This window comes from Scophthalmus maximus, chromosome 10 (genome assembly GCF_022379125.1).
Source record: "Scophthalmus maximus strain ysfricsl-2021 chromosome 10, ASM2237912v1, whole genome shotgun sequence".
Classification (NCBI taxonomy): domain Eukaryota; kingdom Metazoa; phylum Chordata; class Actinopteri; order Pleuronectiformes; family Scophthalmidae; genus Scophthalmus; species Scophthalmus maximus.
In genome coordinates this window covers 22,506,271-22,775,963 of record NC_061524.1, presented here as the reverse complement: position 1 = coordinate 22,775,963, position 269,693 = coordinate 22,506,271, and the positions used below count along the sequence as shown (strand labels likewise).

At 40.9% G+C, this 269,693-nt stretch overlaps 10 protein-coding genes, 2 long non-coding RNA genes and 1 other non-coding gene across 21 annotated transcripts; 7 read left to right on the top strand and 6 right to left on the bottom strand.

The window, feature by feature from the left end:
• Positions 1 to 11,198: 11,198 nt before the first annotated feature.
• rrp15 (ribosomal RNA processing 15 homolog) lies at positions 11,199 to 17,679 on the bottom strand. The gene is made up of 5 exons (XM_035608849.2): positions 17,531 to 17,679; positions 16,163 to 16,458; positions 12,320 to 12,417; positions 12,046 to 12,232; positions 11,199 to 11,643 (listed from the first exon to the last, which is right to left on the bottom strand). Exons 1-5 carry the CDS (start codon positions 17,568 to 17,570, stop codon positions 11,491 to 11,493), a joined length of 774 nt encoding a protein of 257 aa, XP_035464742.1. The 5' UTR covers positions 17,571 to 17,679; the 3' UTR covers positions 11,199 to 11,490.
• A 5,427-nt stretch (positions 17,680 to 23,106) lies between these two features.
• On the bottom strand, positions 23,107 to 36,899 carry preb (prolactin regulatory element binding). 4 transcript variants are annotated; one of them, XM_035608513.2, is made up of 10 exons: positions 36,644 to 36,899; positions 36,024 to 36,093; positions 33,840 to 34,029; positions 30,095 to 30,293; positions 27,789 to 28,042; positions 26,746 to 26,826; positions 25,213 to 25,340; positions 24,941 to 25,114; positions 24,162 to 24,234; positions 23,107 to 24,063 (listed from the first exon to the last, which is right to left on the bottom strand). In XM_035608513.2, the coding sequence occupies exons 3-10, from the start codon at positions 33,972 to 33,974 to the stop codon at positions 23,725 to 23,727; spliced, it is 1,383 nt and encodes a 460-aa protein (XP_035464406.2). In that variant the 5' UTR covers positions 33,975 to 34,029; positions 36,024 to 36,093; positions 36,644 to 36,899; the 3' UTR covers positions 23,107 to 23,724. The 4 variants fall into 4 exon arrangements, with proteins under 4 accessions (XP_035464406.2, XP_035464408.2, XP_035464407.2 ...); XM_035608515.2 differs by lacking the exon at positions 36,024 to 36,093 and having other exon boundaries at positions 23,107 to 23,819; positions 23,904 to 23,990; positions 36,644 to 36,897; XM_035608514.2 differs by lacking the exon at positions 36,024 to 36,093 and having other exon boundaries at positions 23,107 to 23,819; positions 23,904 to 24,063; positions 36,644 to 36,895.
• Positions 36,900 to 43,778: 6,879 nt separating this feature from the next.
• LOC118285401 (G-protein coupled receptor family C group 6 member A) lies at positions 43,779 to 52,865 on the bottom strand. Its single transcript, XM_035609033.2, has 6 exons — positions 52,561 to 52,865; positions 51,386 to 51,680; positions 47,049 to 47,852; positions 46,315 to 46,530; positions 45,908 to 46,031; positions 43,779 to 45,212 (listed from the first exon to the last, which is right to left on the bottom strand). Exons 1-6 carry the CDS (start codon positions 52,758 to 52,760, stop codon positions 44,098 to 44,100), a joined length of 2,754 nt encoding a protein of 917 aa, XP_035464926.1. The 5' UTR covers positions 52,761 to 52,865; the 3' UTR covers positions 43,779 to 44,097.
• A 19,526-nt stretch (positions 52,866 to 72,391) lies between these two features.
• Positions 72,392 to 72,497, bottom strand: LOC118285613. The gene has a single exon (XR_004785181.1). It is a non-coding gene; the product is annotated as a U6 spliceosomal RNA (small nuclear RNA).
• Positions 72,498 to 76,122: 3,625 nt separating this feature from the next.
• On the top strand, positions 76,123 to 127,088 carry adcy3a (adenylate cyclase 3a). Of its 2 annotated transcripts, none has more exons than XM_035607500.2 (21): positions 76,123 to 76,338; positions 77,155 to 78,357; positions 88,887 to 89,036; positions 93,590 to 93,720; positions 95,646 to 95,757; positions 97,008 to 97,135; positions 97,555 to 97,713; positions 98,260 to 98,425; positions 98,666 to 98,785; positions 99,742 to 99,884; positions 101,145 to 101,306; positions 101,809 to 101,896; positions 118,090 to 118,206; positions 118,596 to 118,879; positions 119,091 to 119,172; positions 120,380 to 120,538; positions 120,783 to 120,929; positions 121,709 to 121,822; positions 122,708 to 122,834; positions 123,032 to 123,156; positions 124,934 to 127,088. In XM_035607500.2, the coding sequence occupies exons 2-21, from the start codon at positions 77,683 to 77,685 to the stop codon at positions 125,111 to 125,113; spliced, it is 3,369 nt and encodes a 1,122-aa protein (XP_035463393.1). In that variant the 5' UTR covers positions 76,123 to 76,338; positions 77,155 to 77,682; the 3' UTR covers positions 125,114 to 127,088. The 2 variants fall into 2 exon arrangements, with proteins under 2 accessions (XP_035463393.1, XP_035463394.1); XM_035607501.2 differs by lacking the exon at positions 76,123 to 76,338 and adding an exon at positions 76,368 to 76,482.
• A 3,214-nt stretch (positions 127,089 to 130,302) lies between these two features.
• On the top strand, positions 130,303 to 151,231 carry wdr26a (WD repeat domain 26a). The gene is made up of 14 exons (XM_035607503.2): positions 130,303 to 130,955; positions 132,760 to 132,859; positions 133,044 to 133,100; positions 135,862 to 135,998; positions 137,095 to 137,192; positions 138,552 to 138,708; positions 139,393 to 139,531; positions 139,629 to 139,769; positions 142,500 to 142,619; positions 143,344 to 143,489; positions 144,096 to 144,174; positions 144,310 to 144,439; positions 145,815 to 146,009; positions 148,808 to 151,231. The coding sequence occupies exons 1-14, from the start codon at positions 130,666 to 130,668 to the stop codon at positions 148,828 to 148,830; spliced, it is 1,812 nt and encodes a 603-aa protein (XP_035463396.1). The 5' UTR covers positions 130,303 to 130,665; the 3' UTR covers positions 148,831 to 151,231.
• A 2,890-nt stretch (positions 151,232 to 154,121) lies between these two features.
• Positions 154,122 to 157,329, bottom strand: cnih4 (cornichon family AMPA receptor auxiliary protein 4). Its single transcript, XM_035608809.1, has 5 exons — positions 157,181 to 157,329; positions 156,466 to 156,534; positions 156,118 to 156,230; positions 155,646 to 155,786; positions 154,122 to 155,494 (listed from the first exon to the last, which is right to left on the bottom strand). Exons 1-5 carry the CDS (start codon positions 157,247 to 157,249, stop codon positions 155,467 to 155,469), a joined length of 420 nt encoding a protein of 139 aa, XP_035464702.1. The 5' UTR covers positions 157,250 to 157,329; the 3' UTR covers positions 154,122 to 155,466.
• Positions 157,330 to 159,063: 1,734 nt separating this feature from the next.
• Positions 159,064 to 162,592, top strand: LOC118285520. The gene is made up of 2 exons (XR_004785119.1): positions 159,064 to 159,121; positions 161,296 to 162,592. It is a non-coding gene; the product is annotated as an uncharacterized LOC118285520 (long non-coding RNA).
• A 610-nt stretch (positions 162,593 to 163,202) lies between these two features.
• On the top strand, positions 163,203 to 164,955 carry LOC118284925. The gene is made up of 2 exons (XR_004784999.1): positions 163,203 to 164,372; positions 164,553 to 164,955. It is a non-coding gene; the product is annotated as an uncharacterized LOC118284925 (long non-coding RNA).
• Positions 164,956 to 166,246: 1,291 nt separating this feature from the next.
• LOC118285463 (G-protein coupled receptor family C group 6 member A) lies at positions 166,247 to 182,755 on the top strand. Its single transcript, XM_035609137.2, has 6 exons — positions 166,247 to 166,588; positions 167,358 to 167,652; positions 174,710 to 175,513; positions 175,987 to 176,202; positions 176,521 to 176,644; positions 181,161 to 182,755. Exons 1-6 carry the CDS (start codon positions 166,389 to 166,391, stop codon positions 182,273 to 182,275), a joined length of 2,754 nt encoding a protein of 917 aa, XP_035465030.1. The 5' UTR covers positions 166,247 to 166,388; the 3' UTR covers positions 182,276 to 182,755.
• Positions 182,756 to 210,816: 28,061 nt separating this feature from the next.
• Positions 210,817 to 218,694, bottom strand: mettl25b (methyltransferase like 25B). Of its 2 annotated transcripts, none has more exons than XM_035608767.2 (8): positions 218,317 to 218,694; positions 217,263 to 217,381; positions 216,718 to 216,934; positions 216,557 to 216,619; positions 215,955 to 216,092; positions 213,153 to 213,982; positions 212,150 to 212,334; positions 210,817 to 211,696 (listed from the first exon to the last, which is right to left on the bottom strand). In XM_035608767.2, the coding sequence occupies exons 1-8, from the start codon at positions 218,452 to 218,454 to the stop codon at positions 211,590 to 211,592; spliced, it is 1,797 nt and encodes a 598-aa protein (XP_035464660.1). In that variant the 5' UTR covers positions 218,455 to 218,694; the 3' UTR covers positions 210,817 to 211,589. The 2 variants fall into 2 exon arrangements, with proteins under 2 accessions (XP_035464660.1, XP_035464662.1); XM_035608769.2 differs by having other exon boundaries at positions 213,153 to 213,733.
• Positions 218,695 to 221,218: 2,524 nt separating this feature from the next.
• Positions 221,219 to 233,447, top strand: isg20l2 (interferon stimulated exonuclease gene 20-like 2). Its single transcript, XM_035608289.2, has 4 exons — positions 221,219 to 221,299; positions 223,821 to 224,577; positions 224,901 to 225,101; positions 229,206 to 233,447. The coding sequence occupies exons 2-4, from the start codon at positions 223,927 to 223,929 to the stop codon at positions 229,308 to 229,310; spliced, it is 957 nt and encodes a 318-aa protein (XP_035464182.1). The 5' UTR covers positions 221,219 to 221,299; positions 223,821 to 223,926; the 3' UTR covers positions 229,311 to 233,447.
• A 12,930-nt stretch (positions 233,448 to 246,377) lies between these two features.
• On the top strand, positions 246,378 to 268,255 carry bcan (brevican). Of its 4 annotated transcripts, none has more exons than XM_035609047.2 (16): positions 246,378 to 246,679; positions 251,526 to 251,608; positions 253,538 to 253,930; positions 254,296 to 254,470; positions 254,868 to 254,995; positions 255,613 to 255,906; positions 256,277 to 256,345; positions 257,247 to 258,191; positions 258,858 to 259,595; positions 260,642 to 260,824; positions 261,952 to 262,056; positions 262,183 to 262,413; positions 265,096 to 265,178; positions 265,789 to 265,933; positions 266,036 to 266,218; positions 267,313 to 268,255. In XM_035609047.2, the coding sequence occupies exons 1-16, from the start codon at positions 246,669 to 246,671 to the stop codon at positions 267,435 to 267,437; spliced, it is 3,891 nt and encodes a 1,296-aa protein (XP_035464940.1). In that variant the 5' UTR covers positions 246,378 to 246,668; the 3' UTR covers positions 267,438 to 268,255. The 4 variants fall into 4 exon arrangements, with proteins under 4 accessions (XP_035464940.1, XP_035464941.1, XP_035464942.1 ...); XM_035609049.2 differs by having other exon boundaries at positions 246,382 to 246,679; positions 262,183 to 262,341; XM_035609048.2 differs by lacking the exon at positions 256,277 to 256,345 and having other exon boundaries at positions 246,379 to 246,679.
• Positions 268,256 to 269,693: the final 1,438 nt, after the last annotated feature.

Below are 269,693 nucleotides of genomic sequence, written 5' to 3'. Positions count from 1 at the left end.
TGTTTTTAGACTCACGTGTCGCATGTCGGGGCATGTTGCAGATTTCCCGCATCTGCACCATGTAAATCAGATGATGTTTGGCACACAAGTCATACTTTCTGTTGTCAGTAGGTGGCGCTATGACCATGGCTTAATGTTGACATGCAAATGTGGTGAGAGTGGGACTGTTATCATTCCTGTTGAAGTTATGACCACATATGGTCATGTTATGACCGTGTGATGTTTGACGCAAAAAGGTGAAAATGGCCGACTTCCGGTTGGGTGGGGCTAATGACTCCCAGAGGCTTTTTTGTAGGACTTCAAATAATACAAGTGCGTACCAAATTTCTTTCATCTACATTATATTTAAAGATGGGGGCCTTGATTTTGATATGTTATAAGGGGCGCTAGCGAGCCATTTTGCCACCATTAGAATAAAGAGCCATTTCAGACATGAGGATTCGTCGCTCTTAACCTGTCTGCCAAGTTTCATGAGATTCTAAGCATCCCTAGAATCAAAGACACATTCTTGTTTAATGGCGAACAATGCGTTGCCGTTTGACAGATGGTCAGCGTTTGACAGATGGTCACAACTTCACTGACCAAATTTGAGATGGATCTTGTCAACCTGCAAGGCAGAAGACGTTAAAGAAAACAAAACTTTTATCTTCCTGTTGCCAGTAGGTGGCGCTATAACCGTGGTTTAATATTGACAAGTAAATGTGTTGAGAGTCGGACTGTTACCATGCCTTGGAAATTTGGTAAAGACACAAGCACATATGGCCGTGTTATGACAGTCTGATGTTTCATGGCGACACCTCCTATGACAGTCTGATGTTTCATGGCGACACCTCCATGTTCGCCACCACACCACCGGGAGGGCTAGTGACAAAAATTCACAGATTTGAATACATGACATCATCAAAGTGTTTGAGGTTTTCTGAGCATTTTTTACGTGGATCTGGTCGGAGAGGACGTAAAAGTATAAAACATGTCACTTCCCTTGCGGTGGCGGTGTGTTGAGGGGCGGGACCCTTATAATGCCTGAGAAGTTTGGGTCAGATTGGACGATATACCTGCTATTACGAGCAACTTCCCATTTCATGACGAAGGATCGAAATTTGCCAAGCCCTCTGACGAAAAGTCAGGTTTTGATAACTTTTGATGTCATAGGTCTTTAGATGACAGACACTGAATTTGAAGCTGCTCATGTGAAATGTGTAGGAGAAGTTCGTTGAAATACAATGTGTGAAAATGGCAAAAACAGTGCCAAAATGTCACTTTCAAATCAAAATGGTCCACTTCCTGTTGAGATTACGATATGCCTCCAAGAGACTTTTTAGTAAGTATGGACATGAAACATATGTGTACCAAATTGTGTGCATGTAGGTGAAACCTGAAAGAGGGGCTTGATTTTCTAAATCTAATAGGGGCCGCTATAGACACATTTTGCCACGCCCAGAGTAAAGCTTAATTTCACGCAAATAACATCACATTTCTGGCAAGTGTGCAAATTTTGGGGACTTTTAATTCACGTTTAGGCAGTCCAAAATGAGGGTAACGCGCAAAGGAGAAAAATAAGAAGAAACGGAGCATATACAAGAGGGCCTTCGCCAGCCTCCTGCTGGTCGGCGTTCAGGCCCTAATAATCCTTACGGAAACAATAGGGCCTTGCACTTCCGATGCATGCGACCCTCCGGTGTTTGCACCGGGGGTCTTGCCCCTCCAGTACTCGGGCCCTAATAATCCTAGCAAATACAAGAGGGCCTTCGCCAGCCTCCTGCTGGTCGGCGCTCGGGCCGTAATAAGAAAAAGAAGAAACAAAGCAAATACAAGAGGGCCTTCGCCAGCCTCCTGCCAGTCGGCGCTCGGGCCCTGATAAGAAGTGAAAACTAAAATATCTTTGCTTTGATCAGGGCCCTCGCACACGTGTACATTTGACATGCAAGTCAGAGGAATGTCCCATATCATGGAGCAACATCATGTGCCTTTGATCAGGAGAAACTTGCTGTTTCATGGTGTTGTATACTAAGTAATGATGATGTGAAGATGTATTGAAGAGAAGTCCCCCGACACCGTCTTGATCGTATATAAAGGTTTATTACAAAAAGACCAGCATCAATTCAAGCACTGCAGAACTTGGAGAGTGTCCGGCCAAAAGGACAGCTCTGCAGACACTACTTCGGGCTTACATTTATATAGGTCCGTTGTTTTCTAAAAAAGGAACATCTGGTTCGAATTGAGTTATACTATGTAAGACATAGAACTAAGAGGGGTCTAAAAGGAAAGGTAAGGGGTCATCAGGAGGCCCCTAACATAACATTCCAAAGTAAGAAAATGTAAACCACATGTGCTACTCACATTACATATATTGACAAAAAGACACTACAATGGCAAAGGTTCGTAAATCACCACGTCATCACAGCAAGGGGTTCTGACAAAAACTCAAGCTTTGAGTATCGTTTGATCCCGTGGGTCTTCAGATGACACCAAATTTGAAGTTGCTGGTGTGAAGTCTGTCGGAGGTGTTTGTTACAGTATGTATAGTGGCTTTCCATTTAGTCACTATACATTGCTGCATGTCGTGAAACTTTTAATGATGTGAGCCTTAAGAATAACGTTTTACCAGGTATTGCATTTCATTGATTTATTTATACATTAATATTACAGATCCAGGTCCATACAAACTTGATTATTCTTTAAGCCATAACCTGCAGCATTCAAACATTGTGATACGAAGTGACACGGTCAAAAAACTGTAGGCCTCCCGGCATGCAACAAACACCACTGTGTCACCCTTCCTGGCTTCATGCCTTCCCACTTAGTGATGCTCCATTGTCCCTCCCAAACACACAGACAATTACACAAAGACAACAAATAAAAATAAACAAATGGCTCTTAGTATGACATGCGAAAATGTCCAAATTTGCACACAAAATGATCGACTTCCTGTTGGTCGGCGGTTAAGGCGACCTTTTATTTTTTGTAGGTCTTCCCAAATTATGTTTATCTACGTTAAATGTAAAGGAAGTTGGAATGTGGTTAGGGCTTTATTGAGTTATTTTGACATGCCCATGCATGTGACCCCTAAAATGTAAATTTTATCAAATTTTTCACCGGTTCTAATGTTTTTGCAAAGTTTTGGGCAGGTCAGAGCACATTAAGTGCCTCAAGTTAGCGATTTAATTGGCGGAATAGGCCCTCGCTCTGACTTTATCAGTGGAGCTCAGGCCCTAATAATAATAATAATCCTTAGGGAAACAATAGGGCCCGTGCACCTCTGATGGATGCGACCCTCCGGTGTGTGCACCGGGGCCCGCACACCTCCAGTGTTTGAGCCATAATTATTAGGCTTCTGAGTCTCACCATCCATTACAGTTAGTTCTCTAATGTCCTCTTGCCCAGTTGCAACCATAGGCCCCTACTGACCGCCCTCACTCACTGGCCTCGTCCTTGACCCGAGGCAACGTATGAGCAATGAGGCGTGCCGACGCAAGAAGGGAGGAGAGGCAGAGGGGATGCTTTCCAATGTGATTCTTACTTGCCCCTGTTGATTGTAATAAACGTTCATAGGAAAACACCCTGTGACCCTGAGATTTACAAAAGGGTTTACAATGCCTATAATTTCCAAAATATATATATATTTGAATTAAAACCAAATTAAAATTTAAACTTTTAGTTGGACTAATAATTAAAGAATTAAAATACAAAGGGAAAACCATGTCTTTCCTCAAAATGTTGTTATTTGGTCATTTTTTTTCTTTTTATTGTTAAATTAGTGAATACTTCAGTTTAAAAAATCAAGTTCAATTGGAAAACCTTGTTTTCTTTTAAAATGTTATTAATTTAGTTTTCTAAATTTTGTTCAAATTAGTTTACGCATCTTTTAAAGTTTTGTTGCTTTAGGTTTTATCAGATTATTTCCGAGCAGCACTGCCAGCAAATCATCCATCCTTTAATGGGGTATCGTTTTTCGTCTTGACCTAATCAGTTTGCAAGGCAAGCAGCCCTCCAACAATTCCAACGGCTGCTCACACAGACAGGGTTGGCTCATAGAGAGGTTTGGGGGGTTTCTATCTCACGGGATCCATCCTTATCCACCTCTCTGCCACCTCCTGTCATGCTGCCGACAGTCAGCTCCGTCAGTGGGTCTGGTTTCAGTTTCACCAAGTCAGCAGATGCAATTTTGATACAAACCAATCAGGATTCATTGAAGTCTGTAGGAGAGTCCGCGCGAGCTCTGCTGCGCAGACGATTTTGTACCAGTCTTTGCTAAACCGGGAGTCCTCCAATGGGCTCAAAGCTCCCCCAAAGCTCTGACTCAATACCTCCCAAAAGGGAGCACCGAACCCCCCGTGTCAAGAGTTATTACATGGTTTTCACACATTGAAATGATTGAGAGGCAAATGAAACAATTCAATGTTAAAACTAAAATACTGTAACCTGAAACACAGTATGGAGTCATTTGACACAATTGTCTCAGCTGTCATCACAAACAAAATACTTGGATACATCCAATATTGAAAATAATCAACAATAAATAATATGCTTATTAGGTATAAACCTGCCTCCTGCGTGAGCTGTCCATAGCTAAATAGGGTCGGCCTATACTATTGTATTTTAACGTCAGTCATAACGGTGGTACTTGGGGAAGCCTTATGTTTTTTGAGGTGGTACAGTGTTAAAAGTTTGAGAACCACTGCTCTAGAATCTTAATGAATAGCTAATATAATTGAGATGTAAGGATTTTAAAAATGTGTAGGTGCTGAGCAGTAGGGTTATATCACATAAAAAATGACAGTAAGGCTGAGATGGTTCATAGTGATGGCTGTGTTTTGTAAGTCATTTTGGACAGTGTAGTTCTATAATAGATCTCATCATTAGTACTGAGTGTATTTGTGGTGTGTATTCTACATTTCTAAAAGTCTTTTGACGTGTTCACAGAAAAGAAGCTGAAATCAGCTAAACTGGAGGAGAAAACCTATTGCAACATTTTCACAGGCTGATGAGTTGGCTATAGCAAATGATGAATGAAGACCTACTATGGAGGGGGTTGAGGGCGCAATCAGTTCTGACACTGGTGGCAACTCAATGTCCAACCTTTATGTAGAGAGTTAGTAATATACCAATTGTTTGATCACCTGGTTTAAAATAATTTAATGAAGTTATTGAGTTGCCATTTTAACACAAAAAAAATCAACCACCTAAAATGTCTTTGCCCTAAATATTAGAATAAAAAGAATATAATTATTACGGACAAAACAAACTGATGTCAGTTAAAATAGGATATGACCTTTACGTTGATGCTGTGAAATGATATCCGATTCACACAATTCTCATTATGTTATCCAAGGGGCGCTTTGATGGGAATATGTATGCAATAGCCAAGTGCATAAATCATTTTCGGTAATCTAATAGAAAAAAAGTTCTGTATGTAGGCCTAATAATATGCATATCAAAAATAGGCTAGACAAAGTATTTTATACTACAAATCCTATGATCGCATAAAAAAAGTGTTTGTGAGAACAATTACTGTAAATGTCCAGGAAACATGTCTAATGCAGCCAGCCTGCGAACTGCACAGCAAACAGTATTATTGCTCAGATGTTCAGTATCACAGCCACCATGCCTGAAGAAACCACGTAAACAAAAAATCTGTCCCCCTCTTCAACATCGCACTCTGGTTAACTCACCAAAGGACGCAGACGTGTGTGGGACCAGGTCCCGCAACTCCTCCCCCACCTCATGATGGGGGCCGGGAGATTGCCTCGTGCTAACCCATGGTTAACACACCGTGGACCCAATGAAGGAGATGGCCGACAACAAACTTTTCCCTTGCAGAATACTGTTCAAAGTATTTACTGTGATGCTAATTTTTGATAGCACGTGACTGATCGGTATTGTATTGTATGTGCAAGAACTCCTTCACCAGCTGTTGCACGCCTTGTCTCAGAGTGATGAAATTACAATATCCGAATCTCACACCGGTGCTTTGTACCACATGTAAAGCTGTTCATTTCTGGATCGCTAGTCAGCTTTGCTACTCAGCTTTGCTACTGTGTGTCAGCACACTGGTCTGTTTACAAAACCTGAACAAGACTACATCTCACGCTGTGGTCTTGAGTGTTTAAACACGCCTCTCTCTCTCAGAAGAATCTCTTCTTCTTTCTCTCCCTACTAACAATCAATACACACAATTCCCCATGTGTTGTCGCACTGTAGGTTAGCTGTAATTAATGCTATCGCCACGATGCTACATGCTCCATCAACCACGTGGTCCACCATGCGGCGCCCCCATGCACACACGCACAAGCCCACACACGCACAACATCGTGCATACACATGCATGCGCACACATGTTTGTAGTCTAGCATTTTGTAGTTTAATAAACTCAATTATATTTAAAGAGAAGTTGTCTGTGATATATTGTGCATATTGTGTTGTATAACTGCTGGTTGCATGGGTCAGCGCTCCAATTAACACCTTCACTGTTCAACTTTTTTAAGTGATTACCCATTTCAGACTGATTTCACAGGTTTGGTAAATTAGTTAGTTTCTAGTAATATTTTCATGACTATTAATAATTGTCTTTGATAATTATTAATAACTTGCTAATTTCCAAATCTGCCCCTACCGATGCTCAACATATGGTGCCCCGTGTGTGGGTCTCCGTATACCAGCACTTGGTATTATTGCAATATTTATGTACAACAATCCATAATTATGAACCCTGAATTTTTTTTTTTAGAAATCCAGATTTTAAAAAAAAAACCTACTGTTTTAACTACTACTGGTTAGAAGTTGTTTCTTTAATACCATTTTTAGATTGCTATTCATGTTTCTTAGATCCTAACCCACTTTCACAACTTTTGAAACAAAGTTGTGACAACGTTGGAAACCTGGTGCTTAAAACACCATAGTTGCAGGTTCGATCCCTGCCAGTTCACCTAACTAAATTCCTGAGAAGATAAGATTTAAGAAAGCATTACACTGCTGCCTTGTAAGACATCGTTTTTAACCTCACGTGCTCCTTTCAGCGACCTACCACAAGAGATCAGCATAGCCTTATGTAGCGCATTTACAGACAGGTAAACTAAGTCACCGGAGACGAAGCTCCTCAGGTTATTTGACACAGACCTGCGGGCTGTGATCACGTTCTCTGTAATCTTAAAAAACAATTAAGATATTAGTGCCTGCAATGAGGAATTGTAGAGAGTGGTTGACCAGTCCAACCATACGATCAGCAAGCCAGAGCTCCTTCTCCCTGACCTGCTAGGCAAAATTTTCCCCCTGCACCACTGCAGAACCCAGCTACTGAACGCAGTGCACCAAGGCACAGTTCACACAGCTGCAGAACAGACACAGATCTGTGTGCACTCTTCCCTCAGTGTGCGCCCGGTTCCACCAGCTGACATGCCTCGGATACGGGAAGAATATACCCGCATGCAAGAAGACAAGATCCTGCACACTGAGACCCATGCTGCCCAGCCTAGAGCAGAGAGCTGCCGCGCAGTATCCCAGGCCAGCCAGGTTAATGCAGGTACCGACACAGCCGCCCTGGAGACACAGCGAAGTCTCTAACCTCAAATCAGGCCCCTCCTAAGTAGAACCTGCCCCTAGGAGACCCACGCGAGAGGACGACCCAGAAGCGCCAGCACCTCGTCAGCAGGGTACCTACAGAGCAGGGGTCTCAAACTCAACTTACCTGAGGGCCGCTGGAGGTAAAGTCTGGGTCAGGCTGGGCCGCATCAAGTATACAACAAATTGCCTGTGCTCGTCGCCAACCTTTCTCTTCACGGCAGGTTTTGGGAGAGACATGACTGGAACTGGGTGATGGCATATAATTTTCGTCCACTTGGTGTCACTCCGGAACACGGTTCAACCAAGTGACTAACGTTGATACTTCCCCTGGTACTTCCATAGATTTTAATTAAAACCTAGATACCGGATGTCGCCCGGACAAGATGGCGCCATTCAATTCTACGAAAGTTGCTCACCATAAGGTACTTCGCAGTTGGTTAGCTTGACAACCACTGTTGACAACAGCGGAAGCTATCGCGAGACAACCGAAGTTATCGCTAGACAACGGACTATGTATGGTAGCCCATAAGTGATAAAGTGGCAAGCGCGGCACGCGCACCGACTCAGCAAAAATGTGCGTTTGACAACAACGCGCGGGCCGCACTAATACTAAACTTTGATGTCAAGTAGGGGGCCACAAAATATCATCCTGCGGGCCTCAATTGGCGGGCCGCGAGTTTGAGACCCCTGCTACAGAGCAAAGAGGGGTCAAGACCACACCTACCCCCAGGGGCAGTCTCTCCTCCACCAGGTAGAAGCAGCCTCCAGCCTTGAAAGGGGGAACTCCTACCACAGTAGCTCCTTGAAGGAAAGCATCATGCTTCAACTCACCAACTCAACCAGGTCTCGCAACTCTCCCTCACCTCACAGCGGGAGATCGCCTCGTGTTAACCCACGGTTAACACATCGCGGACCCTACAAAGGAGATAGCCGACAACAAACTTTTCCCCTTCCCTTTTTTCTTCTTCAAGTCAACTCGCTGGCCCTTCGCTGCCCAACGAAGCCTGCTCAGCCGCTGCACACCGAGACAGCCACCAATCGCCACAGAGTGCAAACAGACCGTCACCAGAGCTGTGAAGCCGGACGGATCGCTAACACACCAGTCGTTCCGACGCGACCCACGAGGCAAACGTACCCGGGCAGAGATAGTTCAGCTGATGTGTTTATTATAAATTTGACCATTGAGTAAACTTATTGTTAATGTTGACTGTTTGTGAAGCTTGTGGACCTCAGAGTCCTTACCTGTGTTGCTGCCAATCACCTGCAGGACGTGACTCTGTTTTTTATGCTGCTGAATACTGTTCAGAGTATTTACTGTGATGCTAATTTTTGATAGCACGTGTCTGATCGGTATTGTATTTTATTTGCCAGAAGTCCGACACCAGCTGTACCACGCCCAGTCTCCGAGTGATATAACAATATCCGAATCTCACACCGGTGCTTTGCAACACGTGTAAAGCTGACCTGCGCCATCCATTTCTGGATCACTATTTTCTATTTTATTTGTATAGCACCAAATCACAACATACATTGTCTCACGGCACTTTACATAGTGAGGTCAATGTAACAATATTAAGGGGAAAACCCTACAAATCCCACAATGAGCAAGCACTTGGCGACTGTGGAAAGAAAAAACTCGCCTTTAACCAGACGAAATCTCTGGGAGAACAGGACTCAGTTGTGGACGGTCATGTGTCTCGACTAATTGGGGTCATGAGAAAAATGGGGAAGAGAGGAGAGGTGGGCAGAAAGAGGGGAAGAGGAGAGAGAGGACAGTTGTTCAACCGCCGCTTTAATCTCTACCAGACTGACACTTTTACATGCAATGATGTTATTAATAATAATAATAGTAATAATAATAATAATGACGGGTTTGGATCCTGTAGCTCTGGGGTCAGAGATACACTTGGAGAGAGACAAAACAGAGTTAGTGACATGTAATGTAAATACATGGGGGCAGAGCGAGAGAGAGATGCTCATGATAGAAGTTCCCCCAGCAGTCTAGGCCTATAGCAGCAAAGTAAAAAACCTGAGCAGCTCTAAATATAAGCTTTATCAAAGATAACCTTGCTTCATAGGTTGCTGTACTATGAAGCAGGATTTGCTGTTATCAAGGTAACTTCAGGTTAACCATGGGTTTTCAGTCCTATGAAGCTGTTCCCTATCTTACCAGGGGTAAATCACCATGGTAATTTACCCCTGACAAATATAAAACAGAACAGATATTTATAGATGAGTAAAATCATGTTGCTGTTCCAGACCGTTCATGTGTCCACTCTGGTTTGGAAAAACAGCATGTGGTATGTTTAACTCGCTTTATTGCGCAGGCCTCGGCACATCAACACATGTTGGTAAATGTTTTAGTTACCGTTAGTTGGTCAAGCAGCATTCGTCAAGTGGCTCCTCTTATACCTCTTTCACACCAAAATTACAGTGTAGACCCGCGTTTAATCTGCAATTGGCCACTTTCACACTGTGAGCAGACCAGGGTGGGATGATCGTGTTGTGACAGTTGGCGGCCATAGATGGCGGTAGAGAGCGGTGCACGCCGTAAAACAAAGAAGAACAGTGTAGTAAACAACAGAAAGCATGGTAGCCAGTGAGCCGGTGGTCAATGTTACCTTATATCTTGTGCTTGTCACTCTTTCAAAGTTTACAAGCTCTGCGCAGTGTTACGAGCCAAGCCTGCCCCCTTAAGCAGTTGGTCAATGGGTTTTGAAGTGTGTGTGTATGAGAGAAGTAGTTTGGTTCTTCGCACTGTAGTTGTGTACGTAGCTGCAGCCACAAGGAGGATGGGCTCCGCACATCATCCATGTTACCGACAGTTTTTGGCCACTGTGTAATGAGACCGCCTGAAGAGGCCGTGTATGTCCGCCGAAGGGTTGAAAGAAAGTGACCTGTTCTAAAGCTCATCGATGATCTGGATTGTGTTAGTTGTAACCACCACCGAGCCAAAGCTAGGCTAAGCGAGCTATCTACATGCGAGAGGTCTCTTTACTACAGCTGGTGAGGTAACAGCAGTTACCGACGGAAGAGTCGAGCCTTCATCGCACTTGTCACATACAAACCCAGAGTCACCGCATAATGGGGCAAATTTCAAATTCCAACATGATGCAGTAATTTGCAACATTTCCTCTCATTCAAATAAGTGCCCCACCTAAGACCAATAGAATAACCTACAAGAGCCTTACAGGACTTAATCACTCATTATCTGTAAAGCACAACTTGGTGTAACCAGAGCTCATAGCTTTTTCTTGCTGGTCAGATTTGGCATGTTGATGCCACCACCAGGTTCTCAGCTAAAACCTTCAGACTTGGGTGTTCAGTGAGGATTTTTAAACGCTCCGACTCATCATTTTTACTGATCTGACTATCTGTTGGATGGAAACCTCCAGAAAAGCATTCATATACTATTGTGTTCACTTGTTGTAGTCCATCCACTGTCACATTACAATCAATTCAATTTTAAGGGATAGCCTGGTCACAGTTCATATTTTTCATAACTTCCCAGCTTCAAACCAACACTAATTATTAATTAATTGTCTCTGTGTCTCTGTGTGTCTCTCTCGCTCTGTGTGCGTGTGAAAACACTTTCATAGACACATAGACAGTCCAGTCTACAGAAAGAGCACAGAGTATTGTAGGTGAAACATGACATGGCTGTTTATTCAACCAGCACTGTACAAAACCTTCACATTTACAAAGTTTCCAGTTTGTAGACTAAATCCGAACAAACTGATGCTGACAGATGGAGGGCAGGAGCTTCACACAGAGAAGATTCTCCAACTTCATCCAGTGTCCTCCTTTATGTATGTCCGGTTTCCACATTACTTCTTTTCAGAGCACAGTCCGTCTCTTCTCTGGGTTCCTTTCCCCCAGAATGTTCCTGAAGGCATGTCAACATAGTCCCTGCAGTCTGTATGGATGGTGTCAGTCTGAATCACTTTCCTCTAGCCCCCCTGCTGAGTGTGGATCGGTGTCATCTTTATCACTGTCTTTGTCCCAGTCTTTCATGGACGCTCCCATCATGAAATCATCTCTGAGGACGCTCCAGGCAGGTTTCTCGTCCTGTGCTGCAGCAGCCTGGTCATGACACACGCACACGGTTTCATGAGGCAGCAGTGACACCATGTGTGCACTCAGTGACATTACATTTTTTATAGACTCTGGGAAAACATTACATGTTGACCCCATTTGCCAGTAAAGTTTTGTTTTTGTCTCCCTGGTATGGTGGAGAAGGTAATTTAACACACTAGTCAGTAATAACAGAGTACAAACGGCAGCTGTGCTACATACGCATAAAACTGGTATTATTTGAAAATGAATATAAACCAAAGACTTCAAAACTGTACTATTTATCGCAGACAATTGAATACAGTTCTCCAACAGATGAATGGAAAAATGTTTTTTTACTCATGTTACCTGAAGTATTGTCATGAAGAGTATAACGTAGCGCCGTAAAGCATTATACATGACTGAACTCACGTTTTTTTCAGTCTTGCCAGTGCCTCCACTTCCAACCTCGGTCCCCCTCAGCACATCGATGAAATCTTTCTTCGAAACAGAACAAAGAATCTTGGCTTTCTTCCTCTCTGAGCCACCTACTTCCTTCACCTTGTCATCCACATTCTTCTGGTGTTTCTTTACAGCATTGAACAGCTGCACCACCCCTCTGAGAAGAAAAAAATACACCATCACATCAAGAACAACACTTAGTTCTGATAATGTCAAATATAGTCTCATAGAAAGGAGTAGACACCTGGTAGCAATCCTCTGTAGAGCTCTTTCAGTCTCTCGGTCCATCACTATGTCAGGTTTCTCCCTGCACATCATCTCCCATGCTTGCCTCTTGTCAATCTTTCGGTAAGAAGTACAAATACAGCATACAAATAAAATACATACAAATACAGTTGGATCATGAATGATTCAAATGTGTCTATTATCTGCCCTTAGAGGGAGAGATATCATTAGCATCATGCTACAGTGCACACTTGAATGGGAGGCAGAGCCTTCAGTCACCAGGCTCCTCTCCTTTGGAAGCACATCCCAGTTTGTGTCAGGGAGGCAAGTATGGAGTTATTTTACTATCTTTATTCAAGAGCGTTTTCTTTCGGTTTGAGTGCACTATTTACTGATTTCACGTTCAGATTTGTCATTCTTTCCTTCAAACTCGGCCCTCACACTCAAATAGCTCCTTCTTGTGCTCAAATAGTTTCTTCTTGCATTCACATTTATTCTGCTTCTGCTCAAACTTTATGCTTGTGCGCACATATATTGTTGCTCGAACTGATTTCCTGCTCACAGCTTCAGCTCTTCTCCTTTCACTTATGGAAAAGCCTTTAGCTGTTCTGGCTCCCTTTGACGAGTTAACCCGAAAAGTGAGCTCCTTTGGCATCAGAGGAGTAACTATCTGTCTGTCTGTCAAGCATGTGAGAATAGTAGTTTGAGTCTGATGAAAAGAGAACTTTCATTATGAACAACATAAAACTTTTATTATTTATCTTTGACATGATCATTTTGAGTCAATATATTGACATTCATTCTGACAATTTCAGACTAGTTTGTCTGTTACCAGCTAAAATATTTTCTATGTTTTAGCTTTAATGGTAGTTTTTCCCCAAACATCCACACTGCTACAGAGCCCAACGGGATGGTGATACTGGAGAATTCAGGATAATCCGATGGAACCACCTGCCAAAAAAGCTACCCAAGGCCCATGCCAGCAGCAGTCAGGAGATGTGTTAAACAATTATCATGGTTATCAGTATTATCACGGTATTTTAAAAATATGATGAAAATGTTCAAAAATGATACATAAACCTTACTGCGGCTGCATTGCATACAAAAAAATCATATCTTGTGCAGAGATGTGCCCGTGTTTGTTTCTGCTTTACAACATAACTACAATGAAACAATCAGATTTAAAACAAAACACAACAGTTTTATTTCTCTGATTCAATTATTTGTCCTCACTGACACCGCTCCCTCTCTGTATTCACTCTGTAGCTCTCTCTCTCTCTCTATCTCCCTCTCTCTCCATCTCCCTCTATTTCCCCCTATTTCCCTCTGTCCCTCCCTCTCAACGTGCCAGACTTCGCTGAACCCCGGCTACAACCCCTAGTGGGTGCTGCCATTCAATTAGAGACTTATCTTGGAGAGACCACAACTTCTCGAGAAAGACAAGCTACTGCAGTACTCGGGGCAATAGATTAACAAAGTGTGGTTTCCCACTCTGGCTCAAATGTCAGTCCGATACCTCTCAGCACCATGCAGCATTGTGGAAAGTGAACAGCTGTTTAGCTCAGTGTCATGAAAACAGGCTAATAGCTGATAATGCAGAGAACCTTCTATTCATCAAAAAGGACCTGCCTCTCACTTTCCAAAAAATGGCTCAGACCTGATCACTAAACTGTCAGTTAAGTTGTTCTGCTGCAGTTGCATGTTACTGAAATCCATTGAATATATGACAGGTTACATTCAAGTTACATGTTTGGCAGTGCCCTGCTTGTTCAGGTAAACAAGGTTGAATGTAAAAATGTTGGCAAGAGCTAAATGCTGTGTGTTTATTTGCTACAGTCAGAAAGTGAAAATATACCTTATTAAAAGAAAAGGTGTTTTCAAAGTCATAATTAGAACTGTAATGCTATTATTAAGTATTCATATTGGTCCTCTGTGCATCCTTATAAGAAAGCCACTTGTTTTTCCTGTGCTATGAGAAAATTACACTCAGGTTTTCTCTCTGACCACTCTGTCATAAAATCCAAATAATACGTTTTCCCTGATTGCTCAGGATAAATCCACACCAAAACATTTTAGTTTTGAAATGTATGACTGTTGTTAAATTTTCACCTGTCATCCACATAATTCTGGATTCTGAGACTTTTTGGAAAAGCTACTGGCCCTGTCTTAGTTTGATGTTCTCAAGTTACATTTTAGACTGGATGGGAAGAAACTGAGACTTTTGGAAACCATGACGCGTTTGCCCATACTCTCTATCAGATTGATTCTGATCAGTCATGACTTGACTACCAATGCAAAGCTTTATCAACACTTAGTGTCAGTAACATAGTAACATTTCCATCTTGTCTTGCGTTGAAGAAAATAAAATCCCCTGCTACTTACTTTTCACCATTGCTGTTTCTTCTTATGGTGCAACTTACTGACAAACTTCAATTACAAACTTTTTTGGGGCGCCTTTCTCATTTATGGTGGTTGTGAATATTATCTTTCTGTGTTTAATGCTATATTGTTAAACCAATTTAATAAAATGTTATTTGTATAGTGCCAAATCATAACATACATTATCTCAAGACACTTAACATAGTTAGGACGAGACCTCACAATATTACAGAGAAACCAAACAGTTCCTACAATGAGCAGCACTTGCCGACTGAGGATATAAAAACTCCTTTTTAACAGGAAATCTCTAGCATAACCGGACTCAGTTGTGGGCGACCATTTGCCGCGACCGGTTGGGGTGAGGGAGAAAAATGGGGGGAGACAGGAGAGGTGATTAACCATTTCTTTATTATGCTGCTATAGGCCTAGACTGCTGCGGGAACTAATATCATGAGCACCTCTCTCCCTCTCCCGCTCTCTCCTTTCTCTTTCTCTCTCTCTCTGCCCCCATGTATTTACATTACATGTCATTATTAATAACATAATTGCATTTATTTAGTCAGTTTTCCCTAATTATAAGTATCAGTCTGGTAGAGATTAAAGCAACTGTTAAACAACCCCTCTATCCCCCCATATGTTTACATTACATGTCACTAACCCTGTTTGTGTGTTCTATCTCTCCTAGTGTATCTCTGACCCCAGAGCTGCAGGACTCAAACCCGTCATTATTATTGTTATTATTATCAATATTATTAATACCATCACTAATAATAACAACAACATAATTGCATTTTTTAATTATAAGTATCAGTCTGGTAGATATTAAAGCGGCGGCTGTTCAACTGTCCTCTCTCTCTCTCTCTTCTCTTAGTTTTCTTTTTAAGTGCGTTTGTAAAAACGACCCTGGTTTTTCTGGTGAATTTTTTAATAAAAGTTGTTTTCAAAAATCAAATCTCCTACTGTCTCTCCTCCCACCCTCTTTCTGCCCACCTCTCCTCTCTTCCCCATTTCTCACCTCCCCCCAACCGGTCGAGACAGATGACCGCCTGCAACTGAGTCTGGTTCTGTCAGATATTTCTTCCTGTTAAAAAGGGAGTTTGTTCTCTCCACTGTAGCCAAGTCCTTTGCTCATTGTGGGATTTGTTGCATTTTGCATTGTAATATTGACCTCACTCTGTAAAGTGCCTTGAGACAATGTATGTTGTGATATGGCGCTATACAAATAAAATTGAATTGAATTGAAAGCAGTAACTTAGTACTCAAATCATAAGCACTGGGTATTTGAAAAGCGCTTTATAAATCCAATATATTATTATTTTTATTACTGGAGATAAAGCACACCAGTTTTCTGTTGTGATACATTGTTAAAGGTAGTAATTATCACAGTGGGAGACAATGGTGTATGTGTGTGTGTGTGTGTGTGTGTGTGTATATATGTATATATACATACATATTTATTCATTTCGGTGAGAAACATCATTACCTGTTTCTTCCTCTCCAGCTGCTCTTGCCTCTCCATGTCCTTCCTCTTGTCCAGCTCTTTGTTCTTGGTCAAGATGCTGCTTTTGCTCTCAGCAGTTTTCTTCCCCAGGATCTTTGCCATGGCCTCTGCCCAGCCAGCATTGGCGTTACTGTCATCTTCATCCTCACCCTCTCCTCCTTCTTCATCCTCTGCCTCCTCCCCATCACTCCCTCCATCCTCTGATCCTTTGTCCTTGCTCCCTACTTCAGAGTCACTCTGGTCATCGGCATCCTCAAACTGAGGCTTGGCATCATCCCCTGTGTCACACAAATAGGTAAAATTATATTCACTGGGTTACTAGCTATCACAACACCTAAACCCCACGGTGCTTCTACCACTACCATATACAGTATATAATAATGGACGGAGTCACAAACTTGGGAAAAATTAAACCAATTCAGAATACTGCAATCTCAGGAATAGCCAGCATAGGTGGACTCCACTGGTTGCAAAATATAGTCAGTCTGATTCTATAGAAGTCTATGAGAAAATAGGCATCCGGTAAAAACACGTTGCGTCTGCCTACATGATGAAGTATCGCGTTCGAAGGGGTGTTCCATTTCATAAGGGTAGATTTTCAACCCCTTCCCCTTGAAACAGGCAAGGGGTAGGGGTAAAAATGAGAAATGGGATTAGGCCTTGATGTTAAATTGTCTCACTTAAACCTGAATTAAGACTAATCTAACAACAATGCATGTGGGCACATTGCGTTAACTGCTGCCTCTATTTTTATATTAACTTCATAGATAACTTGATAAATTCCTGTAACTACTTTGGTTATGAAGCTAAAAATAGTATTTTGAGTGGTTCGGTCTATTATAATTATTTGACCCTATTATTAACATTTCGCTTTGTAGATTGTTTCTTTTATATGTCAGCAAATTCACCTGCAGGTATCAGCGTTTGTTCTCGTATCATATTCAGAACTTTATTCTGTTCTGACGATGAAGCTTGTAATTAACTACTCCGCCTCTTCCACATGAACGCGCTCGTAGCTGGATATGAAAACCCAGGGTTAACCGAGACAACTGATATCCACTTTTGTAGTAGAGGTTATCAGGACGCACGATTATAGATGAAGTTATGCCAGATAACGAAAACATATCCCGAGTATGTCGAACTTTATTCGTAGTACAGGCCGCAGGTCTCCGTGTATATGTAGACGACAGTGTGCCCTCTCTCACACGCACACGCCCCCGCAGCTGAAGGGCTAAACTAATTTAGGTTGGCAGCGAAGCAGCAGAGCAAGCAACTCGCGTGCTGACAGATTCAAATCCTAGATCGTGTGTTTCAGAGAGAACCACTGGCAATAGGCACAAACAAACCCACCTGGCATCTGCACGAGTCTCATCGCCACGTCCGCCATCATGGAGTAACATTAAAATTGTTCCGTAGAGTACGACTGCTAAGGTAGCAGAGTTCCCCTCCTTTTTTTTTCTTCTTCTTCTTTTTCCTTTTTTTTTTGGCGGGTGGCAACCAGAGTTATGGTGCATTACCGCCACCTACTATTTTGGAGTGTGAGCCAGAGTTTTATACCCAAAACAAGAACCAAAAACAAACAAAACAAAAACAAAATAAAAATAAAAATAAATAAATAAAAATGTGGCTATTGAATGAATAAATAAATAAATTCAATTCTTTGGATGAGTCCTGTCTCCTTCAAACAATGGAACAGACTTTTTATCCCAATAGAAAATATATTTCAGTCAAAAAGTTCCCTCCTCTTCTTTCACTTCTTCTTCTTCCTTTTTTTTTGGCGGGTGGCAACCAGCGGGTGCATTAGCGCCACCTACAATGTTGGAGAAATAGAAATAAATTGAATGCATAAATAAATAAATACATTTTTTGTCCTGTCTCTTTCAAATAATGGAATAGACTTCCTATCCCAATCAGGCCCGGATTAACACCCTATGGTGCCCCAGCGTGACTAAGGTTGGCAGAGTCTGTGCCTTCTCTAAGTCACTTTAAAAAAAAACATTTCTACAGACTTGCTTTTATGTGATGTCGTCTTTTTATAATGTGTTTTATATTGTGTTTTCATATCTTTTTTTATACAGATATGTGACCTGAAAACCGTGTTGTTGGAATGCTGATTTTAATTGTCTGTGATTTGTATGTTTTTGTGAAAGCACTTTGTGAAGCTACTTCTGAAAGATGCTATATAAATAAAATTATTATAATTAATCTTGAATTCCCCCCTCCTCTGACTTTAAAGGTAAAAAAGTGACATTTACTATGACATGAACACCATAGATTTGCAAGAGCATATAGCTAGAGCACAATAAATATTCAGTTAATGTTAGATAACAAGTTTGTAGCTGCCATTGTATTCATGTAAATATCAATCTACAATTGTATTCTACAAGTTCACAAATCCAGTCTACAAGCACTTGCATTTTGCAACATTTACCTTCATAAAAACCAAGCCTAGAGCTGCTTCTGGGGGCTTAGTGTTACTCAGCAGTGTAGCAGTAGTGTTCTCAGTGCAGCCACTGATGTTGCTTTAATCACACAATGTGCCTTTAGATTGTGTTAATTTGAGTAAAAACTCATTTATATTGAAACGTTCAACACTTTCAAGCACAATATAAACGGAAATAATAAAGAGTAAAGTAGATTTTAATACAGAGCCCCTCTGAAAGACAGGGCCTCAAGAGCCTACCTCATCATATACACATTACATTCTGGTTAAGTGGAGCATATTCTCAAATAATTTGCAACACAGCTCTTAAGCACAACTGTTGGATTCTGTCTCTGTTCTAATACTTACCCTAGTGACCCTCAGTATATTTTTGGGTGTATATGTTGAATGTCTAAATACTGCTTCACATTTTGATTACACATGGGAGTCAGCCTTCTGGTATGGAACATACAGAGGAGCTGACCTTTTGTGACATTATTTTGTCTGGACCTGCATGCCAATTATTCTCACTCACTCACTCACTCACTCACATACGCACACACACACACTATTATATTACAAACAACTTCTATTTTTTACACCTGGCTGGGTGTATTGTAATTTGTCAGTTTTGAAACACCAAGCACTATAACCAGCCTTTATTACAATATACATGCAAATAACACAGCGACTTATCTTTAAAATTTAACAGCATTTATTAACTTTAGCAATGTCAATGTACAATCAATACTACTTTTATCAACAAATGTCTATCATGTGCTAAGCTACCAATCATATATCATATGAACATCATATGAAAAGACAACAACAAGCAAGAGTGTGTGTGTATGTGCGTGCGTGCGTGCCTGCATGCTCGTGTGCTCAGGTGTGTGCACGTGAAAAGGGGAGGAGGAACAAGATGGTAGCCGTGGTACTTCCTAGCGACTGACGGTGTGCGGCAGCTGACTCGGTTGAAAGCATGTGGGTTCAGGTATTTCCTCCTGCAGGGATCAATCGACAGAGTGTTCCGTCTCAACGGCTCTTTCTGGTACCGGTGCTGGGTGCGTTTCGAACCCGCACAGAGAAAAAGAAAAAAAAAGGGCATGATATCAGTTTGTCTGGTGAAGTCGGAAATCCTGAGGCCTGGTTCAGCTGCACGCACGGTCACTTCTTCTGGTTTGTAGAGTGATTGGCATCACGTTCTATTATAGAGTTTCAACACGGGACCCCTCGCGGTGCCGTACGGGTCTCTGTCTATGAGCGAGGTAAGGCTGTGTGCAAATCACGTCCTCAGGTGAGACATGCGGGTCACTGTGGGGGTCCAAGAGTCTTGGCGCTCCTTTCTTTGTGCGACTGCTTTGTCTCAGTACACCATGCTTACTCAGGCTTCAGAGATGACATGCAGGCTGCAGTTCTCATATGCCCACTGTGCTCATGGACAACAAAAGCCAGATGAAACTAATCAGGTAGACAAACTTCACGACTGTCTTAAAGACATAAAGGCCTGGATGACACATAATTGTTTGCTTCTAAATTCTGACAAAACTGAAATCATTGCACTCGGTCCTAAAGAGAGAGAGAAATACTATCTGAGCATATAGTTACCTTGGACGGCATAACTTTAGCCTCCACCTCTGTTGGGAGGAACCTTGGAGTTATCTGTGACCAGGACATGTCCTTTGACTTGCACATAAAACAAGTCTCACTTCTTTCACCTGTGCAATATGAAGAACATTAGAAACATCCTATCTCAAAAGGAGGCTGAAAAACTAGTCCATGCAATTGTCACCTCTAGACTGGACGACTGTAATTCGTTACTGTTGGGTTGCCCTAATAAATCTGTGAAAAGCCTCCAGTTAATCCAAATGCTGCAGCACGAGTTCTGACAGGAACTAAAAAAAAGAGAGATCTCTACATTGGCCTGTAAAATCCAGGATTGAATTCAAAATCCTGCTCCTCACCTACAAAGCCCTTAATAATCAGGCCCCATCATATATTACAGAGGTCATAATTCCATATTATCCTAATAGATTGCTTCGCTCTGTAAACGCAGGACTACTTGTGGTTCCCAGAGTCTGTAACAGTAGAATGGGAGGCAGAGCATCCAGCAACCAGGCTCCTCTCCTCTGGAACCAGCTCCCAGTTTGTGTCAGGGAGGCAGACAACCTCTTTACATTTAAAGTTTGATTTAAAACCTTCCTCTTTGATAAATCTTATAGTTAGAGCTGCTCAGGTGTTTACTGAACCATCTCTTAGTTATGCTGCTATAGGCCAAGACTGCTGGGGGAAATTCCCATCACGAGCATCAACCCCTACCCGAACCAGGGTTTGTACCCCTCCCTAACCAGGTTTGGCATCCGACTCCTATCTTTCTTCTCCCCCCTCTCTCTTCCCTAACCCCAACCCGAACCAGGATCTGTATACCAACCCCTACCCAAACCAGGGTCTGTATCCCAATCCCTAACCGAACCGGCACTCCTATTTTTCTTCTCCCCCCTCTCTCTTCGCTACCCCTCTTTCTGCCCACCTCTCTCCCCCATTTCCTTTCTCACCCTACTTTTAGTACAATTTTTATAATTTTTAGTATTAAAGCAAATGTTATACAACTCCTCTTGCCCCCGATATGTTTAGTTTACATGTCACCAACTCTGTCTGTGTTTTCTCTCTTCTAGTGTATCTCTGACTCCAGAGCTGCAGGATCCAAATCTGTCACTATTATTATTATTACTAACATCAACATAATTGCATCTATAAATGTCAGTATTATTTTTGTAATTTTCAGTATCAGTCTGGTGGAGATTAAAGCGCTGGTTGTACAGCTGTTCTCAATCTCTATCTTCCATGCCCCATTTTTCTCCTCACCTCACCTGGTTGATAGAGATGACTGCCAGAGATTTCTTCCTGTTAAAAGGGAGTTTTTTTTGTCTCCACAGTTGCCAAATCGCCAAGTGCTTGCTCATTGTGGGATTTGTTTGTTTGGGTTTTCGCTGTAATACTGTTATATTGACCTTACTATGTAAAGTGCCTTGAGACAATGAATGTTGTGATTTGGCGCTATACAAATAAAATTTCATTGAAAATTTTAATTAGCTCATAGTAATGCATTAACCCAAAAGATAACTTAGCTCTCTAAATACAGGATTGCTTGTGGTTCCCAGAGTCTCAGAGTAGAATGGGAAACAAAACCTTTAACTACCAAATGGAATGGTAAATGGACTGTCTCTAAAACCGTCTGATTAGAGGACGAACCGCTCGAACTCCTGAGCCACAGCCCTACCCTACCAGGCTCCTCTCCTGTAAAACTAGCTCCCAGTTTGTGTTAGGGAAGCAGACAACCTCTCTACAATTAAGGTTAGACTTGACACTTTCCTCTTTGACAAAGCTTATAGTTAGAGCTGGTCAGGTGAGCCCTGTTAGTTATGCTGCTATATTCTAGCACTCTTCAATTCTCCCCCCTCTCTCTCTTTACCCAGATCACGTTTGAATAAATGAGGAATTACATTATAGTTACATTGTCAATAATTACATGAGACTGTATATTTTGAATACATCCTTGAAATTATGGCAATATAAAAATGAATTGTCAAGGGGGGTGCCAATAGTCATAAGAAACACTTCATCTTGAATTTAGTGTGAACAATTTTCACCACAGTTCTCATCAGCTCGTGTCTGCCGCATTAAGGATTCGCTAATTAGCACACTAATGCTGATATAAACTCATTAGCTAACTTGCATTTGTAAAGCATTTAATTTTTTTGTTTTCCCGAGTCCACATGCCAATGTCTCCTTGGGAAGACACTTACACCCAATATTGCCTCTAACCGCTGTGACTGCTGTGTATGAACGTGACAGAAAAGGTGCAGCGTTTATGAATGTGTGGGGTGAATGTGAAGTACTAAAAAAGTGCTTTGAGTGATCGATAATGGAGTAATCCAAGAGTATTCAGATTATTTTTTGTAAACTACCAACTCCTCAATCAAAGTGAGCTCATTCTTTCAATGTAACAATGGGAAAACTCACATTCTATCTCAAATTAGACTCACAGTACTAACAGCAAGCTGTGTCACCCTATAACAAATTTGTGTCAGGCAGCTCCTTAGTACAAAGCCTCTCGTTGGGTAGAGTACAACAGCAAAAATCAATGATCTTCACATTTGTAGTGTGATTAGGTGCAATTGTGTTAAAAAGACAAAATTATAGTACAAAGTACTTAATAACAGTGTAGGGAGCCTTTTATTAGATTGTGGAAGGATATCTCACACCTGCTGTGAATGGGGCACTCCTTTCACCACAGTGGATTGAGAGAGATCATGAAGCTATCTTTCTTATTAATATTTTTTCTTCCATCATTTCACCAAATTAATGAATAGTTTATTATAGTTAAAAGTATAGGGATCCTTTTAAAATTTCATTTAGATTTTTGAACATCTGCTGATTTGTAGACTAAACATTAATGTTGAACATGGCATTATCTTCACAAAAGAAAGGACATATTCAGCTTTCGTTCTAGTAAAAATGCATTTATTTTTGATTAAGTTCAGACTTTCTGGTTCTTGTTTGCTTTCATTATATTTCCCCACATCTCTTTGTAATAATATCAAATGATTTTACATTTGTGGAGGATTTTGAAACTTTGTGTAGAAATGTTTTCTTAATGGATAAGTTTCACTAAGTGAAACAGTTATTCAAAGAGAATGGCGGTTTAAAAGTGTTTGTGTACAGGAAAAAAATAATAAAATCCGACACATTATGTGCCAATCATTTTTATATTTTTACATTTTTCCTTAAATATGTCAATAAAATTATCAACTCATTAAACATTCATGAGCCTGAGTCCTTCAAATCTCTAACATGAATCCAAAAAAGATTAAGAATAATGAATTCAAAGCAAGTAAAATCCCACAGATGGTAAAGGTGTGTTTCCACTGGGTTTACATGTCTGAGTGGAACAACCTTGAGAAAGAGCTGAGGGCCGACAACACCAGGGCGCCATAGAAGCTGTTTCACCGGCTCAGCAGAGAGTTGTAGTTCAACACTGGGAAGTTTGTATGTTGGACTGAAGACCGCTGATGTTGACAGGCCATGTGAAGCAGTGACCATGCTCCTTCAGCCTTTGCATGATTTAAATAAATCCTGGAAAGAGGTACTGTAGGAGGAAGATGACTCCCACAACCATGAGGCCACAGCAGAACAGCACCAGCCAGATAGGAAAAGACCCTGGAGGACAAAACAAAGGGACAAAGGTGGACTTGGAGGGTTTGGAGTTATGACACGTGGTCTTAGTGTGCTCACTGGACTTACTTCGGTTGGGGACGGCATGTACTTGACAGCGGCTGTCCACAGCTACACTCAACATGGCTTTTTCATTGCTCCCATTGATGTTTTTGCCTTTAAACGAGTCAGGCAGGAAGGCCAGGTCTGTTACGACAATGCCATGGGACTCTTGTACGTAATACAACTTCTACACACACAAAATACGAGCAAGTTATCGTCATACAACAGCGGTGCTTGGTCAATTTAAGCACCTGTTAGTTTAAGATGTGTCTACACCGTCTTTACCTGAAGGGAGAAAGAGATGTAGATGGCTACTGATCCTGTTACAGTTCCAAGGCCAAGAAATGTTCCAGAGTCACTGTCAAAGACAACAAATGTTAAAAAATGTGACACTTTACTTACGGTGCAACCGGAAACCCTTTAGCATGAACTTTTTCTACTTGCCTGGTCAGGTGAAGGCTGTTATTTATTTAAGTAAAATCTAGTTGCCCTTAAAGGCCCAGTGATTTTGCTGTCAGTTAAGCAGAAGAAGGGGGAGGGGTGAGCAGCGGCTCATGAGCATTTAAAGCAACATGCACTGAAACAGACCACTCTGAACAGGGCTCCTAGGACAGAGTATTTTATCCTTTTGCTATGTCAGAAACACTTTATTAGTAGCTCAAGAAAATATTCGAAATAGTGAAAAATGGCTTAATATGTATCCTTCAAGTATAAATAAGTAACTTTCCACCACTGAACGTTTGACTGTTTGAAAAAAAGCTCTGTCAGTCAGTCAGTCTGTCTGTCTGTCACAGGTTGGACTGGATCAACTCAAAGTTTGGTCCAAAAATATGTGATTTGTTACTTGTCAGTTGCTGGAAATAGTAAAATGATCATTAGAATAAGCTGCTCAAATATAATCACCTGACTGTTGGGACTTTGAGATGACAAGTTTATTTCTAGAAAGACAACAAGTGGAAGCAAAAGCATAATACACCACCCAATTGAATAATTCGGAAGAATTTGCTCCACTTGCTCCATCGCTCAGGCGCCTATGATTAAAATTTTATAAAATGATCAGTTACCTGACAGCCAGACTGGAGATGACCTCAGTGCCACAGGGAGCTGTGAGCATGGGCAGGAAGTTCTTGCCGTCCCACTTGGTGAGGTAGCAGGGAGGTGGTCTTCTGTCTCTTTTATGGGGGATCTGCACTGTGTAACACCTTAGGGCCTCTTTCTGGTCCTCTACTTTTCCAAACCTGAAACAGAAAATTCGGCCATGTGTAGTCACTGTCACATCATCCACATGGATATGATGAGGTGAACAGCTGGGGTGCACTTTCACATAAGACGAAACCTGCAAGCCATATATCGATAAGTCTTCTCGGCCATTTGAGGAAGGGTTTCATGCCATTTCAGACTCATAGCCAATTGGTTGCCACTCCATACACTGCAGGCAAAGTCCCGACCAACAGTCACCAGGTGCTGCATGAGAACACAACATGTCAATCATTACTGATTAATCATTATACTGTACCTGTCATTATTTAGAGCCATAGACGGGCTGGCCATCGGGAGCACCAGGAGAAACCCTGGCCTATTTTTTATTTTTGCTTGAGCAGCCCACAAATGCGTAGCCAGTCCACTGTGATTATGCACCTATGAATGGGCTGATGTCAATCTGAACTGAATTGTGCTGCAGTTGCTTTGTTGGTGGTTGAAAGTTTTGAAAAATTCTACTTTTCTAGCGGCAATGCAGACGAACATTTCCCTCAGTGCCCCTCTCTCCACCATAGGCATTGTTAGACCTGGGTTATATGAATAGATCCAGATCTATTCATCCTTCATTTCAGCCATGCACTGAAACCATTGAAAATCAATGAATATTATTGATAAAAAAAATAAAGGGGCTTTTGGGTCCTCTGTATGTAATTTAATCAGCTGATCTACCTCGATCTACTGGGGACATTCACATTTTGCACGAGAGAGCGAGGGAGAGAGCACACCAATTACTTGTTGCTGTTTGCATCTGGAAGTAACTAGCAAGACAAGTCACTATTGACCAGACTTGAAGTAAGTGGATATAAGAAGCTTTTTCTAAAAAGAGAGGATGAAAGCAACAGATGCAGTTGAAGCTAGAGGTGGATGAAGAGTTCCCCCCTGTTAGTGAAGCAGTAGATCAGTCAGATCGTGAGAACAAACACAGGTTGGTGAAGCTTTTTTAGCTCAGTGTTTTTAAGCACAACTTTAAATATGGTTATAGCAGCTGTGTGTAAGTATTAGATAATATTATGGAAGAAAGGGGTTATCGGAGCACAGAATTCATTGATTACAATACAGTGAGTCATAAATAGTAATTGAATGCAAACTGATGTAAAGTTGTGTTGCAGTGTTGTGTGGTATAGTGCATAAATGGTTCACTTTGTATTATCTGATATTGGTTAATGTGTTCTAGCAAACTGATTGAAGGTCTATGTTTAAAATACATTTAGAAATGAGATGTGTGTAATGAATGTATATTCTGTATTCATTACATCAAAAAAATTGAGATTTAGTTAGAATTTGGTTGGATAATGCTGATTTCATCCCTTTTACTTATTCAGTGCATTTAAGCAGGCATACAATTGGGTACAATCACTACCCAATAACTACCCCCTGTAATTATTTGTTGTTCATTGGCCTGCAATAGCCAGGAAGGTAACCCTGATGAGAAAGTAACTAAAGTTTAAAGGTTAAAGTGATCAAACTGGTAATGGCATTATATAACAAGGTGGGCTGGGGGGTGATGGGCTGGTCTGATGGAAAAAGTCCAGGGCCATTTTCTAGTCCCAGTCCGTCCCTATTTAGAGCTTACACTAAATATACATCCCTAAAGGTGTCAAGGTTTCACCTTTTTTCCAGGACTCATATCCAGGTCTTCAATCTCCCCTTCATGTGCTTTGAAGTCAAACTTTTTCTTCAGGGATGGAAACTGTACAAGATTCAAGAACAATCAATCAAGTTCAAAACAACAGTGCACATTACATACATGTACTTATCAATGTAAACAATATTAGAGTGATCACGATAGGTCCTCTTTGTATTTTTGCAGTTTTTGCCATCCTTCCTTATACCTAAACTTGTGTTCACCAGTTACTTGGCTGATATCTGAAATCCCAGAAAAGCAGCTTTACATCAGTCAAAACAACCCTAAACTCCTACATACCACAATAATTAACATATTAAAATGATTCAGTATAGTATAGTCAGTTCCAATGTTGCAGGCTAGTGAGTCAGCAAAAGCTAATGGAGATTTACAAAGGTTTATGAAACAGTGACAATTTATCTTATGTTGTGAGCTTATGTTGTCACCCTATAACCATGTCACCTTATGAAACTGTCAAACAAAGTCATTACATCCCCATAACCCAGCAATTAACTATTTTAGTAAAAGGAAAGTTAATCAAGAGGAAAGAGGCTCAAAACTGGATGATTGATGGTGGTAGAAATCAGAATTTTCAGACCTATCTGCAATAGATTTCAAGATGATCTAATAATGAAAAGTGAGGTTCACCTCCAACCATCTAATCCTTGTAAATTACTTCTGCTATTAATTTTTAATTAGAAAATCTTACTAATGGAATTCTCCCTAATGGTTTCAGCACTAGGAAGGGCTTTTGTAGTGTTGAATCAGTGTAAAGAATGCTGTAGTATGATAAAACTGAAGGACAGAAAGGAGTAAGGCTCACTTCTACCAGCTGGCTCAAGTGCCAACATCCACTTTACATCTATCCTCTCGTTCAAAAGCACAGACCCCACCTCCCAAATGTAACAAGACTTACACAGTACATGCTCCAGAACCTATATGCATAACTCCTATGTCTCTGGTGTGTACAGCTATGATTGAGTGTTGCTTTTCATTTTAAGTGCGAAGTACAACTAGACTGTGTTTACCTCCCAGACTCGAATGTGTCCATCTGTGCCTCCTGTCAGCAGAAGGCTCAGGTCAGGACTGAAGCGGACAACCTTCTGCAGCGGGTCCTGAGGGTTCAGGTCTGACTGCACTTCAGCCAAACCAGTCACAGAGATGCGAGTTGTCTCGTTCTTAATATTGGACAAATCTCCAGAGGCTGCAGCTCCATCCTGTCCACCTTTGTCTCCTTTCCCAGCTCGTCGCCTGGCACTACCCTGCAGCACACTGTTCCCTCCTGCACAGACAACACAAACTTTTACTCAATAAAAATTAATCCGGTTGGGAAATACATGGGGGATGAGTAAATAACATATTCATAGTACTTAATTCAGCAGGAGGAAAAACGGAAAATAACCGGGGAGGCTGTGGCTCAGGAGTAACACAAGGTTGTCCACTAACCAGAATGTTGGCAGTTCGATCCCCACTTTCCCCAGTTTGCATGACACTAAACCCTAAATTAGGGGTGGCCGATCTGGCCAAAAGATCTTTTGACAATTTTATGGTAGAGAATCACGATCCGCGATCTGAATCACGATTTTTTTGCACCAATGAGGCTATCCCAAAAAAACAAACAAGTGAGTGTATGAAGTCAGAAAAAGAGACATAAAAATGTTTAGACAGATTGCTCGTGCTACCACCTTTACCGCAAATGCTCTGTTAAATACCGTAAATAAGCTGGTTCTCTCTCCATTAAAAAATGATCTGTTGGTTGTAATGAATGCACAAGATTATTACAGTCATTACGGCATCTGGGATCTGCTCAGAACCTTCCCCACAATTTGCACGATTCCCCTGAAAAGCAGATCATATGCATAAATTACCCCTGACGGCTGTTCTGGCAGTGTATGAATGTGAAAGACGAAGCGCGGTAAATAGCAGCTCTGTATGAATGTGACAGAAAAAAGCGAGGGGAATAGCAAGCCTCGTACAGACTCCACACTACCAGTCCAACTCAACCTGCCTGCCTACCATCTGAAATGGAATAATTTAGAGTCCTGTTCGCCAGACTCAGCTAAAATGGAATAATTGATGGAGGGGATGTTGAATCAGGAAGACGGAAACCGTGGATGTCTTAAGCAGAAGTACTTATTATAAGAGCTCAATATTGAGGAGACTTCCGGTCACTACACAGATCAACAAGTTCACAGTGTTCATTGTCCCAAGATAGTCTCCCTATCCCTGGTCTCTTTGGTGTATTTAGTTTAGAGTAATGTCATCATCTCCCCGCGACTATGACACCTCGAGTGAGACATCAGCTCAATGATTGTTTTGGCTTGCCATAGATGAGATGATCTTGCTTGGTGCCTGAGAAGACTCGTCTTAACAGTTTCTCAGGGAGGATATACGAAAATTCCTCAACACCATCCATCCATTATCTATAACGCTTTATCCTTTACGGTGTGGAGGGGGTCGGAGCCAATCCCAGCTGACATTGGGCAGGAGGTGGGATTCACCCTGAACAGGTTTCTAGCGTATCACAGGGCCAACATCCAGAGACAAACAACCATTCACACGCACATTCACAGCTCAATTAGAGTCTCCAATTAACTTTACCCCATTCTGCATGTCTTTGCACTGTGGGAGGAAACCGGAGAGAACCCACGCATACACAGGGAGAACATCCACACAGAAAGGCCCTGGTTGGTCTGAACTGAGATGCAAACCAAGAACTTTCTTGTTGTGAGGCAACGCGACAACACTAACCACTACACCACTGTGCAGCCCCTGCCTTCCATCATTTAACTGTCATAATAAAATTCCCTTTTACTTCCACAGTTGTCTCTGAGTCTGCTTATGGGTCCAATACTACATTGTGGGTTTAATACTAAATTGTCTGCACCTTTAATACTATATTGCTGTTTAATATAATCAGATACTCTTTCCATGGGTCAATCAGCAGCTGCATAACACCAGCTATCCAGGATCACTGCTGTTAGGCTCAGTGAAGCCAGGCAACACACAGACAGCCACACTGAGACAAGCTCTGTGATAAAGTCCCCTCTTCAGCTGGAGGATGTCTGAAAACATCCCTGTGAGAAGCCGACTGTCCTACAAGTGAGAACAAATTGTTGTAGAAATTTGAAGACAAAGAACTCCTTTATTCATCATACCTAAATTTAAATTTAACTTGGCTAGTACATGCACATTAAAAAAGCATATTTTTTCAGCTAAGTGCACACATACCTGTATATACTTGAAAATGACCCTGTCATATATCAGTCAGTGTGATATATGCAGCATATTTCATGACAGAAGGTATATTTCAGACTGCAGCAGTAAGCCTCACCCTCTTTCGCTGCAGCTTTGCTTCCGTCTGTCTGTGTGCAGAGTTGAAACCTCATCAGGCTGCAGGTCCCATCCTGTCCTGCTGCAATTACACCATCACCTACAGCCATGTTCATGGTGGCTCGTGTGTCAGTGTCATGACAGTGAAGAAGGCTGGCACTATACTGGTGTTCTCCCACCAGCTGTAGATCAAGGAAGTGCTGAAATACAAATTCACATTTCCATTCATACATGTAGACTGAACATGATCTGTATTGATAATGAGAGAACTTCCAAGTGTTTCTTTTACAATAAACATGGATTATGGAACCATGTTATTTTCTGTTCTGCTGTATCCTACGGTGGCTCGGAAAGGTCAACACACCAACGTTTAAGAAAATAAGTGTATAAAAAGTCTGTTCGTGGACCTTAGTGCTCCTATCGTCAGTGATTTTACAAACTTTTTACAGGGTTAAAACAAGTGCACAGAAAGTGTGGTTAAAAATATGGAGGCATAAACTATAGAATGGATTTCCAGAAAATTTGGTGGAAGGATGGGCCAAGATAGAACCCATTAAATCAGTTAAACAGAGGAGTACTCCATGGTACAATGCACAAAAACGCATGCTTTAAAACAGACATCATGTAAGTTAGAAAGGAAGTGGCTTTCCACCAATGTAGATGAATTTTTTCTTTTTTCAATACAGTTAGCAGCACCCATAACGTTGGAGCTTATCGATACTACGGCAGTACTCCAGACTAACTTTTCTACATTGTTGCACCTAACTTTTTAATTTAGATGCACCAGCACATAATTTCGCTGCGCCTTTTGGCACCGCAATAATACACCTATTATACCTTTTCTTGACAGTTCCCATATACATTGGTAATTTCTTAACACATTATGTAAATCAGTTAACAGAAATAAAAGTGTTTTTTCATGAGGATGATTTGGGATCTAAACTTTGTAGATGGTAGCTTGTCTTTGGCTATATTAAACATATTAACAGTGTTAAATGTTATTATAATTTCTGACTCGAAGCATTGAGGAGTAGAATGGACAAATCGGACTGTACACAGTACATTGTTGAACATTGTTGAACACAGAACAGCAGTATTTTGAACAAATAACTATTATAAAGTACATGATGTTGTGTGTTGAGTGATGGGACTAACATAAAGCCTGTCAGAGAAAAGAAGTAACAAAGCTCACTATGTACAGCATATTGTTTAGGGCCCGTTTAATACTGGATTTCGATGCCCATCCCCAACTATGCCTGATTTATTTTTCCCAGGTCCCACATTCATCGAAGAACAACACCAGGATCAGAGACGAAGGCCTGCCCCTTCTCTGCCTCTGATTGGCTCAGACCGTGGTATTCTTCTGTGGTAATGGGAAAAAAACATAATGCTACACACAGACAGACCAGCTAAATATCAGGTGCATTGGTGCTACCAAGGAAGTATTTTAGTCTTTGGACAGATTAAACCAAGATTAACTTGTACTAAAATAATGGGAAGAGAAAAGTATGGAGAAGGAAAGGAACAACTAATGATCTGAAGCATATCAGCTGTCAAACATGGTGTTACAGCATGGGCATGTATGGCTGCCAGAGGAACTGGGTAACTGGTGTTTATTGATGATGTGGCTGCTGATGGAAGTAGTAGAGTGAATTCGGGGGTGTAGAGGGATACATACTGCTTAGATTCAACTAAACGCTGCAAGACTGACAAAATGATGGACTTCACAGTGGAGTTGGATAATGACCTAAAAAAATACTGCTAAAGCAACCCAAGACTTTCTCTTAGCAAATAAATAGGACATTCTTCAGTGGCCAAGTCAATCACTGGATCTAAACTCAACAGTTACTGAAGACAAAACTAAATGCAGAAAAACATACAAACAGCAACTGAAAGCAGCTGTTTGTTTTGTAGGTCCAATGGTTGAATACTTCCTGGCTCAAACTATCCCAGGATTGTGACACACCTTCGAACCATCCCCTTATTTTCACATATTGAAGCCTACGTATCCTTTCATATTATTCATATTAGCAACTAATCAAGATTGAGTAGATCAGTGGGGAACCCTTAGGGATTTCTCAGACTTCAGAGAAGGCCCAAAATATCAGCATTTTAAAAATCATATTTAAAATATTTCCATTAATAATAATTGTCTTTTAATTCTAATTTTTGGCTATTTTTCAATGAAGTTTGCTTCAGAAATGACAGTGTAAGTGACGTAAACCTTGAAACTGCAGTTATCCAATCAGAATTAGATGTTGTTGTCTCTGTGCAGATAAAGGTTACAGCTCGCTCACTCATTGGTAAGGACTTCATGATAGGGACAGAAGTCCGGAGCTTGTGTTCATTTAGTAAGTGACGGGTAAATCAGCCAATCATATTTTGCTATTGTAGTGGGCGGGACAAAAGAACATCGCCCTAAGCCTTCCAGAAGGCCACTGACATGGAGAAGGGTCAGTAAGCACGAAGTGTGAGGGACACCGTAGTTAGGCCATTTAGAAGCTAAAGCATCTGGTGAATAATTTACAAGTTCTATCAAACGCCTGTGTACTCACACCGTAACACCGTGTCATGTTTTACAATTTTTGGATTTTTGTGGAGTTTGAGGCAATACATTGCTGGCGTAGATTGTGTGTGCGTATGTGCCTGTGTGTGTGTGCCGACGCCGTGTCGGAGCCGTTGTGCGCTGTCAGAGCTTTTTAACTTGTATTGTGACGATGAAAGTGTGTGTGTGTACATTGGATATGTGTCAGATCTTTTTACCGTCTGTGGTGCTGACAATAAAGTGTGTGTGTGTGTGTGTGTGTGTGTGTGTGTGTGTGTGTGTGTGTGTATTGGAGCTGTGTGTCGGAGCTTGTTGTGCAGCGTGTTAATTCAGCTGCACATCTTAAAAAAATAACCCCAAAACATTCTGACATTCATGCGATGTTGAAGGCTCAGTGCCAGACCCCACGGTTGGCTACTGGAGTACATATGACAAACACACTTTTCTCACGAATTTACTCAGTTGGCAATGTGTTGCCAGGAAGCCTTCCTGGCTTTGTTGGCTGCCAGTGTCACATTTCACCATTAAAGTTTCTTTCAACTCTTTGTATCCCCTCAGAATCAATCACTGGCTTGCACTGCCGTACACGCCCTGCTCATGCGCGCCCACATACACCTGTACGGTTATGTTAACACCCACTCAATAGACCAACATCCATTGTCATAGCACCATTTAAAGTCAGACCACCAGGGTTTGTCAACCCCAAGTTCCTTTGTTAACCATAAGTTAAATCGGTTGTAGGTTAAACTCAAACAGAGGACAGTGGTAAAATGTCCTCTGTCCGTGTGTCCTGTAATGTAATAACAGCCAACATCCCTCTCTATGTCTCTCTGCAAGCATGTGCCATTGTAAAAGTATTGATCAGTAGAATGTCTCACGACAGCAGAACGAACACAGGTAGGGGAGGGGTATAGGGAGGGAAGATTGTCCACTGGTTAACTGATCAAAAAGGGCATAGTTCTCTCTGGGATAAAAAAAATGCTACATCAGGTCTTCAAATATACTTTAACTGCTGCTAATGGGCAACTCACCCAACTAAAATGTATGTGTGGGGAAACACTGTAATACACATGGTGAAGCTGTTTCCTTCATGTTCTTGTTTTTTCTTGAGTTGCAATGTGTTGCTGAGCTCTTGGAGCCAATGTAGTATTATATCAAAACAACAGTTGGATCGCTAAAAAAGTTGATCCTGGGTACTTACCACAGCATTCCTTATGCCCGTCTTAGAGGCACCTCCTCCTCCTGCTGTGATCACCAGACCTGTTTTAGGGTCAACTTTAATAGAGTATAAGGGAAAAGGGGCTCTGTACACATCTGGGACCCTCTTCTTCCCCATTGTTGCTGGGCAGGTCAGTCACACTTGTTCATAAAGCTGCTGTATTCAACCCCACCTGTAGAAAACAGAGCATGTTAGTTTGTTTCTGACATTCATCTGCTGGGTGTGCACAGAGGAGGCTTCACGTCTCAAACAGCTATGTTAGGTTGTGTTGCTTAAGCACACATCAGCAAGGTTATCAAGTAAGGTTGACGACGCCACATAATGTGGATTCACAATGCGTAATTTTGCAGACAGCGAATGGTTTACAACAAATCCTGTGACTGCATTCCTGTCACTTTAAAGTACTCCACACACAAATGACACTAGTGTAATGAATGCAGAGCGCTACAACTGTTTTCATAAATGTTTCATATCAAGTGTCCAGACATTATTAATCAACCAAATCCCAGCTAAAGGAAATATTATTTGAGTGTGAGTTTTGAAACTAAACTAACACCATACTCTTTACTCGCCCAATTTGAGCAGCTAACAAGGGAGATAAGCAGCAGTACTAACGCGTCCTCAAACCAGAGAGGCTGAAACAGACCACAGAGTGAAATCAAACTAATAGTATTTTATTTTATTATGTTCAAATATATATATTTTAAGTTATATTGTGCTTTGTTGGTATAATGTCTGCTGGAATGTGAAAAAAAATGTTTTGTGTTATAAAAATATTTGTAAATTGTACTTTTGTGATTGATTTTTTTCCTTGAAAATCAATACAAAAAAGTAAAAAGCACATTTAGGCTATTTCATTTATACAATGATGAAAAAATTGGCAAAATAAATTAAAAACAAATTTTCTGTATTATTCGGCCTTCAGCGAAGCATTTCAATTTTCATTTTGGTGCATCCCTATGTTCAAACAAAACAAAGTGAAACACTTTACATTTATAAAAAATAGTCAGTAAGATCAGGGCCAGGAAAAAGATTGTACAGTAAAAGGTTAAAAAGTTTTAAAAAGGTAAAGGTGAATTCATACCCAAAGTCCAGAGTAAACACACTTAAAAAAGTGTCTTTAAGAGGATAACTAGCTTGCAAGATGGATCTCCTCAGGTAAATTATTCTAAAGAGTGGGGGCGGTTACAGAAAAGGCCTAGTCACCCTAGGCCCGGACTGTGAAATGGTGAGCAAGGCCTTCACCGACAAACTCAGGTAATGACCACTGGGCAGATATGGTATCAAGAGTTTGAAATATACTTCATAGTGGGCCTTAAAGTAAACAATAATATCTAATTAATTCTAAAATATACTGGAAGCCAACCAAGATAAGCTAAAATGAGAGTGATGTGCTCTCTTTTAGTGGCTTTGGTGAGAATTCTGACACATTTATGCAAATTCTGTTGGCACAGGCATCTGAATAGAGTTACAATAATCCAAACAAGAGGACATGAAAGCATGTTTAACAATTTCTATGTTCCTTTTGGATAAAAACGTGCTGATCTTTGACAGATTCCTAAACTGCAAAAAAGAACGCTTTGACAACTGTGTGACATGAACATGATGATGGTATCTGTACGATGGAATCAATGATGTTAAGTTCCTGTAACATCAACTATTAAAATCAAACAATCGACATCTGGAATCACAGTGCTGCATGTCCAAAACACAACTAGTTAGGACAGTTTAAATGAATCAGCTATTCGGAAAAACTACTTTAAAAACATTTGTCATGCAAAAATATCAAACATGTTTCCAGCATGTCAACTAACGGCTCAGTTCAGTTCAGTACTTTATTTATCCCAGATCGTAAACTTGTCTTGCTACTGAACCCCCTAGGTTCAGGTGAGACAAAAAAAAGAATCCATGGTGATCAGTGTTGCCCTGCCTGTGCTCATTCATTACAACAAAAAAACTGGTTCTTCTTATCTACCTACGTCTGTGTCTGCACAACTTGGTCCAAACCAAACACCCAGCTGTAAAAATATTGTCCATTTTCATAGGACTTTGGTTTGATTTTTATTTTGACAGGTGTTTGTGTTCATGACAAGACATACCTGTGCTAAATTTGGTGATCATTGATCGCTGCTTTGGCACATTAAATGACATTAAGCCTTTTTTCACCTTATGCGTTTTAGACTGTCCCGTCGGCTCCGATTGCCATCAAATTGTTCTGTAATGAATTCCTTGTTTGCTGAAGAAAAAAGTGGTGAAATGCACACGCACAATTTACAAAACGGTGGGTACGGATTAAGAAAACTGTGGGTAAGGATTACACAGTTCTCATCTGAACCTAGGGGGTCTCTCTATCTTGCAGTCAGGAGAACAGAATAAAAACAACAACACAAGTACAGGGAAACATGAACAAAAGCACATACAAATTTCCTGTATATACAACACGGAACACAACAAGACTCAAAACGATTGACAACATACTAAATTACATGAGAAAATTATGCAGATTTATTGCACGGAGAACAGAGTTTGCACTTAACCCGGGGTATACTCTGAATGTCTGACCTGAAGGTGTATAGTGTGGTTTATGAAGTCTAAAATAGACCTGAACTGCATAGAACCTGCTGGTCACAACTAGCTGACTTCTGCTCCGCCACAGCCGCAAGCTCGATTCAGGAGAGATGTGAGAAAACATCGGTGGGGGACAGTATAGCCTCAGTTAGCATTGTAGACTTCTAGCCTACTAGCTTGTTGTCGGTCATGTGTTTAGAAGGTTTAGAAGCACCTACCTGTGCAGCTGCTCCAGGAAGTCCTGCCTGGCTGTTTGTCAGATAGCTACGTACTGCCACAGGTGATTTCGTAGTGAGCTGCCACTAACAAATGCTTATGGTGACGAGGACGAGCTAAAGGCTAACAGCTAAACATCCACTTCCCTACCTACACGTCAGCAACGTACGGTAGCGTGCCCTGCGATCTGGCGTCATCCGTGGATGTACTACGTGAACTGGATACCGAATTGAAAATGGCAGCGCCGTTCAGTTCTGCAGGAAGTAGATTTGCGTATTCTTCTTCTTTTCCTTTGTTTTTCTGGAGGGTGGCAACCAGCGTTAGGGTGCTTTACCGCCACCTACTAAGTTGGAGTATGAACCAGCGTTATCGACCCAATAAATAGACCAAAACTTACAAAAACCAAATCAACAAATAAAAATAAATCATTGAATGAATAAATAAACATGAGCCCTGTCTCTTTCAAATAATGGAATAGACTTCCTATCCCAATGGAAAATAAATATTTCAAGTCTCTGTGACTATACCAATGGAAAATAAATATTTCAAGTCTCTTTTACTCCAAGGTTCCTGATTCCCCTCTTCAACAAAAAAAAACCCATTAAGGTTTTCTACCTTCATAATGTACATTTTTTACTTTACAAGTTTTCATAAACGTTGCAACTTAACGTAATCAACTTACACTGTGTTGCAGCTTTCTTCATCACATCTGCTACCATCTGGTCTGTCTGGCAAAAGTCCAAACTTATTTTCCAATCACCCACAGTTGACCTCACAAAATTATATTTTATGTCAACATGTCAACCCCGTAGTTTAGTTTTGAATTCCGCAAAAGACGTCAGCTCCACATTACTCTGTGTTACATGAATAGCAAATGGTTTAAAAGATTCTGGCAGGCCCTTCAAAATCATTGCCACTTACAGTCCATCACTTAATGTCTCACCGGCGTCTCTCAATGCTGTGATGGTGCTCTCTGTACGTATGACATATTCAGTCATACTCTCGCTGCTTGACTTTTGAAGTGAAGCCAGTTCAGTATACAGGCTTATTACCCTGGGTTTTCCTTTTCCCGCATAATAGTCTCTCAAGATCTTTAGTGCTTCTCGGCCACTGTCCGCTGCATATCTCATTACGAGTGACAAACTTTTATCATCCAGCAACTGAATTAGCTCTACATATGCCTCCACATTTTTCTCTTCGGAATCTTCCGCCCCATCATCAGGCTCCTGTAAAATAGTATCCTTTAAACCTTTTAGCCAAAGGTGCCCCAAAGAGTTGGTCTCCCACAGTTCACAATTCTTTTCATCTCCGTCAAAAACTAGCCGTGACCATTAGCCACTTGACTCAGCGGCTCTTCTACTCATGGTACAAGCTAGTATGCTAACTTACCATCATCGACTTTATCTCGCTGGAAAACTCGCTTAAACTCTCTGGGTAACTCTGGGCCCATAACCTGTTAGCAGAGATGGTTTGCTTAAAGATGCTGGCGTGCAAACCCAGTGCTAGACTGAATAACAATTAATGGAGGAATAACACACAGTGAGACATAAATTCTTCCTGGACTGGAATTCCGTCCTTTATTATCACATGCACACTTGAACTCACATGCACATCACATGTTAATCACGGCACATCCCACTGGCTGCCACTGTTCACCATACAACACCTAAAGAAGCTCCTGCATCAAGTAAATGCGTGACAGCGTGAAGAAAAATAAATAGATGAAGCATCAGTTTGGACTTAAAGCTCGTGATTTCCAACCCAAAGGGCAGTTACACATTCTGAAACCATGTTGGGAAAAGGAGAGGAGGGAAACAAAGCTTTGAATGGAAAGCAACAGAACTTAAAGTAACTAAACAACAGTACCAATGCCAACAATACCACCTTGGATACTTCCTGGTGCCAGAGTAGATCTTACATTATTAGAAAAGAACTTGGCAAATAAAACAGGAGTAGCATTTGTTGTGCCAGAATTTCAACTAAACACAGGCAAAAGGATAGATAACAAACAATCAATTTATACAGGAGAAATGCTTGCAATACTGTTAGTGGTGCAGTGGGTAGAGGATACAAGACAATTGGGAGCTATCATCTGTCCAGTCTCAAGCTCATCATTAATCAGTTTAAAGCACAGTCATTCTGTGACTTCTGTGATGTGCTGCTATTAAAAAGTGCTCACTATTGTTGATGTCTTCACAGCAAGGAGGCATCCGGAGCGCGCACTGGCCCAGCAGCCGAACTGCATTACTACCTGAGCTGCTAGCCAGCAACACCGATGTAGCAACACAAGATCGTTTCTGCTTCTGCTTAAACAAGATCTTTGTTTGTGCAGTTTGCTGTACGTGTAGATTTAATAAAGACCATATTTAGCTGTGTTAAACCGGGCATACACTGTGCGATTTAAGCCTGTTTTAATTTCTGACGAATTCTGAGTTGTACTACTCTTGAACTGTTCGATATTAACTGCTATTAAGACACAAATTAAATGTCTGTCTTATCTTGTTTCAGTAAAACCTGATCTCCAACCGTCACATCAGTGTATTTTGCTCTGCTTTTGTTGTCTGTGTAGATCTTTGATTTACCTTTTCGTTCAGCATCTCTGTCTCTGGTTTCCAGGTCTCTTTGTGCTGTCGTTAGGTCAGGGAAATTTCCTTTAATTTTCCTCCTGAAAAGCAGTTTGGCAGGGCCTTACCCTGTGGTGGTGTGATCAATAGACAGGTAAATTGTGACCTACTTATGGAGCTCTTTTTTCCAGTCTAGACCGTCTGATTGTGCAATGCGTATCCTTTATATCAGTGAAGCATTTTGTCTCTCCACCTCACCATTGGCTTGTGCCCACACACATGAACTGTGGGTCACAGTCAGATCTGATGGTGATAGGGAGACCATGTCAACTGAAAATGTTCTCTAGACTGTCATTCACTTTGTCAGCGATAGTGTACTGCAGGCTGCCAAGCTCAGCTAGTTTTTCCTAAAGCATTCGAAATGCCTGCTTATGCTCTGGCCCGAAGTGGAATGGGGTGTCTTCATAGTCAGTCTTCGCAGGGACGCTGATACACTGGCAACCTGGGGTATGAATCGGCTGCTCTAGGCAGCTAAGCTCAGAAAGTTGCGCACTTCTGATGCATTCTCAGTCTCCTGTTCCCTCAGCTAAGGCTCTCACTCTTTCAGTAGTGGGCCCAATGCCCTTCTGTGATAGTAGCATGCCCATGAATACCAGCTTGTCCATATTGACACTTATCTGCATTTAGTGTGCCCACAGCTCTCCAGTCTCTTCAGAACTGCATGGAGTCTTTGATCGTGGGTCTCTTGATCTGGGGCATGAACAATTATGTCGTCAGAGATATTCTCTACCCCCTCGATGCCAGCCAGTGCCATCTCAATCTCATGCTGATATTGTTCACTTGCAGATGAGACACCAAATATAAGTCTTTTGTACTTAAAGGTACCTGTGTACTGATAATGTGGTGATACCTCTCGATTCTGGCGTCAGCTCTAGTTGGTGGTAGCCCCACTTTAAGTCCAGTTTGCTGAAAATGACTGATCCGTTCATCCCTTGTAATAGTTAATCCACTGTGGGGATTGGATATCTACTCTGATGTCAGCTGCATTTGCTCTCCTCATATCAAGGCACAGCTTAATGTCGTCCTCTCCTGGTTTTGGGCAACTACGACACATGTTATCTATTTCTCTTTAAGCATTTCCCATGTGTCCTCATCCATTATGTTATTTGATGCACCTGAGTCAATTAGCATGAGTAGGTCTACACCGCCAACATTAAATGTAACCCTCTCTGTGTTTGAGTCATTTTCAATCACAAACGCATAGTCTCTTTCTTGTACCTCTGATTCAACACATTTAACAGTATGTCTGCCATTACCTTTTGACTTGCACATTTTGGCGAAGTGGTCTTTTCCATTGCATTTCCTAAATGTTTGTCCCACAGTTTGAGTCCTTGGCAAAGTGATCTCCATGTCCACATCTGAAGCACACTTTATCCGACTTCCCTGTTCCATTCCCTTGAGGTTTTGATTTCTGTTTTGGGAATTTTCCTTCCTTCCTGTAAACCCGGTTCACCGTCTCTCTCCCTTCAGCTCTGCCGTTGTTGCTCACCTTCATTGCCGCAATCTGCGTCTCCACTCTCTCATATTGTGCCGCCATCTCCAGAGCGCGCCCCAACATCAGCCTTGGTTCCTCCAGCAACTTTCTCCGTACATAGTCCGACGTGCGTGTGCATAGCACTGCATCCCGTATTTTTGATTATCAATGTCAGCACCGAATGCACAGTCTCTTGCAGCCTGGCGTAATCGGATTACAAACTGCTGCACTGTCTCCCCCGGTTTCTGTTTTGTCTGGTAGAAAACTTGACACGTGAATGCGGTGTTTACTTGCAGTACAAAGTATGCATTTAGTGCCTCAACTGCCTCAATGTAATCCGCTGGTCCTCCAGTGCCGGACAGAGTAGAGAAAACATCCTGTACATCCAATTCATTTTAATTAAATTTTATTTGTATAGTGCTATATCACAACATACATTGTCTCAAGGCACTTTAACATAGTGAGGTCAATATTACAATATTACAGGGGAAACCCAACAAATCCCACAATGAGGAAAGCACTTGGCGACGGTGGAGAGTAAAACTTCATTTTAACAGGAAGAAATCTCTTACAGAGCTGGACTCAGTTGTGGGCGGTCATCTGTCTCGACCAGTTGGGGTGAGGAAAGAAATGGGGAAGAGAGGAGAGGTGGGCAGAAAGAGGGTGAGAGGAGAGACAGTAGGAGAGAAGAGAGAGAGAGAGAGGACAGTTGTACAACCGCCGCTTTAATCTCTACCAGACTGATACTTATAATTACAAAAAAAATATATACAATTATGTTGTTGTTATTAGATCTGTACCCACGTGATGCAGAAGTAAAGCCCTTCGTCTTTGACTCACCGAAGCTTCCACGTCGTCAGGCAGAATCAAGCATTTTACGTCTCTGTACAGCTCAAACGCCGTTAGCCATCTCGTCCACAGTGGTCCCAATGTGGCAGGCTCATTGTACCACTCAAACTTCGGCAGGGAGTTGTCCATTCTTTCCGATGACCTAACTTAACTTCTCAGATTTAACTATTCTGCTGAGATGTTCATCCTCGTCGCCACTGTTCGGTCTTAACTGCTTATAAGATTTTGTGTCAGGGAGGCACACACCCTCTCTACATTTAAGGTTAGACTTAAAAGCTTCCTCTCTGATAAAGCTCATAGTTACAGCTGCTCAGGTGTTTACTTAACCACCTCTTAGTTATGCTGCTATAGGCCTAGACTGCTGGGGGAACTCCTATCATGAGCATCTCTCTCTCTCTGTTGCCCTCTACCCCAATGTATTTACATCACATTTCACTAACTGTGTTTTCTCTCTCTCCTAGTGTGTCTCTGACTCCAGAGCTGCAGGATCCAAATCCGTTACTATAATTATTTTAATTTAGTGTTAGTTTTATTATTGTAATCATAAGAATTAGTCTGATAGAGCTTAAAGCAACAGTTATACAACTGTTCTCACTTCTAGTCTCTCCCCCTCTTTCTGCCCACCTCTCCTCTCTCCCCCATTTTTCTTCTCTCACCCCAAACAGTCATAACAGGAGCTAGAAAAAGAGATCATATTTCTCAAGTGTTAGCATCTCTGCATTGGCTTCCTATAAAATCAGAATACAATTCAAAACCCTGCTCCTCAAATACAAAGCCCTTAATCAGGCTCCATCATATCTTACAGAGCTCATAGTTCCATATTATCCCAATAGATCAATTGGTGTTAGCATCTCTGCATTGGCTTCCTATAAAATCAGAATACAATTCAAAACCCTGCTCCTCAAATACAAAGCCCTTAATCAGGCTCCATCATATCTTACAGAGCTCATAGTTCCATATTATCCCAATAGATCAATTGGCTCTGTAAACCCAGGACTACTTGTGGTTCACAGAGTTTAAATTTAAAGGGATAGTTCAGTGATTTTGAAGTGGGGTTGTATGAGTTAGTTAATATTTTACCTTATGGAGATGGTGATCAGCGAGGTAATTTTACTGAATTTGGAGGGGAAATGGAAGTAGTGTAAGTCCAAGTCCCACTGTAGCAGAGGGGACGACTGAAAAACATAATTTTTGCCACATTTTTAAATGCTTACCTAAAAAAAATATCCGTTCAATTGTACGCTCAAGGATATATTTTTTCATTTCTTCAGTTTTCCGCCAGACAGCCAATTAAGTTTGCACTTTTTCAAAATCACTGAACTATCCCTTTAAGGTTAGAGCTAAAAGCTTCCTCTTTGATAAGGCTTACAGTTAGAGCTGCTCAGGTGTTTACTGAACCATCTCTCAGTTATGCTGCTAGGCTTAGACTGCTGCAGGAACTCCCATCATGAGCATCTCTCTCTCCCTCTCTCTCTCTTGCTCTAGCCTCTGATCCACGGGAGCAGGCTAGATATATGCAACGTGACGCCTGGGCTGCTGGCAGCTCTGCTTCAATCAAAGAATGTGAGCCTGCAGCAGCTGGTGGAGATCGCAGAGTCTGAGCTGAGGGGGGCCAAGGCCCTAGGCTCTCTACTGGGCATTCGATCCGTCCGATGGCTCAGAAGCTCCTAGAGCTTTGGATACAGAATCTCTTGGCGAGGGAGAGGAGCCTCCTCATGGAGTACAGCGGGGGAGAGAGTGGGCCAGACCCCATGGACCCTTTCCTGGAAATCTACCTGAGCCCAGATTTTGGAGAAGCGACCGGCCCACTGCTAGCTGTCAGACGCCCGGGCAAACTTAGTCTTAGGACTGTTTGAAAGGGCTAAGTGGAAGAGCCCCCTGTGTGTGGAGAAGCCCCGCCAACTGTGGAGGGTTTTATATAAGCCTCCTCTCAAAAAGCGGACAGCTGACCTCCAGAGGGTTTTACACGCTGCCATCGCCTCAAATGCATTTGTCTCAGTTCTAAATCCTGCTGCTGTCCTTTCTGTGGCCTACGAGAGATTAAAGTAAAGTAAATTAGCTATCATTTCCCTTCCCTTTAAGGGTGGTGCCCCAAGGTAACTGTGATATGAATTAAAGTTATTATTTAATATTAGTATTTTAAACATTATTATTAATATGCTATTTAGATATAATGATGATCACAACATATTGATAGTGCAACAAAAACAAGTAATATTTATATTACAGCAATATAAATAACTATTCAGTAAATTTAAACAATATACATGCATTTATTTGTTACATTTTGTTTTGCAATGCGTAAGTCACGCCTGGTGTTGCCTTACAAATGAAGAATGATCCAGTTTTGCCCGGCACAGTTAGGCATACAGCTTTTTAATTTAACACTGATATCAGATAGGTACCTGCTATTGCCCGATACTCAAGTCCCAGGTATCAGTATCGGTATCAGGCCAGAAAATATCAATTAGCTGCACTCTTACTGAGAAGCCATTTTAAATAATGACAGTTATATGCTGCTTCTTCTACTGAGGAAGTGTATTGGGGCTGAACCCTTATTCAAACTAGTGCAGTTCGTCCCATCTCTGTAGTTTGTCACCACTGCAGGTTTGAGAGGACTAGCTGCAGGTACAGATAGTGACAAAGCACTGGTGAGGTGCTGACTCCTGGAATGTTTCTCTGACATGGAACTCCCAGACACAGACACAGAATCTGAGGTTTTGGTGGAATAGTCATACAAATTCTTTCTGAAAGCACTCGAGGTGTTTTGTTCCTTCTTTAAAAGGATTATATAGCACTTTGGAAAGAAATGACAGCTAAGGATGCCATAGTTGGAGATGAGAATGACCACCATCTCCACAGCCGACAGGTACACTCCTGAAGTGGTGACATAGATGGGAACAAAGAGCATCCAGGAGATAAGGTAGAGGAGCATACTGAAGGTGATGAACTTTGCCTCATTGTAGAACTGTGGAAGTTTGCGTCCCTTGAAGGCACAGATGAAACATACAAAAGCTAGGAGAGCTATGTAGCCCAGCATCACCCCAAAGGCCAAGTATGAGCCCTCGTGACATTCTTCAAGGAGAGTGGTGGGTTGCATGATGATTTGATTAAATGGACTCTTGATGACCAGCCAGCAGATGCAAATAACTACCTGCAAGGCCACACAGATGCTTACAATGACATAAGGCTTGAAGATTTTCCGCAGCACTTCCTGCAGCTCAGGGTTTAACTGGAAGGCCAACAGGATCTGCAGGGTCTTGACCAGGATGCAGGAGACACACATAGTGAAGCTGATACCAAAGATCACCTGTCGCGTCTTACACTGGAGACTGTTAGGCCGACCTACAAACAGCATGGCACTGATGTAACTGATGACTAGAGAGAAGAGGATGACCTGGCTCAGTGGCCCTCCAGCAGCCTTCACTACAGGAGTTTCCCGCTGATGTAAAAACAGAGCTGACACAATTAGAGCCAGGAGGATGCCTAGTGCAGAGAAGGTAAGGAGTACCACAGCAAAGCTATCCTGCCAGGAGAAGAAGAGCAGGACTTTGGGGGTGCAGCTCGAGCTGCCCTCAGCTGACCACTCGCTTTCAATGTCACAGCTCAGGCACTGGTCCATATCTACAGGGAGGAAGGAGCACAAACACAGGTAAAGATAAAAACAGTCACACACAGGCTTGATCTGACTCCACAGAATTCTTAGCCTGGCTCTTCTGCTAACCTGGCTTTGTGTTAACATAAGCATGAGCATAAATACAGTCAGACATTAAAACCTGGATACACTGTATTTATTGTTTTAATTGAGACATTTCTTCTCTCATCAAGACAGTTGGTCACTTCTACTGCAGAGTGGGGAGTTCTCAGGCATTCAGATCTTTATGGGTCATAATAATGTTGATGTTAGACGACGGCTGTGAGGTCAGAGTTTAATCTCTCATGAGACAGTTATTATAGTCATATGAAGAGTGACTGCTTGGGAAGGAAAATTAGTTTCTAACACACTTTGTTGCTCTTGGTATTTCTGTAAAATTTCTGCGTGCAGCCGGACATGTTTTTATTATTTTTAGATATTCTTTCAGTATATTATTGTGAATTAGTATGTATTTTAAGTATCGGGCAGAGCTCTACTTTCCCCCTGACCAGAGGGACCCGGGTTTAAATTTAGTTCTGAAGTTATTGGTCCTGCCTTCTTAAAGTCTCTGTTCTGAGGGTATCACTCTCTAATTAGTGTAGTATAATATGCCGATACAACACAGGCCTCAAGACTGCTACAAGTTAATTTACATAGTGAAGTGCTGGATGTACATATGTCTTACCTGTCTTATTAGAGTAGTAGTTCTCAGTACAGTTGATGCACTGATAACAACAGGTGTGTTGACCTTCAGCTGTTTTTTTGAACTCTCCAGGGATGCAGCTGTTGGCGCATTTAGAGGTGATGTTCTGAGAAAGGATTAGCCACCATTTAATGCAATTTTTTTACTTGTTTTTCTTGTATTTCTTAAACTATTTTCTTTGTATTTTAACCTCAGTTCAACACAACCTATTAATTTTGAAGGTTAATACTGGGTGTACTCTATATTCTAATTGAAATGCTTTCTTTCTTAGTAGTGCATTAGTCAGCTGAATGGTCTGCATGTTTTCAGTAAACACATCATGCAATATTTGTGTGTGGGGGTAACATGTGTGTATAATATTTCTGAAGGGATGCAGAATTAGGGCCTACCCTCAGGTCCTGAAACTGCTGGGTAGTGCTGTGGTTGATGTGGGTGAAGTTGTTGGTGTGTAGGTGATACTCAGCCACAACATCATGGATCCGGATATTCCCTCTATCTGACCACCACATTGTCACATCGTAGCCGAGGTTGAGGTCACCTCTGCTGTCAAACTTATAGCTCTTTCCTCCAAGTATAAACTCCTGCATACACAGAGCTTTCAGCATCTACAGGATATGAGAAATTTATTTTTCAGTCCAATACCTTGGATGAGTTAAACCACATTAACTTGACTAGGCTAGCCCTTTAAAGAAATTTAATTGCAGATATGTTTCTCAGCCATGGTAGCTGCTGCTCACTTGTTACACTTCAACTCACGTTGTGAGCAGAGAAAACAGAGACTTCTTGCAAACTGCCCAGTCATGCTTTTATACAACATAGACACTCTGAACCTTAGATATTTGGATTCTTCTTTTCACTCAAATACAGTAGACAGTGAAGATGAGGATACAGGAATGGTTGTGTGGGAAAGGGTCCCGATATAAATAAACACCTGTTCCAACATTTCCACAGGTGTGAGAAACAGGTTTCTAATTGACTCAACACGAGTTAGTACACCATGGCATTATATTTAAATGTGACAACAATCTGTCTCAACAGCCCATAGTTGCACGCGCGCACACACACACACACACAAACACACACACACACACACACACACACACACACACACACACACAGTTACCTCCCAGGGTTGCATTTTGCCTGGTGTTTTGCAGTCTCGGCTCCTGCAGGCAGACGACACAGCCTTAGTGATGGCGCTCACAGCCATCTCAACACTGAAGACAGTGGCAGCATTGATGTGTTTTCTGAGCTTTTTCATAGCTTCAGACACCACCTCAGTGTCTCCAAAATAATTACTGACATTTAGCTGCCTATAGAACTCCTGCAGGAAGGAGTTATTCCTTGTGTATTTATATCCAGCTGCCTCTAGCCTGCTCAGGTACTCCCCAAATGATGATGAATCTCCACTTTTGAAGGTGAAGCCCACAACTTGTCCTATGTCCCTCAGAGTTAGGTTTCCATTCACAAAGTTGGTGGAGGACCAGCTGTCACTGGCCACCCAGACTCTTCTCACTGACTCCATGGTCTGTCCTGCTCTCAGCCTCTGGTTCTTAAGTTCCTGGTAAAGGTACTTCATGTGATTTGGCCTAGCAAATGACACTATGACCTGCACCTTGGGATTGTTGTTGATGATTGTGGCGGTGTCCTTGATAGCAGAGTAGACATCCTGACTGGTCACAGACTGAGGTAGAATTGATTTGAATGCCACACAGATCCCCTTTTCCGTGGCCTGAGATACAAAGTGGTCCATAGCTGATCGGCCATAATCTCCATCTGTGGTAATTATTCCAACCCAGTTCCAGTTGTAGGTGCTGAGCAGACTGACCATGGCAGCTGTCTGATGTTTATCATTAGGCACAGTCCTCATAAAGGCAGGGAAGCGGCTCTTATCGCTGAGAATGGGAGCAGTTGATGAATAACTGATCTGGAGAAAATAAAAACAATAAAACAAATTTCAAAGGTGTAATATTTCCAGTTAAACAGCCAAGAGCCTATAAATATAGAACACTTGTGAACCGTGTAGTGTCGACCATGAGCCACAGCAGGTTTGAGTCCAGCCTCTGGCATAACTCATGCTACATTTGCCCATCTCAGATCTTCTTATCACTTTTCTGATATCAGCTGTCCAATAAATGTCCACTGCTGGACACAAAAAGCTGCAATGCTTATATAAGTTTATAAGAATTATCTGCCAGATAAACTGATCCTGATCTGCTGTATATGATTCTTGAGTTGCAACTTAGAACCTCAATAAACTCTTTGCTACTGTTTGTATGTGTAAGTGCACTCACACAAACCCATCCAAAGATGAACTGAGAACATATTCACACGGTACACATCACAAACTTAGTTCTGGGCCTGCCATAATTTGCATTAGCGTGTTGGAGAGTACATTGGAGATGTTCTATCAGTCTGTTTTTGCCAGTGTACTGTTCTTCACTGTGGTCTGCTAGAGGAGCAGCATCGGAGCCAGCGACACAAACAGATTTAACAAACTGATCAAGAAAGCTGACTCCGTAATAGGCTGCAAGATGGACGCGTTTGAAGCTGTGGTGGAGAGGAGGACTATGAACAAACTGTTATCCATCATGGATAACCCGGACCATCCTCTCCACCTTACACTGGACAGACAGCGGAGCTCCTTCTTCAATAGGCTGATTCAGCTTTGCTGTCACAAGGACCGTTACAGGAAATCTTTCCTGCCACAAGCCATAAAACTCTATAACACCTCACCTCTGGCTGACAGATAGACCTTTTTCCACTGTCAATACTTCATGTAAATTCTGTGAATTTATTATTCTTAATTTCTATATATTTTTGGCAATTCGTATATTTTAAATTTATTGTGTGAATATTGTATATATTTTTTAATGTGTGATGTGTGACTGTTGTGTGCTGATGATTTTACTTTTGGGCAGCTGTTCATATGTTTGCTGCTAGCTGGGCGTGGCTTCTGGATTTTCAATGTCCCACCACTTTCCTACAACCTGAGTTTCATTTATCAATGAAAAGCATTGAAGGGGCGATGCATATCCCTGCACACGCTGTATATACAACGATCAGGCTGCTACATTTTTATATTTTAATAATATATTAATAATCTAAATAAACTGAAGATTGTGGACCTAATCCATAGACTGCAAATAAAAATGGATGTAGTCACCTGGTCTGGAAAATGAAGCCAATGCAGAAGTGGCTGAGGCCTGTATTCTCTGGAAGTACCAGCAGAGGGAGACTCACTGGGTCCAAAAATAAGTTAGTGTCTATAGAAGTCTATGAGAAAATGACTCGAAGTCTCACTTAATTTATAATGTCAGCAAACATTTTGGTCTGAGTTGCAAGTTTCAAAGTAAAATTGACTATTAAGGATTTCCTTAAAACCTAACAGAACTGACAATCGTTGTTGGTGATAAATTAAAAAGACATAACAAGATAGTTTGTCTTGTAATGTAATGCCGGCTTCAATGAAGTTGGCAAAAAAAATCCATATCATAGAGAGTGGATGGGGCCCAGAACCATCAAGTAGGCTAACTTTGAACAGAGACCGTTGTTACCTTCTTCCCACCATAAATAGTAAATATAGAACTTTTCTTGTCTAATCCACCACTCAAAGCACTTTACACAAGTCACATTCAACCATTCAACACTCTTTGCCAGGTGCAATCTGGGGGTTCGGTGCCTTGCCCAATGACATTTCTGCAGACTGGAGGAGCTGGGGATTGAACCATTAACCTTCTGGTAGGTAGGTGATCCCACTCTAACTCCTGAGCCATGGCTGCCACATGAACTTTATCAAATGACAAAAGCTGAACACAAACTGTTCAAATGCAACAAGCAGATGCTAAGGTGTTGTCACTGAGCCAACAAGTGTCATAACATGATTATTTACTTCTGCTGAAGGTTACCAATGACCTTCTCATGGCCTCAGACAGTGGACATGTCTTCTTGATCTTATGTTCTGCATTTGACAGAATTGACCACAAGATTATATTACAGAGACTAGAACAAGTCTCTTTCTAAATTCAGATGGTTGTTAGCACCTTTGCCTCACAGCAAGAAGGTTCTGGGTTTGAATCCCGGTTCAACCAGGACTTTTCTGTGTGGCGTTTGCATGTTCTCCCCGTGTGTGCGTGGGTTCTCTCCGGGTTCTCCAGCTTCCTCCCACAGTCAAAAGACATGCAGAATGGGGTTAGGTAAATTGAAGAATCTAAATAGATCATAGATCTGAATGTGAGAATGAATGGTTGTCCGTCTCTGTATGTCTCTGTATGTGGCCCTGCGATAGGCCTCTCGCCCAATGTTAGCTGGAATTGGCTCCAGCCCCCCCGCGACCATTAAATGGATGAAGCGGTAGACGATGGATGGATGGATGGAATTCAGACGAAACTGAGGTCATTGTCCTCAGCCCGAAACACCCCAGAAAAACATTATCTGAGCATAATTTACCTTATGACATAACTTCGGCCTCCGGCTTTACTGTGAGGAACCTTGGAGTACATTTTGACCAGGACATGTCCTTTGACTGATACATAAAACAACCGTCTAGGGCAGCCTTTTTTCACCTGCGCAATATCAAAAACATTAGAAACATCCTATCTAAAAATGATGCTGAAAAACTATTCCAAGCATTTGTCACTTCTAGACTGAACTACTGTAATTCATACTGTTAGGATGTCCCAATAAGTCTATTGAAAGCCCCAGTTAATCCAAAATGCTGCAGCACGAGTTCTGACAGGAACTAGAAAAAATATCAAATTTCTCTACTGTTAGTTTCAAGCTCCATCATATCTTACACAGCTCATAGTTTAATTATTATTATTATTAATATATATAATAATAATATAATAATGTCATTGCATCTATATGTCAGTATTATTATTGTCATTATAAGAATCGATCTGACTTCTCTCTCTTCTCTCTCCCTCTTACTACCCTCCTCTCCTCTCTCCCACATTTCTCTCCTTTCACCATAACCGGTTGGGGCAGATGTTTCGCCCATAACTGAGTCTGGTTCTGCTAGATAAGTCCCCCTGTTAAAAAGGGAGTGTTTTTTTCTCCACAATCGCCAAGTGCTTGCTCATTGTGGGAACGTTTGGGTTTCTTTGGTAAAATTGTAAGGAGCGACCTTACTATGTTAAGTGCCTTGTGTATGTTTGATTTGGGGCTCTACAAATAAAATGGACTTCGAATTGAATTCTCCGTTCACTTTCCCAATTAAATGTCCACTCTAAGAGGATGTTGCTGTTTATGTTCCTGATCATCTGTGGTTCCTCACTTTGAAGGTTTTCTGGCCTGTGTTAATCATGCATCAGGTGATGCAGGGTTTATGATCATAAAAGGTGTTGCTGCTGATGTTTATCATCTTCCCCTGCAAACATGCTCTGCTCCTCCAGTTGCCTGTAAGAGTATGTGTCCATCAGTAGGGTTGGCAGCATTTTCCTCTTTCTTAAAACTTACTTGAGGAATCATCTGGAGCGTCAGTTGCCTGGCAATGGCAATGGATATTTCAGAATAGGAACCACCTATAACAGTCATGACTGGCTGGCCACAAGTGGTAGTATTGCTTTCTGTGTAGCAGTCAGACTGCCGCATGAAGTCTGCTGTGGCTCTGAGAGCTGTGCTGGTATCAGAGCAAGAGTCCAGGATCCGGTAACCCAGAGTGATGTTAACCGCAGTAAGCAGAGGGGATTTATTCATGACCTCGATAGCATTGATCATAGCCAGAGCCTTCGTCAGGCCTCTTTCATCAAACCTGTGTGAACAGTACAGTGTTACCATTCAATATTCAAAATATATACACAGGACATATGTTGTCAACTGAACACTAACAAGAGGCATGCAAGGAGGGACAGGAAGGGAGAGAGCTGATTACTTTTTCAATATCAAGACAAAGATGAGTTGTGAACAAAAAATTAAGTGACTAATGGAAATAATTACAAAAAATCAAAGGTATTTCTATTACTTCAAGCCAGCTTGTCGCTGTGAGCTTTAATCATCTGAAGCAAAATCACATCCTGTAGAGAATAACTATATCTTACTATAGTAAGAGTATATTTACTAATATGTATAAAAATTGTACTTAAGCTGAGTATTTCCATCTCATGCTGCTTAATACTCACTTTCTGCTTTCTATTGCTTCATTTAATTTTATTCCACTTCATGTATCTTATAGTAATAGCTAGTAATTACTATGGAGATTTATATTTTACAAACATATCACAGGTCCACTGTCCAGGAACACAGCCGCATGTGTCTTAACCCAGACCAGGAGGCAAAACCACATCAGTCATGTCTCCATGGGCTTTCCCCTGTTTACGTCAGCACTTTGAGATTCTAATGCTGTTCTTGTACTTAAGTATTTTATCATATTCTTTTCTTGCCCGTCTTTCCCTTGACCATTTTTCCTCCATTCATTTTATGTCTGGAATGTTATTATTCTTATTTCGTTCTTGTCAAGCAATATCTTATGATATTCCACATTTTAGCATTATTGATATTATTATATATAGAATAACATAACTGTTACAGTGACAACTTTAGCACTTTTATACTTAATACTTAAATTTGTGCTATGATTTTAAGCACATTTATTTGTCATGGGGTATATTTTGACATGAAATGAATGATCTTACCTGATACAAGACTGTTGGTGAGATGAAAAAAAATTATTTTTGTCCACATCTTCATGAATCGGAAATATTCCTCCAATAATGATATCTCCTGGGGCTGTAGCTTCCATCACTCTGGTATACTTGTCAGTGGCATGTCCTATTTCCAGAGTAATAAGGAAAAATATGATTTGAATAGAGATAGCAAAAGCAAACCAGGCCATATCTCTGTCCTCTGTTTGCTCTGTGAGCTCTCCTTCCCTCTCTCCGCTCTCTCACTGGCCTCTTTCTGTTTTTTCACCTCCGGCAGAGTGATACTTTCCTTTTTAAGCATCTTCTCAAGGCTAAAAGAAAATAATCTCTTGCTTCCTCATTCCCACTTTACTATTCTCACATTCTCCCCTGCAGCCCTGCCCCCTCAATGACTGACAACAGGTGAGTCATTGGTCTGCATAAGCAGGTTTGGTCATATTAGATGTTATGCTAAAAAAATGTACAGCCCAAAGCAGCATCTTAAAATTTCCTGTTGTACAGAAAACAAAATGGATCAGCGTATGATGACACAGAAAAACAGTCACATTAGAGAAGATTCAACTAGTGAAAGGCTAAAGCTGTTAATCCATCATCAGAATTACTATTGATTGTGATGAAACAGTAAACATTACTAACTATTATCTTTACTTTACTACTTTACTACTTTATCTTTATTATCTCACTGTACCATGTGGTCAAAAATGCCACATGGTACCTTTAACTGATGCTAAAGCCTCAATCGGCAGTTTAGGTGGAGCCTTGTATATTATACTTGTTGTATTTCACCTCAAAGTTAGAATTATCAAATGATTACAAACAATAATGTGTGACACTTTTTGTGACACTCAGATGCTGAATATGGACGATATGTCAAGGCTCGGTTGTGACACCAGTGTTGACTTTTACCTGTGGGTGGTCGTGTGCGATGCACATGTCGTGTGTGTGTGAATGGCCGAATGCATATGCTTGTTGGTGTACGTTTTCAGGAGCAGATCACCGCCGGCACAAGGTTAGGCAGGCACGGTTGTGCTAAATCACAAATCTACGCTGGCCTTATAAAATGTCGGCTCTCCAGGTAGACGTCACCGGATTATTGAACCAGTAGTACCAGCAGTAGACTTAGGGCCAATACGTGCTTCTTGAATACTAAATATCCTGTGACTCCCGTGATATTTGCACATTTTTTCTTCATGCCTTTAGAATCTGGAACACTGACAGACATTTGCCTCTGGTGTTACCGCACATCCGCACCAGCGATAACCAGCCAGATCCTCCAGTCATTCATTGTTGATTTATTCATCAAATAAACTGTTCTTTCCTTCCTGAACAAATCGGTGTCTGCTGTACTTGGTCCGAAAACAGAACTGATATGTAACAAGCTATTCTTTTCAAACTGAATGCTGGTGGCTTTTCTGTTCATGGCAAATGTCAGTTTAACTTATTTTTACATGTGTGTAAATGTAAATGAGAAATGTTGATGCTCACAAACACAGGTATTTTCCCTCCTTTCTAGCCCTAAATCTAAGGAACAGCCCATCTGCTGTTGACTCTCAAGGGTTTATCCTTTGCAAGTCACACATCATCAACTTTTCTCTACTGGACTGGGGGATCAGAGAGTGCAGTGAGAACGCCTGTTAGTTGTTTGGTTGGTTTGGCAGGATAACACAGTGACAACTTAAAACATTTCAAAAAATCTTGGTGGAAGGATGAAACAGGGGTCAAGAAAGAAGATCCAATTTTGGCGTGGATCCAGGGAAAGGGCTGTACAATTTCTTTAAAATTGCAACATTTTGTTTTGTTTTGTGACATTTTCGCTAATTTCCCACGGAATAATTCATGGATCTGATGAAAATATATTTATTTAGGGGAATCATATCTAGTGTGTGTGCAATTGCACTATACAAATGTATGAATGTAATCTAATACACATATATCGCAACAACATACAACAACCAGAGAGCAATCGACAGTGACAGGTGCAGCTTAACTATAAAAGTGTACAATAAACTAATTGTTTCAACCTGTCAACCTGGAATTTGGCAGATTTCGAACATTTTGTTTGGTGAGTGGGTTGAGAAAATACTTTTCAAGTCTTAGTTTTTGCAGTCACTTATTGGAAGTGGGTGATTATTTTCATTTCTATATTTAACTTGTGATGGAAAAACAAGCTGAACCAGTTTGATACCAATGAAAGAAGTTCATTGTATTCAGGATTTGATGCAGTGAAAATGTGTATCTGTCACGTCTTTTGGATCTTTGTGAAAGACTTTGAAAACTCTTTCCAATGCTGATAGCACTGCTGCTATGTGTGCCTCCTTGACATTCAGGTCCGTGGCCAGATGAGCCTCTTCTATCTTTAAAGCTGCTGTCGGTAGGATTGAGAGAAGTGTGGAGATTTGAGAGATTCAAAATCCAACGACTCCTGCTCCTCCCCCTCCCTCTGCGCTGCACTTCGGTTCTGCCTCCACAGCTCATCCTAGCCCACCGTGCCCGCGCACGCTACCATGGTAACTGAAGCCAGGCAAGGTACGTAACGTGACGTTCCCACCGGTAAGAAGCTAACCTGAAGCTAACACGGACTACTGTCGATATTGCTAGACTATAAAACGTTTTTAGTTACCGTTACCTCACATTGTTACCTGTGACTTTTTGTGAAAACAACATCGTCAGTGTTTTGAACGTAGGCTACCGTAAATCAGTTTATATTAGCTTGTTTACCTACCTAGCATTGGCTAGCACGTTGGCTACTACAGTGTTAGATGGTAGGCCTGTAAATTAAAAGCTTTACACTCACATGCATCATTTGTTACTTTGCAAGATGGCTGACGCTTTTTATCTATATTTGACAACATTATTAGAGCTTTGAGACGGGTACACTTGACTCCGATGAGGAAGTGAACACGGCTGCTTCGACGAGTAGACGAGCGAGGAGAAGAGGGAGTCGCCTACAAGGCGCACCGGGCAGGAGCCGTGGGAGACAGGGCAGAGGTCGACGTGTTGGCCCGACACCCGAGGACCTGGGAGCCAAACACACAGCTGATCTTCATGTGATGAGCCAGTTGGTACCTGATGCTCCAACTGGTTTCATCCGAAGAAGCTCTAGCTTCATTCTTTGCTAGATGTCAATAGTGTGCTGTGCATTACTGACTACCTGAACTTCTGCATGGATGTTGTGGTCCCCACTAGAACAGTACGCTGCTTCCCCAATAACAAGCCCTGGATCACAAGTAATGTCAAGGAAATTCTGAACAGGAAAAGAGGGCATTCAGGGATGGTGACAGAGAGGAGCTGAAGCCCATACAGGGGGAACTCAAGGTCCATGTGAGAGAGGCAAAGGAGGAATACAGAAGGAAGTTAGAACAGAAGCTGCAGCACAACAACATGAGGGAGGTCTGGGATGGCATGAAAACCATCACAGGCTGCAAGAAGAAGTGCAACATCACAGGAGAGGGGGATGCTGGGAGACAAAACCAGCTAAACCTGTTTTTTAACAGGTTTGATACTCCAGCTCCCACAAACAACGACGACCCACTTCACACCCCCACCATGTCCATCACCTCCCCCAACGCTACCACCATGTCCATCACCACCTCAGACTAAAGACCACCCCCACCCTTCACACCCACGGACAGTTCACCCCCCTCCTCACCACCAACCCTCCTCACCACCAACCCCCTCCTCACCACCAACCCTGCTCTCTGCTCAAGGATCAGTTGAGCAGAGAGCAGAGGAGGCTTCGTCCAAGGAAAGCAGCGGGCCCCGGACAGAGTGTGTCCAAGGATGCTTAAAGCCTGTTCTGCTGAACTGGGGGAGCCACTCCAGCTCGTCTTCAACCTAAGCCTGCAGCTGAGGAGGGTCCCAGTGCTCTGGAAGACTTCATGTCTGATCCCGGTTCCTTAGAAAAAACACCCCAGGGAGCCGGGTGACTTCAGACCAGTAGCACTGACATCACACATCATGAAGACCTTCGAACGGCTGCTGCTCCATGTCCTCAGACCCCAGGTCCACTACGCACAAGATTCACTGCAGTTTGGACACCAGGAGAAGGTGGGTGTGGAGGATGCCATCCTCTACCTGCTCCATAGGGCCTACTCTCACCTGGACAAGGAGAGCGGCGCTGTGAGAATCGCGTTTTTTGACTCCTCCAGCGCCTTCAACACAATCCGGCCGCTACTGCTGAGAGACAAGCTGACAGAGATGAGGGTGGACCCACTCCTGGTGACATGGATTACGGACTACCTCCCGGAGAGACCACAGTACGTCATACTAAAGGGCTGTACGTCAGACACTGTGGTCAGCAGCACCGGATCACCGCAGGGGACCGTGCTCTCTCCTGTCCCCTTCACCTTGTATACATCTGACTTCCAGTATAACTCAGGGCTCTGCCACATTCAGAAATACTCGGATGACACTGCGCTAGTTGGCTGTATCAAGGGTGGACAGGAGGGGGAATACAGGAGCCTGGTCGAGGACTTCCTGAGGGGCTGCAGGTCCAACCATCTCCAGCTGAACACCTCCAAGACCAAGGAGATGGTGTTGGACTTCAGAAGGAAGAAACCACTTCTCCAACCCGTGTCCATCGAGGGGGTCGATGTGGAGGTGGTCAGGACATATAAATACCTGGGGCTGCAGATGGACGACAAGCTGGACTGGAAAGCAAATATGGACGCTCTACACAGGAAAGGGTAGAGCCGTCTGTACTTCCTGAGAAGGCTGGGGTCCTTCAACATCTGCAAAAAATTGTTGCAGATGTTTTACCAGTCTGTGGTGGCCAGCGTCCTCTTTTATGCCGTTGTCTGCTGGGGAGGAAGCAGCAAGAAGAGAGATGCTGGTCGACTGGACAGACTGGTGAGGAGAGCTGGCTCAATGGTGGGCACAGAGCTGGACTCTCTGGTGACAGTGGCAGAAATGAGGACCCTGGACACACTGCTGTCCATACTGGACAACGCCAACCACCCATTGCACAACACCTTCACCAGGCAGAGGAGTGTGTTCAATTCAATTCAATTCAATTCAATTCAATTCAATTCAATTCAATTCAATTCAATTCAATTCAATTCAATTCAATTCAAATCAATTTTATTTGTATAGCGCCATATCACAACTTACATTGTCTCAAGGCACTTTACATAGTGTGGTCAATATTACAATATTACAGGGAAAACCCAACAAATCCCACAATGAGCAAAGCACTTGGCGACGGTGGAGAGAAAAAAACTCCCTTTTAACAGGAAGAAATCTCTGACAGAACCAGACTCAGTTGTGGGCGGTCATCTGTCTCGACCGGTTGGGGTGAGGAGAGAAATGAGGAAGAGAGGAGAGGTGGGCAGAAAGAGGGTGGGAGGTGAAACAGTAGGAGAGAAGAGAGAGAGAGGACAGTTGTACAACCGATGCTGTAATCTCTACCAGACTGATACTTATAATTTAAAAATACAATTATGTTGTTGTTATTATTAGTGATGATATTAATATTAATAATAACAATAACAATAATAACGACGGGTTTGGGTCCTGCAGCTCTGGGGTCAGAGATACACTAGGAGAGATAGAAAACACAAACAGGGTTAGTGACATGTACTGTAAACATATCGGGGGATGGGGGGGTAGTATAACAGTTGCTTTAATTTCTACCAGACTGATACTTATAATTAGTGAAAACTGATACTTATAAATAAATTATGATGTTATTAATAATAGTAATAGTAATAATAATAATGACGGGTTTGGATCCTGCAGCTCTGGGGTCAGATCTACTAGGGGAGAGAGAAAATAGAGTTAGTGACATGTAATGTAGATACATGGGGGCAGAGAGAGAGATTGAAAAAAGTGGGAGAAGGAGAGAGATATAAAGAGAGAGAAAGAGGGAGAAGGAGAGAATGGGAGAGGGAGAAAGATGCTCATGATATTAGTTCCCCCAGCAGTCTAGGCCTATAACAGCATAATAAAGAAATGGTTTATTAAACACCTGAGCAGTTCTAACTATAAGCTTTATCAAAAAGGAAGGTTTTAAGTTTAACTTTAAATGTAGACAGGGTATCTGCATCCCTGACACAAACTGGGAGCTGGTTCCAGAGGAGAGGAGCCTGGTGGCTGAAGGCTTTGCCTCCCATTCTACTTTTACAGACTCTGGGAACCACAAGTAATCCTGCATTTACAGAGCGAAGTGATCTATTGGGATAATATGAAACTAGGAGCTCTGTAAGATATGATGGAGCTTGATTATTAAGGGCTTTGTAGGTTAGGAGCAGTATTTTGAATTCTATTCTGAATTTTACAGGAAGCCAATGCAGAGATTCTAACACTGGAGAAATATGATCTCCTTTTCTAGTTCCTGTCAGAACTCGTGCTGCGGCATTTTGGATTAGCTGGAGGCTTTTCACAGACTTATTGGGGCATCCTAGCAGTAATGAATTACAGTAGTCCAGTCTAGAAGTAACAAATGCATGGACTAGTTTTTCAGCATCCTTTTGAGATAGGATGTTTCTAATGTTCTTGATATTGCGCAGGTGAAAGAAGGCTGTCCTAGAGACTTGTTTTATGTGTGAGTCAAAGGACATGTCCTGGTCAAAAGTAACTCCAAGGTTTCTCACAGTAGAGCTGGAGGCCAAGGTAATGCCATCCAAAGTAGCTATATGATCAGATAATGTTTCTCTGAAGTGTTTAGGGCAGAGTATAATGACCTCAGTTTTTTCTGAATTTAGAAGTAAAAAATTATAAGTCATCCAGGCCTTTATGTCTTTAAGACAATCCAGAAGTTTGTCTACCTGATTAGTTTCATCTGGCTTTATAGATAAATACAGCTGGGTATCATCTGAAAGTCTGAAAGTCTTCAAGCAGACTATTCCTGTGTAAATAGTCACATAACTGGTTAGCAACAGTTTTTTCAAGGATTTTAGAGATAAAGGGGAGGTTTGATATGGGTCTATAGTTAGCTAAGATATCTGGGTACAGAGTCGGTTTTTTGAGCAGAGGTTTAACTACTGCCACCTTAAAGGCCTTTGGTACATAGCCTGTCAATATAGCTAAATTGATCTGATCTAATATGGAATTATTAATTAAAGGTAATACATCTTTAAATAGCCTTGATGGAATAGGATCTAAAAGACACGTTGATGACTTGGAGGAAGTGACAAGTGAAGTCAGCTCATCCAGATCTATAGGGGAGAAGCATTCTAAATATAAATTAGGCGATACTATTGGTTCAGAAGCTACTGTACTGGACAGTGTGTCTGTGCCATTAGTGGGAAGAAGCTGGTAAATTTTTTCTCTGATGGTAATAATCTTATTAGTAAAGAAACTCATGAAATCATTGCTACTTAGAGTTGGAGGAATAGACTGTTCAGTAGAGCTTTTACTCTCTGTCAGCCTGGCTACAGTGCTGAAGAGGAACCTGGGGTTGTTTTTATTTTCCTCTATTAGTGAAGAAAAATAATTGGTTCTGGCATTTTGGAGGGCTTCCATATATGTAATTAAACTATTTTTCCAGTCTAGGTGAGAATCATCTAGACTATTGGAACGCCACTTCCTTTCTAACCTACGTGACGTCTGTTTTAAAGGACGTGTCTGTGCATTAAACCATGGAGCTATCCTCCTCTGATTGACTGTCTTCTTTTTCAGAGGGGCGACAGTGTCAACTGTGGAACGTAGTGAGGCTGCCGCACTATCAACAACATCATCAATTTGTATGGGAGTAAAGTTTTGATAACGATCCTGCACTGTATCGACACATGGAAGTGGGGTAAATAACGAAGGAACTGTTTCTTTGAATTTACTAACAGAGTTTTCTGATAGACACCTGCTGTAATAGAACTTTTCTCCAAATTCAGTAAAGTTAATAATGGAGAATTCAAATGTAACTAAGTAGTGATCGGACAGAGGGTTTTGAGGAAATACTATTAGATTGTCAATGTCTATGCCATAGGTCAGAACGAGGTCGAGGGTGTGATTAAAACAGTGAGTGGGTTTGTTTACATGTTGAGTAAAACCAATTGAGTCTATGAGCGAATTAAAGGCAGAACTAAGACTGTCGTTGGCAACATCCACATGAATGTTGAAGTCACCCACTATAATAACTTTATCTGTGCTAAGCACCAACTCAGATAAAAAGTCTGAAAACTCAGATAAAAATTCAGAGTAAGGGCCTGGTGGTCGATAAACAACGACTACAAGAACTGGTTTTTGACATTTCCAGCTAGGGTGAAGGAGGCTAAGAGTTAGGCTTTCAAATGAGTTAAAACTATGTTTAAGTCGAGGGTTAAGCAATAAGTCTGCTTGGTAGATTGCTGCTACTCCTCCTCCTCGGCCTGCGGTCCGAGGAATATGAGTATTATTATAAGAGGGAGGTGTTGATTCATTTAAACTAAAATATTCTTCTGGCTGTAGCCAGGTTTCAGTCATACAGAATAAATCAACCTGCTGATCAGTTATCAGATCATTCACTAACAAAGATTTAGATGGGAGTGACCTAATATTAAATAATCCACATTTTATTGTTCTATTGTTAGGTTCAATTATTGGCTTTGTGTTGATCTTCATGAGATTTGTGTGAATTCCACCTCTTTTATTTCCTTTTGGATTAGATAGTTGAAGTGGTCGTGGGGCAGAAACAGTTTCTATGAGGTTTTGTGGGGGCGACTGCTGTAATAGAAGCGCAGAGAAGCGTGTAAGACTGCAACTCTGCTTCCTGGTCCCAAGTCTGAAAAGTCACGGGGTTGACCGTCTAGGTAACCGAGTCAGGTTTCTACAAATGAGAGCTGCACCATCCAAAGTTGGATGAATGCCGTCTCTCCGCATCAGACCAGGAATTCTCCAAAAGGTGCGCCAGTTATCTATGAAGCCCACATTGTTATCTGGACACCACCTCGACAACCAGCTGTTTAGTGATGATGTACGGCTATACATGTCATCACTGTTCAAGTTGGGCAGGGGTCCAGAGAAATCTACAGAGTCCGACATTGTTCTTGCATAAGTACACACCGAATCAATATTCATCTTCATGACCTCCGATTGACGTAATCGGGTGTCGTTACTGCCGACGTGAATAATAATTTTACCATATCTACGTTTATCCTTAGCCAGCAGTTTTAGGTGGGATTCAACGTCGCCTGCTCTGGCCCCCTGGGATACAGACTGTGGTCGCTGGTTTCGCTAACTTCACGTTCCTCAAAACAGAGTCACCAATGATCAGAGTTGTTTCCTCAGCGGGTGTGTCGAGAGGGGAGAATTTATTAGAAACGTGAGCAGTCAGTGGCCGACTGCTGACCCAGTCCAGCTCCACCAACAGACTGAAAAAGTCTTTCGTCCCCCTGGCCATCAGACTGTACAACAGCTCCTAGTAAAGGCAGGGAGGACAATAGAAAAGATTTATTTCAACCTTCATTTGCATATCCATTTTCACGTTTTGCACTGTCATAAGCTTGTTTATGTAGTTATAGTTTGATATTTAACTTAATTTTGTGTTTTTATTTTATGTAGGATTGATGTTTGTTTAATGTATGTATGTATGTAAGTTTGTAAATGCTGCTGGATGCCTGAATTTCCCTCGGGATAAATAAAGTATCTACTAAGCTAAAACTAAACTAAATAAAAAAAAAATCCATTTATTTCATTTATTTATTTCAAAGTTATTTTTTAATATTTATGCAACCTCAGTATTTGGCTTGCAATAAAGTGTATTTTTGAAAGTGATGTAAGGAATTTCAGGTTTCAGGAGGTTTGCAGAAAGACAAGTCGAAACAGCCGATGAGCAGTTTCAGTGGGTGACGTTTATTTCAAGATTTGGTACATAGCACAAAACGAAGACGATTCAGAGTGCATATGGGTGTACAGTTGTTTTGTACTCACTATCTACAAAACAGGCAGCGTGGGATGTCACATATTTGATTGTCCACACACGTATACATCTGCGTCATCATACTAGATATCTTGACATGACATTGGTCATCTATGTCCTTACATTCGATAGCTTCCACAAGATACTGGTCACAACAAGGACACATCGGCGTCAGCATGATTATGTTTAGCACAACCAAGATATTGTTCACAATGCTTACACTCAGGACACATTCTGCTTCTACATATCCCCCCTTTTTGAGGGTCTTCTAATACTCAAAACACTGTGTCCTTAATCATCATTACAAATACAAATACTTAAACAATCATACATTACTCTTTAAAAATGGAAATACATGAAAATCATTCCGATATTACTATAACGATGCTGATCAACAATGAAACATCTTCAATGCCTTCAACATTAGCAAGATCCCTGCAGACTCAAAGCACGAAAAAGGAGCTTGAAAAAACCTATAAACTGCATTCATAGGGAAAAGTTCCTCATGGTCCCCTCCTGTGTAGAGCGACCACCATCTAGGCATGAATTGAATCTGCCTTACATTATGAATGAACAATGGACAAAAATGTAAATAAAATAAATAAAAACTAAAAAACATCAAAAACAAGATGACTGTAAATACAGTCACAAAATAGAATGAAAACATCAAAATTCAAGATAAAATATGACAGTGTAATTCTAACATAAAATGCATATAATACTTATGTGTGATCAATCGGCATACACAAAATATTAAAACAAATTTGCTTAAACTCAAAACATCTCTCATTTAAAAACTAACTATTTTGTAACATGAACAGACAGATTGCTTTACATTGTAAATGCTTCATGGTGATTATTAGAACGAGTCCTCCGGCATGCTCCACCCGTTGAAACATATTCAGGTTTCACTTTGTTGTTCTGTTTAAACAACGTTATCCTCGTACTTTTATTGTTCCATTCAGCCAACGTCCTCCTCGTCCAGACAACCCGGACTAGGAAAAAGGTCCGGTTGTCCAATCACCATTTGAGCAAACTGAGTCTTGTCCATGGTCCTCTGACACTTCCTCCTCAGAATTGGTACGATGCAAAATGCAAATAGACCATGTCAACCTCCATATCTTGGAGGACTGTGCTTTACTGAGTTACAAAACACTGAGCTCTCTCGGAGAGCATGTTATGGCTTCATCAATCAGCTGTTAACATTCTTAGGGCACTCACTCACACACATACAAATTCAATTTCTCTACTTTATTCGTCTATTTGTTCCATTTGTAAAACCATTGCTTCTAATCTTAAGCTTTTTAAACATTAACACTTTAGCACAGGCATTTTATCTTTATCTTTCACATCTCATTTAAAACTGCAATCTCACATTTCTCAGTCTCACACACATTTAATCATTCTTCAGGTTGGGCTTCTTATCTATGAATATGTTTCTTTGTGGTTTACAATTAATCTACTTCTGTAGGTACTTCATCCACCTTCAATGTGGTAAGCGTGGTGGGGTTGGACACCGCTACTTTTGGACCTGGGGTGTTAGTTATTGCACATGCAGGGATGATTTTATCACCCCTTAACTGTTGTTTGATTAGGAGTTTTCTGAGTTGGAACTTGAATGGCTGTCGTAGTTTTAATCACAGTCTGTATTCAATATGGTACAGGACTAATATTAATTTCACTTAACTTGGACCAGGGGATAATTAAGATAACTGGAGCTAAAGTGACATAGCTCACTTCCTGATTGTTTGGTACATTGTTAGGGACACAACGACAGGACTTTATACTCTGCATGGTTCTCTTTTTACGGCAATTATAATGAAATCTGACTTGTAAAAGTGGAGGTATGTTTGAGCTTAACAGACAATGCTGGCATGGTCCCGGGCTAACATGGATTTGACTTTGTGTGTTTGCATCGTACTGATCGGGGTCCTCCTTCGAGGAGGACAACGTCTGGACGCTCACTTTCGGATTCTTTGACTTCTCCAGAGGTCCCACCATTCTCAGTCTCTCTTGCCCCACACTTCCTTGTCGCATCCATAAAAGAGTGATCATTACTGCCAGTGCATTATTTTGCTTGACATTTTCCTGTCTCAGTACTTCCCTGATTCTTGTCATGCGCCTTCGTGCAGCGATACAGATGATGTTATGTGGTGCTTCCTTCGACTTGAACTGCCTTTGTTGTTTTTCTTATCACCGCGTAGGGACCTTCCCATCTCGACTCATGTTATTCCTTTGATACCTTGATGTATGTCTGGTGCCCCACCACCAATAGCCTCTCCGGCATCTTGTCTGAGTCTGGTTCTCTACTCTCTTACTGTACATAGATAGACTTATAGACAACAATTAGTTGCTTCACGTAATTTTCAGCTTCATTTACAGTTATTCAAGCAGTGCGTTGTAGGGATCCGGCATAGATGCGGCATCCTGTGAATTTACATGCGATAGCTCATTAGTGCAAGCGTCAAAGCATCTACCCAGTTAAGTTTCGTACTAGCACAGATCTTATTTAACTTTGCTTTCGATGTTCCGTTGATTCTCTCAACCATGCCTCGACTCTGGGGATGGAACACATTTTAATTTAATTTAATTTTAATTTTCCCTGTACTGATTTTATCATGTCAACACAATCGATGACTAGATAATTGTTTTGTTTTGCAAATTACTTTTCAAATAAATTTCAAATTTCACATTGATTTAACACCTCTTAAACCATTACTTGCAGGTATGGCGACCAATAACCTTGCTTTTCTTACTTTCTCTCCTTCCCCCTTACATAGTTTCTACCCTGTGTAACTGTGGGGTCAAACCTGTAAACATACCTGTTTCTGCCCTATCCACATTGTCACACCATCTAAAGACATTCTAAACACATTCTCTGATCTTCCACACAACTTTCACAGACATTCTTCTTGTTTCATCATTCAAATTTTTTACATACTTTCTCATCTCGGCATCCTTTTTTTCTGAATAGTGTAATTATTGAACAGATTATAGGATTGGTACATTCACAATGAAAAATTTGGACTATAGGAGTTTACAAAATTAAACTCTATAAGGATCATTAAACATAAATTCGCAAGCTGCATGCGTTATTCTGACTTAATTCAATTTATTTATCAGTTCCACTTGGGTGATTGAGGTTTGTCTTTATTTTAGTTTATTTATTTAGTCATCCACCCATATCTATTAGAAATTATTTCTTTATTAGATCCCCTAATCCCCATACATTTGTCCCATCTACGGATTTACTGCGTGTAGCAAATTCTGGATTTACGGGGCCTCCACTACCGGTGACCCCCTTCCACCCATTTCGGGTTTGTTCGTGATCTTGGGCAACTTCCTCGGATGTGGCCAAACTCCCCACATTCCCAGCATGCCCCTGGGGGCCCTTGCCTGCGTGATGGTCTCCACTGCTGGTGTGTGTTCGGTTGTTGTGGATAGATATTAACGACCGATGATGGTTGTCTGGGCGGTGCGGACGGTTGTTCAACTGGTGGTTGCTCTGTTGGTGTTGGAGGTGGGGTTGATGCTTCGTTAGCTGTTTCATTGAATTCAGTCTCATCAGTCATTGTATTTGTCATCCAACCATGTCCACTGTGTTGTTGTTCTCCAGCCCCTTCATGTATGTCAGGGAGTCTCGTTATCAGCCCTGCAAGGTCAAGTGCCTGCCACGGTATGTAATGTCCCTGATTCCCTTTTATCAAAATTAGACATTGACCCTGATCAGTATATCTGTCTTCATTACACACATTCTCATAACAGTTGTCTATGTCCATGAGTTCAAAATCGCCATTTATCTTAACAGTTTCTGTTAGAGGTGGATAAAGATCTGCGGCGTTATAAAGTTCCTGTTTTTGATAGTTTTTTTGTCTTTGAGATCATTCAATCTGTCCCTCACGTTCTTTCTGTATTGTTGACCTTCACTTTTGAACAGTTTCTAGTGCCAAATCACCTTCATCAAACGTGCCTTCCCTGGGCCAGGAGGGATCTAATCCCTTAGTCCACTATGCCCATTTTTTTTTTAATGTCTTTCATGCATTGCGGGTGCTTAGTCTCCACAATGGCTGGATGGTGTTACACTCATTTTCCTGGGTTGCTTAAGGATCTTATTATTCTAATTCGTGTCCGTTCTTTGGCACCTTGAAGAAGCAGGAAGTAATGTCTTTTAATTGGGATTTATTCAATTATGTTTTTAAGACAATTACTCAAACCAAATGGTTGCATTTGCCAATTTCTTAATTCACCATTAACTTTAATAATTAATTCAATCACTTACACCATGCATCGATGTTCAATATTGTGGATCAAATAACCCAAATTTCTACTACCCAATGAACTACTGTGAGTCAGGCTATACCCTATGGATCATAACCCACTGTGGATAAATCAATTAATCAATATGAATCAATAAAACACCGTAAAACAATCACTAATCACTATGCATCAATAAAACAATGGGAAACCAATCAACTGCTCGCTATGTTTTAACACAACACTGTAAACCCCTTAGTTGAATTTGTTACTCAAATACTTCGGCTCTTAAATAATTAGTTAAACAATGCTTATGTTTTCTGTATGAGCACATTCCTAAAATAACTCAGATGGTTGAACACTCAATTTAATAATTCACCGCCCCCACTTAGTTTTTGTTTGCCCCTGTTCAGGCGAAAGCCGCAGCTCTTCAAGGTTTTCTCACAGACAGTGCACTGGCTGACTCTCTCACACACAAACTCGGACAAGACCCAAGCCCCCTTCTTTTTATTTTTTGTTAAGTTTTGTTCTCCTACTTTTAATCTCCACATTTACACACACACAGCCTGCCTCAGATGTATTTCATATTTGTCCACTATTTTATCAACGAAAGGTACGTGAAACACAGTGTCACTTGCAACATTAAATTTTTCAGTGTTACTTAAAAAAAACAGGGCAAAAATATTTGTCCTGTAAATATTACTTTGATAACCTATTTAAATTCTACAAGAAATAACTTTTCATGCGCTTTTACTTAAAATTTTTACCATTTTTTTTGTGTTACTAGGTATTTCTATGTAATTTTATATCGTCATTTTGATATGTAAAATTTGAACCATAGCACCAAGTAATATTTACTTAAGTAACGTATTGACAGCACAACCTGTTAAAAGCAAGTAAAGTGTACTTGCAATGGGCAATGAGAACTGACCATGTGCACTCGTTACTTCGAGAGAGACATTTGAACAAGCTAGGACTTGCACCAGGACGGTTGACTTTGGATTGGATAAGAGTTTGGTCATATAAGAGTCTAATGTGGATAGTCACAGCTGTTACTCATGTGAGTGTGTTCATGTGTCTGGTTAACTTTTTCACATTCCTGTTGCTTGTCAGCTGAAGTCCGTGTTTGGTTATTGAACTTTAGTCCAACTGCTCAGCTAGCTTGTTATCACGCACATTATGTGCACTACTCTGTGTATTTCTCTAGCTTATGTTGAGATTGCAGTTTAAATAGATTGCAGTTATTAGTAGGTTTCACTCATTCAACAGTTTATTAGATCCACATTGTTAATGGTGTCTAGTACAACACATCTTCCATATATCTGATCTTTATTTAGATTTCAATGTTTAGCTTTTGTTTAGAAATGTTTTAGCCAGGTGTTTATTTAACTTCGTGGTCACTTTGGAGGCTACAGGTTGTGGTGCTGCGTTGTGCTGTTGAATTGTATTGCATTATACTAAAATGCAATTCAAAAAAACAAACTATTTAACAAAATAAAATTCAACAGCATCACTAACAGCAGCTTCTTAAATGGCCATACAATTGAATCAAGTGCTCTAAAACAGTTTTGACAAAAACATTGTAACCTTTCTGAAAGTGTGATTTATTCCAGGATTGTTATATTAGACTGGATTGGTTTTCATTAGATGTTCCCAATAAACTAAGTAATCATAATTTTTGTAGCACATGAAACATGTGTTTTCATCACCTTTTGTTTCAGATCAAAGGGGAATTCAAAAAGATAGAATTCATATGGAGCGAACATAACTGGACTTTTATATCCCCAAACTGGGAACATTAAGGACAAAAGACAGTTTAATGGAGGAACAAAAATAAGGCCCATGCTGGAGTCACTACAGACAGGTTAAATGTAAAACACATTAATTAATGGTCAGTTCACGTAGGGTTCACATTGACCAAGAAGAGATAACCGATCTGGCTACAGATACATTTTTAAAAAACTGCATATCAACAGAGTAATTTAATGTCTTTTCACCTCCCTCCTGTGACTTAACTGCTATTCTGAACTTGTCTTGGGCATTTTCACATTATAATTTACTTGCCTGTTTAAACAGGAAGATGTAGATAATAGACTACAGACCATCATCTGCTGCTTAATGGAGTTCCTTGGAGACGTACAAACAACACAAGCGTGTATAACACGTGCACAGAAGGGTATCTGCGAGAGTAAAACCATACTCGCGACCGAGCATTTCTGCCAGACACACTCTCTTGACAAGTTCAGTTTTGAGACTTATGAGGCAAGATCAGTGGCTGATGGTCCCCTTCGTTGATTGGTCACTTCACTGATCTTCAAACCTCCCTCTTGGTGCAGGATCATAAGGGATGTGTCAGGGAAATGTCAGAGTTGGAGAAAAGAGAGGTGCATTGATTCCTACACTTCTATAATGCCCTAACACATATAAATAGAGCATAAACAACATGTATAATATGCTTTTCGTGTGGACAGCAGCCGTATATATGATCTACGAAGTAAATAAGAAAAAATACTTATTTTCTTTTTAAAAGAAAAACAAATGGAAACCAATCCTGCAAGTTTAATTGTGATGAGAGCCATGGAAATGAATGCATTGCAGAGATATATAATTGTCAAGCATATACATTGGATTGATTTTAAAAACTTGAAGTGTGCACTGTGCAACAAAAGTATCGGCAGATACTCAATATTAAATGACTCGGATCGGGATCGGGGGCATCCCTTGATGAAACAGAGTTGTAAGAATCATTCAGTAAGAGAATGTTGACAGCTGTGGGTGAAGTGGCTGTTGTGAATGAAAACCGGTTTACAAATGTTTATAGTGCCCCCTCCTGACAGATATATGAGCCTTCCTCTGTAAATTCATACAGTACCAATGCAAATAACATTGCAGTTAATGGTGGAATCTAAGAATTGTATAATACATACTAATTAAATTCTTTTTCTTATTTTGTGTCCTTGTTGCATTCATGAGTTACTCTGATTAATTTTGAAGCTCAATGTAGAAGTGGACATGGACAAGAAGTCTCTTAAGTGCTAAAAAAAACTGTCAGCTGGGCCACGAACTGGTGGAGATCATCAAAAGATCCACCAGAATCTAAAAGGACCATGAATTGAAATCATTTTGTCAATTGCTTTTTCCCAGAACAGAAATGAAAGGCTCTTTTTTTAAGTGGTCTTGTACATGCAATAGAGAACATTTTAAAGCCAGTTAAACCTATTTTGAACACAGTAGTGGTTGGCTTGGCAAATTAAGTCCACCTGTCTGCAGCTCTTCACTAAACACTCCTGTTCTTGCTGCTCTGCAACATGACTGATTCATAAGACATCTGGTGTCAGGGAAACAGTTGGTCATTTTAATTCTGTGCTTTGGAAGGAAATCAAACCATTTCAAGTACAAGTGAAGCCATGAGTTATTTGTGTAAGGTCAAGTCAAGCCTTTTTTATCTTTTTTAAAGTTTAGTCTGAAGTAACCAGATGTATAACAGGATTCTGACTTGAGTCCTCTGACTCTCTGACCTCTGTTTAGTACAAACATGACACCAAGTATCACAAGGTATCATTCAGTCTAATATGGTGATACGGCAGCATACACAAATAAATGGAATGGACAGGACAATAAATACATGAACAAAAAAAATTCTCTCCTCAAACACAAAACCGTCTAATCTGTCAGACATAAAATTGAGGGAAGGTGTCGGTCTCCACCATTAGTTGTCCTGGCTTCTTTTGCTGAAGCAAGAGGTTTATTCATTATAGTACAGGCTATACTCTGTGTTAATACATCTCCCACTGTATTAGGGGAATCCAGAGGTAAATGAATTACTGACGATGCACCCACAAGCATGGTCTCAGTGGACAACAGCTCGTCTGAAACAAAGTTTTATTCAACATGACTTCCCAGACTGAAGGTAACATTTTGCAGGGTAAGTGTGTGTCTCTGTTTTTGCAATATGACCTTGATAGACAGTTTGTGATGCTGAAGCTGGGATGAAATGTTTCTGGTCAATGGCCAACAATCTGCATAATGATCAGAGATTCACAGCAGGGTTTCAGTGGAACAATCAATAGAGGCCTGCTGGCAATCTGGTGTCACTGAAAGTAGCTGCTGTCGGACAGGTTCGACATGTACATATGAATTTACTTGTTGCAATGTGCAACCACATTAGTTTTTAAGCTCACCAGGATTAAGTCTGCCATAGCCACTGAAGAATAACTCTGCTTATAGAGAAATATAATGAGCAATCGGCCTCACCTCAAACTGAAGGGTCCAGATCTGCCATGATTTTCCTATTTGACCATTACAACAGTTAAGACCAGCATCCAGGAAATGCTGACCTCCATTCAAATTGAGTTTTTTTGTTAAAAAGTGTTACCTCTGCTAAGGAGGTTATGTTTTCATTGGCGTTTGTTTGTTTGTTAGTAGGATTTAACAAAAACTACGACTGATTTCCATGAAATTTTGCTGAGTTGTGTGGCATGACCTAAGAAAAGACCCATTAGAACCCATTAAAACACATTAGTTTATGGTGCATAATCAGATTAAGAAGGACAATTTTTTTTCACTCTTTAACATGGCATTTTTCTCTTAAACAGATGCAAGACTACGGGTAGTAGTAGGTAAATAAGATATGTATTACATTGGTTTATATGTCCACTGTTTAGGACTGTTTTATGACAAATAAATAATTTAAGTTATCAGACTACTTCCTTTTTCTTTTATATTTCTACTTTAAGAACTATACAATCATGTGTAGGATTGTTTGACTTTGGCCGAGGTATGTGCTCAGATTAATTTCTGTTGTTGTCACTGTAAGTTTTATTCTCTACTGATTGAAACAAGCTTGATTTATGCGCTTTCTGTGATTGGTAGTCAGTATCAACCTGTTGACCAGACCAACAGTGTGTCTTTGATACTTATGAAGTGTCAAAAATGTCAAAAACAATGATGATCTTAATTTTGGATCAAGAAGCAAGGGGGAAAGATGTTTGCTTTGACAAACATCACTAGGTCTCAACCCTACAACAGCGCTCTTTACCACCATCAAAACAACATACAGTATGAGGAAGTGTGTCCTTCTAGATAATCTGCAACAAGCATCATGGAAACTGTTCTGGAGGCTTGTGGTGGAACTGCGTGTTAGTGTGTGTGTGTGTGTGTGAGAGAGAGATTTTTTTTTTTTTGATTTTTAAAACACAATGTTTATTTAAGATTTACAAGAGAACATCATGGTCCTCTACAAATGAAATGAGAAAAAAAAGAAAAAAAAAAGAAAGAAAAAAAACATACAACAACAAAATAACAGAAAACCAGAATAAATCAGGTCATAAACACAGAGTGAATGATGAGTTCTCCCTACGTCACTGAACACAGCCGTGGTGAAACACCACTGATTCAAAAACTCTTGCATGTCGTTCATCAGAGAGTGGAACCTGAAGTCCACTCTCACTCTGGCTCTCACCAGAGACACGTACATATGTGTCAGCTCGTGTCTGGATACATTTCCTATCTTGTCTTTCCTGCTTTTATAAATCGACAACTTGGCCTGACCAACCACAAAATTCAGCAACTGCCACTTTGCAGCATCTTGTTTTCTTTAGCCAGCACCAAAAATAAATGCAGTCTCCGTAAACATTTCCCCACAGTCGAAAAACACGGTTTTTAACATGTTAAAAAGAGGTTTGAGTCTGTGACAGTCCAGATAGCAGTGAATGATGAGAGAGAGAGAGAGAGAGAGAGAGAGAGGAACGCTTCACGAATTTGCGTGTCATCCTTGCGCAGGGGCCATGCTAATCTTCTCTGTATCGTTCCAATTTTAGTATATGTGTTACCGAAGTAACACATACTAAAAGAGAGAGAGAGAGAGAGAGAGAGAGAGAGAGAGAGAGAGAAAAGAGCAATATAAGTGTAGTCCAGTGACATTCATTGATTCGTTTATGTATCCGGGGCTGATAATGATAATTACTGTTGAGAGGATAAGACCCAAGTGGCAACCCACCATGACGTCACCCATTGGTCTTGTGAACTGCTGTTTTGAAGCCCTGAGTATAGCAATTTGACCAGCACCATATTGGGTTTATGAAACCGGACACAGAGACTGGGGAGAGTCCTGACACTGCACTTCCTTGAATCAGGAAGACGGAAACCATGGATGTCTTAAGCAGAAGTATTTATTATAAGAGCTCAATATATATATAGGAGATTTCTGGTTAGTTACACAGGTCAACAAGGTGGTCAGTGTATGGCGTCCCGAGACAATCTGCCTATCGCCGGTCTCAGTGTATTTAGCTTTGTCAGAGAAATGTCGTCATCCCACAAACAGAATTGCTATTTCCATAGTAACACTCTGTATTCACCACTATGTGTCTTGCACAAATAACGCGACTATGACACGCTTGAGACAGCCTTCAGTTACCCGCCAACTGCCTTGGCTTGCCATAGTAATGTCCTTGCATAGTGCGTGAGATCGTTCATCATTGCAGTTTCTCAGGAGAGGAGAGAAATTCCTCAACACCCTATGCTGGTGATTCCAGAGAACACAGGCTGCAGGCACGTCTGCAATGGCTTAATTTTCTACTATGTCCACTTTTATGTAGAGCGTAACAGTGACTGCCCACCTTTTTCACGACGCCAATTCCGGAAACGAATTTCCCATTCATTTACTCCATTGACATTTCATAAAATCCTTTAAAAAAAGGTTAAAGCCTGGCACCAAGCCAATAAACTACGAGATGAATCATTACCATAAAACAATTAATTCGATGCAAAAACATTGGAAAATGGGAAAAATGGCAAAGGTACAAGACTGTGTACATAATTATTTTAACAGTGAAGGAACTACTCGTCCCATAAACCATTGCGAATGCCTTTCAAACTACTTCCATGAGAGTTTAGCACGTTTCTTTTTCACGTACCTTCATCATCATCACTATGGTGTTGATATTGTTGATCATAGTCTTCTAATGTGTTGCAGTTTGTGTTATGTGTTTGTAAGATTTGGATTAAGATTGATATTTATTTCAGACACATACAGTAGGTCCATATCAGTAAAGAAAACAAAATAGAAATACAACACAAGGACAACAGAATCAAATCTAGACAGAACAGTTCACAAGCCCCCACTGATTAAAATACATTAAGACATCTGTTCCAATATTTCCAATAACAAGATGAGAACCTTGTGTCACTTTGTGTAGGCTCAGTCAAGGCACTTATAATTAAATTTTTTGAGTCAATTAATCAACACAAATTTGTATCACTTTGTAACACTGCATGAAAGGTGGGAACATTTCTAGTAACCAACATGTGACGAGCACTTGCCCATCTGAAGCTTTTTCATTTTTGTTTTACTATAACTGCACTGCAAGTGGGCAGTATAGAGTGGAGAACAGTAGGCACGAAAGAGGGCTGTTTTTACAAAATTCGTGCATATGTGAAATTTGCATGCAAGCATATTGTTTTAACCTCTTAGAAAGCTCATCCATATACAAATGTCACCTTGTCGTACCCCATTAGTCATTAGGAATGGTGCGGATACACTCTTACCCCATCTAGCTTGCATGGTTTGATGCAAATATCAGAAATGCTAGATCCATGTCCACATGTTTTGTTCTCTGCCAATTTCTCAATAGCATAGCGCACTTCATCTGGTCTAACAACCACACCCTCATTGTTGGGGACATCATCAACATTCAAATCATAAGTCTTGACACAGTTAAAAATATAATGCTGTAAATAATGTTTTCTCCATAGTTCAACTATTTTCTGACCCAGTAACCCCATCGCTACTGGGAGGCAGGGGCATCTTACAATTGTTGACAACCTTTACTTTTTTCCAGAAGTCATAAACATTATTCTGCTGAAGATTTTTGGCCATGCAGTCTGCCCATAACTCTTGCTCATTTATTTGTGCATATTTAAATCTGGCATTAGTTTGTTTCGTATATTCACATTCCTAGCTTTTTCTGACAAAACCAAGTTTTTAAATGCTTCTCTGGCATTCCACATGGAATTCAGGCACATATTAATTCCATCCTGTCCTGAAGTTATGTTGTTTAGCCCTTTTTTGGCAAAAAGATTTAATGCAGTTTTTCAGACAACTCACAATTTTATCATACATTCTTCATAGTTCAGTACCATGGTGTTCATTCTTACAATTAAAGTTGTCACATAGAATAGCATTAAATGGTATATCAATAATACTTAGGCTCTGACCTTTTTCGTCTGTTAGACTTGACCAACTTAATTTTCAAGTTGTCCATGGTTATCATAACTGGTCAGCTCAGGTAGACTCTCAAGATTCAATATAGAGACAGGTATGTGATCAGTTGTGGCCAAACCATACATGATCTCAACTTTCTCTAGACAGTAATGAGCATCGGCTACACATATGCAGTGATCCAGCCAAGATGTCGTATGCCATGCTTCCATGGTGTATGTGTAGCTCTACTGGCAGCAGTACTTTGCTGAAAAGAACCAACTTGCTGTCTTGGCATAATTAGATCAATTGTTGATTAAATAGAGAGTTATTATCTGAAATGTCAGCATTCATATCAGCCACAAAAATAACAAAAGCGAGTCTATTCAAATATTCATCCTCATTTTGGTAACATTCATAAGGGAGGAGACATTTAGGATTATGAAAACAATCTCAACACACATTCAACCCAAGGGAGCCTCTCCATGGAGAGCAGGCCGAATTAAGTTATTCATAAAACAAACTAAATACGGAAGCATTTCGATGCGTTCCTTCAAAATAAAAGCAAATGGGCTTTAATGAATGCCGAATTACTGAAAATTAGCCATTAGTTATTGGTTACTTCTCTCGAAAATAAATGTTTTAGTATGCAGTATTAGTTACACTTCTAATTATTGGTAAAAGCAGTTGAGTTACAGAAACAGCGGTTTGGCTGATTTTTATTGTAGATTAAAAACTTCCATGCTGTTTGCTGAAGAACGATTTGTGTTTGACACCTTGGATTTTACAGCATTATAACAGTTGATTTGTACTTTTTGTACTGCATGAGAGAACGGGAGAGTTGCCAGGGAGGCTGTGATTAAAGCTTAATGAATAGCCTTGTAACTGTGCTGAGATTACTAAAAACCCTGACCTTCTTTTGTTTCATCCTTGGCTTTTAACCACATCTCATCACTAAATTATGCAAATCTGTTTTTATGTGGTGATTTGTTATCACAGCCCGGAGATAAGCTATCTTTTTCATTTCCAACACCAAGAACAAACTCTCATGCTGCACTATGAGATGTAACAGTGGTCAGACCAATGAATTTCAATAAAGGTATTTATATCTTCATAGATATATAGAGTCACAGCGAATGTAATGACATTCAGATTTTGTCTCTGTCACCCCCTTTTACCGGAGGCAGTTTGAAAAGGCTCCCTTGGGAACAAAGGTTTTATTTCGAAAGTAACCGGAAGTGTTGTTATTGACGATGCATGCACATTGACGGTGAGACTGTTCCGTGTCTTCTGCGGAAAATGCCCAAGTGCAGCAGACTGAGCGGAGACAGGAGCTGGGATTTGCGGACCCGTCGAGGCAGCTTTCTGGGATCCATCTTTTGGCTTTCTCCGCGCCGAGGTTGCCGTGGCGCAATGACACCCACCGCCCCCCCATCATCTGTCTGAAGAGGAGATGAAGTGTGGCTCTCACGTCACACACGGTCAGGTAAACGGACACACCAGTGCAGATTATGTTCACGGTTTTCTAAGCATCTGGAAGAAGGTGGACAAAATGTCAGCCTCCAGCGTGGCAACTCACTGGAAATCACACAAGAGGCACCAGTTGGACCAAAAATCAGCTCCACATCAGGTATCAGTCAAATTTGCATAGTTCATCGGCTCAGAGATGAGAGCAGCCATTGACCCTGTGTATCGCACACAGTGCTATATTGTGACAGTGTAAGTGTCTCTTCGAGACAGCAGCGCGGTGTTTCAATTTGTTTTCATAGCCCGTGTGTTGGCGGAGTGCAACATGTAGCTATATAGGCCCACGACAAAAAGCCTGCCCCTGCATGGAGAGACCCTGACAACAAATCTCCCTACTAACGCGTGCCTTGTTTTATTGGCAGAGTGTAAGCCCCACAACAGATTACTCATTCTTTTATAAAATCTTAAGGGGTTCATTTTAAAATTCTATATGCACACACTATTTGCTATTTTTAAATATTAGGCTTGAATATGTTTCATTGTGCCACTCAAATCAGAATGAGGATATTTTGATTATGCTAGGGAAACCGGGTAAAATTTAATTTGTACAAAGCCCACAATATTTGGTAGGTTACTAATTGTCTCCTACAGTGCTTGAAATGAATCTGTTCCTGTTGTGGCAGAAATAGAACAGCTGTAATAAATAGCTGGATTATGACATGGATGTTGGCCTCACGCAGGAGATTGGTACTTGCTGTACCTGCCCTGATCACCAGGTGTTGCTGGATGCTGTCTGACTGTGGTTGTGAATCCCTCTGTGTCCCTCTCTATTCAGGCCGTGTGAGGCGGAACCATGGACAGCAAAAATTCAGAAAGCTGTCGGACCCTGAGGAATGAGGAACACCAAAGAAGTCATACAAATATAAACTCAGCTGATACAGTGTTAAATCATTCCACAGCCCTGACATGGTTCACAGTGGAGTACATCAGTGGACAGGAGCTGATGCAGCAATCGTATTTGTAAAGCTGAATGAAGTTGTCTGGATCACGTTGCTGAGTAGGCGTGCTCGATCTGTGCCTATGACACCGGACTAACTGAGTCAAAGGACAACACTGGATGGAGTGACGACAGACGCAGCTATGTAAGAAGACAACTGTCCAGTGCCCAGTTCCAGACAATCAACACTCTTATGATTCATGTCACATATGTGGGTTCTCAGAGGAACATAGTGGTAACTCAGCAGATGACCAATACCTGAGAGTTTGTTCTTAGCGTTGAGTGTACTCCAGTGGGACAACAAAGAGCTCTTCACTTTTTGATAAAAAAGGAGAAAGCAGGAAACGGACGCTCTCAGTGTTCACCATGCCTCGTAATCGAGCTTTTTCTGAACCTGAGTACTCGGCAGAGTACTCCGCGGACTGCTCAGTGACATTGCCCTCTGACCCCGGGCAGGCAGTGGGGCGAACACACGAGGTCACGGTTCGGAGCTCAGGATGCTGCCTCTGTCTGCCGCGGTTTATGCGCCTCACCTTCACACCCGAGTCTCTGGAGAACCTCTACCAGACTTACTTCAGACGGCAGAGACATGAAACCCTGCTGGTGCTCGTCGTGTTTGCGGCCCTCTTTGATAGTTACATCATCGTCATGTGTGCGGTGGTGTACACCACTGACAAGCTTGCTTCTGTTCTAGTGGCATCAGTGGGACTGACCGCAGATATTATCCTTTACATGCTGTGTCGCTTCGGCCTGCTGCCAGACCGCATCTCAAGACGGGTGGTGCCCTACGCCCTGTGGGTGCTCATAGCAGCTCAAATATTCTGCTATTTGGGTCTGAACTATGCTCGCTTCCACCAGGCCAGTGACACGGTGGGCTGGCAGGCTTTCTTTAGCTTCTCCTTTTTCCTGACTCTGCCTTTGAGGCTGACACCCATCGTGCTCATCACTGCTGTATCCTGTGGGGTCCACACTCTAGTTCTGGGCGTCACCATTGCCCAACAGCAGCAGGAGGACATCCAGGGGGCAGCACTTGGCAGACAGGTATGAGTGGGAATAGAATAAGTAAGGTGGGGTGGGGCGGTACATGGTTGTCCTCATATGTATTTACTTCCCTGTGTGTAGCCAACCTCCATCTCATCAAGCTTCCAGAAATCTTGAGGACTTTGAACATCAATGTTTTGTTCATTGATGAAGTAAGCCAAAAGCCAGCCACTAGGTGTTGACTATGATACCAATATGAAAATCTTGTTGTCAGAATTTAGTATAACACTAATTTCACTCTGAAACTTGGTAAGAAAGACTTGTTTAATTAAAAGAGAGAAATTAAGCAAACAGCTTGATGTGAACTATAAAAAATTCTAACAAAAGAAACCAATGTATACCAATAAAACATTGTATCTAAACACTAGCAGCAGTACAGACCTTAATAAAAGATGGCTTCAGATGATCAGGCAAAAAATGATTCAAATCAGGAAGCCAAAAATGAAGAATCTGTCATTCCAAACGTTTTGTGTTTGAAAGTGTTCCATACAAACTTCTGTGAATACATTTCACTTGGTGTTAAAAAGTTAAAAATATTTAGGTTCAATACTCAAGTCCGGATATATTATCACAACAGTTTTTTTTTAGTTGTAACTAGTTTTTAGACTTATTGCCATTATTTGACATTTTCTCAGCAGAGACAGATGCACGAGGAGGTATTACATTTTTATGTAGACCACAAAAAACAAGGAGGTTTTCTCTCGACTAGCTTGAGCCTGATGAGGCAGAGGTCTTAACTACACAAATCCATGACACATTAACAAGATGGTGGAAACGTGGACAGTGATTGATCTAATGTAGTTTTATAAAACAGATGCATGAGAAAATGGCACCATTCAGTGTTTATTTTTACTCTACATGTAATACACTGCCTACAGCAAGAGCAGAGAGCTTCATAGTTCACCTTTTGCATGCTGCAAAAACACCATGTATACACAAGCAAATGAACAACCACTTCTGCTGCATGGGCGAAACACACATTCTGATGCACAGAGAAAAATGTATTAAACTGACAAAGGCAAAACTGTCACAGAATTATCCATGTTACAGTATTTTGTTATTGCTTTGGCTCAATTTTCCCTACAGACTTTCAGTGTGAAAAAGGTTGGACTTAAAATCACAGATGGGAGCAATTGAATACAACTGTTCCACCGTGTGATTTGTGTTAGCTCAAATTCATTGTTGCATTTTAAAATCAAATGGTCATTAAATCAAATGATAATACAAATAGGAACTAGAGTAAATGTGAAAATCTCTCAAAAGTCGACATTTTAAAAGGACTTTTCATATATCGAATGTAAACTCAATTGCAATTAGGTCCAGTGAGTAGAGACTAAACAGCTCTGCAATAAATCCGCCTTCATGGAGGCTCTCCAGTTTAATTTGTCTTTTAGCGGTGTTGGTTCTGCTTCTGATTTTGGAGGATGTATTAGTTGCCGCTGTTGTTGTATTACACTATCCAGAGAGGTGTTTCTGCTATTAAGCCTACCATCACTGATATGAATGGGGTGGAAAACATATTAGAAGCACCTCTCTAAAGTCGAGGCTAATATTAGATATTTACTGGACAATTTGGTGTCCTGAGAAGTACAGGAAGGAAAGGGCCTTGATTTTATTCCTCCAGCCTCCACAGAGAGTGGGGAAATCTGCTTATAGTCAAATCAGAAAGATCATAGCAAAACTGGTGGCCTTGATGCCGTTAATAAGCTAACATTTTAACAGCATGGAATCTTTGTGATTTGTGTGGCTCTCTGTAGAGACGGCACCTAACTCATTTCATTGGGAAAACATAATGTGTGAGTGTCGAGTCTTCGGATGGCACTTGTCACAAGCATACATAGCAGAATAAGACAATCATATGAATTGGGACCAGCGATAAAATGTATCCTGATAAATGTGAATCCTCTGTGCCATAGAGCTCCGCTGTTTCCAGAAAGTAAAAACATATTATTAAGCCATAGTGTTGCACTGGGTGACGTGTTCCTTCATCACCATGAACACACACACTGTTGTTTATTTTGACTCAGGGACACACGCACGAACGCGAACACACACATACACACACACACACACACGCACACACACAATGGAGGGAAATGTAGTCATTGTTAAATACAAATAAGTGTAGGAATATTGGATCAGTTTAAAACAAACAAACTAGCACTGATCTTATCTGAACATATGTAGTGAAGCACACAAAACACTGTTATGTCCAATAGACTTTTCTTTATTTTCCTCACGGTAAGGTTTTCTTTTCAGTTTCACTTTGGATCTTGAGACTAAAACGTTGTTGATTTTGGGCTTCCCGTGGGATTTGTTGGCATTAACAAATATCTAGAAATATGCCTGAGTTGAAAGGTGCTTTTAAACAAGGCAGTGATGAAAACCGCTTACGCTCTGATTGCTTAATAGAGATCAATACTGAGTCTAATCGTGATCTGTAAACGTGTATACATGTAAATAGAAACCACAACTTTTTATACTGAGCAGAAAGAAAAATGATAGCTTTTAAAAAAAAAAAAAAATCTAAATTACTGATCCCTACCATGCCATTACACAACATGTTTGGAGTGACTTGTGTTCAAGGACATGTGCTCATTGGACATTGACAATTCAGACCTGAACAATGCACCACGCTTGCAACGCTGTACATTTGTCAATCAACGTCGTTGCCAAGGCTGTTTTAACCAATAGAAAAACATCAATATTGCACAGCGAGTCAAAGTTCAACACTGATTTGTCTGTAAATGTGTCAAATCAATCTCAGGCTGTTGCTTAGCTTGACCAGCCTGACAGAACCTGCCGCTGCGCAACGTCATGTATACTTGCTTTCATACTAAAAAGAAAGTCAGTGTTTTCCAAAGAGCTCCAGGAGGTTTACTGCTTTCTTTGAAAAGTACCTGGCAATGAAAATGCTGCTTTTTGCTCACACTGCGTGTTTCCATTTTCAGTCACTCATAGGGGAAATGCAGACATACAAAATCATATTAAAATGAGCAAACAGCCACCAGAGTGTAGATGCCTGTGACTGAATAGATCAACATTGAGTTTTGAGTTATTCTGCATCCCTGAAAAAAGGATTGTTGAAAACAAATCAAAAATTAAATGTTAATTAGAGATTTAAATCCCTGTAGTTTCATGCATTTCTGCTTGTTTACATGTTTTAATTTAATATAAAAGTATAGGCCACCAAAGGTTGGTACCTTATTATTGAAAAAGCCCAAAGTAAATTCATGTTTTTTTAAATTATTTTCATTTCTATATTTTATATATATATATATATATATATATATATATATATATATATATATATATATATATTATATTTCACCTCATTTCTCTTTTTTTTTGTGTGTGTTTTTATATTTTGTCTATTTTTGGCTCATACTGGCACAATTGACAGTAAATTTCTTCTTTCACACTGGCCAGAAAACCCGTTTAAACCATTTTCTGAAGTTTGAAAACGTTAATCGGCATTCAGTCCCGGGTCAAATGACTCTGCAATAGATCTGGGTAATAATCGGCTTCACCACTGATTTGCGTTAATGTGAATGTCACACCCGGGTTAACACACTAATTTGCGTGATGACGGAGGCAATGAAGGCTTGTCTCCTCCTTAGGTAACTGCGCTGAGTTTCTATACTTTGAAAGAGTGACAAAAGTATAGGTATAGATATAAGGTAACTTTGACCACCATCTCACTGGCTTCCAAGCTGGCTGCTTTCTGTTGTTTACTACACTGTTCTTCTTCTTTGTTTTATGGCGCGCACCGCTCTTTACCGCCACCTATGACTGCCACTTATCACTTCACTGTTTTCCGGTCAAAATGTGACGCAGCGCGTCTGCTGGCGATCATCAAACCCTGGTCTGCTTACAGTGTGAAAGTGGCCAATTGCGGATTTTTAGCGGGTTGACGCGCATTAAAAAAACCCGGGTCTACACAGTAATTTTGGTGTGAAAGTCGTATAAGTCTGAGCTGGTTAATATTGATGCTGTAGTTTGTATTTTGTGATTGAAAGAATATATTAATATTAATTTGACCACAAGTGTATGAGGGACTGGAGGAGAAAACCCCCTGCAACATTTTCACGGGCAGATCAGTTTGTGAGAGCAAATAATAAATTAATGCCCACTATGGAGGGGGTTGACGGGGCAATCAGTTCTGACACTGGTGGCAACTCAATGTCCACCATTTATGTAGAGAGTAATATATCAGTTGTTTTGATTACCTGGTTTACAATAATTTCATGTAGTTCAGGTGAATCTATTGTTTCCATTTGAATAAAACGAAATCAACCAATCAACCACCCAATGTGTCTTTGCCCTAAATATTCAAATACATGTTATTTATATGGACAAAACAAAGTAATCCTGCGAGTTAAAATAGGATATGATCAAATACCTGAACATTGATGCAGTGAAATGATTTCCGATTCACACAATTGCCACAATGTTCTCCTAGTTGCACCTAAGTGGGCATATGTATGGAATAGGGACAATTTTAAAAATTGATTTTCTCTCTAGAATCGATATTTCAATTTTTTTTTTATGGTTGAGACGGCAACGATTCGACCTCATATGCGTTTCCGGAAAAAACTGCAGAGAGCAGCCGAAAGCAGCTGAAATAGCGCTCCTAAACCACTGGAGCTTAGTTTGATCAATGTAACTAATGTTGTACCGCTCACTGTTTTTTCGCACGGATGATTATTACCGTCGCACAATGGGCTTCTGAGTGAAAACAGTGAAACAGAAAGTGCCCAAGTTTCTGAATAAGCAATAAACCTGTAGCTTTTTCTGAAAAGGAAACCACTCTCACTAGTGCTGTCAATCGATTCAAAAAAACTAATTAATCGCCCAATTTGCTGTGATTAATCGCGATTAACTGCACTTTTTTTTTTCTTAAGACTGAAGTTTATAATAACGGATATTTAAATGTAAAATGATGGATTTAATGTCGAATAATCACAAAGGAAGTATTTAAATTCAAATACTATTGTTTATTAGCATCTTTTTAACTTTGAGCACAGATTCTGTCCTGTGAACTACAGATTCCCAATAAAACCATCAAGGCCAAAGTGACTCACTGAGGCCTCGCCGACGTTCCAGATATCTAGCAGAAAAAGAGCGGAGCACCTAGAAGTCCGGTTTACATGCTAGCGGCTAATATCACAGCTGATGTCCAATAACAAATGCAACAATGCCTCGGTTCCCTACGAAAGTCTCCGTGTGTATGTTCACAACGCTGTTGGAGGGAAAATAAGGGGTTGGTCCCGGAGCAGACTGCTTCAGCACTGGAGAAACTATGTCCCTGCTCCGGACTACGGTCCGGACGATGGATAGGATAAAAGACCAACACTCCTCTCAATGAAGCAAAAGTATTTCTTTAGTTTTTCTTTAAGCGGGAAAATAATATCGCAATAATCGATTTAATCGAAACGCATTTGTAGAATCTGAATAAATCAGAATTGCAATACAAATCGTATCGGCACCAAGGTATTGTGATACAATCGAATCGACACAAAAGCGTTTCGTCCCAGCCCTAGTATGCAATAGCCAATGACATAATAGTCAATAGCACAAATCATTCTCAGGAATCCTATAGAAAAAAGATATGTGCTGTATGTAGGCCTACCACTATACATATTCAAAATTCCTTCGTCTGTGTTTCAGGGTGAGTTAATATTTTACGTGAATCTTTGAAAGATACAACAGTGTATTCAAACAAAAACAATGTGTAGGAAAAGTTTCTTTAAATTTAAATATGATTTTTTAAATCTAATGAGGAAACAACAATAGCTTCACTAGATGCAGAGAAAGCTTTCAACAGAATAAACTGGACAGATTTATTCACCATCCTGAGCAAATTTGAATTTGGTAATTCATTTATCAAATGGACCACAACACTGTACAACGAAAGAAAATTTTGTACATTTTAAAGTTAAATCCCTCAATCTGGTGAACTTTGATATCAATTTAGGAGGCTAGATCTATGAAGGACTTTATGCTCTTGTAACAATTGTGTGCTGTAGCCTTTCAACCTATATATGTGTTGTATGACCTCCACCCACATACAACTACAAAAAAGGGGGAAAAGTAGCTGCTTTTGAAAATATATATTTTTTTATAAAAAAAAAATAACGGCACAGGACAATTTACTAAAATTAGCAATTAATTAAAATGAAAATAAAATTTGACCTTCATTCCTGCAGACATTTTGAGGGAAAAGTAGCAATTAGTATAAAAATATGAACAGATTATGTCCTGAGGATATTAAAATATATCAGGTGATTTTTCCAAATATTTTAAATAATAATAATATAAATTATTTCTATATTAGGATTTTCATTTCATTTCCTCTATCATACATATGTTTTGTGTACATTTTCAGACATACAGTATATATTTTGAACATAAGGGCAGCAGAGATGCTACTCTCTGTACATCTTCTTACTAATCCAGCCTGACACTTGGCATGTGTCTTGTTTAGGGACCAAGAACGTGCATTGCTGAATTTGGACACTGTTAGGTCAGTATTGATACATTTTGAATAAACACCTGATCAGCGCTGTGGAGCAGCGGCAGCTGGGACTCGTCAACGTCAGATACGTTGTTGATACAACAATGGCGTGTTGACAACAACAGCGCGTTCAGGGTTCTGAATCGGACTTTGTTTAAATAGCTGTTTGTGCAGCAGCGCGGCAACTACTGCAGGTCACTTTTTGCCATTTCAATAAGAAAGCTGCAACCAGCAACACCGCGGACTTAACAGAACAGGCTCTGCACTAGTAATGTTAATAAGAACACAGTGGAGCTCTCTGCCTTCCTCAGTCTGTTATTCGTGCACTGCGCTACTCAGTGACAGACTGAGGGATGCTCTGCTGAAGTAACGCTGCAAAAACACACAAATATGTGTCTAATCACATCTTTGCATTGACTTTGTATATAATCTTTATTCGCGTGAATAATGTGGTTGCGTTTTGTGTGTACGCACCTTTAGAGATCTTTTATTTTGCTATGAGAAGTGTAAAAATATTTATATGCCGCAACAAATTAGAAATTGGCGGGCTGTCGCTGTCTCATCAATGTATGGGAAACACTGCAAACTATTTTGTGTGTGTAAAATATGATAAATGATATTATTATTATCTATAAATAGAACAAATTACACAAAATGAGAATAGAATGGAATGGACAAATGTTTTGTTTCTCGTACGGTACTCAGTACATTGCTGAATACTGAACAGTACTTAAAATAAAGTACATATTGTGATTGATGGGACTAACATAAAGCCTGTCAAAGGAAAAAATGACACAACTCAATATGTACAGACAGACTGTTACCTAAAGCCCTTGGACTCTACTGTTGTCGGCCTTTCACTATGAACCAGGTCACAATTCAATTCAATTCAATTTTATTTGTATAGCGCCATATCACAACATACATTGTCTCAAGGCACTTTACATAGTGAGGTCAATATTACAATATTACAGGGAAAACCCAACAAATCCCACAATGAGCAAAGCACTTGGCGACGGTGGAGAGAAAAAACTCCCTTTTAACAGGAAGAAATCTCTGACAGAACCAGACTCTGTTGTGGGCGGTCATCTGTCTCGACCGGTTGGGGTGAGGAGAGAGAGGAGGAAGAGAGGAGAGGTGGGCAGAAAGAGGGTGGGAGGAGAGACAGTAGGAGAGAAGAGAGAGAGAGAGGACAGTTGTACAACCGCCGCTGTAATCTCTACCAGACTGATACTTATAATTAAAAAATACAATTATGTTGTTGTCATTATTAGTGATGATATTAATATTAATATTAATAATAGCAATAATAATAATCACGGGTTTGGGTCCTGCAGCTCTGGGGTCAGAGATACACTAGGAGAGATAAAAAACACAAACAGGGTTAGTGACATGTACTGTAAACATATCGGGGGATGGGGGGGTAGTATAACAGTTGCTTTAATTTCTACCAGACTGATACTTATAATTAGTGAAAACTGATACTTATAAATACAATGATGTTATTAATAATAATGATAGTAATAATAATAATGACGGGTTTGGATCCTGCAGATCTGGGGTCAGATCTACTAGGGGAGAGAGAAAACAGAGTTAGTGACATGTAATGTAGATACATGGGGGCAGAGAGAGAGAGAGAGAGAGAGAGAGATTGAAAAGGTGGGAGAAGGAGAGAGATATAAAGGGAGAGAAAGAGGGAGAAGGAGAGAACGGGAGAGGGAGAAAGATGCTCATGATATAAGTTCCCCCAGCAGTCTAGGCCTATAACAGCATAATAAAGAAATGGTTTATTAAACACCTGAGCAGTTCTAACTATAAGCTTTATCAAAAAGGAAGGTTTTAAGTTTAACTTTAAATGTAGACAGGGTATCTGCATCCCTGACACAAACTGGGAGCTGGTTCCAGAGGAGAGGAGCCTGGTGGCTGAAGGCTCTGCCTCCCATTCTACTTTTACAGACTCTGGGAACCACAAGTAATCCTGCATTTACAGAGCGAAGTGATCTATTGGGATAATATGAAACTAGGAGCTCTGTAAGATATGATGGAGCTTGATTATTAAGGGCTTTGTATGTTAGGAGCAGTAGTTTGAATTCTATTCTGAATTTTACAGGAAGCCAATGCAGAGATTCTAACACTGGAGAAATATGATCTCTTTTTCTAGTTCCTGTCAGAACTCGAGCTGCAGCATTTTGGATTAGCTGGAGGCTTTTCACAGACTTATTGGGGCATCCTAGCAGTAATGAATTACAGTAGTCCAGTCTAGAAGTAACAAAAGCATGGACTAGTTTTTCAGCATCCTTTTGATAGAGGATGTTTCTAATGTTCTTGATATTGCGCAGGTGAAAGAAGGCTGTCCTAGAGACTTGTTTTAGGTGTGAGTCAAAGGACATGTCCTGGTCAAAGGTAACTCCAAGGTTTCTCACAGTAGAGCTGGAGGCCAAGGTAATGCCATCCAAGGTAACTATATGATCAGATAATGTTTCTCTGAGGTGTTTAGGGCCGAGTATAATGACCTCAGTTTTTTCTGAGTTTAGAAGTAAAAAATTATAAGTCATCCAGGCCTTTATGTCTTTAAGACAATCCAGAAGTTTGTCGACCTGATTAGTTTCATCTGGCTTTATAGATAAATACAGCTGGGTATCATCAGCGTAGCAATGGAAATTGATGCGGCGTTTTCTTATAATATTGCCTAAAGGAAGTATATATAGAGTGAAAAGTATCGGTCCCAGTACAGAACCTTGTGGTACTCCATGTCTCACTTTTGTATGCATGGAAGATTTGTTATTAACGTTAACAAACTGAAATCTATCAGATAAGTAGGACTTAAACCATTCTAGTGCTGTTCCTTTAATCCCAATGTGTTCTAGTCTCTGTAACAGAATTTTGTGATCGATGGTATCAAATGCAGCACTAAGATCTAAAAGGACGAGAATAGAAACATATCCACTGTCTGAGGCCATGAGAAGGTCGTTGGTAACCTTCAGTAGTGCTGTTTCTGTACTATGATGTTTTCTAAAACCTGACTGAAAGTCTTCAAGCAGACTATTCCTGTGTAAATAGTCACATAACTGGTTAGCAACAGTTTTTTCAAGGATTTTAGAGATAAAGGGGAGGTTTGATATGGGTCTATAGTTAGCTAAGATATCTGGGTCCAGAGTTGGTTTTTTGAGCAGAGGTTTAACTACTGCCACCTTAAAGGCCTTTGGTACATAGCCTGTCAATATAGATAAATATCAGTATCACAGCGAGGTGGCACTCATTCCCCCTCTCCTCAGTCATCCTCCCACTAGCTGCAGCTGTGAAGGGGCTTCGGGCTTAGATGTACTTTCACTTACACTTTGTACTTTCACTTACACTTTCACTAAATGTTTTGACAGATCGTTTTTCTTCTCTTTCTATTTAATCTGTCATTTACACCTCAACTATAATAACATACTTCATCATATAATGATAACCCATAATACATATACATCCCCCATGTTCATCCCTTATACTTGTTGTGCATTTACCTTTCTGCAAATCTGCGATAAGGGGTAGAATTAAAAAGAAACAAACAGACAAATAAACAAAATAAACAATCAAAAACCTGTGACACTGCAAAACACCTCTGCCAGAATTCCCCCCTTTTTTTTTCTTATCTTTATTAAACTCTTTCTTCCACTATGTCTTGTTTCCTTATCCTCCCTTATTTGACTATTCATTTTGGAAACACACACACAGACACAGACACACACACTGCTATTTACCGCGCTCTTTATGTCACATTCACACACATTCATTCACTGTCGGAAGAGCCTTCAGAGGCAATTCAGAGTTAAGTGTCTTGCCCAAGGACACATCGGCATGCAGACTGGGGGAAGCTGGGATCAAACCGCCAACCTTCGGGTTAGAGGACGACCGACTCTACCTCCTGAGCCACAGCCGCCCATGTTGTGCCTAATTATCCATTAATAATGTATGTGATCATTTTAGATAATTTAGCCCTAACTTTTGCATTTTTTTTGCTTTCAAGCTGCTGGCCAACATTGTGATCTATGTTTGTGCCATCACTGTGGGCGTCATGTCATACTACATGGCTGACCGGAAGCATCGGAAGGCCTTTCTGGAGGCAAGACAGTCACTAGAGGTCAAACTCAACCTGGAGGAGCAGAGTCAGCAACAGGTCAGAAGACAAACAGTTGAACATTCTGATTTTTAAATGTAAGTTTTCAATATTTTTGAACTTTTACAATTTAAAGGTTGTGTACAGTATTTTTGTGCCCAGAGTTACAACACAAGATCCATATTAATATAACCTCAAAATGTCCAAAGACTTACACACGGCAACATTCATCCAGATACCAAGCAGTGGAATTGCCTGTGGGAGGTGTGTTTCAGCAAATTTGATTTACTCATATAGTAAATGGACTGCATTTATATGGCACTTTTTTTGTCTTTTTGACCACTAAAAGCGCTTTACAGCACAGGTTACATTCACCCATTCACTCGCATGCATGCATGCAGCACGCACGCACACACACACACACACACACACAATATTGTTGTGTTGTTATGGTTATTTACTGTTGGCTTTGAGTGTTAACACAAAATTTGCTTTGTATAAAAAAGTTTATTGTGTGTATTTTTTAATTATTATTATTTATTTATTTATTATTATTATTATTATTATTATTATTATTATTATTATTATTATTATTATTATTATTATTATTATTATTATTATTAATTTTGATAGCTGCCAAAGCCAGTGTCTGCATACTGAGGGACAGGGAGACACCAGTCATGTTGTTAATGAGGAGGATGAGGAGGAGGATGGAGCAGGAACCAGCTAAAGAACAGTGACAGACATAGGTGCTGAGTCAGGCTGACCAAGTCTTGTTTTTATTCAGTTCAACCCACCTCCCAGTTGAAGGAGAAGGAGGTGACCAGTATTTCTTTGATAATATGTTTACAACAGCGCATTCGATGAAGCAAAAGCTAAAGTTCCAGAAAAGTACAGTAATGAGAGATGCCACGCATGTACCTCCGACATTCATAAATCAATGGTCAATGACAGTAGTCTAAGTATTGGGTAATTAAGATTACACTAGAGTTACCAGTCTATTGAACTATGGGTCGTCAAAAGGGTTTTCTAGGCTGGTGGGCGGTTTAGGTTGGAGGGGGGGCCCAATATTATATGCTTTCATAGGGCCCAAAATCTCTAGCAGCGCCTCTGCCAGGTAGACTTTTTTTTTTTTGTTTTGGGGATCATTGCAGACTTTGATATGAGGGAGGAATTGCAGTGGTTGTAAGCCATGAATGAGACTACTAAAGGTCAGGATTTGTTTGAACAAGTTTTTGTTTGGCTAAAACCAGCCACCATCATCATGTTGGATGTGATGTGTGTTCAATATGGCCAGGGAAGGATATTCTAAAAACTGAATTGCCCATTGTTCCCCACGTTCGTGAGAGACACTGACCTTGGAGATCAACACTGTTCAGAGCAATCGCTGATGGTGTATGCCTTTCGAATATCAAGGATATTTGGCACATTTCTTATCAACTGGAGTCTTAAGAGACGCGTTGTGGCAGCCTGATTAAAGAGGAATTAAAATAACCCCAGAAGGAACAAATACATGGACTAGTGTTTTTCTTTTTGAGACAATATGTATCTGATTTTCACTATGTTGCATCAGTGAAGATAAAAAGGCAGTTCTTGAAGTTTGTTTTACGCTGGAGTTAAAGGACATATTCTGATCAAAGATAACTTTGAGATTCCTTACAGTGGTGCCGGAGGCCAGGGCAATGCCAGTTAAAATAGCAATAGCGTTAGAAAATGTGTGTCTGTGGTACAATAACCTCAGTCTTGTCTCAGTTTGATAGCAACTAATTGCAGGTCATCTTGGTCTTTATCTATTTAAGTCATTGGTTTCATTTGGCTTCATTAATAATTGGTTGTCATCTGCATAACAATGGAAGGTTGGGGTGGTTCCTAATATTGGTCCATGCTCAGAACCTTGTGGAACTCCATAATTAACATTGACTCTTGTTAACTGACCAATCAACAGACAAGATTAAAGTATAATTAGAATGGATGCGTGTCTGTGACACATTTAAAAAATACCAAAACATTTTTTTACAACAGGTTAATTGTTACAAGTGCAAATTAGAGCATAGAAAATGAGGATACACACCTCCTCACAAACCTGCAGCGCTGTTATGAACTGATGAAAACAGAATTAAACCTACACAGTGTTTCCTATTAAAGGTGACAAATTGTGCAAAAATCACTTCTTCACAGTTTGTGCAGTCCACAAACTGTGAAATAGAGCCTGGCTCTGAACCACTAAAAAATCAGATTTCCCCCTTATTGTGATTTCACAGAAGGGCTCTTTTGGGGTAACCCCGCCTGCAATCTAAGAATCTCCACATTTCTGATGAAGGGGCGTGACATTTCAAGTTTTGATTCGTTGCTCTCGCTAGATGTAGATCTATCCAATTGTGTCCAGAGGCATTTTGGTCTGCATCCGTTGGTAACGTATCTTGTAAATCGAAAATTAACCGAGAGGTACCAGACTAATACGCATTTGAGAATTAGTGTGGCTACGCCAGGATATGCAGGCAGAGCTAAGCAGAAAGAGCTCCCATTTACTAGAATAAACCTTCTTTCTGAGTCTTTATGAATTGAAATTGGTGTTAAAATTCTATGTAAAATGTACTACAACAGAAACTTTTTCTACCAGATTGGTGTGAAGAGTAAAAATAAAAACCCCATAATGTACAGTATGTATTTACATACTGTATAAGAAAAGTGAATGTGGTCATACTTAAACCTTTGTATGAGGGATAGTTAGAATTTAAAAGTACAGCATTGTCAACACCATGGTCTTTAAGCATTGTGATAGAGAATTGGTGCTGAAATATTTAAGATAAGACTTAGATTACATGTTGCTCTTATTCTTTAAGTGGGATCTCTGGGGAACAGTGGGATCTGCGTTGGTATAACTGAACACATAACAGAGCAAAAAATTAACTGAGCCGGTAATGATAACCGATCAGTCTTTTGGGACAGGGTCCCTGGCTGCAAAACAGAACAGGCAGCATTGCGAACAGCGGTGATATGTTTTGCTTAGACATAAAGCCAAGCAGAACAGAGAGTTTATTAGTTCAGATCTCAGGCTCCTGCGGAACCTCGAAATAAGCAAAGAAAGTTAACAGCTTTGTGGCCTCCAAACTGTTAAAGTGGTCATGTAGTGCTTCCTATATAATGTTTAATGGGTGGAAGGGAGAGAGAGAGTGGAGATGCTCACTGAAATACGTAGTGCCAAAAAAGAAGGATTTTAATGCACACTTCGTCCGACCACATTGACAGTAAACGTCAAAAGTAAACCACGTTTTTGTTTATTTCCTCGACAAGATGTATTTATTACCTCTGTCAAGGACGTAATCTTCCCGGCCCTTTCCGTGTGTTTGTTTTTGTCAGTCGGTTTACACAAAAACAACTTAACGGATTTCCACGAAACTTTGTGGAAGGATGGAACATGGGCCAAGAAAGAATTTGTCTTTAACATTATGGGACTGGGTGCTTTTTTTTTTTTTTTACATTTTAACCAATTTCCCATGGAATAATTCATGGATCTTGATTAAAAAAATCTGGCATATTTTGGGGACTATGAGTGCGTGCAACTTGGTGCTGCTTGTTTGAATAAAAGGGGACTGTTAAGGGTGGGCGATATGGCCACAAGATAATATCACGATCTTTTGGGATAGATTCACAATCCACGATCTGAATCACAATTTGTCTCACCATCTAGGCTACCCCCCCCCCCCCCCCATATTTTATGTATTATGGTTAAACTTTGCAATTAATCCGCAAATCACATGCGATCCGTTACATTTTACATCGACCACTCTAATTCACAGTCACACATTCACACACACATTCATGCTGTGCTGCTATACATATATATTTCAATCACACCATATATTTAGGGTAGTGTGTCTTTCCCAAGGACACTTCAGCACATTGACTGGAGGAGTCGGGGATTGAACCACCAACCTTCTGATATGAGAGAGAGGGAACAAAGAAAAAGACCAAAGGAGACAGAGGACGGATAGGGGTTATTATGTAGGAGAATGAAGAAGAGAGTGAAAGTGCTGCGAGACAGCAAGAGGGCGGATTAATCCATGAGTGGAAGAAACTCCCAGAATACCAATGGTGAAACACAGGCTGCTGGGAGACAAGGGCCGTTAACCAATCAAGGAGCATCCCGGTTTATACTGAATGCCATGGAAACTGGCCTCCTTTAAACATTGTCAGCTGTAATCACAGAGCCAAGTCGCTTGGCTATTTGTTGCTTCTCTGCCTCTCTGTCAGGTTTTTGATAAGAGTATTGAAAACTGCCTCACTGCCGTCTGCCATTCCATGCTGACTGACAATTTTAGGCCTTTCAGTCGTGTCAAGTGTTAATTAACACAAGCACATTTATTTGCCATCCAATGTTTCATAACCTGGAAGCTGTCAGGAGGCAGAAGGTGAACAGCCATACCACGGATACCAACCTGGTGCTCAATACTGTTGAGAAGGTCCAGTAAGATGGTACATTTCCTGAATCAAGACACAGAAGAAGGTCATTTGAAAGTTCAAGCAGAGCATACTTTGTGACTCAAAGGGAAATGTACAGTATGGTCCCAGTGTGTGACTTCTTCCTTGTCTCTTGTGTTTGAACTCACCAGGAACGTCTGCTGCTCTCCATCCTCCCAAAGCACATAGCTGACGAGATGCTTCAGGACATGAAGAAGGAGCCCAGTCAAAAAGAGATGCAGCAGTTCAACACCATGTACATGTACAGACATGAAAATGTCAGGTAACATGGTACCTCTGTTGGCTTGTGACATCCTGGGTGCAGTATGTCTGACTGGCAAGTCACCACCAGAGCTAGTTGCTTTATTGCCTCTTGTGTTCATTGGTAATGTGAATATCATCTGGTTGATGTTTTGATTGTGTATTTAGAGGGATGCTTCTCACAATGGGGTGTTGTTATCTACAGAAACCTATTGAGAGGGTTTCAGAAGCCCTGCAGCAAAGTTGATGAGTTACACTACTAATAACACAATACTGATATAAAATCGAACTATCACTAACCAATCTTATGCAGATCTTTTGTAAATTCTAACCGCAGTGTTTCCCCTACATGCATTCAGCAGCGGTAGATTGAGCTCTGTCTTATCTATGGCTGTGAAAAGAAACCTGGTATTAAAGGGGCTACATTTTGAAAGATCGTAGTATCAATGAGCTCCGACGTTATCGGTGCTGCTAACGGTATTGAAGAAATGAATACATTCATCTCTGTTGAATTTCCATGTGACAATGAGTGAATCGTTCGGTCATCTGGTTGTACTTCACCAAAATCAATGGAGAAAATGATTATTGCCACACAAGTGTAACACATGTTTTGCAAGTAAAGGCAGTAACATTGAAACATTTAGTGAAAGTGAATGTACACTCTACGTCAGTCTAAGTCAAAGTCAAGCCAAAAGCCCCTTCACAGCTGCAGCTTGTGGGAGGATGACTGAGGAGAGGGTAAATCTGTGCCACCTCGCTGTGACCCAGTTCATAGTGAAAGGCGTACAACCCTCTCTGTTGTGTTACTTTTTTTATTTGCCATGTCCCATTACTCAACACACAACATCATGTACTGTACTTTATATTAGTTATTTGTTCAAAATAGTGCAAATAACTGTAAACCTATCCTTTAAAGCCTTGTTTGGACAAAAAGTGTATTAGTTGGTTCCAAACTGTGTGTGCTGTCCAAAATTGGTGCTAACAAAGACAGGAAAAACCACAAGCTAATTTGTACCTGAAGCCTCACCATCCAATAAACTCTCGCCAGCAATTAGGCTTGTCCTGTGGGCGAGTAGCGAGGTACTCTCAGGGAAACACCCACTATTTGCAGTGTTAATAACACATTGCATGTTGTCTGATTGACACAGTTGACAATTAGGGATTTTAACTGATGAATGTAACTTATCTCCCTGGCTACAAACATTCCATACTGGCAGATTTATGTGAATTTATTTAAACAAGACTATTGGTTATTTGTGTGGTGTTTATTTATTTAAATAGTATATATACCCTCTGTTTGCAATTACTACAGAAGGAAGCTTGAACAATTATTTAACCTCAACTCAAATTCTTTCCTAATTTAAATTATGATATAGCAGATATATCAATATTGAGAAAAAATATTGTGATAAAGAGGCAATAATGACTTAATTGTCTCCTCTGACATCTACTAGTGTAGGATGCCTCTGATTTACATTCAATTTCAGTTCGCCACACAAAACGCAAATACTTTATCCCGTCTGAAGTCTATGTCTTAAACAAAATATCACATGCACCAAGAGCATAAATAAACACTTTAAACTGTGAAAATCAACTATGTTCACTGTGTCTACAGCACCTGCTACCGTTTGATTCTCAGCTGATTGAGATTCAGTGTCATACTTGCTACCTCCTGGGCTGCCTGCACAACATGTCAGTGGGGTTCCCCACCCTTATAACCAAGTAACAGGCAGCCTACTAGGTCAACTAAATGGAGTGTAGCCAGTCTTCATTCAAGATTCATGAGTTTTCCAGAAATCAACCACTGCTCTGAGGTTGTAGGTTTGTCACATCTTCAAGCTCAGATTAGTAACAATATGACATGTTGAAACAGTGAACATGTGCATGGAGGCTTCTGGTATGTGGATATGGAGTCGTGTTAGTATTAATTCATAGTCTTGTTCTCAGTATTCTGTTTGCAGACATCGTAGGCTTCACCCAGCTGTCGTCGTCCTGCAGCGCTCAGGAGCTGGTCAAGCTGCTCAATGAGCTCTTTGCACGCTTTGACAAACTGGCTGCAGTGAGTTTCACACTGTTACCTAACAGCAGTAATCTAATTACATTTACATGTTCAAGTTGACATGAATATGCATGGTTACATATAAAGATTGTGTGTGTGGGTGTATTCGTCCTTATCCCCACGTCTGACTCTGCTATCTATGAAATCCTGTATGAAGATTGAGCTAGAGCTGTCGTGATACCCCGGTATTGATGTTAATCTTAATATTTAAAAAAATAATTATTGGTATCCTGTTAATAATACACAAAAGATAATTTGTGTATATATCAATCCAGTGCCACAATCATTTCAGTTTCTTTCCATTGTGATGATCAGTATCTGGTTCACACATCAACATGGTGAGTATTTGTCATGAGGGTAGCTGCTATAGGTTAGTGGGTTACACTACTAACTTTGCTCCAGAAGATTGGGGTTTGATTCCAAGTCTGGCATCAGAACAATTAATGTAATGTAATCTCAGTGTAGAATAAATAATTAGAACTATTGTGCTGAGCAAAACTGCTCTATCTTTTTAAGTATTTTGTTGTTTTTCCAGCATAATTAATTTGCCAAAAATAATTTCAAACATACAATAAACAATATTAAAGATGAAATTGGCTTATAGTATTATTATTTTATTATTTTCCAAACTCTAGATATATTGTGAATATAATGTTATCGTGAATTATTTCTGATATCGTGACAGCCCTAGATCGAACATTATAAATCATTATCAGTTATCATAAATAATATCTACTTTTTTAAAACATATTTGTAAATAAAACTTCCTAACAAATGTACTGATCCCATGTCAGTGCTCTCTTTTTCAATTCACATTTAACATCTGTGAACCTCTCTGTATAGCAGTGGTCAAGACACATTTATCTATGTGTAACGTATCGTGAGGATGGGAGCCGGGAGATAATTAGCGTTTGTTTCAGAACAAGGCCTGCAACCCTAGCCCTGACTGAAAACATCATCCAATTCAATGAACACCTTTTGAATGCTCATTTGACTTCCTGAGAAGCCTGGGTATCCTCAAATCTGTTTCTCCAACTTGACTTCCTGGATCCCAAATCATTTCTCAGCAGCTCGCCCCTACCAACACAGTTCTCTTTATCCGGGGACTGATTTCTGTCTGAACACCTGCTAAAATGCAGTGATTGTGAGGCTTGTGAAGGAAGTGATGAGTAACAGTAGTAGTTTAACAATGTTGCAGATACCCCATCCTATTCTTGTATTTCTCTCATTAAACTTTATCTACCTTTCAGAAATATCACCAGCTAAGGATCAAGATCCTAGGAGACTGCTACTACTGTATTTGTGGGCTACCAGACTACAGGGATGATCACGCTGCGAGCTCCATCATGATGGGCCTGGCCATGGTGGAGGCTATCTCGTGAGTACAGGGATGAAGGGGTCAGGGGCTGGAGAAAGCAGCCTGAGATGTGGTCTGGTTTGGTTTTGAAGATCTGTCAAGGTTGATTTAATTTTGATGCAATGCAGTGGGTCAGTTGCTTGGTCCACAATGTTGAATCGATCACTCTGGTGGACTGTTATTGCCCCACTCTGCATTACATCTGTAAAATAAAGTGAACTGAAGACTGTTTGATACTGAGAGGTCATGGAGAGCAAATTGGTTGTGATGCAGTTTATTCAGACTGCACATGCAGTGCATGATGTGTCCCTTGTTGCTCTAAAGGAGATATATCAGAAAGGGTGAGAATATATTTGTGGTGTCATGGTAGTCAAGACTTTGAAGCGGTGGTATCTCCTGCTGCTATTATTTATTGCAGTTGTTGTTTAAACCAATAACAGGTACGTCAGAGAGAAAACCCAAACAGATGTTGACATGCGGGTCGGAGTGCACAGCGGCACCGTCCTCGGAGGAGTGCTGGGTCAGAAACGCTGGCAGTACGACGTCTGGTCCACTGATGTCACTGTGGCCAACAAAATGGAGGCAGGAGGGATACCAGGGTAAGAACAGACATGAACCAAGAATATTGTTTTTATTGGGGGTGGGAAAGCAGTCTGTTTCTCTTTTATGTATGTTTGTCTATCCATATGTTTAAAAAGCCAATAAACATATATGTACTCCCATCACTTTTTCAAAATAATTTACAAAGATATTTCAATCCACTTCTGGTACAATATTTATGTCATTAGAGCATCTTCTAAATGATGTGTGTTACTTTCTGTCCATTTATTTTGGTCCCTGAGAGGTTCTATTCTGTTAAAAAAAACACACAAAAAAAGTTAAATGGAGATGCTAAAACATGTACGTACAAACATACATATATACATACACATAGATTCATGTTATTGTGCTTGATATATTTTGTTGATTTCATGCTATGTAAGTTTTATGGCATAAAAGAACATTTACACTTTGTGTAGTGACATTTTAAATTTTCTGATGTTCTGTTCTGCAAACATAAACCTCATTTTCAAGTACCGTATCAATACTGGTCTAATCACGGCCTGACCTGTCTAATCTGAAACCCCTCTGTATATGTGGACCAGTCGCGTCCACATCTCACAGAGCACCATGGAGTGTCTAAATGGGGAGTTTGATGTGGAGCCAGGGAACGGAGGTGACCGCTGTGACTACCTTAGGGAGAGGGGCATCGAGACCTACCTGGTGGTTGTTCCTAAAGGACCTGTAGGGAAGAGTGGCATCAGCGGTGTAGTGAGTCAAACCTGCCACACACCCAGATATTTGGATATTCAAATGTTTGGCTCAAATTCAGCTAACTGATGCACAGGGATAGTGGTGAAATCTTGCATGTAAAGTCGCATTTGAATTTGTTCTGTTACTGACAAATGTAAAATCCATATATTATTCATGAATGTAAAAAGGAGGAGAGAAAAGTCTCTCACTTTTTCATAGTAATCACTCAGTACTTTCTGTTTGCTTGTCTCACATTAGAAGCTATCTGTAACCTCTTCCAATGGAAACTCACCGCTGTTAATCAACACCACAGAGTGCAACGGCAGTGCTAACACAGCCTGCACCACACCTGAGGAGCCAGAAGAATTGGATACAAGGGTAACAAATGACTCAGGCCCTGTTCACACCTGGTGTTAACATCTGTCTCGAGAGATCTGATCACGTGGACAGCTCTATGTTCATTTCATCAGAATGTGTATCCACGAGTCGCAGTGATAACTTGTGATCAGATCTCATTTCCCTGCTCTATGTTATGTTGTATTTAGCCCTGATGAATATATGGGTCTGTTGTCAAGAGCCAGGAGGGGCTGAGTTAATCAGTGCTCTGCGTGTAGCTTTACAATTAAGAGTTTACCCATTTGAAGGAAAAAGGAAAATAAATATGTTGTGCTCAGTGTTAATAATGTGTCTTTATATAAATCAACATATGTGAAATAAGTGTAAAATATTTTTGATTCACTATGCCATAGCAGGTAAGAGGACATCAGCTGAGTAGGCGGTGCTTTAGTGTGATCCAGGACACATTAACGTTCAAACTGCCAAAAGATTGAGGACACATGCATCCCAGACCACCTCCCAATGTGGTCCGAGTGATTGGATTGGTCCACACCTGAAATGAACACTTGTGATAGGATCATTCAAGATGGATTTAATACTAGGTCTGAACGGGGTCTTGGAGTAGAATGTAACGTAACAAGAATCCCAATTATACTTTTTACCACTGACAATTCAGAAGCACAAAATCATCAGAATAAATATTTGTAAAGGTTGAGCATGTAATACATGTAGAGCCTGTTCACAACAGCATTTATTTGAGGGAAGTCATGGAGCAGTTATTTTTGGTGGAGTTCATCAGATTAGTGCATCTGCTTGTAAAAGTAAAGTAAATCTTCACAGACCTTTGCACTGGGTTCAACTTTGTTGACATGATGCATTAATTTGTGCTGTTGACTAGTTTCAAATTATCTTGACCAGCACCACTTTCATTAATGTTGGCTCGATAGTTGTTCTAAACAATGTGATCGTTTCTTTTTCTTTTTTTCTTGGGAATTGAGGTGGTGAATCCATCTTTCCCTAACCCTCGGAGAAGGCTCCGGCTGCGAGACCTGGCTGAGAGGGTGATCGATGCTCAGGAGAATGAACAGGAGCTCAACAAACTGCTCAACGAGGCTCTGCTGGAGAGAGAGACTGTCCAGGCGTAAGTGAACGCCCCATTTAGAGGATTCTAAAAAGCCTCAATTATACTGCTGGGATTACTTGAGGTGGTCAGGGGAACTGACCTTGACACACTGATACGGGATCATTCCTTCTGCCTGGTTAGTTATGATACATTGCTTTACAGTAAAAGACAAATTAGAGACCAGGGTGGAAACAGTTGATAACTTTCATCTCAAACTAATACTGCTTCAAATATAACCCCTCCACCATGTTGCTCTCTGAGAAACCTTTCTCTGCTTTTTACGTGTTGGATCAGATTTCAATCTCATTTTTTAAGAAAAGTACAATACTTAGATTTTGAGCTTGTTATGGCTTTGTTGTAATTTTACAACATTGGATGAGGTTGGTAGTCAAAACAGCATGTGCACTTTCCGCATGGGTGCATTGCACCTTCCAGCCAAGAGGTCACCTGTACCCAAGCAGATGTACGTAAAGACATGATTAAACGTTTCTCAGTGAAGACAAACAGAGGACACTGCAGATACTACAATAAAGGATTCACTAACACACTATGAAGCAATTGCAATGTGCGTATCTGGTTTTTCAGAGGAAAATAACTGTCTTTGGGACTATCAAAGCCAATGAACTTGGCTGAACAGTATTTTTATGACGAAGCATTCAGTTTTGTAAGTCATATGTTATTTTGTTTTATTAAAAAATATTGTTCATAAAAATCTAACTGTGATTAAAGATGTTTACTGTTATGGGGCTTTGTAAGCAATCCACATTACAGAAATACAGAAATTCTGCTCCTTAATACTACGTTATATTATTATCACATTTCCCTAAAAACTTACTAAATATGAAAATTTTTAAAACCTTAAATTTCTGCACCAGAGGCCTCCTACAACAACGACTTTCAACAACATCTTTTTGGGGTTTTACAGGGTAAATGGATTCTTTCTTGACCTGTGATCAATCCTTCCATCAAGTTTCGTAGAAATCCATTCAGTAGATTTTGCTTTATCCTGCTGACAAACTAACAGACAGGGGTGAAAACATAACCTTCTCAAGACAAGTAACAAATCAATTTCACATGTCCTGTCAAATCTGCCTTGTGTTCACCACAGTGTCAGGGGCATGTAGTGTTTTCAGTGATGTGGTATTATATTCTAGTCTGAGATTTCCCAATACATAACTGCAACGATACACACCATGTTGCTGTAAAATTTTACCATAGATGACGTAATACCAATATTTCACATATGATGTAAGTGCTGAGGTGTCATTGTGTCATCAGTTTGAAGGGGAAGCACACCAACCGGCTCTCCCTGAGGTTTGTGGATCCAGATCTGGAGACTCGTTACTCTGTGGAGAAGGAGAAACAAAGTGGAGCTGCCTTTTGCTGCTCCTGTGTGGTCCTTCTCTTCACTGCAGCCATGGAGGCACTCATAGACCCTTGGTCAGTGCACAAGTCCAGCACCAATCTCCTCATTCCTATTCCTATATAAATACAAATTGCAGTTTGAGATGTTGTACCCATTTGTATTTGTTGAAAAGCTTACAGAAAATGAACCGACAACTTCAGAAGCCACGTGGACTGACAGGGTAGTGTAATGTAACAGGATTTTAGACAGAGATGAAAACAAATACAACAAAAAGAATGACATTGTTTCAGTTTAGCTGAAATTGTGTAGTGAATGACGTGTGCCAGAAAGGGAGGTAGAACATTACAGTGAGTTATTGCACCTGTGGGACGGTGTGTTTAGTATTGAAAGTGGCTCTGTGTTGCTCTAAAGCAACACTATGTATGTGAATTATACTTCCCACCTGTAGGGGGACCCCAAGTGTAGTCGAGAGCAATTCTTACATTGTGTTGCTTGAACACAGATGTTGTAGTCTGGACTTGTTGACTGCTGCTGTTGCTGTATATTTCTCTCAAGGTCTGTCTGTTTGTTCAACAGGTTAATTGCAAACTACATCACCTTTGCAGTGGGAGAAGTCCTGTTGCTCATCCTGACAATCTGCTCTCTGGCTGCCATCTTCCCTAGAGTGAGTTCTAACACATTTTTATTCCTTTACATCTGAATGTTAAAGGTTCAGTAGGTAGAATTTGTAAAAATATCTTTTGTCATATTTGATGAAACTGTCACTATATCGTGGTAATAATATGTTAGACAGATCATATGTGAAAGAATCTAGTTTCATTTAGCGACCCCTACTGCCTTTAATGCCATTTGCAAGAATCTACCGTGCCCAAAGAAAAATCACCAATCACAGCCATTGGGTGTCTCTCCGCTCTGTCAATCATCTGGGTACGTGCTGCGCAGTGCTGTTGAGTACTGTGCAAAACCTCACTCGCTTGGTCAAGATCAAGCTCACGTCTTAACAATGTGGAGCTAGCGGCAGAAGCGGAATTAGTTTGAAAACACCCCTGTGGCAGAGAAAGCATAACCCAAGCATAGAAAAAACTGCCCAGCATCCTTGCCAGTGACTGCATATACGACAAAGACCACAAGCTAAAACAAGCTAAAAAGAAGGAAGCAGATCGAGCAGAGATAAAACCTGTGTGAACATTGGAGCGGCGGTCCACAGATGAGAGAGCTGTGAGACCTAAAGGATTCACAAACGAGGCTTTCTGCTTGACCGGTAATTATCCCTGTTTCGTTTATCTTTTATTTTATTTTCCATTTTATTGTAGCTCTCTGCATACCGAATGTTGTAATCAGGCTTCTATTTGCTAGGGTCATAGTGCCGTGGTTAGCGCTTTTATTGCATAGTGGCTGAAAATATGTTTATAGTGTCCAAGCAGTCTTATTGATTTTGAGAGTTTTCCAGACATGTGTGCCGTTGTCTGTGCTCTCACGGCTAAATGCCCATCAGTGTCGTACTGTTTAGTTAGCATCACTATTTATCACCAAACGTAGCATCCCATGCTGTGCTAAATGCTATGAAGTTGTTGATATTCCAGGCTGTGGCTACAGTCACATTCAAGTACTGAATTTGCGAATGTATTTATTTATCATTGTCGTGCAGACTGTCAAATTATTTATATTTATGTGTGAGCGTAATGAGTGTGTGAGAGAGAGTGACTGAGCGAATGTGACGTGAAGCAGAGCTAACTGTAGCAGTACATTGACAGTAGTAGATGTACAGGGCCGGTTATAGTCTGTCAATAACGCAGCAGCGTCTAAAGAGAAAGCTGAAGTTCCCATGTGTTGTTTACACACTGTTAGTTTCAGTGTCGAAAAAGTGAAAGCCGTTTGTCTCAAAACAAGACTCTACTTTGGCCATGGAGAAAAGTACAATGCACATTTCCCCTGCTTTGAACAGCATGTAATTATACATTTTGTCCGACTCTGATGATCATGACCACAGATTATGTACGCAAATGCCCGTTTTACAATTTTTGGCAAGTTGGTTACAACCATCATGTCCACAGACCACCCAAAAGAAGACCTGACGGCTCTATACATATTAAAAGGATAAGAAAAGTTTTAAGGGATTATTGGTTTGTGGTTGATTCCATGTCAGTGTTATGTTGTTGTTAAATAAGTGAATATTTACGCATGCTTTGTTTTTCTGAGATTCGTATTTTCTATTTCTTTGATAAATAGGTGTTAGAAGATGAAAAAATATTATTTTATTGTCTTGAATTAGCATCCAGATGAATCAGAAAACAAATCCTGCAACTATGTTAAAACATCAAAGTTGTAGATCCAAATACATAAGTCTACCTGAGTATTATAAATATTCAACACATACTTCTCAGGGACCAAGGTCATCTTATCTATGGCAAGCCAAAACAATCTGAGAGCAGCTGAAGTCTCACTCGAGGTGTCATGGTCGCGGGGAGATGATGACATTACTCAAAGCTAAATACACTACAGAGACTGGGGATGGGCAGACTATCTAGGGACGCCATACGGTCTTGTTGATCTGTGTAACGAACCGGAAGTCTCCTCAATATTTATCTCTTATAATAAATACTTCTGCTTAAGACATCCTTCAGTTTCCGTCTTCCTGAATCAGCATCCACTCTATTATATATTTGTAATGCCTTGAATTGTTTCAAAAAGTATATTGATGAAAAAATTATCTTCAAAAGTAATCTTCACATTGTTGTGTATTTATGCAATGACAAACCAATTACTTTCAAAAATACACTTTATTGCAAGGCAAATACTGAGGTTGCATGAATATTAAAATATAACTTTGAAACAAGTAAATGAATTTAAAAAAATGTATTGCACAGCACACTATTTACATTTAGCAAAGTCAACTGAAGCTACACTGAATAAAACCAGTGCAAGCAGTGGGTACCAACTGGCTCATCACAGGAAGATCAGCAATGTCTTCGGCTCCCAGGTCCCTGGGTGTCTGGCCAACACGCCGACCTCTGCCCTGTCTCCCACGACCCCTGCCCTGTGCCCCTCGTAGGTAACACCCTCTTCAGCTGTGTTTAGTTCCTCATTGGAGCCCAGTGTACCAGTCTCAAAGCTCTAATAATGTTATAAAATATACGTAAAAAGCGTCAATCATCCTGCAAAGCAACAAATTATGTATGTGAAGATGAAGCTGTTAATTTACAGGCCTGCCATGTAAAACGCATAAAACACTGACGATATTGTTTGCACAAAACGTCACAGGTAATAATGTGAGTCTGGTAACTATAAAACGTGTTATAGTCTACCAATGTCGACAGTAGTCCATGTTAGCTTCTTAACCGATGCGAACGCCATGTTACGTTCCTTGGCTTGGAGGGACCAGGAGTCGTTGGATTTTGAATTCCGCACTCCTCTCAATCCTACCAAATCATAGCGTCAAATCACAATATATATTATCTCACCTCACTTTACATAGTGAGATCGAGAGAAAAAAAACAATAATTCCCACAATGAGCATGCACGTGGCGACCTTGGAGAAAAAAAACTTTCAGATTTTTTTGACACTTACATTTTGACACTTGATATTTTCTTTTACAGGGGGTTGCAATTCTTGTGAGTTGGTATGTGAGATGGTATGTAGAAAAGTAAATCAAAACAAAATGTAATAAAAAAGAAGAGAAAGAAAAAAGAAAAACACATAAAACTGAAAACATAAAAATAAAAGCATACACAACTCCACATATTCAGTCCATTAGGGCTGAAGCGTTCCTCGAGTAATTCGAATAATTTGGTTACTAAAAATCATTGATGCAAAACTATTTGCTTGGAAGCTTCATTTCATCAATGTAACTAACGTTGTACTGATCACTGTGTTTCCTCACTGGTGATTATTACCGTCGCACAACAGGCTTCTGCTGTGGACACATGCAGTGATGATTTACGAGCAGGCGCGGATTAAAAATGAATGAAGAGAGCGTAAACAGTGAAACAGGCGGAATAAAACGACAGAAACTGTCCAAAGTTTGGGATAATTTTAAGATGATAAAAAACTAAAACTCGGTACAGAGAGTTCGGTACCATGCCGGTGCCATCCGGTCAGTCGTTGCCCTCGGAGCAGGCGAGCAGGAGTTGTGACGATGGAATAATCGGTAGAATACTGTATTACTACTGTATTATTATTATTATTGTAAATAATTGATAGCTGCAGCCCTAGAGTCCATTATACATAGTTACCAAAGAGGTTACCAGTTCTTTAAGTATAGGTGTATAGGTGTTCTCCCATTACCTCCTTTATTGGTGTCCACCTTTCTATAAAAACATCCTCCTGTAATTTTAGCATGTGTGTGCGTGTGTACGTGCCGTCATGGAAATCCAGATGTATTGATAGCCAGCCGACAGGCCAGTATCGACTGCTGCTGTCACAGGCTCCACTTTTCCCAGGTCCAACAACACGCACACAGTCAGTCGATCCCATGGGCTGAGTGAGAGCAGACACATTGAAAACTCTATAGTGCTCTATAGTGCTTATCAATATTAGGGCTGTGTGATTTGAACAAACTTATATCCCAATATAGGTCATGTCATATCTAGATTACACAATGTTTCCCATTATTTACCTAGAATGTGGTGGGTGGCCTGCCATAGTTTAACACACTCATCATAACTTGAGATCGCTAACGTGTTCTGCACCATTACCTCATTGTAGAACATCTTGCAGTGGTCTTTGTCTTGCTCTGTCTCTCTCACCCTCTCTCCATCAGCAGCACCGGCAGAAATTATGCGTCAGTGTGCTGTCAAAACCTCCAATGACATTTGCTGAAAAGGATTGTGTCCAACCACTTCCAAGCCTGAGCACTCATATGCTGCCACAACCTTTTCCTCTCCAGCCCGATTGAGCCTTTGCTTGAGATCCATCATAAGTGGGTGAGCTGCCAGGATACAAGAAAGCACGTGTTTCTATTATTCTGTCTCACTTTTGATGGACTTGACTTAGACTGGTAGAACTGTGCACTGCAATCCGGATCTTAGTATCACACTTCTCAATGGTGTCAGAAAGTATCTTGTTTCGTCATCAATTATAAATATATGCACTTGTAATTATGGAACTTAAATTATTTAACTTTTGAGTAAGATTAGCCTATAATTGTTGGTTGTATGTACCTGTTGAGGTGAAACAAAAGAGTGCATTTTGCATGATCTTGTGTGAAAGACCAGAGCAAGTATCATATATTAGTATCATATGTTTTGAACATTTAATTAGACATCATGAGTCACGATTAAAATGAACCTAAAGTACAGCTATTTATCAGCGTTATGGAAGTTTTAGGTATTTGAGACGGCTTGTTCTTTAGGTTATCTGACTCTCCAGATGTGAAAGAAAGGTAGAATTATTTTGCTGAGACCTGGTCACGCCTGAGTGGCTTACATTCAGTTACATTGCCATTTGAAGAAATGACAATTGTGTCATTGAAAATAAAATTGTTATAAAACAGTCCATTTGTATGTATGTCCAAAAAAATGCCAGGTGGAACCGTTGGCCCTTGGTCATTTTCACATGATCCAATCTTTGAAAAAAGTTTGGACACCCGTGCTTTTGAAGAGTTTTGAACGTCAGAGGCCTGTTAAACTGCTAATTTAGCTGTGGATGCAGCTAGCATAGCTTCCATCTCAGCTGTTGCTCCTGTTCCCCGAAAGCATGCTTTTCATTTAAAGCTGCTACTTGAGCAAGCAGCACAGCTCTGTCTGGCTCCACTTTGATTAGAACAACGGAGTCCCCTACTGGAGCCCCATGCAAGACTCCATTCAGGGTCTCCAAGACGGCTGAATACTCTGACCTGCTGCTTGGTGCATATGCCCAAACAACAGTCAAAGTTTTCTACCCCACCACCCGTAGGCGTAGGGAGGCAACCCTCTCGTCCACCGGTGTAAACTCCAACACAGCGGTGCTCAGCCGGGGGTTTGTGAGTCCCTGACCTTTACTGCCACCCGTGTGGCTGCGCACCCGACCCCAGCGGTTCTTCCTGCAAGTGGTGGGCCCACAGGATGGAGAGGGGGTAGGTGCCCTGTAGCTTTTTCGGGGTTGTGACCGGCCGGGCACCGTGGCAAACCCGGCCACCACTCGCTCGCCGACAAGCTCGCCACTTGGGCCTAGCTCCAGATGTGGGCCCTGGGGTTCCTCTTGGCAGAGTCTCCTTTTCTCTTCCAATTACATATTTATGAAATATAAATGCCATACATACATACATACAATAATTGCATTTAAAAATGTTCCCCTGAATTACTATATGTGTGTGTCTATACTCATCCTCTTTCTCTTACTCCTCAGCGGGAATCGGACCTTTCGTTTCTAATGACCTGCTTTGATTCCTCCTCTGTGGATCATTATCACAAGAAAATCACTCACAGTTATATCAGTTATAATCAGTCTTGTCAGGCCTCTTACCACATAATTGTCTGCTCGACCTATGACTGTTGAGGTGGTTTTCGTCGTCAGTTAACACATGAGACGGTTCTTTCTACCTGTGAGAAAGGGACACATTCTCCAGAGATTGGAGAGATTTGATTAACACACATTCTTCTGGTTTAAAATGTATAGATGAAACATGAAACCCCCACGATCTTTCCAGGAGTCTGTGGAGGAGCAGTAAATTTATTATTTTTAGCATTACTGTTAAATTCAATTCAATTCAATTAAATTTCATTTGTATAGCGCCATATCACAACATACATTGTCTCAAGGCACTTTACATAGTGAGGTCATTATTACAATATTACAGTGAAAACCCAACAATTCCCACAATGAGGAAACCACATGGCGACGGTGGAGAGAAAAAACTCCCTTTTAACAGGAAGAAATCTCTGACAGAACCAGACTCAGTTGCAGGTGGTCATCTGTCTCGACCGGTTGGGGTGAGGAGAGAAATGGGGAAGAGAGGAGAGGTGGGCAGAAAGAGGGTGGGAGGAGAGACAGTAGGAGAGAAGAGAGAGAGAGAGGACAGTTGTACAACCGTCGCTTTCATCTCTACCAGACTGATACTTATAATTAAAAAATACAATTATGTTGTTATTATTATTAGTGATGACAATAATAATAGAATACCAACAATAATAATGACGGGTTTGGGTCCTGCAGCGCTGGGGTCTAAGATACACTAGGAGAGATAGAAAACACAAACAGGGTTAGTGACATGTAATATAAACATATCGGGGGATAGAGGGGTTGTATAACAGTTGCTTTAATCTCTAACAGACTGATACTTATAATTAGGGAATACTGACACTTATAAATGCAATGATGTTATTAATAATAATGATAATAGCAATAATAATAATAATCATTACAGATACAATAGGGCTCTCGCCAGCAGTGCTGGCTCGGGCCCTAATAATGACGGGTTTGGATCCTGCAGCTCTGGGGTCAGAGATCTGCTAGGAGAGAGAGAAAACAGAGTTAGTGACATGTAATGTAAATACATGGGGGCAGAGAGAGAGAGAGAGAGAGAGAGGGAGAAGGAGAAGGAGAGAGCGGGAGAGAGAGAGAGCGGGAGAGGGAGAGAGATGCTCATGATATAAGTTCCCCCAGCAGTATAGGCCTATAGCAGCATAATAAAGAAATGGTTTATTAAACACCTGAGCAGCTCTAACTATAAGCTTTATCAAAGAGGAAGGTTTTAAGTTTAACTTTAAATGTAGAGAAGGTATCTGCCTCCCTGACACAAACTGGGAGCTGGTTCCAGAGGAGAGGAGCCTGGTGGCTGAAGGTTCTGCCTCCCATTATACTTTTACAGACTCTGGGAACCACAAGTAGTCCTGCGTTTACAGAGCGAAGTGATCTATTGGGATAATATGAAACTATGAGCTCTGTAAGATATGATGGAGCTTCATTATTAAGGGCTTTGTAGGTTAGGAGCAGGATTTTGAATTCTATTCTGAATTTTACAGGAAGCCAATGCAGAGATTCTAACACTGGAGAAATATGATCTCTTTTTGTAGTTCCTGTCAGAACTCGTGCTGCGGCATTTTGGATTAACTGGAGGCTTTTCACAGACTTATTGGGGCATCCTAGCAGTAATGAATTACAGTAGTCCAGTCTAGAAGTGACAAATGCATAGACTAGTTTTTCAGCATCCTTTTGAGATAGGATGTTTCTAATGTTCTTGATATTGCGCAGGTGAAAGAAGGCTGTCCTAGAGACTTGTTTTATGTGTGAGTCAAAGGACATGTCCTGGTCAAAGGTAACTCCAAGGTTTTGTCACAGTAGAGCTGGAGGCCAAGGTTATACCATCCAAGGTAACTATATGATCAGATAATGTTTCTCTGAGGTGTTTAGGGCCGAGTGAAATTACCTCGTTTTTTTTCTGAATTTAGAAGTAAAAAATGATAAGTCATCCAGGTCTTTATGTCTTTAAGACAGTCCTGAAGTTTGTCTACCTGATCAGTTTCATCTAGCTATCTATAGATAAATACAGCTGGGTATCATCAGCGTAGAAATGGAAATTGATGTTGTGTTTTCTTATAATATTGCCTAAAGGAAGGCTATATAAAGTGAAAAGTATCGGTCCCAGTACAGAATCTTGTGGTACTCCATGTCTCACTTTTGTATGAATGGAAGATTTGTTGTTAATGTTAACAAACTGAAATCTATCAGATAAGTACGACTTAAACCATTGTAGTGCTGTTCCTTTAATCCCAATGTGTTCTAGCCTCTGTAACAGAATTTTGTGATCGATGGTATCAAATGCAGCACTAAGATCTAATAGGACGAGAATAGAAACATGTCCACTGTCTGAGGCCATGAGAAGGTCGTTGGTAACGTTCAGTAGTGGTGTTTTTGTACCATGAAGATTTTTAAACCCTGACTGAAAGTCTTCAAGCAGACTATTCCTGTGTAAATAGTCACATAACTGGTTAGCAACAGTTTTTTCAAGGATTTTAGAGATAAAGGGGAGGTTTGATATGGGTCTATAGTTAGCTAAGATATCTGGGTCTAGAGTTGTTTTTTTGAGCAGAGGTTTAACTACTGCCACCTTAAAGGCCTTTGGTACATAGCCTGTTAATATAGATAAATTGATCTGATCTAAAATGGAGCTATTAATTAAAGGTAATACATCCTTAAATAGCCTTGATGGAATAGGATCTAAAAGACAGGTTGATGGCTTGGATGAAGTAACAAGTGAAGTCAGCTCAGCCAGATCTATAGGGGAGAAGCATTCTAAATATAAATTAGGCGATACTGTTGGTTCTGAGACTACTGAACTGGACAGTGTGTCTATGCTTTTAGTGGGAAGAAGCTGGTAAATCTTTTCTCTGATGGTAATAATCTTATTAGTAAAGAAGCTCAAGAAATCATTGCTACTTAGAGTTGGAGGAATAGACTGTTCAGTAGAGCTTTTATTCTCTGTCGGCCTGGCTACAGTGCTGAAGAGGAACCTGGGGTTGTTTTTATTTTCCTCTATTAGTGAAGAAAAATAGTTGGTTCTGGCATTTCGAAGGGCTTTCTTATATGTAATTAAACTTTCCAGTCGACGTGAGAATCATCTAGACTATTGGAACGCCACTTCCTTTCTAACCTACTTGACGTCTGTTTTAAAGCACATATCTGTGCATTAAACCATGGAGCTATCCTCCTCTGTTTGACTGTCTTCTTTTTCAGAGGGGCGATAGTGTCAAGTGTGGAAAGTAGTGAGACTGCTGCACTATCAACAACATCATCAATTTGTGTGGGAGTAAAGTTTTGATAACTATGTTGCACTGTATCGACACATGGCAGTGGAGTAAATAACGAAGGAACTTTTTCTTTGAATTTACTTAGAGTTTTCTGATAGACACCTGCTGTAATAGAACTTTTCTCCAAATTCAGTAAAATTAATAAAAGAGAATTCAAATGTAACTAAGTAGTGATCGGACAGAGGGATTTGAGGGAATATTATTAGATTGTCAATGTCTATGCCATATGTCAGAATGAGGTCAAGGGTGTGATTAAAACAGTGAGTGGGTTTGTTTACATGTTGAGTAAAACCAATTGAGTCTATGAGCGAATTAAAGGCAGAACTAAGACTGTCGTTGGCAACATCCACATGAATGTTGAAATCACCTACTATAATAACTTTAAGATGAAAGCCATGTCAAGTGCCAGGCAACGTCCCATCATAGTCAGACAGATTGTAAAAAAATGAACTACTTAATTTCTACTTTAATCTCTATTTTCAGAAATGGTTAAATATAATCTAATTAACTTCAACAGTAATGTTGGCTCTCCATAATGATCATTTGAGTCAAAACGCGTGCGTGCGTTTCAGCCTCCATATATTGGTCCGATTCGCAAGGTCGAAGAGCATATGCGTCTGCCAGTGTTTGGTTTTCGGGTGTTTAATAGACAAGAAATGCAGAACATCTCCTATCGTTTCACATTTTAAAACTTAACTTTCATCCTTATTTTTTAAGGGTATTGTTTATCATTCTAATCAGGCTTGATAATAATTGACAGTAATGAAACGTATTTACCGTATGAACACTTCTCTTAATGAAATCACATCAAATATTCACAAAACTTAATATAATGTTTATGTTACTTCCTCTGTTCAGAACAATTGGGGCCTCCACTTTGAATGTATAGAGCTATAACTTTTACTGTTTCATCATTATTATCATCACGGAAGTATATAGCCTTTTTCTTACTTCATACCTTCCTAGCAGAACGTTCGTCAGCTTAAACAAATCTATTTCCTTTAAGGCTTCTGTAATTATTATTTGTTTGTTTATCTCCCTAAAATTGTCGCTTTTTGATTTACCACACTCCGATTCAGACTATTTGATCTTCTCAAATCTATTTTGTAGGTTCCACAATGTGTGGTTTTACTTTGAACTTTTATTTTGAACAGCTGTGGTTATTTACTTTAAATCGTTTTCCCTTCATAACGCCTAGCTGGGAAAGAAGTGTGTTTCTTAATTTCTGCCTGCTTTATATTTAAAAATCCATTGCATTTATTTTTACAGCTTTAGTAGCTAGTTCATTTTGAGACAAAGATCTCACTCAATGGATTATATAAACATATATATATGCATTACAGTATATATATATACAGTATATACACAGGGACCAAATTTATTTTATTATCACCCATTTCTTTTCCAACACTTGTATTAACTACTTTCTAAGAAGGATTGTGTTTCTAACGCAGGGCTTCACTTGTATATGAGTGAGGTTTTATTTTTGTTTATTTATTTATCTACTGCATTGGTACTTTTTCTTAAGTTCTTTACTTTACAGTTTCATCAGATGTATCATATTTTCTCTCACTCATCAGAAATCCCAGACTGGACTTCACTGGGTAAAACAAATTGAGCTCTGGCTCAGAGAGCATGTTATGGCTTCGTCAACCAGCTGTTTATATTCTTCAGGACACTTGCTCACACATTAATACACATTCAATTTCTTTGCCTTTTTCGTCTACTTCTTGTTTGTAAAGACATACATCACAGACAGAGACAATAGATTTCTCCATAATAGACTTTTAACATTACCATTACAAATTCTTGTTGTAGCTCTCATAACAAAACCTGGAGGTTTTACTCCCAGGGCCAATGTGTATGAGCGCTGCTGGCAGACCTGAGGTCATAAAACACATCAGTGCCGGGGCCTCTGTAGTGATCTAAATGAAAAAAACAAAACAAACCAAAAACAGAGCCGAACATTTTCCGATGGGTGTAGCCCATCAGTGCTTATTGGTTGCACGAAGGTAAGCTATTTACCCACGGGACGCCTCCTCAGGATGCAGCCTCACAGGGTGGGTCTTGGTCTACGCTGAGCACACCATAAGATTAACCCGCACAACAAAACCACACTCACAGAGTGGATACATATTATTTGCAGTTGTCCTCCATACCACATCGCCAGAGCCTACCACCATCACAGGTTCAATCCAGTGGGAATAAACAACGACCAAATGTCGTATTTCAGCTCAAATTTATTATTTATTTCCAACTCCATTAACTAATTTAGCATCATAATTTAATAGGACAAAACTGAAATGGCAGTCAGATTTGGACACGTTTCACTGACTTTTAGTGTGGTTTTTGTTTTTAGCCGAATTCCTAAGTTGCTGTGGAAGACATCAGCAGCGCAAGATTGGATCAGCTGTAACTAATGCATGTTAATTCAGTAATGGCTAAAATAAAAGTTTGTTGTTCTCTTACTAACAGCAGCAGCTGTGTTCGGAGTGGTGACTTTTTACTAGAGAAAGGATCAGCTGAAGAGTCGCATCAATTTAAGAATCTCAGTTAAACTTTAAATCATATATCAGCTGTCATGATCCGGTGGATCCGAAGGATCATGAACTCCTAAGTTATAGTAGACTATATAGTTTGTTTATTTTATTATTCCCTTGTTGTACTTCTCCTTAGTTTCTGGATCGCTTGTTGTTGATTCCTGTTTTATTTTGAAGTAATGTTCCTTGTGTTCCCCACTTCCTGTTTCCCTGTCTTTTGTCTGATCACTTTACTTTGCCTGTGTCCCCTGCCCCTGTGATAGTCTGTTCCTGTTCCTGATGTCTCCTGTGCCTTGGTTCTCTGGTTTGTTTTGTATTTTGACCTCTAGTGATTGATTTTGTTATTTCTAACTAAAAGACTGTATGTGTCTTATTGTTTTGTAAAATTAAAAAAGTGTTTATTTAGCACTTTGCATTTGGGTCCTGCTCCTTTTCAACCCGCGTAGGTGCTCTCTGTTAACGCGTCCGTGTAACAACATGAACAACAACAGGCGGGCAGGTCTACTGCAACAAAATACAAACAATAGTTCCTATTCTTACGTCCTTTCTCTTTTTCAGATAACAACCTAATGTCTGACCTGTACCTTATCAGGAACCATAAAACTTGAAATCTCTAAATAACGCTACAACAAAAATCTTAGAACGCACACTTTCAGCTACTGGTGACTGATGTGCTACTGTCACCAGTGTCTGTAGCTGTGTGTCTCAGAGACAGTGGGGAGGAATAGCCTCTGAGGGACTGAGGTCGACAGTCTCTATGTCAGGAGGCTCACAGGGGGCCACTGTCCACATCTGAGGTGTCTCTGATTTCTCCTTAGAACACCACCAGAGTCTAACTGGACTTCATATGATCTAGCGTCGATGGGCTTCCACATTCTGCCTGGTCTCCAGACAGTGCAGGCTCCGAGAAGCTGCACTCTCACTTAGTCACCTGGTTTCAGATGGTCTAAGTGTCTGGCTGACCTGTCATAGTAAGCACATTGAAGGTTTTGATTGTTTTTCAGATCCTGCCGTGCACTCACAACTTTTGGCTGCAGAAGACTGGCTTTGGTGAGTAGTAGTGTTCTTGTACGGCGGCTAAGTAGTCTCTGTGCTGGACTGGTTTCCAGATCTTGTGATGGAGTGTTTCAGTGATTTAGAATGGCAAGATAGGGGTCTTGTCCAGCATCTTTGGGTTTGAGCATGAGCCTCTTTGCCGTTTTCACAGCTGATTCCGCTTTGCCATTACTCTGTGGGTAGCCTGGTGATGAGGTCTCATCCTGGAATTCCCAGTCGGCTGAATCTCTGGAAGTCTTGGTATCCATATTGCGGTCCATTATCTGAAATGACAGTATCAGCCTTGGTACCATGATACCTTGGTGTGCAAAGTGGGCTTTCAGTTTCTTTATCACTGTAGTAGACTTAGTATCTGATAGATAGTCCAATTCCCAAAATTTTAATAATAGTCCACAGTGATTAGGTAATTCCTGCTTCAAATGAGAACAGATCTGTGCCCACTTTTGCCCATGGTCTGCTCGGCATTTCATGTGGGACTAGTGTCTCTTTTTTGTTATTTATTGTCCACTGACCTGCAGATATCACACTTGGCTATATAATTCTTGATTTGGTCGTTCATGCCCAGCCAGTAAACACACTCTCTAGCCCTCCGTAGGCATCCTTCCAAACCAAGATGAGAGGAGTGTAAATGGTAGGTGATCTCGCTCCTCAGTGTCTAAGGGGTTCAGGGACCCTGAACACTATTCCTTCTTGACAGCTCAGCTCCCCCTGTAATGAGAAGTATGGCCTGATTTCAGTTGGTATGTCCTTCTTGTCATTTGGCCATCCCTGGCCCATTGTTTGAATGAGGGTCTGCAGTGTTTTATCCTCTTTAGTTTCCGCTCAGATCATGTTGAGTCTTTCCATATTAACAGTCTCTATTTCAGCTTCCACTGAGCCATGAGATGAGCACTCAGACAGATAGACTCTGCTCAATGTGTCCGCTAGCAACATGTTTTTCCCTGGGACATACACTACATCTAGATCGTACTTCTGAATGCGCAACATCATTTTCTGAAGTCTTTTCGGCACACTCAAAAGTGGTCTCACTATGGTCTCTAATGGTTTGTGATCCCTTTGCACAGTAACTTTACGACCAAATGTGTACTGGTGGAACTTTTCCATGCTCAATACCATAGCTAAGAACTCTTTTTCTATTTGGGCATAGCCCCGCTCAGTTTGTGTGAGAGCTCTACTTGTGAACGCAACAGGCTTACCCTTCTGCATGAGTGCTACGCCCAAACCTGTGTCTGGGGCGTCGCACTGTACAGTCAGTTTTCTTCTGTGCAGTAATACTTCAGCACAGGAGCATCTGCAATAGTCTCTTTCAGTTTGAGGAAAGCTTCCTTGTGTTGCATTGTCCAGTTCCACTCACAGTCTTTGTGTGTCCCGAGAGATGTGGGCAGAATTTGGCTAGCTAATTGACCATACCCGATAGCCTCTCAACAGCTTTCACTTCTGTTGGTTTCGGCATCTGTTCAATGGCACACACCTTTTCAGGATCTATCCTCAGTCCATTAGCTCTCAGGAGGTGCCCTAAGACGTTGCCTCTTTGTCTCAGTTTGAGCTTCTCCGCATTTAGTTTGATGTCCTTTTGTCTGCTCAGAAACCGCCTTAGTTTTACATCATACATCATGCTCAGCTGCCTCCTGTGTCTCACCTTGTCCTGTAATCAGCACATCATCAGCAGTGATGTATAGACCAGGAAGATCCTCCAAAGCTTGTGTGAGTTTCCTCTGAAAGATCTCTGGAGCTGGGCTTATCCCCATTGGCATCCTCAGCCATCTATAGCGCCCAAATAGAGTGGAGAATGTCGTCAGGTAGCTGGACTCATCTTCCAGCTTCACATGCCACAAACCGCTTTTGACGTCACACACTGTTAACTACATCTCCCATTAGCGTGTCCAGTGGCTGGACTGGTTTCCAGATCTTGTGATGAAGTGTTTCGGTGGTCTAGAATGGCAAGATAGGTGTCCTGTCCAGCATTTTTGGGCCCACTTTTGCACACTTTGTGTGCATCTCTGAGCTAACAATATTGTCTATTGCCACGATGTTCTCATAATGCACCTTAATAGGTTTCATGGCCTCACTGGCTGTTTTTTACCAAGCAGTGGTACGGTTCAGTCTTTGTCCACCACCTGGAACTCCAACTGGTATTGTTTCTGGTTTCTGGGATTTCGTAATTTCACTTTACATTTCCCCAGTGGCCTCAGTCTGCTTTTGTTGTACATTACTAGTACACAGCATGTACTAGTACGCATGTCTTTGCGTCATCAAGATTTGTTTCAGGATTCAGCAGGTTGATTGCCATGATATTGCAAATAGCGGCACAGTCTATTTGGAATTTCACAATATCCCTGCCCAGGAGCATGCCCACAAAAAGCTGAGTATCATTCACTTTATCACTGTCCACTGCATTCACATTACTGGTCTCTGCTTCGCTAACACAGAATTTCTTCATACTCATCACTCTCAAATTTTGCTACATTGTGCACTGGTTTCTTTTTTTCTCTGTTCTGGGTGTGTTCTACATTTTGCTGCAAAGTGGTTCTCCCTGCCACACCTTTTGCACTTTTTACCAAATGCAGGGCATTCTGTTTGCACTTTTCATCCGTTTTACCGCAAATCTCACATTCCACTGTGTTGGTGCTTTGGCGGTCATGCGCAGCTCCTTGCACTGCATGCATTTCATCCACTATCGGTCTGGAGATGGCTTTACTGTTCTCCAGAGATAGCGCTGCGGCTCTGCAAAGCTGTATGCATGTGTCCAGCAACATATTCTTCTCGCGCAGTATTCTCTCTCCCTCATGCTTGCGTTGTTAATTCCACACACAATCCGATCTCGAATGATTGAGTCTGCCACAATTGCACATTTTTGCCATCAACTTCAGTTCTGTGACATAACTGTCAATTTCACTGGCGCCTTGATTCTTAGAGAAAAACAGTATCGTTCCACGGTCTCCTTAACGCTAGGGTTGCAGTGATGATCAAATTTTTAAATAATGTCATCTCCCTTCCATGCATACTTAGCTACATCTCCCATTAGCGTGTCCAGTGGCTCTCTGCCACTCTCACCAAAAAGGTAGCTGAAAAGTTTCAGTATTTTCTTTTCATCATCGGTCGCCACAGTTGAGTCCACATAATGCATAAACTCATCCCTCCATGTCTTCCTGGTCCTCGAAAGATTGCTGGAGTCCAGACACAAACGTTGCTACTTGCTAGTAAACGTTAGCCATCTCATTCCCTCTGATGTAGTCACTGCTGTAGAATCTCACTTGTTGCACTTGTATCACGGGCTAAGATTACTTCCGCTACCACCATGTTGAATTATGCTCTTTCACACCATGAAGACGACATAATTCTATGTTTTCCACCCAATCAGGTAGTCAGATTTATTTTAAAGCAAGATGTGTTCATTCTTTTCAGTCTGTTCACTCAGGTGCGCTCTGTTAACATGTCTGTGTATCAACATGAACAACAACAGGTGAGCAGGTTTACTGCAACAAAATACAAACAATAGTTCCTCTCGTTACAAATGCAATGGTGTTTGTGTCAGGTCTGTCCGCAGAAGCTGGTGTCTTTCTCCACCTGGATTGACCACACTCGCTGGGCTCGTAACACCTGGGCTATGGCAGCCATCTTAATCCTGACCATGGCTGACATCATGGACATGGTGAGCTGCTCTCTGCTTTTTTTCAGCAAGGCCAAACCAGTATGAGGCCTACTTGAGGGGAAGGAAGCGCTGTATTGCTCTGGCTCATCTGATAGGTTTTTTTAGAAAGGCAGGTCAAAGTACAAAGAATATGGAGTCTTAGATGTTGAATATTACAGACAGCCGTGAAAACGCTTAGGAGGGCAGAGGGGTTGTATCTCATTTGTCCTGGGGAAGCCCAGAGAGACATCCCCCAGGAGGAGCTTGAAAATGGGAAGAGGGAAGTTTAGAATAAGCCTTGATTGCCTCAATGTCCTTAGATCTCAACTAAGCATGAGATGATGGTTGGATGGAAGGAAGGATAAATCAATAATAATAATTGAATGACTTTGTGTCTATTCACTGTCTAGCTGAGTTGTCTGCCTCGAGTCCCAGACTCAGGCAGCACTGTGGCTCCCTCCTCCTCTTCCTTCCCCTCCCCTTGGTCTGGCCCTCATGGTTGCCTGGAAAACCCCAAATATTACAGCTACATCGCTGTGCTGGCACTGATGGCTACCACCATGCTGGTTCAGGTCAGTCACATGGTCAAGCTCACACTGATGCTGCTCATCACTTTGGCCACTGGCATAGTGAATATCTACAGCTGGAGGGACATCTTCGACCGCTACGACAGGGCCCGCTTCCAGGACTACAGGTGAGAAGAACCCGGTATCATCTGTGAAGAACCAATCATCACATCTCTGTATGGTCATTTCAAGAAAGCGGCCTTGGTGTGTGCTCACACAAGTCTTATTTTTCATGTCATGTGTTCAATACATTAATATACACTAATGTGTTGGGGTATTTCAAACACTGTTATTGTATTTCAGCAGAAATGATCAATATCCCTATGTCCTTCTCTGCAGGTCATACCTGGTGCCCTCCAAGTTCACAATGTCAACTATGATCTTTATTATGATGGTCAGCTTCTATTATTTCTCCAGACATGTAAGTTATTGTTTTCTGTGTTCACTGTGCATCGAAGAGATGATAACATGTTTAGCAGTTTGTTTTAATGGTGTAGAGGAGTCTAACTCATGAGATAAATTCATCCTGCTGCCACCAACATCAACAGTTAGGTGCAAATTACATCATTGTCAAGATACAGAGAGAGATCTGCATGAACACCCTGAAACACCTAGGGCCCTATCATAGACCCAAAACAGAGTAGCGTCAAGCACATATTTGCTAGTTTAATACTGAAGCACTTGTACTCATCTGAGAACCCATGTTGGTCTTAAAATGAGGAGTGCTCCAATGCATTATTGGTGCATTGCTATCTTGCGGCAGGGGAAAGTGATTGTGTGATTGACCAACGAAAACCTCGTCTTAAGCCAGTGGTGTGTATTTCTGTTATTTAAAAAAAGCTAAAGCTAAAGCTAATTTTCAAACTTGTAATATGCATCTATATTGGCAGGTGCACAGCATGTATACACTCTGCTTGTTACACATGGATGATCTGCTCGTGCAAAAGGGAAAACTGTTAATAAGAGCTCTCTCTTATTACCTGATAAATCCAACCTTTAAGGATCAATCTACCACTGTGCAAGCTCAGCTGGCTTTTAAAGGGAATGCAAAATGGCATTATGACTTAGAGACTTAGTACAAACCGTTTGAATCATGCACCTTGTGAATCAACCTTTTTTTACAATATTAAATTAAAAAATTGATTTGGAAATGAACTTAATACACCTCCTCCATAAGCTCATATTGTTACAACAGAGCACCTCATTGTAAAATGTAATGTAATGTAGTAATGTAGAAGTTACTAGGATGAAATGTACCAAAACAAATCATTTTTTTTATTTAATCATTAACTTGGAAGCTATGATGATAATGATATTTTAATGTATGTATGGTGTGTAAACTCAAAATGTATGTCACAAAAGAACTCATACACACATCGTCATTTGCATGAGAAATTCTCTTTTTGAGACATATTTTCCTGACATTGACATATGCATATGGTTTGTTTCATTTGTAAATAAAGATTAGTTCACACAAAAATGCAATTTTTAAAGCTTTTTCAGAAATAGACACAGAGACACACTTCAAAATAATCATGTCAGTGAATTATTTACCAGAAAACATTTCAGTTGTGTCTGCTTTCAAATCCATAGACTAAATGCTAACACCAGTCTGTTGCTGCATGAAGGTGGAGAAGCTTGCCCGCACGCTGTTCCTGTGGAAGATTGAGGTCCATGAGCAGAAAGAGAAGGTCTATGAGATGAGGCGCTGGAATGAAGCACTGGTGACCAACATGCTGCCTGAACATGTGGCTCGTCACTTCCTGGGCTCCAAAAAAAGGGATGAGGTAAGATCCTCACAGCCACAGACACCAGATCAGTCCTTACTTGTATGTATGTATGGCGTACCTTGTTAAAAAATTAACTTTTTCACATCTTAAACAATTTTCAGTTGCAAAGTTATAATATTCAGAAAAAGGATTCTTGTGAATTACTGTATGTGTATATGTATTGGTTGTATTCTGTCCATAGGTGTATCTCATTAAATCATATCGCAGGATTTCTTGTAATTTGTAATGTGACCTGTTCTAGGAGTTGTACAGCCAGTCCTATGATGAGATTGGAGTCATGTTTGCCTCCATCCCCAACTTCTCGGACTTCTACACAGAGGAGAGCATCAACAATGGAGGGATTGAATGCTTACGCTTCCTCAATGAGATCATCTCAGACTTTGACAGTGTAAGTTGTTTTCCTCCTTCAGCTTCTCTGTGTAATTAGCTACCCACAGGCTGGGCACACAGCCTGAAACGTAGGACCAAACATGACACATATAACTGTTGGAATTAACAACTATTTATTTATATTATCTCTTATGGCAGAGAGTATAGAAGTGAATCTGTCTTACCAGACTCTGAAATTTAAAAGACTACTGAATTTTTTTGAAATGATGCATCTGATTTTTTTGCATCTCAATTCAACACTTCAAAATTTCAATAAATTTGGAAAGATGATTACAGATTCTGACAGTCCCTGCGCACTCATCTCACTGCTGGCTGCTCATAGAGACCCATGTTATTCCTCCAGCCCGGAATTTGGGTTGTTTGGATGAAACTTATGCTGTAGCTTACTCTGTGTTTTGATAACAATTCTTTTGCTAGTTATTAGTTGAAAAGTCAGAATCTGTGATTATCTTTACAACTTTATTAAAATTTTTAGGTTTTGAATTCAGATGCAAAAAATTCAGATACATCATTTCAATGCAAAAAAAGTAGAAGAAATTCAGTGCCTTTTAAATTTCAAAGTCTGGGACAGATTCACTTCCATACTCTCTGCCATAAGAGATCAAAATCATACCAAATAAATTGTTGTTAATTCTCAGTCCAGACAACAGTTAAATGTGTGTCATCTGTGCTCACCATTAGGGTTCCGTCTTGAGTAAATGCCTGAGTAAAGGTAGTTGCTGTTTTTGAAGCAGTTGGATTTTTACTTCCTGAAATTTTTACCTGTCTCCATGTCAGCTGCTGGATGAACCTCAATTCCGCTGCATCACAAAAATCAAGACCATCGGCAGCACCTACATGGCAGCATCAGGTGTCACCCCAGATGTCAGCAATGGCTACACTTGCATGAAGGTCAGCTTGGTCACAGGACTTGTTTGAGCTTCAGTGTGTGTCTCTGATTGAACCAACATGATAATAACTCTGCATTGTGGTACTGAATTTAAATTTAAACTTAATATATATATAAGGGCAGCAGAGAGGCTACTCTCCACTGCTGGAGACATCTTCTTAGTAATTATTTAAGAAATCTGTCTGTCAAACACTTCTTGTTTAGGGACCAAGAAAGTGCAGTGATGAATTTGGACCTGCATTACATTCAGTATTGATACATTATGATTTAACAACTGATAAGCGCTCTGGAGCAGCGGCATCTGGGACTCTTCATCATAAAAACACGTGAAAATACAACAACGGCGCGTTCTCAACAACAGTGCGTTAACACCAACGATGTATATTAAACAGCATATTATTCATGTGAGTGCACGTACAACGTGAGGGGTTTGAGTGACAGACTGAGAGCTGCTCTGCTGAAGTAATGGGGCAAAACACACATTTGAGTAATGTAAAAAAGCCAAAAAAATCAGCAACACCTGTAGAACATCCACGAGCCACGGGTTTGTAATAATCCATAAATTCTAATCTATGTAAGTAAGTAAGAGGGTACTTTTATTATTATTATTATGTGGCATGTTTGTAATTGGCCAGATCAACTAGGACAAAGTAAAATATTCTTCAGTTATTTTTAAAATTTCAGGAAGAAGCAGGTAAGTTTGATGGGGCAGTCAGAGCATTTGGGGGGGGCATTGCCCCATGCCCATGCCTGGAACCGGGCCCGTCTAAATGATATTGATATTATGATATAGTCCTGGACTGATCATGTCCCTTGTGCTTAAATGCTAATGCTGAGTTATGGTAATGGTGGTGTTGAGTTGTACTTGCTGTTTGTTTGTCTGACAGAAGGAGGAGCAGTCTGACAGAGAGCGCTGGCAGCACCTGGCAGACCTGGCAGACTTTGCTCTGGCCATGAAGGTCACACTCATGAACATCAATTACCAGTCATTCAACAACTTCATGCTACGCATTGGTACAATAGATGCAGACATTTTTTGTGTTGTGGTTTAGACATTATTCAACTGTGGATGTGTTGTGAATTTCCAAAATCATGTTTATTTCTATTAATTTGTTCGTATAGTTTTTATTTTAAGTCCTATTTCATATACATCCATTGGTTGAAAAATCCGGTACTCCTAATAGTCTTAATCTCGCAACATTCTCAATCAGGTCTGAACAAGGGTGGAGTGTTAGCAGGAGTGATTGGTGCCCGGAAACCCCACTATGACATCTGGGGCAATACTGTGAACGTGGCCAGTCGGATGGAGTCCACAGGAGTAATGGGAAACATCCAGGTACATAAAGGTTTTTTTTGTTGATGTTTTTTATCCATGTAAATTTTCATGTAATGCTTAAAACAAGTTTCAGCTCACTAAATATCTTAAGAAATATTGTCAGTATTAACTACACTGGCAGAAAAAAAATATTTGAATGACATTAATAAATAAATTAACATTTCATAAATCATCATTATGCAATGGCAAAACAATAAGAAATATTTTGTTTTTAGAAATGCTCTAAAATGTCAGAAGAAAACAATCGGATGATGGGCTGTCAGTTAACATAAGAAGGGAAGATATTTGTGTCTTTTAAATTATACCACTTAATTATACCCAGTCTCACGGAAAAACTGCAAATACTAGTTACAGCTTCACTGACAAAATATTTTATATCAACAACAGGTGTAATGACTAAGTCTTGTGAAAGCTATAAAAAGCCATCGTACACTGTTTGCTGAGCAGCAAACAGCAGACAGACATAGTCAGTGAGCAGCTGGTGGACATAGTGGAGCATTTAGCAGAGCCAGATGCTTTCCTCTAGAGGTAGTGGAGACCCAACACAGAGCTCTAAGATAGGGAGAATCATCAGGTGCATACAAACACCACTTTACATTAATCAACATGTTGATCTTTAACTACCTAATAGGTACTGTAGTTGTTTGAATTAATAAATGTATCATAACAATGAGATTATAGGATCTTAATAAGACAAAACTAATTCAGGGATGTTGTTGCCACTGTGTCTAAGTGGCAAAAATAGAGAGATTGCAGCTTTATGCATAGCTCTTTGCAGTTAATCCCTTTGTAACATGTTGTCATGTGGACTTTGACTTTGTAAAGTCATTAGCCTGCAGGACCTACACTGACTGAGTACTGTATTAGGAACACCTGTACACCTTCTTATCCATGCAATTAAATTTTCTGGCAGCAGTGCAGTGTATGAAATCCAGTAGATAAAGGTATGGAGGTTCATTTAATGTTCATATCAAACATCAGAGTGATGAAAAATGTGATTTAGTGACTTGAGCCTGAAACTGCTGATCTCCTGAGATTTTCACACAACAGTCTCAAGAGATTTTATTCAGAATGGAGCCAAAAACAATAAATATCCAGTGAGCAGCAGCTCTGTGAACAGAACACTGGGTTGAGGAGAGAGGTCAGAGGAGAACGGTCAGACTGGTTGGCACTGTAGGGTCACTCAGATAACCACTCTTTACAGATGTGTTTAGCAGAAAAGCATCTCAGAATGATTAACTCATCCAACCTACGGTGGACACAGACTCACCAACACTGCACAGTTGAAGACTGAAAAACATAGCCTGGTCTGATGAATCTGGATCTCTGCTGAGAATGTGGAGTCTAAAGCATGAATCCATGGTGTCAACAGTCCAGGCTGCTGGTGATGGTGTGGGAAATGTTTTCTTGAAAAAATACCAATTCTTAATAAATACCAATCAATCATGGTTTGAATAGTAGAGTATTGTTGCTGACAGTGTTCAACCATTTATGGCCACATTACCAACTTATAATTGCTACTTTAAGGAGGATAATACTCCATGTCACAAATCAGTCACCAGATGTGAATCCAGTAGAACCTTTAGGTTGTTTCTAATAAAGTCCTTGGTGAGTGTATGCTGCTGTATCTTTGATGTCAGACTGTCTGACATTGAAGTTACAAGTTTTTCAAAGTGTCAAAATGACCTGTGTGTGTGTGTGTGTGTGTGTCTGTGTGTGTGTGTGTGTGTGTGTGTGTGTGTGTGTGTGTGTGTGTGTGTGTGTGTTTTGCCTCCAGGTGGTGGAGGACTGCTATAACATCCTCAAGGAGTACGGCTTCCGCTTTGTGAGGAGGGGGCCCATCTTTGTGAAGGGAAAAGGGGAGCTGCTCACTTATTTTCTAAAGGGAAGAGATAAACAAGGCTCATTTATCAACGGCTCTTCTGTCACTCTGCCACACCAGGTGGTGGACAGCTAAGGATCACAGTCACATACACACTCAGCAGCAATCACATCTACTGTGTGATGAATGTAGAGGGGCCAGAGGACTTGACCTGACCCAAACTTCTGTTTACAGTCCAAATTGAAATACTACTGACAAGGATGCACACCACTCAATACTGAACACGTGATCACTGTTAATGGAAAGATATATGTGCCAGTGAAGATTGGATTTGAATTGGAATGTCATGTTCAAGTTGATCCACAGAATTCACAATATGGATAATTTGAAGGACTTAACTGAAAAGAAATTACAATACAATACAGAGGCACGAGATGTATTGATCCAGAGATTATATAAGTTAAAACTTATTCAAATAAAAAAAAATTAGATCATACAAAATTACTAGTTGAGGTAGGGTGGCTTACTGTAAGTGTAGCCTAGTCTAGTGATGGCTACATATTTTCATTCATGTGCAGCTGCTCATAAAAACTCCAAAATAAAAATAAGCACTGTCTTGCAATTTCTCTAAAAGAAATTCTAGATTTGCACCCATATTAAAAACTTATTATACATATTAAAATTTGTTGGCCCATGATTTAACATTTCATTAAAAAGAATTAAAACCTTAGATTCCCCACTCATTAACAGACAGACAGATTAAAAACATAACCCACTTATTGGAGCGATAGCGACTTGAAATAGAAAGAAATTAAATTTATTATATTAATTAAGTGTTTGAAGACTGTAGCAGCGTTGTCACATACTGCTGTGATTGGAAATAGCCTTGCCATTCTCACCCTCAGGCCCCGTTCAGACCTGGAATTAACATCAGGTGATCTGGTCACAATTGCTCAGGTCTAAGTACAGGTGTGAACGCACCCAATATGGATTGAGGAAGCATTTGAGATCTCACCACTCAGACCACATTAGGAGGTGGTCTGGGATGAATGTGGCCGCAGTACTAACGCAAATGTGCCCTGCGCTACAATTTCATGATGCGAAACATTGAAGGGGCGATGCATACCCTGTGCGCGTTGTATATAGGTTACTATATATATATGTACTATATTTACAATATTTCTCCTGCCACCATTTCATACTGAATTTAAGGCAATGCTATGTGCAGCGTGCTTTTCCCCACTGATGCTATTATTATCTTTCTTTCTCTCACTACCACACAAACAAACTCACCATCACCAACACTCCTATTAAACCATCCATAAAGTTTTTGCCGTCCTCGGCCACAGGCATGATTCAGCATAAACTCGATAAATACAGCTTTCACTGTGCTTAACACTGACCCTGCTCTGAGTGTAATGTGTGCGTATCATCCAGAGATATCCTCCTATTTATTATTCTGTTGTTGTTGAGTTATTTTGTACACACAGACGGGAGTGAAAACATGACCCTGCTCCTGGCTATGCAAGTGCACAGGGTAATGAACAAAATGTGGGTTTATACTTCTCAGGGTTTCCTATTGATTTGTTTGTGGCCATTATGGTAACACTTACCACCACATATTGATTTTCTATTTAGTTATTTTTTTAAATTGGTAGAATAAAAAAACAGAAATGATGTATGTTTATTTGAAAATAGTTGGGGAAGTGAGATCTGATCACAAATGGTCACAGGAGATACATTCTAATGCCAAGTGTCAATCGACAAACTCCGAGCTGTCCACTTGTTAATGGATAATTCGAGTGCATGTTATTCCAGGTGTGATCAGGGCCCAGTCACATACACAACTGCAGCTCGGTCCAAAATTAGCAATCTGTTTCAGCAACATTTTACATTGATCCGCACAGCAGAAAATCAACTACCTGTATCTCAAGACTCAAACAAAACTTTTCTAAATACAATTTCCTAATTGTGAGATCACTAAAAGTTAACTTTTTCACAAGTTTTTCTTTTGGCATTTTTACCTGTGTTTTGTGTATTTTGATCAGCATGAAGATGATGACCAATTCGAAATTATATAATTTAAATAAATATTGGCTTTATCTCTTTCCATAGATGTCTCTCAGATAAATACACACACACTGGCCTATTTGCAGACAGCCATTTCCTCTCCACATTCACACTTTGTGACTTTTGGACGTGCATTATATATTCCCATCGTTACCCATTTATGAAATACTTCCATGTAGGCCTGACAGACTGATCCGAGTTCAAAGTTTCTGTCTGTGATGTGGAAGAGGATTTGGAAGTGGACCAATGGGTGGCTTGGGGGTGATGATGTGATGACAGAATTATCTACCCCTGGCTCTGTGTGGTCATGTGTGCCATAGAGTATGTGCATGGGTATTTTTCCCTCGTGTCTGGTGAAGTGGGGACAGGTCAGATTTGTAAGTATTGTGCTCTCCTCTCTGCTCCTGGACCTTGTGCAGCACACCGCACCGCTGGATTCTAGATGATTGTGTGCCTTGAAGCTGTGTAGAACATGAAGGACAAAAGACATTCCTCCTGTCAGTTTTAGGAGAGGGACAGGTTACACATGCCAGAAATATTTACATGCTGATTGTGGATAAATGGAAGTGCCTATCACAGCTGTGATCGCCATCTTTTAATGTAGTAAACAACTCCATGGCCCTCTACAGGCAGGGGGAAGTCTACAAGTCCTTCCATGGTGCTGTGAAAGGATGATTCCAGTTTATTACTAATTGGATTTTTACTGTTTATGATAACAGTGTATGGTTGATAGCTGAGATCTGAATACACAGTGAAATCACCACGAGCAATCAGACAGGTTTGAAAACAAAAATGTTTACGTCAGAATTAACTAACAGAGAAAAAAGAAGGCAAACAGTGAAATGTCAGTTGTAATTTTCCATCACAGTTTTTAGAGTCACTTCCTGGTTCTCCTGCCATCACTGGAGCAAGGGATTTTTAGCAAGATTCCAGGTGCACTCACTTTCAGTTTGACTCCAAATGAAGTGTTTAAATTAATCTGGATAAAGCATTGTTCATGTTTATAGGAACATTAGACATAATTTAGTGACGTCAATGTGACATCTGATCTCAGACATGAATTTAATGTGTGCTCTGTTAGAAAGGCCAAAAAGGATGCATGCTCTGAACTGTAATCTTCCTTTGACTGCATGATGGAAAAAATGGCTGTTGGGAAGAACAATAATCTACACATGGCTGAGATGTGATCACAATGTGAGCAGGATTATGTGTGCATTACAGCTGCATTAAGATTTGTTCATAATCCTCATATGGCATTCAGAATCACTCATGTCTCACTTATCTAGTGAATTTTGGCCTGACATTTGTTGTCTGTGTTTTTTAGTTTCTGCTTGCTTGGTTGTGTAAAGGGCCACACACTACAAATGGGCATGGACATAGACATGCTAAGGGTTATGCAAATGCTAACATAGTTCCACGTGCAGTTGGTGGATGGTGATAGTCAAAGGTACTCACTGACACTAAGAGACCCAGGTTGTGACAGAATTAATATCACTTTAACCCATGTGGCTATTCGGATACTCTACTCTACACTTCCTCTCACGTGTTCAGCAGGCCCCCAAATTAATCATATGGGTCCCTCTACCCAAGGTAAAAGTAGTGTGGAAAGGCTTGACACCCACATCAGCAGGCACACAGAGCAGTCTGACTATCAACAGGTCTAACAAGTCAGCCTGCTCATATGAAGAACCTGAAGTCACAGACCTTTCATTTTGCTTGTGACAATGCACAAAATGTGATTGCATTTGAAGATTTTCCGACATTGTTCCCCGAACAGTTTGTTTTAGATGTAGGAGGCTTTCACGCAACAACTGTGACACACCCACCTGGCAGGAAGCAGCTGCACTGTATACGAGTTTAGGCAGCCACTGCTCTTTCCTCTGCTGATTGTAAAACCCATCTCTCTCTGTTGATTGGGATGGAAGTGCAATAGTTGAAACCTGAAGCTCTTCTCTCTCAAGGAAAGGTTCAGTCATTCCTTCCCCTTTAATTAATATTTTTATAATGTAATGTTTTGTTCAATTTAAAGAAAGGGAAAGAGGACTGAACGTGCCCTTATTGTATATAGAGTTTAGACTCTGTTTATTTGTCAGATTTATTTATTTATTTTAAATCACAGGGATATTGTCTTTTTACTTACAGACAGTGCAGAAAGTGCCAATGATTAAGGAATGGCTTTAGATGTAAAAAGAAGAAAAAAAGCCACAACATGGACGACGGCAGTTTCCATTTTTTAAAAGAATCTCAGGCTTGGGAACAAAATAGCACTTTGAATAATGAGTCAACTCTGAATTTGATTCCAGGTTTCGGTTGCAACAGAATGTTTGAGCTAAGTACCAACACAAGAACACTGAAATGCCATCTGGAGAGGCGATGCCAGCAGGGCATCAACATGATTCAATGATGTGCTTGTAGTTGTTTTCACTGTTCAGATTCTGAGAGTCAGATTTTGATTCAGAACTTTGATTCCTCCTCAAAGTTTTGTGAACTGTATAAGACATATTGTAAAGCTACTTGGCTTGTTCTGAGCAGCCAATCCCAATCCTGGATTTTAGTTGAAGAAATTTCAGTCAGTGTTCCGTCTTTCATTTCTGTCGTTTGTCATCACAGGGTGAGTTGATTAAAGAAATCCAAAAAAAAAGTCACGCCTTAGTGTCATAATTACTACAAAGTGAGAGGATACTACGACACATTGATTGTGGAAGACCTCAGCTCTACATCTCAACATCAGTCCAGGTTAACTGAGCATCGGCTAGTAAAAGCTACACCTCTGACTTCACAGCCACTGCTTCTGTGGAATTATGGCTCAGCTTGAAAGTCATCTATTAGCACATGCTTTTAGATTGAAGGAAATTCCTATGGTGCTTTGTAATGAAGAGGGGGAACCTTTCTGAGACAGACAGATGTTCACTGATTTCAGTGATACATTTTTGATGTGACGTTAATCACATGGCAGACAACACAAGGACACAGACGTAATACACATACGGTAGGTATAACTACAAGAATGAAATAATATATTACTTAATAGTGTAATTAATAAAAACACGTGCTGTGGAATAAGTAGGGGATAAGTACTTTAAAAAAAATAAACAATTACCATACATTGGGCACTGCAAAAACCCTACAATTCACCAGGCTGTGCGGCACTCATCTGAACTACAGTACACTGCACTGAACTACAACGTGACGTAGCTCGTGACGCAGCGCGCACAAACCAACGTGAAGGAATTTCCGTCGACGTCACCACGTTTGTCCCCGATAGAGCTGCGCTGCAGCTGTCTGGGCGCAATAATAACAACAAGCTGTGCCCGTCAACTTCACCGCGGCACTGACGCCAGCTGACAGCGCCGCAGAACGCCGACGTTCACAAAATGCTGCCGTCCAAATAACTCGGTTTCTTCTTGTTCCCGAGCCGAAAAGCGCTTTATTGTCGCCGCCACCGCCGCGAAAAAAAAAAAACAACAAACGCGGAAAAACCGGCCGCAGAGGCGACAGGGCAGTCCAGTTGCTGCGTCTGGGTCAGTGGGCCTGTCGGCGGACGAACGGCTGGTGGGGTTTTTTCCCCGTCGTTCGCTCAGTACACACATCGCGCCACTTGTCTTCGCCGCAGTAACATGCAGACTAACGGGGCAGGACAGGGCCGAGGTTCAGAACTGTCCCGCCGAAACGGCGCGCAGAACAGCGAGTCCTCCTCCAGCGGGGTCGCTCACTCCAACGGACTCGGGTCGGTCACCAACAACGGAAACACTGTCAGCAACAACAACAACAACAACGGAGTGTCAGAGCCGCCTGCGTCCAACAACACCAGTGGCACGTCGGACATGAAGAAGAAGAAGCGTCTGTCTCAGTCCGAGGAGGACGTCATCCGACTGATAGGACAACACTTACACGACCTCGGTCTCAAGTAAGTCGATCAACTGAACGACCGAGTCCTCAGCCAGCTGTCAGTTGATGTCTCACTCGGATCCGCCTTGCACTCCTAAGACAACAGGCCAGTCCTGTACACCCTGATTCACAGCGAGGAGTCGGTAGGCCTCGAAGGTGCTTTTTTGCGTAACCACTAAGCGGATAACTTCCCAGCTCTCGGATGTTTTAGATTGAATTTGAAGTGAGCTTTATCCCAGTTTAACAGCGCGGTGGTTGACAGCAACAGAGGGCATGCAGGGGCCTGTATTACGAAGCAAGTTCATCACACCCATGTGACATGTTTTGGTTGTCTGGCTTAACTAAACCTAAAAGCAGTCGAACCGATGAACTGCACCTTGGGTTTTCTTATTCATCCAGCTACGAGCGCGTTCACGTGGAAGAGGCGGAGTCGTTAATCACAATAAAGAATAAAGTTCTAAATATGAACGAGAAGAAACCTGCAGTTCATTTCGGATACTACATGGGAAATTGGAAGTCTACAAAGTGAAATGTTCATAATATGATCATAGGAAAGAACCACCAAAAGAAAAAGATTCATATGTAAAGATAGCACGGAATATACTGCAATGAAGAGTTTACTATGAACTTGATATTTTTTGCCCCTTTGTCTAACGATGATCAAACTATTATTAAGGTAACTGAAGTGATGTCACAGTTTGTTTTGCTAAAGCAGAGGAGAGGAGAAGTTAAGGTGTGATGAGGTCAATCACACTGAATTGTACATTCATAATCATGGATGAACAGTATGTGGATCATTTTTCTATAGAATTGCATACTACTTAGTTTTTTTTTATTCTTTATAGGCACACAGTCTCCTCCTGTTGTTCCGAGCTGCAGTGATATAAGAGAAAGAGAAAGAAAGTAAAACACTAATGGATTCTGTCGAGAATCAAATGATCTTTATTGAATTAAAGGGAAGCTTTATTAAATAACTCATGGTTTTATTTAGTGTGATAAACTCTCCCTCTGTTTATTAGAAGTTCTGTTTTAAAACCAGAGTGGAAAGTCAGGAACAGCAACACTATCCCACTCGTTTATGAATTTCTATTGCTCTTTATTATTTGTCACTTTACTGTAAACTCTTTTGTCCCTGACAGGATCATTTAGAATGATGACTATGTGATTTGATTGGTCAGTATTTGGCCGTTGATCGGTTTTGATCTCTTATCTCGAACTTAATCTTCTCTAAAGCAGGTTAACACTGATTTATCCCGGTGAAAAATGAATCAGCTTCGTAGGAATGACAACCCAGAGTCAAACCTGAAGTCACCTCGATAAACGTAGATCCTGCTTTGTGATCCAGTGCCCTGGTCATGACTAGCAGATGTATAAAGCATAATCAGTGTCAATAGTTTTGTTAATTTGAAGATAATATTTACTACTAAGTACTTACACACCGTGGTGACTTCTTCAAATGTCTTCTGTTGTCGCACCAACAGTCCAAACCCTGAAGATATTTTACATCTAAAACAGACAAAACAAAACATTCTCACATTGGAGACGGTGCAACCATTGATAGCAATTATTACATGAATATCAAACTTATGTTGTTAATTTTCTGTCAATAGAATAATGAATTGAATATTTAATTAATTATCATGTTTCATGCGTTATGGGTCAACCCATGGAGCAAAGAATCAAACCTGGTCAGGTTTGATTCTTTGCTCCGTGCACTGTAACTTTTCTCTATGAGCAGTAAAAAGGAGGTGAGGAAAACAAGGTCATTGCTTGTGATGTTAATTGAGTTTTCTTCTCTGTTCTGCTGTGTACATATTTTACAGTCAGACGTTGGACCTCCTAATGCAGGAGTCTGGCTGCAGGCTGGAGCACCCCTCTGCCACCAAATTCCGCAATCATGTCATGGAAGGAGAGTGGGACAAGGTTGAAACAAGTTATCTGCAGTGTTATCCATATCCATATTATTAGGAGACTTTGTTAACAGTAATCTGTGCATCATATCTCATATCAATGTAGTTAGCCAAGAAAGATTCCAGGTTCCTGTGCTTGAACTCTCTGCTGGTCAACCTAACCTTGCAAAACCTATCTTTCCCCTCTATTTATTCAGGCTGAGAGTGATCTGAATGAGCTGAAAGCAATGATGCATTCTCCAAGTGCTATAGTGGTAAGTGGCAAGTCCAGCAGTCCTCAGAAAACACTTTTGTCTCGAATGCTGTGCTGTCTCATCAGCAACTTAACTTTTTATTTGCAGTGCACAAACACAAAAGCCAAAAACACTACTTGACTTATATCCTTACCTCAAACAGTACTTGGTTGCTAAGACTACTGATTATTTAACTGTTTGAAGGCATTCTGGTACATTCATAACAGGTTCATTCTGTGCGTGTTTCTTTCAGTATATTAGCTGTCTACACGATGAAAAGAGCAGGACAGACAGAGTAGAATACACACGAGCCTCAACCGGAACAAAGACAGATAAGGGGTGGACTGGCCCTCTGGATGTTTTGGAGAAGTCCGGCAACCCGGCTGGTATTTAAAAGGGCGATTTAAATCTTGTATGTTTTGATTTGTTGTGCGGTGGTCTGCCAGTCGAGTACTCTACTGGGCATTATGTAAACCTCACTCGCCGACACATTAGAATGCGTGACACTGACTAAATTAAGCCTATACATTTAGCGTCATTGCTGGCGAAGTTTGTGAGTTCGAAGCCACCCCGTGATACAAGATGGTCATCTTCCATTATGTGTATTGTCACAAATCAAACCCTGAACAACACTATAGTAAAATGAATCAAGACAAATTATTTATTGCAATTATTTTGATTGTGTAATTTAACCAAGCCAACATCCAAATTTACATCAATTTGTCCCTGTTTAAATTGCTCAGGAACTGGTCACAAACTCCTATTCCGTATATCAAAACAAAGTTGAATTTGCCAATTCTTATGGTTCTACGTGCCTACCGGGCCTATTTTGGGGGGAAAGTCCATGGCCGTTTTTTAGTCCCAGTTCCCGGAGACAGGCATCACTCGGTGTGTCTGCGGTGTTAGCTGCTGAGCTCCCACTCCACCTTTTCTCTGTGCAGTGTGAACACATTTTCTTTGTTGGAATACCTGCTGTGTGATAATTTGATTAGGCATAGTAGTCTAATGGTGATCAAACTATTATGAAGAGAAGCTGAAGTGATGTCAACCTGTTTCTGCTTCTAAAGCAGAGAGTATATAGGAGAGTTGTTCCTGTCAGGTATTCTGTCGGGAATCATATCATCTCTGTTGAATTCAGATGAAGCTATAATATTAATTAGCCTATGTATTTATTTAGCATGATAAACTCTTTCTCTGTGTATTAGAAATTCTGTTTTAGAACCAGAGTGAACACATGAAAAGTCAGGAACAATAACATGATTCTTCTTAGCTTTAAATATCTGCTGCTCTTTATTATTTGTCACTTTACTGTGACCTCTTTTGTCCCAGTCAGGATCCTGTAGAATGATGACTCTGGTTTTCCAGTGATGATTGGTCAGTTGTTGGGACGCTGACTGTTTGTGACGGTTCAACATAAGTTACCATGGTGATTTACCCCATCAATAAGACAACCAGCTTTGCAGGACAGAAAACACAGAGTTAAAGCTTAAGTAACCTCGATAATTGCTAATCCTGCTTCGTAGTACAGGCCTCAGATAAACTAGATGTATGTAGGAAGCATAGAAAATGGGGCTGTGACATTCATCAGGGGACTTGGGGTCCTGCCAAAGAACATTTTCAACAGCGTGTATGTAATTTCCTGTATTCTGTTACCTTTTAACTGGTGGTTTAATACTTTCCTCTGGCTATGCAAGCATGAAACAAATTATGTGTACATTCATTTTAAAGTTATTTCATCCAGAAGAAGTGGTTGGACCCAGATCACATATTTGAACATATTAAAAAGCTAAAAGTAATGACAATGATCTGATGACTAATTCTGAGCCATCTTTAATCATAACCACTCATTGTTTATTTAAACGTGAGAGTGTCAATATATTTGCGTGCAATTGGAATTTCTTTTAAATTAATTTCATTAATGTTATCAAATCACTGAGTAAAGTGGGCAGGGAAATTGTAGTGAAAGTGCCGCTATGCATTTCCAATAAACTACTTTTATTTTCCAATAATTTCTGTCACCATCATCAGGACCTTAGGCCTGCAGTGTTTTACTGTATATATTCTTTATAAGCATAACAAGTGATTGTCCTCCAAAATTTTTTTTAAAGTAAATAAATTAAAGACAGAATAAAGCAATAAATGATAAATCACATAAATTGTAAGATTATCCATGCTAATTTAATTTTACAATGCTGCAGAGTTGATAACTATCTAATGGGAAAGAACAAGTCCTAATTTCAGTCAAACATAGTTCTCATCAAATTATGCAAATTTGAACCTATGCACATGAGCTGAGTGGCAGAAGTCATGCCACATTAATGGCAACCGCATACAATTTTGTGAGCTATTATTTACATCGTAGTCCAGCAGCTTTTATCTGTCAAAACAGGAAGACCATGGCCATTACAACAGACACAGCTGAAGTTAAATGGTTATTTCCAGTGATGACTTACTAAACTTCTGATGTCCCTTTTGTCTGAAAGAGCAAACTGTTATGTTGTTTTTGGATAACCTTATTTCAAATTTGGCAGCAGCAACACTGCAAGTTATTACTCTCTGTCTCTAATCACCTGGAAGTGTTTCAGCAATGTGAACCACATGTACAGAACAAAATAGATGGAAGTTAGATGGACCAGATAAAAAAATGCATACATGTCATTCATCTGTCTTAGTAATTAAGTACTAGAATTGTATCTTGATGTCATAGGGGTAAATGTTGCAGAACACAGTCCGTAGACTTTTGTTATTTTTGGCCCTGTCCTCTCCTTGTCCTCCTGTACAGCGAATGAAGTTCCTACTGCTGCAGCAGAAGTATCTGGAGTATCTCGAGGATGGGAAGGTCCTAGAGGCCCTGCAGGTCCTCAGAGCTGAGCTCACTCCTCTTAAATACAACACAGAGCGTATCCACATCCTGAGCGGGTCAGTTCACCAGCCGCACAGTTATTATTCACACAGAGAATTTACCTGCACTCAAATATTAAGTTTAGCTTTTTCTATTTTGCAGTATATCATGTATGTGATACCTTAAAGGTATAGTAGGAATGATTCTCGTAGCCTCTCCATTTACTTCACTGTCACTGATTTGAACAGCAGTGATTAAAACATGCAATTTGATTGACAGGGGTGGCAAAAATTGACAAAAATGTGCCTCCCCCTTTTAAACATTTAACGTAGTATTCGGTCGAATTTTAATCAACTTCATATTTTAAACTAGTTGATTTATATGGGGTATGTGGGTAATAAAATGATCATTATGTCAGTCTGTCTGTGCCTCCATCCATCAATCCGTCTATAATTATTCTGTTTCTCGAGCAGAACTTGAAAAACAATTGGAATTTTTTTTCATGATATTTCACAATTATGTTAATCAGTGAAATGGTTTGGTATTTCATGAGAGAAATATTATGACTTCAGGTAACTGTCCACCAAATGATCTGCCCTTTATGTTTGTGGTGCTGGGGAAAATGTCAACGTGTGATGACTGTTGTTTTCCAAGTAGTTTCACTTCTACTACTGTTTTATTCTCCTTCTCCTGCAGCTTCTATTTCTGTCCAGGACATTTCTAAAACTCCTCAGCCGGGTGAAGACATTTGTCCTCCTGCTGTCCTCTCTCTCATGTCTTTGTTTTTGCTCTGATATGACCTCAGCTGAGAAACCTTATATGTATCATGTCCAATTAGTTACCTTGACCATATGTGGACTCCAACCATGGTGTAGAAACAGTTGATCAGATGATCAAGAGAGGTTTTTTTATTTTGTCTTAAAGATGCAAAATGACAAAAGTGAAGGGGTCTGAATTATTTCTGAATACACTGTATGCTGATGGTATAATACTTCAACCATACAACTATCAGTAGGAAAACACAATGTCACTGGAGTTGGTTTGATGGCTACAGAGAATCTTTCAATATTATTTTCGATGTGAAAGAGGATTCTTGGCAGATCCACTGTGATTCATTTGTGTAAGCTCCCTTTAAAATGTTAACATTTCAAAACAAAATTATTTGTTTTGAAGGTACCTGATGTGCAGTCACGCAGAGGACCTGCGAGCAAAAGCAGAGTGGGAAGGCAAAGGCACAGCATCCCGAACAAAGCTGCTGGACAAACTCCAGAGTGAGTGCAGGCTGACTAAAACTTTTGTTAACAGGGGGTTTAAAGGAGAGAGAGAGAGATTTTGATTTTTTGATTTTTAAAACACAATGTTTATTAAGATTCACCAGAGAACATCATGGTCCTCTACAAATGAGAGAGAGAGAGAGTGTGTGTGTGTGTGTGTGTGTGTGTGTGTGTGTGTGTGTGTGTGTGTGTGTGTGTGTGTGTGTGTGTGTGTGTGTGTGTGTGTGTGTGTGTGTGTGTGTGTGTGTGTGTGTGTGTGTGTGTGTGTGTGTGTGTGTGTGTGTGTGTGAACCAGACTCAGTTGTGGGCGGCCATCTGTCGTGCATGTTTGGGGTGAGAAATGTGCCTCACAAAATGGAGGATTTGACTATGTGGTCCTTTTGTTCCAAAGAAAAAGGAAAAGACTAAGAAACTCAGACTCCCATGATGCCTCACCTTATCACACCTTGGGTGTGAAATGTCCTCCAACCTCCAGCTATGTCCTCCAACCTCCAGCTACTATTGGTCACTGTGTGTCCCAGACCCAAGGGGGTCACTAGTCCCTTAAAACCCCAGTGCCCCCACTGCTTACCTCTTTCTCATGCTTCCCTGAGGGGAGTAAAGTCTCTTTCAGCCTCTAACTTCAAGGATGAAACATCTCTCCTCTCTAATTCCCCTCTACTGGGGAAGGCCTCTACTCTTTGAGGACCATGACCTCCACGCAGGCCTGACAATGGCAGACTGCTAAAACTTCCAAAAGGCAGCAACGTGAGAGCCTGCCAAAGGACCAACCGAGACGGAAAAGTATGGTTTTATATCTGTGGCTGACAAGTTATTGTCAACTGATCCAAGCTCAGGAGCCACCAAGCAGAGTTGTGGTGTGGTCGAGTTGTCAAATTTGCCTCGGAAGTTTCCTAAATCTCGCAATGAATTATTTCATCGGCAGCTATGATAAGAGCTGTTTGGATTCTCTAAATGAAAGGTGCACTTTGGCTTGTAAAGTAATGACTTCCACAGGTGTCAGAAACTTCTGTTTTCTGAACTGCGGGTCCAGGGCAGAGGAGAGGATCACTGTGTTTGGTGCGTTGTCAATGAGATCAGTCTTCTTCTTCCATCACTGTTGAAGCTGTAGCAGTCACTTGGAAAGCCTGCATTGCTGCTGACTCAAAGGCTTCTACAAGTATCTGTTAATTAATGGAAGACAGTTTGTCTCAGCACAGAGCTTGATGTAATGAGAAAGGCAGGAACTTAAGCAGGATGCATACATACATAAATAAAGCTGTTTGTATATTCTAATGAAGTGTAGAGTAGTTGGCTGCCTAATGTTCTGAATTAATCGGTGTGTGTGTGTGTGTGTGTGTACACGTGTATGTGCAGCCTACCTACCTCCCTCACTGATGTTGCCCCCCCGCCGCCTGCAGACTTTGCTAAAACAGGCAGTTGAGCTGCAGAGGGAACGCTGCCTCTATCACAACACTAAGCTGGACAGTGGACTGGACTCTGTGTCCATGCTCCTGGACCATGCCTGTAGCCGGTAAGCACCCACACACGCTGTACCTCAGCAGTGCTTAGGTAAAAATTAAAGAAATGCAACCAGGCTCTGGGTGAAAGATGTAAACACAATACTCAAACAGAAATAAAAATCAAGGCCCCTGTTTTTACCCTCCTTAGTCCAGACTTTAATGCAGCAGAATAACAGCAGCAGGCCATCACTTTGGATCTGTGATAACAAGGTTACTGAAAATCAGTTGTCTATGTGTCACTTTGCATTACATCAAGAAGTGGGAGCTGATGGAGCTTGTGCTTTGCACATCTGAATGTGACAGTACATCACACAAAACTGCAGATAACCTCAGATCAGCCCACCTGTATGTCCTGCAAATACAATCTAGTTTCTTTTGGGTGGACCCATGTCCCCAATAAATACTGACACAGTACATATGCCAAGCAGATTTGTGCTTATGATTATTTTTTACACACATGTACTGCAAATATACATTAAATTTAAAACTGAAAAATATAACTGGCACAAGTTCTTAAAAGTCTTACTCAGGGATTAAAGTTCTCTGTTGCTATGACAGATTTCTGTCAAATAAATTCCAGAGAGTTCAAGTATTAGATCTGTATAAATCTCCACCATTTCCACTGCAACAATTTTAGTGTGCATTATGATGCATGAGCCATCTGCCTGATGTTCGTGTGTCTTCCTAAACTTTAGGAAACAGTTTCCCTGCTACACTCAGCAAATTCTCACTGAACATTGCAACGAAGTCTGGTTCTGCAAGTTCTCCAATGATGGCACAAAACTGGCAACCGGGTCCAAAGACACCACAGTCATCGTGTGGCATGTCGACGTGGTAATCAATCATTCAATCATCAGTTCAAACAGGAAATTAGTCGGAATGTGAAAGCTGAAATAATGGATAAATGACTGATTTATCTGTTTGTCAACAGGAAACCCAGCAGCTGAAGTTGATGAAGACCCTGGAGGGTCATGCTTATGGTGTTTCATACCTGTCATGGAGTCCTGATGATGTCTATCTGATAGCTTGTGGTCCTGATGACTGCTCAGAGCTGTGGCTGTGGAATGTACAGGTAAAGCATCATTGGATGTGCATATCAGCAGCACGCTGGCTTCCTTCCTGTCTGACTGAGCTGTGATCCACATTTAGGAATATCAAACAAGTCAAGCAAGAACAAAGTGCATGGGCCACCAGCTAATCACAAGTGTGTTGAGGCAGCTAGGGTCAGTCAGCATGATTTTATTGTTGTATTTTTTTTTGTCACAGACTTTGACAGCTTTAAAAGCAGGCAGTGTATTCATTCAGTCCCTGCAAGAAAACAACATTTTGTCATAGAAATCAGTTCTGTAATCATAGGAGAAAATGTAGTGAGACTTGAATATCAGTGAAAACAATTAATTGCCTGTGACCTTATTTAATATTTAGCTTGAAATTAATTGACGTTGCACTTCTTAATGCTCAAAATCAAATATAATACCAAAACATTAGCTAAGCCAAATACCAGCTTATTGTCGAGTAAAATCCAATTGTGATCTGTGATTTACTATGCAGCTCATAATTACAAACATTGGGATTTATAACAACCAGCCAACTAAATTTCAGCTGAAGTTCATATGAGGCTTTCGCGGGAGTTATTCAAATCATGTGGATATCTTCCAAGTATACAGTCTTTTTAGTAGACTGAATGTTTCCACAGACTGTTTCCTTGCTTAGCTGCAGGGCAGAGATATTGAATTTGGAAGATATGAATTTGATTAGTGTAATTTAGACTGCTAAAGACTCAATGGCTTAGGCTGAAATTCAGAAGTCATACACAGAAGAGGACCCCTCACTTACAGTGTTGTTGTGTTCATACAGGAGTTATTACAGTGACCCATAACTCCCTCATTCTACAGTATTTATATTATAGCACTGATCATTGTACTAATACAGACTTTTTTATTTGAAATTATCTGTGTATTTCTATCCATCATTTTTATCTTATTACAACTTATCTTTGTAGTTCTATCCATACTTTCTATCAGTAGTGGTATCTGAGTTACATCTTTAGTTCAAGTAATTTTCAGTATTTTACTCCTGCCAGGTGCCATTGTTCTGTTATGATTGTGATCAATTTATCTCTACTAACAGGCTAGAGACCAGACCAGGTGGCAGTAATTAAACCTACCCAGATATTTTGCCCTTTTTATTTAGCTAACTATAGATCTATATCAAACCTCCCATCCTTTTCTATAAAACATTGACAAAAGGACTTTAGTCAGGATTTCAAGAACATCATAGCACAGAAACAGCACTGTTGAAGGTTACCAACGACCTCAGACAGTGGACATGTGTCTATACTTATCATGCTAGATCTTAGTGCTGCATTTGACACTATCACAAGATTCTATTACAGAGATTAGAACACGTTATTGCGATTAATGCATCTGCAATAGGATGGTTTAAGTCATACTTATCAGATATGTTTCAGCTTGTTAATGTTAACAACGACTCATCAATTCTCAAAGTTAGTCATAGTCATCTATGAAACCAGATAAAAGTAGTACAAATGGTCCTTATCACCTCAGAGAAACATTACCTTACAATATAGTTACTTTTAGTGGCATAACTTTGGCCTCTAGCAATACTCTGAGGAACCTTGGAGTTATTTTTTGACCAGGACATGTCCTTTGACTCGCACATAAAGCAAGTCTCTATAGGACAGCCTTTTTTCACCTGCGCAATATTAAGAAAATTTGAAACATCCTTTCTCAAAAGGATGCTGAAGAACTAGTCAATGCATTTGGCAAGGGCAGCTGTGGCTCAGGACGTAATGTCTCTGACGGCTTTTCCCACAGTGTATGAATGTGTGACATAAAAATGTGTGGTAAGTGAATGTGTGTGAATGGGTAAATGTGACTTTCCTGTAAAGCGCTTTGAGTGGTCTATATGACTAGAAAAGCGCTATATAAATACATTCCATTTACCATTTGTTATTTGTAGGCTGCACTACTCTAATTCATTACTGTAAAGATGTTTCCCAATAAGTCTTTGAAAAGCCTCCAGTTAATTTTCAAATTCAGAATCATTTCAAAATCCTGCTTCTTACATACAAAGCCCTTTAATGAGCAAGCTCCATAATATCTTAAAGAGCTCATAGTTCCATATTGTCCCAATAGATTACTTCACTCTGTAAACTCAGGACTACATGTGGTTCCCAGAGTCTGTAAAAGTTGAATGGGAGACAGAGCCTTCAGCCACCAGGCTCCTCTACTCTGAAACCAGCTCCCACTTTGTGTTCGGGAGGCAGACACACTCTCCGCTCTAATTATTATTATTAATATAATTATTATTATTATTATTATTATTAGGGTCCTAAAGTCAGAGTGAGGACCTGTTGTAATTATGATTATTATTTTTATTAGCTGGTGCCACTATTATTGTCATTTGAAGAACCAGTCTGACAGAGCTTAAAAACACTGGTTCCACAACTATTCCTGTAATCTCTCTCTCCACTCTCCTCTTCTCTCGTCTCACCCCAACCGGTCGAGGCAGATGGCCGCCCCCAACTGAGTCTGTGTTCTGCTACATATTTCTTCCTTTTAAAAGGGAGGGGTTTTTCTCCATTGTCAACAGGTGCTGCTCATTGTTTCTCTGTAATATTGAAAGGTCTCGACATACTATGTAAAGTGCCTTGAGTGTGATCTGGCGTTATCAGTAAGAAATTGTGTTTTCATGTTCCTTAAAATCTTGAAATCAGTGTGTAGTAGTGTGTGGTGACTTTTCAGTCATGTATCTCCCTCCTCTTTGCTGTGCTGTGTAGACGGGAGAGCTACGAACAAAGATTAGTCAGTCTCATGAAGATAGCCTAACCAGCGTGGCCTGGAATCCAGATGGCAAACGCTTCGTCACTGGTGGCCAGAGAGGCCAGTTCTACCAGTGTGTGAGTATCTTTCACAGAACACACTGTGCTGTCAATGCCCACAAGCTCTGGCCATTACATACCATGCCTTTACATCACAGTCATTCATTTTTGAAAAACACATTTAATGTAAATGCACTGACAGTGTATTGCAGCTTTTACCTGTCCAGCTCAAAGTTAGCGTGATACTGATACTAAGACATCAACTTAAAAATATATCCTATTTACAAATGTATCCAGTCTTTTGATGAAATACTGTTTGTCTGTTCAGTAGAAGAACCTCCAATGTGTAATTAAAATGACATGAGCCTCTGGGTCTAACCGGGATGGTATGTAAAAAACTAAAAAACATTCCTTTACATTAAGAAACCTCTTCATCACTCTTTGCGTTCAGAGTTTGTTGTCTCCATTTCCTCAATTTAACACAAACATAGTCACACAAGTAGTCCATTCAAGACAAAACATGACAAACCTTTAACAACACAAAAATTGGGATGTGTGTGCGTGTGTGCGTGTGTGCGTGTGTGCGTGTGTGCGTGTGTGGGTGGGTGTGTGTGTGTGTGTGTGTGTGTGTGTGTGTGTGTGTGTGTGTGTGTCGGTTGAGCAGATTACAGTCATTGTGTTTGTTGGCCTCACTGCTCAAACTACTCCAGAATCATTAAAAGTTCTAAAATCTGGAGTTTCACTGCAGCATTGTGGTGTTGATATTGTTCCTGAATGCATTGTGTTTTCTCCTGACTCCCAGGACTTGGATGGAAACCTGCTAGACTCGTGGGAAGGAGTTCGGGTGCAGTGCCTGTGGTGTCTGAGTGACGGCCGGGCCGTCCTGGCATCTGACACCCACCAACGTATCCGAGGATACAACTTTGAAGACCTGACAGACAGAAACATGTATGTCACCACCTTGATTGGGCTGAGTTACCACAACACTCACTTTTCGTGCTACTTTTGTAGATACACAGTACAGAAGTGGTTTTCAACATTACATTGATTAACATAATAACTGCAATCCTTTGCCTCTGATGTTGTTCAGGATCTGCTGAAAAAAAGCAAAATCTTATGGTCAGAATTACAGCCTGGTACTTGTTCTAAATTTCAGAAATTGACCAAGAGCAACTATGTTGTTAACACATTTCATTGTGTTCAAATTGGTCCCTTTTACATTTAGGCTTAACACACGAGTAATCAAAATGTTAGCAATAATTCAAGCTCAAGGTTCTAAAGACTTCAATCTTCAAAGACACTGTGCATCTGTCTGTCCATGTGTCCCTCTGTAGTGATGTTATTTCTGCTGCAGAACTCAAAAACCATTTGGAAAATTTTCGTGAAATTAAATCATTATTTTAATCAGGTATTAAAGTGGGTTAATATTTTGGGTTTGCCAGGGGGGTTATGTCGTCTCTTGATCACTGTTGTTTTACGAGGGCTTGATACTTGACTTGAATTAATGAAAGAATCAGCTGTGTCATAATACAAGCATGTAATGTATCATTCCAGAGTTCAGGAGGACCATCCTATCATGTCTTTCACCGTTTCCAAAAATGGAAGGTTAGCTCTTCTCAATGTTGCTACACAGGTAAGAAGCTTGTTACTTCCTCACGTCTCACACCACAAGATATCTGTCATTTGAATTTGCGCTCATTGCAACAGTAGCAGTTCATTTCAGTTACATTTTGAAATGCGCTTCTCAATAAATCATATCCATATGTAGGGAGTGCACCTATGGGACCTGCAGGACCGGGTGCTGGTGAGGAAGTACCAAGGGGTTACCCAGGGCTTCTACACCATTCACTCCTGCCTTGGAGGACACAATGAAGACTTCATCGCTAGTGGTAGTGAAGGTAAGACCGCATGATGTTTTGTAGAAATAATTCAATTGTGTGCAGAAGTTTGGACTCCTTACTGAGTCAATTCTTTGTTACATCCCTACGCCCTGGCAGCTTGCAAACACTCTTTGTAGCAGCTAAGAGTCTCTTTGCTCTTGATTGATGGAGGTTCAGCCTCTCCTGCAGTGGGTTTTCAGGTCTGCTTTGGATCATTGTCCTGTTTTAGAAACCAGCCTTTGTCATATTCACTTTCTTGACTGACTGTTAGGGATGCGTACCAACATCCAATAATAAACAAGCCATGGTACTAAATTATCAAAGACTGTGGTATCTACAAACTCAGCATGTACGCAAGTGGAGGGACTTCTCACTCTGCACTTGCAAAGACACACATCAAATACAGATGCTGCTCTTAGTTACAAATGACAAACACGACAGTGCTTCCCACTGCTACAGGCAAAGAAACAGTCCTGCATTCAGTGTTTTTCTCAAAAGTAAAGAATGAGACAGGGTATCTATAACAATGCAACGGATTGTACGTACATCTAGGCAAACATCTGTTCAAGGTAGTACTTTTATAATTGTCATTATTATATTTCATTTTCATATTAATGTTATTTATTATATTTTTATTCAAATCTGTGAGGCTCAGAGTGCTGGCATGAAAATCTTAATGATACACATGCCTACTTAGTGCAGGACATTTGCCTCTAGAATATGTGATATAAAATGTTCTTCCTGCAGAAACCCCTCTAAGCAGAATATTTCCACCTCCATGCTGAACAGTTGGCAATGTGCTCTGCTCCCCTTTCTCTCCAGACACACCTGCCTAAGTCCTGGCGAGTCAATTAAGGCATGATGAGCTCAATAATATGTGGGTGGTTTATAAGTTTAGGAGGGTCCAAACATTTGCATAATAGTGTATGTCAACATTTTTGGAAACCCACGCAGAGAAGGGTCAAATGGTTAACACTAGGTCACACATTACCTCAAAGAGTTACTAAACCACTTAACCACAGGAGTGTTGAGGCGTGTCTTAGCCCCGCCTCTCAGCACTGCGTTGTAAAGGCATTTTTTGAATTTCCAGGGTAGAGGCACTTCAGCCAAAACTTAAGGGTAAAGTTATACTTTAATCCCAAAAACATGAAATGGCAACATGCATGTCAGGGATGTCAAAAGATGTAAAAAAAAAAGTAGTCTAAAATATAAAGTATAAAATAAACAGTCAGGTGATCATCTCCATCCACCCTTGTGTATGCTCACCTACATGCAGCAACGAAAAGCCTGAAAAGCACTCCACATGATAATTAAACAGATTTTAATTGGTAGAATTGGTGGAGTTGCCATTTAAAAATGGTAGCAGCTGATGATGTCTTCTGTTTCCTGTCAGATCACAAAGTTTACATCTGGCACCGGCGTAGTGAACTGCCAATCGCTGAGCTCACTGGTCACACCCGCACTGTCAACTGTGTGAGCTGGAACCCCGTCCTGCCTGGACTGCTGGCCAGCGCCTCCGACGATGGAACTGTCCGAATCTGGGGACCCGCCCCCTTCCTAGAAGTCCAGGATGCTGAGGGGCTCAACGGTATAAACATGAAAAATAGCTTAAATGGTTATTAGGGAAAAATGGAAATCTCTCAGCTTCTGCTTTCATTAGACTGATTTCATATAAGTAGGATGAGAAGCCAGAGTTTATATACTATAGATACAGCATACTGTCAGGTCCAGTATTGGGACTTCTTTGGAAATTTAAAAAAAAAATTAAAAAATTAAAAATTTAATTTGCCCTTTGCACCACCACAGTGGATTTTGAAATGAAGCCATGAAGATGTGATTGAAGTGTAAAAGTTCAGCTTCAAAAAACAGAAGGTCGTTGGTAAGATCCCTAGAGTCAGCATAATTTAGTGTCTTTGGGCAAGACACACCTCTCACCTCTATCGGCTTTTCCAGCAGTGTATGAATGTGAAAGAAAAATAGTGGAAAATAGCAGTGCTGTATGAATGTAAGTGTGAATGGGTGAATGCGACTTGTACTGTAAATCGCTTTCAGTGTTCCATAAGACTAGAAAAACACTATATAAATACAGTCCATTTACCATTTAAATGTTCAGGAATTACAGTCATTTTTATTGCCTCCATATTCAGAGGCTCAAAAGTCATTGGACAGACTAACATAATTAGAAATATTAGTATTATTTAAATACTAAAATCTGCCTGAAGTCTGAAATCCTGGATTTCGCAAAATGATGAGTTTCATAGACTGTATATAAAATATGAAGGTAGTCACCTGGTCCAGAAAATGAAGCCAATTCGGAAGTGCCTGAAGCCTGTATTCCCTGGAATGACCAACAGAGGGCAACCAAAAAGAAACCAGTTTTTATTTTACCCTATGAGAAAATGACTGTACTTCTCACTTCATTTATAACATCAGTAAACATTTTCCTGAGGAGTTTATGGTTAAATCTCTAGTTTCAAGTTTTCTCCAGTACAGCATGATGTTCATTTTGTAAATTGTGGTCTCATTTAGAGTAAACTAGAAGATAAATCACAGTATTCATTGTAGAGTGGATACGGCGTGATAGACAGACCGGAACGGTACCGTCCAATCTGTGCATTGTTGCAGCCTTGCAGGTGTAAGTGGACGTGAGCAGTAGACAATCTCTCAGTCAGACACACACCCGCACCTATCTTTGGTTGCAAAAAACAAGATGCAGCTGCTCAAAATGTTGAACTAGAGGCTTCAAAATGGCAGCTCACAAAGCAACGGGTGACGTTGGTTGCCACTTGCTTAAGAGGCTGTGCCATTTATTAGCAATACATGCCCGTTCCATAACATCATGTTTAACAGAAGAGGTGGAAGCTATGGATCACGAGCTGTTACTTTCCTTCTACAGACTCTACTCCTCCCATCAGTCTGCTACACGTTTGTTGTTTTCTGTCCTGTTCTTGAGTGTTCCCAGTGGTCTGCACCTTGTGATAAAGCCTGTTTTTTTATATTCATGAAGGTGTCTCTCAATTGTAGAAAAAGATACACCATCCTCCTTGAGCAGTCTTGACCTGGCTGGATGTTATGTAGGGATTTTCTACACCAAGAAGACTGTGATTATCCATTGTAGTGTCACAGTCTTCCAGGCCTTTTGGTGTTGCTGAGCCAGAGCTTTTTGTTATTCTGAAGAACGGCCTGATTTTTTTATTTGAAAGTATTTTCTATCTTTGAGAGGTTTATTTAGATTTTTTTTTTCCTTCCCCTGACACTTCTTTGGTCCTCGTATTGTGACGTCCACTTAACAGCTTCCCAATGCAAGTTAAAAACTTGTGATTGTCAGTCAATTGTCTGCTTACTATTGAGCCTTTGAAAATGGAGAAACTATGTAAAAAATGGCTGTAATTCCTAAGTAGTTATACACTTCACTCACATCTTGTTGGCTTCATTTCAAATCCATTGTGGTGGTGTCTAGATGTAAAATTATGAAAATGTTGTCACTAACCCGATATTCATGGACCCGACTGTATATTAATATGTTTTACAGTCTTCATTTGAAATTAATTTAGATCAATTCTGCCATGGTCAGATGAAATGTGGTTATGTTGGTGAAAGAAGACATTTCTTGTAATATAATAATAATAATAATAATAATAATAATAATAATAATAATAATAATAATAATGACTTTATTTGTATAGCACCTTTCAAAACAAGGTTACAAGGTGCTTCACAACAAAAAGTATGATAAAAGCAAAGTTCAAAGGCCTTTACAATAAAGCATATGATCAATAAAATTTTAAAACCAATTCAAAAACTTACAGGTAAACAGTGAAGGACAGGTGTAATGTGGTCACATCTCTTAGAACGTGTTAAAAACCTGGGAGCAGCGTTCTGAATCAATTGTAGTCAGTATTACGTATGCTCATACCAGATTAAAGTGCATTGCAGTAGTCAAGTCTAGAAGGGATAATGCACCCAGACTAGAGGAGAGATCGCTCATCCTGCTAGTACTGGGGCCACAGGGGGAAATTATAATTGCTTCAGACTTCGAATAGTTTAATTGCAAGAAATTTCTGGACATCCGGTTTTTAATCTCAGTTAGTCAGGACCTAATACTGGATGCACCTGTAGTACCAGGCTTTATGTCTATACGTGTTTCACAGGTAAGAGAGATTTATAAAAACAACAACTTAATTCTCAGCTGAGTAGCTCTGTGCAGCCATCGTGAGTGATCTGTGAAAATCTGTGAAAAGGCTCAGATTGGCTCAGGATAGTCAGATTGGACCAACAACTAACATTGTAGTCATTTGTGTTGTGACTTGTGATGAGCATGTGTTAGCAGAGCAGCTGGTTAGTTGTCAGTACAAAGTGACCTATGTATTTTTCCTGTCCTGTCAGAATGTTGCAGCATGGACAGCTGATGATCGGCTGGTGCTCTGAAACTGAGGAGTGTTAAGACCCTGTAGACTCTTGAAGAGATGAAGTGGGGAAAAAGCTTTGGAGATTGGACAGCTGCTTCCTGGAGGGGGGGGGCTGCTTGTGCTCTGTGTCAGGATGTCACAACACAGAGACGTCAGACTCCATCACTTTACTGAGAGCAGAGCCGGCTGGGTGAAGCTGGGCTCCACGACCTCAAGTAACTGACCCAACTCCCCATCCTCGTCCTTCTGTCTGGACCCGTTCCCTCGGCACCATCCAGGACCACCCACCCCCTCTTATTTATTATCAGCAACATTATTTATACAAGTAGATCACTGACAAGTGCTAGGCTGTGACATAGCAGCGCATGGTGGAGGGTGTGTGTTCATAGTGTCTGGTCTGCTCACACGAAGAAGCTCCAACTCTTTCCCTCTCTCGCCTCCTGAGCCCATGAAGAGATTTTACCTGCAAGAACATTTGATTGCTGTACAAACCACTTGAAGAGAAAGAATTTTTTAATTAAAATTTCTACGTTATGTTTTTTTTTTTACTGCAGAACATTTACAGTACGTTTTTCTCCCTCCACCTTTCCTGCGTATACCAGAAAAAGAATACTATTTCATGTGCATGTGGCACAGAACTGCAACTTGACAACATGCTTGATGGTTAGTTTTGTTTTACACTTGCAGTATGTCCAACTATATGAATCAGAATACATGAATGGTTGGCTGCATACAGCAGTTGATGTTGTTAAAACCCATAAAGTTCAGAGGATTATCTGTCATCTCTTACCTGCATATGAATGATCTGAGTGTAGTCCTCTTCATGCTCTGTGTGGATTTCCTCTTTATTTTGCTTCTGGCTTCACTGTTTGCTTTCTGTTTCTATTTCCACCTGTCCCTGAATACAAACTGCATTCTTTATATTCATTTATTTTCATTCATGTCAGTTGTTACATGTTCTAAGTTTTATTTGCCACTGTGTTTGTGTGTGAGTCTGTGTCTTAAAACTTTCTGACTTCCTTCCTCTGTCTGTGGCGCTCAGCTCAAAGCTCAAATCTTTAAAAACACCTCACAAATACATAGTTTCTTTTTTTAAAAGACTAATTTCCTGAGACAGCTGCTCGCTAATTTTTATGTCACAAACAGAAAGAAATGGTATATTTGTATATAGTTGTTGTTTTCATGAATCCACATTTGGTGTTGTAGTCAGAATTTGGAGTAGCAGAATGATATGTATGAGTCAAAATAAACTGTGTGTGTGTGTGTGTTCATGGTAATAAAATAAAAATGAATCAGGCTGTAGATCACACACACACACAGAACTTCATTCTGTAAATGAGATTACTTTTCAGAATTCAAAAAACAACAGAAAACTTTTCCAACAAGCCTTATCCTTTGAGGTCAACACATGACAGTAAGCTGACAGGATGGTAACAAAATGATGGTGTGTATTTTTAATCAACCCATCAGTGTGTAAATCATTTGAACAGAAGTGTAACAAAGTTATACTGTATGAACTTCTCCAAAGTGTTTCCTTTCAGAGAGTCAAAAGAACAAACCTGCCTGATATGATGTTCAACATAATATGCTGTATATTTGTATTTTATGGCTTGTAAAATAAGGCTGTGTACAATGGCAGACCAGATGAAATTTGTTTTTCAGCGTTCCCACGCCTGCTTTTTTTTAAGGTGATCTTCATCAGCAGCACTTCACACCTAACTTTCTTTAGTGTATGCCTATTCTAATATATAACTGTGAGATCACAATTACACCTGCTAACACAGGTAACTTTGTTTTGAAATTTACTAACGTAGAGTGCAGCCACAATCACATTGCAGTCTACTCATTGCTGTGGCATGTTTTCAAACTGTTTCTACAGATTCTGTAGAATGAGACTTGTTTTTACTGAAACTTAGTCCTGGATGGTAACTGCAGGACAGTGAAGACTGTGGGAACCCTGTTTAACTGGCCAGGCACCATCACAGCCAGCACCAGCTTTATCACAGAACACACACACACAAACACACACACACACACACAATAGTTGCACACAACAATAGATGTCACAAGCACACACACACACTAGTTGCACACAACAATAGATGTCACAAGCACACACACACAAGTTAATCACAGTTGTGGTGTTCTAGTTTCTGCTTCTGCAACTTCCTTGAGTTTGTTTATTCTGAGTATTTCAGGCTTCTCCTCTTTTCTCTTGTAATAAGAAGCAGAAGCCAAAGTAGGAACTCTGGTTGCTTGCAGGCCATTTCTGCCAGGAACCCTTTTACATTGTAAATGTACTGTTACAAAAAGTGATTGTATTGTTCTGTTGGAGTCCTGTTACAATTTAACATTCACGTTACGTGTGCATATTTTGAATAAAGAATTCAGGGTTTTAAAATGTGTTTTACTTTGAAATGTCCTTCAACATATCTAAAGTGAGCAATGCAACACTAGAACATATATATTAGTGGGTTACACCTATCAACATCAACAGGGGACATTAGGAGCTTTCATCCAGAACTCAACTCAATGGGACATTGAGAAATGACTATAGAGGCCAACTCAAAGCTTACCATCAGGTGGGGCATATACCAAGGAGATGGTCTGTCCCCACAGCTGTTCTGCTTAGGCCTAAACCTACTAAGTTAGATCATCACAAAGAATGGTTAAGGATACCGGTTCTGAAGTGGAGAAACCATCAGCTTCCTCTACATGGATAACATCAAGCTGTATGCCAGGAACGAGTGAGGTATCGACTCACTGATCCACATCACCAGGATCTAAAGAACGACATCAGAATGTCATTAGGACTAGATAGGTGTGGTCTGATGGCAAGATGACAACAACTGATGGAGTTGAACTACCTGAAGGCAACATAGCAGATGCTCAGAAGCACTTCTTTGCTTTTTACACTTAGTACAAGGTGCACCGATCAGCATTCCACTCATGGAAGGACATTGATTATATCTTTACAATGGCACCTGTCAGTGGGCAAGCGTAAGGATCTGAGCGACTTTGACAAGAGACAAATTGTGATGGCTAGACTGCTGTGTCTGTGCATCTCAAAAACTACAGGTCTTGCTGGTTGGTCCTGGTCTGCAGGAAGTGGTCTAAGACTCATTGATGTGCGTGGAGAGAAGGGCTGAACTGGGACCCAAAATTGGCTGGCCCTAGTAATGGTACACGTTAAAGAAAAAGCTCTGTTAGAAGTGAAAGTATCATTTCAAATTATTTCATAAAATTGAAATAAACAAGTATGTATATATTTTTGAAGACACATTTGGTTTGACAATGTGCTCTTTTAGTTATTATTTCACCATAACTAAATATACAAGCCTGTTTTATTCTAATGTTTACAAATAAAACAAATGTAAACAAATCTTTTTTGTCTTTAAAATAAAGGGCTATGTAAGAGATAAGATACTTTAATATGTCAAAAAAAAAATTGTTTGGAAGGCCATAAAAAAAGTTACTCGTTGTAACATACATTCAGGTCCACAATTGTTGGAATTCCCTAACAAAGACGTGCAAAAAACACCATATTGGTAATGAGCAAATAGTTTCTAATTCAATTAGCTGTTCCAACTTATTTCATTTGATTTGACTATTCAGTCCGTACAGATTTCAAGTATCCAAATATTGATGATATTTATTGCATAAGGTTTACACAGTTAATAGATTTAAGATATTTTTACAGAAAAATGGCTTTTATGTTATAAATGCTATAATGTTACGTTACAGAGACTAGAACACATTATTGGGATTAAAGGAACAGCACTAGAATGGTTTAGTCATATTTATTAGATAGATTTCAGTTTGTTATTGTTAACTCTTTCCCTCTTACAAAAGTTAATCAATGAGTTCCACGAGGTTCTGTGCTGGGGCCGATCCTTTTCAGTATATAGGCCTACATGCTCATTGCTTCCCTTAGGTGAAATTATCAAAAAGCACCACATACATTTCCATTGTTATGCAGATGACACCCAGCTGTATTTATCTATAACGCCATATGATACTAATCAGGTTGACAGACTTCACCAATGTCTTAAAGAGGCCTGGGTGACCTGTAACTTTGGCCTCCAGCTCTACTGTGAGGAACCTTGGAGGTATTATTGACCAGGACATGTCCTTTGACTCACACATAAAACAAGTCTCTAGGACAGCCTTCTTTCACCTGCGCAATTTCAAGAACATTAGAAACATCCTATCTAAAAAGGATGCTGAAAAATAATTTAATGCATTTGTCACTTCTAAACTAGACTAGTGTAATTCATTACTGTTAGGATGTTTCCCGAAAAGTCAGTGAAAAGCCTCCAGTTAATCCAAAATGCTGCAGCACGAGTTCTGACAGGAACTACAAAACAAGATCATATTTTTCCAGTGTTAGCATCTCTGGTTGGCTTCCTATAAATTTCAGAATAGAATTCAAAATCCTGCTCCTCACATTCAAAGCGCTTAATAATCAGGCTTGATCATATCTTACAGAGCTCATAGTTCCATAATATCCCAATAGATCACTTTGCTCTGTAAACTCAGGATTATTTGTGGTTCCCTGAGTCTGTAAAAGTAGAATGGGAGGCAGAGCCTTCAGCCACCGGGCTCCTCTCCTCTTGAACCAGCTCCCAGTTTGTCAGGGAGGCAGACACACTCTCTACATTTAAGATTAGACTTTAAACTTTCCTTTTTTGATAAAACTTCTAATTAGAGCTGCTCAGGTGTTTACTGAATCATTTCTTACCAACCGGTAGCAGCAGATGTCTGGCCACAGCTGAGTCCGGTTCTGCTAGAAAGCTCTTCCTGTTGAAAGGGAATTTTTTTTCTCCACCAGTCTCTGAGCTGCTCATTGTGGGAACTGTTGAGTTTCTTTGCAATATTGTGAGGTTTCAACCTCACTTTGTAAAGTGCTTTGAGATAATGTATGCTATGATTTGACGGTAAACAACTAAAATTTAAGAAAATTTTAATTGAATGAAAAAGCCAATAGATTATTTAGTATTTCACTTGTGCATTAACCAGCCACTGCGTTTCTTGAGCTTGATTTGAGGGATGGGGACGGTTCATATACAAGGACAAAGGAGCTAAAATAACCTCTATTATGGGATTTCAGCTCAGCAGCACGTGAAAGATGTGCAGGTTAAAGCAAAATGAAACTGAAACAGTGGATATACATCAGATCTGCTTCTATTACTCACGATTACCTGCATGACTTCTCACTTCAAAAACATGATTTCACACCGAAAATAGCAGTTTCGAAGCACCCATCACCCGTTTCAAGGCAAATGCAGACAAACCTTTTCTTTCATGTTTATTTATGAAATATTCCCTCCCAAAAAGATATTATAGTATGAATCAGAAATGAACTCAGTGACCAGCATTTCTCCAGGGTACCTGCATGTGGCTCGCACTACAGCCTTTTACAGTACAGGGCAGGTAGGAATGTACTGTACAGCCATGCTCTGCCTATACACTATGAGACTAAGAGCGCACACATCCATCATTCTAGTGAAGAGCTGAGAAGACTGCTAACAAAGGGAACGTCAATGTAAAAGTCACTCAGTACATACAAATGGCACATGACTGAGGTCAAATTCCATCTGCCACTCAGTTTGTATTTAGTCTCTTTTCTTTACACACAGTGTGGAACAACCCGTTTCATGGCAAAAACACTAGACTGAGCAGTTCAGACAGAATCCATGTGTGATGCAACATCTGTCCCGTACAACAATAGAGTGAGAGTGAGAGAGTGTGTGTGTGTGTGTGTTGCATTGATGATCAAAGATGGAGTGTGATGCTGGAGGTCTAGCAGCTCCTGTATGCATAAACAATTTCAGAACAGAATGAGTAATGTCCCAATAACAGTTTTCACTACACTTCAATATCATCACAAAACCCTGATTCCAGAAAAAACTTTGATACTTTGACCAAATCGTTTGTACAAGCTTAACCCATTATGTTAGTTAGGTGGGAGAATGTGAGACCTAAAGAAATAAAGGAGCAGTAATAGCATTGGACAAAACCAAGAGTGACACAACAAGTAAGCTAAAATAAAGTAGAAAAATAATTTAAAAAACCTCACACAAATGCAACCACATGAGAACAACTACAGACATGACACAAAGTCAACTAAAAAGGCAGACTACTATTTCAGAGCACTCAAACCAAAAGCTTGACTTTGTGAATGACAGAGTGATAGTCCTCATCCCCCAAGGCTTGAATGGTACATCATTGGGCAAAACAAGGTATGCTGTGTTTTGGAATTTGAGGCAATATCTGCATTTTTCCCAATTTGACTTTGACGGTAAAAACACTTACACTTGAGCTGCCATTACTAACGGCTGCAGATAAAGGCTGAAGAAAAATAATTGATGACTTGAGTTCCCATTACAACAGAATTTTGTCATGTCGGTACTGAATTGTTAAATGGTTTAATATCAGACTTCGTATGGTTTCAAGGTTATAACACAGCGACTGTGACAAAACAGATAACAGTGTGAACATTGTTAGCACAGTAATTGTAAACTTGTTCTGAAACTGTTGATGCATACAGTACAGGAGCAGGACACAAGGGGAAACATAGAAAAAACCCTGGAGTTTGGAATTTTACAGCTTGGGTCACAGAGCCTGGTGAGTGCTTCAGTCGTTGATTAGAGCCAAGATCATGCTGGAAAAACAAAATGGGAAAGGTGTGTGTTAATGCAAAACTGCCTATGTACAAACAGACACCACTTTCATTCAGACAGTCAGCTGACTGCTACAAGATGCCAGCACATCACTACATGTCAGTATGTCTCTGTAGACGTTGTTGCTCCCACCTGTACAAGTAAATGAAGAAGCAGAGCAAGTGGTAACCTAGTTTGATCATGGCCTCCTTCATGTGGGACTTGAGCTGACCTCGGTTGTGGATCTCAGTAGGGTCAAACACACCCATGTTTCCCATCGGAACCTTCACGTGCCTGCAGGAACAAGAAGAAAGTGAAACCAGAAGCTTCACTGCATCTTAAACCCTGTTTTCTTACCTACAGTAGACCAGAGGTCTGTAATATGGAGCAATCTTTACCCTCCATGTATGTTTATGTTGCAGTGTCTATGTACTGTATAACATGCTTTCCTGAGCATTCAATTGAGAGGCCCAGTAGGAATGTGAATGAATTAACTGAAAAAAGGGGTTCCTATAGTAGTATAATTGAATAACCATATTGTGACTATCTTGCACTACTGCATATTGTCATATAACCTAATGCTAGTGATGATAGTCTGTTATATTACAGCAGCATTAAAGCATACCTGTAAATGTTCCAGGCTGATACAGGCAGGTTGAGGAGGAAGATGAACCAGTGCATGGAGACCAACATCAGCATCGTGGAAAGACACTGGCCAATCATCTCTGGAATTACCCACTAGAAACACAACATGTCAAACAAATATACATCCAACTTCAAAATCTGAAATACAGCAAAATACTACTACTACTAATAATAATAAACTTCTCAGACCAGCCTTGGCATACAACTAATATAATAAAATAATTAAGACGAGTAACAAGGCACCACAAATAAAGCATCATACAAATAAGCAACATGGGTATAATTGTGTGTGTGTAAAGGTTTAATAATCCAGACTACCATGACTTACTTTGTTCAGTTTGGAGCAGCATGCTCTCGCATTGATGTAGTCACATTCTAGATCAGACAGGGTAATAATCTGAGCTTTTAGTGAAGGTAAACACACAAGTTATTTTTTATCAATTGCACAAAACAATGATGAGACACAACCACATATTTTCAGGATAATTTCTGGACTGTTAGGCACTGACTACACCAAGCTGACAATGACGTCATGTCACCATCACATCCAATGACAGACAAGTGTGTGTATTTGTGTTTTATACAGGATGACAGACGTCGTCACGTGATTACTTCTCTCTACATTCAGCGCATTCCTAACTGTTGACTTCTGTGTCGATAGACCCTGCTTGAAGTGTCAGTGCCTCCACTTCAAAAGTATTGCCGATGCCAATGATGTAAAATGTCACGTTCAGTCATCCGCAAAGGTGTACAAGGCACACTCATTCCAGAGCCACACATCACTGTTGACTTGCTTTACGCCTGGGCGTTGGCTGTGCCAACTAACTGCCCACCTGCCCTGTAGGGTCACGGTTGGTTTGGGCACACCTCGTCCGACCAGGACTCGGTTGTTTCACAATCGCAACCTCCACCATCCTCCACGACACCTCGAACACGCCGGTCAGCTACTCCAGCTCACTTCCTCGTCTACACTGGCGGGTTCGTGTGCCGCTGTGGTGACTCCGCTCCCCACCTGCCAGAAAATGCACATTTCGAAAGGATACAAAGTAGACAGAGAGGAAAATCAGTGCACAGCAGTCCACAAGCGACAGAATGAACACTGCCGCCTCCATTTTCTTTTCCCGTCATTTACTCGCTGTCATTTCCGGCCAGCTCTCCGTCCTGTGAGTTTTTCAGGGCGGTGCTGCCCCCTGGTGGACGGATCAGAACACTGACACGGCCACAGCATAGAGAAACACTTTCAGACTTCAGACTACCCACAGACAAAAGTGTCATCTGCAATGATCTTTAATAACACTATAGGTCAGGTGGGGGATTGTAGGTTATGGGGTGACTAGGAATCATTCTACAGGGGATAGGCGCAGGGACTTGATATCATGTAAGAATGCATCATATCCACATTCATCACAAGGGCTAAGAAAAAATGAAAATTCAGGTCAGGAAATATGACAGCAGACCTGCAGTCCAGTCTAACCACTGCTGTGGTCATGTGCAGACTCTGCTCGCTTTCTGTGGCATGTTTCCATCTCACCTTACCTGCCACCAGGCTGTCGGACAGAGGTGCTCTTTGACCCTGTTCTCAACTGTCAATGTATTGTAGATTGCCCAAACCCTGGTTTAAGTAAGGGTTAGGGTGAGGGGTGGGGTGGTGGACAAACCCTGGTTCGGGTAGAGGTTAAGGTGAGAGGTGGTGGGTATGATGCAGACCCTGGTTTAGGCAGTGGTTAGGGGAAGATTCACCTATAAAAGCAGATCTTATTCAAATCCTTGTCATAATAGATGGGTCCACAGTCCACAGAATCCAATGACCAGTAGAAAATATGAAAAATAAAAACATATGGCAAAATATGACATGACAAAACATGAGATAAAGCATGTAGCATGAAAATATCCAATTATTATAATTGCCACTGAAACAGATTATTAATGTAGGGGTACCTAAGTAACAGTGAAAGCTTGTAAGGAAAGATACGTTTTTAGTCTGCTTTTAAAAGAATGCACTGATGGAGCAGACCTTAGTTCAAGTGGCAGGGAATTTCAGAGAGTGGGATCATAGTGACTGACGGCACCGTAGGCTGATTTAGTATTTATTCTGGGTATAGTGAGGAGACCTTTACTTGACGATCTAAGGGAGTGTATTCTGTGAGCATGTCGGTAATGTAGGAAGGAGCTACACCAGTCCTTGATTTAAAAACAGTAAGAAGTATTTAAAATCAATTCTCTGTTTTACTGTGAGCCAGTGAAAAGAAGATAAAACTGGAGTAAAATGTTCAACTCTTTTGGTTTTAGTAAGTACTCTGGCTGCAACATTCTGGATAAGTTGGAGTTTGTTTAGCACCTGCTTTGTTAGTTCGGCAAAGAGGGCATTGCAATAGTCTAGTCTTCTGGAAATAAAACCATGAATTCACTTTTCAGAGTCTGAATGGGACAAGAAGCATCTAATTTTGGAGATGTTTCTGAGATGATAAAAGAAGTCTTGGAGATATTAGATATATGCTTCAGCATCTTAAATCACACCCAAGTTTTTGGCATGTTCACAGTGTCTTACAGACAGGGGGGGTTAATAATGACTGAATCTGGAGCCTTATGGCTTTGGGACCTACTAAAAGAATTTCTGTTTTGTCCTCATTTAGCTGTAGGAAGTTGTGTGCCTTCCAGATTTTGATATCAGTGTGGGCGCCAAGTCACACTTCAATATGTTCATGTTTAGTTTAAATAAGTGCAGTTTATATGTTGTTGAGTACTTAGGTTAGTTTAAGAACATTTTTTGTTTAAGTCGGCAATATTCATATAAATATCAGATAGGTAAGCATGTTACTGTCACTTTAATAGAAATAAACAAGACATGGCTTTGAAGTCTATTAGTGGTTTTGATGTTTGTTGTTAGGTCATTGCTTTAGTTACCCAGGTAGTTCAGTTGAAGCCCAAAGACTGCTTACCGTAGTACACTTTTGTATGAGGAATTATTGCGAGCAAATACTCCTGTAAGTATTTGTAAACTAGAATGAATATTTTGATTTATCTTTTAAACCGGAGTACTGTGGAAGTTTTCTCGTATTACAATTAGGACAAGACAAACGACGAGTCTCAACCCCCACAAACAGTAATGCGTAGGATGAGGTCAATAACTGGGCTACAGTTGTTGGTCGAAACAGATATGTATAACTGTGTATCATCAGCATAAGAGTTATATGAAATGAAATCTTGTACTGCTGAATGATGGACGCAATTGACCCCTGAGGGACTCCATATGGAATATCTACATCTTCTGATTTAAAATTGTCAATTGAGACAGAGAAGGATCTTCGCCTAAGAAAGGAAGAGAACCAGTTAAGAACAATGCCTCTATAGCCTTAACAGTGTTCAAGGTGTTGAAGCAGAATTGTATGGTCCTCTGTATCAAAGGCTGCACTGAGGTCAAGGAGTACTAGAACAGAGACCTTATGGTTTTCAGAGTTCATTTTAAGGTTGTATACAACTCTGACCAAGGCAGTTTCTGTCCTGTGGTTAACTCTGAAACCAGACTAGTAGACTTCAAACAGGTTATTATATGACAGAGATGAAAGTAATTGTTGACTTACATCTTTTCAAGTATTTTTTCCAAGAAATGGAAGATTTGAGATTGGTCTAATACTCGCAAGCGAATGGATCAAGATTACTTTTTTTCAACAATGGTGTTACACTAGCTATTTGAAACCCTACTCTCTGGAAGATTCCAGGGAAGTTGCTTCTAGTATTGGTGCACCCGTAACCATTTCCGAAGTAGAAGAGGCAATTAAATCCTTGCAAAGCAAAAAGTCATCTGGGCCTATTGGCTACACTCCAGAGATTTATAAAGCTTTTTCCTCTGTACTTGCCCCTTATTTGGTTAAAGTTTTCAACGATGCTGTAGTAAAGGGTCACCTACCCCCCACTTAATCAAAGGCCTCTATCACCTTGTTGTTAAAATAGGACAAGGACCCCCTCCTTGTCCTAGCAATCACAGGCCAATTTCCCTATTGAATGTAGATTTTAAGATTTAGCTGAAGACCTGGCCGGCAGCCTCCAAAAGGATGCCAGCTCTGATTAACCCTGATCAGACTGGCTTTATTCCAGGAACGCCCTCATTTTTCAACACCAGGAGGTTGCTTAATACCCTTTTTTCTCCCCCCACTAATTCGGCCGAAATTGTACTTTCTTTGGATGCTGAGAAAGCCTTTGACTGTGTTGAATGGAATTATTTGTTTTATATATATATAACACATTTGGTGTCAGTCCCCAGCCCATTAGTAAAGCAGTCCTTCAACTCCCTAGGACTAGGGGAGGCCTTGCTCTGCCAAACTTCTGTCACTACTACTGGGCCTGCACTATTAGTAGACCCATAGAAACTTCCTCTTCACACTTCTGGCTTTGGTCGATGGTTTGCTCCAGTTTGCCACTCCCAATTAAACAATTTTCTTCAAATTCCGTTAGAAATACACTGAAAGTCTGGAATCAGTTTAGGAGACAGTTTGGCTTACATACTTTGTAACCACTCATTTCTTCCTTCTTGTTCAGATCCAGCCTTTCAGTTCTGGTCAAACAGAGTTCTACATACTATCGACGACCTGTATTCTTATGGTGTTTTTTATTCTTTCTCGGACTTGTCAGGGAAATTTAATTTTCCAAATAACCACCTGTTTCGTTATTTCCAAATTCGACAATATGTACAATCCCAATTTCCGCAATTTCCTAACCGACCCCCATATTCTATGATTGGTAAATTCTTGTCACAAAACACTAGTCAACAAGGCCTCTTATCAACACTTTATAATCTCATTTCCAACATAGAATCAAACTTTTTAGATGCCCTAAGGGCCACTTGGAGCCAGGACCTCAGAGTTACCTTGACAGAGGAAAAATGGGCACAGATATTAGAAGGTGTACACTCTTCGTTATGTGCAAGACACAGCCTTATACAGTAAGATTCTACACAAGGCCCACTGTATCAATGCGAGATTGGCTAAATTTTACCCAGATAGAACTGATAAGTCCAACAGGTGTTAACAGTCACCTGCTGATTACAAGCACGTTTCTGCTATGACTGAAATTATCAGAGTTTTGGGCTGCAATTTTCGATACAATTATTACAGTTTTGGGCAAAACCAATACACTTTGACCCCCTCTCTGCCTTCTTCAGAATCTCTCCCATGTTCGTAGTGACCAAATCTGCAAGGCAGGTAATTGCATTCATCACTCTCCTCGCTAAGAGGCTCATTTTTCTTAAATGGACCAACTCCTCCCCTCCCACACATAACAGATGGATGGTTGAGGTACTGCAATGTAGAGGGCTTCAAAAAATCAGGTATTCTTTAAGAGGTTCTCTTAAGATCTTCCAAAAAATCTGGCAACCCTTTTAGCCCATATCAACACATATCGACATTTTTCATAAATAACTTTTTATGAAAAGGAAAAGGCTATTGTCAGCACCAGCTCTTGTATATTACGACTCCAACTGCCAAACAGTCGTCAGCGCTGATTCAAGCAGCTATGGCTTGGGAGCCACACTGCTGCAGGATCATGACGGGGAGCTGAGACCAGTTACCTTTTTCTCACGTAACTGAGACGGGGAAACAATACTCCCAGATAGAGAAGGAGTGCTTAGCAGCAGTTTGGTCTTTGCACAGTACATACAGGGACTGGACAGGTTTGTTCTCCAAACAGAAGATAAACCACAAGTACTGCTGATCAATACATAAGATCTGGATGAAGCAACAATACGGTGCCAGAGGCTGTTGATGCGCCTCCGTCTGGTGGCCAGGGATCAGCAGTGGAGAGCCATAACTGGCCCTAATGTGCTACAGGGCTACGCCCATCGCGACGACAGGGGTCAGTCCAGCTCAATTGATCATGAGATGTCAAATCAGCACCATGGTCCTTACACTGGAGACGACACTGCAAGCCACTGCTATCAGCCGGGACCAGGTGCAGATAAAGGACTCCACATCCAAAATGGCATATGAACATTACTACAACCATAGACACTCTGTCTGTCCGCTTCCGGAACTGCATGCAGGACAGACTGTCAGATTTAAGCTGGATGGAGAAAAGAGATGAACAACTACTGCTGAGGTGGTCAGGAGATCAGCAGAGCTGCAATCCTACCTGGTTAAAACCGACAAGGGTACAGTGATGCGACGAAACAGGATGCATGCAGGCTCTTCCAGAGGAGGCCACGGCCACCGACCAACAGCATCAGTCGGAGGAAACGTTGACACAGCACTTTAGGTTCTTCTGTTTAAGTTGGACTTACACCTAGAGAAAAAGACATTTGGAAAGATTTTATAAGGACTTTGTGTTCAATAGGAACAGAAACTACCAGAGGGCAGAATAATCCCTACATTGCTGTGGACAGCCCTCCCCCAAAGTCCTAGGTTCTTGTTTGTGGTTCATGAAAACGTTGAGATTATCAAAAAAGAATGTTGTAATTTAATGTACATTTGTCTACTTTTCTTTAGCCACTTATCCGTCTCAAAAGGGGGAGATGTAGTGAGATGTATTTGAACACACCGGACTAGGTGGGTCGTGGGTATGGCGTAAGGTGTGCGACAGAATGATATACTGCGGAGTTGGCAGACGTGATGATGGCGAATGGCAAAGACAACGTTTAGACCAACTCGATTGTGTGGTAAATAATGTGACAGTAGTTATTCCTCTAGTTCTAGTACCCAGTTTATTTGGTTTTTGATCGTGGATTACTTGTTTGCCTACCTGAAAGAATGTATGGCTGTTTTCATTCATTCATCGTCTACCGCTTTATCCATTTAAGGGTCGCGGGGGGTCGCTGGAGCCAATCCAAGCTAACATTGGGCGAGAGGCGGGGTTCACCCTGGACAGGTCGCCAGCCTATCGCAGGGCCACATACAGATACGGACAATCATTCACTCTCACATTCACACCTACGGGCAATTTAGAGTCTCCAATGAACCTAACCCCATTCTACATGTCTTTGGACTGTGGGAGGAAGCCGGAGAACCCGGACAGAACCCACGCATACACGGGGAGAACATGCAAACTCCACACAGAAAGGCCCTGGTTGAACCAGGATTCGAACCCAGAACCTTCTTGCTGTGAGGCGAAAGTGCTAACCACTACACCACCGTGCAATGGCTGTTTTTGTTTTCCTTAATTAATTTTTTTTTTTCACTCTGCATTTGGGTCCTGCTCCTTGACACTCCTAGCTGCAATCTTTAACATTTTTCCGTCCAACTCATCTACACCAGGAGATGTGTCATCTGAAAGAAAGAGCAACATCTCCTCAACAGTGTCTTGGTTGACCTTGTCAAGGAACGAAAGAGGATAGGAAGAATAACAGCTGAGATATTAACTTCTCTGTCAGAATGTTGAAATCACAGAGAAGCTAGCGGGGGGCCATCTTCTGGAATGTTAGACAGGAGGATGTCCAATTCCTCCAAGAAATTCCCCAAGAGGGCCTAGTGGGCGGTAGAGAACAATGATATTTAATTTCACCGGGTGGGTAGCAGAAACAGCGTGAAGTTCGAAGGATGAAAAAGTTAAGTGCGGAAGTGGGTAAAGAGAGAATTTCCATTCAGGAGAAAGTAGCAAAACAGTGCCTCCCCTTCTGCCAGCAGGTCGAGGTGTGTTGGTAAAGAAGAAGGCTGAGCAGAGGGCAGGAGAAGTGTAGGTGTTGCCAGGAGTTATCCAGGTCTCAGTGAGAGCAAGGAAGTACAGGGACCCCCTGTGACAAGGTGTTGGATCAGTGGGGAACAGAAGGGTAGATAAGTAAGGAAAGATTACGGCACGGTTGGAAAAAGGACTGGCTTTAAACAAATGCTGACTTTTCTACACAAGTGCTGATTGCCAAGTTGGCTAAAGGGCCCCATGCCCCCACAATTAATCAGAGATTCATACCACCTGATGGCAGAGCAATAGAAACTAACGCCAACTGACCAGTGACCACTGAGAAACAACAACCGTTTTCCACCTCAGTCGGTGAAGATAAAATAAAATGGATCTAAAGCCACAACCAACTTTACTTAGATTGAGTCAACAAATTGTTAAACCTTAAACAACAGGCAGAGCACAGTTAAAGCTGTAGTCGGCAGGATTGAGAGACGTGGGGACATAGTCTCAGAATTCAAAATCCAACGACTCCAGTTCCCTCCCCCTCCCTCTCCGCTGCACTTTGGTTCCTCCACAGCTCCTCCCAGCCTGCCGTGCCCGTGCACGCCACCATGGCAACCGAAGCCAGGCAAGGTACGTAACATGACGTTCCCACCGGTAAGAAAACAAACCTGAAGCTAACACGGACTACTGTCCACATTGAGACTATAACACGTTTTTTAGTTACCGGTGCTTCCCATCTGTGACTTTTTGTGAAAACAACATCGTCAGTGAACAGCTTTATCTTCAGATACATCATTTGTTGCTTTGCAGGATGACTGGCGCTTTTATCTATATTTTATAACATTAGAGCTTTGAGACTGGTACACTGAACTCCGATGAGGAAGTGAACATGGATGCTTCGACGAGCAGTCAAGCGAGAAGAGGGAGTCACCTACGAGACGCAACGGGCAGTGGGAGACGGGGCAGAGGTCGGCGTGTGGCCCGACACCCAAGGACCTGGGAGCTGAAGACACAGATGATATTCATGTGATGAGCCAGTTGGTCCTGCAGCGTGAACTGCTTTCATCCAAAGATGGTTTAGCTTCAGACTTTGCTATATGTAAATACTGTGCTGTGCGATATATATTTTTTTCATTTAATTTATTCAACGTTGTATTTTAATATGTATGCAACCTTATTATTTGCTTTGCAATAAAGTGTATTTTGAAAGTGATTGGTTTCTCATTGCATAAATATATAACAATGGGAAGATTACTTAATTTATTTAGAAATATACTTTTTGAATCAATTCAAGGCATTACTAACATATTAATTTGGGGTAATCAGATGCACTGGCTCAGTGCTACCGATGCAGTATCTCAAAGAAAAGCATAAGAAATTGATCAAAGTACACAATGATGTAATATTGTTAAGCTTTATTTTGCACATGAATAAAATACAGTAGGTGTGTTGAATATTCCTTCCTCAGCTGTCCCCCTAGCAAAGTCAGCATCTGTGGAGAAAAGCAACACGAGTATGTGAAACTATGATCACGGAAAAAATATTCCTCACAAATTTATCACGCATTTGCAAATTCAGGACATGAAGGTGACTAGCCACAGCTGGGAATATCGACACATACTTAGCATTTAGCATTGCACGGGATGCTACGTTGGTCATAAAATAGTGAAGCTAACTAAACAGTATGACACTGATGGGGGAGCATTTAGCCGCGAGAGCACAGGCAACAACACACACACGTCTGGAAAACTCTCAAAAACAGATCAGACCGCTTGGACATGAACATATTTTCAGCTATTATGCTACAAACACCGCTAACCAATAGCCGTAGCACTCTGGGCCTAGCAACTAGCAGCCTGATTAGAACTAGCAGCCTGATTACAATAATAATAATAATGAATTTCATTTATAGACAACAGCACAGTGTGTCACAGACGATCTGTCTCACATATTACTACAAGCATATAGCGACAGTTTCAGCAAATATGAAAAAAAGTTGTTTTTTGCAAATCCTGCCGACAGCAGCTTTAATCAGGGAATGCCAATTTCAGAAACTAGATAAACTAAGCTATTACTAGTAGTCCTAGAGTTAAGATAACCCAGTAGTCACATGCACAATAAAACAAGGCTTCTAAAACGATAAAAAAAATCTATCTCAGGAATTCTAATCACAACAGTACTCAGCTTAGAGAAGTCTACAAAGACAAACTGAAAACATCGATACCACCTCCTTTCTTTTCAGACCTAATACAGTATAACAATGAAAAATTTAAAGGTGAAACTTCAATCAGTTTCTTGCTGCCAGTTTCATCAAGCCAAGTTTGCTAACATCATATGCTGATTCATTTTGTTTTCTGTACAACAAGACATTTGAAGGTGCTGCTCAGGGCAGTACATTTTTTTAGCACAGCATCTTATATGATCAAACCTGCTTATGCAGACCAATGACACACCTGTTGTCAGTCATGAAGTGGGCAGGGCTGCAGGGGAGAATATGTCAATAGTAAAGTGTGAATGAGGAAGCAAGAAATCATTTTCTTTTAGCCTTAGGAAGATGCTTAAAAAGGACAGTATCACTCTGCCGGAGGTGAAAGAGAGCGAAGAGAGGGAAAGTGAGCTCAGAGAGCAAACACAGAGGACAGAGATATGGCCTGGGTTGCTTTTGATATCTGTTTGCTAAGCATATTTTTCCTTATTACTCTGGAAAAAGGACATACCACTGAAAAGGATACCAGAGTGATGGACGCTACAGCCCCAGGAGATATCATCATTGGAGGAATTTTTCCCATTCATGAAGATGTGGACAAAAAGAACTCTTTTGCACCTCAACCGCAGTCTTGTATCAGGTGAGATCATTCTAACATATGCCATGAATGATGAATAATATATAATAATATGTCAATAAATACCCAATGACAAATAAATACACTCAAAATGATACCAGAAATGCATTCAAAGTATAAAAGTGCTTACTTTTGATTGATAATTAAATATATAATTACCACCAGAATCACTACCTTGGTAGTTAGCAGAGGTTGAAGGATCTGGAGTTCTACCGGTCAGAGGTTGGCAATACTCACACTTTTGCAAAATTAAATAGACCAGACTGCAAATTTAATAACATTTATTTAAAAGACAAGTTGAACCAACAACATCTAATCTAACAAAAAAATATATATATACCTTTTCACTTTAAAAGTTATCTTATTGTATAGATAATAATATCAATAACGCTAAACTGTGGTGTGTCATGAGATATTGCTTGACAAGAACAAAATAAGAATAATAAAAAATAAAAATAATACAAAAACACATCATTAGAGACAAAAAATGAATGGGGTAAAATGGTCAAGGGAAGGACGGGCAGGAAAAGAATATGATAAAATACTTAAAAACAGGCACAGCATTCAAATCTCAAAAAGAAATACCTTTGATTTTTTAAAATTTACCTTAGGTTTGAAAAAAATAATTCATATTTGTCTTGATATAAAAAAACTAGTTTGCTCTCTCCACTCCTGTCCCTCCCTGCATGCCTCTTGTTAGTGTCCAGTTAACAAAATATGTCCTGTGTATATATTTTGAATATTAAATGGTAACACTGTACTGTTCACACAGGTTTGATGAAAGAGGCCTGACGAAGGCTCTCGCTATGATCAATGCTATCGAGGTCATGAATAAGTCCCCTCTGCTTACTGCTGTAAACATCACTCTGGGTTACCGGATCCTGGACTCTTGCTCTGATACCAGCACAGCTCTCAGAGCCACAGCAGACTTCATGCAGCAGGCTGACTGCTACACAGAAAGCAACACTTCCACTTGTGGCCAGCCAGTCATGACTGTTATAGGTGGTTCCTCCTCTGAAATATCCATTGCCATTGCCAGGCAACTGACGCTCCAGATGATTCCTCAAGTAAGTTGTAAGAAACAGGAAAATGCTGTCATCCCTCCCGATGGACACAGACTCTTACAGGCAACTAGAGCAGTAGAGCAGGTTTTCAGGGGCAGATGATAAACATCAGCAGCCACACCTATTATGATGATAAAACATCAGCTGATGCATGACAGGCCAGAAAAGTGAGGAACCACAGATCAGGAACTTAAACAGCCATATCCTCTTAGACTGGACATTAAAATGGGAAAATGTTATTTGTATAGAGCCAAATCACAACATACATTGTCTCAAGGCACTTCACATAGCAAGGTCGAGACCTCACAATGTTACGAAACCCAACAGTTCCCACAATGAGCAAGTACTTGGCGACTGTGAAGAAATAAAACTAATTTTTAACAGGGAGAAATTTTCTAGCGGAATCAGACTCAGTTGTAGGAGAAACATCTGCCCCAACCCGTTATCGTGAAAGGAGAGAAATGGGGGAAGGAGAACCCGTTATGGTGAAAGGAGAGAAATGGAGGAAGGGAAAGGAGGGTGGAAAGAGGGGGAGAGAAGAGAGAGAAGTCAGACAGATTCTTATATTGACAATAATAATACTGACACTTATAGATGCAATGACATTGTTAATAATAATAATAATAATAATAATTGAACTATGAGCTCTGTAAGATATGATTTAGCTTGATCATTAAAGGGATAGTTCATTGGTTTTGAAGTGGGGTTGTATGAGGTACTATGAGGTGCATAGTTAATGTTACCTTATGGAGATGGTGATCATTTTACGGAGTTTGAAGGAGAAGTGGAAGTAGTGAAAGTCATCCCACTGTTGCAGAGGGGACCACCGGTAACATATTAACTATGCATAAGTTACTCATACGACAACACCTCAAAATCATTGAACTGGGCCTTTAAGGCCTTTGTAGGTAAGGAGCAGGAATTTTGTATTCTATTATGAATGTTATAGGAAGCCAATGCAGAGACGCTAACACCCGAGAAATATTATCTATTTTTGTAGTCCCTGTCAGAACTCATGCTGCAGCATTTTGGATAAACTGGATGCTTTTCAGACTTGTTGGGGCATCCTAACAGTAATGAATTACAGTAACTTTATGCTCAGATAATGTTTCTCTGAGGTGTTTAGGGCCGAGTACAATGATCTCGGTTTTGTCTGAATTTAGAAGTAAAAAAATGTAAGTCATCCAGGCCTTTATGTCTTTAAGACAGTGCTGAAGTTTGTCTACCTGATAAGTTTCATCTGGCTTTATAGATAAATACAGCCAGGTAGGAAATTTATATGGTGCTTTCTGATAATTTCACCTAAGGGAAGCATATATAGAGTGAAAAGTATCGATCCCACCACAGAACCTGATGGAACTCCATGACTAACTTTTGTATGATTGGAAGAGTTGTTGCTAACATTAACAATCTGAAATCTATCTCATAAGTATGATTTAAACCATTATAGGGCAGATGCGACTAAAATTTTTCTTTGGTTTCACCGGTGAGCCGAACTAGACCTAACTCTGTGTGGCAATAGCAAAGACTGAACCAGTCGAAAGTCTGGTTGTACTTTAACAAAACGATAGCGACATCACTTGCAAGTAAAAAAAGTAAAACGTGGAAATCTGTCGAAACATTTAGTGAAAGTGAAAGTAAACTCTACTTCTGCTGGTCCCAGTCAGAGACAACAGCTGCAGCGAATGGGAGGATGACTGAGGAGAGGGTAAATGAGTTCCACCTTGCTGTGACCCAGTTCATAGTAAGCGGCCTACGACCCCTTACGACCCCTTACAACAGTAGAGTCCAAGGGCTTAATGTAACAGTCTGTCTATATATATTGCGTTGTGTTACTTTTTTCCTTTGAGGGGGTTTATGTTAGTCCCATCACTCAACACACAACATCATGTACTTTATATTAATTATTTTAAAAAAAATAGTGCTGTTCAGTGTTCAACAATGTGCTGTGTACAGTCCAAGAAACAAAACATTTGTCCATTCTACTCCTCGCTGCTTCGAGTCAGAAATTATAACAAAATTTAACACTGCCTATTATATAGCCAAAGAATAGCTACACTTTACAAAATGTAGGTCCCAAACCATCCTCATGAAAAAGCACCTTTATTCCTGTTTGCAGTCATTTACACAATTTGTTAATAAATTACCAATGTATATGGGAACTGTCAAGAAAAGTTATAATAGGTGTATTATTGTGGTGCCAAAAGGCGCAGCGAAATTATGTGCTGGTGCACTGAAATGAAAAAGTTAGGCGCACCAGTGCAACGAATGTAAAAGGTTAGTTTGGAGCCCTGCTAGTGCTGTTCCTTTAATTCCAATAACGTGTTCCAGTCTCTGTAACGTAACATTATAACATTTATAGCATAAAAGAACAATATAATCATCACATGACAATTTTGCCATTAGTCTCCTGCAACTGTTTTGTCATGTCAAAGAAAATGTGTTTTATGAACTAGAATTGCACTCAGTAGAGCGCATACATGTACCACGCCAACTGGATAGTTTTCAACGTGTGTATGTAGGCTGAACTGTGGTGCATTGATGATCAAAGATGGAGTGTGATGCTGAAGGTCTGGCAGCTCCTGTATGCATAAACAATCTCAGAACAGAATCATAACAGTTTTCACTGCAAATCAAAATCATATAATACCCTGATTTCAGAAAAACTTTGATACTTTGACTTCTGTACAAGCTTGTTTAAGTGAAGTGGGAGAATGTTAGACCTAAAGACACCATCATTGGTACACCATCATTGGTACATCATTGAGCAAAACAAGGAATACTGTGTTTGGAAATTTGAGGCAATATCTGCATTTTTCCCAATTTGGCTTTGACAGTAAATACACTTGAAGGCAGCAGATACAGGCTGAAGAACAATAGCTGATGACTTAAGTTCCCATCACAATATCATTTTGTAATGTCTGTTGTGCCTGGACATTGGTGAAAGTACCATTTGTCTAAGCAATATAATTGATCAGTTATGGCTATCAAATAATAAAATATTAATATTCAAAATATTAATATTTAATAATAACTTTAATTAATATCAAAGTTCCTCTGAGCACCACCCTTCAAAGGAAGGGAAATGATAGCCAATCAATTGATTCAGTCTCATTTACAATATGCTAACAATCAATTTGGAATTCTGATTGATAATTAAATATATAATTACCACCAGAATCACTACCTTGGTAGTTAGCAGAGGTTGAAGGATCTGGAGTTCTACCGGTCAGAGGTTGGCAATACTCACACTTTTGCAAAATTAAATAGACCAGACTGCAAATTTAATAACATTTATTTAAAAGACAAGTTGAACCAACAACATCTAATCTAACAAAAAAATATATAAGTCTAAGATTGTGTACGTGTATGTGTGTGTGTCTGTGTGAGTACACAGACTAGGTGGCCGTAAAGGTCAAAGGTCTAAGAAGTACTCCAACCAAATGGCGGTGAACAAAGAAACTACAAAATGGCGGCATCAGAGGTGTCGGCTCGGCCACATGCTGTGCTTCTTTGATGAGGCCATTTGTTGCAGGACAAAGACTTTCAGGTTAAGAGAGGGTTAGTCACAGGGTCCTAACATCAAAATAATCTATTGATAGATATAACAACAACATTAAGTGAACACATTGATTCAATCAATTCATTACACTTTAAGGTTAAACATTCCTATGCTTAGCCGTGTTGCGTTTTGCTATGCTGTATGACCAATTTATGTTAGCAAGTCCATGGAAAAGAAGAAGAATAGTCCTTTAGGGATGCTGTTTGTGTGTCGAGAAAGATGCAGCTGTCGTGCTGTGTGGTTTCAGTGTCCTTTTTGTGTCCTCCACAGAGTTAAATGCTCAACCATAACTCTGCTTGGTGGTTCCTGAGCTTGATCAGTTGACCAGACTTTGTCTACCATTGATGTAAAACCAGACTTTCCAGCCCTGATTGGTCCTTTGGCAGGCTCTTGCGTCGCTGCCTGTGGAAGTTGCAGCAGTCTGCTTCTGCAGGCCTGCATGGAGGTCAGGGTCCAAGAGGAATTGTTTCTCCCAGAGAAGAAAGAGAGGTCTTTGCTCTCCATTGGAGTGTTGTCTCCTTGAAGTTAGAGGCAGGAAGAGACTGAAAAGATGGGTGGCCTGGGGTTTTATGGGCCTGATGACCCCCTGGGGAGAGTTCACACCAAGGTGTGATAAGTGAAGCATTCTGGGCATCAGAGTTTTCCAGTCTGTTCCTTTGTCTTTGGAACAAAAGACAAAATGATCAGGTCCTCCGTTTTGTGAAGCACTACATGTCCATACTGAATTGTTAAATGGTTTAATATTAGACTTAAGCCCCTTTCACACTGGCCAAAATACCCGTTTAAACCCACTAACACCCGGCGTTTTCTGCAGTGTGAAAATGTTTAATCGGCATTCAGCCCCTGGTCAAATGACTCTGCAATAGACCAGGGTAATAATCGGCTCACCTCTGATCGGCATTGATGTGAACGTCACACCCGGGTGAACCCGCTAATTTGCGCGATGACGGAGGGAATGAAGGCTCGACTCCTCCGTCGGTTACCTCACCAGCTGTAGTAAAGAGACCTCTCGCATGTAGCTAGCTCGCTTAGCCTACCTTTGGCTCGTTGGTGGTAACAACTAACACAATCCAGATCATCGATGAGGTTTAGAACGGGGCACTTTATTCAACCCTTCGGCGGACATACACTCCTCATCAGGCGGTCTCTCATTACGCAGTGACCATAAACTGCCGGTAACATGGATGATGTGCGAAGCCCATTCTCCTTGTGGCTGCAGCTACGTACACAAACACCGCACCAAACTTCTTCTTCTCTCATACACACACACACTTCAAACCCCATATGGCCACCTGCTTAAAGGACCAGGCTTGGCTCGTAACACTGCGCTGAGTTTGTAAACTTTGAAAGAGTGACAAGTACAATTTATGAGGTACCGCTGACCACCGGCTCACTGGCTACCATGCTTTCTGTTGTTTACTACACTGTTCTTCTTCTTTATTTGACGGCGGGCACCGCTCTCTACCGCCATCTATGGCCGCCAACTATCACTACACGATCATCAGACCCTGGTCTGCTCGCAGTATGAAAGGGTCCAATTGCCGATTAAACGCGGGTTGACCCGCGTTTAAAAACCCCGGGTCTACACGGTAATTTTGGTGTGAAAGTGGTACTAGTATGGTTTCACGTTATAACACTGTCAGTGTCATAAACAGTCATAATCCCAATGACTTGTTCTAATCTCTGTATTAGAATCTTGTGGTCAATGGTGTCAAATGCAGCACATAAGAACTAAGAGGACAAGAATAGAGTTCTGTTTTTATGCAACTTTCGTCATTTGATCTTCGAGAAGGTTGATGGTTGAGACCCCAGCTCCCCCAGTTTGCAGAAGTGTCCTTGGGCAAGACACTGAACCCCCAGATTGCCCCTAGGAAAGATTGTGAATGGGTGAATGATATGTGTGAAAAATGCTTTGGGTGGTTGATAAGATAAGAAAAGTCCTATATTTACCATTTATGGTGGGATGAAGTTAACCCTTGTCTCTTTTCAAAGTTGGCGTGTGTGTGTACAAAATAGCTCAACAACACATTTTTTCTTGGGAGGGTATCTCCAGATGACTAACTTTTCAAGGGTCAACAAAAACATGGTCCAAAACAAACCCATACATACGGTACAACTGATTATGAAGATGTCATATACCTAGTTCAAAAAGGTGTTTTTCCAGGTATTTATTCATCCTATACTTCATTTTGACCTGCTGCATCTTTTTTGGAACCAGACGTATGAGTGGCGGGTGGGTCTGACTAAGACCTCGTCCACTGTGCGCCCACCTACCCCTGAAACCATGCACCAATTGGAAGGTACCAGGTGTCAATCACGCTGTATCCACACTCCAATGCATATTTTTTTATACTTTTAAGTTTATTTTACTGTAAATGACACCAAAATTTACAAAATGAAGACTTAAAACTTGCAAATGAGACCATCAACTCAAAGTTTATGCTCTGCTGAAGTTGAAGACACTAAAGCATTTGACGTAGGTGACTACTTCCATTTTTATATACAGCGTATGTTTCAGAAACACAATCTACAGTTTATTTAGATTATTACATGATTACATTATTACAATATAAAAATTAAGCAGCCTGATTGTTGTATATACAGCGTCTGCAGGGTATACATTGTCCCCTCCAATGCTTTTCATTGATAAATGAAACTCAGGTTTTCAGAGAGTGGTGGGACATTGAGAATCCAGAAGTCACGCCCAGCTAGCAGCATACACATGAACAGGTGCAGGATCCAAGGGAGGACAGGAAGCAAAGCAGGAACACCAGGAAGTTACATGTAATACAGAAAAAGGAACAGAGCACCCATATTTGAACCACACAACATCTGGTGAGTGGATAACCCGCTCTACCTCCTGAGCACAGCTGCGCTTCAATAAAGTCATCAGCATTTTTCTGTCTGCCTGTTTTGAGTCCTGGGTTGTATTAGGGTTTGCAGGTAGCAAAAACAAAGACTGCAGATTTGTATATTAGGAAAAGGATGTACTTAGGAAAAGGATGTACACGCAAATGCAAACTGTGGTAGGACCAGAACTGAGGTTGTGATGTGTACTGTATGAATATGTTCTCAGTACATCTGTGGATGGGTTTGTGTGAGTGCACTTACACAAACAAACAGTAGCAAAGAGTGTATTGAAGTTGCAACTCAAGAATTGAGTAGAGATATGATTGAATAATTTACAGCAGAACCAGGGTCAGTTAATCTGGCAGATAATTCTTGTAAACCTCTATAACCATTGCAGTTTTTTGTGTCTAGCAGTGGGCTTTAAACTGTTGGACATGTTTTCTATAGTTTGGGGGGACATTCATAGGTTTACTGGGCAGTCAATATCCGAGAACTGACAGTAACATCTGACAGGGGGCAGATGTAGCCTGACTTACTACACCACCAGGTTCACAGGTTTTCTATATTTATAGGCTCTTGGCTGTTATACTGGAAATATTACATTACATTTTACATTACAAATTGTATTATTGTGTTTATTTTCTCCAGATCAGTTATTCATCAACTGCTGTCATTCTCAGCGATAAGAGCCGCTTCCCTGCCTTCATGAGGACTGTGCCTAATGATATACATCAGACAGCTGCCATGGTCAGTCTGCTCAGCACCTACAAGTGGAACTGGGTGGGAATAATTACCACAGATGGAGATTATGGCCGATCAGCTCTGGACCACTTTGTAACTCAGGCCTCAGAAAAGGGCATCTGTGTGGCATTCAAATCAATTCTACCTCAGTCTGTGACCAGTCAAGATACCTACTCTGCTATCAAGGACACTGCCACAATCATCATCAACAATCCCAAGGTGCAGGTCATAGTGTCATTTACCAGGCCAAATCACATGAAGTACCTTTACCAGGAACTTAAGGAGCAGACGCTGAGAGCAGGACAGACGATGGAGTCAATGAGAAGAGTCTGGGTGGCCAGTGACAGCTGGTCCTCCACCAGCTCTGTGGAAGGAAACCTAACTCTGAGGGACATAGGACAAGTTGTGGGCTTCACCTTCAAAAGTGGAGATTCATCGTCATTTGGGGAGTACCTGAGCAGGCTAGAGGCAGCTGGACATGAATACACAAGGAATAACCCCTTCCTGCAGGAGTTCTTTAGGCAGCTAAATGTCAATAATGGTTTTGGAGACACTGAACTGGTGTCTGAAGCTGTGACAATGCTCAGAGAACAAACCAATCCTGACGTCATCTTCAGTATTGAGATGTCTGTGAGCGCCATCGCTAAGGCTGTGGCATCTGCCTGCAGGAGCCGAGACTGCAAAACACCAGGCAAAATGCAACCCTGGGAGGTAACTGTGTGTGTGTGTGTATGAGAGTGGAGACGATTCTTGTCACATTAAATATAATGCCTTGGTATACTGTACGAACCAGTGTTGAGATAATTGGAAACCTGTTTCTCACACCCGTGGAACTGTTGCAACAGGTGTTTATTCATAGTATGATCCTATCCGACACAACCATTCCTGTATCCTCATCTTCACTGTCCTACTGTATTTGAGTGAAGAGAAGAATCCAAAGAGTCCGAGGTCCAGAGGGTCTATGTTGTATAAAAGCATGACAGTGCAGTTTGCCAGAGGTCTCTGTTTCCAGGTTGGTAGTGAGCTGAAGTGTAACAAGCGAGCAGCAGCTACCATGGCCAAATGTGATGGGCTGAAAAACATATCAGAATCTAAATTTCTGCAAAGGGCTAGTCTAGTCAAGTTAGTGTGGCTTAACTCATCCAAGGTGCTAGGCTGAAAAATAAATGTCTCATATCCTGTAGATGCTGGAAACTCTGAAGATGCAGGAGTTAATACTTGGAGGAAAGAGCTATAAGTTTGACAGCAGAGGTGACCTCAACCTGGGCTACGATGTGACAATGTGGTGGTCAGATAGAGGGACTATCCGGATCCATAATGTTGTGGCTGAGTATCACATACACACCAACAACTTCACCCACATCAACCACAGCACCACCCAGCAGTTCCAGGACCTGAGGGTAGGCCCTCATTCTGCTGCCCTTTGGAAATGTTATAAACACACGTACCCCCCCCCACACACACACAAATACTGCAGTATGTTTACTGAAAACATGCAGGCCATTGCAGCTGACTGAAGCAATACTGAGAAAGACACATTTCAGTTTGAATATAGAGTACACCTAGTATTAACCTTCAAATTTGATAAGTTGTGTAGAACTCAGGAAAAAAAGGAAAGAAATACCATAAAAACAAGACAAAGTAACAAAATTGAGTTAATTGAATGTATGAATTGTATTAAATGATCTATAATCAGTGTGTCTCTGTGCTTTTCTCAGAACATCACCTCTAAATGCACCAAAAGCTGCATCCCTGGAGAGTTCAAAAAAACATCTGAGGGTCAACATACCTGCTGTTATGAGTGCATCAACTGTACTGAGAACTACTACTCTAATAAGACAGGTAAGACCTATGTACCTATGTTACTTCCCAGGCAGTCACTCTTCATATGACTTTTTTTTTCCTCCCCAATCTGTTTATTAAATTTTTCGACAATGATGTAGACAAAACAAGTGCAAAGGTGGTCCAAACAGGGTATCATGCAAATGTTAAAGCAAAGACAGAGCACTATTAAGACAATAAAAACACTACAATCAAGAGACAAAGAAAAAAAAAAGAAGAAAGGAAAAAAAAGAAAGAAAAAAGAAAACCAAAAACTAAAAAAACAAAGTCTGTGGGCCGGTCTGCCGCCCGTCATATCTTATCAGTTAGTACATCAGTCAGGGATATTTGGAAAATGCATGTCTCGAATGTATTGAAAAAAGGGGTGACATATTTTATTGAATTTTCTCAGTGAGCCCCTTAGAATACATCTAATTCTTTCCAATTTGACAAACCCAAGAACTTCCCTTATCCAACGGGTATGCAGAGGTGGTGCTGGAGATTTCCACTATAATAAGATCAAGCGTCTGGCGAGTAGAGTGACAAAAGCTACAAAGACTTGTAGCTACAAAGACTTGTAACCCCAGAGGAGGAGAGTGATAGCATGGGTGGAATTACACCAAACAATGCTACCATAGCATTTGGATCAATTGCTTTCCCAATGACCTTTGACAATGAACTAAAGATTTCTACCCAGTGAGATTTTAGAGTGGGGCAAGACCAAAACATCTGGACATGGCTTGCAGGAGCTTGTTGATATCTATCACAAGTTGGATCAACATCTTTATAAATGTTAGAGAGCCTTAGTTTGGTAAAGTGAGCACGGTGTATGATTTTGCAATGAATCAGTCCATGTTTTGCGTAGATAGATGACTTGTGTACATTATCAAGAGCATCGTCCCAGAGTGCCTCAGTGACCCCCCCTTCCAGTTCCCCCTCCTAAAGTGTCTTAATTGTGTTTAAGGAACCTTAATGCATGGAATGTATTAGACCATAAATATGTGACATCATTCCTCTGAGTGCGGGTGTTGGTTTGAGGAAAGGGTCCACTGGCGAGTAAATTGGTAGATTAGGAAATTGAGGGAATCTGTTTCTGACAAAACTGCGGATCTGTAAATACCTGAAGAAATGTTGTTTAGAGAGGGACAATTTCTCCCTATAAGAGGAACAAGTAAGGTAACCCTTCTCCTTTTTTAGAATAAGGGAAGTAGAAGCTTGATTAAGTGTTGGGGGCAAACTAAGAGATTTAAAAGACTCGTTATACATATCCATCAAAACAGGGGCTAATTTATGTTGAAATTTCCTGTAAAACTCTATCGGGTACCCACCGGGCCTGGGCATTTGCCACCCTGCATAGCTGTAATAGCGGCAGCAGGCTCAGTATTACTCAACGGGGTCTCCAGCTGTTAGGCCATATCCGGATGGACTAAAGGAACTTGAAGCGACTCAAAAAAGGTGATGAAGTCATGTGTCATTCAGATGTATATAGAGAAGTGTAATAGTCTTTGAATTCATCATTGATTTTTTTGTGGTCAATTGTAGTACCAGAAGGTGTTAGAATTTGGGAGATTTGGTGGGAGGATGCAGTTTGTCGTAATTGATGTGCCAATTACTTGTCAGCTTTGTCTCCCTGTTCATAATAATTACTTCTGGATTCAAGCAGTAATTCAGCGGCATGGTCCGTAGTCAGTGTGTTAAACTCTGATTGTAAAGAGAGGCGCTCCCTATACACATCTGGAGTTGGTGAGGTGGAATAGAGGTCATCCAGCTGAGCATTACGCCTTGTTGGTCAATTTTACGCCTTGTTGGTCAATTTTTCCTTCTTTTGTTTATTCTCTTGATTTACGTACGCGATTATTTGTCCTCTAATGTACGCTTTTAATGTCTCCCACAGCAATGATGCTGAGACGTCAGGGGTCTTATTTATACTTAAAAACATATCAATTTGGTCAGAAACCATCCCCACAGTTTTCATCTGAAAGCCAACGCCTGTTGAAACGCCAGGGGGTACGTAAATGAACATGGCCTCCAAATTGAATACTCACAGGTGTTTGGTCAGAGATGACAATAGACTCATGAGCTCACTGAGGGGAGAATTCTGTTATCTATCAACATTTTTTCTATACGAGTGAATGAGTGGTGTATGGGAGAGAAAAAGGAGTACACTTTGCCAGTAGATTAAAAAACGCCAAGGATCCGAGATTGCAAACTGATTCATAAAAGTTCTGACTGTCTTTGCAGATCTGGAAGGAGTAGCGACCTTCGTGGCGGAACAGTCTAATTCTGGGCTAAGCCAACAATTAAAATCACCACCCAGTAAGACTGGGGAATCATACATTTTGCCAATAACAATAAGATACCTTCCATTCGGGTCAGAGATTACATTAGAGCATAGAAACAGAACAGATTTATACAATAAGATCGCAACCCCTCTAGACTTACTATGGAACGATGAATAATAGGCATGTCCAATCCATCTGCTCTTTATTCTTGAGCGAAAGATGGTTTAAAATGTGTTTCTTCGAGATAGATTACCTGGGCTCCCAAGTGCTGCAGATGACGTATGACCTTGCCGTGCTTTATTGGGGAATTAAGACCCTTGCAGTTCCAGCTAATGAATTTCAGTGCATTTCCATCAGTGTTTTGAACTAACCCGGGCTGGGCCATTTAGAGCACACGAAAGAGAGTGAAAATATCAAGATATTAGTAACAATGGCAGGCAGACCGACCCCACAGCAAAAAAGGGGATTACACAGAAAAACAACAAAACCTACAGAAAAAGGAACAAACATATACACCACACACCATAAATGGACAAAACCCAGATCCCACTCCCACCCCTGCACAGGCATCTCCCCAGATGAGATGCGTGCCAGAACCTCTCTGAACACAAAAACTCCTAAATGCTCCATGTTAGCTCTAACATAAACCTAATGCTACCTGAGAAAAATTTGACTTTTACAATTAAATATTGTACTTGGAACAATCCACCTGGGAAGTGTAGTCATCAGAGTAAACAGTCCAAGATTCAGTCATGGGCGACTGCAGTATAATAAAGAGAGAGACAGGGAAAATCCCCCCAAAAAATATATTCCCGTCCTGTGGAAAGGCACCTGGGAGGTGTAACCGACATTAATGTAGGCAACCATTAATGCAAAAGAAAAAAGGGGAGAAAAGAAAAGAGAGAGTACCAGGACGATATCAACGTCGCAGGGATCAGTCTAGTTCCTGTGCACTCACCTTACGTTAAAGCAGTCTCTATTTATAGTTTTTATTAATAAAGTCAGTAGCCTCTGTAGGATCCTCAAACCTGTGTGAAGTCCCGTCTGGCATGGTGACTCTCAGTATCGCCGGGAAGAGAAGGCCGTACCTGACCTCTGGAAAGGAGTGAAGGCTGCGTTTAGCAGCGCAGAGTGCAGCCCGTTTCTTGGCAACGGAAGAGAAGAGAGGTTTCCCCAGCTCGCTTAAAGATCAGACTCCACACATGAAAGAAGTGTACTCTAGCAATAATGGCTCGCGGTGGTTTCCCTTTATCTGGCTTCTCGCGTCCCGATCGGTGTGCGTGGTCAAGCAGGGGCTTCTCCGTCAGTTTAAGCACGTCTTGGAGGAGCTGGGCAACAAAGTCGGTAGCATGGGGTCCTTCCACTCCTTCAGGCACACCGATGATGCGAATGTTATTTCTCCTGGATCTACCTTCTAGATCCTCATGCTTTTCTTCCAAACGTTTCACCTTCGAAGTCAGCGTGCCAACTGCAGCCTCGAGATCGCTTATCTTAGCACTGTGGTCAGTAGCTGCCCGCTCTAACTCTTTCACGGCCACTTCATGAGCTTCCACCGTGCACTGAAGAGGTTTAATTAGGCCTCACTGATGATATTTCGGAGTGCAGGATTGTTGACAGGACGTCAGTTTTCCCAAATATGTCACTCTTGAGGGAATCCATCAGGGCTTGTAGGAGTGTAGCATTAAGGGGGTTACCAACGTTAGCTTCCTCCATTGTCGGTGTAGCAGAGTGCGGTGTTTTGCGGCCTACCCTCGCGGAGTCTTGCTTTGGCTTAGACATAGTGTTCGGTCAAAAATCGAAATAAGACAGTTAGAAAGTTTCCCAAGTTCGTTAAAAATGGTTTCGGACTGATTTTGTGAAAAACACTAAAATAAAAAGTGTATTGAAGTCACATTATCTCAGAGCTGTAAGGGGACACGTCTACTCCCTTCCGTGCTCCATAGCGCCCCCCACTCTTCATATGACTTTAATAACTTTCATGAGAGACGAGAATGAACCATAAAGATCTGAATGCCTGAGAACTCCCCACTCGGCAGTAGAAGTGACCAAGTGTCTTTACGAGAGAAGAAACGTCTTCTAAAATCAACTAAAACAATAAATACAGTGTATCCAGGTTTTGATGTCTCATTTCTATGCTCATGCTTATGTTGACACAAATCCAGGTCAGCAGAACAGCCAGGGTAGGGTCAGATTTCAGAAGCCTGCATGTGACTGTTTTTATCTTTACCTGTGCTTGTGCTCCTTCCTCCCTGTAGATATGGACCAGTGCCTGAGCTGTGACATAAACAGAGAGTGGTCAGCTGAGGGCAGCTCGAGCTGCACCCCAAAAGTCATGATCTTCTTCTCCTGGCAGGATAGCTTTGCTGTGGTACTCCTTACCTTCTCTGCCCTAGGCATCCTCCTGGCTCTAATGGTGTCAGCTCTGTTTTTACATCAGAGGGAAACTCCTGTAGTGAAGGCTGCTGGAGGGCCACTGAGCCAGGTCATCCTCTTCTCTCTAGTCATCAGTTACATCAGTGCCGTGCTGTTTGTAGGTCGGCCTAACAGTCTCCAGTGTAAGGCTCGACAGGTGCTCTTTGGTATCAGCTTCACTATGTGTGTCTCCTGCATACTGGTCAAGACCCTACAGATCCTGCTGGCCTTCCAGTTGAACCCTGAGCTGCAGGTAGTACTGCGGAGAATCTTCCAGCCTTATGTCATTGTAAGCATCTGTGTGGCCTTGCAGGTAGTTACCTGCATCTGCTGGCTGGTCATCAAAAGTCCATTTAATGAAATCATAAGGCAACCAACCACTCTCCTGGAGGAATGTCACGAGGGCTCATACTTGGCATTTGGGGTGATGCTGGGCTACATAGCTCTCCTAGCTTTTGTGTGTTTCATCTGCGCCTTCAAAGGACGCAAACTTCCACAGTTCTACAATGAGGCAAAGTTCATCACCTTCAGTATGCTCCTCTACCTTATCTCGTGGATGCTCTTTGTTCCTGTCTATGTCACTACTTCAGGAGTGTACCTGTCAGCTGTGGAGATGGTGGTTATTCTCATCTCCAACTATGGCATCCTGTGCTGTCATTTCTTTCCAAAGTGCTATATAATCCTTTTTAAGAAGGAACAAAACACCTTGAGTGCTTTCAGGAAGAATTTGTATGAATATTCCACCAAAACTTTAGATTCTGTCTCTGTGTCTGGGAGTTCCATGTCAGAGAAACAGTCCAGGAGTCAGCACCTCACCAGTGCTTTGTCACTATCTGTACCTACAGCTAGTCCTTTCAAACCTGCAGTGGTGACACACTGCAGAGATGGGACAAGCTGCGCAAGTTTTCAAAAAGGTTCAGCCCCAATACACTTCTTCAGAAGAAGAAGCAGCATATAAAAGATCTGATATTTCCTGGCCTGATACTGATACTGATACCTGGGCCTTGAGTATCCGCAAATAGTACCTATCTGATATCAGTTTATTATTAAATAAAAAATTATTCAAAACATAACAAGTTGAAAACAACAATATGTAATCTGACAAATGTAAAAATATTTACAGGTCTGAGATTACCCCACTCATAGATGCAATGACATAATAATAATAATAATAATAATAATAATAATAATAATAATAATAATAACAATAATAATAATATCGGATTTGGATCCTGCAGCACTGGAGTCAGAGATTTTAGCACTAGGGGAGAGAGAAAACACAGTTAATGACATGTAATGTCATCAACTGTAATTGATGATGTTGTTGATAGTGCAGCAGCCTCACTACGTTCCACACTTGACACTGTCGCCCCTCTGAAAAAGAAGACAGTCAAACAGAGGAGGATAGCTCCATGGTTTAATGCACAGACACGTGCTTTAAAACAGATGTCACGTAGGTTAGAAAGGAAGTGGCGTTCCAATAGTCTAGATGATTCTCACCTAGACTGGAAAAATTGTTTAATTACATATAAGAAAGCCCTCCGAAATGCCAGAACCAATTATTTTTCTTCACTAATAGAGGAAAATAAAAACAACCCCAGGTTCCTCTTCAGCACTGTAGCCAGGCTGACAGAGAGTAAAAGCTCTACTGAACAGTCTATTCCTCCAACTCTAAGTAGCAATGACTTCATGAGTTTCTTTACTAATAAGATTATTACCATCAGAGAAAACATTTACCAGCTTCTTCCCACTAATGGCACAGACACACTGTCCAGTACAGTAGCTTCTGAACCAATAGTATCGCCTAATTTATATTTAGAATGCTTCTCCCCTATAGATCTGGCTGAGCTGACTTCACTTGTCACTTCATCCAAGTCATCAACCTGTCTTTTAGATCCTATTCCATCAAGGCTATTTAAGGATGTATTACCTTTAATTAATAATTCCATATTAGATCAGATCAATTTATCTATACTGACAGGCTATGTACCAAAGGCCTTTAAGGTGGCAGTAGTTAAACCCCTGCTCAAAAAACCGACTCTGGACCCAGATATCTTAGCTAACTATAGACCCATATCAAACCTCCCCTTTATCTCTAAAATCCTTGAAAAAACTGTTGCTAACCAGTTATGTGACTATTTACACAGGAATAGTCTGCTTGAAGACTTTCAGTCAGGTTTTAGAAAACATCATAGTACAGAAACAGCACTACTGAAGGTTACCAACGACCTTCTCATGGCCTCAGACAGTGGATATGTTTCTATTCTCGTCCTTTTAGATCTTAGTGCTGCATTTGATACCATTGATCACAAAATTCTGTTACAGAGACTAGAACACATTGGGATTAAAGGAACAGCACAAGAATGGTTTAAGTCCTACTTATCTGATAGATTTCAGTTTGTTAACGTTAATAACAAATCTTCCATTCATACAAAAGTGAGACATGGAGTACCACAAGGTTCTGTACTGGGACCGATACTTTTCATTCTATATATGCTTCCTTTAGGCAATATTATAAGAAAACGCCACATCAATTTCCATTTCTATGCTGATGATACCCAGCTGTATTTATCTATAAAGCCAGATGAAACTAATCAGGTAGACAAACTTCAGGATTGTCTTAAAGACATAAAGGCCTGGATGACTTGTAATTTTTTACTTCTAAATTCAGAAAAAACTGAGGTCATTATACTCGGCCCTAAACACCTCAGAGAAACATTATCTGATCATATAGTTACTTTGGATGGCATTACCTTGGCCTCCAGCTCTACTGTGAGAAACCTTGGAGTTACCTTTGACCAGGACATGTCCTTTGACTCACACATAAAACAAGTCTCTAGGACAGCCTTCTTTCACCTGCGCAATATCAAGAACATTAGAAACATCCTATCTCAAAAGGATGCTGAAAAACTAGTCATTGCATTTGTTACTTCTAGACTGGACTACTGTAATTCATTACTGCTAGGATGCCCCAATAAGTCTGTGAAAAGCCTCCAGCTAATCCAAAATGCCGCAGCACGAGTTCTGACAGGAACTAGAAAAAGAGATCATATTTCTCCAGTGTTAGAATCTCTGCATTGGCTTCCTGTAAAATTCAGAATAGAATTCAAAATACTGCTCTTAACCTACAAAGCCCTTAATAATCAAGCTCCATCATATCTTACAGAGCTCCTAGTTTCATATTATCCCAATAGATCACTTCGCTCTGTAAATGCAGGATTACTTGTGGTTCCCAGAGTTTGTAAAAGTAGAATGGGAGGCAGAGCCTTCAGCCACCAGGCTCCTCTCCTCTGGAACCAGCTCCCAGTTTGTGTCAGGGATGCAGATACCCTGTCTACATTTAAAGTTAAACTTAAAGCCTTCCTTTTTGATAAAGATTATAGTTAGAACTGCTCAGGTGTTTAATAAACCATTTCTTTATTATGCTGTTATAGGCCTAGACTGCTGGGGGAACTTATATCATGAGCATCTTTCTCCCTCTCCCGTTCTCTCCTTCTTCCTCTTTCTCTCTCTTTATATCTCTCTCCTTCTCCCACTTTTTTCAATCTCTCTCTCTCTCTCTCTCTGCCCCCATGTATCTACATTACATGTCACAAACTCTGTTTTCTCTCTCCCCTAGTAGATCTGACCCCAGAGCTGCAGGATCCAAATCTTATTATTATTATTACTATTATTATTATTAATAACATCATTGTATTTATAAGTATCAGTTTTCACTAATTATAAGTATCAGTCTGGTAGAAATTAAAGCAACTGTTATATTACCCCCCCATCCCCCGATATGTTTACAGTACATGTCACTAACCCTGTTTGTGTTTTCTATCTCTCCTAGTGTATCTCTGACCCCAGAGCTGCAGGACCCAAACCCGTCATTATTATTGTTATTATTAATATTAATATTAATATCATCACTAATAATAACAACAACATAATTGTATTTTTTAATTATAAGTATCAGTCTGGTAGAGATTACAGCGGCGGTTTTACAACTGTCCTCTCTCTCTCTTCTCTCCTACTGTCTCTCCTCCCACCCTCTTTTCCTCCCAACTCTCCTCTCTTCCTCATTTCTCTCCTCACCCCAACCGGTCGAGACAGATGACCGCCCACAACTGAGTCTGGTTCTGTCAGAGATTTCTTCCTGTTAAAAGGGAGTTTTTTCTATCCACCGTCGCCAAGTGCTTTGCTCATTGTGGGATTTGTTGGGTTTTCCCTGTAATATTGTAATATTGACCTCACTATGTAAAGTGCCTTGAGACAATGTATGTTGTGATATGGCGCTACACAAATAAAATTGAATTGAATTACGACTGTGGTCACATTGTGTGGTTGTGTGTTTTCTTAGTTTTTTGCTGTGGCCTGAATGTTGGCATGATGTGATTGGTGGAATGGATGAGTGAATGTATGTTAACAGATGTGTGCCAGGACCAGGAGCTGAATTGTGGACAACACCTGATCCTGCAGTTGATTGGCCCTGCCTGATATAATTGAAGAGCCCGGTCACACAGGAGCACACTCACCCTCCTCGTGCCAACCAGCCACAACCATATTTGAGTGCCATTAGAATAAGTAGGGGTGGACTGACGTTTTCTTTCACAAGTTGTCTCCTGTTTTTTGAGGTCAGGAAGTTTAGCTATTTTTATTTTGTTTACTCAGATCCTGATAGTTTAGATTGATAACTTGTTTGAGATACATTTCTTTGGTTGTTGTTTTGGTCTTCATCCTCCCTGAAGTTGAAGAATTGTCCTTAGTTGGGTTTTTTTACGATTTGTGGAATAAATGTAATTTAAAGATTTATAGAAATGATCTTTGTGGCTACTTGGGAGTTGGGGAAGATGGGTGTTCATGTTGTGCTTCGGCCACCCCTGGACAGGACATAACACGTAAATACATAGGGTAGAGAGAGAGAGATGCTCATAATTGGAGTTTCCCTTGCAGTCTAGACCTACAGCAGCATAACTAAGAGATGGTTCAGTAAACACCTCACACAGCAGCTCTAACTATAAGCTACCGATCATTACCATTCATCCTTTCATTCCTTTGTCCCTACGACCTCTCATTACTCCGTCCCTGCTAGGGATGGGATGATACCCCGTTTTCGTGACCGATCCGACACCGATCCTGCAACCCTGAGTATCTGCCGATACCGATCCGGTACTAATCTGATACAATCTTTTCCCCACTAATAAAATAAAATATTAATAATGCATTGTTCAGGATGCACTTTGCTTAACCTAGCCATCTCATACTCACTGTGAAACAAAAGATCAACTCACCTAAAGGAAGACATACATAGCCAGCAACATGACTCAGTTATGGTATACTGCTGTTTTATTTCTCAGAGAACCTTTGGCAGAATTTTTTATGGTCATCACCATTCAAACAAGCAAAAGTGTAATTGAACTATAAACTGTTAAATAAATGATGATAAATTAACATAAGAATATGATGCTGGAATGTCGTTCAAGGCTTAGTAGATATGTAAATAGGCATTTATTTGGTATGTTTACTGTAATGTATCGGATTCGATTTTCCTTCTTATTTCTTCCGATATTCGATCCAGCCATTTTGGCCAATATTGGCCCGATACCAATATGGAATATCGGATCGGGCCATCCCTAGTCCCTACAACCACTCATCCTTCATCCCTATGACCCCTCACTCCTCGGTCACGACGACCTCTCACCCCCCGGTCACAACGACCTCTCACTCATTCATCCTTTCGACTGCTCATTCCTTCGAACCTCCATCCCTTTGACCCCTCATCCCTTCGACCCCCATCCCTCCAACCCCTCATCCCTTCATCCCTCTACCCCCCTATTGTACTCAATAAACTTTAATATTCATAAGTTGGACGCTGCTCAAAGTTGAGAGTGACCAAGAGCTCACTCCTCATGAGCTCCACAGAGCACCTGTTCCTGCTGTCACTCCATTTGTTGGTCATTCTGGAAAAGATCCTTTCCACATACCCAGTGGATGCTGGGATGCTTAGGATGTGGCTGATGATGGACAGCATGTTAGGCAGGTCAGCTACTTGAAAGAGAGCCACCCACCTGACAGCCACATCTTTCGATTTCCATTCATCTTCTGCACCTTCTCTGAGCCCCTTCAGAATGGTATTTGCTGTTGTGCATTCATCATAAAGTTGGTGCATGGTGCAGAGAGGGAGGTTGCAGGGAGAACAGTTGTCCTCTGAAAGGTCAAACCATTTCTCAATGTATTAGATTGCTGTGTTGAGGAATGCAGTGAAATCTGCCATTGCCTTGTTTGCATCATGTGGGAGATGCTGCAGCTTCACTTTTGTTAAGTAGCCATAAAACTGGTCATCTCTTCTCTCTGAGTTTTTGCTTGAAAGCAGACATGATGGAATATAACTCAACACAGGTGGTTGAATCACTTTCCAGTTCTTTACAACTTATTCAAAGAGGGAGAGGATGTTATTGGAGAACAGGAGGTAAACCTCCACATCAGCATCTTCCTCAGTTGAGCTCTCAATGAGATTTAACAAAGTTCTGATCTGTCTGGGACACTCTTCCCCCAGGCTGATGAAATAAGACCTGAGAGCAGTCCAGGTTTCCATCGACCAGGAGATTGCTGGATTGAGGGACAGCCACCTTGATGAAACATGTTGCAGAATTTCCCGGAGCTCCACCTCACAAAATTGACAAAATTCTTTGAGGGATTCCCTTTCGTTTGGCAGATGTAGAGAAGTGGCCATAGACCTTCAGCCCAATGTTTTCTACTGTGAGCTTGCCGAGAACATGCTACACTGCTTTGTGCACAATATGAGTATGGCAGATCCTTGCACCAAATCGCTTTTTCTTCAGGTTGGTGAAGACAGAGTTGTGGATTCCATAATTTAAATTAGTGTTGTCTGCACTATATGCTGTAAGTTGATCTAATAGTAAGCCAAATGTATCCAGGCATTGTTCTATGAAATCTATAATCCCAGCAGCTGAGTCATCTGCATTCTCTCCGAAATCAAGCAATTAGTTGCAGGATCCCACTTTCTGGCCTGAAGTATTGTACAGCGAGGGGAAACATCTTACTGTTCCCCTTATTTGATGCATCCATGTTTATGGAGAATGGGAGGGGTTTACCTGATGTTAGGACGTCAACAACATGAGCCACTGCCTTTTGAGCAAGGACGTCTTTGGCCATTGCTTCTGCCTTTGTTCTCCCAAGAGACATTTTCTTCCGGATTTGGAGTCATGCAGAATCTTTTGGTAGAGCTTGTGTCCACAGTCGGCACTGTTATAGCTGAGGTTGTGTTTAACCGTGTGGTACACCTGCATTAACTCTGCTGTTGTAACCTAGAGGGGAGGAGTAAGTTAATAAATTGTTAATGAAATAGAAAAATTGCAGGTTTTGGCACACCATCCAAACAGTGAAACAACATATACATATAATTTTTATATAATGATAAAAAATAGTGACTATATGAGGACAGTTACAAACAAAGACATCAACAAACAACAAGAAAGATTGCAGTAGTGGCATTACATTACATCCACTAGTGATGTGCATAAACTAGTGGTGTAGTGGTGGTTTAATCTTAGAAAACTATTTAATTAAAACACAATTTGAATTATTGGAAAGTAAATCTATTTACCACCTCGGAAGAAAATCAGTCCCTAAGTTATAGGATCTGATTAATTTATGTATAGCGTTGTTTGATAACAAATTGGCAGCCATATGAAATCTAACATAATCAATGAGAAAATCATAGAGATAGATAGAAAAAATTCAATCATTACCGTATCAGCCTCAGGAGATGCTTGGGGTACAAAGAACCATGACACTGCTGTTTGATTCCTTTTGGTGATGACAAAAAAATACACCAGTCACCTTATAAATGAGTATTATTATGTATTGATATGGAGGGCAACACTCCGGTCCAGAATGTGGCAGTAATGCATCAAAACTGTCTGTTGGTTGACTACTGCTGTATTTCATCGCTTGAATGATTTGTGTGCATTCCTGTTAAATATGGCACAGTAAGGTAACGTGTCAGTTAAAATATTGATGCTAAACTAAATATTGATCAAATATGTTTTTTGTGTGTGTTTTGGTGGTTTTTGAACAGTTGTTGGGTTGGAAACCATCAGCTGTATATGGCAACACTAACCTAGATACAGAGTTCCGCCCCAAACAAGATGGCAGCGCCATTCATTTCAACAAGACTTGGTCACCTAGCGCATACGATGAAAAGAGCTATGGTTGAAGCCATTTGCCAGAATCCACCGCGCCCGAGCAAAATCTCCAATCTCAGCCAGGGGGCGTCTCTCCGCTCTGTCAGTCATCCGGTTACGAGCTGGGCAGCGCTGCAGAACCTGTGCACAGCTTCACTCGGTCGGTCACGACCAAGGTCACGTCTTCACAACAAGGAGCTCGAAGGAGAAGCTTAGTTAGTTTGAAAACACCGTGGTAGAGAAGCGCCAAGCATCGAAAAAACTGCCCGGCTCCTTTGCCAGAAACTGCATATACGACAAAGACCACGAGCTAAAAAAAGCTAAAAAGAAGGAAGCAGATCGAGCAGATGTAAACATCCGAGCGGCTCCACAGAAGCAACGACACCGACAGGGTTCACAAACGATGCGTTCTGCTTGACCGGTAATTATCTCTGTTTCATTTATCTTTTATTTTCCATGTTATTGTCGCACTCTGTGACTTTGTTGCTACTGCGCTGTGGTAATCAGGCTGCTAGTTCTAATCAGGCTGCTAGTTCGAGGTCCACAGTACTATGGCTATTGGTTAGCGGTGTTAGTAGCATAATAGCTGAAAATATGTTTGTGTCCAAGCGGTCTAATCTGTTTTTGAGAGTTTTCCAGACGTGTGTGTCATTGTCTGTGCTCTCGCGACCAAATGTTCCCCCATCTGTCGTACTGTTTAGTTAGCTTCACTATTTTATCACCAACGTAGCATCCCGTGCTATGCTAAATGCTAAGTATGTGTCGCTATTCATGTCGCTTTTCTCCACAGATGCTGACTTTGCTGGGGGGAGGGGGGGCAGCTGAGGAAGGACTATTCAACACAACTACTATATTTTATACATGTGCAAAATAAAGCTTGACAATATTACATCATTTTGTTATTCTTTTCTTTGAGCTACTGTATCGGTAGTACTGAACCAGTGAATCTGATTACCCCAAATTAATATTTGTAATGCCTTGAATTGATTCAAAAAGTATATTGATAGTAGTAAGTAATCTTCACATTGGTTTCTCATTGCATCAATATACAACAATCACTTTCAAAATACACTTCATTGCAAAGCAAATACTGAGGTTGCATGAATATTAAAATATAACTTTGAAATAAATAAATGAAATGAAAAAAAAATATTGCACATCACAGTATTTACATATAGCCCAGTCTGAAGCTAAACAATCTTGTGATGAAACCAGTGCAAGCGGCAGGGACCAACTGGCTCATCACATGAAGATCAGCTGTCTTCGGCTCCCAGGTTAGGTCTAGACAACAGATAAGCTAAAATCCAAGCAATAGTTGTGCAGTTTAAATTCATATTACATAATTTGTTACCTAAAGGGTTTGGTTCAATTGTGTTAAAAGCACTAGAAAACAGAGCTGGCAGGTGTTTCAAGATGGCTTTAAATTCTGTGAAGCATAAAAATTATTTAATCGTCTACTCTCACACCCTTCCTCTACGAAGGTTGTAAGGGATCTTGAAAGACTGAGACCTGTCTACTGAGGTGACCCAGGACAATCCTTTCAAAACATTTAATTATGTGCAATGTCAGGGCTATACGTCTAAGATTAGTGAGACTACTAATTGCATTGTTTTTTTGGGAATTGGGACAAGACAAGATTTTTTCCACATGACTGGGATTTTTAAGAAGACAGAGACAAAGAAAAGATTGAACTGATCAGCACAGCCTTTCAGGGTGCATTGATTGACACCATCAGGACCTGCAGCCTTGTTGGCTCTAAGGAGCCTTAACTGCTGTTGGACCTCCTCCACATTTATCGAAATAGCTGGGCTAGAGTCCTCAGGACTACTCTGTACCAGAGATAAGTGGATTCTCTCATGAGAGGCAGAAAAATCAAATTCATCAAACCTCACAAAGAACTGGTTTGCCTCATTTGCATTTATCCCAGAATCAGGGAATTTGGGATTTGATTAGCGATTATAATTACGCGAGTGCGCACACACAAACTAAAAGAGAGCGAGATGTGTTGAAGAGGAGAAGGGGAGAGGACAGTGAATGAACACACGGTGAGGGTGTAGAAGTGACTTGAGCTCTCTCTGTGTTAGCAGTCTGTCTCTTTTGGGAATAGTCATGGTGTTAGTTACCTCAGGGTGCCTACATGAGACGTTTTCTTTTTTATAATTCTTTTTCTTTGGCATTTATCATCAAGACCAACATTATATGCATTCCAGATATTGTATATAGACATCATATATTCATGTTTGTCACAATTATCAAAGTCATATTTTTGTGTGTGTATATATATATAGCAACCAAACACTCAAACAAAACAAGAACACTATGAACAGTCAGGGAGTGATAGTTCCTTTACAAGCTGATCATTGATTTGTGAAAGCAAAATCAGGCCTACGGGGTGTTACGTAGATAACCCATTTTTGCCAGTAAGAGTCAAATTGTTCTAATTTATGATTGACAAATGCTGTTATCTTCTCCATTTTATAAATTTCCATCGTAATTTCCATCCTTGCATTTAAGTTCGGGCTCTCCCGTGATAACCATATCCTGGTAAGAGATTTTTTACCAGCTACCAGCAGTACATTCATTAAGTACTTTTCTCCTTTCAACCAGTTCTGGGGTATACACCCAAAATATATGGTCTTACTGTCTAGGGGTACTTCACATTCAAAAATATCTTGTAGTGCGTTGTGTATCCCTCTCCAGTTATCTTTGATAACAGGGCAATCCCAGAAGATATGGTGATGGTTCGCATTTTTGTTTCCACAGTTTCTCCAGCAGACAGGGGGTTTATTATCATAGTGGGATTTCTGTGAGGGGGGAATAAAATATCTTATCAGACTTTTCCAACCAAACTCCCTCCATTTCCTCCACCTGGTGCACTTCCATTGATATCTCCATATTGCTGTCCATTCTTCTTCAGATATACTAATCCCCCCTTGCTTTTCCCACTTTGTTTTAATATATAAAGTCCAGTGTGCTTTAAGATTTAACAGACCCTTATATAAGCATTAGATAATCTCACCCCCAGTATCCGAATTATATGCTTTCCTAAACAGTTCTATCAAATATGCACTTGCCCCAGTGACGCTTTTCAACTTCAAATTAATATGTTTTTCTAGAACGTGTTTCTCTTTGAGCATTTCAAAACTGAGCAGTTTTCCTTCTTTCATTACGTTGCATAGAGCTGTTATTCCTTTAGCTGTCCAGTCCTTGAATCTAGTATCCAGATTAATAGGTGTAAAATCAGAATCATATGCACACCATTTAAGGCTTGCTATATCTCCCTCTAATTTATATTCTATTATATAGTTTTCCATGATTTAAGAGTCAGTTTCACCCATGGGTTATCAATAGAATAAATGTAACTTTGTAGGTAATTATCGTCTATGATTGCCTGTATGGGGATGGGTGATAGCCTCTCTTCAATGCTTTTCCATTGAGCATTGTATGATGGGTTGCACCAGCACAACATAGCTCTCATCTGTGCTACAAAATAGTAATCTCTAAGAGAAGTTAGGCCCCAACCCCCTTTCTCTTTGGTTAGTTGCACAGTTTTGAGATGAACCCTTGGTCTTTTACTCTGCCATATGTATCTTGATAACATTTTGTCCCATTCATCAAATTGGTTTTGAGTAATCACTATTGGTAGGGTCTGGAATAGATATAACAGCCTGGGTAATATATTCATTTGAATGGATTCAACTCTCGAGCTGAGACCAAAGAAAGGGATAAGGTTCCATCTCGCTATGTCTTCCTTAATTTTTTGATTTATAGATCTCTGTTTGCTATCCCAAGGGATACCTGCTCATAATTTCATAAGGTGGGTTATAGTTTTATGAAAGTAATTGGGTTTTAATTATGTTGATCTTATATCCTGATAGTTGACCGTTTTGTTCAAATGATTGCGTCAGTTTAGGTAGAGAATATGTTGGTTGTCCTAGGTAGATCAAGATGTCATCTGCATAACATGCTAGTTTGTGCTCTGTCCCTTTTACAGTAATTCCCCTAATATCTTTATTTTGTCTGATGTATTGAGCTAAGGGTTCCAAATATAATGCGAAAAGTTGCGGTGACCATGCACAACCCTGCCTCGATCCCCTCTCTAGGGTAAAACTATTCGATAAATTTCCATTGATTTTAATCCTAGCAGTGGGATTTGGCATATAGTGCCTTTATGATTTTAATAATTGTGTCATGTAAACCAAATCTATGTAAAACTCTATAGAAGAAATCCCAACTAACTGAGTCAAACGCCTTTTCTGCATCCACTCTTATCACTACTGCTTTGATTTTTATTTTTTTGTATATGGTCCATAATGTGTAGTGTCCTTCGTATATTGTATTGTGTTTGGCATTGTTGTATAAAACCCGTCTGGTCATTATTGTCATTGTGGGTAGGAACTCTTCTAATCGTTTAGCCATGATGGAAGTAAATTTCTTTAGAACAGAAATTGGTCTAAATGACCCACATTCCAATTTGTCCTTGCCCTCTTTTGGTATGGTTGAGATTATCACTTCTTTCCAACTGGGTGGTGTTTGTGCCTTTTTTAAAGCCCAGTTTAGTGTGAGGAGTAGGACAGGTGTTAATACATTCCTAAATTTTTTATACCATTCTGCTGTATAACCATCTGATCCTGGTGACTTGCTTAATTTAAGCCTCCTAATTGCGGCTGTTAGTTCACCTTCATTTATATCTGCAATCATCATTTGGTTTTGTTCTTCATTCAAAGTGGGCAAATCTAGGGAATCTAGGAATGTGTCAATTTGGGTTGTGTTTCCCCCTGGGACTGTGTATAGTGTCCTGTAACACTTCAAATGCTTCCTGAATTTCACTTAGTTTATTCTTGATCTCTTTTGTCCTTGGATCCCTAATTTTATGAATTGTAGTTTCTGCTATCCTTTTTTTCAGGTTCCATGCCAATATTTTCATGGACTTAGATCAGAAACATAAGATTCTTCTTGATTTCTTGTGTTGCCAAACTGTCAATTTCATTCCTAATTTTCCTTACTTCCCCCAATGTATCCTGAGACAAACCTAATTTGTGTTTTCCTTCTACAGTAATTCCTTCAACGTGTTTTGTAATCCCTCTAATATTTTATTCCTAATTTTTTTCTTGTAGGAAGATATTGCTATGATTTTCCCTCTTAACACAGACTTCAGAGTATCCCATAGAATGAGAGGTGAGACCTCTCCATTATCATTGAGCTCTAAATAAAGACTAATTTCTTTTTTGATTTTTTCTTTAAAGGGTAGGGATCATTGATTAGGCTTGAATTTAATTTCCAGTTGCTGTTCTTTGGTCGCAGGTTAAGATCAACGGATAGATATATAGGTGCATGGTCACTTAGATCTATTGTCCCAATTCCACAGGTATTTATTTTGTTTTTATTTTTTTCAAATGTTATAAAATAGTCTGTCCTTGTATATACGGAGTGGGGGGCAGAATAATAGGTGTATCCCTTCTGTCGGGGAAAAGGTCTCTCCATGTGTCGATCAGACATCTCCAAAAAGTGTATTCACCCTCTTATGTAAGGATTTTGTATCATGAGTTTTCCTACTTGAAGAGTCTAGCTTTGGTTGTAAATGTATATTTAAATCACCTCCACATATTACAAGACCCTCTGTTTTCGTTACCATGATATCAGTGATATTCTGAAAATATTTAATATCACTTCCTGGGGGTGCATATGCATTTGTTACGGCTGGCGCCGACCCCTGCCCCCCATTATGTATGCATAACCTTTTTGGCCTGTCAAGCAGGGTGCCCCTCCCACTTCTGGCCGGCGTCCTGGAGGATCCGGATTGGAGCGGCACCTGAAACAGTCCACAATCACCAAGGTGCAATTTGTGGAGGAGGCTACAAATCTCCCCACAGCTTGTCAGTCGGGGCAGCTGTGATTTCACTTGACCAGCACGCCACTGTGTCTCTCGATTTGGTGAAACGAGGCACGTGAAACTTGTCTGAGGACTGGGCCAGGTTTTAGTTAGCGATAGATCAGACCACTCACATCGCAGAATCCCTTTGTTATCCTTCATGAGGTGCAGGAGTGCTGTTCCTGACTGTGTTTTGTTTGATAGTAACTAACTAACTATTCTACTGCGTTTAACTGGATTTAACAGTCCATTGACATTAAAAGAAATACATTTTACTTTGTCGTTAGCCATGTGCATTTATCTGTCGGTGTATCATTGTACTCAATGAAATAAAACTTAACATATCTAGTCCCTGAACAAACAAAGAAATACAAATGAAAAAAAGGTAAAAAGGTGTGATTCCAAGGTTGGGATCTCTAGTTGACCCTGGGCTGAGCTAGAGAGAACGTCTAGCTGAGGGGGAGAACCTCTCCCACCTGTGTGCAGAGGGCCCCCTGTGCAGCACCAAAGAAGATGAAAAAAAAAGTTTCCGTCCATTACACTGATGTAACTTCTCTATCCATTCTTCCTGTGTATACATGGTGAGTGAATACAAAAGGTGAGATGGTGGAAAAAACATCTTTAAAATGTGCATTTCTCGTGAAATATCACTGTCTATTTTAGATTCTGTTCAACTCACCAACTCTTTTAACGTTATTCAGAGTCTATGGTTCTTCTGGAATGGGTGTGGGCTGTCTTCTGTAAGCTTGCAGCTTCTCCCTGATGCTCTTCCCTCGTCCATCTCCCGTCTCCCGCTGTCTCCGTCCTTCCACTGTCTCCCAGGCGAAGCGGGACAGCTACTCAGCCAGGCTCTCCCTCGGTGTGATCACGCTGACGGACTGTCCTCTGTCCTTCATGTCTGTAGTCGCCTCTTCCGCTGTCCGGTAGAGCCACGTCCCGTCTTCATAAAACACTCGTAGTTTAGCGGGGAACGGGGTGTGGAAGCGGATATTTTTTTGCTTTAACACTCGCTTCGCTTCTGAGTATTCCTTGCGTTTCTGCAGGAATGCCGGGGGGTAGTCATGATCGAAATATATTAGTCTCTCGTTGAAATACACCTTTTGTCTTTCCCCATGCTTTGCGTATGATCTCTTCTTTGGTTATGTAGCGGAGGAATTTGATTATTATAGACTTGTTGGTTTAGCACTTTTATTATCTTGTTTAGCACCTGTTCCACGTTTTGAACGCGGTCTTCAGTCTTTCCAATTCGCGTCTCTGCCTCCGCTATTTTTTTAAATGACAGTGGTGAGCTCAGATTTAATATCATTAAGCTGTTGCTTTGTGTCTTTGCGAAAGTCCCGTATCCCCTCCATAACTTTCATTAAACTTGCAACATCACTTGAATCAGGGTTAGCGCTAACTTCGCCATCTTGTGCTGTCGCTGGTGAGCTGTTCGCTGCGTTTTCTTCGTTTGCAGATTCTGCGACAGTGCTTTTCTTGACATTTTCATACAGAGTAACAGTCACAAACGAGTCTGATGTGGTACTGTCTTTGCTTGACGAGGCGTCATTACTGTTATGGACTTGTCTGCCTTACACTCCTCATGTATATGCCTGTGGTGCTGTGTCAAGCGCTGATACGCGTTGGTGGTGTTGCCTCGGGATTTAGCGACTGAATTCTTTGCACAAAAGGCTACTCCACTAATGCAATGTTATTCTTTGGTTTCACCTGTGTTGTTGGGGGGCATATACACAGTTGCCCTGGGCAACTTCTGATTGGTGAGAATGACTAGTACGTGCGCAGCGCGGCATTTCTGATTGGTGGACATGACTGTCACCCTGGGTCAGATGCGCTGCATTATAACGTATTATAAATCCCAGCCTTTTGCGAATTTGCAAATTGCGCTGTTTCAAATCAGTATTTCAATTTGAAAACGATTAATCGTTCAGCACGAGTCCGATTATTATGTAGAGTCATCACTGCGTCTCAGAGGTTTGATCACACTGATGATCGTGAATCAAAAACATTAAAAACACAAAAAAATGCAAAACCACAAAGCCACAGGTGGCAGCTGCCAGCAAGGGGTGGTACCTCTGTAACATTTTGGCTCTACAGTACATTCTTTCTTATTCTTCAATATAATTAGCTGCATTCATGTCTATTGTTGCTTCGGCACACTGTATTCTGTATCCACCACGTTGTAGTTATATATGACATACAGCATCAGTGTCTCAATAAAAATGACAGAGACAGAATGAAATCTTCTTGCCTGGTTATGGTTTGTTGTGGACAATCCAATGACTCAAATAAATAAATCGATACTGTGGTCAACACAAACCCCCAACAGCATCAACAACAGCCACAGTGCTCACAGGGGTGAATTCCAGAAAGCAGGTTTCACAAACTTTGAACCTGAACTCTGAGTTGACCAACCCTGAGATGGGAAACTCTTGAGTTATCGGTTCCAGAACAGCTGTTCTGAGTTAGTTATATCAAAGCTGGGTATGTTCACTCAGAGTTATGGCCGCCCACTATAAAAAGCCATCATCAATGGAGCTCCGATACTAATATGGCAACCAAGGCAAAAACAAGGTCCTTCCTTCCATCTACGTCACGCCGTTAGAGTTGTAGATACTACTTCATGGTTATGGAGAGAATAAGCGCACACTGAGAAAGTGGAGTATCACAGCTGCAACTGATAAGGAGAGAGAGTTGGTGTGGGAGGCAATTATTGCCAGAGTCAACACGTGAGACTGAATAAGATAGTCAACAGATTTGAACATCTGCAGGCGGCATTTGGCGCTATTTTGTCGCACTTATTCCAACTCAAACTGGTGTTAAATGCTGACAAAACAAAGGGTATGCTGTTTTCAAACAAAAAGAAGGTGCCAGCCCTTCTATTACATCCACGCAAGGCACCCCTATCCAGTTTGTGGCTTCTTATAAATACCTAGGCAATTTAATCAATGAAAATCTTTATTTTAAGTCACATATTGAATCCTTTTACAGAAATTGAAGTTGAAATTAGGGTTTTTGTTAAGTAACAAATCATGTTTTTCATTTAATGCCAGGAAATGGCTTGTGACTGCCACATTCCTACCTCTCCTGGGGCCTATTCCAGGAAGCAGGTTTAAAAAACTTTGAACTTAAACCTGAACTCTGACTTGATCTACTCTCAGATGAGAAACTCAGAGTTTTCAGTTCCAGAAAAGCAGTTCTGAGTTATGTGACGTAAACCTGTAATGCAGTAAATCAGTCAGTGTAAGCTGAACTCAGTTCTTCTTGATCCAAAACTGCCCACTGTACTAGGTGCTGATGCATCCAGTTATGGATTAGGAGGAGTACTGCTGCAAGACCATAGAGGCACGCTCAAACCGGTAGCCTACTGCTCTCGTATGCTAAATGATGCGGAAAAGAAGTACGCACAAATAGAAAAGGAATCTCTCGCCAGTGTGTGGGCATCAGAAAAGTTCTATTTGAATCTGTGTGTTCTGGAAAGCTACAAACTACTAACCGACCATAAACCACTGGTGACACATCAACCACAGAGACCTAGACAACACTCCAATTAAGTGTCAGCGACTCCTGATTCGTCTAATGAAGTTCAATCAAGTCGCTGAGTACATCCCCGGGAAGAACCTGATAGTACCGGATGTGCTTTTTAAGGCATCCGCAGTCAAAAGTGGACGACACAGGACTGAGTGAGGACGCCCAGGCATACATGGATGCCATCGAGGAGCGGGAGAGACCTAAAACAGTGCTGGAGCGTGTTAAGGTGGAAACGGAGAAGGATGAATCTCTGCAGCTGGTCAGACAATACATTAGGCCTGGATGGCCACGATATATATGAAAGATGTCGCCAGATCAGCCTTAGACTATTTTATTGAGCGATGTAGTCTTAGTGAGCATAATGGACTGGTGAAAAAGGGAAACCAAATAGTGATCCCACAAACGATGAGGACTGAGCTGTTGGAGAGGATCTGCCATCGGCATCAAGGCCTACACAAATGCAAAGAGAGGTATAAGGATGCCATCTGTTGACCAAAGATAAGCCATGCAGTAAAGAACAGTTTCATCTTGCCCACACTGCAATGAACACAGACCCAGCCAAAACTGGGAACCCCTCATCACAACGCCTTTGCCGGAGCTCCCTCAGCAGAAACTCACTGCAGATCCTTGTGAGTTCAAAGGAAAGCACTATGACTACTATTCAAGATGGCTCGAAGTATTGAGTCTCACCGAGACCACGAGTGAAGCTGTTATTAGTAAGCTGATGAGCATATTTGGACGGTACGGGATACCTGAAGAGCTGGTTACGGACAATTGCCCACAATTCTCCTCACAGCAGTTCCAGGTCTTCACATCCAGATATGACATCTAGCATTCTACGTCAAGCCCATACTATCCAAAAGTTGTGATGACGCGCTCTGGACGCGTGGTGAAACCTGCTATCAAGCTAACCTACTAGTTGGAAGAAAGATGTTGACAAGAAATGTTTACTTATGGTTACAGACTAGTTATGCTAAAGAGAAAAAGGACTGAACAGAATGTTTGTTTATTTCTACTTCATTTATATTACTGTTGATTATAGGTCTTCTTAAATTATAAGTTTGAAAAGAAACAACGTGAGAAATACAATAAGAGTAAGTGTGGGTATTTGAATTATTTGCTACTTCGAATGAAGGATTAGAAATGTAAAGTGTTTTTATACAATAGTATTTTTTGAATGTTTCTTAGATACAGTTATCGTGGGTTTAATACTGTATGTGTAACCCCAGACTAAAAGGGGGAGATGTGACATAAACCTGTATTGCAGTAAATCAGTCAGCGTAAGCATACGTGAGTATGCGCACGTACGTTCTAATATACAGGAAGTAAACAGGTCACAGGTACACTGTCAAGACATGTGTTCAATAAAGTTCAGCTAGAGACTAGCAGCTGTCTCCTCGTGATTATACGAAGACTGTACCACTTCAAAGTTAATTAGATCAACTCTGATTGTTTTTGCTCACGTCTGAAAAACGTGCGATGCTATTTAATTATTTTAAATTTAGGTTTCAATCCCACAGGCACAAAAATAACGTGGCTGCAGCTGAAAATGAATTTTAGGAACATAGTACAGCTAAGTAAGGTATCTGGTTTTGATCAGATTCCACATGTTAAACAAAGAAAACATCAGTGGCTATATTAAGTTGTTGTACAGAAAAATCCTGTTCAAAAGAAAATCTAAGTCCACAGACCTTTGATCTGGTCAGAGCATGTCCGCAATAATATAATGCTGAAATAAAGTCGGAGAATATTGTTCAGATATGTGATAGGTTGTGAGAGAAACAGTAAAGTTCTACTAAGTATCATCGGGGAATAAAAGCATTGGGTCTGAACATCCTCTCTGACGTGAGGCAACTGAATTTATTCTGCTTCCATATCGATCTGGTTGACGAGGAAAGGTCCCGTCATTTTTTGACAGCTAGATCAGGTTCAGGAAAAGGGAGGAGTTAAAGAAAGGATAGGCGATTTCGAAAAATCGCCCCGCAAAATCCCACTCGCTTCCTTCAGACCTCTGTCCAAAGCCCTTCCCCCAAAACACATGAACGGGCACTGCTGCCTGAGTCTGACTGCAATGGAGGAGGAAGACACGAGCGGAGCACGACATCGCTAACTGACTGCTCTTGGCTCATTCACAAGTAAGAAAACACCGGACATTAGCATAATATAAACGTAAACAATGAACATGGCTATTGTTGGTGGGCACATTTGTCAAGCTAACATGTTAGTGTTGTGAAATCTCATTGAAAATAGAGTTCTGATGCAGTAACTTGTTGCTGGCTAGTTAGCAACAGCTAGCTGCAGGCTAAGCTAAAACATAAAAAGGGTTAGCTATACTACACGGACAACGTTTGTTTTGAGTTTATATTTTATAACCCATGCCCACTTTTCATATTGTTATTTTAATAATTAAGTCTATCATATTACACATACTCATTAATAGACAGTCCATAAACATACCAGCCATGAGCACACATAATGCGCCAGTAGTCAATAAAATTCAAAGACAACAGGTACAACCAGTGTGGGTGACAAAGAAACCACCCAATATAAACACAGCAGAACAACAAAGAAAATAAAATGAAGAGCTGAAACTTCAAGTGCACATACAGAAGTAAATAAAATAGGACCCCCGTCGCAGATGGGTCACATGGTGTGAACAGCATAGCGACTGAAAGCAATCGTGATTACAAGACAGCAGAGCCCAGTGTGAGGCGCAGGTTGTCTGCAAGCAAAAGGCGCCGCAGACCTAACTACACTGGCTGGCCAAAAGATATTGATATGATGGGGGTGAGAGATACAGACTCAGAGCCTGACTAAGCAGGGAACAACAAGGGAACAACAAATTGTACATAGATCAATAAAAAATGTAAAAGACTAAAATTATGATACTGTGCAAAGAATACATTCTACACAAAAAAAGTTATTAAGTAAGATCTAACTAAGCATATAGAACAGTAAGAAATAGGCAATATTTATTCCTATCATGTCGATTGAGTCAGATCGACTGTATTCAAATCCGGGATTAAGCAATATAACACTTTACAAACAGAAACATGGACACAGGCGAGATATTTGCTGCCAGTCGCTGCACGAGCATGTGCCATCCAAGTTACAAATTTAGAATCGATTTCAATTATTTATAAATATCTTTGTTTTCACTCACGTCACTGTCAAAGACCAATCTGTATTTAATATTGTAAAATTTAAAAAAAGGTAAAAGGCCACATGTAGTTTGGCCGAAAGACAAGATAATGAGCATGTCACATGTACAGTATGTTTACTGTATGTGGACTGAAGTACAGCAAATATAATCTGGGTTCATAATGGATTAAAAATAATCAAATCTTTTATCATGTGATATTCATTTGCACTTTGTAATTTAAATTCAAGTTTATAATGGTGATAAATATGCAAATTAATGGAAGGCTGACTGGTTACTCTGTTGTGAAACAGAATATTTATTAGAATATTTCCACAACATTGCAGAATCAAGTATTTTTCATGAAAAACATTCATGCCCCACATAGCCTATTTGATTAGAAAAACTTAAATTACAACTTTTATTTATTAAAATAATAATGCATGTTACTGAACATTTAGATGAATGAAATGAATGAGAAAATGTTAATAAATGAATGTAGTGTGAACAGATGATGGTGAACTTCAGTCATCAAAGTGTACACTGCTGACATCACATAAACTAATACACATAAAGTAAGTGAATTATAAAATTAAAATACCCTAAAGAAACCTGTTGTAGTGGAAAAAATAATTGCCTACGGTGTCACGTCAGTGAATCCAGTCAATACGTGGTTAACATGTCTCTAAAGAAGATCCAGAACAAAAGCAAACAAGTGACCAATATATAATGAGATGCAAAACCACAACATGTAAATATGTTAAAGTGTGAAAGGAAAGTCTTGTCTTTGTGTAATTTATTCAGTTTTCTCTTTAGTTTTTGCTCATCGTACTACGTTAAGTGTAATCAAGCAAGAACCCTGGTTCCTTAGACACAATATTATACCTAGCGTTAGCTAGCACATTAGCTACTACATAGTGAACAGGTGACGTTGAATCCCACCTAAAACTGCTGGCTAAGGATAAACGTAGATATGGTAAAATTATTATTCACGTCGGCAGTAACGACACCCGATTACGTCAATCGGAGGTCATGAAGATGAATATTTATTTCGGAGTGTACTTATGCAAGAACAATGTCGGACTCTGTAGATTTCTCTGGACCCCTGCCCAACTTGAACAGTGATGACATGTATAGCCGTACATCATCACTAAACAGCTGGTTGTCGAGGTGGTGTCCAGATAACAATGTGGGCTTCATAGATAACTGGCGCACCTTTTGGAGAATTCCTGGTCTGATGCGGAGAGACGGCATTCATCCAACTTTGGATGGTGCAGCTCTCATTTGTAGAAACCTGACTCGGTTACCTAGACGGTCAACCCCCTGACTTTTCAGAGTTGGGACCAGGACGCAGAGTTGCAGTCTTACACGCTTCTCTGCGCTTCTATTACAGCAGTCGCCCCCACAAAACCCCATAGAAACTGTTTCTGCCCCACGACCACTTTAACTATCTAATCCAAAGGGAAATAAAAGAGGTGTAATCCACACAAATCTCATAAAGATCAACACAAACCCTATAAATGAACCTAAGAATAGAACAATAAAATGTGGTTTATTTAATATTAGGTCACTCCCATCTAAATCTTTGTTAGTGAATGATCTGATAACTGATCAGCACGTTGATTTATTCTGTATGACCGAAACCTGGCTACAGCCAGAAAAATATGTTAGTTCAAATGAATCAACACCTCCCTCTTATAATAATACTCATATTCCTCGGACCACAGGCCGAGGAGGAGGAGTAGCAGCAATCTACCAAGCAGACTTATTGCTTAACGCTCGACTTAAACATAGTTTTAACTCATTTCAAAGCCTAACTCTTAGCCTCCTTCACCCTAGCCGGAAATGTCAAAAACCAGTTATTGTAGTCGTTTATCGACCACCAGGCCCTTACTCTGAATTTTTATCTGAATTTTCAGACTTTTTATCTGAGTTGGTGCTTAGCACAGATAAAGTTATTATAGTGGGTGACTTCAACATTCATGTGGATGTTGCCAACGACAGTCTTAGTTCTGCCTTTAATTCGCTCATAGACTCAATTGGTTTTACTCAACATGAAAACAAACCCACTCACTGTTTTAATCACACCCTCGACCTCGTTCTGACCTATGGCATAGACATTGACAATCTAATAGTATTTCCTCAAAACCCTCTGTCCGATCACTACTTAGTTACATTTGAATTCTCCATTACTAACTTCACTGAATTTGGAGAAAAGTTCTATTACAGCAGGTGTCTATCAGAAAACTCTGTTAGTAAATTCAAAGAAACAGTTCCTTCGTTATTTACTCTACTGCCATGTGTCGATACAGTGCAAGATCGTTATCAAAACTTTACTCCCATACAAATTGATGATGTTGTTGATAGTGCAGCAGCCTCACTACGTTCCACACTTGACACTGTCGCCCCTCTGAAAAAGAAGACAGTCAATCAGAGGAGGATAGCTCCATGGTTTAATGCACAGACACGTGCTTTAAAACAGACGTCACGTAGGTTAGAAAGGAAGTGGCGTTCCAATAGTCTAGATGATTCTCACCTAGACTGGAAAAATAGTTTAATTACATATAAGAAAGCCCTCCAAAATGCCAGAACCAATTATTTTTCTTCACTAATAGAGGAAAATAAAAACAACCCCAGGTTCCTCTTCAGCACTGTAGCCAGGCTGACAGAGAGTAAAAGCTCTACTGAACAGCCTATTCCTCCAACTCTAAGTAGCAATGATTTCATGAGTTTCTTTACTAATAAGATTATTACCGTCAGAGAAAAAAATTACCAGCTTCTTCCCACTAATGGCACAGACACACTGTCCAGTACAGTAGCTTCTGAACTGATAGTATCGCCTAATTTATATTTAGAATGCTTCTCCCCTATAGATCTGGCTGAGCTGACTTCACTTGTCACTTCATCCAAGTCATCAACCTGTCTTTTACATCCTATTCCATCAAGGCTATTTAAGGATGTATTACCTTTAATTAATAATTCCATATTAGATCAGATTAATTTATATATATTGACAGGCTATGTACCAAAGGCCTTTAAGGTGGCAGTAGTTAAACCCCTGCTCAAAAAACTGACTCTGGACCCAGATATCTTAGCTAACTATAGACCCATATCAAACCTCCCCTTTATCTCTAAAATCCTTGAAAAAACTGTTGCAAACCAGTTATGTGAATATTTACACAGGAATAGTCTGCTTGAAGACTTTCAGTCAGGTTTTAGAAAACATCATAGTACAGAAACAGCACTACTGAAGGTTACCAACGACCTTCTCATGGCCTCAGACAGTGGATATGTTTCTATTCTCGTCCTTTTAGATCTTAGTGCTGCATTTGATACCATTGATCACAAAATTCTGTTACAAAGACTATAACACATTGGGATTAAAGGAACAGCACTACAATGGTTTAAGTCCTACTTATCTGATAGATTTCAGTTTGTTAACGTTAATAACAAATCTTCCATTCATACAAAAGTGAGACATGGAGTACCACAAGGTTCTGTACTGTGACCAATACTTTTCACTTTATATATGCTTCCTTTAGGCAATATTATAAGAAAACGCCACATCAATTTCCATTGCTACGCTGATGATACCCAGCTGTATTTATCTATAAAGCCAGATGAAACTAATCAGGTAGACAAACTTCAGGATTGTCTTAAAGACATAAAGGCCTGGATGACTTATAATTTTTTACTTCTAAATTCAGAAAAAACTGAGGTCATTATACTCGGCCTTAAACACCTCAGAGAAACATTATCTGATCATATAGTTACTTTGGATGGCATTACCTTGGCCTCCAGCTCTACTGTGAGAAACCTTGGAGTTACCTTTGACCAGGACATGTCCTAAGACTCACACATAAAACAAGTCTCTATGATAGACAGCCTTCTTTCACCTGCGCAAATCAAGAACATTAGAAACATCCTATCTCAAAAGGATGCTGAAAAACTAGTCCATGCATTTGTTACATCTAGACTGGACTACTGTAATTCATTGCTGCTAGGATGCCCCAATAAGTCTGTGAAAAGCCTCCAGCTAATCCAAAATGCCGCAGCACAAGTTCTGACAGGAACTAGAAAAAGAGATCATATTTCTCCAGTGTTAGAATCTCTGCATTGGCTTCCTGTAAAATTCAGAATAGAATTCAAAATACTGCTCCTAACCTACAAAGCCCTTAATAATTAAGCTCCATCATATCTTACAGAGCTCCTAGTTTCATATTATCCCAATAGATCACTTCACTCTGTAAATGCAGGATTACTTGTGGTTCCCAGAGTCTGTAAAAGTAGAATGGGAGGCAGAGCCTTCAGCCACCAGGCTCCTCTCCTCTGGAACCAGCTCCCAGTTTGTGTCAGGGATGCAGATACCCTGTCCACATTTAAAGTTAAACTTAAAACCTTCCTTTTTGATAAAGCTTATAGTTAGAGCTGCTCAGGTGTTTAATAAACCATTTCTTTATTATGCTATTATAGGCCTAGCCTGCTGGGGGAACTTATATCATGAGCATCTTTCTCCCTCTCCCATTGTCTCCTTCTCCCTCTTTCTCTCTCTCTATATCTCTCTCCTTCTCCCACTTTTTTCAATCTCTCTCTCTCTCTCTCTCTGCCCCCATGTATCTACATTACATGTCACAAACTCTGTTTTCTCTCTCCCCTAGTAGATCTGACCCCAGAGCTGCAGGATCCAAACCTTATAATTATTATTACTATTATTATTATTAATAACATCATTGTATTTATAAGTATCAGTTTTCACTAATTATAAGTATCAGTCTGGTAGAAATTAAAGCAACTGTTATACTACCCCCCCATCCCCCGATATGTTTACAGTACATGTCACTAACCCTGTTTGTGTTTTCTATCTCTCCTAGTGTATCTCTAAACCCAGAGCTGCAGGACCCATACCGTCATTATTATTGTTATTATTAATATTAATATTAATATCATCACTAATAATAACAACAACATAATTGTATTTTTTAATTATAAGTATCAGTCTGGTAGAGATTTCAGCGGCGGTTGTACAACTGTCCTCTCTCTCTCTTCTCTCCTACTGTCTCTCCTCTCACCCTCTTTCTGCCCACTTCTCCTCTCTTACCCATTTCTCTCCTCACCCCAACCGGTCGAGACAGATGACCGCCCACAACTGAGTCTGGTTCTGTCAGAGATTTCTTCCTGTTAAAAGGGAGTTTTTTCTCTCCACCGTCGCCAAGTGCTTTGCTCATTGTGTGATTTTTTGGGTTTTCCCTGTAATACTGTAATATTGACCTCACTATGTAAAGTGCCTTGAGACAATGTATGTTGTGATATGGCACTATACAAATAAAATTGAATTGAATAGTGTTACATGGTAGGCCTGTAAATTAACAGCTTTATCTTCACGTACATCATTTGTTGCTTTGCAGGATGATTGACGCTTTTTATTATTTCATAACATTATTAGAGCTTTGAGACTGGTACACTGGACTCTGATGAGGAAGTAAACAAGTCTGCTTCGACAAGTAGACTAGCGAGGAGAAGAGGGAGTCGCATACGAGGCGCACCGGGCAGGGACCATGGGAGACGGGGCAGAGGTCAGCGTGTTGGCCCGACACCCGAGGACCTGGGAGCCAAAGACATTGCTGAGCTTCATGTGATGAGCCAATTGGTACCTGCTGCTTGAACTGGTTTGATTCAATGATAGTGTATCTTTAGTTGCCTTTGCTAGATGTAAATAGTGTGCTGTGCAATACATTTTTTTAAATTTTTTAAATTTATTTCAAAGTTATTTAATATTTATGAAACCTCAGTATTTGCCTTGCAATAAAGTGTATTTTTGAAAGTGATTGGTTTCTTTATGCAAAAATAAACCACAATGTGAAGATGACTTCACATGTATAGAGCCCTCAGGTCTTCTTTTGGGTGGTCTTTGGACATGGTGGTTGTAGTTTGAGCCAGCCACTAAGATTCTGGCTTCATAGACTGAAGGGCTGATGCTGAAGCACTTGCAGGGCTCCAGCTCTGCAGTTGACCTGCAAATTCAGAGGAAACTGTTATAATACTTTTTATTAAAAATAATGTAGTCTAAAAATATTCCTCCTTACAAATTGATCCCAATTTAAAATACTATGAGGGGAATAAACTTTATATGCGGCATGTTACCAACTTGCCACAAATTGTAAAACGGGCATTTGCCTACATAATCTGTGGTCATGATTATCAGAGTCAAACAAAATGTCTAATTACATGCTGTTCAAAGCAGGGGAAACTTGCATTGGCCAAAGTAGTTAACTTTCTCCTCAGTGAAAGTAACAGTGTGTAGACAACACACGGGAACTTTAGCTTTGTCTGGAGACGCTGCAGCATTATTGACAGACTAACCGGCCCTGTACATCTACTACTGTCGATGTACTGCTACAGTTAGCTCTGCTTCACGTCAGATTTGCTCAGTCACATTCTCTCACACGCTCATTACGCTAACACATAAAAATATAAATAATTTGACAGTGCACTACAGTGATAAATAAATATGTAAGTGATGATTGTATTTGCAAATTCAAAACGTGAATGTGACTGTAGCCACAGCTGGGAATATCAACACATGCTACGTTTGGTGATGAATGGTGATGCTAACTAAACAGTAGGCTACCGCACTGATGGGGGAGCATTTAGCCACGAGAGCACTGCAGCGCTGCGCAGCACGTACCTGGATGATTGACAGAGTGGAGAGACGCCCCCTGGCTGTGATTGGAGATTTTTCTTCGGGCGCGGTGGATTTGGCGAAAAGCATTTAAGGCAGTAGGGGTCGCTAAATTAACTAGATTCTGTCACATATGATCTGTCTCATATTACTACTAAAGCAAATCCTACCGACTGCAACTAGCCTGGGTTCATCTGAGGTTACAGACTCGACCACCCAGCACCCATTGTGGTAGTTCACTAATTCTTCATTGGAGGTGACGAGTGACATTTAATTGTCCTGTCAATCAAAGTCTGAGCCATGAAGTGGAAAATCCCCACTGAACCTGTTGGGCAGGCCTCTCATGTTTGTCCTCGTTCAGCCTTGACAGACGATCAAGACATGGATATTCATGTCCTTCATGATTCAGTTTTGAGTACAGGTTGCTACAAAAGCCTCCAGTTAATAACCCTGCAAGGAAACTTACATAAATGTACTGTATATGTGTTACCGGAAATGAAATTGTCATGGTAAAATGCTTTCTTCTGTTTCAAACAGCCATCAGAGCACATCATCTAGGCAGATAATCTCACTGTCTCAAATCTGTTCTACACTTGGCAAAACTGTTTGTATATAACACATTCTGGAAACATATTCCGGAATGTGGAAAATCCCAAACTACGAAATTCAAAAAGTAACTGCTTTAAATAGGTAAGCGCTCTTTATTTTATGCCTCTAAAGGTGACAATGTGATTATGACCCTATGTACTGCCAATAATTCTAAAATAAACATTGTCAAACCGCTAAGTTCTGTTCTGTACCAGAGCTGAGCTGACGTGACTTCGCAACCTGCTGACTGTTGCCTTCTCATTACTAACTCAACAACTTTTTTTATCTAACAACAAATTTTTAGCCTGTTTCCAGCTATAGCTCTTAGTTCGGAGCAGTATAGAAAGATAAACGATGAGTCTCCATTTCCTCCATCTTGTGATTCAGAATCTGCGCTATAGGGAATGTGGAGCCACGTTATCGAGGTCCGCTGATACACGCACTCAACCAATCACTTGTTTCATCCTGTTTTTGTAGCATCAAACAATTGATTAAAACTGAATTACTGAAAACATTTCTGGCATACACCAGTGTGATGAGAACTGCTGTAAAATGACAGAAAGCACCTTTGAAATTGTTTTTCACAATATTGAATGTGTACTTTTTAGTTTGGTTCATGTACCATACAGTAGCTGGAGGAGGCAGGGTTAATGACCTACATGAGCCACCAGGGGGTGATGATTTGGCTATGATTCAATGTTAGCCCAGACAACATGATCTCACAGGATTGTCATGACTACACATCTTCAGCTTTTTGCCTATCATTTACAGTGTACATTAACTTTTTGAAAAAAAGCAACACATTTATTAACGACACGGGTGGTTAGGGTTGATGGTGCGTGTACTAAGTGCATATCGGTCTCACCAAGGATCACATCCAGAATGTGGCTTTGGTAAAAACGGTGCATTGTTTAATAATATCATCGATCATGTTAGGGTTATGCTTGACCATAATTTTCAATCTGGTGAGATCTTTCAGTTTGTAGATCTAGCAACACCCAGAGAGAAGGGCCCGATTTTATCTGGAGAGGCAGGACTATAGATGAGATGAGAAGAGAGCGAGAGTTGTTTCTGCTTCTTCTCATCTTCATCTGGATCTTCCTCAGCAGCTTTGTAGAGGTGAGTGGATCAGAGTAGATTTAGTCTAATACTGCACTTCCGCAGTTTTTGTGGTATTTGCACTTCCAAGTTTTTTCTTATGCTACGTTATACCTTTACTCTTCTACACTCTGCATGTTTACAGGGGCTCTGGAAGTCAGTCAGTTGGGAGTTGGTAGTGCAGAAACAATATCTAATTCTGTAATTTTAAATGCAGAGCAGCAGGTCAACATTCATGATTTTTGCATTCATTTGAATGGCCAACAACCTTTTTCACCAGTTTAAGAACATTTTACTTGACGACAGATGGCAAACTTGACTTAAGGAACAGTAAAGACAACAGTTGAGACATATTGTTACCTCCTCTGAAATCTGTGATCCTTTCAGTTAGTCTATGACATCTACATCTATGTCAGATCTTTATTTGAGTTTCAGACAGGCAATATACAAGCAATATTTAAATTAAATACAATTCAAAAATGTTAGGACTACTATGTGCTGCCCTCAAAATATTTGTCGAGAAAATATAAAATGAATGTACTTTTTAAAATGTATTTTAAAGGGACTGTAGCTGATCAGTAATAAACTAGACAACCTCAGGGAGGCTCAGAGTGAATTGTAGGTCACATGGCCCCTCAAACAAACCTCAGCTTTCTTTTCAATCAAAAAGCAAAGCTTTCATGTTATTATTAGTATAATTCTGTCTGATCTCACACTCTGCAGACTTCCACTCCAGACACTTGGCACTGAAATGTGCACAAGACCGAGCAACCTGAAATCGGCCGTGGACACCCTCATCGAGGTGTTTACGGCCTACTCCTCCAGGGTGGCGATAAGTTCAAGCTGGATCATCTGGAGCTAAAAAAAGACTGATACAAACAGAGCTGAGCCACTATGTGAAGGTAACTGGGCCATTTTCTCGTCAGTCTGTCTCACCGACAGGGAGTGGATTCAAGAATCTCTTCTTTCCCTATTTCCGTATTCCAGGACAGCTGGGGCTCCAGAAGGGTGGCAGAGATCATGGATGATCTGGACAGCAGGGTGAGCTTTCAGGAGTTTGTTACCTTGGTGATTGACTGAGTGTGTTCAGCAGGGTCTACTTTAAAGGCAACACTCCTGTTGTTTACCAGTGTGGCCAAATAAAAGATGGACATCTGCAGGAGAGTGAACAACCTGCTTTTACCGAGGACTTTGTCCTCCCTGTTCACACGGCTTCAGAGCCATCAGCACAAAGTTTCTTGGAGAGAAGTTTGGGTCGAACAGAGCAACCAGCTGACTGTCCACACCTGTGGAGATGTGACACTTTAGTTAGAGCTGAAGGTGAACACAGAGAGATTCAGAATTATGAACAGAGTGCAATGGTGCGTTCGCATTGGATTGCTATTTGTAGCGTGACCGGGTGAAGAAGGAGAGGGCTTGGCAGAGAGTGAGTGAGGAAGTTGGACACTAGTTTTAGCCCCAGTTAGCACAACCGCTTAGCGTGGTTTTCCCATCAGCCTTCCTGTCTGCATTTGTTTTATTCAACAGTTCATGTTTATGTGTGTGTGTGTGTGTGTGTGTGTGTGTTTATGTTCAGGGGACATTTGTCGGAGAAAGTGGAAGGAAGAACAGGCAAATATTTGCGTCATTCGTGAACACAAATGTTCCAGTGACCAAACTCAGTTACTGTGAAAGCACAGCAATTAGAAAAAAAATATTTTTTCTTCTTCTTTTTTTACAATACATATCGTCTGGCTCACCATTCTCCTGCAGGTAGATTATCCTGTCCAGCAGCACCAGCGTCTCCACCACAGGAGCCAGCAGCAGGGCCAGGCTGAAGTACACCACCACCCTGCCCTGCTGCCGCAACATGCTCTCCACCCGCTCTGGGTCCAGGGGTAACTCAGGAGGCAGGCCGACCCGAGCCAGACCCATACGGGCATACCTGGGAGAGAACAGGGATAATTTACCTCAGTGACAAAGAAAAATTAAGCATTAGATAGATTTATTTACACAGCTCTATTATTTTTAGGTTTAAAGGTGACATATTATGTTAAAATCCCCTTTTCAGTGTTTGTGCACATAAATGTGTGTATATGCTGAGCCTGCCAGCCCACAAACTGTGAAAAAAAAACCACCCTGTCTAAACCCTACAGCCTAAGTCTGAACAACTGGTTCAGATTTCTCTCCCACATTGATGTGACAGTTGAACTCTTTTGGGGTGACCCCACCTGCAATCTGAGAATCTCCACTTTTCTGGTGAAGGGCCTTGACATTTCATACATATTTTGAAATCGGTCGACCAATCACAACAGACTGGGCCAGCTGGCCAATCAGAGCAAACTGTGGTTTATCGGGAGGTGGGGGCTAAATGAAATCCAGGCATTTTAGACAGAGGGTGAAAACAGGAGCTGCAGGAATGGGCAGTGTGAGAACACTGATGCCTTTTCTGAACATTAGGAGCATGTTAACCTTTTCAAGTGGTCATCCAAATTAAAAGTGTGACCCTGAATATGAGCATAATATGTCACCTTCAAAATCTTCCAGTACCTCAAAATACTTCCTCCCATTCTTGGGAGACTTTGAAATATTTGAACATTTTTGAGTGGCGAGTATGAATTTAATCTTTTGCTGTAAAGATGGGAGTTAATGCCATGGAAATGAGCTGTCGTGTCATCCATCTTTATGTAGGTCTTTGGCAGCATCACAGAGTGTGGTGAAATTGAATCCATGTAAACACCCACAGGCTGCAGTTTTACTCACTCTGTAAATGGCAATAGGTGGGCTTTCTTTATGGTCTGGATCCCTGCCCTTCGTAGATCCGGTCTCGTATCCCTGATGAAATTCTCCAGCATCGCCCGGTAACAGTGTATCCTCAGCAGCTCACTCTCCTCCCTGAGCCTCCGTATGTAGTCCTCCACGGCGTGACACGCACCCTCCCGTGCCTTATAGGACAGCTGATGTTCCGACAACCCCCGCACCCAGGAGCTCATCGGGTAGCCAAACTCTGAAGGAACTGATTCGTGACCCAGCGTCAGCGGAGTGGGAGGTTCAACCAGTCCTGGAGGGGTGGGGTTTTCTTCAGTTGTGATTTTCATGTAGCAACATGCCACAGAGGTGATGCCACGAACATGCGGGCAGCTGACAAAGTGGCGGAGGAGGGTGGCACTAAGGTCGCCGCAGGCATGAAGACCAGTCAGGACGAAGTCTGGATAGCCTCGCAGGCTGTTTTCTTTTGTGTGATTCCCCTCTTGACAGACAGGCTTGATGCATGGGCAGCAGCTTTCAGCAGATGACTGCTCTTCTGACTCTTTCAGCTGGTGTTGTGATGGCGATTCAAAGTCCTGTGAGCAGGTATCAGAGTGATGAGATGGTGAGGTCTGGGCCTCATGGAAACGCCCCTGGCAATGCTCAGAGCCCCGCAGTCTCTTTTTGCTTGGTACGGGTGGAGTTGGAGGACTTCCGCTGAAACAGTCTTCTGTACTCAGCTGCTTGATAAAAGCCTCCCACGATGATTTGGGGTTTACCCATCCGGCCACATGACGGATGGGTAAACCCCGAACCCCCCCTGCTGGAAATGGAGACAAAAAGTTCTAGGAAGAAGAAGAAAGATGTTTATTACGATGCTTGTTGCTATCTGTAGCAGGGGGCAAATTGAAACTGCTGCATCTCTGTCCGACATCACTGACATTCACGTACGACAGAGACGGGGCAGATATTCTCAGGTTGGATTTACTTCTTGCGTGACTAATGTGTTATTTTGAATAAATTGTAAGACACTCATCTCATCATCTCATCTCATCTTCAACCGCTTATCCGTGGTCGGGTCGCGGGGGCAGCAGCTTCAGTAGGGGGCCCCAAACTTCCCTTTCCCGGGCCACATTAACCAGGTCTGACTGGGGGATCCCGAGGCGTTCCCAGGCCAGTGTGGAGATATAATCTCTCCACCTAGTCCTGGGTCTACCCCGAGGTCTCTTCCCAGCTGGACGTGCCTGGAACACCTCCCAGGGGAGGCGCCCAGGGGGCATCCTTACCAGATGCCCAAACCACCTTAACTGGCTCCTTTCTACGCAAAGGAGCAGCGGCTCTACTCCGAGCTCCTCACGGATGACTGAGCTTCTCACCCTATCTCTAAGGGAGACCCCAGCCACCTTTCTAAGGAAACCCATTTCGGCCGCTTGTACTCGCGATCTCGTTTTTTCGGTCACGACCCAGCCTTCATGACCATAGGTGAGGGTAGGAACAAAGATTGACCGGTAGATCGAGAGCTTTGCCTTCCGGCTCAGCTCCCTTTTTGTCAGAACGGTGCGGCAAAGCGAGTGCAATACCGCCCCCGCTGCTCCAATTCTACGGCCAATCTCACGCTCCATTGTCCCCTCACTCGCAAACAAGACCCCGAGGTACTTAAACTCCTTTACTTGAGGTAAGGGCTCATTCCCTACCCAGAGTAGACAATCCACCGGTTTCCTGCTGAGATCCATGGCCTCAGATTTTGAGGTGCTGATTCTCATCCCAACCGCTCCACACTCGGCTACAAACTGATCCAGTGAGTGCTGAAGATCACAGACCGATGGTGCCATCAGGACCACATCATCTGCAAAAAGCAGTGATGAGATCCCCAGGCCACCGAGCTGCAACCCCACCCCACCACGACTACGCCTCGATATCCTGTCCATGAATATCACAAACAGGATTGGTGACAAAGCGCACCCCTGGCGGAGACCAACCCCCACCGGGAACGAATCCGACTTACTGCCGAGAACCCGGACACAGCTATTGCTTTGAGTATACAGGGATTGGATGGCCCCAAGAAGTGACCCCCTCACCCCATACTCCCTCAGCACCTCCCACAGTATCTCCCGGGGGACCCGGTCATACGCCTTCTCCAAATCCACAAAGCACATGTAGACTGGATGGGCATACTCCCAGGCCCCCTCCAGGATCCTTGCAAGGGTAAAGAGCTGGTCTGTTGTTCCACGTCCAGGACGGAATCCACATTGTTCCTCTTCAATCTGAGGTTCGACTATTGGCCGAACCCTCCTTTCCAGCACCTTGGAGTAGACTTTACCCGGGAGGCTGAGAAGTGTGATACCCCTGTAATTGGCACACACTCTCTGGTCCCCCTTTTTGAACAGGGGAATCACCACCCCGGTCTGCCACTCGTTTGGCACTGTACCCGACCTCCACGCAATGTTGCAGAGACGTGTCAACCAAGACAGCCCCTCCACACCCAAAGCTTTCAACATTTCTGGGCGGATCTCATTAACCCCTGGGGCTTTGCCACTGTGAAGTTGTTTGACTACCACAGTGACCTCCGCCAGGGAAATTGACGATGATCCTCCATCAGCCTCCAGCTCTGCCTCTACCATAGAGGGCGTTGTAAGACACATACAGACATATTCAGATTGTGTTCTTCAATCACAGTTAATGGCTTATAGGCCAAATACTTGAGACATAAAGATGTAGCTCATGCTCAGTTTCCTCACCATGACTTCATAAAAACAACCCGGCTAAAAAAGAGGAGTCATGTTGTTTGGGAAACAACACCAAAATTAATACACCAACCTTTTTCTGCTTTTCCTTCTCTAGCGCCCACAGCAACTGTCTGTCAAACTTGGATGCCATGGCGAGTAGCGTGGGATCTGCCTCTATGGCAGTCACAGACAGTCCGAGCCCAAAGGACAGGAAACGAGTCAGGTGACCCTGTTCGGAGCAGAGTGGTGGACAAGTCGCACTGCTTAATGTGTGATAATTGACCGCTCCACAGCGGAGTCTGCGCATGCAGTCGAGTTAAGGCGTCACTCGATTCTTATTAAAGCGGATATATTAATCTGCTGCACTGTTGTGTTGAAATGCTGTTGACAGTTTAATTATAAGCACATCTGAAAATGTTAAAATGGGAAAAAAAGATTCATGGATCTGCCCCATTGTCTGGATTCACTTTCAGCTGTGGATTTATCCGCTACTGAAAATAGCCCACGACAAATCCACTATTTCCTCATGCTTGAACAGCTGTTTTAGGAAATTATGGAGCCTTTTTTTTCCAAAATCTGATCTGTTTCATCTATTAAAGGTTTAAGTTTTGTTGACAGTTAGAAAAAACAGTGTTCCCATATGTCTCTGGAGTATCTGAAACGAAAGATCAAAGTTCTGGCTAGTTAAAATACCTGTCCAGAGCCGACATCCACCACTCTGTTGCAGTCAGTCTGGTCACACAGTTTTTTTACTAGCTGGGGATTCAATAAAAAAAAAAGGAAACAAATTTAATCACAATTAGAGAAAAAAGTTAAAGTTTAACTGAAAAAGCTGCCAATAGGCAATGGTGTACCCTGCCCAGCTTGAGGATCTCATGCTGTTTCTTGGGTTTCACGTGCTTCCTGAAGATGTGGCCCAGCAGCGAGCTCTGACTCTGGTTCTCCTGGAACTCCTTGGGTTTGACCGAGCCGGCTACCCGGCCTCGCTCCCGCCTGCACCCTCTGGAAAACGCCAGAGCATGAGCGGTGGCACGGAAAGCTAACAGGGACAGGGGCCACACGGTAGGATACCTGTAATGACAAAAGGCTGACATTATTCTATCATCTGAAAATACAAATTGTTTTAAGTACCAGAACATATTTAGACTGTGAGAGATCATGTCTACCTTATTATCATACTCGTAAACTTCAAGGCTCTTCATGTTTTTGAGGGGAGTCTAGAATAAAGACTTTACTGATGAGAGGGTGAGCAGAAATTAATTGAACTACTCCTGTAATGTATTAATCTGTGGACGTTCTGTGCCTCCATTTCTTATGTCCTGCTCACATTTCCTTGCATTACTTTGGGTTGAGGACAAAAGAGTGACGGACAAATGGCCTGATTGTAATCCAACATTACCTCCTGTCTCCATGCGCAGCATCCAGTAAGAGGTCTGCAATCTGTGGATACGAGAGGTCCTGCAGAACCGGCTGCCAGGTGCTGGGTAATGTGTGCCAGAGATCCTCAGTGAAGAACTCCTGTAATGGAACAACACAGTTACCAGAAAATCTTGGGCACTCCTTAGGGCAAAAATGTGATGCTGGGTGGGTCCCTGTTTACTCCAAGTTCCCATCAAGTACAGTGAACACAATTCAGGGTTTTCCCTGGTCGGACCCAATCCCAGCTGACATTGGGCAAGACTCAAGAGTAGAGCTGCCACAATTTATCGATTAATCGATTAGTAATTTCAGCCAAATATTTTGATAATCGATTAATCGGTTCAAGTAGTTTTTATGGGGGGCAAAAAGTCAAAATTCTCTGATTTCAGCTTCTAAAATGTGCATATATTCTGGTCTCTTTGCTCCTCTGTGACATTAAGATGAATATCTTTCGTGTGTGGACAAAAAAAAACATCATCTCAGGGTTTTGAGAAAAACGATCAACATTTTCTACCGTTTTAAGACATTTTTTTGACCAAACAACTAATCGATTAATCAAGAAAATAATCGACAGATTAATTGATAATGAAAATAATCATTAATTGCAGCCCTACTCAAGAGAGACAAACTCTGGTTACAAAGTTCTCACAATCAAATAAGTGATCAAGCGGATGCTCTGTTGTCAAGTTTATCTTAAAATTGTTACACAGATATTAGCGTTTATGTCAATATCTCCTTAATTCAAAAAAGACATGTGTGAGCACTGTTCTTTTTGTTATGTCACACCTGTGTTGTAAATGCCTCCAAACTAATAGGATAAACTTTATAACACAGACTCTGAGTTTTCTCTCTTCTGGCAAATGTCCTGTTTGGTCTAAAGAACAATAGTGGGGGAAAAACTAATAGAATCAAATGTAATCAATTGGATCATTATATCAGCAAATTATCATATTCATAAATCTCAATTAGGCTCTTTAAAATCTTTATTTAACAGACATGCAGTCGACAGAAACGGGTGAGTTACTGATACGCACAATGATGTAGGAATCGGAGAAGTGTCTGTACTGAGACAGAACGGTGGTGAGTTTCCTTGCCAGCTCTCTCTGCTCTTCTGATGACAGACTCGTTGTGAACATCTCCGCATCTTGTGCCGCAAGCAGCTCAACTGACATGGGTAAATGGGACGAGCTAACGCTGCTTTATAGAACGACGTTGTTCCCCCAGGTGAGACGAAGTGCTGCGAAAGCGCCTCAACAATTACCGACTCGCCCTCAAAGCCGAGCTCTTTGTGTCGTAAACCCGGTGTTTTGTTTTAATTTTAATTCAGAAATGATTCGTTGCGCTTAGCATTTAGCCACCGCAGCTGACTTCCACATGCAGAATGTTGAGGCGTTCAGGTGCACCCCGTAAATTCTTCTTCTTCCGGTTTTTTTTGGCGGTTGGCAAACAACAAATGGGTGAATTACCCCCACCAACTGGTATGGAGTGTAGGTCAGCGTCGCTATTATTTACTATTATACAATAAAACTAATCAACGAAAACAAACAATACTTAATAATAAACAAACACAACAAATAACAACAACAAAAACACTATATCTTCTCAATTACATTTGTTTGTGTAAGATACTGAAATATGACTTGATTACACTCATTTGTGTTCTTTTGTAGTATATCTACTAAATTAATCTGTACTTTTTACTTTCTAAGCCCGTAAATTCTGCTTCCGCACGCTGAACTTCAGTTGCTACATCACCGGCTCCGGAAATGAAGCCAATCTGGAAGTGCTTGAATGACCAGCAGGGGCGACTCCACTGGTTGTTACTCTAGAAGTCTATGAGAAAATTACTCGACTTCTCACTTGATTTATTACGTCAGTAAACATTTTCCTGAGTTTTTTTTTAAATACTGAAACAAAGATACAACTTAACATGTTGCAACAAAACTGTTGGCCACCTATACATTTACGTTATACTGATAAAAATAGATCATCAGATTATACAGCAACAGATCACTGATGATCCTGTGAGGTCACATACACAATCCATTTGTCTTGGTACTGCAAGTATTTATCAATCCGTACATTCAACGAAAAAGTAATACTCTCCATATTTTGAACATCAGTTACAATATCTATCCAGTCTTTCTTGGGGAGTTTATGGTTCAAGTCTCTAGTTTCAAGTTTTCTCCAATACAGCATGATGTTCATTTTGTACATTATGGTCCATTTACAGTCAAATAGACAATAAAGCACCGTACACATTGGGGTGTGGATGTGTTTGACAGCTTGTACTGTTGGTTGCAGGTGTAGGTGGGCGCGCAGTGGAGTTCTCAGTCAGACCCACACCCTGCTCCTACGTATGGGGCCTGTACTACGAATCAAGTTCCACATAACCAGGATATGTTTTTGTTATCTGGTTTGACTGAACTATGAAGCTGGATATCAACTGTTTCAGTCAACCCTGGGTTTTCCTATCCAGTTATGAATGTGTTCATGTGGAAGAGGCTGAGTCGTTAATTACAAGCAACATCAACAGGACAATAAATTTGTGTTTTATATGATACGAAAAGAAAGGCTGATACGTGGAGGTGAATTTGCAATGTAATGTAAAAGTGACTTTCTAAGTGAAATGAAAGTAATATGATCAAACAACTAAAACAGTGAAGAACCAATTGAAATATTTTTTTAAATATAAAGTCAGCCTAAAAATATTTATGAAATATGTGATTATTCATAGGAAATTAATCAAGTTTACTACTGAGAGAATATTTGAGTTTTTTTTCTGATGATCATCAAACTATGATGACGACAAGCTGAAGTGTCAGACTGTTTCTGTGAAGTAAAGGAGAGAAGTTTATATGTGATGTCATCAATCACACTGAACTGTTCATTGATCATCATGAGAAATATTGATCAGTGTGTCGATTATTGTTCTAATAAAAGAGATAGTATTACGTTTTGCGTATTTTGTATTACTTTGGATGGTCATAGTCTCTTTGAGTTGTTCCGAGCTGCAGTGAAAGAATAAAAAAGTAAAACACTGTCAGAAATTCTGTCAGGAAACAAATCATCTTTATTGATTTCAAATTAAGCTTTAATATTATTGAGTCAATGTATTTATTTAGTGATAATCCCACCACCCTTTGTTTTATTAGAAACAGTTTTAAAACCAGAGTAGACACATGAATATTCTGAATATTCTGTATATCATTATTTTAAGAGCAAAGGAACAACTCATCCCATAATCCATTGCAAATGCATGTCCAATGACTTCAATCCAACAGTTCAGCACTATTTTTCTTGAATTCAGGAATTTCGCATGTGTAGTAAGAGTTTCCATGGTAACAGCAATCTCCGACAATCAAAGATGTCGCCATCACACTTTAGGATTGTGGGTCGTGTAGTATATCTCAATGAATTCATGAATAAAACATGTTTTTCTTAAAACAAGGTTGATTTCATACAGACTTTTAGCTTATACATGTGTATATACCATATTTCACAACCTCGTAGCTTGTGGTAAGTCTATCTTGGATGGTTATGACATTATGGATAATCAAAATGTCAATGGAGAATATGAATGGGATTTTCACTTGAAACTGTTGCGATCTATAGGTGCAGTGTACAGTCCCGAATAGACTGCACACCCCACTCCTCCAAATATGGTTACCTCTGGTTTAAAAAGACAAACAAGATGCCGCTGGCCAAAATGCCAAACTCAAAATTGCAGTTCACGAACCAAAGGGTGACGTCACTGTGGGTTGCCACTTGGTCGTGAAAAGACCAATTTTAAAGTAAAGAAAACACAACGTTTCTCAGTTATCGGTGATTAAAAACTGGGTAAAACTTTTCGATTATGAAAATTGAACATAATTTCCTGCGTTGGACTCCCCCGAATCCGACACACTTGACTGATAACTTTTTAACCCACTGTCTTGCGTTGTCCGTGAAGGCAGCGTGACACGGATGTGAACGGGTTGTTTTGAGGAGGCGTGTGTTCGACGCGGCGCTCAGCAGGTCTGATTTTACTCCTTATAAAGTTGTTTTTCGCTGATTTCCTAGTTGGGTGCGTGAAGGTGTTAACCTGCAGGTGTCCACAAAGGCACTGAGCCGAGTTTTCCGTTAACGGACGGTCACATCCAGCCGCTGAAAAGAAGCGGACTAGCATGTGCGGCGAGCTAACTGTAGCTAGCGCCAGTCAGCTAACGTCGAGACCCGGAAGTGCAAATCAGACCCGGCAGTCTAATGCGGAATTAATTGTGTATTTCTCTTGTATGCACATTTTCTTTTGTAAGTGTCTAATCTCTCGAAGTGTGTAACACGAATCCAATGTGAATGTGTTGTCGTTTCAGGTCACATGGATTATAACATCACATTTATACACAATTGTACAGGATTGTGAGTTTAGCGTTTCATTATACCGCATCATCAGAGAAGAAAGCGAAAGTTTTCGAGAAAAAATATCTCTAAAAGTGAAAATGGATAAAAATGTGCAGATGCGTTCAAGGGCTCCGCTGTAAATTTTTGCTTGTTGCTCATGGGTTATGAATCGATCAGTCCATTAATTGATTAATCAGCAAACGTAATGGGCGGCTGGGGCTCGTCACGTTAAATATTGCTACCGCAATGACTTATGGGGCGTCTATTTCTCCTTTCCTTTCGCATAGGAAAGTCCAGTGTACCATGTACTCAAGGAGATAGGAAAGGAAGCATTGAAGCACCTTTCCTATGCATTTAGAGAATCCGAACAGCTCTTATCATTAGAGCCGGACCGATGCCAATCAATATCAGGGAGTGCAAGATTCCCGATGTAGATACATCTGGAATATATATATGTGTGTGTGTGTGTGTGTGTGTGTGTGTATGATTCTAAGATGTCCTTATCAAACCTTTATCACAGAAATGTAATTGAGGCTTGATATTTTACTTTAACCACTTAAAAAACAAAGAGAAATGACAAATACAACCAAATAAATAGAACTTGAATTAAGAAAATACATTTATTTTACCCAAAATGTATACATAAATGCACATTTTAAGGCTCGTATCAGTTGGCCCATAATATCGGTCAGGCTTTAAACATATCATCGGCCAACCGATATATCGGTCGGGCTCTACTTATGATGGCTGCTGATGAAATACTTCTGGGTCATTTCAAGATTTAGGGAAACTTCCTACGCAAATTTGACAATTAGACTGCACCCTCAGACATCCACCAACCAGAAGGTTGGCAACTCGATCACAGCTTCCTCCCAGTCCGCATGCCGATGTGTATTTTGAGTGGTCAATAAGACTAGAAAAGTGCTATATAAATACAGTCCATTTGCCATTAAAGAAAAAAAATCTGCAACCAAATGCTGACAGTTTATTAATCATTTCAACCCTTTATGGTGCTTTTATTTCTACATAGCGCAGCTTTTAAATGCTGGAATTTGATACTTCACATTTCATTTTACAAAATAAACTTTTGGTTTTGGACGAATCAAGACATTTAAAGACTAGGCCTGTTGCGAAAATTAAATTATCGACTTATCGTACGATACATGAAAATGAACTCAATCATTTCTATTGACCTCGATAATCGCCATTGTGTTTGTTGACAGGTAGGCACGCTTCTTCAACCCTCTCTCTGTGTTGCAGGCGCAACTCACAACACTGTCAGATAACATTTTCCTCTAAGTTAATTTTTCTTTTTATATTGTCAACGCTGCTTCAGAATTGTATTAAATGTCGCAATTACACGACTCTGCAACGACTTATTTTGACACGACAAGACACAATGACAGATTGCTGTAGAATCTGTGGGCGACACGCCCCCGAGGAGAGGCAGGGAGAGAGACAGTGAGGACGAAGTAGTAGTGTCTTTACCGGGTCCCCGTGAGATAAAGTTGAATTTCGGTTCTGCTTATCGGTTATCTGTAAGGGCGTGACCCCCTGCCAGTATGTTTTTATTCATCTGCTAGGACAAAAGAGCTGGCGCTTAGCATGCATGCTAACGTCCAACCAACGTAGTGAAAGTCTGGTTGCACAAACATCACGACAATGATGTGGAGCAATGCACAGTGTGTGATGTCCTGTGGGAGTGTGACTGTCAGTCTGATCACCAGCACAAGCACCACCAGTAAAGATCTTTAATATGCAGTACTTTAGTTCACATTTAGACCCTGTTGCTACTTTTTGCTGCTCTAAAAAAACTGGCAGCAACACAAATCGTGTAGAAGAGTGCATCGGTTCACACACACAACAACCATTAGGCCTTTAATAAAAGCTCACCTCAAAAAATGACAATAATATAATTTATTGCAATAATTCTGGCCTAATATATTGTCTGACAAAAAGTAGTAATCGTGCCAGGCCTATTAAAGACGTCACCTTGAAGTATATGTTCTAATATTTCATACTGAAAATGATTATACAATTAATCAAAATTCAGATTAACAGCAGTTAATCCCCATTGAACATATGCGAGTTGCAGCTTTACAGTCAAGTCCCACAAATTAAGACCGGGTTTGATGTTCTGTATGTGTTTGTCTTGCAGGATGATTCATTAACCCTGATTTCAGCTGATATAAAGTACAAAGGACAATACCTGCTGAAGAGTTGACAACGAGCAGCTCTACATGATTGGTTTGTGTTAAAAAGCCATGTCGAACACTGCGAGCAACATGTGCCTTTCTGGTGAAGCCGCACTGAGGAGAATGGGAAACCGAAAGTGGAAAAACAAGCGGTTTTATAAAAACAATCAACACATGGAGCGAAAGGGATTTCAGGAAGGTACACAGCCCAGGAGACCGTTCAGTCAGGACCAGACTTTATGCCACAATGGAGCGTGCACAGAGCCTCCGCAGCCTGCCTACGCACAAAGCAAAAGTTTGCCCCACCCAAGTAGTGCTTTGCACTGTAGCTCCAGGTCTTCGGCAGCCACACTCAACCAGCATTCCTGGACTCCAACTGTGAACAGCGAAGGAGGCCACAATAAGCCAAAGGAACCTGTGAGCCCAAAATCATCAGCCGCCAACCCTGGCCCATCAGGATCAAGCTGCCATAAACCCGCTGCCACATCCGAAACAATCCCCACCAAGTACCTCGCTATGGACTGTGAGATGGTGGGTGCTGGACCAAAAGGGCACATCAGCCAGCTCGCACGCTGCAGTTTAGTGTCCTTTGACGGAGACATTGTTTATGATAAATTTATCAACCCTCCCATGCCCGTTACTGATTATCGCACCCGATGGAGCGGCATCCGGAAAAGGGATCTTGTCATGGCCACGCCGTACTCAGAGGCCCGGAAGGAGGTGAGAAACCCCATTTTCACACACTTACATGAATTGAACATGCAACATGTTGCTGTTGTCAGCTTTTGTTTACACTGTTGTCCAGCCACTGTGGGGATGAGTTTGTGAAACTATATCTGGGCACTTCTCCGGTGGTGATTGTTAATTCAAGCTGCACAGGTTGATTTTTTGATCTTTAAAAGATCAGAAAACAAGGCAATCAAAGATTGCAGACTTCACCCCATTCACATAACATGGGGTATGGCATTTGCAGAAAATTGCATAATTTATCATAAAATATGGCAGCTTAAATATAATATATAAACTGTTTACTCTGTTGACAGATACTGAGGATGCTGATGGGGAAGGTGGTGATTGGCCATGCTGTGCACAATGACTTCAAGGTCCTCGGTTACTCTCACCCCGCTGCCTTGACCAGAGACACGTCGCGGATCCCTCTGCTCAACCTGAAGGCTGGCTTTGCTGAGCACGAGTGTGCATCACTGAAGAGACTCACCAAAGCCATTTTTAACCGCGACATCCAGGTATATGTCTGTCCTATAGAGCTGGTGTCTTGAAAGGGCAGTAAGTGATTTTGGGGAAACTTGTCTCTCTTTGTTGTTGTTGAAGATTTTACATCACTGGCTGGGCCTCAGACCCGCAGCCTCGGGTATGGGAGACCAACGCGCTAACCACAAGGCCGAAACCCCTGACCTGTAGCATCTGACGCCAGCATGTATCTTACGGTGTTGGGGAGTGATGTTTACAAACTGTACACAGTGTTGTGTGGTGACCATTTTTTTGTATTCAATTTACGGAGCTTTTTTTGGCGCAGACACAGAACCGACAGCTAGCGGACCATGAGGAAATATTAACAGTAAAAAAAAAAGTCTATTAGATTAAAATCACTTACTGCCCCTTTAATATGCATTTAAATTGACTGTACTACGAAGCGAGGTTGACCTACTGCGTTTTAAAGCGGGTTTTACCAAGAACCTCGCGGTTGACAAACCCTGGTTGCCTGACTTGAGTCAAATGGTACTACGAAGGTGGTTATGATGACAGTTTGTTAAGTCGGTGTTAACTTATCCTGAGTAAGTGGGTGTGAAAGAGCGCATGGTAAAAGGAGGAGTGTTCGGCAGGGCGTGTTCAGCAGCGCGAGTTCTTGCAGCATATTTCTCAGAGGACGAGCGCACAGTGATTCTGAGGTGATAGTTTAAATTAACTTGTGGCAGCAGCAGAGCCAGGGAGGCTTGTTGTCAACACATTGCCAACTAAATTAACAGTAAAAAAATCTGTCATATTCACTTTAGAATCTCTTAATTAATAGCTAATATAATTGAGATGTAAGGAAACATGGGCAACAATATGTGAAAACAATTAGGATATGTGAATTAAAGTCTACACTTCAGCCTGTTACTCTTCCTTAGACTGTACGAATATGATGCTGGTGTGTTAAGTATTTACTTTATATCTCACACAAATATTCAAACTCTATTGGTTTAACTGAGCTAAACAAATGGAAAACATCTATTTTCAGCCGTTAGAAATGACTTATATAAATCTCTAATGCGCCTGTGTGAAGCTGCTTTGATCAAATCTTCATTCTAGGGATACACCGATCCACCTTTATACCTGGGAATTTTGGTATCTAGCGATACCGAGTACCGATCCAATAAAAGTGTTAAATTAATAAACTGTATGCCCCACTGTGTGGAATAGACTGGGGTAATTCCTTTGCACAAAGCAGCATCTGGTCTGTCTTAAGTATTACTGCATTGGTGAAACTAAATGTAACAAATCCACACAAATATAAATTTACTGAATCATTTATTAAATAATGCTTCAACTGCAACTTGAACAAATATTCTAAAGATAAATCCAATTTCTTTGTAAACATTTTGTGCAAATCCAATATAAAATATAGCTTCTGAAGCTGAGAATTAACAATTCCAACATGTAGCAGGTTAAACTGAGAAATATAAAAGCTAAATATAAAGTCAAGTAAACAAGTAAAACATTCAGAATAAACAGGCACCTAAATTCTAAGTGAGCCTCTCATAGAATTGAAGTGAATAGAACCGGTTCAATGGATCGGGCCGATTGTCACCGATACCCGATATATCTATTTTGTCTATATCAGGGCCGATATCCGATACTAATATCGGATCGGTGCATCCCTACTTCTTTCAGCATCTGTGTTGCTCTTTGCACACTTGGATCAAAACAGGAAAGAAGGAAGAACAAAAAGGAATCAAATCACTGCTTGACTTTTTGGGCTCCTGAACTGGTTCATATTGATGCTGTAATTTGTATTTTGTTGATCAATGTGTAATGATTGGTTGAGAGTATATATTCATTTGACCACAAGTTGCTGTTTTCGAGGGAAATATTTTCTTTTGCTGCACGTGTTGAAAGTTTTGTCAGTCATGTTGGACAGTGTGCTTCTTGTTTCAGCCTGTGTGTGAACTAAATGTGATGTGGACTAAAATGTTTAAGCACCCAAGATAATCTATATTAGTTCTCATCATTAGATCTGAGTGCAGATGTGATATGTAGTCTACATTTATAAAAGCCTTTTGATGTGTTAAATCAGCTGAACTGGAGGAGAACCCCTCCTGCAACATTGTCACATGCAGATCAGTTGGTCAGAGCAAATAATTAACGAAGGCCCATGATCGACGAGGAAATTGAGGGTCAATCGGTTTTCACCCTGGTGGTACTATGGTAAAAAGAAGTATGTAGTTCAGCTCTTATGTACAGTTCAGGGGAAAACTATTGAGTTTCCATTTTACCATAACGAAATCCACTACCTATATTTCTTTGTCCTGAATATTAAAATACATTGAATATAACAAAGTTATCATGTCAATTTAAAATGGATATGATCAAATGTATGAACATTGATGCTGTGAAATAATTTCCGATTCACGTAACCCCCATCATGTTCTCCTGTAGGAGCTTTAATGGGGATATGTGTGCAATAGCATAATAGTTAGTAGCATAAAACATTCTCGGGAATCCAATAAAAATACATTGTCAATGTAGGCCTGATACTATGCATAATAAAAATAGACTGGACCTTTTTTTTAAATTATTTTGCAAATCCTGGTCGCATAAAAAGTCTCTGAACGTTTACTGTAAATTTTCAGCGAACAGGACTAACGCATCCAGCCAGCGAACTGATCGTACAGTATTATTGATCACATGATCAGTATCATTGATGGAAAACATAAATGTTTCCGGTGGATAAATAGCACAGGACACAGTGGTGAGTGGCATTAGACACCTCTGGACAAAGATGATGAATATATCTTTAATAAAGAACATCATCATCAGGGTCCCGGTGGATTCTGAAGGTCTCTAAACTTTACAGGTAAACATCGAATTAACCTTGAACAAAAAACGATTGGAGCAGTTTTAAGTTCCAGGGTGAATTACCATGGCAACATGCCTCGGGTTAAACCACCTTTCATAGTATAGGTTAAGTGGAAAGTCACCCCCGATGTAACAAACTTACCCAGATTAGCCATTCATTTAATATTAGTCCGCAGGTTAATATTAAGATTAATGCAACAGCAGCACAAGGTTTCGAAATGAACATGACCTTGTTCAGAGCAATGTAATGAATCCATTATAATCAGTAGAGCTCATCCCTCTGCCAACAGCCCCCCTTATGGAACCAATCTAAATTCACAAGATCCAGATTTCTATTAGCATTAACACCAAATCTGTCACACACATAGATCATCATCCACAAAATATCCCATTTTTCATTCCCTGAGAAACCTGATCTTTGTTTTTGTTTTTAAAGTGGATATTATACAAAAATCACTTTTTCCATGTTTGTGCACGTAAATGTGGGTATCTGGTGCCTGCTGGCCCACAACTAAGAAAAAAGTCCCGCTCATTTTTTTGTGAGCTGGCTAAACCCTACAGCCTGGCTCTGAACCACTGGTTCAGATTTCTCTCCCACTCTGATCTCCACTTCTCTGGTGAATGGGCGAGACATTTCCTACACATTTTGAAATTGGTTGACCAATCACAACAGACTGGGCCAGCTGGCCAATCAGAGCAGACTGGGGTTTATCAGGAGGCGGGGCTAAAAGGAATCCAGGCGTTTTAGACAGAGGGTGAAATCAGGAACTGCAGGAATGGGCAGTATGAGAACACTGATGCCTATTCGGAACATTTGATAATAAATGCATAAAGCATGTCTGGTGGCTAGTCTGACACGCCCCCAACAAAAGCGAGAGCTAAGGCCGACAATTCCTAAATGCGCTGGAAGCTGTTGACGAATCCCAACAGAGTGGGCCAGCTGGCCAATTAGAGCAGACTTGGCTTAAAGAGACAGGAGCTAAAACCAAGTGTTTCAGACAGAAGAAAGGACTGTCAGGGGAATCTGATGTATTTACTGAACATTAGAAGATGTAAACCTTTTTAAGTAATTCAAATTAATATTATGAACAACAGGACAACCATACCAAATGTTAGTTTAGCTTTCCAGGAAAAGAACCTGAGGGCTCAAGGTAAATTAATACTTTTGTATAAAGCAAAATCTTGTCAAAAGTCATTGGTGGGTGGCAACATCCTGTAGAGTTGTGGGTCATGATTTAAGTTGCTGAACTCGTCCTCTCTTGTGTCCTCAGACTGGGAAGAAGGGTCACTCGTCTGTGGAGGACGCTCGAGCCACCATGGAGCTTTACAAAGTGGTGGCGGAGGAGTGGGAGAGGACGCTCGCCTCCAAATTGTAGGGAAGGTTACACCAGGTCTGCGGAGAAGGAATGGACATGAAACTGAGTTTAAATGTACAGTATGGTAAGGCAGGTATGTGATCTGAACAGACTGACTCACTGCAGGTTTATACGCTCTGCCCCCTTCAAGTGTCCTGTTGACATGTGAATGCAGAAGCCAGGAAAAATGAGCCTGCTCGGTCAGAGAACTGGATAAGAAGAACATGGACAACTGTTGAGTCATACACTTTGGAGTGACCTCCAGTTTCAACGGACAGATTCTTTCTCAGGATTCCTAGTGTTTAAATGGTGCATCTGCCACTAGGGGGCAGTCATATATTCATTCCAGCAACAAAAGTACATCATTGAAACGGAATCCGATAGCAAACACCCAAAGACAGATTGACAAATCAGAGAAGCAGTTCAGTTTTTTAACACAGTCATGCTCTTCATCTTCTTACCATTCCAGCCCTGATGAAAAATCCCTTTCAAGTCGATCCAAACTGCTACTAATGGAGATTTTTATGGTTTTTAATTGTCTTTAAGTGAAAATGCAAGACAATACTGGTGCATTATTCAGCGTTGATCAGCCAGTGATATTCTTGAGGGCCTAAGCCAGGATTTTAGAAAACACTTGAGGTCATGAGTCCTGCATGAAGGATTAATTCATAGTTTTTTGAATAACCAGTAGTTTCCAGATGCACATTATAAAGTGACTAAATGTCAATGTAATTGTTTGCTTTTTTAAATACACGCATGGACATACATAAAGCATGCGTCATTTAACGAGGCTGTTAGGGATGTATACTACATATAAAACATAATTTTACTAGAATGTCACTCAGTTGAGCTCAGACCTCCACCAAGGCCCAACAGTCCTCTTGTTAAACCATATTTTCTGCAAAATTCAGGGTTTTGAAATTTCATTTGAAAATGTAACAAAAACGTTCTCTCTCACAATGTAAAAAAAAAAAAAGTCATAAAAAACATCCCTGGCTCCGCCCCTTTGTCCACACCAAAATGTAAAAGATTCTTTCTTGGTCCATATTCCATCCTTCCACCAAGTTTACTGGAAATCTGCTCATGAGTTTTTAATCCTGCTGACAAACAAACAAATCAATGGACAGGAGTGAAAACACGACCTCTTGGCAGAGGTATTATGCCCACAAACACCACAGGATCTAGAACAAAGCAGCAGGAGGTTCACAATTCAAAATCAGAATTGGTGTAGTCACAGATCACTATCCTGGCTAATTATTTCCATGCTGATTTCCACCTAAATTGTAAAGATGGAGAAGGTTTTAAATCCCCTTAAAATGACGAGGACGTGACCTCAGCGGTAGCTACGGCCCTAATGACTGTCTTTTATAAAAACTCATACTCATCACAGTGATTTCCTCTGGTTTAACTGAGCCCTCTCCTACGGTCACAGCCAATCTGCAGTTTTTTTTGGAATATCTAAGTGCTTACATTGGGAGACGCCACTTTCCTATGCAACGTTCAGTCGTTCGCTGCATGTTCAGCTCGGTGCTTTAGTTTTAATGTCAATAAACAATCACCGCTTTCATTGTGAGGTGTTACAATACCTGCAGTGAAGAATATCACTCACACAGGACCTTACACTGTGAGTTTGACTTGAGAGGAAATTTGATCTAATGCTCAAATTAACACAACAGGAAGCATTTTATTATTTTTCAAACTTCCATTACGTACACTTTGGCCTTTCACAACAAACTTCCTTTTTTGGACGATATAATGTTTATTGTGATAAACAATTTTTTTGCTGCTGAATCGTGTGAGTTTGCAGTTAAGGCCTATTGGTTGTTGTTGCTCTTCTACATTATTTGTGTTGCTGCTGAGAGAAAACCTATCTAAACCAGTGAGTCTCAATCTAAGGGTGTCTGAACTCCGCAGGGTCACACGATAACTTTGGTTGTGAAGAAAAAAATACTACAATATATATTTTAAAAAGAAAAATTTTATACTAGGAATTACTGCATCATTCACTAGCGGTGGCACCAGCAACCCAACCCCTTCGCCGAGAAAAGGGAACATCGGGGCCAAAAGAAAAAAATCATTATAAACAAGGCATTATTATGGAGATGTCCCGATCAAATGTTTTTACCCCCGATCCGAGTCATTTAATATTCAGTATATGCCGATATCGAGTCCCGATCTGACACTTGTATGTTCCCATATAATACAGTTGCACAGTTCACACTTCAAGTACATAAAAGTTTTTAAAAAAATCAATCCAATGTATAAGCTTGGCAATTATATTGCTCTGCAATGCATTAAGAAAGTGAAGTTCAGCCCTGCACGCGTGGAGAAGAAATGCTTCCTCGCAAGTCTGTTTTACGCTTGTGTTTCAGGTCTAGTGTGTGAAGTTCTGTGTGAAACAAAGGATCAGGCCTAGGTTTGTGCTGAAAAAAGCAGAACCCGACACACAAAAAAGAGAAATAAATATAACGTTGATTTCCAGAACAAATAAAGCAGAAAACTTTTGCCCATGGTCTTAAATGAAAACAACCTTCAAGTCATGCTAATCAAATAAAATCTTAAAATAAAATTTAATTAAAGTGCAATATGAGGCATGAATCAGTCAGGAGGGAGAGATGTTCACCGTCTTGCTGCGAGAACAACACCCTCACTTTCCCCAACAATGATGCAAAAGACACACCAAGACTTCTTCTTTAAAAAATGTTATTAGGTCAAGACAGACTGCAACCGGCACATTAACATCTACAGCTAGTCTCTCCCTCGCTGGGTGGAGCCATGCTCACATCACACGCGCTCTCTCTCACTCTCACACACACAGCTCCATTCCCGACAGGAGTATTTACAGCCATTGCTTTTCAACCATCCCAGTGGATGCGGGTGGCTTCTGTAGGTCTTCCGTTCCAGTAGCCATGATGACTATGATCCGTGTTGATATTAATATGCCTCGTTCACGTGAACACACAATTTCCTTCAACATCTCTTGATCATTACATTTTTACTGCAGTTCTCTGCGTCGACATTAGGGAATTATTACGCTACTTTAAAAAGTAACCCTTTTAAAAAGTAAAACTATTTTACGCATTATGGTTAAACTTTGCAATTAATGTAGCTGGGGATTCGTACTGTGATCCGTTACACCACTATCCGTAATGATCTAAAATGGCATGTTGGAAAATCGGTTCTCTCTCAGCAGCAGGGGGCTGATTGTTATGGAGGCCTAAAGTGGCCTAAAGTTCAAGCATATAGTAACACCACACTTTGTTAGCTGCGCCTCTGACACGGAGCAGACGAGAGGATAGAAGCAGCGACTGGCTGGAATTTTGTTGACATTCATTCTTATGTCAACATAACGTAATTATCATTACAGGCCTACATACTGTACGCTTGTTTTATCTTCTTGTTTGTCATTTAGGCTACATCCACATTACTGCATTTTAGTTTTTACAACTAATTGCTGCTCCAGCTCGTTGTCGGCCCAGGAAAAGAAACCCCTCGTCTTACTTTTCAATGTCGTTGTTTCTCATTTGTATTTTCTGTAACCAAGCAACTCTGCAGTAGGCGATTGCAGAGTAGTCAATCTGCCTCCTATTTACATTGGCACAAACATGCCCAGTGTACGTGACATGACATAACTTTCCAGGTGTTCTAGTATAGACGAGGATTAAAACTGATGCAGAGCGAAAATGCTCGCCTGAGTTGTTTTTGCTTTAAAACATTGTTTTAAAATGAAAACTCTAGTAGAATGGATGTAGCCTTAGACAATAGACGATACAACTGTTAGTTGTCTCAGTTAATTGTACTGAAAGGTGCGACCAATATTTTGTCCATCTAATTTATATCAGTGAGGGCAACTGTACCTTTCAGTATGATGCAATATAGTTCACCAGCACCATGAACTACAGACCCTGTGCCTTATCAGCACCTCACGTGAAGGTAGCATTCATTGTAGGACTGTTGTATTAGACTGAATTAATTTTTCCTCCTTGGTTATCCCTTTTTAAAAAAAAAACGTGTGTATAACTGTGTTGATATAACATTAGATGTATGTCAAAAAAAACTTCTGAGATTTTGGTTTAAACATTTGTTTTATTTTTTGTTTTAAAAGATGACTTGTTTGGTCTTCTCATCCACATAAAAATGACTTTTGGATCCTGTAAATCTTGTTGTGTGCAAGTTTTTCCAGAGAAAACCAGTCAACCGATTTATTGACTGTCCAATAAAAGTGAGCCTTTTCACATACATGTGATATTCAGCAATTATATTTGCAGATATTTTACAGAACAAAGCCATTTATGTTTACATTCTTCATTTAAGTGTTTACCTACTTCATTGAAGATCTATATATTGAGCTGTACGATGGTAATTTACTCTCGATCTTAAAATTTCTCTGAGCAGTTTTGTTCGTGGTTAACTCTGTGTTTACCAGTATAAGCCCCGCCCAGGCTCACAGGAACACAATCGGTGTCGGCGTAATGAATTAGAGCGGATTAGTCCGCAGGGGAGGGAGTTTAGAGACTGTTAGAATCCACTGGGACAAACAGATGATGATCTTTATGAAAGATATATTCATTGTCTTTGACAACTTTCAGTTCCAGAGGTCTCTGATGCCACTCAACGGAGTGAAGCCCTCACTGTGTCCTGCTTTGTGCTTTTTATCCACCGGACACTTTGTTTTCCATGATACTGATCATGTGATCAATAATACTGTATAATGTGCAGTTCACAGGCTGGATGCGTTAGTCGTGTTCCCTGGACATTTTAATGTTCTTCAATAACGCTTTTTTTTTTACGATCAGAGGATTTTCAGGCAAAGCCCTTCACAGAACATATATTTTCAAAAGGATTCCCGATAATGATATGTGCTGTTGATTATGCTGCTAATTTGTGCTCTGACTATTGCACATATATCCCCATTAAAGCCCAATAGGAGAACATGAGGGGGACTATGAATCGGAAATTATTTCACAGCATCAATGTTCAGGTATTTCATCATATCATATTCAAACTGACATGACTGTTATATTATGTATTTTAATATTCAGAACAAAGACACATTAGGTGGTGGATTTCGTTTTGTAAAAATGGAAAGTCAATAATTTCCCCTGAACTTCACATAAGACATGTGAACAAGGGTTGATTTTAAATAAACCAGGTCATCTAAACAATTGATATGATATTTCCATATTACCACCAGGATCAGAACTGATGGCCTCCTCCATCATGAGCCTTCATTTATTATTTGCTCTGACCAACCGATATGCCTGTGGAAATGTTACAGGAAGGTTTCTCCTCCAGTTCAGCTGATTTAACCTTCTTTAACACATCACAAGGTTTTTATAAATGTAGATACATATCACCAGAAGCGATTCTAAAGTATGTTGCGTCCCTAGGAAAAAAATCAAAGAGGGCCCCCTCGAACAAGCGTTCATCCCCATTATGTTATAAAAATCTATTTATTTAAAAACTATTCATTGTTTAATATTTACATTTCAGGGACAATGTAATTTAACATAGTTCCAATACAGATGATTAAACTTATGTGCTGGAGCCTGCACTATGGCTACTCAGGTTCTTACATTTACAGCGTAATGAAGATTTCAGTTTCATAAAACCACAGACCTAGTCCACAAACATGAAAAATACATTTACATACATTTAAATACACTCACCAAACATCACCATAAACAAAATAAATAATGTGATGCTAGTGGAAGTTACGTTATTCAACTGTCTGTCCTCCACAGTTAGGGCTAGACTAGCAGCATTTAGTTATGTAGTATTATATTTAATCATTATTATCTGGTCGATTTACCACTGTCTTCATTTTTTAAATATAAATAAATTAACAGCTTTATCTTCACATACATCATTTGTTGCTTTGCAAGATGACTGACACTTTTATCTGTATTTTATTACATAATTAGAGCTTTGAGACTGGTACACTGCACTCCGATGAGGAAGTGAACACGGCTGCTTCGACGAGCAGTCGAGCGAGGAGAAGAGGAAGTCGCATACGAGCGCACCAGCCAGCGGCCGTGGGAGATGGGGCAGAGGTCAGAGTGTTAGCCCGACTCCCGAGGACCTGGGAGCCAAAGACAGCTGATCTTCATGTGATGAGCCAGTTGGTCCCTGCCGCTTGCACTGGTTTCATCCCAAGATGGTTTAGCTTCAGACTGTGCTAAATGTAAATACTGTGCTGTGTAATATATTTTTTTCATTTCATTTATTTATATCAAAGTTATATTTTAATATGTATCCAACCTCAGTATTTGCCCCATAAAGTGTATTTTGAAAGTGATTGGTTTCTCATTGCATAAATATACAACGTGAAGATTACTTACTACTATCAATATACCTTTTGAATCAATTCAAGGCATTACAAATATTAATTTGGGATAATCAGATTCACTGGTTCAGTACTTCCGATGCAGTAGCTTCCTTCCTCAGCTGTTCCCCCAGCAAAGTCAGCATCTGTGGAGAAAAGCAACATGAATATCACATACTTAGCATTTAGCATAGCACGGGATGCTACGTTGGTGATAAAATGGTGAAGCTAACTAAACAGTCCGACACAGATGGGGGAACATGTAGTCGCGAGAGCAAAGACAGGAAATCTCTCAAAAACAGATTAGACCGCTTGGACACAAACATATTTACAGCTATTATGCTACAAACAGGCCCTGTGATAGGCTGGCGACCTGTCCAGGGTGTACCCCGCCTCTCGCCCAATCTTAGCTGGGATTGGCTCCAGCGCCCCCCCGCGACCCTTAAATGGATAAAGCGGTAGACAATGAATGATGAATGCTACAAACACCGCTAACCACTAGCCGTAGCACTGTGGACCTAGAACTAGCAGCCTGATTAGAACTAGCAGCCTGATTACAACAGTACAGTAGCACACGGTCACAGAGTGCGACAATAACATGAAAAATAAAAGATAAATGAAACAGAGAATATTACCGGTCAAGCAGAACGCATCATTTGTGAACCCTCGATCTGCTTCCTTCTTTTTAGCTTGTTTTAGCTCGTGGTCTTTGTCGTATATGCAGTTTCTGGCAAAGGAGCCGGGCAGTTTTTTCAATGCTTGGCGCTTCTGTACCACGGTGTTTTCAAACTAACTAAGCTTCTGCTTCGAGCTCCTCGTTGTGAAGACGTGACCTTGGTCGTGACCGACCGAGTGAGGCTGTGCACAGGTTCTGCAGCGCTGCCCAGCTCGTAACCGGATGATTGACAGCGCGGAGAGACGCCCCCTGGCTGTGATTGGAGGTTTTTGCTCGGGTGCGGTGGATTCTGGAAAATGGCATTAAAGGCAGTAGGGGGAGCTGAATGACCCAGAGTCTGTCACAGACGATCTGTCTCATATATTACTACCAACATATAGCGACAGTTAAAGCAAATATGAAAAAAAAAAAATTTTTCATAATCCTACCGACAGCAGCTTTAACACATGGGCTGGGACAGAAGCACTCTGTACAATATGACTCACAAAATATTCAACACATGCAGCAAAAGTATTTCCCTAAAACATCACAACTTGTGATCAAATGAATATATTCTCTCAACCAATCATTACACAGTGATCAACAAAATACAGCATCATTATGAACCAGTTCAGCCTCACTGTCATTTGTGCCATTTGTTACAGTATGAGCCAAAACAGTCAAGCAGCTCATCACAGCATGAACACTTTCTTTTCTCCCACAATGATTTTATTAAATCTTCTGCTCTGCACCTGCACTTTATTAACTTTTTAAGATTCTCATTGAAATACAGTAAAAAAATGACACATTTTCTAATAAAGTTTCATTGATTTGATTCTAATCTGCAGGTCTTTTATGTACATCTGGACTATAAATGTGGACGTTTAATGTGGTTTACCTTTTTTGCTGCGTAACTGTATTGTGACCTTTGTCCTTCTTACTTTCCTTTAACTTTTTTGATCCATGTTAACAAAGAGCAAAACAGAGGTGGGACATATTTAAAGTTGGATAAAGACTGAAGCTGAATGAAGATTTGATCAAAGCAGCTTCAAATAGGTGTCATGTACACAGAGAATGGACCCACAATTGCACAACTCAGGTACGTAAAATACAATGATTTAAAAGCAAGCCAATAAAGCAAGGCGATAGTGTCCAGTAAGCGGCAGGCAAAATGGAAATCTGGAAAAACAGGCAATGGTCAAAACCCAAGGGAAGACAGGAACTCAGGATAACAGGACACAGGGAAAAACGCTTGAAGGCTGAACACAGGGAAGCAGACGATCTCCCACTGGGGTAAGGGGAAGACAGAACTTAAATACACAAGACAATGAGACACAGGTGCAACACATTAGGGCGGAGACAGGTAATCACACAGGCGGGAAAATATAAGACAGGGAGTAAAACAAGACAACACATGGGAGAACAGAGAATCTACAAAATAAAACAGGAAATGGAAAAAATAACAGAAAACCTGAAACGAACTAAAAACAGAAACTTGACACAGGAACGAGACATGACAGTACCCCTCCCTTAAAGGCCGACTCCAGACGGCCCAGGATCTTCCGTGTGTAGCTCTTGGAACTCACAAATAAGTTCTGGATCCAAAATATTACTGGCCGACACCCAGGATCTCTCTTCAGCTCCGTACCCCTCCCAGATCACAAGATACTGATGACCTCTTCCTCCTCTTCTGACAGTGAGAAGTCTCTTTACAGTATAGACATGGCCTCCATCTATGATGCGTGGAGGAGGGGGAGCGGGAGTCTTTGGCACCAACTGACTCTCTTGCACCGGCTTAACACAGCTCACGTGGAAGGTGGGGTGCACTCTCATGGTCCTAGGAATAGGACTCACAGCAACAGGATTAATAACTTTTTTTACAGGGAATGGACCAAAAAAACGGGGTGCCAACTTACGTCTCTCAATGCGGAGGGGAAGATCCCGGGTAGACAGCTCTTTGTCCTTCCGTATAGGTAGGAGCAGAACTTGACACGCCCTGGTCCACGTCCGCCGACAACGGCGAACTAATGCCTGGGCGGAGGGAACTCCCACCTCCCGTTCCGCGAAGAGGGGAGGTTGGTACCCGTACACACACTGGAAGTGAGTGTGGCCGGTGGAGGAGCAGGGCAGAGTATTTACTCAAGTGCCACAGAGAAGTTTGCAGAATGCCTTCCAGAACCGAGAGATGAATTGGGGCCCCCGATCAGACACCATCTCCCTGGGAAGTCTGTGCAAACTGAACACATGATGAAGCATCACCTCCGCCAACTCTTTGGAACAAAGTGAACCATTTTAGAAAACCTGTCAACAATGGTCTGAATGGTAGTGTTCCCCCAAAACCTGTGACGAAATCCAGAGATATATCCGACCAGGGTCGGGAGGGCACAGGAAGCACACACTGGACAGGCCGTCACGTACTCCTTTATAGAATCCCCCATTCCGGGCCACCAGAACTGTTGCTGCACCACAAAAATAGTTCTTTTCATTCCCGGGTGACACGACAGGGAGCTGGAATGGGCCTAAGGGATGACTTGTGACCTGAACTCAGGGGGAACAAACAGTCGGTTCGGCGGACAGCCGACTGGAACAGGTAGGTCAACCGTAGCTTGCTTGACTCTCTCCTCAACCTCCCATGAAACAGCACCCACAACACAGGATATTGGGAGGATGGTTTCATCAGACGTGGGAAAGGATTCAGAGTCAAACGTTCAGTCGTTTAGCAGATCGTAGGTACTCCAGATTCTTGTGGTCCGTCCAAACCATGAATGGGTGCTCCGCCCCTTCCAACCAGTGCCTCCACTGCTCCAAGGCCACCTTGACTGCCAGCAGCTCCCGGTTACCCACATCATAATTTCTCTCAGCAGGAGACAGTTTGCGGGAGAGAAAAGCACAAGGATGCAGCTTACCATCCATGGGAAGGCGTTGGGAGAGAACACCACCCAGACCGACTTTGGAGGCATCCACCTCCACCACGAACTGATGGCTGGGATCCGGTAGAACCAGAACTGGAGCTGTCACAAAACACTCTTTGAGAGTCCGGAAGGCTGCTTCTGCTCGAGGATTCCACTCGAACCTGGTCTTGGAAGATGTGAGAACATGAAATGGGGAAGCGACAGAACTGAAGTTTCTAACAAACTTTCTATAGAAATTAGTGAATCCCAGAAAACATTGAACCTCTACGATTGGTGGGAACAGGCCAGTCCTTGACCGCTTTGACCTTTTCCGGGTCCATGCTCATCTCCCCCTCGGCCACCAAATATCCCACGAAGCACAGTCTGGGAACATGAAACTCACACTTCTCCGCTTAAACAAACAGTTCACGATTAAGCAACCTCTGAAGCACAGCACGTACATGTTGAACATGCTCATTAAGGTCATAGGAGAAAATCGAAATATCATCAAGGTAAACAAACACAAAAACATCTAACATATCCCTGAGTACATCATTCACCAATGCCTGGAAAACAGCAGGAGTGTTAGTTAATCCAAAAGGCATAACCAAATACTCATAATGTCTACTGGGGGTGTTAAATGTGGTCTTCCATTCATCCCTCTTCCCCACAAAGAAGAAACCAGCGCCAGCTGGTAAGGAAGAGGGTTGGACGATCCCGCCTCCAGAGCCGAATCGTTGTACTCCTTCATGGACTGGGTCTCTGGGGAAGAGAGAGAGTACAGCCGCCCCTTAGGCGGTGAAGAGCCATGCAGCAAGACAATGGCGCAGTCGTATGGTCTGTGAGGAGGTAGAGCAGTAGCCCTAGCTTTGTTAAACACCTCCTTTAAATCCATACAGCAGGAAGGAACAGAAGATAAATCCAGAAAATCCCTCTTCTCGGAAAACCTCCGGGTCCACAGAAAGAGGAGCAGGAATCCTCTCCTCCGAATCCTCAGGATCCAAAGAATGAGAAGCAGGAACCACAGTCACCTTCGCCAGTCAACACCGGAATAATATCTACAGAACTCCCTTCAGATCTGGACTGGAAGCAGGTCCTGGCACAAGTCTCTCTCCACCCCTTAACAACCCCCAAAGTCAAGTCAATGTGAGGGTTCTGTTTGAGGAGCCAGGGAAACCCGAGGGTAATCGGAGGAATCCACCAACAAACACCCTGTTGGTCAGGGAAAATCAGGGTAACAGGAGTGGTTTGATGAGTTACCTGCCAGAGCAGCCGGCCATCCAGCGCTGTGGCCCCCAACGGCGCAGACAGAGGAACAGAGGTCAGTCCCAACCCTCTAGCAAGGGAAAAGTCCATGAGACTAGCATCAGCCCCGGACCATAACCTCCTCCGTCTCTCCTCCAGAGTCAGTCGAGTCCTACCCAGCTGCATGGGCTCCTCACCCGTAGCAGTCTGATGTGAAACGACAGTCGGGCAGAATGGCGGTGACGAGGAGTGTCGCTTACCCACTTCCTTCAGACCTCCGTCCCAAGCCCCTCCCCCCTCAACACATGAACGCACACCGCTGCCTCAGTCTGAGTCTGACTGCATCGGGTCTAACCCTAACCCTAACCCTAAACGTAAACAATGAGCATGGCTATTGTTGGTGGGCACATCTTTCAAGCTAACATGTTTGTGTTGGGAAATATCATTGAAAATAGAGTTCTGATGCACTAACTTGTTGCTGGCTAGTTAGCAACAGGCTGCCGCAGGCTAAGCTACATCATAAACATGGTTAGCAGTTCTACACAGCCGTTTGTTTTGAGTTTATATTTTTAAACTTCAGCACATTTCAGCCATATTTTGATGATGAAACAGCTGCAGCACCTCAGGAGCTTTATGCCCTTTTTTTCTGTTACTGTCTGTGACACAATGAAGGTGAATGTTGTAGAGGACTCTTATAGGCATGAAAATCACTCACCTTTCGGCGAAATTCGCCGTTTTGAAACCAAAATAGGTGACCTACGTGAATCATGTAGATCCGATGAGAAAATATTTTCTTTTGGGGGGGGGGGGGGGGGGGGGGGGGGGTTATTATGGACGGGACATGGAGGTATACCAGAGATTATCAGTGAAATGTGCGCGCGCCTGAAGGGAGCCTTGAATTCGATAAAAACTTTCACTCTACAAGCACGAGAGCATGGAAATATTAGCGCAAAGGGCCTCGCATCACCAGTTTTCTTCTCTGGGAAGGTAGGGGAATACTGCTACCTGATTGGTTTGTGAAGTGTACAAGCAGTTCGCACTCAAAGCACTCGGAAGCTGAAAAGAAGACGCCGATTTGGAAAGTGGAATAGCCTGACTGAATTTGGTCAATGATGGTTTCAATAATTACTATATTTTCAGAAAATATACAAATGATTGAAACCATCATTCATCAAATTCTGTCTTGTAATTCTGCTTGATGCTTTTAAATATGAAATATTCAAAATTTTCTTAGACAGGTCAGAACTCGAGGACTTAGCTTGGAGCAGTGACGTGACACGAGCCTGCTTCACTTACTACACCTCACATCTGCAGATGCTGCTCTACCGGGCCGTCCTGTTACAGGTCAACCTACTTGTGTCTGCCAGAACTGCCCTCAGATGTGGAAAGAAAGTGCTGTGGGCAACTTCATGACTCCCTTGTCCAGGCTTCCACATAGGGAGGTTTACATTTTGCACACAATATTTTGTGCAATTCCAATGTTTTTTATGTTCTGCATAACCTGCTCTATAATGTTGGAATAAAAATCTTTTAAATGTTCAAGGCCTTTTCCTTATACCCTCGAAAGAATATCACAATCAACATTACTGTAAAAGACTGACAACACTACAGCAGCATTATCTGCAGTGACAAACACAGATTTCTGTGTCAACATTTGTGGGAGCCAAGTATAATTGATACCAGCCTCTCTTTCATATATATTTCTGTTATGACTTTGTTTAGATAAATATTTAAGATCATAACAAGAAGTTCTGAGGTTCAGAATCTGTAAAAAAAAAAAAAATTATAACTACCCACCTGGCATAAATGTTTACACTTTGGAATTTTTTACAACATTGCCGAATGGATTTGAAAGTATCTTTTGTACACAAGAAAGTTACCACTTCATGCTCAACCTACAGTATCCTAAGCCGACTCACCTGGTCTGACGGGGATCGCCTGGTCGTTGCTCTGGTCCGTGGCAGACAACCTCCAGGTCCTGGACTTCTTCATGTACAACTTGCTTAGTGAAATATTCATATTACCTTACATTGAACAGTACTTTTCATTTCATTACCTGCCCCTCGTCTGGACCGTAGTCTGGGAGCAGACAGATGCTCTGCATCGCTCCGGGACCTGCCCCTCATGCCCAGCGTTGTGGCATTTATTATTGCACACAGACTGCAACATGCACATCAACTGCTACTACAAGCCTCTAGCCACGCACATTGTCACTACCCCCCCCACAGCGACGACACCCGGCGAACACACAGGCAGCTTTAGCTGTAGATACACTCAAGCTAACGTAGCGTTAGCTAACTTAGCTAGTGTCCTCCAGTGAAGCTAACTGTGCGCTGGCTGTGACACAAGCTTCCCAACAGTTCTGTTGGTTACACAGTTCGAGAACATAAACCGATTTCACCCAAATGAAGCAGAAAATGACCTTTCACCCTCTTCTCCTCCCGGAGTTGACGCCAGCGGTGAAGAGCCACACGGCGTTTACTTTGTTCACTCCTCCTGTAGTCTCCAACCTCTTTTAGTCCGTAGCCGTCTCCACTGCTCTGTCTGTTGCCACCGGGAGCAGTTGTATACACTTTCTCTGCCGTTCTGCAACTCTTTTCTTTTTTAGTTCAGTGCAGCAACTCGTCTGCTACCGGCAGCAGCAGCAGCTACCGGCCGGTGGCGGCGGCAGGAGCTACTGGCCATCGGCGGCGGCAGCGGGTACCGGTTGTTTGCTGACGCCGGGCAGGAGACTGGTCTCACGCCCGACTGTGTGGTGAACGAGCGGAGTGCGCGCAGGCAGGAGAAAGCCGGTTCAACCAATCACTCTCTCCGGTCAGAACTTTCAGATTGGTCGTATTTTTTACAGCCCTGCCAGGGCCACAGATGAGGGATTGTTTTCATTTCAGTGTCGGATCATTCAATGTATTCATCGCTATCGGTTTGTTACGAGGGTTTCAAGTAATATGACAGAACGCTTACCCTACCTTTAATCAGGCAAACTTTGTTCTCAGGCCTCTTTTTCAAGAGGCCTGAGAACAATTTACATTTACAGCAACAAAAGACAACACAAAGACAGACAGCAAGAGTACACAACAGACAAAAATACAAGAATGGGAAACTAAAGGCAGTTGCAAGATTCTGTGAAGTTATACACCAATAGAGTTAAAATATTTCTGATACATTATACTCATACAGTCTAAAAGCTTTTTGGAGAATATCTTCATTCATATCACTGGAGAGATGTGTAGACTTTATTATCTTAATTGTTTTCACGTGTTCGCATGTCCATCTCAATCATATTAGCTATTAATTAAGATTCTAGAGTAAATATGATTAAAAAAACACTTTTCTCTTGAATTTACTCGGTTGACAATGTGTTGTTAACAAGTCTCTCAGACTCTTCTGCTACCACAGAGTCACATTTCACCGTAAAAGCTTATTTAAACTCTTGTGCCTCCTCAGAATCACCCTGCACTCTTCCTCTGAGATATACGCTGAGCGGACTTGCGCTGCCGAACACGCCCCCTTTAACTATGCGCTCTTCCACGCCCACTTACTCCGGGTCAGTTAACGCCGACTTGACAGACGAACATCATAACCACTTTCGTAGCACCGTTTACCTCAAAGCAGCCAGATTATGTCAACCTCAAGGTTTGTGATTAATCCCGCGTTGAATCGGAATAGATTAACCTCCCTTCGTATTACAGGCCTCTGATAGATAACCAGTGTGAAATGTCAGGTGTTGTGTTTTCAGCTTTTTCCACTGCCCCACGTGGCCAAAAAGTTCTTATTTCAACTTGAAGCTGATATTGAACAATCCCTAAGATTTGATTCTGTGGCCTTTTTGGGATTCTAAGTGAAAATTTACTGAGGTTAGAGTGTTTTTGTATATTTATACACATGGGAATCGTCTCCCCTGCAACACCGTGTTGCTCTCAATTGTGCTCATGAACACTGGCTGAAGTAGTTGTGATGAATGAAAGGAGAGCTGGAGAGAGGATCAAATCCTGCCAGTGACACGATTGTCAGTTAGTCATCTGACGACTGTCATTTTATTTGAAGCAAAGTTAGGTTTTAATTCATCTTTTGAAGTCTCACTCACCTTTACACTAACCCTGGACTTCTTAAGCCTTTGGGTAACTGGCAAGGTTTAGCAAAAAAATATTGCAAAGCAACATGTGATTTAATCCATTCCCTTGTCTAGCTTATTTCATACTGTTTATCCCTGTTTAATCTCCTTGTGAATGGGCAATAGTGTGAATAATTTGATTTTATTCCCTGTTATCAGCTCCATGAGTGAAAGTTTCAGCTTAAACCTAAAAGAGGCTTTGGAATTTCGTCTGCGGCCGTGTTGTGTTAAATATGCTAAAAACAAGATTTTTGTCCTTCGTATCTGCTGTTGAGCATCAATATGAGAGACATCTCTTGGCTCACTGGTCCTTTTCCCCAGTTAGACCTTTCTTAATTGTAATTGTACATTGTTGATGTGAATATTCTCTACATTTAAAATGAAAGAAGATTAAGTGACTTGCTGTATTAATAAGGCCTAGACATACTTGAAAGAGAACTTTTGGTCTTATTGGGCCATACAATGTGGATTTTTATGGATTTTATTACCCCCTGGGTGCAGATTATCCTTTCCATACACACATCACATACTGCTAATATAAATCATTGGCCAGTATTAGCCACATGTGCATAATACGTTTTTTATTACCCACTGCAAAGTCATCAGGAATGTGTCCATTTGGCGGATTGGTAGTGAACTTTACACGTATAAGTACAAACACTGGGCACAGTGTGGGTTGGCAGCAGGACCAGCATGGGTGGAGGAGTAAAGGCTCTTAAATTATCGCATATGAAAAGCTGCCTAAGAAGAATTACACTCTTAAGTCTCTGGAATAAATAATGTGATATTTCAAGAACGCCTGCGAAGGCAGCAGCATCATTAACTCTCTGATAAACGCAACGTACTTCCTGTCTATCAACAAACAGAGACAAAGGGATATGGGTGAAAACCTAACCTCCTTGGTGGAGGTAACTAGAGAGTTACTCAGTTGAGCCCATATCTCTGTTAATTCAATTCAGCCTTAATAGCCAAACCAACAAAACAATGCAGATCATGAAATTATCATCTCCATTGCAGAAAAGTGATCGGCTGATAAAAAGACTAACCAAAAATTTCCACTCACTCATAGACTGTCAATATCAGTCCCCTAAAAATGCCAAACGAGATAGACCCCTCTATTGTTAAAACGTGTAAACATTTTTATTACACTAAACCTGTCAGGATCCACCCTTGTTGTCTGGATCAAAAAATTTAAATAACTTGAAATGATTAATCTTTCTCGGCCTATGTCCCATCCTTCCTCCAAGTTTTGTGGAAGCTCAGTAGTTTTTGTGTAATCCTGCTGACAAAACAAGCCAACTAACCAACCAACCAACCAACCAACCAACTCACCAACCTGACTAGGCGTGTAAAGCCCACTTCTAGGGGCGCTCAACTCTTTTATATTGTCATTTGTAGAAATTTGTAAACCAAGTAAAAGCTTTGTGGCTCAGCATTAAAGAAAGTTTTTGGGTAGTGATCTCCCCTACCCAAAAAGTCTGATGTTCTTCCTTCACAAATGTGGGAATGATGGTCCAAAACTACTTAAAATGTACAGTTTTTTGTTTAAAAAACAACAAGGCCATTTTTTGGCAATAAAACAATAAACAGACCAACAAACCAACTGACAAATAAACCAGCCAACTAACCAACCAACAAGCCAATCAGCACTCTAACCAACCAACCAACCAACCAACTGGTGGAAACATAAGCTCCTGGGTGGAGGTAAATTAATTTGTGGGGCAACTTCAAGGGCAAATACAATTTATTATTATTATTATAAAGCACAACATACCTCACCTTATTACATAATGGGAGTTTGGGGAACTGTGCTTCAGACTGTGACCCTCTTACTGACAGGAAATCCAAGATTATTTAATGACTGAACTGAACTTGAGGAATACGGAGGATTCTTTGCCCCTCAGCCTGTCCCTCGTCATGGATTATGATGTTCCCGGCAGGAGGTGGAGAAGGAGGTGCTGGTATTTCAATGCTGCCTCCATCGCACTCTTCCCTCTCGTCAGCTCTTCTCGTGTCAGCGGCGGACCCGGGGCGGACACGAGTCTCTGCCTCAGTCAATAGAGAGGTTGTGGGTTTTCTCAGCTCCTGAAAGAGAAGACGTCAGGACCTGCACCTGTCCGGTCCAGCGCGACGACCTCAGAGACCGAGAGAGATGAAAATGAAGTAAGTCTGTTAAACCATGCGTCTCAAACCGCGGCGGTTAAATAACGATGGGAACGTGTGTGATCAGGCTTCACGTCCATGTATAAAGTAAAAAAACATTTTTTTTTACCTGCTTACTCAAAGTAAAGTAACAGAAAAAGAAGTTTCAAAAGTAAAAGTGAACATTATTCAGAATGGCTCCAGTCAGTGTTGTAATGTTTATGTATATAATTACCCATTATTTTAATAATACTAATAATTAATCTAATAATTATTATTAGTACAATTACCTGCAATTCATACATAAAATGCAACAATATTCTTAAAGCATTCTGAACAAACACAATAGAAAAACAACAAAATAATGAAGTTAATAAAAAATGATTAAAAAAAACTCCCATGAAAAAGACAACGAAATAAAATATGAAAATAGGTTGCAGGTTAATTAAAACATTATTTATTGAGTTTTTATTAGTGCATCATTGTGTGGGTTTTTTGAAGTGTATTCAGTATTTTTGTATCTGAAATATTAATCATATATATCCTATATTAATAAAGTACAATGTTTCATGTCCTGGTGTGGAACTTACAAGAAGCATTGAATGGAAATAAGCTAATTTAACTTGGTCAAAAATACTGCACATGGGAATAATAAGCACTTGTTCTGCAGTTTTCACAACAAATCTGAGTTTTGGTAATGTCTTTTTATGTCCAAAATAAAAAATGCTGAGTATATGATAACAAAAATGACAAAATACCATAAAGCCAAAATACCCCCCTGACACATTCATACACATATTTTCGCCTAGGTTTTGTTTAAGGCTTTGATGAACAAGGATACAAAGGAATGTTTGAAACGCTGTTGCCTGCGTAGGGGAGGAGATGGAAGTCAGGACGGAGGACGCGAGTTGGGTCTGAGAGGATTTTTTTGGGGGTCTGTCTGATTAAAATATATACATCTAACGCCATCATGGAGTTAGAGGTCACCTCCGCCACCATGGAGCTAGAGGTCACCTCCGTCACAAATGATTTAGAGGTCGCCTCCGCCACCATGGAGCTAGAGGTCACCTCCGCCACCATGGAGTTAGAGGTCACCTCCGCCAAGGAGGACATTTTGTCCCAGTCAGTTTGTTTGTTTGATTGTTTGTTGGCAGTTTTATGCAAAAAGTACCAAATTTGGTGGAAGGATGGGACACAAACATCCAGTCGTGGATCCAGGAATGTTTTTCACTTTCTTTGACATTATGAATTTTTTCTTCTTCTAACACTTTCACAAGCAGAGGTATGCCCTCCACTGAGTGCCATTCTAGTTGATCCAGGTGGAGGATGGTTCACTGACTATGAAAAGACGGAATGGAGTATGGAAGCAAATCTGTTTCACCAGAGTTAGAAATTTAAAAGGCATTGAATTTCTAATAAAAAAATTAAATTTCACTAGTAGAGATTCAATGCCTTTTAAATTCAAGACTGAAATGGAATAATTTAGAATCCTGTTTGCCAGACTCAGCTAAAATGGAATAATTGATGGAGTGGATGCTGATTCAGGAAGACGGAAAACGTGGATGTCTTAAGCTGAAGTATTTATTATAAGAGGTCATTATTGAGGAGACTTTTGGTTCGCTACACAGATCAACAGGTTCACAGTGTTCGGCGTCCCAAGATAGTCTGCCCATCCCTGGTCTCTGTAGTGTATTTAGTTTAGAGTAATGTCGTCATCTCCCCGCCACTATGACACCTCGAGTGAGACATTAGCTGCTCAATGATTGTTTAGGCTTGCCATAGATGAGATGACCTTGCTTCGTTCCTGAGAAGACTCGTCTTAACAGTTTCTCAGTGAGGATAGACGAAAATTCCTCAGCAAAGACCCTGTGTGCACCTGGTACCACTTTAGGGAGTGTGCCGTTAAGCGTGGCGTTAAGACGATTTTGACACATCAGATTTTTACTTTTTATTTTGGAAGAGCAAACATTGAGTGATTCAGCATTACATTTTTCGTCCTCCTGTCTATTAGATTTTCTTCCTATGAAGTCACAAGTAAATATTTGATAAAAAAAGTTAAATCCACAACGTGAATGATGATTCCTAAAAGGGACATTCACCTCAAAGCAGACAAACCAACATCCAGCCGATAAACCTGAAGCTGTAATTGTTTATATACCAAATGTCTGAAGGGATGATCCTATCCAAATTTTTGTAACACAAGGATTAATAAACCCTTTTTTATTAAAGGATTAATAAATCCTTGTGTAGAATTAAATTTAGATGAAAATTAATTTGTTTTTTTTCAGGCCAGGAAACAGTAGTCTGCTGCATAAAAAGTCTGATTGTCCGAGGGATTCAGCTGGGATGATCACGAAAAGGTCACTGTGGACAGCTACTGTTGGCACAAGTTTGCAGGGGTTTGGAATTCGGATCTGTTGCCTCCTAATGGTCAGACCCTTTGCTCTGATAAGATGCCGTGTGCAGTGTTTGTGTTGCCTCTGCAAGGAGGCAACACAAACATGCGTAACATGCGTAACAATGTTACGCATACACGTAACATTGTTAAGCAATTTATCAGCAGCTCAAAAAAGTTATGAGAAGGAGGAGTTGTTTTTTGTTGTTGTTGTTGTTGTTCACCCTGTCCCCAAGGTATAAGGCCAAATAACTTACAGCAATTTGGCCTAATCAGCTTGTGACAAACACACACACACACACACACACACACACACACACACACACAGAAATATAATGTTCTGTAATCGCTCGGACACACTCGCCGGTTCTTTAGTCGTAAGATCGCTGTACCGTTCATACTTCACAACTTGCTGTCTTGATATCGCTTTCAGTCGCCGTACTGTTCACACAACATGACTCATCGGTGACAGGGGGTGACACATTACATGATACTTCACCAGGAGAAATGACTCCAAAGTTTGTTTTGTCACGAAAGCACACCCAAAAAGGGACACTGGAGTCGAGACTAGGAATGGGAGTCACAGACATGAGCAATAATCTCCCTCTACCAATAACAGAAGACATGTTTTAATGAGAGTGTTTTTGTCAAAGTGATTAATCAGAAATTAGCTGTGCACTTTTTAATGATACTGAATAAAGGTTTAGAAACCAAACCCGAAGAAAAATACAGGTTGAACGTTTTGTCTAGTTGTTCAGGAATGACGACTTCTTTTTGCAGCAAGCTGTATTGTGTGTGTGTGTGTGTGTGTGAGAGAGAGTGTGAGAGAGAGTGTGAGCATGTGTGAATCACTGAGCTACTGGGTAAAGTGAGACACGAGCCAAACTCTCACAAAGCTGGTGCAGCCCTGTAAGAATGTAGTTCACCCCCCCAGCACTTCCAGCCTTAAATGACCCTTCCTGGCGAACTGAGCGGTCCAACATCCTCTCTCTTGGCCCCCGCCGCCTTTCTCTCAAGGTGAAGTCATTGACTATTCAGCCACTTGTGATGCCTCTCTTTGCACTCATGATGTTGCCTGGGATGCGTAGTCGGCTGCTCTGCCTCTGCAAAGGAAAACCATTCCGCCTTCACTCTCTCTCAAATAAATTTTCAGTCATTCTCATTCCCTTGATGTGAAAATGAACTAAAACCAGTATGACATGTTGACAGTTTGCTTCCTCATGTTTACATTTACCTTCTCACTCATACTTAGTTTTCCATTTATTGTTTTCCGCCAAAGAGGTGATGTTACCCCTGTCTATTTACTGTTTGAGCGGATTTTCATGGAACTTGGTGCGAGGATGGGACATTACCCAGAAAAATAATCCATTTGATTTTGGCGTGGATTCAGACAAATGGGGTGGATCCAGGATTTGTAAAAAAAAAATCATAATGAGACTGTTGGGCCTTTGTGGAGGTCTGAGCTCTACTGAGTGATGTTCTAGTAATAAATTATAAACAAGCACTGTTTTACTCTTAACGCTTCTTTAACGTTTTAAAATTGTGTTCCCAAACGTCTGATTATAATGTAACTCAACAAGGCATGGATGGATTTTGGTGGGAATATCACTTTGTAGTAATAACTTTTGGAGCTGATTGGTCAAAGGTCAAGTTCGAGACAAAACACATTTTCTGAGATTTTTACCATCATATGATATGTGACATCACTTTAACTAACTTGGTGGTCATCAGGTTTATCTCTCCACCAGTTGGAGCTGTCAATGTTTGCAGTCGCCTCACGCAGCTTTTTGATTGGTTTCTCTTGTTGTGTTGGAGCCTTTATAAACACAGTTTGAAATAATTGTCCAGCATGGTGTGAGAAGAACAAAAGGCAGGCTTAGAACAGAGGACTGCGAGGCAACAGGGTGACGACACAACAAGAAAAAACAGGGTATCAAAAGGAAAAGTTAACATAGTTAAGGATAAAAGTAGAGGTGATAATGATAAATCCAGTCCAGTGTGAGGCAGGCTGGGCTGCGGTCCCCTCCTCAAGGGAGTTTTGTGGGGATCAGAATTCAGCTCACACTGCAGCTCCTGGAGTCTGAGTCACAGCAGCTAGAAAGGTCCAAGGACACACAGGAGTCGCTGTGTGAGTCCGAGTCAGTCCATCTGTCTGCTTCCCACCCACACACACACACACACACACTCACACACACACACACACACACACACACACACACACACACACACACACACACACACACACACACACACACACACAGACACACACACACACACACGCACACACACACACCGTGTCGGTGGTCCCTCGTGCAGCATTTGTACAGTTATTTTTTAAACAGTAAGATTTTAACCTACATTACATGGGCCGCAAGGATTCAAAATTTAAAAAAAATAAGTTTGGAGGTAAATATAAGAACATACCTTAAAACCCAATTCAAACATTCAGTCCCTCTTGTGATTTACCCACAGACTGGTTGTGCCTCTACCTGTGCTGCTGTGTGCCATCTGCCTCCTTGTCCTGCCATCGTCCTCTACCCCCCACCATGACTCAGGTACGCATCCCTCCCTCCCTTCATCCCCATCCATGTCATTTTCATCACAGCTGCCATCCACCACTGAGGACTGGACCCCAATGAATCATATCTGACCTTTGACTTTTATGTGGGGTAGGGGGTTCTCTTTATTCATTTTGTGTCCCTGCACAAAATCTACTTGTCGTATCTTTAAGTAGTTATTTTGTAACATAATAACATATGCACATTGAGCTATAATTTAAAGGAAACATATTCAGCTTTTTTCAGTTTTTCCCTTTCCCACCAGTGTGTTCTAGGTTTTTTGTGTATGTTAAAGGTCTAACATCGTGTTGTCACAATGTTACGGAAGTGCATAAGAAACGCCTAGCGGTTAGTCTGGCACTCCCCCAAACAACGCCAAGTAAACCGACACTTGAGCTATAGTTGGGGCCGTGTCGTAGGGACACAACATGATGAGAGATTGCAACGTGATTGGTTATACATTTTTTTCTTTGTTTTTAATGGCAGTTGGCAACCAGTGAAGAAGGTGCATTAACGACACCTTCTGCTCTGGAGTTTTCCCTTTCCTCTGACAGTGGCAGATATAAAAATGTTACCTATGACCTAACCCTAACCTAAAAAAGTAAAAGTGATTATTTGTTTTTAAAACCAATTGAAACGTAATTTTGATACATTCTAAAAAAGTTGTCATTTGATGTTTATTTATGCTTTAAAAGTGGCAAATCAAAGAAAATACATGAGCTGTTACGTCATTGTCCGCCATCTTCGGAATTCCAGGTTTCGTGACAATACGCATTCGTATTCCTATCATGTTGTCGGCGTCAGACATACCGCCGACACTTCCTACATGCTCTGGGAGCGGTTGACCAATCACAGTAGAGTGGGCCAACTGGCCAATCAGAGCAGACTCGGCTTCATTGGGAGGGGGAACCTAAGAGACAGGAGCTAAAACCAAGTCTCAAATTAAAATTATGAACCTGAATATGAGTATAATATGTCTCCTTTAAAATGACTGACCCCTGTTGGTGACCAAATGGATCAGCAACAGCATGACAGCTACTCTTGAGCTTTGCCAACAACCCTACAAACCTCTTACAGATGTAACATTGTCATTTTGCTGTTGAATGTAGCAAAATAAATAAATAAATACACAGGTTAAAAAATCACCTTGTTTTAACTGTTACCATGATAACATACTCATAAGTATACTGACAGTAAAAAACATTATAATATGAACTAAAACTGACGCACAAAGGAATAGTTTGAGATTTTCGATACACTTGACACACTGATTTGCAGAGACGAGCAGCTGCGTGCTTAGAGTCCTGTTTTCACTGTAAGATTACCAGGTGAAAATAGTTCCATAACTCCCCCTCATACTTAAAATTGGTGCTTTTATACATCTCTTTTTTGGTGCAGGGATTGAACAAGTGGGAGTCCGGGCTTGACGTTTCACACTTTTCAGTCCTGCCCTCTCTGAAAAGGAATAATTGATGGAGTGGATGCGGATTCAGGGAGACGGAAGCCGTGGATGTCTTAAGCAGAAGTATTTATTATAAGAGTTCAATATATATCAAGGAGATTTCTGTTTCGTTTACACAGATCAACAAGGTGGTCAGTGTATGGCACCCCAAAGCAATCTGCCTGTTCCCGGTCTCTGTAGCGTATTTAGTTTAGGGTAATGTCGTCATCTCCCCGCGACTATGACACCTCGAGAGAGACTTCAGCTGCACGATGATTGTTGTGGCTTGCCACAGACAGGTTGACCTTGCTTGGTGCCTGAGAAGACTCGTCTTAACAGTTTATCAGGGAAGGATTCCCACGACACTCTCGTCTTTCCTCAAATGCATGCCATAGGCATCAATCCTCTTATTTATCTCTCACGAAGAACTTACATTGGCATATTTCTCAAAATGTCATGTTACATTACAGCTCCTCTCTCCTCAGATGATTCAAAGCTTCTCCACGTCACTATCCTCACCACCCCCCCAGTGTTGGCCGTGCTGGGCGGCTCTCTGACGTTACCCTGCCTAGTGTCTCTGGCCCACCCTCCACCATCCCCCTCCACCAACGGCCGCCACGCCGTGCTCTCTCTCCCCCGGGTCAAGTGGAGTGTGCTAACTAATGGCCATGAGGCAGAGATCCTGGTGGCCCGTGGGGACAGGGTGAGAGTCAGTGAGGCCTACAAAGACAGAGCGACGCTGCTCAACTATGCCTTCTCCCCCGCCGACCTCACCTTGCGCCTGGAAAGTCTGAGACAGAATGACACCGGCTTCTACCGCTGCGAGGTGCAACAGGGCCTGGAGGATGCTGACGACATGGCTCAGGTCAAGGTCAAAGGTGAGACCCAGACAGAAAAGCCATCGAATGGATTTCTACGCAAGTTGGTCAAATGATGTGACATCGTCCAAAAAAGGACCCATTCAATTTGGCGATCCAAACAAAGGGGTGGATCCAGGAATAGTAAGATAAGGTGTTTTTAAAAAAAAACATTTTCACAGATTTCTCAGGGAATAATTAATGGATCTTGATGAAAAACATGAGGCACATTTAGGGAACTGATATCTATGAGTGTGTGCAATTTGGTGTGGCTTGATTGAATTTAACTACTGTTGGGCCTTGGTGGGCCAAACATTATCCTTGGTCTGGACAGAATGATTCAAACTACAGGTGCAAAAGTTAAAACCTTGTTCTGAGTTTTACAGGTGTGGTGTTTCATTATCGTGATGCATCCAGCCGGTACGCGTTTACCTTCGCGCAGGCCAGAGAGGCCTGTAAGGAGGTTGGCGCTGAAATCGCCACTCCAGAGCAGCTACTGGCTGCCTACCACAGTGGATACGAGCAGTGTGATGCAGGCTGGCTGTCAGACCACTCAGTGAGGTGAGGACCTGAGAAAGAATGGTTCATTGTTATATAGGACACAGCTACACTCAACAATGAATCGAACGGGTTCTCATCAAGAAAATCCTGTCCGCGACACTCAGATGTTCAGCTGTCAATATGGCTGTGGGAGCATCCATTTTGAAGATTGATCACCTTGGAGGGCTGATAGTGGACCACTCTGCCAGCTCACATTTGATATGCTCTGTACATCTGCATGTCGGGACACCTAGATCATCCATTAGCCGAGAGGCACTCGTCTGCTCTCAAACCCAGCATTTCTTCCCACTTCAACACTCGCTCAGGGAATGGCTCAGACTAGTGTGATTGTTGGAGTGCTGCCATTATAGAGGATGAGGTACTTGGTGTTTCATTGCCATTTGTCATTTCCCCTTAGATATCCCATTCAGATGCCGAGAGAGGGCTGTTTTGGGGATATGGATGGACTGCCAGGAGTGAGGAACTATGGACTGCTGGAGCCTGATGAGCTGTATGACACCTATTGCTATGTGGAGGATAATGAGGGTAAGAAAGCCAAAGACCCCCCACAAATTAAATTTATATATTATATATATATATATTCTGATTTGGGGCAGTTTTTCACAGTCTTGGCCCCTGAGTTTCAGTCAAAAGAAATCTTAATGCTACTGGATGCAAAGTGTGTCAGACTCTATCACCCAACATCAGTGATGGACCTCTCTAAACCTCTTGTGGCTGAATGGGTTCAAATCCTTACAGCTGAGAAACCAGAGGAGTTCAGTTCTTAAGGAGTACTTACAGCTGCACATTAATGCCCACAGCTTCATTCATTATTGACATTTAGTTTTTCCTTATGGGTGTAATGGTCCAGTGTTTGCACGCTTTTGGCATGTGTTTGTTGTATGTGCAGTAAGCTAGCTGTTGGGGAACTGTGGTAAAGTTACTTGGAATCTCATCATCAATAACTGCACAGAAAAAAATATGCGCAAAATTACAGAAACAATGATAGGGAGAAAGTAGTTCTGCTAAATCTTATTGACTTATTCAACTTACAAATTAGTGCTTTACATAATATGGCATTTGTTTACCACCTGTCTGAACCTCTGACTAGTTTGTATCTATAGCTGAACATTAAAACCTAAAACCTGTATCCTTTTGTAAAGGTGAGGTATTCCATGGCTCCGCCCCCCAGCGTTTCACCTTCTGGGAGGCCAAGACCTTTTGTCTGAGTCACGGGGCAGAGCTGGCCACCACAGCTCAGCTATATGCAGCCTGGAATGATGGACTGAACCACTGCAGTCCAGGGTGGCTGGTGGACGGCAGTGTGCGCTACCCCATCGTCACCCCCAGAGAGCGCTGTGGAGGTGGTGAACCTGGAGTCAGAACCATCTATCGCTACAGCAACCAGACAGGCTTCCCTCACTCTCACACACGACATGATGTCTACTGCTTCAGAAGTAAGAGGACGATCTTATATCTGATAGATGTCATGATTTTTGGCAGTGGTATAGTTAAAGTTAGGATTAACCCTGTCTCTTATAATGACATTAAACTTTATTTGTATACCACTTTTCAAAACACAGTCGATTTCGTATTATTAAAAACACTTAGCGTAAGTGTCATGATTGTGCCCCTTGAACTCTGTCGCCGCTTGAGAAGTCTTTGTTTCTCTTTATGGTCTGTTATTCATGTTTTAATTACTTCTGAACTTTATCATTTCAGATTCCTAGTGTTCCTCTGTTTAGTTTCCTTTGTTATCCCCTGTCTGTGATTTCTTGAGTTTCCTGTTTTATTCTTAAGTTTATTTAAACCTGCTTCCTGGAACAGGCCCCAAGGCACAGGAGACAGGAGACAGCAGGAACAGACTGGGGGAATATCACAGGAACCACATCACAGGTACAGACTCGGGGAAAATAACAGACAAACCAACACAGACAAAGGGAAGCACAGAGACCAAATAGACACAAGGTGGGCGGGGCAAATTGAACACAGGTGAGACACAATAGGAACAGGTGCAGACAATCCCAGCGGCAGGAGCCACAGGAAAAGTAAATTTACAGAAACAAAAGGAAAAGGAAGTGTAGACACCAGGAATGGGACTTCAGATTAAAACAAGAAACTCAAGAAATCACGGACTGTGGATAACAAAGGAAACTAAACAGAGGAACACTAGGAATCTTAAATGAATAAATCAAAGTTCAGAAGTAATTAAAACATGAATAACAGACCATAAAGAAAAACAAAGGCTTCTCAATCGTCGACAGAGTTCAAGGGGCACAATCGTGACCGTAAAAGTTGTATTTGTTGTTGGTCAATGCAATTAAAACATCTGAATAAAGTTAATCAGTCTGGCTTTGAGTTTAGGCTGTTTTGTCCCACTATGTGTGTAGAGTTAAGTTTACTTTTGTTCACCAGAGCCTGATTGAGCTGAATACCTCAACCTAACTCACAACAATGCAAAATGGTGTATTTGTATTAAGACAAATGGCCTATGTCGACAAATGATGAGGTCCCAAACATAGTCACTGCAACAAAGTGACTGTGAACAACAAAACGTGAACACGGGATCAACTGCTTTAAGCTACTGTATTTTTGCTTGTTCTAAAATAAACTACTGTGATTCGACTCCCTGTGTCCACTTGTTAACTGTTACGAAGAAGATCACAGATTATATTTCTTCTTTCTAACATTAAAGTAAGCCTTCTTGTTAAATTATCAACCATGTTTTGTAGTATTAGTATTAGGAAAAGATCCAGAAAAACATCATTACAACTAACATTTCTTCTCTTTATTCCAGGCAATAACGTCCCTTACACCGAATCGCCTCAGGATTTTCTCGCCACTGAGCCAGAGGACATTGTTTTCTTGACTAATTCTGCTCAGGAAGCGGTTACCTTTAGTGAGGTGACAGCAATGAGGGGTGAAGACGTGCAGCATGCCCAGACGGTCAGTCCTGTGCAACAAGCCCCTGTGCAGGCTCAGTCCCCGACACTGTGTTACGACAAGGAGCCGTTGCTCTCAGTGGACCTTCATCAGTCTCTGCAGACTCCTCTGCCTGAGCATCAACAGCACACTACCATAGAAGATACCTGGGAGCCTGTGGAGAAGGCAAGATACCCAGAGTCCTATAGACCAGCACCTGACGAAAATCCTCTGACAGATCATGAAGATTCTCACGTACATCCAACATCTTCTAATGCTGATGGCGTAGTACCAACTGGTAAAGACTCCAGTTTACCCACAATTGATGGGACAAGTTCAGGAACCAGAGAGCCCCCAGAGTCTCATAATTCTAACAATAACCCAGAGACTCAAACCCAGGATTCGCTAGGTGTTAATGCAACATCTGGAGTTGACGTAAAGGAGCTTCTCAATAGTTCTTCAGAGGTGCATCAGAAGGTTGAGCTTCCCGTTTCCCAAGAGGATCACACTCCAGATGACCACTGGGAACATGTCTCTGAATCTGAGCTGGTCTACTCAAGCACTTCTTACGATATTTCTGAGCAGACAGAAGAGGCCAGCACTGGTAATGTTGAGAGGGTATCAGCAGTGACTACTTCCCTCCACGCTGAAGAATCAGATGTTCCCGCCACTGCACCACCTGTGAACCACCCAACAGTGGAGTGTGGAGAGGAGAGTGCAAGTCTTCCTCTAGATGAGGGAATACAAGACCCAGTAACCCAGAGTTTGATTGGCTTGGACATCTCTACCATTTCTGAACTGGTCCCTACCTCTGATTCAAGTGAGTAAACAGTGAATATTAAAGTTAGGATGTTTCACAGACCTAAATGGCTTCCACCAGTATTCTGGTTACGGTGTCTGTATCTTTTTGAGGTACCTCCATTTCTAGTGACCATGTGAGGGACAATGATAGCTAGTTGGGCACTATCTCATCCTGATAATGAAAGGGAAAAAACATTCCTGAATCTGCCTGTTTTTCTGGATCTGTTCCTGAATTTAATGGTTTCTTTTGATGGAAATTGGTTCAGTAATTTTTGCGTAATCCTGCTAACTATTGGTGTGATATTAATGCCAAAATTAAGAGTTTACACCATTAGAAATTTAAGGATGTCTCAGACTTATAATAATTCAGGGGCCGCCACCTTCGGAGGATGTGTTCCTTACAGCCAACAGAGGCCACAAAGGCCACAGTAGCCCACGGTTCGTTGGGCAACTTTTTTTTTTACATTTTCACAGATTCACCTGGGAATAATAGGTATCTTTGTTCACAAATTTGGTGTGGATTGATTGACTGTAAGTCGACTGTTGGGCCTTGGTGGAGCTATGTGTCCTACTGAGTGCCATTGTAGTTTATTATATGTATTTCCTTCTCAAGTCTGAGACCTAGATTGTTATTCTCATGTTGTTGTTAGATTGAGAAAAAAAAAAAGATCCCTTATCTTGACAGGTTATGATCCTCCTCAAGAGCAATCAGGAATCATGATTGAGTCGTCCATCCCAGTTGACCGTGGTGGCGAGGAGAACAAAAGCGCTCCGGACGAGGCCGATCCAATAGAGCAGAGTGGAAACATCCATCTCACTGAAATCACAGCAGCAGAGCTCATTACAGTCACTGATGACTCCACTGTGGATTCTCCTGTCCTAAACAACAATCCTATGACTTTGTTGACACCTGGAACCCTGTCTCCCCCTTCTATGGAGGTTATATCTAGCTCCCCAGAGATCATTACCTCCATGCCCAAATGCAATGCTTCATCTGGGGCCGACATCCAGGAACATACTGAAGAGGAGGGATTAGAAGAAAGTCAAGAAGCATTTTTCAGCACAACGCAAAATATCACATACAGTGACCCAGAGAGGAGGGAACGAGGTGCCAGAGATGGATCAGATGAATCGTCAGGAGAAAGCCCAGTGTTGAAACCAGAACTTCTGTTGACAAACCCTACTGTCTCAGCAGACCACACCTCTGAGGGAACTGATGGTGAGGCCGGCACTGGTGCACCTCCTCATTCAAATGTAAAAATCACCCTGATCCTTCATCGGACCCTCACGCCCGGCTGGGAACCCGAGCCTTCCTCCTCCACGCTGCAGGAGTCTCGCTCTGACCGAGAATACAGTGCAGAGACTCCCGTTGCCCAGGAAACTGATGAGGTCATGGCGGTGATCACCACCAGGAGCATCAATGGTCAGTTTGAAGGGTTACTCCGACAAAAACCTCTTAGGTGGATCAAAATCTTAATTCAATCACATCCTTCCTTATCAGTCACTGGAAATAAAAAGTTAAGTGAAAAGCATTTGGGGGCCCTGCATACAATGCACAAACACTGTGTATACCCCAATCAATTTTTGCACCATATGATGTTAAACGATTGGTTGATCTAAATAAACTGTAGGTCATGTTTCTAATCGTATTAGTTGCAAATTGAATGCATTACTACACAATATGACAGTGTTACTCAATGCGCGGCTCGTGACAATGCCTAAGAGAGTCGTCCGAGTTCCGAGTTGTAATTGAACGCTGCATCAGCGCAAGTTAACTAGTGCAGTGAACCTCACGCTTTCCATGTGACTACAAAACCAAGATCTGAGCCAATCAGTGGCAGAGAAGGGGCGGGCCTTCGTCTCTCACTGCCCGTCACACAGAGCTCATACAGAGACGCAGACCTATGATAGCAGAGAGTGAAATGGTCAAAAGTCTTGTTGTACTTCACCAAAATCAATGGAGACAACGCTTGTTGCCACAAGTGGAACAAATGTTAATGTTGTGTGATAACAAATTAGGCAGATATGTGAGGCTGTAGTGGATTTTGTTTTTGTGGCAGCTTGACTGTTGACTTCTGCTAGTGCGACTCACTTGCAAAAAATAGCGAGGATCACTGCTATATGATATCGTAAGCTGAATTCATAGTGATGTCATAAGATAAAATTAGTTAATCCTGTATTTGTCCCACAGCAGGGAAATTTGGGTCATGATGACATCATTGTGCGAGCAACAAGCATAAGCTTACTGTGCGGCGTCATTGTTGTGGCCAACATCTCAAATGTTGGTGTACACCCCCTGCCGTCCAGTGCCCCACAGATCTAAATTATTTTATTATTCAGTCATGTTTTCTCGTTTGTGGTGTAATCAACATACAATTCTCAATACTGTGACAGACTTTTGTGTAAAACTTCAAGTTTTGTGTGCTCAGAAATAATCTGTGGACATAATATTATAAACTGTCTAAACAGGACATGGATTAGACGTGGCAGCTGAGGCGGAGACCGGCACAGACGAGAACTCTGGTCCAACTCTCACCACAGACAGTCATGATGTGACCGTCGCTGCTCCCACCATGTACCCAGAGGAATTTAAACAAGATGAGGAGGACCAGGAACAGGGAGCCATGGCTGCACAGCCAGGAGCCGTCTCAGGTGCCTGCACTCCAGAGAAAGTGCTGCATGTTTGACAATAACAGAAACAAAAGCTGGGGTTGGAAGGAGAGGCCGCTGAAAATGACCAATCAGGAGAGGGATTTGCTGCATGCTGCAATTTAGCACCTCAGGCTGACTCAGCACATCCGAGAGATTAGCATCCGACGTCTAATTAATACTCAGAGAATAATTATAGCACAAGCTCACAACTGGAATCTCCTCTCCGTGTTACATAAGAAGAATTTTCTTATCCACTTTAGATGTTTAAAAAAAAAATAGAACTAATTCTGTTCTTCAAATCCACAGAGGCCAGAGACAAAAAGTCTTATTTTGGTCGGAATTATAAGTGGTTTCTTTCATTAGATATTTTTCCCCCACATGCATGTTCACTTTGTGAGAATGATTCAAAAGTAGAATAAAAGACTTTTGGGAGAAGATTATAATTGGGACTCAGCCCACTCATACTGTCCTGAAAAAGCAGCGGAAAATGAACAACAGGCTGTAACAGTTCAATGTATACACTTTTAACCAGTTAGCGTACAGAACTGACAGTTCATTAAAAAATATTGTCAAATATCGTCATTGTGCAAATACGAAATTAATCATAGTCTCCTATTTACAAGCTATTTAAGACTTTAGATTTACTGTACTGTCACACAGTACAGTAAATCTAAATCTTACCTTATCTTTAAAATCAAAACTTAATTTTACTCCTCACATGCAATGTTGAGCATGATTGAAACTGCAGCGCAGCCCACTGTCTCATCCCTGATGTAGCAGTGCCCTCTGCTGGTGCCTCTTTTTAATGATAATAATATACATTCTATTTTTTTATAGGGAAAATGAGAGAAGAAATTAAAATCAGACACAAATGAAACCCTCTTGAAGGAAATAACATTTAAAATTGTGTTTTTTATTGGGGGGGGGTGGGTTGTGAATTTAAAGGACTTATAATAATGGGTTGTAAGAAAAAGAAGTAATTAAAACTTTTAAACTATAATTATTATTATTGTTAAGTCAGGCGAAAGAATAATTGGCATATTGTGTTATTTTAAGATAATGTTTTGAATATCTGCGATATAGAATAATGAATATATTTTAAAGGATCACATCCTCTTCACATGCAGACTCCTGCCTTGAGAACCCTTGCTTGAATGGAGGCACTTGTGTCGATGGTGGATCGACCAGGTGCATTTGTTTGCCCGGTTACGGAGGAGACTTGTGCCAGACAGGTTCAGTGTCAACTATCTGATGCACCTACAGTTTAGACGCACAATCTTGCAAATACTAGTAAGATCTTCCTTCTGATTCCTCCGTCATTCATTTTGTCCTCCCCTCTCTCATCCACTGTATCTCAGACCCTGAGGTGTGCGAGCCGGGCTGGGAGAAGTTTCAGGGCTTCTGTTACCGTCATTTTAGCAAGAGGCAGAGTTGGGAGGCGGCTGAGCAGCACTGTCGCATGTGTGGTGGACACCTGATCTCCGTCATGACCCCCGAGGAGCAGGAGGACATCAACGGTAAAACTTGGAAACCCAAGAAAGAAAATTGCACAAGTTCTTGCGACCAAGGAGCAAAAAGAGCCAGATTGTGTGAGTTATATGATTGAAGCCAAAGAAGCAGATCCATCGTCGTCAAAGAGTAGATTTCACAATGAAGATCTGGGTAGAAGGGCCATTTACACTGTGACATTACTCACTCATCAGTGGGTTTTGCATGTTTGAAAATCACATACACTAAATAAATAAATGGCCACAAAAGAAAACCAGAATATCTTTCAGACTGACCTTGTTTCAGATTTTCTGTAGGGTTTTGAAAATCACCTTGTAGACCTTTAAAATAATGTCTTGACTTCATCAAACAATTAACCTCTTTTACCTTTTTGAAATAAATTACATTACTTATTCTTACAATAAAACTTGGTAGTTAGGTCCGGAACTTTAATGTAAAACTTCAAAGCCAGCAGGAAAGAAAGTAATCGGAATAACTAAACATAATCTGGATAATTTTTTAGATATGTAAGAAACGGTCTGACCGTATAACGATACACGGACACAGCGCACACTGGTACAGAGCAAGGCCGGTGTTCAGCCGGGGTCTGTCTGCTGTTGAGAAGTGTATACTTGCTATGTGAACGCACACAGTGAAAGCGCTAGCTACCGAGATTATACTGAAGAGAGAGAAAAACAGCAAGAGAGCAAGAGTCGGTGTTGCAAAGAGCCCTGCATTTATTTATATTATGTAAAAAAAAATGTATCATTATGAAACTGTGGTGGGGCAAATGTAGTATATATAGTAGCCAGGGTTGTGTCAGATTACTTTGAAATCAGTTACTGAAAACCGATTGCATGGCAAATTTTGCAATTGGTAAAATAAATCTAATCTTAATACTTTTGGATTTACTTCAAAATCAAACACTGAAAATACTGCACTTTATACTAAAAGAATGGACGCAACCACAAGATTTTGAGTTCCACAAATTTACTTTTACTTACTCTTTAAACATCGAAAACTTTTTCAATGCAAATAAAATGCATTTAGCATATTTAGCACAAGAATCTCTTGTAACTTTTGTGCAAGAGGAGTGCTTACTGGAAAAAATCTTTCTTCCATTTTTAATGTAAATAAAAAGGAATTAATACTCCATCATCATTATCTATAAATCATTTAAACTGGCAACCTGAGAGGAGTAATGTACACAATTATATATTATTGAGTAATGTATTCAGTAATAAATTGTTGTTATACTGTAGAACATACAGGAGATAATTCAGCATTTAGAAATCAAATTAATCTCACAAACAGATGCTGGTATTATCATCTGCAGGAAAATGAGTAGTGACCTCTCGTGGCTATACAGGCAGAACTGCTTGGATTCCCTCCACGTGTATGGCACGCCTTTTCACGAGTCACTAGCATTGGTCGTATATATATATATATATATATATATATATATATATATGTATATATTAAATCTTGTCTTTTAAAATTGCCATATTTTTAAGACATAATCAAAATGTAATTAAATAATCCTTGACAATGTAACTATAATCTGGTCTGATTAATGAAATGAAATGAAATCTGGTCTGATTATAGCTACTTATTTTTTTGTAATCTGATTAAGTAATCCAGATTACATGTAATCTGTTACTACCCAACCCTGATAGTAGCCTATATACAACACACGTTCAGGGTCTGCATTGCCCCTGAAATGCTTTTCATGGAATAATTTTTTACTTTTGTTATTTTCATCCTACCTGCTGCTAATGTCCCCCATGTATTCTGTCTGTTGCCAAATGTCTGTTGTTGTTTGTGTTGTTACTTGTTGTGGTTGCATCACTGTATGAATGTCTTGTTGCTTTGTGCTGTGCATGTTGTGTGTCTTGTCAACTCTGACTCTGTGCTGTTGCTGTCTTTTGTGATGTTTTTTATTTTTTTTTATTTTGTCTGTTGTTATTTAAATGTTATCACCCCAATGGCTCAAAAAAATGTGGCCATATGACTGCAGTTGAAAAGTAGCCAGCAAGCAAACAATAGCACATTTACTGGCATGCTGCTTATGTGTGTTTTCTTGATAACTTGGACATCTTGAAGCAAGCTTACAGTGGTATATGATGTTTATTACCTGTTTTCCACTGTCAAATTATTGCAAAAGGCTGAAATAATCATTAAAAGTGACCTTTGAAGTGTAATGTGTTGCTGGAGCTGCAGACACTGGGTTTCGTGATTTGCAGTAGATATCAAACTGGTGATCTTCCTCCAACTTTCCTCTTAAGTGATGACTTTGTTCTAACAGCAAACCTCTCGAATGTGTCCAGACAAGACACCACAATGACCTTTCATGTCAGGTTTTTTGAAAAAATGTCTTAGCTTTGAAATCAGTGTTTCGTCTGGCAACAAGGCGATGAGATTATTATCAGACATTCCTCTGGTGGCAGTGGCGTTTCACTATGCGGGCAGTTGACATGGATCGTATAGACTGATTCTCAAATTGTTAGTGTAGTGTAACAGTAAATACCTCATTCTTTAAAAAAAATAATGGTTGTATATGTCGAACATGATTTGTAAAAACAAAAGCATAAAATTTGTCATGAAATGTGTGAGACAGTATTTAGAATAGTCCATTTTACATGATAATGATCACATTTTGGTTTCAGTACTCTGATCTTAGTTCTGGTCCTCACTCAAACTGTATCATATCATGTACAGTATGATAAATACTGAGACCTCTTTCTTATTTTACCATCCTAATTTCTTCTAATATTTATTTTTAGACAAATACAGAGAATATCAGTGGATCGGACTAAATGACAGAACCATAGAGGGAGACTTCCGCTGGTCAGACGGGAACCCTCTGGTGAGTTTACTGTGTTTACAGCTTGTTTTGACATAGTTTCTTTTATCCACAGACATGTCGGATCCCAAAAATGAAGCCAAATTGTCAGTTAAATAAATGTTTCCAATGATGGTTTCTGTCATTTTAGGTAATTCTTATCACACCGGGTATGGTCAAGTGTTTTTGATCAGTTTGCTTTTCATTAGTTATTTGATAATATAAAAACGGGCTCAAACCTAATGATTGACAGCTGACACTGGCTGTCGATTGGATCAAGAGTGTGTATAGGCGGGACTTCGATACCATGGCTCCACTCTATGATCACGACTGCGCAGACTCTGACTGCAAATGATGACCCCAGTGCAAGATGATGACGCCTAAATCTGATCATTGATCGTGTTTATGTACGATCACTAATCATCTTTATATACAGTCATTGATCGTCTTTATATACAGTCATTGATCTGCTTTATGTACAATCACTGATCATCTTTATATACAGTCACTTATCCTATTAGTATAATCTTTATGTGCAGTCATTGGACGTCTTTATGTAAGATCACTGGTCGTCTTTATATACAGTCATTGATCATTGTGATTCTGTTTTAATCTTCTCTCCAATCTATGTCAGCTCTATGAGAACTGGTACAAAGGCCAGCCTGACAGCTACTTCCTGTCCGGTGAGGACTGTGCGGTGATGGTGTGGCACGACGGCGGCCAGTGGAGCGATGTACCGTGCAACTACCACCTATCCTACACCTGCAAAAAGGGTGTCTGTGAGTTCCCCTGACCGAACTGCACCTTCTCTGGTGTTCAAATCACTTGTCACAATCTTTGTAGCAAAGAACACGTCTCTCAATTCTGCTTCCATCCAACAGCCTCCTGTGGCGAGCCCCCACAGGTTCCCTTTGCTAAAGTGTTTGGGAAGAAGCATTCACGTTACGAGACCAACACCAAGGTGCGGTACTACTGTGAAGAGGGTTTTGTTCAGAAACTGAATCCTGTCATTACGTGCCTGCCCAGCGGCCAATGGGAGGAGCCTCAGATTACCTGCATGCCACGTAAGTGCTGAGATTGACTTACCTCCAGGCTACATTCAGACATTTGTCACTGTTAAATACTACTCACAGATATAGCAGCCATTGCTCCACAAAAGACCTTGATTAAACGTTTGGTCATCCTTATTCTCTTCTCGTCATATCACAAATTTGGGATAGACCATGGGGCTTACGGCCTAATCATGTCGTTTTTTTGCCTAATTGCGTACTGAAGTTAGCCTGGGAGCTCATCTTATTTGCTCTGCCAGACTACGTCGGGATCCCCTCCATTGGAAAAGAATTTCCCTCTGGCAGAAATCTTGCCGATCCAATCACAACCGATTATCTGATAATTGCCGGGGTTTATACCATGACGCAGAGAGCAGCGTAAAATACCAAAGCTGCCGCTGATGAATGAGCATTCGACTAAAAGTACCCAATATTCTCAAATTTCTCCCACAAAAACAGCGTCGTTCACAGACATTGTGGAATCATCATCGCAGGCATCTCCTCGCTGCTCTAGTCTGTTGACATTGTCGCGTCGCTCAACAGACGTCACATGATTCGTAGCTCTCACTGGTATAGTGAGATATATAGGTTTATCCAATTACGTTACGTCCGTTGGTAACGCCTCTTGGAAATCGAAAATTTACAGAGAGGTTCCAGACTAAAACGCATTTGAGTATTAGTCTGGCTACACCAGGCTGGGGTGAAGTAAGGTAAAGGAAAAAATAATACATACAATTACAAATCAGGCATATCTAGAGGACTGGAGTCTATGAGAGTGTGATTTGGTTCAGATCCAAAATATGCGTTTGACTGAGTGTCATTCTAGATTGTAAAGGATCTAGTTTTTGTAAAATAACAAAATCATCAGTAAAAAAATAAAGTACCCTTCCCCGGAAAATAGAAATCCATCCATCCATCCATCCATCACTCCTTCCATCCATCCATCCATTCCTCCATCCTTCAATCCATCCATTCATCCATCCATCCCTCTCCTCTCCTAAATAACTTTACACATGGATTCCTCTCATGGGAAATAAAATCACACCTGACAGACACACAGACTGTAAAGGTTGTAAACATTTACTTTGCTGTTTGTCTCCATCCTTTAGCTCACTCAATGGGACAAGACTCTGTTACCTTACTGCCTCACCAGCATGAGGAGGTCATCGAGGTCATGAGTACAGCAACGGATAAAGCAACGCCGCTGTTCTCGGACATTAAGTGGAATTTGTAAAGCCATCCTGCCTTCTTTTCTGTTTTCCTCTTCCTGTTTGTACCACTTCTCTAATGTCTCACAAGACTCTCCAGCACAGTTTCTGCATTAAGTTAAACTTTATGTTAAAGAAACCTCAAGGCGACAGTTCCTACAATCACCGGGAATCTGGAAAACTGCCGTGTAGAGTTCTGAAAGATTTAGAAGGATTTGGGGATTTGGATGAGTTTTTAAAAAAAGACATCCAGTATACTTCCTCATGAAACTTTCATGTGAGAGAATAAAAGAGGATCCTGCAGATTATTCAAAGCAAATTTTGTGCAGTTTGCAAGATACTTATCTTATCGGTTCATTGTGAAACCACAAATTATAGAAATACACATTAAACCCAAGTTATCCATCTCCATAGATCCATTTATCAACATTAAAAACAAAGTCATCAAACAGTTTAGTGTTTTACAGGAAGAGAAGAGACAGATTTTTAGATGTAAAAGTACCAGGATGTCGGTTTTATATCAAGAGATGAATAAACAGTTAACACAGAGACATGAGCTTAAACCTGGGAACATGAATTTGTCATTTCATGTGGTCTTTAAAGTTTAAATGTAAGTTGTTATTAGTCTGTATTAGCCTAAATAAACCAATTAAAAATGTGGCTTTTGTTTAAACCTAGCACTGAGTTTGGAAAATTTTAATGACAAATTCTATTCTACTGAGGTTCTGTCCTAGAGCATTGTAATTTCTTAATCAACAGACATTTTGTAACAAAACATATGTTTTTTTGGTTTGTTTAAATGATGATTGTAGAAATTAAAACCTGACTGTTCAGCGACAGTGTTCATGCGGCTCATGACGGTTCTTTGTGGGTTTTACGTGGAGCAAAGTGAGCATTAATTCCTGCCTGTCGGGCTTTTGTTTTAAACATTTGTAGGGATTTTCTAAGTTTAGACCATGTTGAAGGACAATAGCTGTCAGTTAGCGTTAGCGTACCTCTGTAGGTGCAGGAGGCTGGTACTACGAAGCGAGTTCAACATATGCATGTTTTTGTTATCTGGCTTAATTTAACCTACCATCAACTAGAGACAAGCGACTACTGGAGTTGCAATGATTGTCCGATTCCCGAAGCGAAAATAGGTTACTTCCTCATCTGCACTGCTTTTTTAAAGTTAATTATAAATTCACCTATAGACAAAGCTGAACCTGCCGCCTCTGTGTAGATATCTGACTGCTCGTCCTATAGTGCTTTTTATTCAGGAGTCTCTCTTGTCTCATTTACACCTGGCATTCAAATTTGTCTGGAAATCAGACTGTATGATACATTCACACCTGGTGTTAATAGGTGATTCCAGTGTTCGCATTGACATCCGGCTGCGATCGCTCTGTCCAGCTCAGGTTACATTCTCCTCTTGCTTTCGCAGGTGCAAACATCAACAACAAAAAATTAGAAGAAGAAGAATAGCTTTTCGATGGTCTCATCTTCACTCCGTCCACAGGCGTGTTGAATAACATGAGGACTGAGGAGAAGACTGCTTCCTGAGGTGGTAATGGCTGCTAGCTGCATAGCTGCTGCTACTGCTACCTCGCTGGTTTGGATCAGTTGTGCACCATTGTCATTCCGTCCAAGTACTTGTATGTGAATTAACATTTGCATTCACACCTCTGTTCCGTGTGGTCACAATGCGTACATGGATCACAATCTGTGTCAATATGTCTCTGGTCCATAGTCTGTAATATAAAGATGGACGACTGCTCCCAAAAGTGAAGCCAAACCATCTGGATTGCCCCTGGTGGCTAGCTGCATTATAGGTCATAAACCTCTGAACCATAAACCTGTTAGCAGATTAAAGTAAAAAAAAAAATTAAAGTAAACGTTAAATATATTTCCCAACAATGGTAATTTTAATTAGTTCTTGTCACACTGATTGAAGTGTACATTTTTTTTAAAGTTTGGTTTTAATCAGTTATTTGATGCAATATAGATGTGTTGAAATGTCATCATTGACAGCTGAGACTGACGAACGGACTTGGTCGAACACGTCCAGAATCATGTCTTCGCAGACTCCAAATGGCAGCGTCCGTACCCAAGACATTTTGGCAGGAAGTGGAAATGCGTCACTCATCTTTTTATGAAGTCTATGATTTACATCTGTACTTTCATGTGGTCAAGCTCTGATCACAATCCGATCACCAAAAACGAATTATCCAAAAAACTATGACCTGGATGAATGAGCATCTCCACAGGCAAAACTCATTGGAATGCCAGCTATAAATGGGGTA

Coding starts and splice junctions, on each gene's coding strand:
- isg20l2 (XM_035608289.2), top strand. CDS start 223,927: ATGTCGAACACTGCGAGCAACATGTGCCTTTCTGGTGAAGCCGCACTG. Junction 224,578..224,900: donor ACTCAGAGGCCCGGAAGGAG/GTGAGAAACCCC, acceptor CTCTGTTGACAG/ATACTGAGGATGCTGATGGG. Junction 225,102..229,205: donor TTTTTAACCGCGACATCCAG/GTATATGTCTGT, acceptor TTGTGTCCTCAG/ACTGGGAAGAAGGGTCACTC.
- preb (XM_035608513.2), bottom strand. CDS start 33,974: ATGGGGAAGAAGAGGGTCCCAGATGTGTACAGAGCCCCTTTTCCCTTA. Junction 25,115..25,212: donor TATCGATATATGGCTTGCAG/GTTTCGTCTTAT, acceptor TTTCTGTTTCAG/GTTTGGAAAAGTAGAGGACC. Junction 24,064..24,161: donor ACATCTCTTTCTCCCTTCAG/GTAAAGACGGTG, acceptor TTGTGTGTGTAG/AAGTTGTATTACGTACAAGA.
- bcan (XM_035609047.2), top strand. Junction 260,825..261,951: donor ACAGCCAGGAGCCGTCTCAG/GTGCCTGCACTC, acceptor CTTCACATGCAG/ACTCCTGCCTTGAGAACCCT. Junction 262,057..262,182: donor AGGAGACTTGTGCCAGACAG/GTTCAGTGTCAA, acceptor ACTGTATCTCAG/ACCCTGAGGTGTGCGAGCCG.
- rrp15 (XM_035608849.2), bottom strand. CDS start 17,570: ATGATGGCGGACGTGGCGATGAGACTCGTGCAGATGCCAG. Junction 16,459..17,530: donor GAGACTCGTGCAGATGCCAG/GTGGGTTTGTTT, acceptor TGTGTGACACAG/GGGATGATGCCAAGCCTCAG. Junction 12,233..12,319: donor CTACAGAGGATTGCTACCAG/GTGTCTACTCCT, acceptor TTTTCTTCTCAG/AGGGGTGGTGCAGCTGTTCA.
- LOC118285401 (XM_035609033.2), bottom strand. CDS start 52,760: ATGGCCTGGTTTGCTTTTGCTATCTCTATTCAAATCATATTTTTCCTT. Junction 47,853..51,385: donor CGCTCCAGATGATTCCTCAA/GTAAGTTTTAAG, acceptor TATTTTCTCCAG/ATCAGTTATTCATCAACTGC. Junction 46,032..46,314: donor AGCAGTTTCAGGACCTGAGG/GTAGGCCCTAAT, acceptor ATCCTTTCTCAG/AACATCACCTCTAAATGCGC.
- cnih4 (XM_035608809.1), bottom strand. CDS start 157,249: ATGGAGGCGGCAGTGTTCATTCTGTCGCTTGTGGACTGCTGTGCACTG. Junction 156,535..157,180: donor TTTTCCTCTCTGTCTACTTT/GTATCCTTTCGA, acceptor CTAAAAGCTCAG/ATTATTACCCTGTCTGATCT. Junction 155,787..156,117: donor TCAGCCTGGAACATTTACAG/GTATGCTTTAAT, acceptor TTGTTCCTGCAG/GCACGTGAAGGTTCCGATGG.
- LOC118285463 (XM_035609137.2), top strand. CDS start 166,389: ATGGCCTGGGTTGCTTTTGATATCTGTTTGCTAAGCATATTTTTCCTT. Junction 166,589..167,357: donor CAACCGCAGTCTTGTATCAG/GTGAGATCATTC, acceptor CTGTTCACACAG/GTTTGATGAAAGAGGCCTGA. Junction 175,514..175,986: donor GCAAAATGCAACCCTGGGAG/GTAACTGTGTGT, acceptor CATATCCTGTAG/ATGCTGGAAACTCTGAAGAT.
- wdr26a (XM_035607503.2), top strand. CDS start 130,666: ATGCAGACTAACGGGGCAGGACAGGGCCGAGGTTCAGAACTGTCCCGC. Junction 137,193..138,551: donor GCTGCTGGACAAACTCCAGA/GTGAGTGCAGGC, acceptor GTGTATGTGCAG/CCTACCTACCTCCCTCACTG. Junction 144,440..145,814: donor CATCGCTAGTGGTAGTGAAG/GTAAGACCGCAT, acceptor GTTTCCTGTCAG/ATCACAAAGTTTACATCTGG.
- mettl25b (XM_035608767.2), bottom strand. CDS start 218,454: ATGTCAGTTGAGCTGCTTGCGGCACAAGATGCGGAGATGTTCACAACG. Junction 216,620..216,717: donor AGATCCTCAAGCTGGGCAGG/GTACACCATTGC, acceptor TTGAATCCCCAG/CTAGTAAAAAAACTGTGTGA. Junction 216,093..216,556: donor TGGATGTCGGCTCTGGACAG/GTATTTTAACTA, acceptor TGCTCCGAACAG/GGTCACCTGACTCGTTTCCT.
- adcy3a (XM_035607500.2), top strand. CDS start 77,683: ATGCCTCGTAATCGAGCTTTTTCTGAACCTGAGTACTCGGCAGAGTAC. Junction 99,885..101,144: donor GAGAGAGAGACTGTCCAGGC/GTAAGTGAACGC, acceptor TTGTGTCATCAG/TTTGAAGGGGAAGCACACCA. Junction 122,835..123,031: donor CAACTTCATGCTACGCATTG/GTACAATAGATG, acceptor ATTCTCAATCAG/GTCTGAACAAGGGTGGAGTG.